Source organism: Mugil cephalus, chromosome 2 (assembly GCF_022458985.1).
Source record: "Mugil cephalus isolate CIBA_MC_2020 chromosome 2, CIBA_Mcephalus_1.1, whole genome shotgun sequence".
Classification (NCBI taxonomy): domain Eukaryota; kingdom Metazoa; phylum Chordata; class Actinopteri; order Mugiliformes; family Mugilidae; genus Mugil; species Mugil cephalus.
This window is the reverse complement of record NC_061771.1, coordinates 6,969,561-7,234,876: the sequence shown is the minus strand read 5'-3', so window position 1 is coordinate 7,234,876 and position 265,316 is coordinate 6,969,561. Positions and strand designations below refer to the sequence as shown.

The 265,316-nt window shown below is 42.6% G+C and overlaps 20 protein-coding genes across 30 annotated transcripts; 11 read left to right on the top strand and 9 right to left on the bottom strand.

The window, feature by feature from the left end:
- Positions 1 to 3,837: 3,837 nt before the first annotated feature.
- On the bottom strand, positions 3,838 to 28,437 carry armh3 (armadillo like helical domain containing 3). Its single transcript, XM_047578759.1, has 26 exons — positions 28,302 to 28,437; positions 26,420 to 26,529; positions 26,279 to 26,335; positions 25,703 to 25,849; positions 24,457 to 24,564; positions 24,256 to 24,348; positions 24,081 to 24,155; positions 23,911 to 23,997; positions 22,186 to 22,242; positions 22,017 to 22,060; positions 21,575 to 21,635; positions 21,445 to 21,491; positions 20,255 to 20,330; positions 19,172 to 19,265; positions 17,513 to 17,614; positions 16,711 to 16,769; positions 16,562 to 16,627; positions 16,152 to 16,221; positions 15,012 to 15,072; positions 14,824 to 14,912; positions 13,991 to 14,073; positions 13,596 to 13,722; positions 12,620 to 12,695; positions 9,805 to 9,883; positions 5,784 to 5,900; positions 3,838 to 4,871 (listed from the first exon to the last, which is right to left on the bottom strand). The coding sequence occupies exons 2-26, from the start codon at positions 26,519 to 26,521 to the stop codon at positions 4,779 to 4,781; spliced, it is 2,070 nt and encodes a 689-aa protein (XP_047434715.1). The 5' UTR covers positions 26,522 to 26,529; positions 28,302 to 28,437; the 3' UTR covers positions 3,838 to 4,778.
- Positions 28,438 to 33,764: 5,327 nt separating this feature from the next.
- Positions 33,765 to 54,170, bottom strand: ldb1b (LIM-domain binding 1b). Of its 3 annotated transcripts, none has more exons than XM_047578285.1 (11): positions 53,748 to 54,170; positions 40,081 to 40,183; positions 39,196 to 39,240; positions 38,830 to 38,905; positions 38,635 to 38,737; positions 38,333 to 38,505; positions 38,056 to 38,178; positions 37,884 to 37,967; positions 36,391 to 36,514; positions 36,147 to 36,295; positions 33,765 to 35,922 (listed from the first exon to the last, which is right to left on the bottom strand). In XM_047578285.1, the coding sequence occupies exons 1-11, from the start codon at positions 53,773 to 53,775 to the stop codon at positions 35,692 to 35,694; spliced, it is 1,239 nt and encodes a 412-aa protein (XP_047434241.1). In that variant the 5' UTR covers positions 53,776 to 54,170; the 3' UTR covers positions 33,765 to 35,691. The 3 variants fall into 3 exon arrangements, with proteins under 3 accessions (XP_047434241.1, XP_047434240.1, XP_047434242.1); XM_047578284.1 differs by lacking the exon at positions 53,748 to 54,170 and adding an exon at positions 46,511 to 46,686; XM_047578286.1 differs by lacking the exon at positions 53,748 to 54,170 and adding an exon at positions 42,343 to 42,622.
- A 10,469-nt stretch (positions 54,171 to 64,639) lies between these two features.
- LOC125004535 (peroxisome proliferator-activated receptor gamma coactivator-related protein 1-like) lies at positions 64,640 to 73,295 on the top strand. Of its 2 annotated transcripts, none has more exons than XM_047579197.1 (11): positions 64,640 to 64,790; positions 65,956 to 66,060; positions 66,318 to 66,473; positions 68,151 to 69,729; positions 70,257 to 70,310; positions 70,397 to 71,270; positions 71,364 to 71,567; positions 71,688 to 71,748; positions 71,836 to 71,957; positions 72,045 to 72,196; positions 72,882 to 73,295. In XM_047579197.1, exons 1-11 carry the CDS (start codon positions 64,695 to 64,697, stop codon positions 72,980 to 72,982), a joined length of 3,504 nt encoding a protein of 1,167 aa, XP_047435153.1. In that variant the 5' UTR covers positions 64,640 to 64,694; the 3' UTR covers positions 72,983 to 73,295. The 2 variants fall into 2 exon arrangements, with proteins under 2 accessions (XP_047435153.1, XP_047435152.1); XM_047579196.1 differs by having other exon boundaries at positions 71,685 to 71,748.
- Positions 73,296 to 74,257: 962 nt separating this feature from the next.
- On the top strand, positions 74,258 to 81,451 carry ogal (O-GlcNAcase like). 3 transcript variants are annotated; one of them, XM_047577983.1, is made up of 18 exons: positions 74,258 to 74,438; positions 74,535 to 74,613; positions 74,756 to 74,807; positions 75,343 to 75,440; positions 76,111 to 76,241; positions 76,495 to 76,666; positions 77,644 to 77,742; positions 77,829 to 77,968; positions 78,066 to 78,210; positions 78,554 to 78,652; positions 78,748 to 79,010; positions 79,094 to 79,268; positions 79,965 to 80,050; positions 80,177 to 80,269; positions 80,350 to 80,423; positions 80,508 to 80,628; positions 80,714 to 80,843; positions 81,059 to 81,451. In XM_047577983.1, exons 2-18 carry the CDS (start codon positions 74,541 to 74,543, stop codon positions 81,193 to 81,195), a joined length of 2,088 nt encoding a protein of 695 aa, XP_047433939.1. In that variant the 5' UTR covers positions 74,258 to 74,438; positions 74,535 to 74,540; the 3' UTR covers positions 81,196 to 81,451. The 3 variants fall into 3 exon arrangements, with proteins under 3 accessions (XP_047433939.1, XP_047433941.1, XP_047433938.1); XM_047577985.1 differs by having other exon boundaries at positions 74,258 to 74,613; positions 78,766 to 79,010; XM_047577982.1 differs by having other exon boundaries at positions 74,258 to 74,613.
- A 53-nt stretch (positions 81,452 to 81,504) lies between these two features.
- On the bottom strand, positions 81,505 to 88,964 carry cant1b (calcium activated nucleotidase 1b). Of its 2 annotated transcripts, none has more exons than XM_047577987.1 (5): positions 88,875 to 88,964; positions 83,641 to 84,216; positions 83,420 to 83,560; positions 83,085 to 83,288; positions 81,505 to 82,943 (listed from the first exon to the last, which is right to left on the bottom strand). In XM_047577987.1, exons 2-5 carry the CDS (start codon positions 84,155 to 84,157, stop codon positions 82,573 to 82,575), a joined length of 1,233 nt encoding a protein of 410 aa, XP_047433943.1. In that variant the 5' UTR covers positions 84,158 to 84,216; positions 88,875 to 88,964; the 3' UTR covers positions 81,505 to 82,572. The 2 variants fall into 2 exon arrangements, with proteins under 2 accessions (XP_047433943.1, XP_047433942.1); XM_047577986.1 differs by lacking the exon at positions 88,875 to 88,964 and adding an exon at positions 86,515 to 86,669.
- A 561-nt stretch (positions 88,965 to 89,525) lies between these two features.
- On the bottom strand, positions 89,526 to 96,925 carry afmid (arylformamidase). The gene is made up of 11 exons (XM_047578253.1): positions 96,719 to 96,925; positions 94,091 to 94,181; positions 92,997 to 93,101; positions 92,873 to 92,921; positions 92,698 to 92,783; positions 92,546 to 92,618; positions 92,304 to 92,401; positions 91,950 to 92,028; positions 91,352 to 91,487; positions 90,994 to 91,098; positions 89,526 to 90,300 (listed from the first exon to the last, which is right to left on the bottom strand). The coding sequence occupies exons 1-11, from the start codon at positions 96,746 to 96,748 to the stop codon at positions 90,271 to 90,273; spliced, it is 882 nt and encodes a 293-aa protein (XP_047434209.1). The 5' UTR covers positions 96,749 to 96,925; the 3' UTR covers positions 89,526 to 90,270.
- Positions 96,926 to 99,807: 2,882 nt separating this feature from the next.
- Positions 99,808 to 103,578, top strand: tk1 (thymidine kinase 1, soluble). Its single transcript, XM_047578254.1, has 7 exons — positions 99,808 to 100,001; positions 100,159 to 100,190; positions 100,517 to 100,630; positions 101,400 to 101,493; positions 101,594 to 101,683; positions 101,892 to 102,011; positions 102,698 to 103,578. The coding sequence occupies exons 1-7, from the start codon at positions 99,939 to 99,941 to the stop codon at positions 102,875 to 102,877; spliced, it is 693 nt and encodes a 230-aa protein (XP_047434210.1). The 5' UTR covers positions 99,808 to 99,938; the 3' UTR covers positions 102,878 to 103,578.
- Positions 103,579 to 105,217: 1,639 nt separating this feature from the next.
- Positions 105,218 to 111,611, bottom strand: syngr2b (synaptogyrin 2b). The gene is made up of 4 exons (XM_047577312.1): positions 111,370 to 111,611; positions 108,548 to 108,785; positions 107,634 to 107,770; positions 105,218 to 105,550 (listed from the first exon to the last, which is right to left on the bottom strand). Exons 1-4 carry the CDS (start codon positions 111,481 to 111,483, stop codon positions 105,218 to 105,220), a joined length of 822 nt encoding a protein of 273 aa, XP_047433268.1. The 5' UTR covers positions 111,484 to 111,611.
- Positions 111,612 to 112,872: 1,261 nt separating this feature from the next.
- Positions 112,873 to 117,815, bottom strand: si:dkey-93h22.7 (carcinoembryonic antigen-related cell adhesion molecule 5). 2 transcript variants are annotated; one of them, XM_047578964.1, is made up of 13 exons: positions 117,656 to 117,815; positions 117,558 to 117,584; positions 117,317 to 117,437; positions 117,060 to 117,235; positions 116,460 to 116,622; positions 115,268 to 115,374; positions 114,914 to 115,186; positions 114,500 to 114,802; positions 114,314 to 114,418; positions 114,213 to 114,240; positions 113,219 to 113,267; positions 113,080 to 113,145; positions 112,873 to 113,004 (listed from the first exon to the last, which is right to left on the bottom strand). In XM_047578964.1, exons 1-13 carry the CDS (start codon positions 117,684 to 117,686, stop codon positions 112,912 to 112,914), a joined length of 1,542 nt encoding a protein of 513 aa, XP_047434920.1. In that variant the 5' UTR covers positions 117,687 to 117,815; the 3' UTR covers positions 112,873 to 112,911. The 2 variants fall into 2 exon arrangements, with proteins under 2 accessions (XP_047434920.1, XP_047434921.1); XM_047578965.1 differs by lacking the exon at positions 117,317 to 117,437 and having other exon boundaries at positions 117,656 to 117,779.
- A 123-nt stretch (positions 117,816 to 117,938) lies between these two features.
- Positions 117,939 to 123,526, bottom strand: LOC125004403 (putative pregnancy-specific beta-1-glycoprotein 7). Of its 2 annotated transcripts, XM_047578966.1 has the most exons (11): positions 123,030 to 123,526; positions 122,911 to 122,937; positions 122,453 to 122,734; positions 122,077 to 122,373; positions 120,960 to 121,232; positions 120,552 to 120,875; positions 119,321 to 119,374; positions 119,133 to 119,240; positions 119,002 to 119,026; positions 118,836 to 118,921; positions 117,939 to 118,166 (listed from the first exon to the last, which is right to left on the bottom strand). In XM_047578966.1, the coding sequence occupies exons 1-10, from the start codon at positions 123,082 to 123,084 to the stop codon at positions 118,870 to 118,872; spliced, it is 1,497 nt and encodes a 498-aa protein (XP_047434922.1). In that variant the 5' UTR covers positions 123,085 to 123,526; the 3' UTR covers positions 117,939 to 118,166; positions 118,836 to 118,869. The 2 variants fall into 2 exon arrangements, with proteins under 2 accessions (XP_047434922.1, XP_047434925.1); XM_047578969.1 differs by lacking the exon at positions 119,321 to 119,374.
- Positions 123,224 to 131,188, bottom strand: tmc8 (transmembrane channel-like 8). The gene is made up of 16 exons (XM_047578963.1): positions 130,913 to 131,188; positions 130,249 to 130,501; positions 127,948 to 128,090; positions 127,720 to 127,854; positions 127,582 to 127,634; positions 127,365 to 127,504; positions 127,144 to 127,291; positions 126,222 to 126,386; positions 125,972 to 126,123; positions 125,819 to 125,888; positions 125,603 to 125,712; positions 125,265 to 125,451; positions 124,346 to 124,497; positions 124,091 to 124,234; positions 123,821 to 123,899; positions 123,224 to 123,665 (listed from the first exon to the last, which is right to left on the bottom strand). The coding sequence occupies exons 1-16, from the start codon at positions 130,953 to 130,955 to the stop codon at positions 123,558 to 123,560; spliced, it is 2,082 nt and encodes a 693-aa protein (XP_047434919.1). The 5' UTR covers positions 130,956 to 131,188; the 3' UTR covers positions 123,224 to 123,557.
- A 1,613-nt stretch (positions 131,189 to 132,801) lies between these two features.
- Positions 132,802 to 153,807, top strand: tmc6b (transmembrane channel-like 6b). The gene is made up of 21 exons (XM_047578248.1): positions 132,802 to 133,285; positions 140,136 to 140,303; positions 140,800 to 140,930; positions 143,987 to 144,151; positions 145,381 to 145,536; positions 145,609 to 145,717; positions 145,808 to 145,889; positions 146,620 to 146,877; positions 147,369 to 147,535; positions 147,661 to 147,805; positions 148,018 to 148,173; positions 150,155 to 150,342; positions 150,435 to 150,525; positions 150,632 to 150,729; positions 150,852 to 150,947; positions 151,042 to 151,117; positions 151,440 to 151,573; positions 152,569 to 152,745; positions 152,851 to 152,929; positions 153,030 to 153,119; positions 153,209 to 153,807. Exons 2-21 carry the CDS (start codon positions 140,248 to 140,250, stop codon positions 153,212 to 153,214), a joined length of 2,460 nt encoding a protein of 819 aa, XP_047434204.1. The 5' UTR covers positions 132,802 to 133,285; positions 140,136 to 140,247; the 3' UTR covers positions 153,215 to 153,807.
- Positions 153,800 to 159,959, bottom strand: notum1b (notum, palmitoleoyl-protein carboxylesterase b). The gene is made up of 11 exons (XM_047578249.1): positions 159,207 to 159,959; positions 158,136 to 158,188; positions 157,942 to 158,037; positions 157,407 to 157,467; positions 156,744 to 156,802; positions 156,412 to 156,514; positions 156,120 to 156,311; positions 155,937 to 156,034; positions 155,701 to 155,848; positions 155,553 to 155,600; positions 153,800 to 154,972 (listed from the first exon to the last, which is right to left on the bottom strand). Exons 1-11 carry the CDS (start codon positions 159,569 to 159,571, stop codon positions 154,636 to 154,638), a joined length of 1,560 nt encoding a protein of 519 aa, XP_047434205.1. The 5' UTR covers positions 159,572 to 159,959; the 3' UTR covers positions 153,800 to 154,635.
- Positions 159,960 to 163,753: 3,794 nt separating this feature from the next.
- aspscr1 (ASPSCR1 tether for SLC2A4, UBX domain containing) lies at positions 163,754 to 184,948 on the top strand. The gene is made up of 17 exons (XM_047578932.1): positions 163,754 to 163,861; positions 164,096 to 164,151; positions 164,618 to 164,732; positions 167,611 to 167,711; positions 169,746 to 169,803; positions 169,900 to 169,973; positions 170,078 to 170,642; positions 172,443 to 172,502; positions 172,713 to 172,852; positions 173,677 to 173,758; positions 173,857 to 173,923; positions 174,283 to 174,345; positions 175,542 to 175,594; positions 180,398 to 180,449; positions 180,564 to 180,633; positions 181,113 to 181,300; positions 184,699 to 184,948. Exons 1-17 carry the CDS (start codon positions 163,772 to 163,774, stop codon positions 184,707 to 184,709), a joined length of 1,845 nt encoding a protein of 614 aa, XP_047434888.1. The 5' UTR covers positions 163,754 to 163,771; the 3' UTR covers positions 184,710 to 184,948.
- A 6,074-nt stretch (positions 184,949 to 191,022) lies between these two features.
- LOC124999946 (myeloid-associated differentiation marker-like protein 2) lies at positions 191,023 to 197,818 on the top strand. The gene is made up of 2 exons (XM_047575198.1): positions 191,023 to 192,387; positions 193,321 to 197,818. Exons 1-2 carry the CDS (start codon positions 192,107 to 192,109, stop codon positions 193,970 to 193,972), a joined length of 933 nt encoding a protein of 310 aa, XP_047431154.1. The 5' UTR covers positions 191,023 to 192,106; the 3' UTR covers positions 193,973 to 197,818.
- A 4,328-nt stretch (positions 197,819 to 202,146) lies between these two features.
- On the top strand, positions 202,147 to 208,729 carry pycr1b (pyrroline-5-carboxylate reductase 1b). The gene is made up of 9 exons (XM_047579304.1): positions 202,147 to 202,295; positions 202,902 to 202,990; positions 203,188 to 203,258; positions 203,419 to 203,598; positions 203,910 to 204,017; positions 204,117 to 204,230; positions 205,102 to 205,194; positions 206,811 to 206,974; positions 207,500 to 208,729. The coding sequence occupies exons 2-9, from the start codon at positions 202,924 to 202,926 to the stop codon at positions 207,675 to 207,677; spliced, it is 975 nt and encodes a 324-aa protein (XP_047435260.1). The 5' UTR covers positions 202,147 to 202,295; positions 202,902 to 202,923; the 3' UTR covers positions 207,678 to 208,729.
- A 5,377-nt stretch (positions 208,730 to 214,106) lies between these two features.
- On the top strand, positions 214,107 to 233,079 carry mafgb (v-maf avian musculoaponeurotic fibrosarcoma oncogene homolog Gb). Of its 2 annotated transcripts, none has more exons than XM_047578168.1 (3): positions 214,107 to 214,433; positions 227,224 to 227,289; positions 227,663 to 233,079. In XM_047578168.1, the coding sequence occupies exons 2-3, from the start codon at positions 227,254 to 227,256 to the stop codon at positions 228,152 to 228,154; spliced, it is 528 nt and encodes a 175-aa protein (XP_047434124.1). In that variant the 5' UTR covers positions 214,107 to 214,433; positions 227,224 to 227,253; the 3' UTR covers positions 228,155 to 233,079. The 2 variants fall into 2 exon arrangements, with proteins under 2 accessions (XP_047434124.1, XP_047434123.1); XM_047578167.1 differs by lacking the exon at positions 214,107 to 214,433 and adding an exon at positions 223,298 to 227,097.
- A 733-nt stretch (positions 233,080 to 233,812) lies between these two features.
- On the top strand, positions 233,813 to 244,080 carry si:ch73-100l22.3. Of its 2 annotated transcripts, XM_047578794.1 has the most exons (10): positions 233,820 to 234,277; positions 234,740 to 234,865; positions 235,094 to 237,647; positions 237,903 to 238,024; positions 240,321 to 240,422; positions 240,890 to 241,006; positions 241,129 to 241,218; positions 241,390 to 241,506; positions 242,589 to 242,671; positions 242,876 to 244,079. In XM_047578794.1, the coding sequence occupies exons 1-10, from the start codon at positions 234,149 to 234,151 to the stop codon at positions 243,033 to 243,035; spliced, it is 3,600 nt and encodes a 1,199-aa protein (XP_047434750.1). In that variant the 5' UTR covers positions 233,820 to 234,148; the 3' UTR covers positions 243,036 to 244,079. The 2 variants fall into 2 exon arrangements, with proteins under 2 accessions (XP_047434752.1, XP_047434750.1); XM_047578796.1 differs by lacking the exon at positions 240,321 to 240,422 and having other exon boundaries at positions 233,813 to 234,277; positions 242,876 to 244,080.
- Positions 244,081 to 244,104: 24 nt separating this feature from the next.
- On the top strand, positions 244,105 to 251,791 carry sirt7 (sirtuin 7). Its single transcript, XM_047578797.1, has 10 exons — positions 244,105 to 244,360; positions 244,473 to 244,610; positions 246,605 to 246,709; positions 246,780 to 246,850; positions 246,939 to 247,011; positions 247,094 to 247,192; positions 249,627 to 249,863; positions 250,158 to 250,238; positions 250,354 to 250,460; positions 250,678 to 251,791. Exons 1-10 carry the CDS (start codon positions 244,256 to 244,258, stop codon positions 250,883 to 250,885), a joined length of 1,224 nt encoding a protein of 407 aa, XP_047434753.1. The 5' UTR covers positions 244,105 to 244,255; the 3' UTR covers positions 250,886 to 251,791.
- Positions 251,792 to 253,876: 2,085 nt separating this feature from the next.
- pcyt2 (phosphate cytidylyltransferase 2, ethanolamine) lies at positions 253,877 to 264,563 on the top strand. Its single transcript, XM_047578606.1, has 12 exons — positions 253,877 to 254,189; positions 256,702 to 256,790; positions 257,872 to 258,033; positions 258,124 to 258,275; positions 258,353 to 258,394; positions 258,502 to 258,640; positions 258,754 to 258,836; positions 259,903 to 259,980; positions 260,385 to 260,450; positions 262,806 to 262,871; positions 263,256 to 263,344; positions 263,438 to 264,563. Exons 1-12 carry the CDS (start codon positions 254,065 to 254,067, stop codon positions 263,553 to 263,555), a joined length of 1,209 nt encoding a protein of 402 aa, XP_047434562.1. The 5' UTR covers positions 253,877 to 254,064; the 3' UTR covers positions 263,556 to 264,563.
- Positions 264,564 to 265,316: the final 753 nt, after the last annotated feature.

The window sequence follows — 265,316 nt, the reverse complement described above, 5'->3', positions numbered from 1 at the left end:
TGTGTGAGATAAACTTGGAGATACCAGCAGATTTGTTTCCCACCAGAAACTTCAGCTTTAACTTTGTGATCCCGGTGAGCCTCTCTGTAACACCAGCAAGGCTGAAAGGTTTAGTGGTGTAATTAAGCAAGTTGTTGATTCATATTTAATTATGTGTATGAGTACATTTCAGAAACCTTGGCCCAATTTCGTATTTTTCACAACCAGTCTTTTTTGTTGCTGTTGTGGTCGATGTCAGACATAAAGGCTGCAGCTTTATTTGCAACACATGTAATGTGTGTCCCGTAAATTACATGGGTTTTGTCTACTGTGAACTTATTTCTCTCCTCCGTGTCCCTTGGAAGTAGGAGAAGTTGCACCAGAGACTGATACAGATTTTAATGAACAATGATCGTGCAGGGCTGGGCTTAAACCCTGGAGAGTGATGCAGACTTTCTGTTCAAACATTTTCTAACGTTAAGCTTATCTCAAGAGAAGTCTCAAGAGGACATTCAGCAGCATTTACTTCATCTGCTTGAAACTTAATTTGAGCAAGAAACGTTGTTTTAGCAAAAAAAGGAAAAAAAAATCTGAATCTGAACCAACTTGCTCTTTCATAAAGTTCTGGCATCATCCAAGTGATTCATCTTTCACAGTGAATAATATTACAGATATTTTACCAGACTTCTGGTTTCATATTCTGGAAGATTTTTGTTTGTTTTCTTCAGCTGTCAGCAAAGGAAAGGCCTGACAGTGAATTCTTTCAAAGTTGTGCATGAGCCAGCAGTCCCATGTGATATTCGCTCATGAGGTCGCATTCAGAGTTTGGCTTTAAAAGCTAAAATTCATTAGAAGTGACATGAGGACATTTTGTTTAGCCATGATGAAGCAGTTATCCAGCTGTTTCCAGACTTCCCATGATTAGTAAGCAGACTTTGGCATGCAAAATATCCCTTAATCCCAGTTCACAACCCACCTTTGACTTTGTTTGATTCATAGCTCTTTAAAAGAACAAATTATGATGACACGAACACTCAGAATCTAAATGCAAACCCCACAGTAAACAGATTTATTCTCTGCATGCATATTTATATATTTTATTTCTTTCACACAGATAGACGAAACCGGTGTGACTCTTTTCTCCGAGAAAAGCCAAAATAATGCTTGTTGGGGATAAACAGTGGGGTGACGCGTCTTTAAAGACAGGCAGACGACTGAGGGATTATCATGTCCCCTGTCAGAAGACTGATGGTGAGGAGAGCAGAGAGAATAAAGAAAAATGAGAGTCAGAGGAGGACAAAAAAGAGCCTGGTGAAGTCAAAAATACATATCAAACTGGGAGAGGGATGCATCCGAAGAGGAGGCTGGAGTAAATCTGTTACAGAGAAGCAGAAAAACTAGAAGGAGAAACAGAAGAAGACAGAGGCAACAGAGTGAAGAGGTATTTTAATACATTATGTGCTGTGGGACGGTTAAATCTTTCAGTATTGATGGTGTTTATCTCCCGCGGGAGTTTACGGAGAAGTTTCGCACCACTGCAAGTTGGAAAGTGGAGCGGACAGATAACCAATAATGAGCTCTGACTGATGCCTGGAGTAGTGCGAGGTACGCAGCGACGATGCAGGCGACAAATAACAAACAGGTGAGCTGGCACAGGCCGAGCTAAGAGGAAGATGATATTCAGTGAAGACAGAAAAAAAAAAAAAAACTGGCAGCACTTGTCCTCGGGTGGTGTTTCAGCTTATCTTAACAAGGAGGAGGTTGATTTTGTGTTTTCATGTTTTATGCAGATACAAGCTGATAAAGAAATGAAGGAGTGAAAGAGGGAGGGGAGACGTTGAGTCCAGACAAAGTAGGCAATCTCCCCTCAAATGAATATTTTATGAGGAGGCTGATATACTTAAATGACACGTTATAAATACTATGCAGCGTTAATGGGTTGTCACAGTAAAACGGCCCGGCTCTGTCTGGGAGTCTAACAGAGTCACTGGTAAAAACACACCTGAACACACACATGACACAGCCCACATGTTTAATACAGTTTAAAAAGGATTAAAGGAAGTGAAATAGACTCACATAATAATCACAAATATACACTGAAGCATTATTCCCTGCACAGAAGCACACTGTTGTCTCCAGAACAGGATCTTTGAGTTAATGTCGTGTCTCCATGTCCGTTAGAGGATTATTAATTGTCTTTTTGTGCTCTGTCTCACAGCTTTAATTTCAATGGTCTTGCAGCATTCATGAAACAACAGCCTCTTTTCCTTCTGCTGTTAAACGTGCAGTTCAACCATGAACACGGAGTAAAAGAACACCTGGGTATACTAACACACAGACAGGGCGCCTATGTTGATGGTCTGGACCCTCTGCAAATCACTGCATATTTGTAGGAGTAAAACACTGCACAGCATGTCATCAACAACACCAACACCCCCCCCCCCCCCCCCCCCCCCCCCCCCGCCCCACCCTGCCTGTCACAGTCTGATTTTATCACTGGATGGATTGTCAGATTGTGTCACTGTAGAAGCTCCAGGGGTGTGAGCAGCTCAAAAAACAGAGCAAATTTTTTGGTCTAGTCCCATTAAAGACCGATCTCTGAAGGACAGAGATTTTTGTCCATTTTCTCAATCAAGCAAATCACACAATTGTCAATGGAAGTGAATAGCATGTTGCAACAGGGAAACTGGATGTGAACTGCGCATGCGCAGCTGTGTTTAGATACAGCTTGTGTAGTGATATGGTACCCTTTTTTAATTGATCATAGCAACGCATAATCCACGAATAAGAGGAGATTTGGCGGACTTAAATGTTTAATGATGACGTTGACAATGCGATGACGTATGAGAGAGGGGAAAAAAACAGGCAGCCAGCTCTCACGGCGGGAGGGACTGATGGTAATGTGAAAGCACAACAAAGGCGGGTTGAGCCGGGTCTGAAAATCCTGTGTTAACCCGGTATTTTCTATGTGAAAGGGGTATGTGACTTAAACGGTCAGGCATTGGTTGTGTGACCTACACAGTAATGAGCATGTGGTCATAATGTCATGGTTGACCTGTGCATATCTTATACCCTGATTTTCACACATCCTTGTATATCTATTAATAATAGAGCAGGAAAGTGTCCATGACCAGAGTGTTTTCAGATCACGACTGTGGACAAGTTAGTGATCCCAAATAAATGTCATTTAAACAAGATGCATGTAGATTTAGAGATGTCAACATAACCTTTTTAACTTCAGTTTTGTAAAGCACTTCATAAAGGTTAGTTGATTTTGTAGATTGTCATGGTTTCCTGTTTCCACATATTTAACGCTGCTCCAATCAGTAATTTATATTGACAACAGATAAACAACGCCCTGATAAATCCCGACTTTTTATTTCCTCTCAGGACTATGAAGTATTTTAGCTTCATTTAGCAATTTGTTTTGGTTTTAACACTATCCTAACATAACCTGCCGTCCACCAAACAGAAGACAAATTTAATTACAAAGTGGTGAACGTGGTCATGAGTGGGACCAAGCTGTGACTCTCTGTGTATGATTCATTGGAGCTCAGCGCGGTCATCTTCTACTAGAGCCTGACCCAAGCACACTCCATCAGAGTCCAAGTATCTTGACTTCTCGCTCAACAGGTCCCGACATCCATTTCATACGTGCTTGACAGGGAACATCAGGTAAAGAAATGATCCGAGACAAAAACATTTCTTATCAAAGACTATATTCATCAAGTGAAAAGGCATCTTTCAGCCCTACAGTGCGTGGGGATGAGAAATGACGTCTCGCAGCGAGGCCTCGTGAATCAGACTTGGACGGCGGCGTCAGGACAGCACGCGAGGAAGAAGCTAGCTGGAAGCTGATAGAGTAGGAAACCAATCTTTATTTAAAAAAGAAACATAAATATACCTACAAGGATTAGGGATGAAAGAAAGAAGAACACACACCTGGAAAAATTGCATAATTCAGATCTGTTGACATGTTGACAAGGATGAACTCAAAATGAAAAAAGTAACACTTTACACTGTTTTCCCATGTTCCAGTGACACACCAGCAAGGATGATGACTTTTACAACCCATAACACTGAACCACCAAACAGTTTTCCTTCTAAACTAACAGCTCACTTCAACACATTCAGAGTAACGTGACAGTGAAGAAATGACTTACACAATGCACAGTAGTGACTGTTGGTATGGGCTCGGGTTAAAAACGGGTTTTTATCACTTCAAAGCATCAAAATTTTCTACCCCTTAGCAAACACTAAAATGCAAAATACTTGTAATTCGTTGCAAAGACAGAGAAAATCAATTCAACATTCACGCAAAACGAGCATCAGGGCGCAAAGAGTTAATGCTCTAATTAAGAGGACTGAAAAAAGCTCAGCGTTATTAGGAAGGACATACTCAAAGCTGAAAGGATTAATAGAGAGATAAATCATGTACTGCGGTTAGTTGGCCACAAGAAGACTGAAATACTTAAAACTTTCATGTGTCACTTAACAGTCCAGCCAATACTGCTGATTGCGCATGAGGAACTGGTGCAATACGGGCCCTTCCTTCAAATCAACACGCACACCAACGACCACAGAGGGATGAACAGTCTGTGTGGGTCTTTCTTTAAGGTGCATCTAGCCCGTCAGGGTCGTCCCTCTCCGTCCTTTCTATCGTTCAGTTCAAGAGGCAGAGGAAGAGGATTCGAGACGATTTATGGAAATCAATGGAGGACTGGTTCCCGGTTGGTGTTAGTGTAGTATGTGTGCGTGTGCGCCTGAAGGGAGGTGAAGGCTGGGAGTTTGAGTGTCTCTCAGGAGATGGTGGAGAACTCTTTGAGCAGGATGTCCTGGCTCAGCGTGTTCAGACAGACGTTCTTCCTCACATTCAGACTGATGGAGCGGACCTGGGGACACACAGGTTTATGGAATTAGGTTTAACAAAAAAACAAAAAACACACACAGAGAGGTTTATACTTAATCCCCCGCACTCACTACACCTTTGCCACATCCTCTCAGCTTCTATCTACATGTCCCTGAGGAATCATGTAAAACCATTTGACAGCATATCACCAGAGATTCTTTCCTGCTGCATACTGGAGAGATTATTGTTCATATATCGATCCAGGGTTTGATTTTTAATCTTTGTGTGTCTCTCTAAAATACCTCAGACTGGACAATAAATAATAACTCAACAGGGGGTTTGTGACCCCTAGGGAACCCGTGGAGGTACTGCAGGGAGGGGTCACAAAATCTTTGGTTGATTAGACTTTTTTTTTTTTAAAACAAAAATTAATGAAAATGAATGTCCCCTCACAAATTTATACTTCTTTAAATACACATTAACATGAATCCAACATATTTTATTGAAGGAATAAGTGATAGCTTAATATTGAATGCAAAATGACTAATAATGTACATTTATAAATAGCACTAGGCTGAAAAACGCTGAAGACCCTGACTAAACGTGATTGTTTTTTTTTTTTTGACATATGAGAAAGATTAAATGGCCCATTACAGTGCACACTTTCTATCATCTTCCCATGTCTGGATGTACACACAACAAACCGCGCATCATTCACTGTTCTGAAGAAACAGTGGTCAATTAGAGACAGCAGCTGTTTGCATAATATTCTACTGTTGTGTTTATTTGCACACTGAGCTCAAAACTGAGTTAAATGTGGAAAACTATTTTAATGCCAGATGTGAACACACCTATGTAAAGCTGGATACTTGTGATCCAATCACCATGGTTGCATGTTAATATCGGGTCTGAACAGGGCTTGAGCGTCACACGGTAGACTAGATAAATCTCTTACCAGCTCCTTGAAGAAAGCAGCCTCTTTGGGCTGCTCCGAGTACCGCTCAAACTGGTCCAGACCGTCCTGCAGTTTGAGGGTCAGCGTGTCATAGTTGGACCGTACCACCTCCAACACCTAGAAGGGTGAAAGGGCCAATGAAATTAAAGCTACACTGATAACTGAGGTTTGTTCCAGTGTCAATGTCTAAGTAACATCCACATGAATGAATACCAGGACCAAAAGTTTTCCAGCTGTATTATATTGCTATATTATTATGTTTTAAGTATTCATTCATTGTTTAAAAGTTTAGTGGATTATTTGTATTGATGAAGGGTCTTGTGGAGGATTCACCATGTAGATGCCCAGCATTTTCCACTCTGAATCACTGACAGACGCTGTTTGGAACAGAAAAGTGCAGCTTGATGGATTTCTCTCCATTTTCTTCACCATTTCTTTCCATTTCATCCCAACAAATTGTTTTGGGGGTTTTTTATCGAGCAAATTGGTCTTGAAATGACTACAACCGAGACTTAAAGGACTTTTCTACTCTGTGAGGTCACTTTATAAAACACTCCTGTTTAAATCAAAATACAAATACAAATCAAACCAAGTAAGGTACAGTAAAGGGAGTGTGTGTGTTTGTGTGTACACAGCACACAGCTGCCTGCACTGAAGTCCAGCCGAGATAAGAAAGTGGGACAAAATTGGAATCAGCTACACAGAGACTGTCCATACGTCGACGACTGACATCTGTTCAGCCTCCAATGAGACTTTATTTGTTATTTTATTAATGTCTCACGCAACACTCAGAGCACACACTGAGATACACACTATAAACATGCATACTCCTCTCTATGTTAACCTGTATCTCTTGTTTTATGTATGCAAAGCAAATTTCTTTGCATACATAGCTGTATAGTCTGTATGTTTTAAACATGAGAAGGCTGAAGATGAGGAAGGCATTCCTCTTATTTTCTCCTAATAAATCCAGAGCTCTGTTCAGGAAACCAGTGCTGTTGTTCTTATTGAACCCCTGGCGGTGAACTGATGAAAAATTCATACACAGCTCCCTCTCAGCTCTGAAAACTTAAAGCTAGGATTGAATCATGACCACAACTCAGACAAAAACCCTAAATGATAAAAGAGGGAGGGGGAAAGTCTGAGTTGTGACAAACCGACTTGAAGCAAAAAAAAAATATAAGGAAAAAGATAAAGGAAAAACAAACTTGAATGAAAGAAAAACCTTTATCGTACAAGATGTTTTAGCAAAGATGGAGATGATGAGTGTGTGAACACACGCTTCAGTAAACCGAGCAACTTTCTGCATCACGTAGCTGATATGATTGTGTGCATGTAGTTGTCACTGTGTTTGTCTCGAAGTGCAGATCCAAAAGGCTCCAGTGTTGTACTTTGTATCTGACAGCGTAGCAGCTCGTTTTAATGCTGCGTGTTTCTGGAAGCCATCTATCTTCTGTTGTCACCAGAGGGGATGGAGACGCCCCGGGGGGAGGGAGCCAAGGTGGGTAATATGAGCTAGTGTGTGTGTGTTTTTAAGGATTGCATGTCAAAAGGAGGAGGAATGGAAATTGAATATTTCTTTCATGTCATTAAAAAACAAGCAGCTAGGGATGGAACAAAATAGGAAAAAAGCAGAGAGAAGAGTGGATATATATAGTATGATGAACAGATGAATAGATATTGCCCCAAGCCAAAATTACTGTGTAGTAAGTCCTTCACACTGTTCATTTTCATGTTGCTGCTCCTGATCCAAGTCATTGTCTGCACTGAATATCTGCTGAGAGGAATCCTGCTCGAAGCACAATTAGCTTAAAAGATAAAAAAAACATAACTGTACTTCTGTTCAGCACCCAGCAGTGTCCTTCATAATATATGTCAGTATGAAGCAACTGTGTCATAAGGTTTGGACAGGACTAAGCTTCTTCAGCCTCTCCCTGAAGCACACCGCTCCGTGGTTCATTCACTCACGATGCTCAGCGTGTTTTAGACAGCGGGCGTAGCTGAGATGTGACGTGTTGTGGTCATGCCAGTGAGATATGGTTTAAATCAATATATACACTATCGTAGATACATACTGAAGGCATCAAGATATGTGGAATTATGTAGCAAAGAGAACAGATTGTTAAATAACTCTAAATATGTTTTATGAAGGACTGAAAATGAAAAAAAAAACTGTGAATGTGGCCCCTAAGTCTCAAAATCATCAGAGGAGACTGTGTGAATCAGGCCTTTATGCTCCAATAGCTGCTGTGTGAAACCACTACTGAGGAACGACAAGCAGAAGAGATTTGTTTGGCCTAAGAAACACAAGGGATGGACATTAGTCCAGTGGAAATCTGTGGTCTGATACGTCATGAAGCTCACGGAGGGAATGTCAAGACTGTGCAAAGCTGTAATCAAAGCAAAGGGCGGCTATTTAGAATCATCTAAAATATAAAACATATTTAATTATTTCACGCTTTTTGTTCACTACACAATTCCACATCTGTTGTTCATAGTTTTGATGCCTTCAGTGAGAATGTAAAATAGTGATGAAAATAAAGAAAAACCATTAAATGAGAAGGTGTGTCCAAGCTTTTGACTAAACCCATAGGACCCAAAAGCTCCCACTTCCAGTGTCCTGGTGTCAGACACCGTCAGAGAGCCTGTGTCCGTTACCTGATGGGTCACAACTGTTTTGGAGGCACAAGGGAGACCTACACAATATCCGGAAGGTGGATTGAACGTTGATTGATGTATGTTGTCTACACTACAGAGAGCATTAAATTCCTTTTGCTGATACTGAAGATTGCCGTGAGTAATCCAAATTCCATTTAACGGAAACGATGAGCGTGGGAAGCCAATTATTAACAAGCCAAAAAATTACCAGGAACTCAGCATAATGTCTTTAAAGACAACTGCATTGAAACAGCTTGAAATTAAAAGGTTAATTAAAACAAACATTTACAAACCCCGAGAAAACAGTTCGTTTGTTTCAATGAACATTTCAGTTTCAACACAAATGCACAACTTTTGTGTTGACTAAATTTACAGCCAATGATCAGTTTACAGAGGTGGAGGTAAATGACCGGTTCTTCTGAGTCACTTTATCTAATCGGAAGGTTGATAACACCTCATGTGAGAAAATAATATAAAACTACTGGCAGCGCATCAACACCACAGCCAACTTGTGCCGTTCCTCTTTGTTGTGAATAAATCTAGTAGATAAACGCAGAGAGGTAATTGTGGAACATAATGAGCAAATCCATCACTATCTTATCAGCTTGTTAAGAAAAAAAAAAAAAAAAGGGACTCTTCCGGCTGTTTCCCCATTCTTACAGATTTGACACAAATGATAAAGCCTTAAATGGAACTAATATCTGTTCAGCCTCATACTAGTTAAAGCTTTTCCCAATAACAACAACTGCTCTATGTTGTGCTCTCTGTCTATGTCAGCGATCCAGTGGGACCACGTGAAAAAAAAATATATAAAAAAACGCTGTTAATTTCACAAGACAGAGAGCAGAGAAACTTCACCCTTAACTGTACGTTAAATTAAAACATTAAAAAAAATAATGAGAATCTTTTTTAGTTTGTAATGTTTTAAGTGTGCAGTGTATTTCTAGGAAAAGATTACAAAAGCTTCGAGTCCTTAGTGTGTCATGCAACCCACCTCAACTGTCCACAATAAATCAGCCGTAATGGGTTTTCAGACTCAGCGGTGCGTGTGTGTGCACCAACAACTCTTCTAGGTGCCTCATCACCATAACCCATGTTTGACTCATTCATTGCTGCCACACTTCTTGATGAATAGGCATTCTCTCACAACAAAAAGCAGTGAGCCCCTGTTCACACACTTTAAAGCGCTGAGCGTTTTCCTTTGTTTGCTCAAATATTCATGAGATTTACTTTTGAAATGACAAGAGCAGTGTTTCAGGGGAGTTTCCTCCCAAATGGATCCAAGATATTGCTGAAGTTCATTTTTATTCACATGCAACTTTTAGGCAAGGGTGCAAACGGAGGTGAAGTGCGCGGTGTTTACCTGTTCTTCTGAGAGCTGGGAGATGTGGTTCACAGCAGCGTACGACTCAATCTTGGGGTTAAAGTGGTTGATAATGGCCCTTGGAAGACAAAAACACAAATACGTTTGTAAAGATATGGAGAGAGTACTTTTCCTCGAAATCCAAGTCACTTTACTGAAATATGTGAGTGTAACATCATTGCAAAGCAATCAGCAAAGCAATCTTGTTTTGGGGACAACTTTCCACAGGCGTTTTTGAGCTGATGGCATTTGGTCAAATTCAGCCCCATCATCCAGGCATGTTAGGTGATGAGGCTTAGTTTTTATGTGTCATGTCAGGTGAACATAACGGCTCAACACTCTATCCGCGCATAGATGCATGATTTTTCACTTGGCCACCAAAAACTCGGCACCCAAAAATGGAGCTTTGTGGATGAGTAGATAAACCTTAAAGATTTGACCTGATGGCTTTGGCAAAATTCAGGCACTTCAGCCAACACAAAATCTTTTTCACAACTACCGTATTATCTTTCCTGTATTGTCAGACAGTATAGTAGCCATTAGAGATCAGCCAATATTTGCATATTTTACTATTACCGGCACTGGCCAATATGCGGGTGCGTTCCCTGATACATATATATTTTTTGTCACCAGCAACATTTACAGACAGATGCATCCACGGGCAGCCCTGAGCTGCTGGAGACCCGTGCAGCCCATACAGTGCCCCTCCCCCAGTAGCAGTGCATCCGGCTGGAAGCTGGAAAATACTTGTGCTCTAATATATTCTTATAATATTCTTTGAGTTCAACAAACTATTCTGTTTTTGGTTAAATAGAGACTTGTGCCATTGGTTATTACTGTGTCATTTTTATCATGTAAATGTGTGCACCAGATTTAAGAGAAAGGTCAATTCCATCCGTAGTCCAAATAGACAATAGACACGAGAAAAGGCAGTATCGGCTCCAAATATCGGCTCAAAACAATCGATATCTGTATCGGCCCTAAAAAATCCATATCGGTCGATCTCTAGTAGCCATGACCGATCAAAAATAATCAACATCTGCAATACAGCAGTTCAGAATCGTGATACACCAAACCAATAGGCACATTTTTCATCTTCACTTCATCTGTACTGGAGATCCACACAAGAGCATACATCAGGAGAGACGGGCTTCGGGGCTCCCCAGCTAGTCATAGCGCCTCTGGTTCCTCCCTCGTGGATGATAAATACAGACTACTGGCATCTGCTGGTACAGAGAGTGATCTTCTCTCATGCAGAAGCAGAATGTATGTGCTGGTGGGAAGTTGGTTTTGATCTCTGTGGTGTGTTCAAGGGAAACTTAGTGGCATAAGTAAGGTGAGGCAAGCTCACGGTCTGAGTGAATGTTCTTCTGGGGATTCCTACTGACATTCTCCTGGCGTTTATGTGGATGTTACTTTGATATGTACCACCACCTGAACATTCTTGCAGACTTAGCAAAGAACTGTGGGTTCATGTCCTTGTCAGAACCACCAGTAACTTTTCCAGCCATTTGAGCTACTGTGGCTCGTCTGTTGCATCGGCCCACACAGGTCAGACTTGGGTGAGCCTCGACCGGGAACCACTCAAGAGCTGCAGTTTTGAGATGTTCTCATCCAGTCATCTAGCCTCGAGTCCCTCAAATCCTTCCACTAGCTTGTTTTTCCTGCTTCTAAAAGATTAACTTTAAGGATAAAAAGGAACTTGAAACTGATGGTCCTGCCCTTACTGATGGAAAACAGTGCCAGTTCAAAAGTACCAGAAAATAAGAGTGTCCACACACATTTGACTATGGATATATGAAGTGTATAATTTCAGCCAGCCTCACTTACTGCACATTTATTCACTTTTACAAGCTGTTTGAACGGTTACGTCTCAGTGCAAACTAAAAATAAAATAGCCTATAACATCAAAGAGTTCAAAATAATAGCAGTTAAGAGAACGGCTGTTAACACCAAGCCTCATTTCTGCTCAATCTCCATCTTGGTGCCCATTTCATATTGTTCGAGCACACCGGGGAATTTCACATGCAAATTCAGAGGCAATCTTTTCCAGCATTAGCATTCACTTCTCAGAGATAAACTGCTTTATAGCTCAAATATAAGTTGATACAATAAGCTCAAATGAGAGATTAAACAGTTCATTTTGTACTGATTTAGACTGGGTCATATATCAAACCGATTATAATGACAAAAATGCAGAGGACTGTCGGTGGTGGTAATTTTGCCGTCATTTACGTGTGGGAAGTCTGCCTATAGAGGAATGAACTGATGGGAGTAAAATGAAATTGGCTCATCTGTCTAAGTTTATTTCAATATAGTCTCTGGGTTCTTTATAGTTTTCCGCCTCCATTGGTTTATTCATCTGCTCTTTTAAATATTCCTCTTTTCATATTCTTACTCCCTGCGTTCTCTTCCGCCCTTGTGACTGCCTATTTAGGCAGGGAGGCTGCTCCATCAGGAGCCAAGATGGGTGAATCCTCTGGGAGCGTCCCTTTCATACGAGCGCCCTCAGGGGCCTCCAAGCCAGGGTGACCTCAGAGGATCATCTCATCAGCGAAGGCGGAAGAGGAAAGAGAGATTATGGTGGAAAGACCAAGCAGAGCATGTGTGCAGGGATGGAGAGAAGAAGATCAAAGCTTTAAAATGATCAAATAAAGGGGGAAGCAGAAAAGGCTGCAGATGGAACATTACACTTCTAAAGACTTTATTCACTTATATTTGACCTTTTTCCAGCACTTTTTCTTGTCAGCAATTACTTTCAATCCAATATGACTCATATCTCCTTGTGTATGTGCATGTGCGTGTGTGTCATTACCGAACATTGACAAGGGCATGCGTGACTTTGCTGGCTGCCTCCTTCCACTGGCCGGTGTTGGTTGATACTCTCAGAACTGGAAAGCAGAGGATGACAGAAAGGGGTTTGAGATAAACATGTACATATCATTTACAACTGTTATCCCCATTCATCGTTTGGTCTGTTCCAAAAATCAGTTGTTTCCCTGAGGCCTGAGGTGTTATCCTCAATTCTAAAATATTAACAAAATATTTAAATATACTACGACACAAATCAGGCTTGAACCAGCTCTTAAATCATGTTTATTCGACTCACCAAAAATACAGAAGCAGTTTATGAGTGTAAATTCTTTAAGTTTATGTAATTTATTTATGTAGGCATTTATCCGAGACACTATTTGACTACTATTCTAAATTTTCCCGTTTCACAATTAACGTAAACCAAGACCATCCTCCATGTTTACCTGGTGTTTCTAATTACTACTGACTACTAATTCCCACTAAATACCCATGACTAGATTATTTATACCTCTAGTGCCTTGAATGCAATATTAACATTCCTTTAAGCTCTAGTTTTGGTCTCCACCCTGTGCCTGGAGGCAGCTAAGTGGCTATTTAGGAGCAGAATAGCACACTGGGTTCACCAGCCGTTTGTTAAATTTATATGCCCGTTATTTATTGCAGAGCAAAGCAAAGTGTGGTTTTAGAGCTTCTAGCTGTCTGCTGCTGCAAGAAATAACAAAAGGAACGTAGATAGAGTGAATGAAAACATAACTATTGGGGTATAAAACAACAACAGTAAGGAACTATAAAGCTCTGTAAGACAGAAGGCCACAGCAGATCCTATTGATTCTATTCGTGTCAAGCTATCCGTTTTACAGCACACTTCATCCACAGCAAAGACAAACATATCGACTGTAGCTGCTTTAAACTGTAATTTTTAGACGAGGTAATCATCGATCCGTTCCGTTTTGATGCGGCAGTGGTTTCTAACGTACCCATACAGTAGAGGTTGTCGAAGACCTGGTGCATTCGCACAATCTCGTAGTACAGCTCGTCGTAGCTGTTGGAGGTGGGCAGGAACGTGTCGCCGTATGTTATGAACATGTTGAACAGATTCACCACCTGCAACAGGAGACAGCGCATTGGTATGAATGAGGGAGGAGATACAAACCAAAGACGGCATCTGTAAAGAAAAATCATCCTGCATACACTAAACTTATTTTATTAGAAAATGAGGTGATGAGACTGGTGTGTAATTTCACTGGCATAGCTGCACTACTAGCCGCACCAGTCCGACAGCCCTCTCCTTTCACTACATATTTAGCAAGAATGAAAAACAGACAGTAAAAAAAAAAAAAAAAGAGTGTGCTGTGTGTGTGTTTCTCCTCACCAGTAAAGCCAGGTGAAAGATGTTGTGCTTGGCCAGCAGTGTGGTCTCATTCGACAGCAGGAACTTCAACAGGTTGATGAGAGCTACGCAAAGGGAGACACGCTCGCATCAGTGACACAATGCAGGGCGCTGATGATCGCCTACCAGCAGAGGCACATGGCAGCGCTGCGCTTTCCTCGGTGTGCCTCTTTATTAAGGCAGATAATGGAAACACAGAAGGGGGGGAGCCTCTCAACGCCAAATCGAGCCCGTTCTCGAGGTTTTATTGAGGAAAACAAACCCCCGAAGAAGAACCAATATGTGCACGCACACACAAACACGCGAGAAAAGCTTTAAAACTCACTCCAGCAGAAGTTGGCACAACATGCGGAAAGAAGATTAACGCGTCTATTAGTTTAATTTGGCTCTTTTTTTTTTCTCCTCTCCAGACTTATTTCATGGTATTATCACCGCCAGGAGGAGAGGGTTGGTGTTATTCAGGGAATTAAGCTGATTATTGGTCTGATTAGAGGAATCTGTATTCTAATGAGACACAGCGCGATGGGGCCATTACAAGCTGAAATGTTATCCTATCATGTGTTGACCAGGCTGAAAATAAGGCCACTAGGATGGATTGTTCTTTCTTTAGAGACTCATTACCAGTCTCAGTGATGCAATAAGTTTACAAAACAACAGACCCAATCACTTCGGAAGGAAATTGGCTTTGTTTTTGCAAAAACTGTTTTCTCTTACTTCTGAGGTCACGTCCTGAAATCTGAATTACATAGAGATTGTGTCAAATCACACAGATACAATGTTGATTCTGACAAAAAGGAGATTACAGTGTTGTTTACCTGACCAAAGCTCTCTCCAGGTGTAGTGTAATCTGATTCTGCATTTCTTCTGATAACAGAGGAGTTTGTGGATGATTTGCACACAGCGCCTGCCCACAAAGTAAGAACATAAAATTGCGGTTAATAAAGTTGGATGGGGGATGAGTCATAATAATTTGTGTATAATTTGTACTTTAATGTGTTCTCACAAGTATAGATCCATGGGGAAATCCTTCATCATATGAGTGACGATAAACTCCACCATCAGATCTAAACAAAGGGGAGACGGAGGTGGAGGAAAAGAAGAGTGAGAAGGAAACACAAACACATCAGAGAACTACCGGCACCGAAGGCTGACTGTGACATCACATTACACTGCATGTGTCTGGGCCAAAAAGAACACACCACACCAAAAAAACACACCACTAAGACGATAGACAGCTGTACTAAAGTTCTGCACCTGCATTGAAGGAAATAATTTTTAAAGGAGAGCTGTGATTCACTGGGAGGCTGGGGAGCAGGCCTCTCCTGAAGCATGCTGATCAGTAGCTGTACAGTTTATTCATTCTGCATGACCTTGTTAAGGGGAATCACCACCCCTGTGTGAAATTTAGTCACATACTGTATTCCCCAGAGTTGGATAAGTGAGAAAAAGCATTTTTAAATCAGTCCAAATCCAGCACCACAGCTGTTAGCTTTAGCTTAGCATATGCGCTGTAATGTATTGCTGCCAATTAGTGAGTCGTTCGCAAAACTGATAAATAGACTCAAGAATTTTCCTAATTAAACCTGAAAACCCCCAACTTCGGTCAACACACCGGTGTGACTGGTTTTCAGGTGCTGCGTGGTGTCTTTGTGCCTGGTATCGGTGCTTAGTCACAAGTCTATATCAGCCCCAGGCAATCCCTCCATGTTAACTGAATTGACATTCGAACTCGATGTGAATGTACAGGTCACAAGAAGTAGTTACAAAAATTCTTGAGTTTATTTAACACTTTTGCACGCGACTGGCTAATTGGCGTAGCGCCTATGCTAAGCTAAAGCGCTGCTGGATTTTGCCGCTTTTTCTCACTTATCAAACTCTGAGGAATAGAGTGAGTGACTAAATTTCACATAGGGGTGGCATATCCCTTTAAGAAAAATATTTCACATTAGCTAAATATGTGTAAAATTTTGTGCTTTTTGACTGGTAAATAAATAACACAGCTGAACCAACAGCTCTCTTGTTTATTAGAAACAAATGCTGAAAAACCTTGATGGAGCTACGATTTAGTGCAGGCCTGTCATATTAGTGTGCATTAATTTTCATTAGTGTACCTAATAAACTGGCATGCAAGTGCTTTTCTTACCCAAAACAGCACACACCAGCGGTCGGGAGGGGATGTTCTTGTCCACAGTTTTTTTGCGGTGCCTCATTGGCTGAGAAATAAGGATTTGAAGTATATGGTTAGTATGTATAATAATGCATAAATAAACCATGCACATGCTAAACATGGCTACTACAGCTAGTGCAACTGTCTGACATTTATAATTAATGTTCACAGACGTTTTTTTTAGAATATCTGCAGGATTATGCAAGTAGCATAATTATAAAATAACGTATCAGTGGATTTGTGATATACACATCACTATACAAACACCTGAAAAACCAACAGCTGAATCTAATAAACGACAGCTTGAAAAAACATAATTTTCTTAACAGATGGCCTTTTAATGGGATGGATTCTCTCAAACTACTGTCCCTCAAACATGAGCTCACCATTCTGTGGAGATTGACTCTGAAGTTCATATTGTCGTCATGAAGAAAGGCATCAGCGTACTGGTCCTATCCCATAGGATTAAAACAAACACGGTCAGATTGTTAAAGAGAGAAACGTGCAAATGTGTCATCAGTGTAGCAGCTCGTACCTCGGCTATGCAGGTGAGAATGATGAGGCACAGTCTGGCGCTGTTGAGTCGATGCTCGTCTATAAACACACAAATTACTCTTAAACAGGTACAAGGACTGGAATAATAAATTGTATAGGATAGGGCTACAAAGTCAAGTCACTGATTACTTTAATCCATTTGCAAATATTTAGAGTACTACAGGGAGGTTTGAGTCATTCATGGCTGGTGGCGAGTGAATGAGATTCATCCTTATCTGCTGTGTTTCAGACTCACTACGTTTTCCTTCCTGGAGCAGATGCTAATGGCTAACCTGCTTCTCCCCACAGCATTTACGAAAGGAGAGCAGTTTATTTATGTGCATATGGACCTATAAAACTAAACTACTTAGATTTCCATTAACGTTACGCTGTGAGCGGGTGTAAGCAACATTTCGCATATAAATAATACATGCTGTATACCTAATTACAATCAGCACCATTAAAGTTGGATCAAACTCAACGTTATGTTCACGTTAATTAGGTCTACACCAAACAGTCTTAACCTTGCAGATAATAGTAGCATTGGGTAAAAGGAAACGGTTGTTTCATGCATAGATCACATGTTAAAACATGTTTCGGTTTGAAAGTTTAATATGTTTATAATTTAGCGGTACGTTCATCAAAGTATTACTTGATGATTAACAAAAAAAAAAACTAACTGATTAATCAACTAACTGAAGAAATAACTGTTACTGTTTGTTCCAGCCCCAGTTTAACAGAGGTGGAGAATTAAATCGGAATGAAACTCTATGAAGGCAGAGGATGTACAGCTTTCCGTTTACCTTTAGTATCCTGCATTACAATAGAGGCGTACTTCAGGAATGTAATGAGGAGGTTGCTGGTCTGCAGGTTTGGATCCAGTGGCAGCTCTGGGTTGTTCATCACTACACAGCAAAAGCACAAATAACACAACAAATCAACATATTTTTGGTGGACAAGATAGAAACTAAACAAAGAGAGTCAGTGACACGTCCTTTAAATGATGTCTTCCCTCAAAAGCTGGACCTGAACTTAAAGTCTAAAAGTTGGTCTAAAGTGAGCAGTCCTAGATGAGGAGAAGGACTGCGCACTCAGCCAAGAGCCAAATGTCATGTATTTGTAGCTCTACTGTATCTGGCTGGGTTTTCCAGACGAGCCAGGCCCTTTTTAAAAATCCCTGCTCTCTCAAACATATGGCTTGTTTCATGGATAAATGATGAACTCGGTCGTTTCTATCACCCACGAAAACCACATTGGTTTCCTTCTTCCTGGGATCACTGCAGGCCCCACGGAAAGCACTGGTTTCACACTGTCAAGAAACCTCCAGTCAGGTGTGCCTACACTGCGGAAGGAAATGTGTATTCATTACATGTGATTAGAGGCGCATGTGTGGCCCCGTTTCTGGTTTAAGTAGAGGTCCTAAGTGCTGGCGCTTCCATGACACGGCGTAACGCACGCTCCATGTGAAACATTCATCTGAATCTGTAGTTGTAGGTTAATATTTGATGTGGAAAATGGCTCTTGGGTTTGAAGCAATGGAGGGCGAGCGAGCAAGAGATAGAAACATGCACCTTTTAACAGTTACAGCATGTGTGCATGAGAGATGAGATGCCTCTGAATGGCCTAACAACAACATGAGCCTGTCACAAAACCTGAAATGAAAGCCGAGCACTCCCTCACAAAGGGTCACGGAGATGGTGCGGTAATCTGATTACTGACACGTAATAACACGTGTCATTTGTGCAATGTAGCGTGCTGTTACATAAGAAACATCTAGCTGATAAACTTTGAATATTTGAAGACACCGGTGGCGCGGGTGCATTTATTGGCTGAAGGGAGAGGTGAACGGGAGCTGGCAAGTTTGGAGGTTTTTAAAAATGCATATGAAAAGTTAGGATTAAATGGAGGCAAGGAGGCAGAGACCCCTAATACCCAAAAGCGCTGCTCCATTTTCAGCCCCTTCGAGTGCTCCGAGGGAGTCAGTGTTATGAGTAAAAGTCAATACTGTTACGAGAGGACGCAGTGGGATAAAATAGGAGTAAAGACAGGATTGACCACACAAGGTTAAAACGTTTCTTCCTTATGAACTCTGAAGCTGACGACCAGGCAAAAAAATGACGGTGCAAAACTAAGGTGAATGATTTATGCAGGGAGAATAAACAAGAGTTTGCTGATGCTCTTGTGCTGACCGTTATTTCACCTAAGTTTAAGTTCGATCAGTTTTTACTTGGTCCACGTCCACAAGGCGCAGGTTAGAATATCTTTCTAGAAAGAAGTCATGGCTTCATAATTAATTTAACTTTGAATTTCCATAATTCAGTCTGAAATTTAATTTAGCCTCACAGCTACTCCTCCAGGGTGCATTACAATTCGGAAACATACTGACACGTTGACAGTGAGAGGTAGACTTCCAATGGATAACATCCCTGACGCCGTGCACTGAGCCTGTGTGAATAACTTACTGTCTAAGGAGGGCGGCGTTGTGCCGAGAGGTGTTGTAGGTGTTGTTGGAGTAGGAGTGATCGGTGTGGCTGCGATCTCGATCTCAGGGTGGCTCTGTTAAAAAGACACAAACACGTTAATAAAGAGTCTCTTGTGTCTTAAGGTACGGGCAAACCAAACAGACAGCGAGGAAGGCCAACCGTGACTTCATCTTATCTATGGTGGACCCTTCATTCATTTCAGGTCATCATGTTAGTGAGAAAACATATATTTCAATATTTAGGTTACATGAATCTTTACTTTAGTTTCTGTTCTGTTTAGTTCTTGGTCTGGTTCTAAGCTGAACAGTCAATCAGAGACACCTCTTCGACCACCGCCAATTCAGCATACTGAAAAGCTGCTGACAGGTGTCCAACTCGTCTCATGGTGCAGGACACACTACAAAATCTGGAGCCAACAATGGAACATGGGTCCACCATTGGTTTGGTTTATTACAACACTTGTATTGAATGTACAGGAGGGAAACAGGGAAAACAACTGAAAACCTAGAGAAAGGAATGGGATGCCTTTAACTGGAGATTGCTAAGGACAGCGGGACATTTACACGTTAATTTAATTATTAAATATTAACCACTGCTTCTCATCAGCACATACTATAAGGAGCTGTATTTGTGACAGAGCACTATTCTGTAGCCGCCATCCTAACTTCATCTGGGGAAGACTCAACTTTTTATTTGGTGGATCCCCAGATAAAACAATGCATGTAACTTCTATTTCATCATTATTAGATGTCAAACAATATCACAGAGTCTTAAGAAGAAAAAGATTAGAAAACCTCCAGTCAATATTTCACAGGAAGAAATGAAAAGAAGCGACACTTGTCCTGATGTTGTTTTTCAGAGACTGTCTGACCTTTAACAAGCCTTCAATCTACCATATCTATATTAGAGATCAACCATTAGGAACACTCATAAATCTCTTCTCGGTGTCAGCCAGATAAAGTCCCAGCTGCTCTTTACCAGCTTTCTTTTGAGTTACTGTTAAGAGGGAAATCAGCCAATGGTCCTAAAACCTAGTCCAAACCAACCACAGTGATATCTTACCTGTGCTAGTACGGTGATGAAGTTTCTGTTGAGGTGCACGGCCTCGTAGAGCGCCAGCAGGATGGCCTCGTTCGTCCTTTAAATTAAAGAGAAGTTGGTCAGCGTGAGCGCATTCGTTTATGAAATTAAATCCCTAAATATTTACATACCATTAGATTTAAAAGCTTTAGCCTTTGCTCCAGTCAAGCTCGAGGAAAGTTTATTAATATTGGCTTAATGTGTTAGCAGGTCACCCTTTTAATTTTCTGTGCCATTAGTTACATAGACTGTACCTGGCACGCATTCGCCACATTCCTGTGCGAGTCTCACGTTGATAAATGAGCTGTAATGTCCAGTAATGTACAACAACAGTAACGACTGATTACAGAAACAAATGACTGAATTAATACTGCCAGCACCAATTCCCACGGCCATTTAAAGTTACACTAAAAGAGCAGGACAGGGCCGGCTGTAATCAGTCCTTGAATGCAAATCTTGGGAGAGAGTCTGTGTGAAAGTCAAGACTGTAACTCAAGAACTGGTAATGATTTCTCTTGCTGCCTCATGGCCGTGATGTGTAAATGTTACCTCTAACAAATGATAAAGTCGCAGCTTAAGGCAGTCACATTTCAGCCTGTGCGACAGAAGCAACTGCTGTTCTTCCACTCCAATAAATAAATGAAGAGTTTTAAATGTGAGTGACAACTGCTGGATTTTCCCCCATTGGCTCTACGGGCATTAAATTATGGTGATATGCATGGGTTTAATTATCCTTGAAATGTGTCTAGACGTTGACTGGAGTCCACCAGTGACGAAATGAATAAACTTTCTGCCGCCTCTGTGGTGAGTAACAGACCAGGACAAGGATATAAAACCGTTCCTAAATCTTTGAGTGATCCTAAGAGCACAGTGGCTGCAATGACTGGGACATTCAAGACATTTGTAACCATCAGACCAGATTACTTCTGATGATCCAGTCTGGTACTAATAGGTGCAAACTGTAATTTCATCAATTTAGAATAAAATTTACAACTCATTAAAGTGTGTGAAAGTTAAAAGGACAAAATCGCCTTGAACTCCCTAAATGAAATACTGAAAAATGGATGCAAATGTACAAAATGTTAGCAGAGAAGTCTTGTTTTTCTGTTACAATGCAGCAGAGAAAGTCTGGATATGAAATATACTCAGAAGTTAAATGACTTTGCACTTACTGTACAGAGAGCTTCTCATCAGCGTCTGCTATAAACATGTTTCCCACCTGTAAACAGGAGAAGGGCCAAGCTATCAGCCTGCTAACTGTGAAAACACGTGCACTATGAAAGTAGCATATGAGTATCTTACCATACTAGTGAGGGTGGAGAAGAATCCACCCTGGTTCTCCTCCTCTTTATCTTTGTATTGTCTAAAAAAATAAAAATAAAAAAATAAAAATAAGAGAACACATAAAATTACCCAACATCTCCATCCACTCCCTTCACTTTATTGTCTGTGGAGTGCTGTCATCCATCACTCTGATGTGTCTGCATACACGCACACAGGACGACTAGACCCCCTTCACATAAACCAATTTAATTTCCGAACATAGTTTCATCCAAAATACATTACAGACGCTGTCGGATATAAATAACTGAAAGTGTAAAGGGCCTGGTGTTTTCACAAGAATAGAAATAGAACATTTGTGCGAGACATCAAAATAAACTGATGATGCCAGCAGTCTCTGCACACCATCTACTGACTCTATCAAAAACATTTTACGGAGACATGGAAGCTGTTAAGGACTCACCTGTTATATTCTGTCAGGGCTTGGTGGACGACCATCCCCATTCCCTGGGAAAGAAAAACATCCAGAGTTTCTGTTGAACTTCTGATCATCTACTGAGGACGGCTCAACAACAGATGTGCTTTTTATTATTCTGTAGCTGAGAAGTTGCCACAAGTGAAAACAAACTTACATCTAGAGTTGGCTCGTCATCCACAATGGAGAGTTTCACAATGTAGGGATTCACAGACTGAAAAAAAGAAAAAGCCAAGTTAAGAGATGTAAATATCAAAGTTAACATTTGTTTAAGAACAATTCTTATTGGTACCAGCCACTGTGAATTTCATTACTAAGACGACGACAAAAAACATTTGCAACTATTTTTAGTGACCAAGTTAAAACCTATATCCTGTGAGAAAAACTAAGACCAAATGTGCCTTTTCCTGTTAACGAGACAAGACGGGACTAGAATGTGATAAGATGTTACCAGAATATCTAACATTTAAAACACGGGATCTCTTCATACGGGGTGATTGTCTTTCCAAATATCCGTCCCCGTGGTTGGATTGGATAAGGAGCGTACGCTCCTCTGATCTCATGCAGCCGACGGTAGAATAACACTGAACTGAAGGCGCATCACTCTGCTACCTATGCATGAAGTTAAAGAAGTCTCATCATGTTGCTGTTTCGCATTACATGAAGTTATTGCCCTCTGCTAACCTTATACTCGCACATACTTAAACAGTGCACAGTATATAATTTATCAAACTACAACTGAACATTAATGTAGTTCCTGGAATGAATCCTTCTTTCATCTGTCTGTAATGTGTGGTCCAACCTTGTAAATTAGCAAGGACAGCACAGCTGACTGATATCTGGGTCTAAAGTGAGGAAAACTCCAATTACTATTTTGTCTGAAGACGACACATAAAAGCTGCCAAAAATCATGTTGTTAGGAGCAGTTTGACTAAATGTAATAATGAAACGTTGACAAAAATACTAAGACTTCTCATTGACTAAAACGATGAGAGATAAAACTGACTAAAATGTGACAAAAACTAATGAGCATTTCTGGCTGAAAACTAAAACTAAATCAAAAACGTGTGTCAGGATGAACGCTGATAGCAACAGAACATAGATCAGAGTGGGTCAGGCCGAGGGGCATCGAACATACAACTGAAACACGTCAATATTCAAGTCACAACCTCCACAGTAGTGAATGGCTCCAAAGTGATTCAATCATGTACACAGCTTGAAACAAAAAAAATGTCAAGATCTCAAAGCTCGTTTTAAAAGCTAATTTTCCCAAACTTAACAACTGACTACGGGGGGATTATGTTTACTGTACGCAAGCTTTCTTAGAAAGGCTTAAAGTTTGATAAAATCCAAGTCCTGAAGATGACATTGAGATCAATCCTGTGACTGTGAGCACGTTTATCTTTACATGCACTTCGTGGCTGATACACAAGAATATCCAATTCAGTTCATTTCGTTTTTTTACACACACCCACTGAAAAATACATGTTGTTGTCATGAATACATTTTGCAAGACTTTTGTGGGAAACATGTTAGTCAGCTCTACTCCCTTCCTGCTTCCCTTGTGCAGGGTGTCACTCTGAATGAAAACGATTTCCTAAATACACTCTAGTGCTTAACTAAATATACAGGCAGGAACTCCTTCTATTATATTCTCTCTGATGAGACATTAAATATTAGTTTCTGAGTCATGGCAGAGAAAAAAGGGAAAAAAAAAAGTAGGACTGATGCTTGCTTTTAGATGCAGTGAGAGGCTCTCAGACGGGCTTTATACTACGATTTATTTTGTCTGCCAGCTGCATATAAGGCTTAATGCAAAAGGCTTTATATCAAGACAAATGAGCACGGATACCAGTCAGCGGCATATACACAAAACACCCACCTCATATTTTCTGTAGTTAACCAAGAGGGCCAGAAGTACGACAGCATCGTAACCATGCTGCCCTCTACTGGACACATCCGACAGAATCTGGGCAGGCAAGAGAGAATCATGACACGTATTCAATATAAAAAAAAGATACCACAATTGCATCCTCTGGGCCAATCACTTACCTGCAGAATGGCTTCAAAGATGCTATTGATCATCACATATTCCAGTATAGTGTTCTGGCTTATATTGTCTGTCACCTGTGAATACAGATGTTTTTACATGTGTGAGTGACACGAGCATTCCTGAAGCGCACGCCTTCATAACACAAGTTGCTGTTTTCCACACGTTCTGTCTCACCGTCACTAAACACAGCAACAGCTTGAGGCAAAGGCTCTTAAGACTCTCGGAGCTGTCCCCACAAAGAAGGCTGTCCAGTCTCTCCATCAGGTCCTGGAGGAGACACAAACATGAGAAACTGTATCAGTGAATACAAGAAGAAGATTTTGCGACTCTCTGAAACTCAGTGTTTTCCCCCTTCAGGGTTTATTCCGCACTCACCTTCATCCTTTGCTCAGCCTTGTCAAACCCCATGAGCATGTTGATGATATCAAAGCCAGACGCTGACTTGTTCTTCTGGTGCACCCCTCGGAAAAGTGCACAGAGAGTCTGGGAAGAAGGGCACGGAGAACACAGAGAACACTTATCAACGTGAAATGTTTCCTGAATCCGACAAGAGGGTAGTGGTTTGGTGGTGATGTTGACATTATTGTTACCTTTTCCTTTGCTATGTAGTTTGGATTTAATACTGTCCACTTAACATAGCATATACTGGTATATGCACTACTCACTGTTAATAGATTCATAATTTCCTGTTTACAGTATAACGGCTCTTTGTTGTTTTCTTTTCATGGTGTTTGCCAGATATAGCAGCCAACCCAAGATGAATACATTATCAGTATAGTTGAAGTACCTGTGTGTAGGGTTTAGGGTTTAGGAAGGGATGCAAAAGTATTCAGAGAGTAGTATTCCAAACTAAGTCATAAGCAATCAGCCATGTGTTGTTTGTTTCCCTTAGAGGAGAATTAGTAATTAATATCTAGGAAGTGGCCCTCTTCCGAGGAATCTGCCATTTTACACCACTATGTTTGTACAGTAACCCAAAACAGACGTTCATTATCACACAGGAAAATAGGTCACAATCCCTTGTGGCAAAATCCCAGGAAAAACACATCTAGAAGCTCAGTTCAGCTGAAAAACCGACCAGCAGTCCAGCAGTCAGCCACAAGCTAGCAGCCAACATGAAGACACCAGCAGCAGTATGCGACACGTCATTGGGACAAACCTCAAACTGGCTCAAGGCAATACTTATCACATTTCTAGGATGTGGTTGATCAACTTGTGTGCTTATGTTTACTGCATGGTCGTTTGGTTTGCATGTGGTAACATTAGCTATGAGTCATGAGAACACCAGGGCAAGTTATCAGTGGTGTCTAGACCTCAAAGCTCAGGCTCAGAATAGCAAGTTAACCACGAGGTAATAAGAAAGGAAACAGAAATGGCATATTGGCATGTTTTACTCATACACATTATAATAATGCAAAGAAAACTATATGGCTCCATTACAATATATACATTCACCAAACATTTCAATCAATTTAGGCCACAACTCATGAACTCAGACCTACCAAAAAAAAAAAAGATTTAGCACAAGAGGGCGTCGTTCACGTGGACTTTTTTCGTGAACACAGTAAACGCGACTTCTAATGTTATGAAGATCTCAGTGATCCTCCCGAGTTGTGGTTACCTGCAGGGCATTGACCACTTTGATCTGATGCTCTTCTCCCAGAGCCTGGACACAGTGGTGGAACAGAGAGTTGATGTTGTCTTGAATACGCTGGACCTCCTCTCCATCCACGCTCTCCAGCTTGGACTCCAAGTATTCAAGGTTCACCTGGAACGAGCGGAAAAGAGACGAAAGGATTGTTGAGGTGCACACATTAGGTTTTCACATAACGCGATCAAGACTAGGAGATGGTTAGAGGAACGTTTTCATTAAAACAAATCCCATTTAGAAAAAGCCGTAGTTTAACCAATCAGAATATGTTGTGAAGCTGCTAAACTGATGCAAATACCACCCGTCCGTGGTGTCCTATGCTGTGGGTTAGTCTGTGCTGCATTTGTTCGGGCTGTATCTGATTTGTGCATAAAGATACTTTTTTTTTTCCATCTCTTCTGTGCAAACAGTGAAACTGAATGATTATATAGGCCTCAGTTTGCACTGCTGCTACTGCTGCTGCAAGCTACACCCACAGAGCACCTACAGCAATTTCCTGTTTCTGTACGCAGAGCATACATCTATCATCATAGCGTCCATTTGTACCTTCATGAGAAACAGTTCATCCCAGAATCGAGGGTTGTTTTTGGCCGGATCTTCTTTCTAAATCAAAACAGAAAGGTCAACAGTCAAGCACGACACTTCACAAGGTTTTAACCGCTGACATTTTGACACTACGACGCTTACCGCAAAAATCTCATCATACATCAGAACCACCTTCTCCTTCAAGGGTTTTTTAGAGGACGAAGTCCTCCTCAGCAGCCCTGCCTTCTTCTCGACCTGAGACATGGCTAAGTCTGAGGAGAAAGACGCAGACAAAACAAGAAACAAAAGCCTCACCACATATCCATAACAACCACAACCACACATCCATTATTTCAGACTGTACCACAGCAGTGTGAACAGCACACAGCTCTGGTAAGCCGATATGTAGTTTATTATTTTTCCCAATCGTCACTTTATCTTCAACTTGTGCCACTGTGTTCTTGTACAGTGCTTATTTTCTCGTCTGTTCTGCTCTCTCTGTCCCATTTCATGCCCCTTGGTCACAAGTTTTCTTGACTTGTGCTGCCGTCTCATTTGAATTTCCCCAATGGGGATCAATAAAGTATAATCTTATCTTATCTTGTCTACACAGTGAGGCTGGTGATACTGTTTATTGTTTGTTCAAATCCAAACATAAAAGGCCCTAAACGGGTGATCTCTCAGCACTTTGTGGCTTCTCCAGCCTGTGTCTGTCCCTGTTTATTGTGTGTCTTAAATTTATATTAGTGTGTCACTTGCTAGTTGGTTAGGCACACTAATAAAAAAACATTTACATTCTAATACAGCAGTCCTGCACTGGAACTTGGAGGTTATGTATTCGGCATATATTTATAAAAACAAAACAAAAACAACAAAAAACTGTAACATAGAGTTGTTGATTCAACAGTGTTTTCATTTTGGTGGCTGTAGCTTTTAGGACTATTGCATTGGTTTGTACACAGCAAAACAATATGCATGTATCAAAAAAACTGACAACTCCATTGTAGTCAGTGGGCTAGGTTTAATAACATAATTAGTATTTAATTGGTGTTTAATTGAATCCAGTTTAACGGCACCACAAACTCAACCCTCCAAAATGATCATCCAGTTTTCTGGTGCTGTTTCAACATAGAGTCAATATTGTATCATTCATAAAGGAGGCTTCAGGGCAGCATTAGTTTTACAATACATTAGTTATCACTGATGTATAAACTAGGAAGTGAGTATATTTTCTCATGCATTTGTTTGGCAGGTCTTTTAGCTTTCACAGGAACAAAGCTTATTTCTCAAGGCTTTTTCTTTCTTTTTTAAGAGTTTATGTTCACTGGATGCAGCATTACCTCGTAGCCACTGTCTCAGTCTGAATACACAGCACACACATCTGTGTGGACCGTTTTTTGTTTGTTTGTTTGTTTTTAAACAACAACAAAAAACAACTGAATGCCTTTAATTCATTAATTAGCTACATGGCCAGGTCACCAGAACAACATACCTAAGGATGTGACTCTTTTACCAACCTATTTCACTCAGAGGGACAGAAAATCACTGTAGCTACTAACGTTGGGGAAAACATGCAAGTGGCAAAGTGATATACATAAAATTAACTGTAATAAATTACTAAACATAATAAGACACGGTACACAGATTAATGTTTAAACGAGCCAAGTAGTTTACTAGTAAATTATCTAACGTGCTATTGGTTAGCTGACATTTGCTACCATAGATGTATTTTCTGAGAGCAGGTTGGATTAAGCTACTAGCTAATTAGCTAACACTAGCGAACCGAGTCATACCGAAATACAAACAGCAACACGTCGACCGAAAGGTATCGTTGCTCAGTAGACAATAAAATGCCAGTTAGTCCATTAGCAGCCATGTCACCAAAAAAGGCATTTAAACTGTTGGCTAACGCTACTCAGCTAACGCCTGTCAAACACGGCGTCCGCCGTAACTCTGACACTTTTGAGTTAGCTGTCTAGCTAATGTCTGGGGGATATTGCTGACAACACCGGAGCGTTACCTCATTAAGGAAATCTGTTCTTACCTCGATCAAAGTATTAAAACCTGTGCTGTAAATGTGGCTCATGAATCCTTGTGACAACAGTGCCTGTTAGCATACTGCTAATGATAGCCTCCTCCTGCTGGCCTGGTCTCCAGGGTCTTAGTGCCCCGTACACCAGCATGACGGCCGTTGACTGTATATTTATTTTAGATATTATATACAGTAATAACTGTATATATAAAATAATATAACCAAATATCTCTCTTTACCATTTTTTATCACCTTCATTTTCAGTTTTTCATCAACATAGAATTTTTATTGGATTCACTTATTTTATATTTCTTAGAAATATTGCATATAGTATTATATTATATTGTTTTTTGTTTGTTTGTTTTGTTTTTATTGTTTATTTAAATTTAGCTGCATAGTATGTATGGTGTCGAGTGTCTGTACATTGCTGCTGCAACTTTGAAATTTCCCAGTTTTAGATGACTAAACAGGAAAAACTACAAATTCTATAAAGGGACTCCAGGTATTATTGTTTTAGATGATTACATTTTATATGTTGTTTTCAGTGTTTTACTTTTTATTATTTGATTACATACGTACAAAATATATTTTAAATTTTACATATAGTCCAGCTCGGGCCTTTCTGGGTGGAGTTTGCATGTTCTCCCTGTGTCCGCGTGGGTTCTCTCCGGGTACTCTGGTTTCCTCCCACCTCCAGAAACATGCTCGTTAGGCTGATTGGTGACTATAAATTGACCCTAGGTGTGAGTGTGAGTGTGAGTGTGAATGGTTTTTTGTCTATGTGTTAGCCCTGCGAGAGGTTGGAGACCTGTCCAGAGTGTATCCCGCCTCTCACCTCCAGCAACCCCTGTGACTCTGCTATGGGATGGAAGATGAGATGAGATGAAAATAGCAAACAGCAAAATGCAGTGCAGGGGCAGGCAGAAAACCCAAATGGTCTCTTTTGAAGCTTCAGTGTCAAAAATGTATATAAAAATGTATATAAACAATGGTATAACTACACAAAACTGATAGCAGACTAACATATCACTTGGATATATAGAATAGTACACAAGAAAGTATCTGTGGTAACATTTAAAAAGGGAAATGTCTTCTGTAATTTGGTTGTCCCTCTGATGTCACATTGTCTGAGTGATGCTTCAGCAACAGCATTGAGGGAATAAAAAAAATATCTGTTGCATTTAACTACTGTAATACAGATTATTCATTCTATCTATTCTATCGATCTGTGTTTTGCAAACATGCATCAACATCTATACGTAAATCAGTTAAACTGCACATAGAGAAGATTATACTATTTCCCAAGGCCTTTTTTCTCGAGATCGCTCCCGTTGATGCATCCATGTTCGTTACCTCATGAGTTTCTTGGTAAATTAACTTCCACCATCAAGAGAGCTCTATATCTGCTAAAGACTACACGGAGCACCAGTGTTTGGAATAAATGAGACAGGTTCTGCTTTTACTGTGTCATTAGGCAGAGCGGGAGATGAGGCAGGACAGAGGAAGAAACTACAGATATAATGAAGAAGAACTTGGAGAGGGGAATGGCAGATGAACAGTGTGAGGGAACTTTAATGGACACACACAGAAAACACAAGTTGCACAATAACCATCTGTTCACTCACATGCACAAAAAAAATAATCATTAGACAGACAGTTTTTAACATTTCTGGCAGTGATAATATGACAACTTCTGCGTAGTTCCAGTCAGTCAGAAGAACTAGTCAGTTCTGTCGGAGCTGTCCGGGGCAACAAATCAGCCGACGTTCAGTAACGACCTTTAAACGATGGTGTTCCACCAGATTTCACACTGGTTTATTAAAAAACACTGAGACATTCTTGCAAAGACGCAGTCATATAGAGTATATGTCAATAATATGTAAATAATTTAATAACACTGGGATCTAAATATGTGCAGTACACACTCATTAAACTAAAAGTTTGAATTTGTTGTCATACCTCATCCGTACTGACACAGCTTATTTAAATGGGTTCAAACTGTGTTTATTAAATTAATCATTAAGACATCAACATCTTTAACGTTACAGAAGATGACATGAATACTAATGAGGGTGTGGTTTGAATATGTTGACTGAAATACTTGTTGAGACTCGTGCTAACACTGATTCACCCATGAGGAAATAATTGTGAATATAATAAGAAACTACGCAGCATCAAGAAGCATAGAGCCTCCTGTAGAGGTGGGCCGCTGTGCATCCAGCACTAAACAGTGTAAGGGCACGCCAACCATGTAGCAACCTGCACAGACGTTTTATTTCCATTCATTCATTTAGTCGAAGCTTCACTTTGTTAGCATGAGTCTTGAGACGGGTGCATTTTGTAAATGCGTACACTTTCGTTAGACGGAAATTAAATCTTGTGTATGCTGTGTTCTTCACTTACTGAAGCCCAGTTACAGAGCTACTGATTCATCTCTGCAGTAAATCTACGAGTGTCTTTATCATGGCACAAATAAACAAGTGAATCCTGTAGTTGCCGTGTTGTTTGATTGATTTTAGATATTTTCAACATTTTCGCGTTTTAGAATAAGGCCCAGGGTTGAGGACTTCTCGTTAAAAAGGTTTACTGTGCACGAGGCTGCAGAAAGAGGAACTGATCCTGAAGTAATTGGTGAGAAATGACTGTTTTGTGCCACTCAGTTAACCAAGGAGAATGTGAGGAGTGTGATGAGTTTATAAATAATTATAAACAAATCTTTACTTAATGATTTATTAATGTGATATTGTCCTATCTGTTCTCTGGTAACTTACCATTATTTACTATCTAGTTCTGAAGTTCTTGGAGTTATTCGATAAATATGACACATCAGCTCTTTAGTAACGACACACATTTCCATGTACCGTATTATGAAGCATTTTACTAATTCTTCCGCACAGCATTCAACAAAGAAGATCATAAATACTAGTACTGAGCAGCCATTAACCCTTTTTGATCTAACAAATAAGGATGTGAGGTTGAGATGTTGGAGTAGGAACCGTAGAACCAGAGAAGCACAGTGACAAAATCAGCTACAAATCCACTTTAGCACTGCAGAGGAAACTACAGAGCAGAACACTGCTCTGTAGTTTTCTACACAGCACACTACCCAGAGTTATAGTTCCTCCTTTCTTTTTATTTCCAGGGCTTCCACTGAGGATTTGTCAAACTGAGACTGGCTCAGCAAGAGCGTTATAGTTGAAGAAAGTTGAACTGACAGACCTAACCACTGCAGGTGCAGAAGTAATATGGAATAAATAAATAATAAATAAATACCTGAAGGGAGCGTGTGATCGTTGGCGGGGGGAGTGTACACCCTCTGCTACTCAGCCTGCAAACGGCACAAACATGTGTCTCTGAGGACTGTGCGTTTGACACAATGAATATTTTATCATGATGAAGTCATTACATTGCAAAGTTTATCATAATCTTTTAAGAATTAAACGAGTAGACCAAGAGGCTGTAGGAATCTGTCCCACAAGTAAGTGTTGAGGAGTCTGTTGCTTCGCTGTGGGTTTCCTCCCAGCAGCGTGTTAGAGGACTGCCCCGACTGACAGGTGAAAGCAATTAACCGCCCAGCAGGAGAGAGACCGGGCCGGCTTCAGACAAGATTTGAGGAGCACCGGGACAATCGGAGCGCAGCTTGTAGCCTGTCTGACAGCTTGACTTCACACTGACAGGTTACAGCAGCCACACTGAGGAGAGATGAGGAGGCGAGAGGTAACGTGGTGTATGTCGTTCACCAAAGTTCATATTGGTGCGTTTTTTATTGCCCGTCTTGAACTGACACGCAGACGCTGGAATGAAACGTCTTGGAGAGGTGGAGGTGAGTGGACGCTAAGACAATTAGCTCCTCATCTGATCTTGACCGCTGTATACACTCGCCGGCCACTTTATTAGGTACACCTTGCTAGTAAAAGGTTGGACCTCCTTTTGCCTTGAATACTGCCTTAATTCTTCGTGTCATACATTCAACAAGGTGTTGGAATCATTCCTCAGAGATTTTGGTCCATATTGACGTGATAGCATCACACAGTATCATCTCCAGCCTGATGCCAATGTCCCGTTCCACCACATCCCAAAGGTTCCTCTGTTGGATTGAGATCTGGTGACTGTGGAGGACATTAGAATACAGTGAACTCATTGTCATGTTCAAGGAACCAGTTTGAGATGATATTAGCTTTGTGACATGGTGCATTATCCGGCTGGAAGCAGCTGTCAGATGGGTACACTGTGGTCATAAAGGGATGGACATGGTCAGCAACAATACTCAGGTAGGCTGTGGCGTTTAAACCATGCTCAGTTTGGACTAAGGGCCCAAAGAAAATATCCCCCACACCATTACACCACCACCAGCAGCCTGAACCATTGATACAAAGCAGGATGGATCCATGCTTTCATGTTGTTTACGCCACATTCTGACCCTGACATCTGAATGTTGCAGCTGAAATCAAGACTCATCAGACCAGGCAACGTTTTTCCAATCTTCTATCGTCCAGTCTTAGTGAGTCTGTGTGAACTGTAGTCTCAGTTTCAGTGTCACACGGTGTGGTCTTCTGCTGCTTTAGTCCATCTTCTTCATGGTTGGGTGTGTTGTGTGTTCAGAGATGGCCCATTCTCCTCTGACATCTCACATCAACAAGACATTTTATCTGGATATTTTCTCTTTTTTGGACCATTCTCTGTAAACTCTAGAGATGGTTGTGTGTTAAACTCCCAGTAGATCAGCAGTTCCTGAAATACTCAGACCAGCCGTCTGGCACCAACAACCACACCACTATGTTCATGTTTTAGTGTTTCTCCTCTTGCACAAAAGCACAGAGGAGATGAGTTGACGTGAGAGGACAATAAAGTTATTCTGACGTGGATTCTGATCTGTGAGCGATTTCACTTTCATAACGTCACTAAGGGGAACTCTGAGATCTGTTTACTCATCATTAAAAGTCTAAGTCAACTGTTAAAAATGTTCAAATATTGGTTCAAATGAGGAAGTGGTTTGAGCCAAATAAACATCTTCCTGCATTGAAGTATTATTAACGTGTTATTGCTTTGTATTTAATGTCTTTTGAGACATCAACAAGTTGCCATTGAACAAGACACTAATCATTTCATTGTGTTGCACACTGAGGCATTTACACATAAAGGGTCAGATAATGTTTTTGCTCCATCAATTGTTCAATCTCTGTAATACTAAACAACACAAGATCATTAATAATGTGCAAATAATTGTGGTTGACACAAAGAGAGTCCATATACAAATGCAGAATTATTTCATTTAAATTAATAAGCATGACTTCATAACTCAAGGGAGGATAGATATCCTGAGGCCTTAACTTAGTGTCTTAGTTGAATTTTTTAAGCTTAGTTCATCTTTTATTTCTGCCAATAATGCATCATTAATTATATTTGACCAAAACACGCTGACCTACGCTGAAACAAGCCTTCTGCTGTTAGAAAAATCACCAACAACACAGAATCTTTTAAAGTGAAAATGTATCTTTTTATTGGTACCATACATTAATTATCAAGGGCAGAAACTAACCAAATCAAAAAATATATATCAAACAATGATTTTTCTACAGGGTTTGGAGAAGGTACAAGTCACCATTCAAACTCAATCGTAACTGCAGCTGGAATAACAAAATGGAAACGTACAAAACAACAACAGATGCCTCAGCTGCATTTATTAGACTTTACAGAATCAGCGTTGCTACTGAATATGTAGACTGAACTTAATGTGAAGCTGGTTTAAGAAGATGTGTGTGTGTGTGTGTGACTCTGACGGCTATGAACAAGACCAAACAAATAAAGAGGACTTAAACGAACAGAAAGAAAAAAAAAAGATGATTCTTAGTCAGTGATGAGACATGAGAAGGAAACTAAACTTAAGCGAGCACATTCACTTGACATCAAATTGAAACACACGGAACGGTGGTGAACGTAAAGTGAAGAAACATTTTCCTGTATCGATGAAATGTATGAGTGAACTTCTGACATTTCCTAAATAAATTAAAAAAAAAGTAAAATAAACAGTAAAATCATCTCTTCCATGGTGCCATTGTACCCCGGGGGTTTTGTAATTTAATTTACACAAGTTTTAAAAAAGAGGAAAGAGAGCAGGTAGGAAGGTCGAGGGGGGGGGGGGGGGGCGGGGTCATGAGTGTTTTTTCTCCTTTTTCCTATTTTTGTTTCTTTACATTAGATCGGGATGGCTTTAGGTAAATCTAAGTAAGAATACATTTTATTACAGTCAGACAGAACTTTGCTACTACCTTAAATATACAAGCACAAATACACAAAAATTCAAATCTCCAAAAAAAAAAGGAACAAAAAGACAAAATAAAAACATCCACACTAAATTATTTCTCTTTTATAAACATAAAAGATAAAAACAATATATTTTAGAGGGGGGAAGGATAAAAGTCCTGTGTTGCTCCTTGGTCTGTAGCTTTTCAGTATTGGTAGAAAATAAAAAAAGTAACAATTGAAATGAAGGCGTTTAATACAAATTAAAAAACATTCTAGGGAAATATATACTGTATAAAAACTCTTAAAATGTGTAACTGCGTGTGTTGTAAATGTTCTCTGTTTGAAAGACTGCGCTCTCTGTAGTCTAATCAGAGACGGCTCGGGCACTAGGGGACTCCTTCAATCATTATGTTTATGTGTGTGTGTGCCCGTGTGTGTGTGTCCGTGTGTGTGTGTGTGTGTGATGCTTCCCTAGTGCCACATTTCAGCTCTCGTACTAGTGTGTTAATTTTAATGTTTTTTACGGACTGACTCTAAACTCTGGTCTGGCTGCTTCAGCAAAGCTGCAATTAAGCTCAAACTGCCTCTCCTTGCAAATTTCACACATACACACACACACACACACACTAACTCACGCGCACACACATATACTCTATTAACAAACGTTATCAGCGACTTGTGCGTCAGCCGAGCAGACCAGAGTAGAGAGCCACGCTTAGAGGACGGGTGGCGGAGTCGTCCCTAAGCGACTCGCCACCCTCTAGAAGCCCCTCCGCCGTCAACCCCTGCACCCTAACCCACCCGGCCCTACATGCGAACCCCGGTATTGGTAGTTTAGTGCGCGCAGTTCCCCGTTCCTGCTCGTTCACATCTACCCCAGTCGTTGTCCAAACTGAAAATTAGCAAGAGCAGATGGGACATGTTGAGTGTGAGAGAAGGAGAGGAAGGGGAGGGGTGGGACACAGCGCCTAAATATTGGGAAGTCACAGCAATAATAAAAAAATGACTGAGACTGGGCTCCCTCAGGCTACCTGTGTGTGAATCTGAGCGCTACAGATGATGGGGCTGTTACTCTTGCGGCCGTGGCTGCTGGGGTGGGGTGGGGTGGGGGCTGAGGAGTGACAGAGAGAGGGGGCTGTGTTGAGGTTGCGGGGCTCTACTGTGACGCCTGTGAGGTGGGGTTGTCGCTCTTGCTCTCCTGGCTGGAGGGGGCCTTGTTGTTCCAGGGCGAGTTGGAGCCCAGCGCCGGAGAGTTGTTGAAGCTGTCCTCGTCGTCGATGCCGTTGGCCGCGTCGAACTGCGTGTTCTCCAGCCGTGTGATCAGACGCTCGTCCTCGTCGCCGAACTCTCCCCCCATCAGCGTGGGCTCTCCCACCACCATCACATCCTGCGGGGTCACAGCGTCAACGACCATTAGAGCACAACACTGATATATCACTGAAGTTAGTTCAGGTGAACAAAGAATAGAAAGCATCTTCACAATTCGTCCAGTATCAACTTTGTTGTTATCTTGCTGTTTCCAGCTTCGGCTGCTGTTTTGATGTGATCATCAATAAATGGCCCGAGGTGTAGTAGCAGAGTACTGACGCTAGGTGGCACTGATGTACTCACAGGAACTTGGCTGGACAGAGGGAATCCGCTGCCCGGGCTCTTCTTTTTGTTGTTGTTGTTGTTATTTGTTCCTCCCCCTCCGCTGATGGTGCTGCCACCTGACATCTTACGCTTCCGCCGCTTGTTTGGGGCCTGTCTCGATGGCTCAGCTACAGAGAGGGACACCGACAGTGAGTCACACAAACTTTTACCGTGCGTTAATGTGGTCGCGGGCACGCGTATTCCGCGTTCGCTGTTCACCTACCGGGTGGCGCCACCATCCTCTGCCATTTCTGGAAGAGGCAGGTCTTGAGGCAGTCTCTGGGGCTGAGGCTATATGTCTTGTGTCTGGACATCAGCTCCTGCATTGGCTCCAGAATCACACACAGCTGAGGGAGAGAGTTCATACATTAGTCACGATCATTAGCGCTGACTGGACACCGGTATTATGAAGGTGGTTTCCACAAATGGCACGTGTGGTTGACTTTTTACATTAGATGTGATCACAGGAAAAGAAAGCAAACACAAAACAGTGTTTTCACTGAGTAGTCCCATTACGGGAGCACAATCTGCACCGCAGAGGCGTCTAATGTATATTCCAATAAATCTCCCCGTGGACGTCAGACGGTGCTGCTGACTGCACTTGAATGTGCGCTGGAGTCCAGACGCAGGGGGTCATTTTTCGACATATTTTTCAACTTCCAGCCTCTAACTGGGGCAGAGGTCACTGCAGCACCAAAACATTTAAAATACCGCTTTCCACTAATTCCAGATCGTTTTATGGAAATGTGTAAGCCTTTTAAATAAACACGCCGGGATAACATATCCCAGTGCCACACCCTGAGACCAGACCACTTCTAATCCTGTAACAGCAACAAGACTCAAGGTGCGAAAGTCCCTGCTGGAGGAATTATGAAGTCACCAGTAACCAGCACGTAGCTGTACCAAGTGTCAAATGGTAATCAGGAGACAAAAAAAAAAACATCTAGGAGGAAAGCAAACAAGTAATGACAGATGAATGACCTATATGTCAAATTAAGACATAGGTGCAAGAATGGAGTTAATAAATAATAAAAACTCCATAGGCAAACATTCATAGCTGTGTGACCAGTTTAATGAATGATAACACCTTTACATTGGTCAGCACTGAGTTGTGACTATTGTAGCTTGACTTAGAGTTTCCTGTAAACGTTAACACTGGACTGGCCGGTCCAGTTCAGTTTGGTGTGTGCAGGGAGGACATAAGAGACAAACAATACAGAGACCCAGTCATCAAAGCACTGGTCTACATAACTAGTAGCCATACATGCTTCAAATAGGATCTATAAAGTTTCAAAAAAAAAAAGAGATGTATAATTTTGGTTCATAATCTATGCAAGCGTTGATAAATAAGACCAGGCTGCACAGCTTCAGCAGAGGTAATCACTCGATGGGCAGCACATTCTCAAAAGTTGCAATGTGCATCATTTGAAAATAGGAATTGTTGCTACAAATGGCCACTAAGATGAGTGGAAAAACAGTTTTCAAGCAAACTCAAACCAGTCCGGTTTTGCGCTTTAGATTTGCTCTAATTTTATTTTGTATATATATCATGACATGGATGAGATTCTTCTGACATATTTCAGATTACATCCACCTATGCCCTTGGATGACAAAAAATAAACTCCGGCAGAGACTCTTATGTTTTGTTTTTTTTTTGAATTATGACTGGACCAACTGACAATAAATAAAATCATGGTGCATGTGTGCTTCACTCACTCGGAGGTAGTTAAGGGTGGAGTTCGACAGGCCACATCTTGTTATGTTTTTAGACAGCTGGTCCAGCATCTGTGGGTCCTGGGCCTGCGATATTCATAGAGAAAAGATAAACAAAAAACACACACAGAGAAAAGATAGATTGTGTGTGTGTGTATAGATTCAGTCCACTCACGTGCATGGCCAGTATACTGCGGGGAATGAGTTCACGGTGTTGTCTGATGCTGAAGTGCCACGTCTTTATCCTCATCATGTCGTCAAACATGAACTCCAGGTACAAGCGTCCTTCTACGCACACCTGTGCACAAACCCATTCAAAATCAAGAGAGTTACTAACTTTACTAACTGAGCCGTGGAGAAGATTAACAACCACTACACTAAAGGTAAAAAAAAAAATGTCTTGGACACAGTTTTATTGTACTGGATCATCCTTTACACGTACACAAACACACCTGTGTGAACATGGGCTTTCCATTCTGAGTGACCATGGTGCACTGATCACAGTCGAGGGAGACGAAGTTATTGTGGAAGGACTCCTTGGGATGCTTCAGCACGTAGTAGAGCTCAGTAGCACCGCCCTCAAATATACTCCTGAAGTACCTCGGGATTAACGTCCGGCCAATTGCTGGTGAGAAAACGAAAAACGCACGTGTACATGTAAACATTAGCTGGTTGTAGTATGAAGACAGTGACTATCAGACGTTTGCTAAACAGCGAAATAGATTTTAACTGTTCTAGAGGCTTTGTTTCTTACTGTAGCGTTTGGGTCCATCCTCCAGACAGAAAGTAATGGTCAACATGGCATCGTCTTCAAAGAACTCTGTAGTAAATGCATCCCACCATAGGTTGTCACACTCCTGCAGGGTGACGATGGAAAAAAATAATTGGTCACCTACACCATTTCTGAGTTGTTTTTGCAGGCGTATAACAGCTGGGTGCGCGTACAAACCTCCGTCCAGTTCTGTAGCCGCTTGTTGAGCTCAAATATTCTGTAGTCTGTCTGGTTGCCATATGGCGTGTGCCTCCTGGAAACCATAAAAAAAACAGAGCAAAAAAGGAGAGCAGCGGTCAAGACCAGCTAGTTTTTGGCAATGTAAAGATAAATATATTTAAAAATAAAAGAGCGAGTTCAATAAGGTTAAAGTTCTTGTGTCTTCTGTACTTCATAGGATGATTAACGGCCTCTTTTATCAAAGAGTAAATGCACAATCTCTATTTAATGGAGATAAGAACAAAACTTCTCACGATGTATCAATATTTGCACTACTGCTGTTTTCACAGCAGCTGGATATGATGGGAAATAATGCAGTCTCACCCTATTCCTGGCTCCAGGTATGTAGGAGGGTACATTGGAGTGGGACTGGAGAAACAAGAGGCAGAGAGATTATTAGATTCAGCTTTAGCGCCAATATGCCTGCACCCTGAAACTTGTCTGTATTTACAACCCTGGGACATGAACCGAACGAGATTCAAATTAGATGATACAGGTAAAGAGTAAATAACAACACTTCTCAGAAACACAACAACTCAGGGACCAACATCAGCTGATCCACCAACGGCAGAAAGACAAGCAGGGAAAACAAATAATGCACTTCTCAAGTCATAATGCAGCTGGTTCAAAATGTGAACAATGACGGGTTCCAGTTTAACTAAATGCTTTTTGTATCCAGGGATGTTGCCAGCGTCTCTTTTACTGGCACTGCAAGTTATATGGGCAGCTGAATTTACATTTATCATCAGCTGATTATATGGAATTACAGGGTATGTTGATTTAAGGAAAACTCAGGACAAGCAATAAAAAGCACCGGAGCTCTGCCCGGAGCTTTTCAGGAACTATCACGTTTCAACCAAACTTTCCACTCTCAAAAAGTTCACTGGTAAATTTAGAAAGAGAAGCAGATGACGGAGCTCAATTACACTTGATGTCCATTTAAACATCTTGAGTATTTGTTCAAGAGGTTTGTGGGTAAACACAGCTGGTCACTTTGGGCGCAATTTAAATTTACAATACAGCTCCGTTAATTGACTCTGACCCACTTAAAGCCCCCGGATGTTGATTGATCAGACTGAGCTGTGGGGCTGCATTTTAGACTAGCACTGTGTCGCACAAACTCAACTCATTATACAAAAACCTGACGTTTAAAGGCATGAGCTATAAATATCCCATGACCCCGAAATACACCTACAACACATGACTCACCCCACGTCTCTGTCCAGCATGGTGCCGGGGTGGAAAGGGGGAAAAGTGCTACCGTTGGGGGGCTCCTTGGGGGAGTACAGCTTGAACGACTTGGAGGAACAGCCTGGAAGAGACCAGAGGGGAAAATATGAGAAAAATATACAAGTTCTGTTTAAATGTTGTGTAATAAAAAAAATGTTGTGTGGCAGGTAAATCAGAAATATAACATGATTTTATTTTAGATTAGAAAATGCAGTGTTTACGGACAGTGAAAACCTTTCAACACAAATAAATATTAGAAATAAAATTAAATAAAAACTTAAATGAAAGAACAGAGACAAAGGACCTTAAACAGCCCGACAGACCAGCCAGTATAGTCCAGTTTCTGCTGCACTCCTTCACATGCCACCCCTAAAAAACCACAAGTCTTGTGGCATGAAGATGTTACACAACATAACAGCGCAGGAGCCTCCAGCTAAACTCACAGAGGAACTGCAATCCTCCATAAAATCCCTATAAAACAACCACAAACCAATACGAACTCCGCACACATACAAAAACAAACCAATGACTCTCTCTGACACACAAAGCTCCAATCACTATTCCACTGTAATTGCCCCGCTCTCCTATAAAGGCCATCCAGGCGTGGCGTCCTCCAGGTCACGACCCCCGCCATCACCATGGTGAAGTCCCGCCTCCTTAATGTCTCCTGTCTTGTCTCTGCATCTTATATATATATATATATGCAGAGTCTATGCGACACAAAGGTATACACCTAAGACCACAAACAGGCTTGTGTGGCAAGGATGTTTAACAGCAAGGGGAATTTACGACTTGGAATAATGTAATATCAACAGTAAACAGTCAGCTAAATCATACAGTGATAATGTTATAGGTTTTTGACAACACAACACGCAGATATCAGCGCTATCAACGTTTTGAGCTAAACACACAGATCACTGCAATCAGACTGGCGCTCCTAAAAATCACTCATCTGTGTTTGAGTACATCTACTCATAGATAACAGCGGCGTATCTCTGAGGAAAGGACTTACATCCTATGATAATTGTTTTCTCTCGCGTGTGCCAAACAGTAGCCGCATATGCAGATACGTAAATAAACAATCACACGACTCAAAAGTTTTCCACACAAGACAAACATTGATCTTCACAACAAGATGTCCATCTTCTGAAGTGAAAAGAAGGAGCCATGAATCACGCCTCCACTTGGAAGACTTCAGAGTAAAAACAAGTTGTTTATGACTTTGAGAGCCCGCCGGCACTATGCTATGGGCTGGATGCACCACCAGAAGATTGATAAATAAATAAATAATCGATGGTTGTGTGTCCATTAGTTGTTGAGAGCTCCATTAGCTCCTCTCCTCTCCTGTTAGCGGTTAATGACAGGCAGTCACAATCACATCAGTTGGACTCCCACTTCCTCCACAGGGAATCATGTTGCCCCAGTACACTACATACATATATATACACACATTAAACATGCACATCTCCCAGCTCTGAGTAATGGCCAGTCACCCTTCAGACAACGTCCTGTCTCAAAGTAACAAAAAAAAAACCACCGTGGATATTTGTTGTCCCATCAGCTTCAGACAAACAACAAAAAAAATAACCTCTAAATAAAAATAACCTGTCGTGTTTTTGGAGTCCTGCCACCATGATTGTTTGAAGTATGCAAACGGGGATATAAGCAGTAGCCAGGTTATTCTGAACCATTAATCCTGCTTAGAAAACTTTCTAAACAAATCGACATCAATTTAAGATTTTACGAAACACTTATTTGACAGCCCAACGTCTTAAGTCCACAACTTTATCAGCAAAAGCCCGTCGGAGTTGGTCGGCTACAAAGGCAATTAAAAGACAGCTAACGCATAGTGCTAGCACCTAGCTGCTGGCTAGGCTAACACACAGAGGATCACGGGACGAGAAAAAAAAAACAATATTCGCTTTCAAGCAAGCGAAGCATTGGTGTAATCATAAAAACAGTTAACATACATAACCTCGACATCCTAGAACACCAAGGTGTTGACTGGGTCTAACCCTGGGTCCTAGGCCTGCAGGGAAAGCTAACGCTAGCTAGGCAGAGAACTGGTGGTAACCAGTTAGCCTTCTAGCTAACGCCTCAGCCTTAAATCCCTTTTCCGCGAGAAAGCTCCGAATAAAAGACGACAAATCGCGACCGCTGCAGCTCGTAAACCACATTTAATCGCCGCGTCGGCCGGGCATCACAGTGGAAGAGCGTGTTTGGGAAAAGCGACCCCTTTACCTGCCGAAGAAGTCCAATCAGAAAATTGATGTTTACAGATCCGTGGTGATAGACCGTGTGTACGCTCCGTGCGTAAAAACGGATAGGCCCGCTGGACGCAACGTACCCACACAATACGTCCCTTGAATAGGATCAATAAAAAAATCTCCTCGAACCGCGAGAGTGAGACGGAATACGGCCAAAATTGCGGGAGTCGGTCGGTTATGTTTTGTCCCGCATGAGGCCTTGTCAGTGGGCTGAAGCCTGCTGTGGGTTTACATACGGACCCCGATGAGCCCTTTGTTCAAGGGAGGACATGAACAATAGCTGTAGGCCCTCCTCCTCCTCTCCCTCTGCAATGCATTTGCTCCTCTTTCCTCTGCCCAGCATCGCCAGCCGCCCTCTCCCCCTTCACCTCCTCCTCCCCCCGCTAATGCACAACCGCACATAAAGGTTGTCTGGTAAGCATTTTTCCCTTCCTCCTCCCCGCATCCCATCCCTTCCTTATAACTGACACAGATGAGAATTGGCCTAATGCAACCGGGTGGAAATGTGTGTGCGTGGAAATAAAGATCATGCTGACTGCAAAGTGCTTTTTATGTTTACCTAATTAATGCACATCAGCTTGCTCCAAAACAACTGAACTGAGACAGAGCCTACAGTGCACAGAGACCCCATGCAATGCTGATGCAGCAGCCAGTCAAAAGTGCACTCTCTTGCCAGTTCATTAGGTACACTAGTGACAACAACTGCTCTCTAAAATAACAGCCCCCGCACTAAATCTTAGCTTCATGAAGGTTATGATATTCAGAATTTATTTAAAATAACTCATGGAACTGTTGACTCAATAATAATATTGATTTATTATTAAAAAGTATCTTTATGAACCAACACACGTTTCTATTACTTTGACAATCTCATTTTTTTTTTCTCCTGAAGCTGTTTCAGCATGGGTCACGAAGGAAGATTTAGTGCAGGACTGTTATATTAGAAATGATTCATTTTTACTAGTGTGCCTAATGAAGTGGCAAATGAGAGTAAATCCATTTGTTAGAAACCTTCATATAAAGTCTTGTGTAAAGATTGTGTGTAATTATACATGCATTTGAGTTTGAACACTGAATTTTCTCCAAGGTGGACCAGTTAATCCATAAACACTGGGAATCTTTCCCTCTCTTTCTGTCTGCACACACACACACGCGCGAAGGCACACAGGAAGCGATAAGCCAAAAGGAGAATCCCACAGGCCTCTAAATCTGCTTAAATCTCCTCAAATTATAATCAGATATTCAGATCACAGCCAGCGAGATCTCACCCATATGGCCAGAGTTGGGATATAAAAAGAACAAGTCATGCCAGCAGATTTGTATGTATTTATGCAAGTGTATGTCCAGTCTAAAATGGCACACAGAGTATAGCATAAATGTGATACATACATACTTGCCCAAATAGAGAAATGACCGTCACGTGTTCCGATAGCAAGGTGGGAAAACAATTTCCTATTAGCCTCTGAAGGACTTTTCCCCCTCGCTGATTAAGGATGCTGCAGCCACCAGCAACATGAGACAACACGGTTCAGATTTATACACCGTCCGTGTGCAATGGGAATGACTACACAATGTTTCATTAATGATTTATTCTCAAATTTCACTGCTGTTGTGAGCCGCTGTGTGAACACGCTTTCATCGAGGATGCCGTAAAACTAAACACTGGAAAAGCATCATTATTATTATATTATTATTCAACATCACTGTTTGGGTTAAGAGACAAGTGTAAAGATACCAAAGAGCGAAACCATTAAAAGTGAATGACAGTGAATAATATAAATGATCTTGTTATGATGTAATGTTCTCCTTTGATATGTACCGCCATCTAAATATTGTTGCCCGACCAACCACACCCACAACAGTAAGAGGGTGTTCCTCCTGGAGCCGTATGTTTTCCCGGATAGGCGACACATAGACACCCAGCCATCCACGAGATGCAAAAAAAAACATGATTCATCAGACGAGGCTCAGATGCTCACCTATCCATTGCAGGTGCTACCGGCAGTGGAGGGGGGTCAGCGCGGACACCCTGACTGATCTGCAGCTGCGCGGTCATATACAGAACAAACTGTAATGCACTGTGCCTCATGACACCTTTCTGTCAGAACCAGCACTAACTCTTTCAGCAGTTTGAGCTACAGCAGCTCACCTGTTGGATCGGACCACATGGGTCAGCCTTCACTCCCCACCTGCATCAGTCAGCCTCTGATCTGTAACCAGTTCCTCTTTTCATAGGTTGACCACTGCAGGCCAGGAACACCCCACAAGAGCTGCGATTTTGGACCAAAACTGATTTTTTTTTTTACTTGGAGGAAAACTACGGCCTCAAATAGATGTATTTTATAGGTATGGAGCTGTGTTAAATTTGGTTACAAGAGCAGGTGTGTTTTGCATGTCATGTAATGTCATCTTTTTTACTTTAATCACATGGGTGCAAGTACAATCAGTGAGTTAATTGATCCTATCTATATATGTAATATGTTTTTCATTCAATCAATTTTGACAGTTTTAGCAACTAACCTTATATCTTCTATTTCTATTTAGGGCCCTGCGCCCTTTTTTTAATCTCCATTAACACCCGATGTATATAAGAAAGAAACATCAGGATGGATCCTACAGGTCGTCCTTTGCCGAAACTGCATTTTCAGTTAAAAGCCCAAACTTTAGAAACTCACAACCTGCCAGCTGAAAGCAAATAAGAGATTTATAGATTTCCTCTTGCATATGTTAAATATACTTCACACTGGTTTTATAACTCTTTGTGCCTTTGTTTGTTATAGGCTGCTCTTACTTTATTTGACCCATGCAGTAATATATATTTTAATGACCATCAGACACTGCCGTCACTAAAGTGTTTCTGCACTTACAAATAAACAAATCAATAAATGCACTGATCAGGCATAACATTATGACCGCCTTCCTAATATTGTGTAGGTCTCCCTTGTGCGTCCAAACCAGTTGTGACTCATCAGAGAATGGACATGGACCTTCTGAGGGTGTCCTGTGGTGTGGGTGAGGGGAGTACATTTCCCCATCTACTTTCCTACTGGCTCCTGACAGAAAACATCCCTCTTTTGTGAAATATCTGAAGAACTGTCCCGCCTGGATAAAACTTCCTCACATCTGTGAAATTAAGACAGGTGCTGAAACGTGAACAGATGTGGAGAATGGCGAGGTACGGCCTCTCCTCCAGCCGAACATGTAGAGAGGATAAGCTCCTCCGAGGCCCATCTCTCACCCGACCATCAGCAAAGATCCCGGGTTGAGTTCATGTATACTGGTCTGCCCGCGGTAAGCCCGTGACATGAGCACTTCACAGCTCACGAGGCTGCCGTCAGTCCTTTGGCAGCATCTTTGTGTGTCTAGTACCAGGGGGAGGTGTCGTCAGTCGTAGCTTAAAGTGTCTGTTGCGGGTGACTTATGTGGATTTGCCTATCTTACATTCGCTGGCCCCTGTCACCATGGCAACACGAGCAGTCAATGCTGACAGAACCCGGGGAGAGAGGCTAAGAAACATGCATGGAAATGGACACACAAGGGTTAATCCTGTGTGTGTGGGTGTCTCCGAAGCTCACCCATTGAAATGGTACATGACGGGGTTAATCCCCAGTGTGTGCGTGCGTGGTGGGGCGATGGAGAGGAGGTGGGGGGTGGGAGGTGTGCCGGGATAAGGCTTGAAGGGCTTATGCACACCGTCTCTTTCGCTCTCAGGCATAGGGCAGGCCTTATCTTCAACCAGTACCCCAACCACCAACACACACACACACACACACACACACACTCACACGTACACAGCTGCCTAACCCACACTTCACCAGCTAGCCACGTTTCCTACACATTCACACCTAAAGCCATAAATCCATGTATAATAAGTGATTAGAGCTGGCACATGCAGTGACTGAATAAACTCCCAAAGTGCACAGTGTGGTGTTTTCACTAAGCTTCCACTTAAACCCACAAGTACCACCTGTTTAAATTCACCTTTGTCAAAGTCAACAACAGAGAAGAACGGGACTATCTTGTTCAAGCCCTCTCTAGACGCTAACAAAATTCAAGATACGTGAGCAAATCAAACATTTTCTGTCGCTGCCGACCAGGCTACCAGAAAGACAAAAAGGAAAAGGTCAACAAGAGAGACTTACCTCCTTCAGACTCTAGCTGTTCAGACATTGCCATTTTGTCACTTTTCACGGCTCTACAGTGATCTGACTCGAAAGCTGGTTCTCTGTTTTCATGCCTCTCCCTCTCTGATATCTCCCATGTCCAGACAGACAGGCTCAGGGGCACGAGGAGGGGGAAGAAGGATGCCTACAGTACGTGTGTGTGTGTGCGTGTGTGTGTGTCTACGTGCCACTTCCACTCACTAGTCAACAGGAAACTGAACGGCACATGCATCTGCCAGAGTTCTGATAACAACCGTCCTCGTCGCCCTCCCTTCAACACGGCCTCCGACGCTGATCTGAGGACGGTTTCATGTTGGCGTGACTGCAGAGAAGGCCCGGGCCAAGCTGATCCCAGCTCAAATGTGAGAGCTAACTTTTTAATGATCAGTTAAGTGATGTTTTTTTCCGCTTTTTCCCCAAACAGGAATGAAACCACTCCTGTTGTTTCATGACTTTTGTGGAAGAAGAGTCCCCACTTCAGTAAAAGTGCCAATACAGAAATGTTAAAATACGCTATTACAAATAAAATATCTATAAGTAGATGACCTATTATGTGAGTAACAGCAGCAAAATGTATCAGCCACAACATTAAAACCACCAGCTAGTGAAGTGAATATTGATGAACACCACATCCCCATGGCCCAAAGTAAAGGGGTCCTCCTTGTACCCTGGTGCCATATGTTAATCAGATAAGCGGTGCAGAGACACCAGGCCACCCACATGATGAAAAAGAAAACACGATTAATCAGACCAGGTCACCTTCTTCCATCACTCCATGCTCCGGTTCTTAAATGATGCAGGACCCTGGCTGATCTGCAGCTACACAGTCCCATAAAATACAGTTCTGACATATTTCTATCAGAACCAGCATTAACTTCTTCTGCAGTTTGAGGTCCAGTAGCTGATCTGTTGGATTAGATTCTACACGGCCTCACGTGCATCAATGAACCATGGCTGCTCATGACTGAAAGTCACTCAAACCCTTCCACTAGCACAACATGTATCAGCATGGCACCTAATGTCATATATATGCCGTATTTATGCATGTATTGTGTCCTCTTCTTCTATCTCTCTCCTTAGTCAGCCTCAAGCACACTGGTCCACTTATTGTTCAAGGTTTCTTCCTGTTCAAAGGGCTTTCTTCCCACCATTGCCTTGGGTCTCGCTCTGAGGGGTTCAGGCTCTAGGTTCTGTAAAGCATCTTGGTACAAATTTGATTGTTACACATAAATAGAATTCAGATTAATTCACGGATATCGCAAATATCACCCACACTACTACTTTCTGTCAGAAGTAAAAAAAAAAAAAAAAAAATAATAATAATAGGACATTTCCTTCTGAGAAGTGGCATCAATTGTGAAATTGTACTTGAATATTATAGTACTCCAGCAAACGTACTTATTTACTATCCTCGTCATAGTATCAAATAAATACTTTAATCACATCAGTGGCGCAGATTGTCCTATTTCTCCAAATGGAAGCTCAGCTCCAAGTCTCTGGGGCTCTTCCCACTGATCACTGTCAGCCAGAGTTTATACATTTGGCAGCTCAGTCCTCTTCACTCTATTATTGGATCAGATGGAGGGACAGAGATCTCTCTGTCTGATTCAGCTCTGATAAAAGATCCAGAAGACTAGCTGCCAGTTTTTTCGAGTAAAGAGCTCCAGTGCAGAGCAGTGGCCAGCTCTTAATCAAAGACACTCTCGACTACAGCAGTGCTACAGCTAGAGTTACTGATTCAGGTTTTGCATACGGAACAGAAATATTACCGAGTTCAACATTTCAGCAGAATATAAAGTAATTAAGACGATCCTCAGAGCAGCCCAATGTGTTATCATTATCATTATACCGTCATCTAGAAACTTTAACAAGTTAAACACATACTGTATGATATCTCTTTTATTAATATTTATTTATTTTAAGCCTTATGATTTAGGAACAAAGCAGACACCAGACTTTTCTTTATATCAGCCGCTAAAATAACTCTTAGTCCGAAACTTTGGTTTAAATAAACATTTGCACTGCGTCATCTTTGCAGTCCATTATCTATTACCGCTCCTCCTGTAGAGGGTCCCAGGGGACTGGAGGCTTCCCAGCTGACATTAGGAGAGAAGCGGGATACACCCTGGACAGACTGCCAGTCCATCACAGGGCCAACGCGGAGACAAACAACCATTCACACTCACATGCACACCTACGGCCAAGTTAGAATTAACCTTAACGCTTCCTGCGGGAGGAAGCGAGAGTCTATGACACGAGCCTTTACAGGCTCAGGGAGAACATCCAAACTAGCAGAAGTAGTTATTTTAGTAAACCTAGGGTAGAGGCAGTAGTAGCAGACCTATAGTAGTCTGCAGATACAAGACGTAGGACAGCGAGTGAATCAGTATTTCACACATCTGCATGTTTTTATTAACATGTTTAGTAGCCTAATTTTGCTCTGTTGCATTTGTGAGTCCCTTGATTTGCCATGTATCCTATTCACTGGAGGAGCCAGAAACCAAAGCAAACATTTCCATATATTTGAGTTTGATATTTGAGTTGATAACAGCAGTGTTCTCGGTTCACTCGATTACCAAAAGGTAGCACATCACAGAAAATTAATACAGAAAATGTTGACCTGATAAATGATTATGTCTACATTTTCCTCATATTGCGTTCTAAGTTCATTCCAAAACATTGCCCCCTCAATGTTTTTGTTCTTAAATGGTAGGACTCTGATGTCTGACATTGGCGTATTGCTGCCTTTGCAAAATAAAGAATTCTCCCAACACTGCAAGACAGAATATTGTTACTGATGCAGCTCGTTTTGAAAAGCAAACGGGAGCCACAATCAAAGCTGGTGTGCAAATGCACGCAAGAGGCCAAACTGTGTTTGATTGTGGCTGTCAGCGTTGCTCTGCAGAGATCCATCACTCTCCGCCTGCCTCCCAGTCAGCAGCGACAAGCTGGAGCTGCCCCACAGTCTGAGGTTGCCCTTTGATCGCAGCGCCCTCTCGTGGCCGCAGCGGGCAGGTGTGTTTGTTTTTACCCTACTGTATTTTCTCGCTCGCTGGGTGAATTCCCCACTCAGGATTTTCTGTGGCAGGCGAACACAGACACACTGCATCAAGAGAAGTTCAGCGGCAAGTGCGTCACATGTCGTCAGGGGCCAGTGCGTGAAGGGATTAAACGGGGAAAAGGCTCATCCATTTGACATTAGCACATACCGTCTGAGTTGTTGCTTTTTTTTTTCTCATAAAGTGGTTATAAATAAATGTTGCAACTCTACGATCAAGATCATTAGCGTCATTTTCATCCCCCGCAGCAGCAGCAGCAGCATCCTCCTTTGCAGGTAGCTGCGATTCAAGTGTGAGACAGATGTGAGTGTGTGCGGCTGGTGTCAGCTGACAGCTGTGTGAGTGGAGATGACAGTGCCCTGATGCTGCGTTCTCTGTTCTCTGGGAGCCATTTTGTCTGTCTCTGATCTCAGAGTCAGGTCTGCCCCCCCTCCACCCCCCACCCCACCCCCCCCAGCCAATCACGTCACCGCTCAGCCTTGCAGAAAACATAGAAACACAGTCTGATCTCGCTCTCTCTCTCTCTCTCTCTCACTCTGTCTCACCCACTCCAGCTCCCTCCCGCTCCTACAGTGCTCATCTCCCACTTGTCTCCCTTTTCTTGGCTCTTCTGACTCCCCCTCACCCCCTTTTCGTCACTTCTCCTGTTTTCTCTTCCTCGCTCCTCTCCCTCCTCCTCCTCCTCCTCCTCCACCTCCACCTTTTTCTCCCTTAATCCTCATCTTTCCTCAGTGTCTGCTCTCTCTCTTTTTCTCGTTTCCCCTCCGTCACACCCTCCTCCCCCTCCTCCTCCTCCTCCTCTTCAGGCTCTCTTGTTGTGCAACCCGTTTTTAAACAGCTCAGCCTTTGTGCGTTTTTGTCTGTTGCCATTTCAGCCAGGGCTGCAGTCTTTACTCATTTTCCTCCAATCAGGGACACCATGTGACTCTCTGCATGAGAGGGCACAGTCCCTTCCCCCTCCTCTCCTCCCTCTTTCTCCCCCTCCTCTCTCATCTAGCCAGCCAGCCAACATACGCTAGCAATCAGGGGAGTCAAAGAGAAAGAGGGAGTGAGGGTGGGAGGGAGGGGAGGGAGGGTTGGGGTGGTGGAGGTATATACACAGAAAGAAAGAGTGAACAAACAGCGCACAAACGTGGAGATTAAAGTGGGGGGGGGGGCGTAAGTGAGGTGGTAGGGGGTGTAATGTCATGTCTGGTGATGGTAAATGACCACAAAACATCTGTAGCTTCATGAAGCAGACTGTACAATAACTTGGTTTTTGCGAAGCTGTTCCCACACACTCTGCCCCACTGTTTATGTCATCCACATGTTCAGGCGTGTGCGTGCGCGCACGCGCCCCGCGCGCACACCGCGCGCACACACGCACAAACCCTCCGAGCCCACACAAGAAGGGGGAGGATCCTTCTGTGTTGAACACGGCTCAGGAATGTAAACAAGAGAGAACAAGAACGACTGAAGACATTTAGATTGTGTCGTTTCAGATTTTTCTTTATTGTATTTCGCACAGCCTCCTTCAGCCCGTCTCTGTTGTACGTGTGAGGGCAGGGGGGGTCAGTTTGGCCGTAAGTGCGCAAATTAACCAGCATCACTGTGGGGTCAAGTTCGGGTTCATTTGAAGTTGACATGAATGAATGGAAGTGATTGTTCCATATTTGGAGGTGGTGTTTACATTGGTTTTAGGTTACCTCATGTTGTATAAATAAGTGTGTAAGTAAAGGTGAAGTTTTATTAATCACATTGTTCGAGGCCCCCTTAGAAAGTACAGTCACTCGCGGTTTAATACGCGGCCACTAAATATGATGAGAAAAGCTGCTTCGTAGGAATAACTTTTTTCCCTCAAACTGAGCAGAAATCTGCAGGGAGAAGGCAAAGCACGGAGGCAACAAAGAAAGGGGAACACCAGAGAAAACAATATGAGCACAAAAGTGGAGCACATGAGAGTGCAGTCATATGTCTTTTTGGAAATTTCCATGACCACGTTGATTAAGTATGCAATCTGACCGCAAGATAGCTGAGGCCCGGTTCTAAACAAACGCTCCCGCCTCTGCTGCGCAGGCTTGTTTAACGGCTGAGGTGGCAGCGTTTGCCTTCGCAGCACGGGGCACTGCGCAGAGATTGAAAACACACACGGACATGATGAGAAAACTCTTGTGCGCACGCACCCACATTTAACACCATCTCCTCCCATTGTGTGCTCCAGACATATTGTTATCTGTCTAGAGACGCTTCGTCCTCGCTGATGCCGAAACAGTCTGGTTTGATGGCGGTTGCCAGCACCTTCCTTTATTATCAAGCTTTCCGTCTCAGTCCTCCATTCATCTGTCCGCAAGCTGTGGCTGCACGGGCCAGGATGAGCTGGCACCCTCTCCCAATTTGCTCCTCCTAAACTTTTCCTGCCTTTAAACTAATCTGTTGATTAAAGAGTTTCCAGACCGCGAAACATGGAACCGGTTAGCAGGCCGTCTTTTCAAGTCGAGACTGGCACCAGGGAAATGTGATCCTGGATGAGCGGTCGGCTAAATTTCTCTATCCACATCCCGGCTGTTTGAGGGTTGACCACTGTGGCCGCTGTGGCCTGGTATGCAGGAGAGGAGAGGAGGCCACGTCAGGGTTATACAGCTCCCTGCACACAACTCAGACAACTCTATCACACTTACTTCCTCCTCTCCTTCTGCCAAACGTTATACAACAGCAGATTCCGGGTGCATCCATCACGATTATGAATGCATTTTCCGCTGTAGGATTACATTTCTTGTCCTACACGTGCAATAAGGAACGCTACATGAATAGTTTGATAATATATTGCCCGAGGCTCAGCGGCACGAGGTTCATTTCTGTACCTTTTTTCCTCTTGTTCTTTCCTCTTCTGTCTGATTAAAGTCAATACGACGACAAGAGTTATCTATTTGCTGTCAGGCGCCCTGCATCCAAACAGTCTGAGGACTGCGGGGAGTTCCTCACAAGCCCTATCAACATGGTGATCTAATATGATGGATATTACTCCCTCCAGGTGGCTCAGCACCCAGAGGCCTTTTGGCTGTTACTCATCTTTGACCAATTTTATTAAAAACGGTGATAAAGAACGAGTCACGACTGTTTGGTTACTGTGACATGAAATGAAATCAGGCCGTGCGTGCGTGTCTTTGTCGCTTCTTCCTCCTAAAGAAAAGAGAAAGCAAACAGACATCATGGAGTGAGGTCAGCATCGGCCCTTCTCGGGCCTGCAGCCGCTGACCTCCTTTCATGAACTCCGGAGAACTTCTGGGTAAACAAGCGCCGAAGCTCCCTAACAAGGCCATTATACGGCCATGTCATGCTTGAACTGAGGTAAACTTGGTACCACTTATAGTCAAACAAGTGTAGCAAGTCTGCATTCCCTATGTGTAATTAAAACTGCACCTGCATGACAAGCCCTCACCAGCCTCTCTCTGTGTGTCCTAAACGGCGTGCTCCTCGTGAGCTCTGAAACGTGAAGCATTCATTAATCACTCTTGTGCAGGACGAGGTGCAGAATCAAACCACGAGACGCTTTGATCCGTGCAAGTGATCTCTGCCCTTTAAATGTCACACTTTGATCCTTTACTTTTCTGCAATCGCCGCACGAGCGAGGGCAGCCAGAGGTTCACGGGACCCGCACTGTGTGTAAGCGAGTGTCACATCTGCGACGGCTTTAAGGGAACTGCCGTTAACCAAGGACAGCAATCAGCAGCAGAAGAAGCAACAAGAACAACAGCTGGAAGAGGACAAGGAGAAGTTGCATTAGTGGCGCCATGGCAACAACTTCCCAGATGTGTGCGCCGCCAGCAACGATCCCCTGTGTCTAATCTTCAAACTTAAAGAACAAACGGTAAAAGCAAAGAGAAAAGTGGGACTTAGAGCAGGGTACATGTTGATCCGTCTGGTATGTTCTTTGCTCTTCATCCTCTCAGTCATCACAGAGAGTGACCTCCCATGAGCCTTTGCAAACAGAGCCCCAGGGCCCCGGGGCACCTCTCTCCCCGTCCCTCTGCTCCAGTCACGCCACAGCAGCCGCCGCCGCCGCGCTCACCGACCAAAACACAGCGACCAGAAAAAGTCAGCGGCTGGCAACACAAACAGCAACAGCAGCGGCGGCGGGGCTGTCGTTAACGGCAACCATCGCCACGGCAGCTACTCACCGGGACACGCGCAGCCGCCCACGGACATCTTCTCACATGTCTGGTGTGAATCCGATCAGAATGATGGTGGTGGTGGTGGTGGCTCTGTTATCCCTGCGCTCTTCCTCTCCTCTCTCCTCTGTCTCACCAGTCACTGCTGCCGCCACTGAGGCTGCTCACATGAGCGTCTGTTATCCCCACGGTTCACACACATACACACACACGCACACACACACACACACACCACCAGGGAGGAAAGAGAAGAGGAGGGAGGGAGAGAGAGAGAGAGAGTGACGGCGAGGGAGGAGAAAAAGAGAGAAAGAGGGGAAGGAGAGAGGTTAAAAAAAGAGTGCACACACAAAGGATCAGATTCTCTCAGTTGTAGCTGAACACTGTGAATCACACCGTGTGGGTAAGAGGAGTGTGTGTAAGTGAGTGTGTTATAGAGTGAGGAGAATTCAGCTCCTGCCTCTGCTCTGCCCTCACCCTCATCAGCCCTGCAAATTACAGCTCAGGTGGGAGGAGAGAGGAAGAGAAAGGGAGGGAATGAGAGGCTGAGTGCTCAAGAGTGTGTGTGTGTGTGTGTGCGTGTGTGTGTACTACAGCGAGGGAGGGAGGGAGAAAGAGAGAGAGGGAGAGAGAGAGAGAGAGTGGACTGTCAAAGTGACCTGAGAGGCAGATTTGAGAGAATAACAACCATGTGATGTGGGTTCTGTTTTTTCCCCTTTAAATATGTAGAGGCTGTTTTTCACTGCTGCTGCCACACACACACACACGAACAGAAGTGCACACACAAGGGTTTAAATGATCCTTAGGAAATCTGGCTGTACGTGTGTGTGTGTGTGTGTGTGTGTGTGCGTGCGGGTGTGTGTCTGAGTGGCTTGTTACCATCTAGCGAGCGAGGGTCTGCTACATGGCAGCGAGGGCAGAGGGAGGGAGAAGGGTGAGGGAAAAAAAAGGGGAGGAGGAGAGCGGTGGGGGCAACTGACGTGCCTCCTCTCTCTTTCCGTCTCCTCTGCTGTCTCCCTTTCTCACCCATTCACTCTCTCGCTCCGTTAGTCTTCCTGTCTGCAGTGTGTCACAGAGTGTTGCTCTCTCGCTTCACTCATCTTCCTGTCTACTCTGCCATTTATCTCCCCTGCCCTCCCGCCTCCTCTCCTCTCCCTCCTCCCTTATTACTCTTTCTTTCCTTTCTACCGTTCCCTCGCGCTGTCTCCATCTCGCTCACTAATCTTTCCTCCATGCCGGTGTCATCTGTCGCTCCTCGTTAGACGTTTGACTTTGCGCGTGTGGCAACGAGAGAGTCATTAAGAATATTTAAAGACTGACAAGGAGACACCTGGAGAGTCGTCCTCTGGTTATATCATCGTAAACAAACCGTGTAAGTGGACTAAAATCCATAATTAAGAAATACTCTTGTACATCCAATTATTCCTCTGAGTTAAAGAGCTCCATTGTTGTCCAAACACTATTAAAAGACATCACTGACTCATATACTGGGTGAATACTACTGACCTCGATATAAACACCAGGCGTGCACAAATTAGCCTGAGCAACTGTTTACTTCTAAATAATAAAAGCTGCAGTGCCAAGCAGTTTTAGGTAATTACTTTTGCCTTTTTAAAACATACAAATTGCTGACCCATTCGTAAAGATTTAAGTTTGAACAAATGGGCTTTGAGGCTGCGTTGCACAGAGGAGGTAGGATGAGTTCTTTTTTTTTCACATTTCTTACCTTTTAGTAGTTTCCAACCAGATGTTTGTTGCCCCAAGAGGGATCCAAATATAAAACCGGGACATCGTAAGACAATTAAAGTAATAGTTCAACATTTTGTAGAGTAAAGGAATATACGCTTTCGTTACGCTGAGAAAATTAGATTGAGGTTAGTTTAGCTTAAGATGCTTAAGGGAGTTACTGCACCTGGTCAACATAAAATCTCTTGTGCAACTAATGCTGTTATTTTGCACCATGCTGTGTGAAAACTCATCAAATAAGATTCATTTAAAGTAATTTCTTGGCCTGCTTCTGTTTTCAGTTGACCGTCACCACTGGGGAGAGACAGGCTGCTCAAAGGGTGCCAGACTGAATTGATCCTGTATCAGTGCAGAGAGGGCTACAGTCCCCAGATGTATTCTTTTTAATTAGTTATTTCTGAAAGGAGTCGATTGGAGGATTAATAGACTTTGGTTTCTGGTCTTTACGCCAATCTAAACTAACCTGTTGCTGACTCCAGCTTCAAACCAACCAAGCAACAACCTTTGAAGCTGAAAAGTGGGACAGACTAGTGCGTCATTATTGTCATTTTGCATTATTAAGCTATTCAAATAATCATTTTTTTTATTTCAAACCTGCAACAGTAGGGTGGCCGCGCAACTGGCGTAGACAAAAACATACCTCTATATATCATGCACTGTTAGCTTCTCTTCTGCTAACACTGCAGTGTGCGCCTGTGATTTCACCTGGTGACTGAATAGGCTCTCAATTGTCTAATCAACGATTAAGATCATCAATTTTTCACGATTTCACGATCATCAAAGATTTTGCAACCCCCCTGCAGTACCTCCACGGACCCCCCAGGGGTCTTCAACAGGGGGACCGCGACCCCCTATGGACTAGTGCCAACAATTGCAGTTCCTCAAATGACCACTTGAGGCCGTTCGCAAAAGTGTGCAGGACTGAATTGAACAGGATTGAACTCATATATATTACATGTATAAAAAAGGGCTTCTTAAGGCCTCTTTAAGTCACAGGTTGCTCAGCTTCAATCATGCTCATCCCCTTTGCCCATTAGTACAACATTAAGCGAAGATATAACCAAGATGGCCACCACACTGAGCTCCAGAACCGCCCTTGTGCTATCACACGGGTGACGTCTAGCCCAGGTTCATCCTTCTTTTTAGAGAGCTATAGCTTGATATTTACTCTACAGAGACAAGTGATGCTGAACTTTATAATGGCACAAAGTTCTTCTGATTCAAACTTCCTCCAGAATAAATGGCACTGCCTCATGAATAGTGGCATCCCTTCAAAGATAAACTAATCTGAGAAGAGAACAGCCCTCCAATAACTGATAAATGGTCCCGAGTAGAAATTTCTACATTTTAAAAGGCACACAATTTGGCCAACGCATACACAAACCCACTCAGGGATTTGGAAGCCTTACAAAGGTCGTGACCCCAGCCGAGCACAAAGCCGCCACCAAAACACTGTGCACCTTCCGACCAAACGCATTACAGTTCACACACGTCAAACAAAGAAAGCTACATGTCCACATGCTGCATGTCGACGCCGCGTTTCCCTCCAACATGACAGCGGTTTTGTTACATCAGGTTCTCTTTTACATGCTCAGAGGAACACAAGTCTGCATAGATCGCCTCCCCCACATATTTCTACTTCCTTTTTTTAAGACACTTGCTCTTTGTCTCCCTCCCTCTCTTCCTCACCCTCTGTCTCATTAGGCAGCATCTCATATTGAGGAGGAGAGTGTTAAGCCAATCAGAGAGGGGAAGAAAGAGCAGAGGAAGGAGGGAGATGAAGAGAGGGAGAGAGGAGGGAGAGAGACGGCGAGGTTGTAGGAGGAAGAGGGCAGAGATGGAGTGAGTGAGAGAGACAGAGGAGAGGCCGATGGATGGAGGGAGGGAAGGGGGGGAGGAAAGGAGGGAGGGAGAAAGAATAAATAGCTCTGGCGCTCTCGTCCCCCATTACCCCGGGAGGGCACTGTCGCCATGGCAATGTGGCAGAAAAAGGATAGCACAAGCATGATGAGCTTCGACACGCACACACTTTTATAAATGAAAACTGTGATTCACACGTATATCTGCCCACATTAACAGTTTGGTGAAGACAATTTTGACAAGTTCATACTTTGAGAAGGATGTGTGCACACAGACACTGTCTTACACCTCACCATAATTATTTATACACAAGCACAGACACACATTAACAGTTTGCCAGTTAGCTGACAGTCAGAGCCGACACAACACGGACAAATAAGAGACAAAGGAAGCAGTGGAGGAGATTAAAGTATGAAAGACAGACAGTAAACACAAAAGAAGAGGGCGAAGAAAGGGTGTTGGAGAGGAAAATAGGGAAGGAGAACAGAAAAGCAATTTTGGGGGCTAATCAAGTGTCACAGTGCCTGCTGTGTCGCCCTACAACAGAGTTTGTTATGGAGGTTTATCTTAAATGTTTCATCTGTTCTTCCTTTCTAGTGTCCTTGATTTATTTATCTACAAAACATCTTAATAACTCTGCATTCGTGGATAAATTTGCCCTGACCTATGGCAATGTAACGAGTTATAAATATAACACTGACAAAACATCACATTTTATAGTTACGGTGAATGTGTTGCCAAACAGTTTTCAATTTATGTCGTGCTTGCCCCGTCCACCTGATGAATGTCAGTTCTGTATTTGCTCCCTTTTTGCTCTGGTGAGATCCATGCCAGCCCTTGAAGGAAGTTGTTACCTTCATGTGCGTTTGTGGAACATGTGACGTCACGAGATATTTGTCATTCAAGTGGCAAGAACACCGCCGCAAGTCAACTTTTAGACACGACAGAGTAACAATTTAGAAAGCTAGCGACCAGGCAAAATAATGTAAGAACTGCTAAGGATTAATGAAACAAGCAGGAATCAGTATCGGAATATTAACAGGCTCAGTGTGGCTGCAGGAAGAATGTGGTAATGTCTGGACCCTGCAGAGGTGGAACAGGCAGTACAACTCCTCCAGGATGGCTCATCAACACGTCCCATTGCCAGAAGGTTTGTTGTGTCTCCCAGCCCAGTCGTAGTAGATACTCAACCAGTATCTGCTCCTTTGTACAAGGAGGAACAGGATGAGCACTGCCAAGTCCAACAAAAATGTCCTCCAGCAGGCACTGGTGCCCTGTGCTTTTCACGTATGTGACAGATGTGAAAGGGTCTGGAGACACTGTGGAGAACATTATGCTGCCTGTAACAGCGATGGTCTGCTGGGGCATATACATAAAGGGGCGCACTGATCTCTGATGGCACCCTGACTTTAGGTATCGGGATGATATCCTTGGACCCAATGTCAGTCCCCACGCTGGTGCAGTGGGTCCTGTGTCCCTCCTGGTGCACGATAATGCCCAGCCCCATGTGGTGAGAATGTGCAGGCAGATCCTGGAGGATGAAGGAAATTATACCATTGATTCACCCCCCACGCTCTCCTGACCTAAATCCAATTATGTTTCAGTCCATACAATACCTATTCATTTCATTACTTGCCTGATTTCTCCATTTCTAAACACGTCGGCTAAGATGTCACAACTCGTAGACCAGGGTTTATTTAGCTATTCGCATGCGGTTTACTCACAAACGTGTTAAAAAGAGTACGTTTTTACTAACATGTGCAGCCATTTCCAATTTGATTATATTATTAATTCCAATTTCCAATTTCCAATACTTACCACATCTGAACTGGATTATCATTTCAAGAACCCCCTATATCACAAGAACAAATGGTGGTATGCTAATATATTAGCTACGATTCAAGCTTGTTAATTCATATAGTGTTTTTTTCACAAAATACATTAAAATAGTTTGGAAGATAAACTAGAGCTAGCCCATGAACGTTATCTAATGTAATGCCTGCCTACTGCTGACAGGCTGATATATCATAGCGATATGTCTTTAAACCTAGCAAGGACTGGCGTGTTAGCATGCTAACATTTGCCTATTGACAGTAAACACAAAGCACCGCTGAGTCTAATGAGAACCCTTTTGTTTTTGGTCTCATTTGATTGTAGTTTAATGTACGGAACAAACCTTAACCTTATGGTGGCGCTAGATAACACGTAATGAAATCAACAGGATCGCATGGACCACATTTCATAGTTATCAAGCCAATAGTTGTCAAAAAAACATTATAAATTATTCAAACACTACATATTTGAAGTGTGCTTGGAATGGATAGATTGATCAAACATTCAAAAGTCTAAACTTGATTTGGTCTGATTCACCCTACAGGTTATCTATTACAACTCAATGCTTTGACATCAACAGTTCATCCAAAGCAGCGGAGGAGAAGAAGTTCTGTTTCCCTGCCATTAAAGTCGAATTGCTTCAACAACAAACCAGGCAACCTTTTCACAAACCTGTTACAGATCTTCTATAATGTAAAATTGCACAAATTAGCGACCACAGAAACACCAGTGCATAGTTGTGCTGCACAGTAAAAACAAATCACCTAAAGTCAATGGACCGAAGTTACAAATGGCTTTAGTAACACACTCATGCCTTTGTTGCAGCACAGTTATTGGGAAAAGTTGTTTGGAAGGCAAATGTGGTGGTTAATTAGCTTAAGAAATCGTATGTGCATCCAGCCGGAGGGGAAAAGAGTGAAAGAGGCTCTTCTGAGAGAGCCAGCCCTCTGTAAACTCTTATGTAAGACAGAATCTGCATCCTGTTTCCCTCAGCTACATTATTGATGTAGGTTTCTGTTACCACGCTGAGCTTGTTTGTGTGGATACGTGCACGGGAGCATGTGCACCTGTATGGTCTCACCTGTGCTGTTCTAGTAGAAGAGGTGGTCTCCTCCTGCCAGCGTCTCGTCACTTTCTCTCCTCCCCTTTCCACCTCCCTGCATGCTCTCGTGTTCTTTCCTCTCCACCTTTGGTTTTCTGTATTAATGTACGTCCCCTTCCACCTCCTCCTCCAGGCTTTCATTTCTCGCTAACAGATGTTCTCTGAACCATGTGGGAGGGCATTCCTCCCCTCTGCTATGAAAGCAAAAGAAAGAGAACACTCACTCGGAGTAATGAAAAATCAAATGAGAACGACGGCAGCACAACAGCCTAACTCAGCAGTCTCAAAGCAGTGCCTGTGTGTCCCGCTTTTCCCCTGTGGAGAAGGTGTCAAGTTAAAGATCAGAGTGCTTTTGCTTTTTTATAACACACTGATCCCGGCACAATATTTGAGAGGTCAAAAAAGTGCATACTGCATCACTGAGCAGCCGAGACAGGAGGACGCTTGCACAGATGCAGCAAGTGTGAGCGGGACAAAGCGAGGAAAGTGTAACCCTGACTCCTCAGACCTCATGGGTTGTTTAAAAATTCAAACGTGCCAAAAGGTGCACCGTGGGAGTCCGCCTGCAAGTCAAAAGTGAGGACGCTGAGAAGCAGAAGGGAGAGGGTTTTTCTTCGCTCTTCTTCGCTTTTCCTCCGCCAAGTCAAAAACAAGTCTAGCAAGTTTGTGCAGCTGAACTGAGCCGGTGGATTTTACATTTCTTGGAAAAATGGGACAGAGGATGGGTTTAATGTAATGTATGTGTGTTTGTGCGTGTGGTGCCATGCGCTGACATGGTGCTGGATGCCGCAATAAGGTGACCCACTTACAACCCTCCTCCTCACCACCACCACACACACACGTACACACACACACAGTCCTAAACACACTCACACTCCACCGACTGGAGACTGGAGGATGCCTTGGCCCCATTTCAGGCAGTAACGTGTTTTAACAGTTGTAGAAGATGAGGTGGGAGGTGGTTTGCGTGTGGCTGAAGAGAAATGTCGCTGCCGAACAAAGGAAGAAACTGGTTTAAAGGACGGGGGCTGTTTACCATCAGAGATGTTCTGCAAAAGCACACACCAGGCGGCCCTGCGGGTCCAAATGAATTGAGAGGAGATGTGTGGTACCTCGTTAAAGTGTGTGTCCATGAGCATAGTTCCCTCCCTACTAATCTAGTGCAGCCATTGACTCCACCGTGACATTCAGCAGAAAGGTCAAGTCATCGCTGGTATGCACAAGATAACAGGCGAGACACATCCATAGTCATCCTCCACACACACACACACACACACACACACGCACACACACACAAGACACAAGATAACACGAGATAACACAAATAGGGACCGGCATTCATTATGCATCCATCTTTCACTGTATGTATATCTACTTGGCTTTAACTGTGGATAGGCATTGGTCATGGGCCATTCTTCCCGAGGGGAAATAATTCATTCACAACTTTAAAAGGCTAATGCAAATGAAGAGGGAGTAAAACTTAATAGGAGGTGTACACTATCACCATCTAGTGGAGAAAATAAACAACAGCAGGTTGAGTGGGCAGAATACTTAGGGATCAGAAATACTTTAATTATCCCCAGGGGAAATAGGGTTTGTCGAAGCTGTTCCAATAAAACAAAGAAATAAAAATACAGAAACAGAATTATTTATGAAAAAAGGAAGCACAAGACCTGTAAACAATAAGACTATGTAAACAAGACAAAATATACTATCAAATATAAATTGAACTACGATATTGTCTCCATATCAGCCAAAAATATGAAAAATACAATATGATGGATAAAAAGTCAGTACTTTGGATTTTGATAATGGAAAGCATTGGCAGTTCACGCATTTAAGAACCACATTCTCAGCTCAATACACTGTGAAAACTAAAGCACCCTTTATAAAAAAAATTATGATTTTCTGTACAAATTATCTAAAGAGTGATCTGAAATGATATGTTTCACCTCGAACCTGCATAGCACTGGATGAGACAGTCCACTTTAGATTGTTGTTCTCATTAAAATCACGACATACTACAAAATAAAACCTCCTAATTCACAGCCCTCATTCTCAAACTCCTACCTGAAAATCCCAGCAACTGCACGGTTTAATGTATGTATTCTTTTGTACTGTAATAAAGGTAACACACTACGTTTTCTGCAGAGGTGTGATAATCAGTATATATGCTACTGGTTCAGAGAAACTGAAGATGGAACACACAACATTAAGATTTCATTCCGGCCTAACAATGCTGCACACATTCAGAGTGACTATCCCTTTTAGCAGTTACAAAACCTCCAGAAAAACATAGCACATCATCTTCCAATCAGCTGTGCCAAGGGAAGCTGTGAAGCATCAGCTAAACGTTATGGGCGTTCGGCCAGGTTTCTTCCCGTTAAGTGGATATGCACAGCATGTGTAGGTTGCTACTGGTTAGCATGTCCTTACACAACATGTGCTTCCTGAGGAGCTCAGATATAGTATATTTTATGAGTAACTGTTCATAGACATTTTTATATTTCTCATCTGGTGAAAAGAGACAGAGGCAGACACAGGGCATGGTGTTCACCAGAAAGTCAGGATTTTTAAGCTTGATTCATGTTAGATACAGAGTTTTCTGCACAGGCCTCAAAGTGAGATCTGATTGGCACTCAACATCTACGGTTATGCAAATGATATTATGGTGTTTCAAAGCTTGGATGGCCTTTACCATTCTGCACTTGGATGTATGATAAAGTCATAAAAGACTTGTACTCAGTGGATAATAGACATTGAATTTAAACTGGGAAGCCTGTTCAAATGTAACTTTTTCTTATTTATTTTTTTTATATCATGATTATACAGTGCATGTTTTCAGCATGATTCATCATTACAGTACCAATGCCCTTCATGCTGCAGGTCAGCTTTTAGCACAAAAAGCGAAAGCGCATTTCCATCATAATGGCCTCCCTGATAAAAGTCGTAAAACTGACTGAAATCTCTAAATGGGCCAGCTCCAACCTATCTCGCTGACTTCCTACAACCACGCGTTGTATCTGCCTCCTGAGGTCACTCACTGCTGTCGACCACTGGGTCGTCTCAAGTTCACGGATCAGGCACAGTGGAGATTGTGACCTCACACTGCATTTAAAAATAAATCCTGATCACATAATGAAGGTTCATGGGCAAAACTAAAATAGTTAAATAATCAGCTGAGATGTCAAACCTCCATGAGCCCAGAATGAACAAACACCATATGCAAGAAAATGGTTGAACGCTCATTTAGATCGAATTATTGTTTGTATATTTCACTCACACAGCTTAAAGCTTTTAACTGCTACTGGAAAACAGGGTGGTACACTGAATATGTAAATGCAATCAACCACAGCTGAAAACACTGATTTGGACATTTGTATGTATTACTCTAAAATACTGTATAATAATGGCTCATCATAAGCAATGTAGCGCTGAGAGGAGCTACACAAGTTGAAGAGGAAAGAAAGATGAGACGATTCCTGTCACTGCAAAGTATGGGTCCTAAGAGGTAGTAATGTGAACACGAGTAAAAATGAACTGGGAATGTGTTCATTCTTCAAAATGATCTACAGTGCAAATGCTTTCTGAGGCTTGAACACACTCAGGGAGACTGGACTGGAGAAACAGGTCCAGCAGGTGCCATTTCAAGTCATGGGAGTTAATAACACTATTGTTAGACCCAAACGGTCCAACACTTTCAGAAATAATAACATAAGAGATAATGAAGAATTCGAACACGACTCCCCAACATACTATTAAGGCCCTCCAACAAATCCTCAATAAAACCATAAAGGGAGAAACAGATCCAAACTAATAATAAGTTTAATGTTAGTATCAGGCGGTTTTTAACATTTATTTTGGTGAAATTAAACCTTGTGAATCGCTACCATTTGTTTGCTTTTTAGGTCAGGAGAAATGAACATGCATGTAATGTAAAATGCATGAGACTAAGAAGTGTGTCTTTTGGACACTTTTGTACAATAAGTAAATAAATAAATACATGAATAACTAGTACAGAAACAACACACCAGACGTTTTAACAGTAAATTATTTAACTTTGTATATTAATATTGTATATATATGATAATATGATAATATGATAGGTGAACAGTGCAAAGCATGACTTAAAAATGGATATATTACCCAAATGTGAACAAAATACGTGTCACCTACTTGATTTAGAAACCTCACCTTCTATTCATTTGCAGCAAAAATTAATTTACATCTTTTTTTCAAGATAAAACTAAAATCAGTGGGGGAATGCTAGTCACACACTGCTGATCCGGGATCGGCTTTCTGACCGTGCTCTCGCCCTCGGTAACGGTGCTTGGTGTTTCTGATCTGATCCCAGGTCCGCGTTCGCCGCGCGCCGTCGGTCGGTGACCACGTGTCTCCGTCCGGCCTGCCAGCGGACCATGTGGAGGAGCAAGATGGCGGCGCGGTGGATGAGGAAAGACGAGGTTTTAAACGCCGGCAACAGCGATTTTCTGGCCAGCAACACCCCAAATGAGGTACCGGACTGTTATCTTTAGTTAACGTGACGTGTTATTAACCGCTTGTTGTCGGTTTCCGGTGCGTTAGCTCGGCGTGCTTCGCCGGCTGTCGAGGCCACATGCGCGCATGGCGACACGTGGCTCATAGTACTACTGAGGAACAGACCAGGGAGTTGGCTGAGCAGAGCGATCGGCCCGATATTATTCGCTACAGAATATGCTTAACGACGAATTAGTCAATGACATTACTGGTGTGTGCTAATAATCACACTAATGTCCATCTTTATACATTGAGTGCTCTGTTCCTCCAGGAGTACAACATGTTCACATTAGTTTTTTTGCCTCCACTATCCACTGTTCGCTATCCCGAATTTATTTTCCACGCAGGTATGAATGTGTCGTTACAGAAATATAGGCCACAAGAAGCTGTCCAACGTCCCAGATAGTCGTGTGCATATGTTACATCCGCCTCTCAAGACCCTAAATCCACTTCCTTGAACACCCACTATTCATAAACTGAGCCTTTACTGGAGTCGGTTTGTCCAGAGATCTCTTGCTGCTTCACTGAGTTCCTGTTGCTTAATATTAACCATTGTCATTATCTCAGTATTTAAAAGATGCAGATGTTTGTGAATTAAAACAGAGATGGTTTTATTGTTCTATTAGAAAGTTTGATCCACAGTATTTGAAGCCTGAATTTAAAGCCTGAAGTGGTTCTCAAATGAATCAATAAAAGACAATCCAGTTCTGTCTTATTTGATCTCTTAGTGTATTTATTCAACTAGTTTTTAAATTGTTTGACGCTTTGCCAGGAAAGACAGTTCTTCCTGTTTTATGCTGATGAGTTCATTTCAGACTGTGTCCTGTTGTGGTCAGTTCAGAATGAGTGTGTCATACTGGGATAGTGCCTCTGAAAAGTGTCCACTCCCTTGGACGTTTTTCTCTTCTATTGTTTTCATGTTCGGATCCAGGCCAATATCATTTGGATTTTTTGACAAGAATGTTAAAATGAAAACGCTTTGCTTTCAATGTGAAAACAGATTTCTACAAATAAATTAAAAACGTACAATGTGAAATGTATATGTTGTAGAACCTCTTAATGGGCAGCATCACCTCTGCTCATTGATTAAATATACATGAAATGGGATGTATAATATCTATCTTCATGTCTGTGTGTCTGCAGTTGATCCTGAGTGCTGGTGGTGTGGGCGGCGTGGACATGGACACACAGTCCTGTGTGGATCGCTCCATCCTGGCCATTTTTGAAGACTCCACCGTTGCATCTGAGGTCAGAGTTATAGCTGATTGATCTGACGAGCGCTCGTCATCACGGTGGCTACGCTAACATGTATTTCTGCGATCCGATTGAAATCATTCTTATCAGACTTATCGCTGGCAGATTTGATGCTCTGCAGCGGGAAGAATCTCTTTATCAGATCATTTTATTTAGTGTCCTTGTAAACAGGTTTACTAACTCTATGTTTCTCTTACACGTCAGTCTTTGTATTATATCTGTAATATATGGATTTGGTTTCCCTATTTCAGGGCAAGATGGGAATGGAGGAAGAAAGCGAGAGTCTGCTGTCTGCCCTGACAGAGATGTTGGACAGTGTGGAGGATGATGACGCGACTCTGTCTCCCTTTGACACCCTGCCAGACACCAACCTCCTCAGCCACACAGAGCACAGGGACAACTCAGTGGTGGGTGAACAGAAACAGTAGCTTCATTAAATCCATTCATGTGCTGCTTTGGGTCCCGTTCATTTACATGGGACCTGAGTAATCCAGTAGTTTCCAGTATTCACGCCAACCACTAAAATGCAACTGTACATGTGTCTCATCCAGCCACATTAGAGCTACAGTAGAATACTGTAACAGCTGCTGTCTGTAATGAGTTGCTATGTACCACTGTTTCAAAACCACAGACCCCACTTTGTGTTGTGTGTGCGTCCTGACAGGGGGACATGATGCTAATTATGGAACATAATGAGCCGTTAAGTCTCTCACTCACAGAAATGGCATATGTTCAGGTATTACTTATCTTTGCTGATGTCAGTAGTTACAGAGACCACGCACAAAGCTCAGATTATAACTGGAACTCAGACATAGGTGGCGGTCATTATTTAGGAAATATTTAACTTATTTCCACAATCAGTTTGCTAATTCTTTGGATTTTATTTTTTAATGATTTATTTAGTTAAAGGCTACAGTCCTTCAGTGTGGACAGGACTCGTGTGTGTTCACACTGGTGAAGACATGTGGTCACATGTGGCTCAGATAACCTCCAAATGTGGTCTGGGTGACCTGATCTCTAATGTGTCCTCAGTGTGTCATGAGTGTGTCCAAACCATAGACTGTATAGAAATATGTGGTCACCATTAGGCCACATCCTGGTTCTACAGCGTCAGATTACTAACTAAAATGAAACTTATCCAAAGAAATGACACTTGAACATGCACCAACAGTGTATTAACAGCTTAAAATGATTGTTTTTCTTCTTTAGTTCAGCCCATCAGATGCTAGTGGACGAGGTGGAGCTTTAATCACAGTCCGCAAGAGCTGTGATTGGTCAGCTTAGTGGTAGCGTGTTTCCACTTTAGTATTTCTGGCTGCTTCTCCATCTCTGCTCCAAACTGATTGGATTTTAAGTAGATCATTAAAGATGGAACACACTGAGGAAAGGTTAACCGAGGAGGTTTGGAGATACAAACATTTGCATGACTCGTCTTCAACCAAATTTTGGCGAAAGTTTCTGTCGGCGTTGTTGAAAGTGAAGCAGGAAGTAGGAAAAAAACATAATGCATCTGGCAAAAAAGACTGACTGGCCTGTGAGTGGTGTTGTTACAGAACGTGCCAGAAGAACACACAAGTAGAAACGTCTCACAGCGGCATTACGTGATGTCCCGTTTGTGCCTGTGCCAGCTGATTATCAGCTCGACTACAGATGATTGAAGACACAAATTAAGACCGTTTGCTTGTTTGTTGGGGTTTTATGGCTATTAGAGACACTTGTTAATTAGCACGAGTGACTCTGTTGCCTTAGATTATTGCAGTGATCCTTATGCTAATTAACCACACAGCTGTAATTTGTGTGTGCATAATTCAAGACAGACCGAGACACAACAAAGAAAAGAGAAAATCAAGCTGCCGTGCAGCTTGATTGCCACATTGTAAAATGCAGGTTATTGACTGCAGCTGTACAGTGAGTTCACGTATATTGATAGTTTAGATGAAGGACGACGGTGGAATGTACAGATTGTCTGTGGTGGGTTGTTTAAATGGAATAATGAGCCTAATCTGGTTCTGTTGTTACTTTTTTCTGTTGTGAAACAACTCTTCAGACCTACATATTTTACTGTCGTTCTCTCCTCTCTTTAGGAACCATCTCTCACTCACAGACTAAGGCAGAGACCTAAACCACCCAATGTTACATTCAAAGTTAAGAGTGAAGGTGAAAGTGACCAGGAGTGCATGGAGCTTTGTCTCCCAAACATTAAGAAAGCAGAGGCTGAAGTGGAGGTTTTCACCTCGACGTCTCTCGCTAACCTGGTGAAGATCATGCACTCCTACTGTCTGAAGCTGCACGTGGAGGAAGGGGACAAACTGAGGAAAAAGCACACCATATTCTCCCAGGAAGAGGTGTGGAAGTATGAGCATCCCACTGAAGAGAGCGACGAGGAGATAAATGTTGTGTCGGATGATGAGACACCTGTGAAAAAGACAAAGGAGGAAGCCATTGCAGGTGGACGAGGAGATAATGGGCACCTTCTGAAGAGCGTGCTGCTGAATGGAAACTCGTCTAGACCTCCACCACCCAGAGAGAAGAAGAGAGTGAGCTTTGGCCCAGTTCAAGTGGCTCTGTTTGACGAATCAGTGGAAAATGGATTGAATGAGGACATTTTAACAAGTGGCCACATGAGTGAAACTGAGTCAGTGAACAGCATGAAAGCACTTGAGAAACCAGACGACTCAGCACTTGAACCCCCGACACTGTCCTCAGAAATGAGTCATAACGAGCCTGAGGTGCAGGCACTTAAAGCTGAGACAAAGACGAAATCACTCAGCCTCCAACAATACAGGCAGCTTCGCCAGAAGAGACAGCCCCTGGTGGAGACACAGGGGAAGTACACCACCAAGTGGCCGTCTGTTTCTGTGCCCCCCAAGGAGCTGACCCCCATCCTCTGTTTAGAAAACAGCTGTAGACCAAAGACAACAGACCATTATACAGACGTCCACAAACCCCATCACAAGACTTCATCCCGTTGTGCCTCTCTGCCAGCCAGGTCCCCGGAGGCCGCTACTTGTCTACGTCGCAGCGGATTAAAGCGCTCAAGGACTGAATCCAAGCTCATCTCACCTGTTAGTCCGCTGCCGGGGGGCGCCACAGCTAACCTAAATGACACTGTGCCAGAGAGCAAGAGAAGTCCAGTAAAGAAAGTGACACTACTCAGCAGTGATCCTCCCAATCCTGTCCTCGTCCCCCTGCCAGTCCTTCAGACAGCATCCACTGCAGACTCCTCATCAGAGCCCACAGTGGAGTTTCTCAGCAGAAACTTGAAACAAATTGAAGATAAATCCTCAGCTGCAGCTCCTCAGAGACAGACCTCAGAGCCAAAGACTCGGGTGTCGTTACCGAATAAGGATTTTACCCCGAGCTGCACCACACTGCATCCTAAGGCCATATTAACTACGATACCTCCAGGCGCCTCGTGTATAACTGCAGCCCAAACTCAATCTGCTTCAGACAGCGTCAAACCACCAAAGACTCCTGATACAGTGACACCAAAAGTATATCCCCCCTCCGCCCAACACTGCAGTCAACCGTCTTCTCCTGTAGATGGTCCCATACTGGTAACAAAGGAGGAGTTACCAGACGTGTCCCCCAGCGACCGTCCTTCTGAGAAACCAGCAGCGCTTCAGACCAGCTGTAGGGGGCAGAGTTTAACAGCTGACTCAGGTAAACCTGGTGGCAGTTGACTTCATTTGACTGAAAGGAAAAGTTTTAGGAAATTTCAGGAGGAGGTGATAATGAAGCTAAGATCAGTTAATTGAGCCTAGTATAAAGACTGGAACCAGCTCCACAGCTCACATGATATACGGTGTCTTTATTGTTAAATGAGTTTGAAACAAAATTGTTTAACAACTTTTAAATTTGTGCCCTCAATCATCTATTTCCTTTTTGCTTACAGCACCGACAGTTATCAGGTATTCATTGTTCAGGTTCAGAGGAGATTACAGATTAAAAATAGTCAGAGCATTGGCTGAATGCTGAGTGGTTGTGTAGCTCAGTGCGGCGGCTATGCCCTGTTAATAAACAAAGAGTCAGAGAGTAAGTGGAGCTGAGGCAGCAGAGCCAGCCTCCCTTTGTGATTCCAGTCTGAATGCTCAGCTATGCTTGTTGTCTCCTCTCTGCTCGTACATTAAACAGCTAATCATGATTAATATGGAAATCTTCCAAAGTCAAATTTCTGATTGTTCCATTAGGAATTGAAGCTCCTGATCTGACCAGCCTGCTGGAGCAGTTTGAAGAGACGCAGGGTGAGTGGTCAGACTACTGATGTAAGTGTATTAATGGATGCTCATATTCAGTCTCGTGTGACCTGTTTTTATTTTTCATCCTCCAGCTAAAGAGGAGAGAGTTTGTGAGGACAAGCCCCATGCTCCTTTACCTGCTAACCAACAAACACACAGACTCTCAGACCTGGACAGAATTCTTCCTGCGGGACCAGAAAAGACATCCAGAATACTGCAGACATGCTCCGTAGATCCCCTTGAATCTTTAAGCACTTCACAAAGTCCTGGGACACAAAAAGCAGTCAGGAATCTGCCAGGTTTCCAAACACTGGAGGGTGTGGACATCCCAGAGCCTCTCTGCACTGAGATCATCCTGAGCACTCAGCAAGAGCAGCCTTCCAGACGCAGAAATCCTCCACCCAAGGCCATTCAGATAATTGACCCCCGTCCTCTGCCGTCAAAGAAGATTCAGACAAGCCTGTCAGAGTCGCCCGCTGCTCAGTACTCGCCCCACATTTATTCATATATATCCTCAGATCACGATTACTGCGGCTCTGTAGATTATTCCCCTCTGACTTCTTCTCAGCGCAGCAGAGCCAAGACCTCATTTAAGGAAATTCCTAAAACCACAGCTGAACCTCAGGTGACGACTCAGGACTCAGCCGGTGAAGGCAAGAAGCAGAACCCAGCTGGACTCACAAAGTCTGTGCCGCTGCAACACTCAGAGGAACCCCGGATGAGAACGGAGGCGGAGCAGTCGACAAACAAAGCTCTGCAATTTTCACACACAGGAGATGATGGACCAAATGAAAACGGGGCAGCCCCATGCGGTCCCCCTACACCTCCACCCAGCCCTCCTTTCAGAGGGAGAGACAGAAGGAGGTATTGGAGAAGATCTCCAAGGTCCGACTCAAGCTCCAGCTCCTGTTCTTCGTCATCATCTTCCTCCTCCAGCTCCGCATCCCGCTCTCCGAAAAGACCAAGGTACTCCTCTTCTACCTTCTATTCAGCCTGAGTGTTTCCTGGTGTTTGAGTATTTTCCCCTCATCTTCATCTCTACCACCGTCTGTCTCACAGGCTCCATCACAAGCGTTCAGAGAGCAGTTCGTGCTCGTCGTCTTCCTCTTACTCCCGCTCCCCTCCTCGGCGCTACAGGTCGTCTCGCTCCAGATCAGGTTACAGCAGGTCAAGATCCAGGTCCTGGTCTCGGTCCATGTCCCCGTCCCAGTCACGGTCCCCGTCACCGCAGATATGCCACAGGCGGTGGAGAGATGTTTGCAGGTCAGTTAATTTTGTTGATGAGTTGTAAATGTGGAGAAGCTGTAAGACTTGACAAAAAATACGAGCTTCTTTAAGGGTTTGTGTCTCCCAGTAATCTCAACTTTAACGTCCCTTCAGCAGCAGAGAGGCCAGGAAGCTGAGGAGGGAGCAGAAGATCAGGATTCAAAAACTCAAAGCCATAGTGAGTAAAAGATGACAAACGCACGTTGTCTGATATATTTTTGGTGTTTTTTTATGTGTTGTAATTGCGATGAATGTTTTCACACAGGATGAGCGTAGGGTCGTGTACGTCGGCCGCATCAGCAGGTCCATGACTCATGAAGAGCTGAGAGACCGCTTCACTCAGTTCGGAGAGGTGGAATGTGTGTCGCTTCACTTCAGAGATAGAGGGTGTGTTTAAGCGTGCTTAAAATAGTTTCATCTGCCTTATTCCCTGTGTTCATCATTATTAACCTCCACCATCTTTGTTTCTCCCAGGGACCACTACGGCTTTGTTACCTTCTACAACATGGAAGATGCTTTTGCAGCCATCGACAACGGCGGCAAACTACGGAAGCCTAATGAGCTGCCGTTTGACATCTGCTTCGGCGGGAGACGGCAGTTCTGTAACACAGACTACGCTGATCTAGGTAAGAGAAATACAAACACGTCACTACCTCACATTCAGCCACAACCAGTGAAATGATTCACACTGATGATCATAACACAATGTTACGTTCTTCTGGGAAACCTGGGTCCTGCTATTTATGCAGATGTTACTTTGATGCGTACCACCACCTCAGTATTGTTGTAGTCTAAGCACACCAGCACGGTAAAAGGTGGTAATGTCCCATTCATACACACCTGACCATCCTTGTGTTGTAAAAGAAAACTGTCAGACCAAGTCACCTTCTTCCATTGCTCTGTGGTCCTTTCAGCAGTGGACAGGGCCACAATGAACCTTTTCAGCATTTTGAGCTACACTTGTTCATCTGTTGGGTCACACCACACAGGCCTTTGCTCCCCATGAACCATGAACCTCTTGCAAGTTCACCATTTTTCCTTCCTTGTACCGCTTCTTACCCTCTCCAGCTGTTGCATCTTTACCAACAGCTGAAATTATTTTTGGGGAACCTCTTTACAGGCTGTAACACTCACAAAGTTGTGGGTGTTTGAACCAAACACCCCTTTAAGCTTTAAGTAGCTCATTAGTGGTGGCATTAACATGAACTTGACTATTTGAAGCTTTATAAAGGTCACATTAATAGCAACGTTGTACTATTCCAGCACCTCACATGTTGAACGCTACAGTGAATCTGTCCCTCTCTTCCTCAGATGCCAACAGAGATGCAGAACTAACTCCTCCTAAGAGCCGGTGTCAGGACCTCGACTTTGATTCGTTGCTGAAACAGGCTCAGAGAGGATTAAAGAGGTAGCAGGAGGAGGACAAGAACAGCGAGGTGGAGGAAGAAAAGATGACAAACCTCTGAGCATCACGCTCACACTTATGTAGCAATTGTTTGTATGTTTTTTTTTATATGTTCTGACTCTAATCTCTTTTAATTCTATACAAGCATGCAGTTTCTATGTGTACAGTTCACATGTACAAATATGTAGCACTCATATGCATGCAGTTTTTAATTTGTGGAGTTGACATGTAGCACTCTTAATTTGAAAAGATTTTTGTTGCATTCCATGACACTGACAAAGTTTTGTACGTTGAAATAAAGGCTGTTTATTGGTCTTGAAGTTCATGTGCTTTGTTTTCTGTCATTAGATGTTTTTATGCCATGTCGAATGTACAGCAGCAGGTCTGACCCACAAGGCTATGACCTACATGTGACAGTGAAATAGTTCAAACTCAAAACCAGTAAACATTTACTGTGACACTCTTAGCCACATGTCGTTTGTCATATTGGTGTTTTTGGTGTTTTTTCTTTTTTTTTGCTTACTAAAACTAGTCCAAAGTTGGTAACCACTGCAAAGAACAAAAAAAGTTTGAGGCCAAAACGACCAACAATCATTTTACAATATGTCCTCATCATCAGACAGAAGTGAGGCTGTGAACTTACAGAAAACTGGCAGGAATTTGTCAAAACAATCAGTAGATGCTGATGAAGTTGAACCCGTTCACTGTTACATCATTTGATGCAACAAAAATGAAACTCAACTGCTGCATCATTTTTAATCATTTCATACCAAACATCAGTTCTCTTAGAGGTGGCTGGTACTAACTTAAGCTCACAACAGGTTTGGTTTGGTACCAGACAAACTGAGGATGATGTTTGGGTTTTTATGGACAAGCTGCACTTTGAGGCCATTTTAAAGAAGGCACCAACAATCTCAGAGTGGCACGAAGTAATAGTTTTTAATTGTGTTTAGTTGCATAACACCATAATGGTATAAAGATGATCAATTGTTGTCCAGGGGAGATGAAAACAAAGAAATGCTTATGAAGTACCTCCCTATGTAAGGCAAAATGTATCTAAAAATGGGAAGTAAAATTAAATATCCATTCCACCTGCTGCCCACAAATGATAAATAGAAGTAAATGTGGTTATATTGGACATAAAACTGTTAATAAAGATGTTTATCCAAAAAAAAACCGGGTTGGAGGTTTTGAAATAGTGTGACTGCCTCTTTGTTAGTAGCAGGTGAACGGTCCCTTTAAGCTACGGGGGACGCTGTCCCTTTAAGCTGTCCAACCGGAAGTAGAGACAGTCAACGTGAATGTGAGGTGAGCTACAGTCATCACTAAAACAATAGCTGCCTGATTGTTTCAAGCCACATTTACAGCTTTCAGACTTTGGGTGTCCGCGTCATGTTGCGCAGTGTCCGAGGAGCTTGAGCACGACTGGTCTGCGCAGGCGCGGGAGGACAAGAAAAGTGAATGTAAGCAATGACTGACAGATAGGCTGCTGTGTCAGAGCTGTCTGAGCCTTGTTAAACTCACAGAGGAGAAAGAGACGAGATCTCTAAACTTTTCAGGAAAACATGCTGAAGCCGGGCAGTGCAGAGGGGCAGCCCCATGCCGGGACTGGACGCTTCATCAGCGGGGTGGTGGAAGGTGAGCAGACGGGGATCAGGGGGGCAAAAGAGTCCAGACCCCCACCGAGGAGGCAATATGTAAACATCCATACACTGTGCATATGAATATCGCTTATGTATTAATCATTTCTGAGTGTAAACCTGACCTTTGCTTGGCGCAGGTTTTTATGGTAGACCATGGACTATGGAGCAAAGAACAGAGCTGTTTGAAAGGTATGTGGTCTCTACTAATCAATGGTTGCAGCAACGTAACTGGGAATGTCAGACATTTTATTTTTTTAATATTCTGCAAAAAATATGATTCAAATTTGATGTCCCATAGATTTTGTCCTGTACCTTACGTTGACTTGGGACAACAGCATTGAATAAACACGATGATGCAATTGTGACTGACTTGTCAGTTTATTAGGTGAAAACAAATGCATTCTAATATAACAGTCCTGCTCTAAATTTCATCTTCATCAAAGTCATAGTAGTCAGCACTTGTTCAATATAATTGATTCATCTGTGTTTTTAATTTGGAGGCTGTGGTTTGTGGTACTACTGAATTATATACAAACAGGCATCCTCCAGAATGATCATACAGTTGAGTTTCTGATGTTGTTTCAACATAAACTGCACTTTAGAACAGTCACAAAGCTAAGATTTAGTTGCATCAGAAGGCATTTGTTTTCACTTGCCACTAGTGTACCTACAGAACTGGCAAATGAGCGTAAAAGGTAACGCTGGTGCGATCTGGGTTTTACAGGGAGCAGAAATGGGGCCTGAACACGTACCTGTACGCCCCCAAGGATGACTACAAACACAGGATGTACTGGAGAGAGCTGTACTCTGCTGAGGAGGCAGGTGAGTCTCGTCTCGTCACTAATCTCTGTAGTCACTGTTTTTAAAGGTAGGAATGGGAAGTCATATTTGGAAAATAAGTGATGGGTGCATATAGTACTAACTCCATTAAACATGTTTGGTGCAACGCCCGCAAAAACAAAGGACACCGCTAATACATTTATATCCTTGATCACTAGCATCCTCTTTAAAGGGAGCCTCCTTAAGTGTCCTCTGAACACTTTTGATTTGATCAGACTTCATCAGAAAAATAATTATAGCACCTGCAAATGAAAAAGATGGGGTCGTTTATAAATTTGAGCTATGACGTTTTCATTCAGTTTCACACCAAAGTCCCAGTCTAATCCTAATTACTGAGCTTGGAGCGTGTCTCAGCTGGTTGCCTGAATGTTATCAACAGCATCACTAGACTGAAGGGTCGTGATGATGAAGCTTAGCCCTTTGAAACCTCTGCGCCTATTAAGACACCTGGTGCATGTGAGCGCAGACACTCTAAGAAGACCTTTCACCGTCTTACATTATTATAATTCTACATTTGTATGTTTTAATTACAGGAACAACACAAAGAACAAAATAACTAGTTGTAAATCCTCCTTACCCTCCTAACACATGACTTCCCTCGTTGCTGGATGAGAAGTGACTGAAACACATTCATTTTTTCCCCTTCCCACAGATCAACTAATCGCCCTCATATCAGCAGCTAAACAGCATGACGTCGAGTTCATCTATGCGGTCTCTCCCGGTCTGGACATTACTTTTTCCAACCCTAAAGAAGTAGCCGCCCTGAAGAGGAAGCTGGATCAGGTAGGACTTTGTAAGCCGACCCGAGGAGGGTGGTGCAGGAGAAATCATTTACTCCACCACTGTACTTTATCTGAAATGCGCAGCAGTAAAACAGAAACATTTGATTAACTGCAAGTAGGTCAGTAGACAGCTGTGGGGTGGCAATGCTGTGGGTAGTGGGATTCTATGTCCTGGTGGAACAACCTTTTCTGTAATAAAAGTTAAGGACACAAAAAAACACAAACCCCCCCAACGTGTCCCTTTTCCTCTTCAGGTGAAGGAGTTCGGCTGCAGGTCATTCTCTTTACTCTTTGATGACATCGAGACTGAGATGTGTCCAGCTGATAAACAGACTTTCAGCTCCTTCGCTCACGCTCAGGTGGCCATCACTAATGAGGTGTATCAGCACTTGAAGGAACCTGAGACCTTCCTCTTCTGCCCCACAGGTCGGTCAGTGGAGCTGAACTACAGTCCATTCGAGCTCGAGTGAGAAGTTTTACACACAATTTCCTGACACTGACTAACTGAACAGTCCCTGTCTTAGGTCAGTTAGGATCCCCGCTTTATTATAAAAAATGTAGTAGAAAGAAAGATTTATTCCACCTTGTTGTCCTTTCACATTGTCTCTTTTGCATTTTTGTGGGTCACTAACATATTTGTTTGGTAGTGTTGCCTTTATAGTGTTTAACTTGGATCAAACATTTTCTTGAAAAGCTTCTTACTTCAGCCCATTCCTGTTTACAGAAGTGGTTGAGCTGAGCCAGGTTGGTAGGCCTCCTTGCTCACACATATTTCATATTGGATTGGGGTAATTGTTTTGTGATAGCCACTCCAATACCTCAAATTTATTGTCCTTCACCTGTTTTGACGCAACTTTTAAAGCATGTTTGGGCTCTTAATCTGTTCGGAGGACAGTTTTCCCGGCTTATGTCTTGAAATATTTCTACACAGTCGGCCGTCCTCGTGAGGCCATCCGTTGTCTGAAGTGCACCAGTACCTCCTGCAGCAAACACAGAACATGATGCTGCCACCACCTTTCTTCACAGTTGGGATGGCTTTCTCCAGTCTGACTTGTGTCATGCGTAAAGTAGATGTCCTAATAGACTAAAACTAGAGTTTTAGTCTACTAAACTAGAGTCTGAGGAGTGTTTCATATACACTTCAACCTAAAGTGCGGTTTATACCTCTGTGGGACATAGATGCCGTAGCTACTACAAAGCGGACCGATCACAACTCTTGTGGTTTGCGTTGTCACATTTCTGGGGAGGTGCACGTCAGGCTACGGGGTTAGGGTTTGAGCTGTCACTGTAGTTCAGCTGTGTCAAACTGATGCAGAAACCGTATATTAGTGTATGTGAGCTGTAAAGTCATCTAAGAGAGACAGTTAAATATTCATTTCCTCTTATTCTGTCCTGTTCTCCAGATTACTGTGCTTCTTTCTGCACTCCCAACGTATCTCAGTCCTCATACCTACACACTGTGGGAGAGAAGCTCCTGCCTGGCATCGACATACTCTGGACTGGTAATCTTAAACTCAGCCACGATCTTTGATTTTTTCATAATCAGACAGATATACTATAACACATTATCTCCATTTGTATCATTTAGGTCCAAAAGTGGTATCCCACAAAATCTCTGTTGAATCCATAGAGGAGGTGTCCTCTGTCCTGAAGAGGGCACCAGTCATCTGGGACAATATCCATGCCAATGACTACGATCCTCAAAGGCTTTTCCTTGGACCCTATAAGGTACATTGTACATTTTATCATAAGAGTGACAGGCGGACTCCGGTCTGACGTTGATGACTGTGTTTTTGAAATGATGAACGTTATCTTGTTCTAAAAGGATCGACCCACTGAACTGATTCCCAAACTGAAGGGTGTACTCACAAACCCCAACTGTGAGTTTTACCCGAACTATGTGGCCATCCACACTTTGGCAACATGGTGTAGGTCACCTGTTGATGGAGGACCAAGAGACGTGGAGATGGGTGAGTGATCAGTTTTTTTCAAGATAAGAATTATCACACAGTGATGACATATAAAACAAATCTCACAAAAAAACAGGTCTAGCAGCTGAGACAAGATAAAACTCTAATATTTAATACTATGATCTATCGAGAAACGTAGAACGTTGCAGCTTTTTGATTTTAATTGACCTTAACTCTGATCTTTCCAACTCAACATTTTATTTTAAACTTCTCATTGAGTTATCAGTATGAAAGAAGGTCAACCAAAGCATTTGTATTTTGTGGTTTTGTTGTGTAACACAGGATCATTGTAGTATGAGCACAGAGCATGAACACTCTCATTGTCTTTGACCTCCAACCTCAGGTGAAGAGGAGCAGGACCCCTATTACAGCCCCCAGAAAGCCCTGACCCTGGCCCTCACAGACTGGCTGCAGGAGTTCATGAGCAAGGAACAACCAGGAGGTAGATTCAGTCTATATATATTTATATGTTTATATATAATATCACAGAAACAAGGTAAGAAAGATGGGGAGTCAATGCACTGTGTCTACCTCTAGGCACCTGTCGTCCTACAGCTTGTCTCAAGAAAGAGTCATCGGATGAGGAGCCCATGCAGACAGACATGGGTGAGGCCGCCTATGTTCCCGGTCCTGGGGAGAACCCACTCTATACAGCTGAGCCTCTGACACTGGACGACCTGAAGCTGCTGTCAGACCTCTTCTACTTGCCTTACGAACACGGCACCACAGCCAGGACCATGCTGCAGGAGCTGGACTGGCTCAAAAACAACAGCCAGGCGGCTGCTGTGGAGACAGACAAGGTAATGTTTTAATCTTTTCAAAATGCATTTTTCAGTCAGTTCGTTGTCCGCACGCAGATGCCTCACTTCCTGGTGTTTCTTAGACAGCAGAGTGGTGCGCAAGAGCGCAGCAGTTTGACGACTTGTGCGATGGGGTTGTGCAGATGTTCAACCGCCTGTCGAATGCCCCGAACCGGAGCATCCTGTACGATCTGTACAACTACATCTGTGACATCAAGAGCGGGGTCGGACTGGCTCGGGCTTACGTGAAAACACTAGGTGAGAAAACACTAAGTCACAACAGTGACTTAGATCAAGTGTGAATATTGCTGAGAATTCATACAACTTAACATTCATTAATACACAGGATGAGATGTTACAATCTCTTGTGCCAAGTTCTAAAGGAAAAACACATTTAGAAGCCCAGTCCAACTGAAAACCAACCAGCAGGCTAGCAGTTAGCTACCAGCTAACAACCAGCGAGAGGACACCAGCTAACTAGCCTAGCCAACAGCAGTAGACAATGTGCTGCAAATCATTGGGGTTTTCAAGCGGGCACCTCCCTCCACAGATGTTTCATTGAGTCAGGCCCACAACAGCTCAAGAAGGCTTAACAGTGAGTTCCAGCGTCCTGGAGTCACCCCCCTCCACGCTGCCACCGCACAACCGTGTGACTTTCAACCAAGATAATGATATCTGGATGATATCATGATATCTATGGTCCACTAAAACTGCCTATTGTAGCAGTAATCAAAAATAACCAAGCATCAAATTCCAGGGCTGAAAAGGAAGTCAAATGCAGGATGTGTCAAAACATCTTTAAATCACCACTTGAGGCTGGCGCCAAAAGCGGCACATCCGCCAAGACATCCTTGTCCAAAATAACTTGACAATTCAAGACAACTTCAGGGAGTGACTCTTCACAAATGATGTCGCCTGCTTTAGCTTTGCATGAGATGTTTTTATTTTCCACAGGAGGTCAGGGTCGGCCCTCGGCCCACGTAATGAACAGTGATCCTGAACCTTGGGGCTTCAGAGGAGGCCTCTCCGGAGAGTTCCAGGTAACCTCAACAGTGACTGGATGCCTGTCATTAATAAAGCATGGCCACTAATACACCTCCTCTATTCTTACATTCTAGGTAAAGTACTGATGTAGTGAATATTTATACGGTCTATTGCATTTACAGAGAATGCTTCCAGGACATGGAAACCGAGACCTGTTCCGACACCCTCCCATGACGGTAGTTTACAGCATACGACCCTACTGTCCTGAAGACAAGGTGAGGACAGGAGATCCTCAGAGATCGCATCACCTTTTGGTTAAAGACCCAAACTAGTAAATTACTGTTTCCTGTCTTAGATGGAGGTGCAGAGGATTTTCAGGGAGATGCAAAGAGCCGCAGAAATGGCACAGCCTCCACTTGTCAGCGACAGGTAACAAATGGTCTGTTGCTCTTTCTGAAATATTTATTCTTTTATTATCAGCTCCATCTTAACGCTTCGTTTGAACCATGGCAGCCTGTCAGAAGGGGAAATCTCACCTTCCCCCCAGTGTGCTTTAGTCCTTGAGGATGAGATCGGGGTGTGTGGTTATGCGCTGGCACTCGTCGACGCCAAACCAGCCGCCGTTAAGATTCAGGTGATCAAGGATGCGGTCGTTTTCCAGAATTACAAGACGACGGCAAACTTCAATCACTTCACTCACTTTTATCTCTTACCTCTAGGGGGCAGTAAGTGAGAAGGCATTTGAGGAGTTCCCCTCCCTGGTTGCCATTCAAGCCCTCCCCCGGGTCACTGATCCATCTCCAGCCAAGCGTATGATTGGTCAGCTTTTGTCCTCCATCAAGAGCAGCGGTAGGCCGAGACCTCACACTGTGAACTTGATCACTCATGATGCAAATCGTGGAAGCGCTCTGTAACTAGTTCACAAACTCAGGATCATCAGGCTCAAGTGTCGCCGCGAGGGGGAGCTGTTCATTTGCACACCTGCAAACAGTCTACAAGTTGATGTTCATGCTGTAAAATATATACATTTAAAAATGCCATCACTATCTTGTGTTTCCTTCCAGGGTCAAGAGGAGTGTTTTGTGAGCTGAGGCAGAGCGATCGCAGGATGTTCGACTTTTACTCCAAACTCGGCTCCTTTAAACCCATACAAGTGGACGGTCTGCCTCAGAACGTCCTTATCATGGCAACAAGCCTGTGAACGAGGCCCTTTACAAAGACTTCCCTCAGGTCTGAAGCGTTTAAAGGCTGTTTAAACTACACTGCATGTTAACGTGATCCAAACTGTGTCTTGGTTCATATCAGTTCATCTCGTCGCCACGTTTCCCTACCGAGTCTTTAAAATGCTTAGATCTGCCCAACTGTGAAATGAAAATAGTCGTGCATTGCTATTGATTGAGTGGTCATGAAATAACATCATTTTGTTTTAAATCAGCACAATAAAAATGTTGACACCACGCAGTATGCAACGTTATGATTTGTTATGTACATTAGACATCTCACCACAGTCTGACGTTTAAACAAGTGAAGGAATTTTAATCATTCTGAGAGGATACAACAGGAATATATTAATTAAGATTATTAACGGTTCATCTTTACAATAAAACAGCTGGTGTATCACGTGTTCTCTGGCAGATTGAGTATTCCTTTGTTTTTTTGTTTTGGGCTTTTTGCCTTTATTGATAGGACAGTGGAGATAGACAGGAAACAGGGAGGCAGAGAGAGGGGGAATGACATGACACACAGAGGCCGCTCGGTGCGGGATTAGAACCGGGGGCCGTCTGCAGCCAGGATTGTAGCCTCAAAACATGGAGGGGTGCTCCACCCACTGAGCTAAACACCGCCCCAGATCGAGTATTCAGTAATTAACATATGTGAATCAACATTTGTGTAGCACCTCCCCAGGATTATTGTTTATAGAGTAGTAGATATCCACCGAGTGATGACTGGACCCATTACATCACTATAATAAGAGAGAGTTCAGTACGTCCAAACAGGAAAATGAAACACAGAGCAATGAGTGAGCCTATTTCAAGTAAAGTAAAGACATTCATTTATGTTTTGTTTTTTTACACTCTTAAACCTTGTTCCCCTGAGTGTTTAACCAGCAGAGTGTGGCTGCAGGAAAGAAGACCCACATTTCCCGCTGCTTGACAAAGTTCTAGCAGTGCTGATATGAAGTAGTTATGATTTTAAAAACATTAAAAACCTTCAGGTGTTGGCCGACTAACAGCCGACCCCTTTTCCACCAAGGCAGTTCGAGAACCGGTTTGGAGCCAGTGTCTAAACTCAAACTACTTGTTCATGTTTTGACAGTCGAAGAACAGGCTCTCTGGCAGGAGAACTGGTTTGAGAGCAGCTCCAATAATCGGAGGATCAAGAACGGTTTCTGGGTAGGATTATTGTGGCCAACTAAAAGGGTTTGATAGCCATTTTGGATGTATATTCTACTTTTCTGATTTTAAGAAACCGTTTCATCTTTCAATCATTATTTTGGGTCAAATGATTCACAGTAAAATTGAAAGGGAATGTAATAGTCCACTTCTTTTCACCTGCTGCGCCTTCAGCTCTGCTGCTTTCAAATAAACTCCAGCCCTTCATATTTCACGTCTCCTATCTTCGTCTCGGGCATCAGGACCCGACCGTCTAGTGTGAATGCAGTGATGTAGGTGGCGATCTTGCCCGCGTCCTCCTCTGATTTAAGGGCGAGGATGATCTGGTCGTCCGTGCCGGGGACAAATTTAAAGGAGGAGAAGCCGTGGGTGGGGTGGAGTGGCCCCACCTGCCGCACGGCGATGTGGTTGAAGTCCGCGGGGGAGGACAGGAGGAGGTTGGTGGCACGGCGCTCGTCCGCCGTCTCTTCGTAGCGTTCGTGACTGGCACGGCGAGGGAGGAAGAACCAGCGCTGGAGATGCTCACTCCAAGCTGCTGATTCATGGATAAGGTAGCCTGTAGAGAGAAGAATCATAGGTGCTGGGTGTAAACTCACTCATTCATAAAATATAGTTTGTATATATTTTTCTACAATGCAAGAACGGATACTGTTTGGCCGGACCGACTAAATCAACATGAAAAACAACATGTCAGCACCTGGTGGTTTGATTCCCGCTGCGCTCCGCAGGGCGTTGTACTTTGGCACCCAGTTTTCATGCACTACGTCACCGCCGTAGCCCACGACTTTCACCCACTCTGGATTATTGTTGAGCACTTCCCCAGAGGTCGTGGTCCACTCCTTCCCCAGGCCTCCGACGAACAGGTGCTCGTCCTTCACCGCAAGCCACTCGGCCTTGAATCCTGCGTAGAAACCAGGGACACGAATGAGAAAAGGTGCAGAACTTTTCCTAGAAACGTCCTGTTTTTGTTTGCATTTTCGCAAGTAACGTCAAACCTCCTGTGCGACTTTAAAAGGTCGAATGGAGACTGACCTTTGGAGACGGAGCCGTCACCATCGGGTAAAATAACCCAGGGGATGGCCTGGCTTCCCTCGATCCTGTACACCACACCCGTGCGGTCATCCACGCTGTACAGGTGGCCGTTGAATGCCACCAGCTCAGACAGCTCCATACCTGCAGCAGAGTTATCGCACATTATTTTGAGCGCACAAACACAACTATGCTACAACTTATCAATACGCCAGCCCACGTACCTCGCCCTTTCTCGGCTAGATGGCTCTCCAGGGTCACCATCTCGTCATCCCATTCCACCTCCAGCCTGTCGCCGCTGTCCGAAACAGTGAGGTGACCTCTTTTCATGTAGCTAAACCACGTCTGAGCCTTAGTGCTCCGTGACGCCGTGTCCAGGTCTGCTATCACGCCTATACGGTAGCGGATACCATGTGGCGTCTTCTCTGGTGGACTTAACGGGTAAGTGTCATTGTAAGGTTTTTTATTCCTTTGGAAGCTTCGCACAGTCAGTCTGTTGCCCGTAAAGATGTCCTCCATGTCATCGCCGGGCCTTTGATGCCTATTGCGGTAGTGACCTTTGGGCGAAGTGTCTCTGTCCCCCAGTGTCCGGTGCAGATATAAAATGAGCACCAGAGCCAGCAGGGTCGCCACGGTGATCGCCCGCCATTTCAGGTGGAAGCGTGCGTCAGAGTTGGTGGCTTGCGTCATGGACGCCATGACCAGGGGGAGGCCTCGGACAGCAATGCCAAAGGAGCTCATGGAAATGTCATCTTCATCCTCGCTGTCAGGAGTGGGCTGAGGGCGAAGGCTACCAGAACCTGGGAATGAGCACAAGGAGGAATGTCATGTGAGTGAGGGGCACGGGTGGGTGGGTGGGTGGCACAACACAAAGAGGAGAAAGTGCAGTTCAGCCAGGACCACCTTAGTCTGCTGGATGATCCTTTACACCTAATCCAGAAACAGCAGCAGCAAAGATGCCGCGAGATACAGAGCAGAGCTGATGCTGATGAGAAATTACACTACGAAATTATGGAAGCGGGCTGCAAGGGTGGTGAGTTAGACCTTAAGTTAGCCACCATAAATAAGACGCTCTGAAGGAGAAACTCAGGGAATACACAAAATACTGAACAAATCTATTATGCATGTGAAGAGTCTCAGTCATCCGGACATATCTAAAATTAAGATAAAACGAAGGCCACTGGACTGGTCCAAAACTGAAGGAGCTGCTGAGATACCACCATCTTTAATCTCTATTGAGGCACTTCAAAAAATGGACCATCTCATCTTCTGTCCCACATTTCATTATTATATAAAATTTGAATAATAAACACTGAAAAAAATCATCTAGAGAACATGAAAGAATGAACATGGGGTGGGGACAAGCAGTTGTTTGTTCCTATTGTGCTTTGTTGACAACAGAGCTTTGTTGTGCTGTTCAGGCAGAATACTGAGTAGGTAGCTGGTACGTCCTACTTCCCTGAGACAAAGGACATGCAAGACGGACTTTGCTCTGTTTATCTAAGTATTGGTTTGTTTCACAGGAATTGTCCGCGTTAGGTAAGAATGCTACACACTCTTGAACTATAGACCAAATGCAAGTTATACAGGTACTAGGATTTCCTGCTCTGTGGTTAGGCCTCTATAGCTGTGTTCAAACACATAATTCAATACTGATTGAACTAAAAAAAAAAAACAATGCCCACTGTTGAGCAGCATGAACACACTTGGAACCTGTAAAATAGCAGTAAACTGCAGCACTACTTCATTACAATCTTGTAGTGACGGATAACAGAAAGAGATGTGTCAGGATCTGGATGTTTTAGTACCTCTGCTACAGAACGTCCTGAAGGGAAACACTGCTCCTCTGTGGACTCAGTAAAATGCTCAGCACTGATTATGTAACAAATGCATTGTCATCGAGTCTAAATTGAGGCTGTGGTGTTCAGTTCATGGTAGGATGATATGGAAATGATTCGCAGAAACAAAATGTTCCTAATGAACCTGTAACTGTGATGTGGTTTTGTTACATGGAGCCTATAAGCCGTTACTGAGCCGCTGCTAACTTTCTTTTGAGTTAGGAATTTATGAGTCCCGGATCTATTTGGGCTTTCACAATCAGGTAATTGGGTCTGGCAGGACAGGTATGCTACCTGCTGAAATACGAGAGGTGTGTGTACAGAATGCAACAGCCAAGGTGACTCTCAACCTTCCTCGCTACCAAGAGCAACCAACAGCGTGATACAGTAACAATGCTTCACCGCCAAAACTCCCTGTAAAATAAACAACACGTTTCTTTTTCACACTGAAGATCTTGAGCAGTGGAGGATATTGCAATTAAAAAGCCTACATTAACAGAATATATGAATCATCAGATACATCTACACCATTTGGCAAAATACACTCACTGCCTGTTCATTTGATGCACTGTAAAAAAAAAAAAAAAAAAAAAACAGTCCTCAACTAAACAGTCCTTCGTGAATGCCCTAATGTTCAGTCAATGTAGACACAGTGTCAGAAAGGTAGTAATTCAACTTGATTAATCACCCCTGGAAGGTCCAAATAATAGAAACGTGTGTCGCTTATTAACAGATCTCTCAGTTATTTTGAACAAATGCTGAATACAATAACCTTCGTGAAGATAAGATTTAGAGCAGGACTGTTATATTACCATGCCTTCATTTTCACCTGAGTACCCAATGAACTATATAAATAAATAAATAAATAAATAAATGTTACCACAACATCAACAAAACGTTAGTCTGAGAGCAACATCAGCTGAAAACAGTAGGTCCAGGACAATGTTTTAAAAAATAAGTAAGTATATAAAAGTAAACCAGCTCACAGACTAATTTGCAGACTTGCCATTCAACATATAACTGAAGTGAAATAAATCATCATATATCACATATTTTTCCTGGTCTCTCGTCAGCACCTCTCTAAACTAGGTCCTTGGCCAACACGCGTACACACGGAGCAAAACAGACGAACGAGCGAACACTTGGCCGTGAAATAAAGGTCTTATTGTCACCAATGAAAGCATGGCCCATATTTCCAATCCCTCCGCAGCAGCATAAACCCAAACACAGCCTCGCTGTAGAAAGAACTCCACTATTCACCCTTTCTTCGCCTCTTCTCCCCTGAACACGCTGCAACCATCATGCTGCTCCTCTTCGCACGAGTCCCATAATGAATTGCACGTCCCCCCCCAGCCCTCCGGTCCCTCATGAGTAACTGACCTCACCAAGTCTCCTCCTCCTCTATTACACGGTCTCAAATTTCTCCCCTTCCTGTAAAGCCGAGGAAGAATCTGAGCTTTAATAATGAATTGAGGAAAAAAAGAGAACAAGGCCTGGCTTGTAATTACTGACTGGTGAGCTTACTGAAGGTGAAGACTTTGAAACCAGTTTGGCCGCACCTGCGTTTGCACTGGGTTAAATGTTCACTGAGTTATGTAATGTCAAGCACCAGTGAAAAGACGCTTAAAAGAATAAACCTCATTGGAACATTGCAAAACTGAAGTTTTGAGGGCTACCAAAATGTTTTCAGAGTCTGAATAAGCCTATTTTAGTGTGCAGCAATGAGCTGTTCTTGGTTTCCTAGAGTCACATCCTTCCCACACGCGCTGTCCAGACACGGACGACGTTACAGCAGCTACTGTAGCTCTTTGACGCGGGTTTGGTTTGGTCACGTCCTCAAATAAATGGTCCCATCTTTTTTTTTTTCTCCCAAGATCATCTATCAAACTTGAAAGTTCACGACTGTGCGGTCAAATCTCCAGAAAAGTGGGTGTGTGATACGCACGCAAATACAGTATACATTCCTCAAAGTTTCAAATAGAGGGTCAAAGTTTGTTTCACAAACCTAATGCACAGCAGGTTTCTGGTCACAGTTCACAAGATTTCAAACCTGAGAAACTAAATGCACTAAGGGAACAGTGACAGGTTTGAAAGTCAGACAATGTGTTGGAGAAACATTGTTAAAACAAACAAAAAAAGAGAGCTGTTGTGAGGTTAACATACAAGTAAAATAATATTTGAAGAGATTTGATTTTGTTTCAGACTATGTAAACTATGAAAAAAAAAAAAAAAAGACTATGTAAACTTTCAAAACTTGGTTTCAGTCTTGCAAAACTTTCAAAAGTTATTCTTTTGTGCATTTCTAAGATAGTGGCTGGGGAAGATAGACGGGAAGTAACCTGCTGCAAAGTGTGCTCACTGGAAGGACTATGAACCTCTGTTTATGGGCAACCCGGTGAGATTTATGGGCACTGGTTGCAAAACTGTTTTATGAGACTTTGACAAGCTCCTAACTTCCCAAAACATTTTCAAACGATGTCGCGATATTAATCCCACCGCTGGAGACAGGTGAAAAAAAGGTCAAACTCCAGAAGAACTTTATTAGACGAACATGTTTTGGCTAGTAGCCTAACCTGGGAGACCCTGATGAGACTACAAGCCATAACACGTCTGTCTGCTTGAGTTGGCACCTATACTGCAGCTTTTACGCCCCGTTTTCATTCAGATACATCAGCTGCCATGGCAATGGTAGGAAACAGGAAGTCTCTTGACTTCAATGCCAAGAATAAATTCAGCAATGTTGCCTTGTGGTTTACCCAATGTCAGTAGCTCTGACAAGGACATTGTTAACGTGACTTAGGCTGAAACAGACTTTTATGAAATTAATTGATCATAGCAGCTTCATTGACACAAAAAGATGAGCTGTTACACAGTTGGGTAGAACAAGGTATAAAAGCAGTCTGTTGGAGAGTGAGCTCCTCTGACCCTCCACTGTTTGCTGTAGTGGATGGGATGGACGGTCCATAATGGAGAGCAGTTCATCCGATGTCCTCCTGTCCCTCACTGAGACTCCAACTCCGTAGCGCTGGCAAGTTTCATCGGACGAAGTAACTGGTTTTACCAGAGCAAACTGGCATGGTGAGGTGAAACTTCAACCCTCGTAGCTTGAACGCGCATGGGGACGATTTGAACGTGGGTGTCATACTAAAACGCACTGTGTGCTGTTTAATTCGGTTGTATTGTGGGTGGTCAAGCGCAGACCAGGGACATTTAGCAGCGATATCTGGCTGTAATTTCACACTGCCCGTTGCCTCCCTGTGTCAACACAGCCACGAATGCAAATAGGACCAAATAAAGTACCCCGGCGACACTCCTTCAACTCTGACTGACCTCCTGACACAAATGCCAACCCAAACTGTGTATTTACCACAATATAGGCAACGACCACATCGTCTGACTTATATTCGAGCAGCTACGTTAGCATACATTTGTACACACTAGGGTCCATTTAAAGAAACGTTAGCCACGTAGCTAACATCAGCCTTTGACACCTTTAGCTCGAAACATACCAGGATACCGCCATGACCGCTACTAATAACACATCCAGCCCCTAGTTTCAAGACGCCGAACTGCTTTGGGTGGTCAATACATCGCTATTTTTGAGGAATCTCACGGCTCACCTGATGTAGAGGCTCCTCAGGTCAGCCATACTTGATGGACTGCTGGGTTGGAAGTTTCTCGGCGATTGGCTCCTCCCACCCGGAAGTCTGTTTAACCCGCGGAACAAGTCGATCGTCTTTCCAAACTTTAAATGTAATTTCAAATATGCATTCACCCAGTATAGATTTATTTCTGACAAGTTCAATGAGGGATAGAGCAATCACATTTTAGAGAAAATATACTTTCACTTATAAATCCATCACGGATTCAAACTAAAGTGTCATTTTAATTGACTTTACTTTTACAGTGTGTACTGTAACTTATTGTATTAAACAAAAAAATATATAAATAATATCAACAACTTGTAGAACCAATAAAACGTGGAAAAAGCTGTGGAGATTACATTTCAAACAGTGCAACAAATGCAACAAACACGCTGAAAATATCAAAACTGGATTTTGAGACGGAAACACAGCAATAATACGGGACCAGATAAGAGTTAATGTTTTAATACTGGTATATTTTGGCCACAGACTGAACCATGGGCTAAAAAAATAAGGAACATGGTCTTATTTGGAAGCGACAACATGCCACTAGTTAGTATGTAGTCATTATAAATAAATACAATCTATACACAAACACACATTCATAAACTGCTGTCCACACATCCATTCTCAAATATAAATATTTATTGTGATTATTCTCTTTACAATCTACAGTAATGATGAACAGAATATTACGTAGTACTAATGTAAACATTGTGTAAGATGCTAGAATGAGTAATGGTCAGTTAAAAATATGTCTACTTTCATATGAGCATTCTTCAACTATATTAGCTTAAAATAAAAGTGCAAATATTTTTTTTTCCTTATCAACATTTCCTGGTGACGAATCCTGGATGAGATTATCAGTGCTGTGAAAGCTACAACAAAAAGCTACAATCAACTTGAATGATATGTCACTATTCTTGACTTTATCTCCAACTCTGGATTTATTTATGTTTCGGTGCAGATTGTCAGAGGTAAAAATATTCAGGCAGACACTGCCCCTTTAACACTGGATACACGCCAAAACTAACATCAACTCTACAGTGTTCAGTACAGGATCCAACTGTGTTTCCTAACAATAACATTGTGCACAGTGGGTTTTGAGTACGCTGTTTTCACCTGAATAAAAGCAGTAGTTTTGCTACAGTCATCATCTTTGAAGTAATGAGGTTTTAGGCACACAATGTTTTCATAAGTTGGAACATACAAAGCTTTTTTTTTGAGAGAGAGAGAGAGCTGTAACTACAGAGAAGTTAATCCACTCCACCTTATTGTTGATCAAACCAAGTGGTAAGAAACTGTGTCTCAATTCTTTCAGTGTTGATGGTGATACGGAGGTATGTTGATGTTAGATGATCGATCAAGCACCTCAGCTCTTCCCCATCATCTTCAAGAGAAGCTACAGACAAAGCAGGAAATGAATACACAACTCGTTTCTGAAGTGTCTAACATAATAATACCTTAAAGCTTAAAAACATACTACAGACCATAAAACTTTGACACACTACGTAAAATATTCAAGTATATTGGGCACATCGTTGCACACTATTTACCGCAAAACTATTTTCACCATAATCTGTTTCCAAGCTTTAAGTCGTTTTTAGCCAGAGGTCTGAAACCACTAAAGGTGGTTAATGTAATTAAGTTTCTTTTAAGCGAGGTTGTATGAGGTACTTATCCATGGTCAGTCAGTGCGTTTACATGCACGTGAAAAAAAAATGAATTATTGCCTTAATCGGACTATAACAGGAGAACTTAAGTGTATGTAAACATGTTACTCCGATTAAAATCGGAGACCCTTTCTACAGCAGTCCATTATTTGGCCTCCACACCTGTTTGCTTCTCCAAGCTGGAGGCATGCCAACCACCGTCCACCCAAGTCCACAAACTGACTATGGAGGAGTGCCTTGTAAAATCCCACTTCAAAGCATCTGAACTTTCCCTTTAAATGTGACTTTTTTGCTAAGTTCCAAGCCATACCTTAATATCGTAATGCTATCAGTCAAAGAAAGAAAGAGAAGAGGCCAACCTGGGAAATAGCACTGGCATCTATAGTCACTTTGCATTATCTGGGTTTCGTGTGCATGTTTACCTTTGTTAGGTGATACTCTCCATCCACCAGCTGCTCAATGATACTGAAGTGGTCTGTATTCACCACATCCTCCATAGTCACATTCAGCCCTGAAGCCTCCAGAGTCTGTAAAACCACAAGAAAAAAAATGCAGTGACAAAAAGTGGGGAGGAAACACAACCGTTTCACAAAATCTGTTCATGTGTCACGCTAGTGCGTGACTGCACATTGTTAAAACTGACAAACTCATTAAACACAATTAAGACTTTGTAAACAAGCATCCACTTAACCCTTTAGTTTGATCAGTTAACACAAGAACAATATTATCACCACAGAACAGTTACACAGAACGGAACCAATTTGTTTCATGAGTACTGACTTTGAAATATTCTTCCGACTGCTTGCGAAACTCCGGCGAGTCGTTCTCAGCGACCGCCACGACGATCTGGCAGCTGGAGGAGGAGAGTTTAAGCTGAGGGACCAGCTTGCTGGGGCTGTTTCTCACCGCCACCTCCCTGCCAACAGCAGACACCCAGGAGACACGAGAGTGAAGCACTGACTGGCACAGCCGACCAACGGAGAACAATTACAGAGACACAAACACACAAGGACATTTACATGCTCAACCACCCTCCGAACACTCATACCATACAAGCATCACAGACAAATAACACATTTACTATGTAGCCTGAAGAACCAGAGAGCCTCCTTTTCAGGGGTCGCTGCACATCTGGCAATAAGCACTGGGTAAGGGTATGCTAACCATGTAGCAACTTCCACATGTAGCACACCCACTTAACTTTAAGAAGCTCGGCAGTGCCACTGAATCATCCTATTGTGATATTCACAAAAAACATTCTGACTGTCTCTTTCAGAATAATAATCTTATAAACACAGGTGTTTTCTTGTTGTTTTTTGTTGGATTAATTATAAGGATACTCAAAGTGCACATTTATGTTCTGTAGTGAGGTACGTACTCTGTCATTTTTAGAGGCTCGTTGACGTAGGTGGACAGGATGGGCAGCAGGTCATAAATGCCACTGACAAGGAAAGCACCTAGAAGACAGTTAGGGAACACCTCAGTATTTTGTAAATTAAATGCTGCCTTCAGTTGGAACTCGTGGTTATGACACAGGAAGTTGTGTTCGCTTGGCAAATACTGGCATCTAGAAGTCACAGGGGCAGCTCAGTAAGCTAACAACCAGGCACCACACTGAAATGAAACAATGCAGCTCTTGGGAATATCAACATTCACTTCTTTTAAAATAAAACTTTATACAGCACCATCTTTCCATATCTGCTTCTCATCCATTTCTCCTTACAGGCCTCACCTTTGATCTGAGGAGTGACGCTGTACTGTGACCAGTCAGTGGAGAGCACCATAGCAGCCAGGTGAGCCCCAGCAGAGTGGCCACACAGGTAAAGACCACTGAGTGGGAGCAGAAAGTGTCCATCAAATAAGGAACTTCAGACATTTCACTCTGTTTGAATGACAATTTCATTCCTACACGATGCAGCAAGATGAACGTTCATCCTCAAACGGTGTGATAACAACACGGAGATAGACAAGCACCTGATGTGAGAATACTGCTGAATGACAGACACGACACTCCTGCGAACTTGCGACACCATCAGGTCCATGTTACCTGTATGAAAGGGAGGACTTTTATTTATCAGTTCACCTTCGCAAAGGAACAGAAAGAAAAATCTTAGTAAAGATCTAACCTTTGGGGGCGATGTCATAACCAACCGCAACCACCACTACACCTTTATCAACCAGTGGAACAGCCATGAATCCTGACTCCTCCTTGCTGTGTGTGCACAAAAGACCAAAAGGTTAACCCTGAATAAAAGGGAACTGAAATGCAGAACATGTTACAAAGAGAGAATAAAGCTGAACCTGAGAAACTGCCAGTAGCCTCCATGAAGGTAAATGACAAGGTGGACGTCTGAAAGAGAAGGATCGAGGCCTGTTAATCTTCCGCATAACTGAATGTGGACAGAGTGTGTGGTAGCCACCGTACCCAGAGAGTTGGTGCTGGGTATGTAGACGTCCAGCTTCTCTCCGTCTCCCTCCCCATATGGCACGTTGAGAAGAGTTTGAGCCAGGCCACGGGCTCGCTCCGTACCTGAGGGATGAGGATATAAACCCATCAGCCACAACATTAAAACCACCAACCAGTGAAGTGAGCAACACTGACTTTTATGTGGACGTTACTTTGATGTGTACCACTACCTGAAGATTGTGGCAGACCGTGGTAGAAACAACACCCGCCCCCTATTTTACACGTGCCCCTTAGTGATCTACATACTCTCGGCCATCCCTGTGGCGTACAAGAAAAATGTGATTCATCATCTCCCAGTGCCACTCCCCACATGTGTCAATGAGCCGTGGCTGCTCATGTCTGCTCCTACTTATTTATTTAAGAATGAAGCTAGCCTGCAGCAGGATCTCACCTAACTGGAATTCAGACACCTGCCTGCTTCCTGCTATGACAAGTCTGCTATTAAAAAAGCCTAGTAGTGTAAGTTTCTTAATGTGTTAGGCATTAAAACATCACTGTAGACAAAACAAAGATGTATTTGTATCCATGAACCGTTTTCATCCTCTGTACTTCACTCTCTCCTTGCGTCCTGTCATCTTTCTCCCGCTGCCACTCTGATAAAAGGAAGAAATCTATCCTGACACACATCCACTGCCTTTATACAAAACATAATGATTGAAAAATCTGCGTCGAGTGATTCCAGTCAAAATAAACCCAAACCTGCACACCAAATTAAAACATGTGCCCCGATGTGGATGCAAATGCGTGTGTGATAGCTGGTGTGCTGTGAGAGATTTTAATCAAGTAGCAGATTAGAAGATTAGAAGTCAGAAAACTCAGCGGGAGCTGCAGTCACCAACAGTGTAGAATTTGCGACAGGAAAATGTCCGAGTTAATTTAAAATTATTGGTTTTAAATCAGTGTTTTTCAAACAGCTGATCTCTGCGACGGCGGCACACATTGCCACGGGTGTGCAAAATTTAGCACGACACCTGTGCTCCTGAAAGAGCTGCCGGCCTACATTCTTGCTTCGATTGGAGCTAATTTGCTTCTAACCTCAAAAGTCAACGCACCTTCCTTTAAAGCCTTCACATGGGCCTTGATCACGTCGTCTGCGGACATCCTGTGGGACCACCTGCTGGGTGAATACTGCCTCTCGATCTCCTGTCACACACACGCAGACGCACACACACACACACACAGTGAGAGACACTCCTGTCATCCGCGCGGCCATGAAAGCCGACACACCAACCACCATCAGCTGATGACACGACGCTGTAAACACGGTAAACAGCGCCCCCGCCTGCCGCCACACGGCCACTGCGTGGTGTCGCCCGTCCTTTTAGTTGTTGTCAGAAAAAGACGAATGAATATGTCTTATTGCAGATAAATATATGAATAAACGACGTCCAAAAAACAAGCTGAAACAAGGGCAACTGAGGGGGTAGGGTCTCCTCGCTGTCGATTGTGGTTGTTTGTGTTTTGTTAGTGAAGACACGTGTTTCGATTAAACGAGGCCACATCTGTCAAACTGGAAAACCCAAGTTGACTGACATATAATCTGTCATCGATTTACAAAACAGCCTTCACGTCTGTTCCCAAAATGTTTCACCCGTGTTCAAACCTTGAGGCTGGAGAGGGAATAAAATGGAGAAAGAAAACAGGATCATCAGTTTCCTTCAGTTACTAGACAATCCCCACCTTCCCACCAATGCTTTAGCACTAAAGAAGACACTTGGGTGATGGTGAAGCATATTCAAGAATCTACAAGTCCAGTTGCCCTTGTTTCATTTTTTAATATATTCTGACCTGAAAGACAGAGACCCTTCGCAGACGTTAAAATGTATGATTATAAAGAAGTGCACACTCTGTAGAAGAGTCTACACAATATTTATTAAAACACATCAAAGAACAAATGTATGTCCTATATGAAGTGGTTTGATTCAGTCAAATTGTATATACTGTGACAACAGTGTAATAACGATCCAAACTGTTTTTCAGAAGTCAGAGCCTGAAACCCACAGAGCAGCCGTGAGCAGCTCATGTGGGGGGACACATCGGATTGAGGGCAGCCAGGTAGAAAAACAAGAAAAAAGGGAGAAAAAAGATTACACATGATAGGTGAGCAGGCTGGCTTAATGCATGAGTATAAGAGGCATTAGCAGGTGGGCAAACTGTCTATAACATTTAAGTACAAACTGATAACTGTAAACAGTGAACACTGGGCAGGTTGATGGGGCCAGGACCAGAAATGAGAAACATTCAGCTCTGTTCTAAGGTGAACTGATTCTATTAGGTTGTTGAAAGACCTCAGTATCCCTCAGAGTTTTCCACATTTCTACATAAAATGACTCAAAACATCAGTGGACTTTCAGACACATGAGTCCTCAAAGTAAACAAAGAGAAGTAAGTGAACCCTTGTTTTCAGTATCTAACGTGACCCCCTAGTCACTTCTGGTCATTTATCTACCAAATACTAGCCCTCAGTACAGAACAGCCAGTTCTGAGGTAGTTCTGAGATGCTGGTGGGGTTTCCCACATGAACTGTTCCATCTTATTGGCTTACGGTCCAGACTTTGGCTTGGTAATTTCCAAAGCCTTCATTTAGTTCTTCTTTTAACCACAACGTGGGTACTTTCTTTTAGAAGAAAACCGGAATAATTAAGAATTCATTGATCCATCAATGATGGAAAGTCCTCCTGGCCCAGATGTAGCATAACAGGTCCAAACACGGACATTATCACCCCCATGTTTCACAGGGGGGATGAGTGCAGTGGTGTTTCATCTCCAAACATGACACCTCTCATTTAAACCAAACAACTCTACTTTGGTTTCATCTGTCCACAAAACATTCTCCCAACAGTCTTCTGGCTTTTTTTTTTTTTTTTTTTTTAGTGCAGTGTCCTTGCTACTATGCTATGCACGCCATGGTTGTTCCGTGTTCTCTTGATGGCGGATTCATGGACATTAACATTAGAAGTTACCCTAAGTTCTCTTGTGACCTTTCAGACTATTATGTGTCTTTCTTTTGGAGTGATCTTTGTTGGTCGACCACACCGGGGGAGGGAAGCAGTTGTCTCTTCTGTTTGTTCACATGCTGTCAGGCAGTGGGTTTGTGGATTTCAGACTCTTTAGAAATGGTTGTGTAACCTTTTCCAGCTTGATGAGCAACAACGCTTCTTGTAAGGTCAAACAGTTCCGCAAACATGTGTTGTGAAAATCAGATGATGTTGAGTCATTTTTTATCAGAATCAGAATCACTTTATCGATCCCAGGAGCTAATTACTTTTCGTTACAGCAGCTCCCATTCAAAGTGTACCAGAGTTAAGGACAAAATGCAGAATAAATGACAACACATTACCGAGCATATACATCAGCTCATATGACGTCAATGCTGTGAAATTGATAACTCTATTGCATTTGAATTAAAATGAGTAATTGAATAAGTATTAAAATTGTAGCATAATCTAATAGTGTTCACTGGCAATAAAGTATAGTTTAATATTATTTAATCTATATGTGAATTTGCAGAATGATTAATACAAAATGTGCTAGTCCTTATACAGATCAGCTTGTAGGCACTGATAAATATAGCCACCATGAGATTTCAGTCAGTCACTTTCAGTTGGTACCTAAGGTTAGACGCAGTTCGCTCATAAAATTCTGCCCATAAGAATAAAATAAAATACAAAAAGTCTTACGTCTTTGTTCATTTCGCTCCAGTGACTCATTTTATCTCCAGGTGTGACTATACTCTTCGCTGACAGATAGGTCCAGTCACCATGCGCTCTGCTGAGGAACTCAGTGACCGGAATGTCAGACTTTACACCCTGACCTTTGAAAGGTAAACAGATCAACTATGTGATCTGTACGTGGTGGATTTTAAAACGGGGAACCTGCCCCTCTTTTAACTCCCAACAGGTGGTGGGGCTCTGAAAATGAGCATTGCTTTAATTTTTTAACTCCAAAAACCTTCAAAGCGAAAGAGGAACACCTGCTTCCGCGGAAGGTCCCCCATGTGACCATGTGACACAGAACAGCTGCACTTCCGGAAGTTAAAGTCAGCGGTTTTATTATTATTATTATTCTTTTCTTCTCCTTTATTCTTCTTCTTTCTTTCTTTCTTTTTTTTAAATGCAGCAGCTTTAGGTAAAATACATGTGTCAGTCAGTCACTTTGTGACGTTTCAATATTTCTAAATCACAAAAGTGATTATTTCTGACAGCTGATGCAGATGCCTAAATATATTTATGTCCAATCGTTTAATCTGGACAAAATAGAGTATTAAGCCAAAGACATTTCTGACAGAACGAAAAGCAGACACACCTGTACCTAGGTACAACAGAACCACTAACACTTTCCCATCAAAATGGCTGTTGTCAGAAAACTCATTTATGCATTTTAACTTTGACAAGTCAACGTGTCTGATATATTCTGTTTTTCTTTTATTTGTATATCTATAAATTTGTGTGAATGTGTATGTATATGTGTATTTTGAGAAAGCGATGAGGGCTTACCAGCTATGCTTCATCTCTCTCATTTTCAAATGTGTCATTCATTTCTTTTTTTCCCCCTGTGTTTTGTTGTTGTTTTGCTTCCCCTGGTTTTCATTTAGGTATTGTGTTGTGCATTTGTTTGGTAGCAATCAGGGAGCTTTGTATTGTTTGCATATTCAGCATAAATTAAAAAAAAAAAAAAGAAAAATAAAGAATCTATAGTTCACACACTATACTGGTAACCAATCAAATATTTAGAACTTATAACACTCTAACTATGCGGCTATGGCTCAGTTGGTAGAGCGGATTGTCCATGAACCGAAGGGTTAGAGGTTCGATCCCCCGGAGTGTGCCATGTGCCGAAGTGTCCTTGAGCAAGATACTAAACCCCCAGTTGCTCCCAGTGCAACTGGCGCTGGTGTGTGAATGTGTGTGTGCTTGTGTGAGTGAATGGGTGGATGTGTCTCTGACTGTAAAAGCGCTTTGAGTACCTTTGAGTAGGTAGAAAAGCACTATATAAGAGCAAGACCATTTACTAACTCATACTCTGTTAGTATGCTCATTAGTCAGCGCTGCTCTCTGTTGTGTTATGTCTTTTCTAAGTGCATTGTGTCCCAAGTGTCTTGTACCATCTGTATTGTACTGTTTGTATCTCTCATCTTTACATTGTAGGCACTGTCTGTCTGCACTGTCTGCAGTGTTTGTACTGTTTCCACTGTTTTTGTTGTATTGTCTGCATAAGTTTGCACACACCCACTTTACACTCTTGTAGTACACCTTGTATTGTACTTGTACACAGTCCTATGTCTACATATAGCCCCAGTGTTTTGGATTAATGTCCTTTTATCTCTTTTATCTCACTAGGTTTTGCACCTGCTATACTATACACGGTTGAAATGACAATAAAAATCTCTCTGTCCTTTGTTTGGCACTCGCGATATGTTCGTGGTAGTTTAAAACAGCTCCAGAAATTGCTATTCCAGTCTAATCTTATTGCAGCCTTTTAAAATGCTCAAATGAAGTCAAGTGCTGTATTTAGATGACCCGCATATCAATAAAGGGAATATGTTCTGATGAAGTAACGTGTTGTACACAGGTTGATACATTCTAGAAAGATTTAGAAAAAAACTTCATCATAGAAACCCATTTTTTACATAGACTAATATCTGAGACACAATTGAGTCTTCCTAGTGGCACTGCCAGGTAGAGTCGTCTCTGTGCAAAATAGTAGCACTCTGTGGTGGCACGTGTTGAAAGTTTACAAACTTACGGTTAAGCAGGGCTGCACCAAAGTTCTTGGTGTGTTTTCGTGACAGGTCAGCACATGCATGGCTATTGAGGAGGAAACTATATGTTTATATGAAGCAACAAATGAACAAAATGACAGGTTGGCTTTTCATGTATCTACTCCTGCTTTCACACAGGCTTGAGATTTTGAGATCTCCGTGTCAGTACTGTTGTAATGTAGGGGCAGAGGTGGATAGGAGCTGGTAATTGACTTCAGGAGGAAGAGGACAACTATGGAGCCTATCACCATCCAGGGCCCGTGCGTGAAAGTAGTGGATCACAATAGGTAGTAGAAGAAGTACGAGAAGTACTCTATCCAGCTGTACAACAACTCACCTTTCAGCAACAGATAACTCCACGTTATTAATGTTAATGCACATTGCACCTTATTAATCCTTCCTATGAATATATTTGCCTCTGTCTCTATTTCTCGTACCTTTGTTCATGTTAACTCTGCACACTTTTGCTTATAGTATTTTACTTTACATGATTTGTAACTTATATTTATAGATTTTTTTTACTACAGTTTTACTTATATTTGATCCATATTTCATTTTACTTTTTTACTTTTTACTTATGGTTCTGAAGAGTTTTTAGAGTTTTTATGTGCAACTGAGCTGGGATCAAGTCTAACCCTAACTCTCAAGAACAGAAGTGATTAGATTTTGCTTTGGGATATTTTCTTCATATATATATATATATATATATATAATTTTTTTTATCATTTTTACATCTGTTAATACAAATTGATGAAGTGACACACACTATTCGGTATAAGAATAAAATGATAATATTATTTTCTGAGACATGCGCATTGGCTACATGGTCAGACCCTGACTGTGTTGGTTGCCGCCAGTGCCGTACCGTGGCGGAGGACGCTATGTGCTCTGTGATTGGTCGGCAGGTGGCGCATGCGCACCTCTGCTGTCGTGTATGGCCGCTGATTGGGTCTCCGTCGTGGTTCTTCGCCTATTGGTGAACTATTGGATAAATAACTTGAGGACGGCTCCGGCGCGCCAGATTCAACTTTTTGTCTGAGAGTTCGGTTCCTCTTACAGTTTTAGCTCTATTTAATTTATTCGTCAATTAATTGTGTTGTGTTTTTTTTCTTTTTTCTTTTTTGCATCATACTTTAATAATGGACTTAGCTCATCTTCCAGGTCTGTCAAATTCTCCGAGGAGAACACGGGGACAGATTCAGGTTCGTATCTAAATCTGCAAAACAACAACAACCCTCAACTAACTAACAAACATGTACTAATTTCTAATTAACATTAACAACTTTGAGAGGTATGTCTGGTATGGGGCTTTTTTTCTGGTTGTCGTGGGACTGACGGCCCCTCCGTTGTCGTTTGCAGGTAATCTTTGGACCGATGTTTTCAGGCAAAAGGTGAGTTATTACTCCACAAATACTCTAAAGAAAATATCCAGATGTGTATTTAAGTAGTGTCGCTCGGTGGTTTTGGTGATGTTATTGTCGCAGTGTTATTGTTCCCTCCCAGACTTCCCCCATCCCGCCAAATTCTTCATTGTTTGTATCAGTCAGTCCCATACTGTTAGCCACAGTGTACACATGTTCATGTTTGCATCTGCAGTTTTAGGACCAGTTCACACAGATTTTGCTCATATTCTGATATCCTATTTTTTTTGTAATAATCATTACCTTATCCTTATGAAATGACTGGTCTAATGGATGTTTTGATCTTCACTTTGCAGCACTGAGCTGATGAGAAGAGTCCGTCGCTTCCAGGTGGCCCAGTACAACTGCTTGGTGATCAAATATGCCAAAGACACTCGGTATTCTGACACAGGCATGGCCACACATGACAAGTAAGCTCCTTTCATCTGTGTTTACTTTCGTTGCAAACAAACCTTTGTTGTTTGCTCATATTGAGAGATACACCCTAGAAGAAATCCTAATAATAATCAAATTGCCATCATTTTTAGTAGTTCTACATTTTCTACCATTAATATATACACTCACTTGCCAGTTAGGTACACTAGTGAAAACAAATGCACATTAATATAACAATCATCAAATCTCTCCTTCATGACTGTGAAACATAGTCAGGAAGGTGGTGATTCATCTCTATGATGATCACTTGGGAGGATATAGCATGTGGTGCTGTCAGACTGGATCAAAGAAACTAACGATGCTGAAAACCTTCATGGAGATTTAAAGGAAGGCTTTTATCCTATAAGGCATTTGTTTTCACCGTTGTACCTAATGAACTGGCGAATGAGCGTGTAGCATGGGCTCAAAAGGGTTTGATTAGAACAAAGTTTTATTAGTAACGATGGTGCGCAGTTTAAATAGGACAAATTAAACAATCCTGTAAGAAGAGAGCAATTTCATCCAATAGGTGCAGTTTGGCTTTATTATAAAGAAATGAAGAGTAGCTGATTTTAAAAAGTGGCACACGGGGAGAAATGTGACTTGACCTCTGCTGGTTGAGATTCCTCCGTATTTTCTCGTGATGGTGGATTTCGATTACAGCATGAAGTAGTTGTCGTTTGAATTTTTAACATTTTGTTTGTGTGAGAGTGGATGAACGACTGTGGCGACTCGCAATAACCTTTCTCTGTCTCCATCTTTCAGAAACACAATGGAGGCTGTAGCAGCGAACCGTCTGGAAGACGTGCGCTCCATGGCGCTGCAGGCTTGTGTCATCGGCATCGACGAAGGCCAGTTTGTAAGTGTGCCTATACCTCTCTGTGTTGATTCTGTGTAAGCTACATGTCCCATCATATAAGCAGGAAGCCATAACAATCTGGATTTTTTTTTCATCGTAGTTTCCCGACACGGTGGAGTTTTGTGAGGAGATGGCAAATTTAGGGAAGACAGTCGTCGTAGCAGCTTTGGATGGAACCTTCCAGAGAAAGGTGAGAGTCTGTTTTTCTCCACATGTTGACAGACGGATGCTGTGAGCGCACCACAAAATGTCCGAGACAAGCAGCACACTTTAGTTTAGTAACTGCGTGAGCAGCGCCAACACAGGCGCTTTATTATTTCTCACCATAATGTGCCCGTTCTCTCGTTCTAACCCAATTATTGCCGGCTGCTTTTCTGCTCTCCGGCACATTCTTACAGCCGTTTGGAAACATCCTGAACCTCATCCCTCTGGCTGAGAGTGTGGTGAAGCTGCACGCCGTCTGCATGCAGTGCTACAGGGAGGCCTGCTACACCAAGAGGATAGGGGAAGAGAAGGAGGTGAGGACGCAAGCCTAAGAAAAGTTATGGAAAAGGCCACGGAAGTATTGAGATTAGTGCCCTCAAAAAAGGGGAATGTGTGTTAACCTGTAGTTAACCCATTAAATGTATTATGTTGTTTTCATAGTATTTATTTTGACTTGCAGTCAATGTAAACAAGTCCTATGACCCTCGGCACAACCCATTGTTTGGGGAATCAGGAAGCGATGTGACAGTGACGTAGTAAACGAGAAGGAGAAACTGCTGCTGGAGCAGAAATGCACATACAAAAGAAATTTTAGTTAGAAAATAAAGATTATATAAAAGCGATTATTACTGACTTCATTTATTGCCAGTGTAAAAAGTCACCACTAGTGTGCATTGCATGTGAAATAACAGTGTATTTATGGAATGCACAGTACCTTTTGAAATTATTCTGGACGGCATTTGTCATTGTTTCGCATTTATAGTAACATACATTTGCATGAAGTAAGCATGTCTGTCCACTCCAGTATGGGTAAGTAATATCTGTTTTGAGGAACGAACATGAATCAGTTCATGGTGGTTAAATGTTTTAATTGACTGAAAGAATCTTGAAAGCCGTCGTATCGTCATTTGAAGCCAATTTGTTTGTTTCAGGATAAGAGAAGGTGCATATTATGTCGTTATTTATTAATTCTTTAATATTATTATTATTTCTGTGATAGGTGGAAGTGATCGGCGGAGCTGACAAATATCAGGCGGTGTGTAGAAACTGTTTCGGAGGCCTGACTGTGGACAAGGAGAACTGCTCTCCCTTCAGGAAAGAGACGCCGCCACATGTCCAGGCAGGAAAACTCTTGGAGGCTGGAGTCACTCGGAAGCTGTTCTCCTCACTCCATCTCTGAAGACAAATATAAGGCTTGTTGCAGACGTTGACACATTAATCGGTTTTGGGTGTGTGCGTATGTTAGAGTCTTGTAAATTTAATAGTTACATCTAGATTCTAGTTAAAAATGTTTTTAACTAGATTACTACAGTTGCTGAACAATGAAATATTATCAGCCCAGTTAAACTGCTGTTTGTGCTGTAAGCGTTGTGCTCTATCATTTAGGTGAAAGATGTTAAAATGCCCATGAATATAAGGAAACAACCCACTGCTGTAGGGTTCCCTTCACTGCAGCGTTAAGATCTGTAACGTCCATAGTGTTATCTTTTCATATGTCTATTAAATTATTTATAAATGAACAAAATGTGTTTTCGCCATAATTTGTACACTTCATGGAAACATTGTATCGCAGGCCAAAAAGAAGTTAAATATTTTTAACTCGGTACATGAACAGTGTGGTGTGTAATTCGATGCCCTCAAGTCCAATGGAGGACCAAAATAACCTGTTTGAATCCTGGCAGACCTCGAGGCCAGGCGGTGAGTTGGTTCTTGACTGTTGCCAAATAAAACCTGTATTACTACAGCACAGGAATGGACTGAACATTGTCTGAATGGCTTTATTCTCTTAACAAAAGGTCAATCACAGCTGTGTTTCTGTCACCATGACATTAAATTCAAGCAAAAGTCACCTTCATGCTCAAAACATGATTGGAGGAAAAACAAACAAAAAACAAGCAACTTCTGATCAGTTTTTATAAAACCTTTGATCATCATAAATCATTCTAACATCTAGATCATGTACCTCAGTGAAACAGTCATTTAATCACGTTTTAATTTAAATATACAGTAGATCACATTGAATCCTTACTGAAGCAGGTAACAGTACAGGTGGAGTTTTATCTGGTTAATAATGACAAGCTGAAGTCCTGCCCTCCTGAATTCATTTGTAAACTGATTTTCCAGACAGGAAACAGTGGGGGTGGCTGCGCCACTCAGCTAATGATTCAAGATTTAGCCATAGCACATTTTCCTCCCAAAACCTATATAAAGTTTGATTACTCAACAACGAGCGATAATCTGTGTTTTTTATCATATTTGGCTTCAGTAATTTACATTTTTGTCTAAAGGACCAAAAATATCTACGATATCTAAGTAGCGCTACAACTTTGTCACATTTAGCATAGCAACACCGACAGAAATAACCCCACTGACCCTATAGCACACAGACGCTAACAGCAACAACCTTGTAACAATGAGCCGAAGCTGAATTCAGGTGAACTTTTGAGTGTCAACTGATCAACAACAGCCAGAACTGGATCCAGGCGGCTGAGGTTTTAAACTGGCAAACAACAAAGCAACAAAGTAAACCAATAAGGACAGGTGTGTGATTCACACAACTTCCGCCTGAGGTGTTGGTCTGTGTTCGGTGCCAACATATTTTACCTTCGACAGTTTAAATGAAGAAGCCTGTAAACAGATAAGAAAACTAAAAGTCCTTAGAGGAAGTGGGCGGCCGCTCTCTTCACACGCTGACGAGGAAGCACAGTCGCTCGTGGTTAATAAGTTCTTATCTGTGTGTCGACATGCTCAGTAGATGTAGCTTTTCAATAAGTACGGTTATCAAGATGTTCCTCCCTCTTCTCTATCACAGAGTTAGCTGCAAGTGTAAAGGGCAACAGAGGCTTTGAAATACCAGATGAACGCTGCACATTTTTACCGACACAAAGCTTTCACATGATCACACTGAAGGAAATGAAAGGGTCTATAGCTGTAGTTAGTTAAGATAGAATCACACAAATACTTAATTGACTAATTACTTAACTAACAAATGTGATTTTATGGTTGTACGGCTCACAAAATGTGAATGTGTATTTTCCCTACAACACTCCCATTTACTTAACCTAATACATCGCCATGATTAATGAACTAAAAAAAAAAATCCCAAATAAGAAAATCAAGTGCATACAACCTGTAAAGTGGCAGTGTTGCACAGATGGACATCCCAGTGGTTCTATCAAGAGTTTAATAAGCGTTCTGCTCTGGCTGATTTATTTTCTTGGCATCACATTTTGTGACCTCTTGTATACAATCTACCTCTCCCCCTGCAGGATCAGCTCATTTGAGGTAAAAGTTGAGTCTTTGTACACAGGTCTAAGGTCAGATTACCTAATCATCAACGCTGATCTCAGCAGTCAGCCCGATGTCTTGAGATCTGATCCCATACCCCTTTCAATGGCGGCGGCCCCTATCCCTACTAAACTACAGTTGCACTGCTCAGGTCCTCGAATCCGACAACACTAAATGAATGTAAAACCACATCAATATGATACAGCTTTGTGTCTGGGCAGTGCAACTACAGTCACTCTACCAACAGATGAACGCCGCCATCGCCCCATGCCTCCCTCCGTAGTTGGGTGGAGCGCCTTGGCTGCCGGCGATGTTGTTTGAGCGCTGCTGTCAGGGGAGTTGGGTGGCTGTAGCCGTAGGCTGCGGTGAGTTGTTTTAAGCGGTGTGGTTCAGTGGGGTAAGCGTTGTGGGAGTCGGGGTTGTAGGTCGTGGGGTTGTAGGAAGTGGGGGCGTAGGTTGGAGGGTAGGCGGTGTGGTGATCGGGTGGTGGCTCCGTGTAGGTGGGGACAGAGACTTCATTCACACCACGACGGAAACGACCCAGAGCGAAGTAGGTTAGGATTCCCTGCACAATGAGATACACATATTGAGTTCAACAGTACGGCAACACTTTTTATGCATTGACTACTGGTAGAATCTTAATTATGTAAAGATGAGACGAAACACAACGATCACTCCCCCCTAAGATCTTGTAAGACCTTTTCGTAACGGTTCCAACTCATCAACTCTAATAAGTCCTGAACCTCCACATGCATTGTTATGACCAGACGATCAACATTAGAACACCAGACGAATATACTAATACACTCCCTGAGACCGTGAGTGTTATGTTAAAAAGTCGACTCTGACTGATGGGACTACATTCACTGACCCCTACACTTTCACTCACTGGATGGATGATTTGACCAAAGCAGGACACAGAGGGGACGAAGTCTGGTTTGTTTTTATCAAGTGAAGCCTCTTCAACAAAGATATTACAAGATGGAAGAGGAACCACTGTGGAGGGTAACGTAGTAAATGCAACTTCTGCTTGGACACGGCTCAAACACGCAACCAACGTTGCGTTACCTAGCGGTTAGCATTAGCATTGAGATGTAACAAGAATCCCCTAGGTAATGATTAACTTAATGCAATTTCAGCCATGATTTAGTCTAACCCATAACGTTTTCTAGGCTGAAACTCATCGAGCAAAACCAAAGTTGTCTATGACTGGCAGTGGCTGGTATGTGATAAAACTTAAAGTTAGTGTTTTTGATTTTTCGGTTTTAGCAGCCAAACATACAGCAAGACGATATTTTCATGGTTGAAAGTGACAGTGTTGGCCTAAAGCTTCCCTCTGTTCTGCCTCCAGCTTACATTGTCGTCACAGTGACGTAGGCCATGAAGCCATGAAGGGGTCTATTACCAGGCAACAGTCAGTGTCTCAATGAGAGGCCGTTGAGCCGAAAGAAGCCACAACCCACAGAACTGATAGGAGCAACCAGGTCTTTTTGATTAATTTTGTGTGAGCCCACCACCGTGAACTCACTTTTCAGAATACACGGTCGTGTGATGATCCGCTGATATTAAAAATATAGATCAGTGAAGCTTCAAAGCATCTCAGTCAGTTTTCATTTCAGCTTTTGTGCATCTCAACATGAAACTGAAAACAGTGGCTGGTTTAAGGGAATATTTTGGGACATTTGGGGAAATATGGTTAATCATTTTCTTAGTGAAAGTTAGATGGGGAGATTAAAAGAAACGCACACGTCCTACAACAATAATATGACACTACAGCTAGGGACCAGTGAAGTAGCACAAACGTGAGGGAAGCAGGCTCTGTCCAAAACACCAAGGCCAATGTCTGGCTGTCACTGAGCTTCCGTAGCCCTAGTTTCACACTACTGGCACTAGTTGGACCCATGCTGACAGCTTTTCAGTCATTTCATGTGAATCGGGAACAGTTGGTGGATAAAACATCTTTTATTGGCTGTTCAGTTTAGAGAACTAGCAAACAAGAAGAGAAACAGAAGTGATGAGAATGAGAAGGACGGCAAAGTTCAAACGGCACACTGGCGTCTGGTCTCGTTTTCACGTTTCAATAAAACATTATCATCTAAAATGACTAAACTGTCTTGTTTGCCAGTTGATACGAAAGCCAAAGCATAAAAAAGACACACCATGTTGTAAATGTAGTCACAGAACCCAGCCCACACACATATCAAAGTTCAAGGTTCTTTTTTGTCATTTATATGGTTACACAAACAGAAAAGGTGTTTCTCAGGGCCAGGGCCATACATATACGAAGAATATAAAAATATAGTGCAGAAGGCTAAATGAAAATGCTATAAAAATGTGGCAAATGCAGTGTGTACAAAAAACTTGACCACTGACAATAGAGCAGTACATGGCGAGGGGCCACGTAGGGTCTTATATTATATTGTTCATGAATTTAACCCTACACATCAAGTCTTAATGTGAAACTAACACATACAAATTGCCAAGTCTTGGCAATAAAGGAGCTAAGTGTATTTCTCAAAAGATATCTAATGTGGTTCATGACTCAGGGCGTTTGTTCGTATTGTCTTCCTGTTCAAAGTAAAAGCTTAGCGGCAGAGAAAGTGGTCAAACTTGACTGAGCCTTAAAAACAAAACAAAACAAAGCTCACCCAGGTGGCGATGGAGAAGAATGAGAAGGCGATGGTGGCGCGTGCGGCGTCCTCAGGGACCCCGCTGATGTCCTTGGTGTGACTCCACTGATTGGCCAGCAGGCAGAAACACACAAACCACAGGAAGGTCCACACCCCTACAAAACAACACAGATGCACAAATGATCTCTTTTTCCTCACAGCACGTAAAAATAAAAGGAAAAATCAAAAACGCCAGCACACAAAGTTCTCTCCCATCACCGTCAAATGAACCCCAGCTGTTTTTCTAACTTTGTTTTGCTGCCTGTGAAGTCTGAACCTGATGAATGTTTGTTTTGCCCTCCGCCCGCCTGCTCGCTCATTGTCCACTGTGTGCAACAATGAATAATAAGTTACGTCAGGCAAACAGGCAGACGTCTGTCCGGCTTTTGCACAAATACCCCAAGGTTTTCTTTATGAATTCAAATGAGAAGACTGAAACTAAAATTGGAGGACATGTAACACATGTAAATGCTATTTAAGAAGATTCGTCCTTTTCACGCATGATTTTATCAATTTACTCCAGAAAATGTCTACATTCAACTGGACAACGCGCGCGCTTTGGGCTTATCGTCAACTCAAATAATCGGACAAAATACTACAGATTCATCGGCAGATACACGGCAATAATGTAACCTAAAAAATATATTCCCACCCTTCCCACCCCTGGAAATATTTCTTCTTCTTCTTCACAGAAATTAAAGCTGCGAGGTCTTAAATTAAAACAATGACCTGAAAGGAACTACAACACATACAGCTGAGAGGACTAACAAAGTCACAAAGGTGATAACTTTCTGTGAGTTCACCACCGTGAGCGCCACATTTCAAATTACACACAGCAGTTTGATGATCCATCGACAGTAAAACATGCTGATGAGTGCAGCTTTAAACCTCACCTGAGAATCCCAGGTCGGCCATGACAGTGTACTTCCTCTCCTGTGCGTTGCTCATGTAAGGCAAGTAAACATCGAACATCAAGAAGACCACGCATGCCAGGAAGCCCATCACGCCGATTCCCACAGCATACTGACACGCAGAGTCGTTTTTGTTGAAGATGCACTTTGCATCAGCGGTGTAGACAGTGTTGATGTAGCCCTCTGTTGTGATGCAGCCAAACACCACCATGCAGAATATCTGCAAGTAAATGAAGGGTTTTCTTTTAGCTTTCAATGATTTGCAAAGACACGAGAAGAAAGGCCTTTCAAGTGCATTCATTAACTACAGTTTGCATTCTTTACATTAATGTTTCAAAAGCTGAATATTTTCCGACTGATTTCACACAGTCAGTGGTTCCTGTTTTTGAAAAGGCTTTCCAGTCCACATGCAGAGATTTAAACTTACGAAGAAAATGTGTAATTCACACATTTTGTCATTATTGTCTTGTTAAGATTCTATCTAGAGCAGGGACACTCAGTGTGTTTACGTTCAGAGCTTAATCGAGCTATGCTTAAAATTCGACTTTCTCACTACAGTCCTTGTCCCAGTTTACATGCAGCGGAACAAAATCGAATAACTGTTCTCCTCTTCCACACTAGGTGGCGATACGTGTCTTTTCAGCTGGATAACACCACGTTAATACGGCCCGATTTTCGGGTCACCTTTTACGTGATATAATAAACTAGAGTCGTTCATGTGGCAGACCGGCATTTCAAGCAACAACCAGACGGATAATAGTTCATTTTTTAATCTTATACATAATGTTCGCGCTACTTCTGGTGCAGGTAAGTTCTGCGCTATCCCTCAGACGGCTCCGTTACTCTTCTTCTTCTTCAATTGACTTTCTTGGACGTTTTTGTTCTGGTTTCACACGCCAGCGCAGCGTTCGTGGAGCATGCGCACACGTATTATGCGATTGAAAACTCCAATTCAATCACATTATCTGGGTGTCTCAATCAGATAATGAGAACTTAATCGAGGTAACGTGTTTACATGCACTTAAGTTCTCCTGTTATAGTCCGATTAAGGCAATAATTTGTTTTTTTTCATGTGCATGTAAATGCACTGACTGTGGAAAACTACTTCCTTGGTGGTGCAGTCTGCTATGAAAACAAGTTATTTTAGATTTTTATACGGTATTCTGGTTACTGCTCAAAAGTTAATGTTGGGGTTTTCCTTGTGCTTGTTTACCTTATAAATTGGAAAAACACGGCATCTTTAACAAACCGGCTAAGCCACATAATTACAAGAGGATGTCACAGACAGAGTCTCTTTTCCTCAGTGCTGACTCTGCTTGTCTCGCGGAGCTGTCGCTACTGCCTGGTCCTTCTAACAACCGTGTCCGGCCTAACAACCCCACATCACCATGTGACCTAGTTTTGAACGCAGCTGCCTGCCATGTGATTCCAGAGATGCCACCGGCTCCCTAACAACACTCATAATGAGTCCTGGGAGGAGGACAGAGAGGGGACTGTTTAGCGGGTGGGAGGGAGGAGAGGCCACGGTCCTGCTGGTGGGATGAGGTTCAGACGGGAGCATTGGGGAAGTGAATGTGGGGAGTTCCTAAACACATGGCAGAAGCGAGACAGGGACTTTCTGAGGCGCAGATGGATTTTTCTGAACGTAAATAGACCAAAAATGTTTGTGTGACGTAACAAAAAGTGGCATTTTGTTCCAACAAACATTGCTTACAGTTGCAAAAACTCTACGGGTCTGTCATCATAAAGAATTTTGTTAGCGTTTTAGAATCTGATAGATGTAATTCAACATTTTTACAGTTTACACGGATTCTTTCTTATTGCAGGATGAGGTCTGGTGTGTTCAGGGACTCGCGGGGAGGTTTAAAGACTGAACAATGCTCTCTTTCATGCCATAGGTGCTTCCTTGTTATTGTCAGGATTAAAATCCCAGTGATTTAGGCAGAATTAATCTGAGAGGAGCCGAGCAGCTGCGGCGAATGTTTGTCAGATCGGTAGCACATGTTGACCAAGGGCAAGGGTATCACCTTACCTGCCCCATTAGTCCCTGTTTACCACTGACACACGCGTAATCTCCTTCCCACAACACATCAACCACCGTCACACTCTGTCCTCGTCAGCCCCAGAATGTGTTGCAAGATGGAACTTAAGCTGTGTGTTTAGCTCAGGCTTGATTTACCAAGCAGACAATTTCAATCTTCAGAGAAGAAGGTGTTCAAATGTATAGTCTCTGTGCAGTCTTTTCTTTAACACCACTGCCTCGCTGACATTAAGTGTGGACTTTGTACATCAGTGTCCTCCCAACCACAAACAAAAATCCCTGACATTAGATCTGCCTAGCAACAGGTGATCAGAGGCGCACTATTACTTCCCAGAACTTTCCCAGCTGCATGAATTCCCCTATTATGCAAACACCAACTATCTGTGTGACTTCTTCATATCAAAGGTACCCCTCTATCAGCCGTCTAACATCACATTAGGATAATATATATATATATAATATATAATATTCAGTCTACAGCCTGTGTAGCTGTGTCGGAAGTGAAGATGTGACAGTTACGCGTCTTTTGTCCTCTGACAGCTCAAGCGTCAGCAGCACAGAGACCTGCGCTGCCTGTCACCGAGCTTTTCTGACACGCAGCAGCTGCGAGAAGAAACATGACGCCCGGCGGAGACTCTACGCGAAAAAGCAGCATGAAAACAAACATACAGTATGCCCACATGGGCGCTGAAGGCGCACCTGTTCACAGACTCGTCTGAACTTTCATAGCCAGAAACACGACCCCCGGCCATGGCGCACTCACCCAGCTGAGCAGCCTCACGATGGTGTGCGGCTGTCGGATAAACTTGAAGAAGTTGAAGCCCTCTGCTCCTGCGAGCGCAGCCCCGTACGCACTTGCACCGCCCGTCTCCTCCATGTCTCCCCTTCAGATGATCCTCTGGAGCTGTGCGTGTGCTTCGCGCCGACCTCACGGGACAACCTCTCCGACTCCCCTCAACTAAGAGTGGCCACTACTGCCACCTCCTGCTGCTCCTGCGCCGCCGAAGACAAGGGTACGAGGGGAGGAGCGCGCGCAGATGGGCGGGGACTGGACTGACGGAAAAAGATGATCGTCACGCATACACAGATCAGCCATAACATTATGACAGGTGAAGAGAAGACTGGTCATCCTGTTATCACCTGTCACCTGTCAGTGGGTGGGAAAGTCAATATTGTGTGCTAGAAGCAGGAAAAATGGACCAAAGGGACCAAAGGGACATCCCCAAAACTCTTGTGGGGTGCTCCCGGTCTTTAGCGCTTGGTTTCCAGACCAAGGCTCAGTGATGAAGTACAGACTTGACCATAATGTGGCTAAACTAGTTAAAAAAATAAATAAATAATGTAACCTGTCTGCTACCAAATTTGAAGGCAGGAAGAAGGCAAGCTGGTGGAGGCAGTGTGAGGATTGGGGCGATGTTCTGCTGGGAGACCATGTGTCCTGCCATTCACGTGAATGTCATTTTAAGAAGTACCACCTAATGCACTCTAACACACAGCAATAAGGAATAAGTCCAGGAATTGTTTAACCTCCCGAGACCCTGCGTCCTCATATGGGGACACTTTTGTCTGCCACGTCCTGGTAGTAAAAGGTCAACCCACTTGTTTATTTATGCTTTTCTGGTTTGATATGACATGCGAATTCACCAAATTCACAAGTACATGTTTGAGGATGTTGGGATCTCATCGTTTCCAGTTCTGCTTTTGCATTAAAATGACAGGTTTATATTTTGGTTCACATTAGCCACTTAAATTGTAATATACAGTGAAATAATCCCTGTGTCCACATATTTTGTTTGTTTTTTTTCCCCCCAAAATTACTTCCAGTTCAAAGATGATGCTTTTTTTATATATATACTTCATAGGTCCTACTAATCCCAAATACCTAAAGTTCTTAATCTTATTTTAAAGAAATTCTGAACAAATGGTTGGGTCTCAGTAGGATAAGGAACACAATGAAATTTACCAGATCTCAAGCCAAACCAGCATCTGAGGGATGTGCTGGATAAACAACACAGATCCATGGAGACCCCACCTCACAGGACTGATAGGATCTGCTGCTAACATGTTGGTGTCAGATAACCACAGCACATGTTTGGAGGTCTAGTGGAGTCCATGCCTGGACAAGTCACGGCTGTTTTGGTTAAAAAGGGACCAACGCAATATTGGGCAGGTGGTTCTAATGTTATGGCTGACTGTTGTCATTATTATACTCCTCACCCACTGTATCTCATGCAGATACACATACTGAAAAGAGAGCACACAGAGCCTCCCCTAAAGATGTTTATTTAACCACAACAGAGCATGTTTACAGAGCAAACATTGTTTGAACTGGTTCGTCCTCAATCGTCTTCTTCTCCTTTTCAATTTGAGGCCACTCGTCTTCAGAGGCCTCAGATGTCTGAAAGAGAGAGAAAACGAGTGAGTTGGACTGTGTATGACGAACAGAACCATTTCATGAATTCTTCTGACCCACCTGATCAAATGCGTCCTCGTCAGCTGACAACACTATATCAGGATCCTCAGTAAGCGCTGCCAATTCCTACCAGGAAAGATCGGTCATGACAAATACAGTGAAATAATACAGTGGCTGAAATAAAGATATGCTGACTAACCAGCTCGTCCTCGTATGCAGCTACTGTTCTCTCCATTTCGAAGAGCCGCCTGAGAAGAAAACATGGTAAAATTAAAGATATCTTCCTGAAAGAATACGTCGATATTGGAAAAATATTTTCAAAAAATCCCATCCCAGGATTCAAACATTCAAAAAAGAAATCTATGTATGGGTCTTTCTCAAATTTGGTGCTGTTTTTCTGTCAGACAACTCATCAATTCATCATATGCTATCATACCTTTACGTCATCACTGAGATCAGACGCAGATATTTAAGCAGACAACATGAAGTGAAAAAAGGTTTGTTAGTTCTCTTTAAGCGTAAAGATGGAAAAAGTCCAAATGTAAATTACCCCAGTTTCATATCCTCTTAAAAATCTTACATCCTCTACGAATCTGGGTGCAGATGTCCTTTCATCAAATCACATCTTTAAACAATTCTTATGCACCAGAAAATGTTATATTTTAACTGCAACTCAGTGTAGTTGGTGCTTTGGCAGTAACAGCATTTGAATTAACAGCACCGCCATGTATCCACGATGGTCCATCATCATTTTACTCACTTCTAGGATGTATACGCACAGCCAGATCAAATTCTTTTCAGAATATGAGTTTGCTAACACATCATTTGGATTTTACTAAGATGCATGTTTTATCTGATACAGAAAAAAAATAACTCAGTTCCCAATGAAACAAATTCAGACAAACATTCAACAGTAAAAAAAAACTTTTGTGAGTGAGGGAACTGGTTTCAAGTAAAAATTTACATGTTTGGCTCCAATTCCTTCAGAGCACTTGATATATTGTTAAGAAAAAGTTGCACGAATGAATACAATGATTCAATGAATGTCTTCTTTAGCCACCTAAGTTCCTTACAATTAAAAAAAGAAAATGTTAGAAGAGACACAGTCCTCTTCACAAGAGGAACAAACAACTTGCTCTTGTGAAGAGGTCATCATTTCACGAGGAATCAAATAAATCGAAGAAATGACTCACAGAGACGTCTTGCCATAAAGCCTCCATCCTGAAAGAGAAGTGAACAATGTTATTCCTCAGCAATATGGAGGAGGAACTCCAGATAAATACTGTGAACTCACTCTGTAATACTCCAGTCCAGCAACAAGCAGACACCAGGAGAATCGCAAGCGCGAAACTTCCGAAGACAATTGCCGCCACAAAGACAGCGGAAAGCTGGTTTGGCACTAGAGGAGTGGTAAGACGACAATGAGTACAGGTGCCACAAGGATGTTTTACCTGAGTCAGCAGCTGTGGATCAACTGTACCTTCTTCATTTACAAGGTATCCCGTGCTGCTTATGGCAGTGGTGTTGTCAAAGCTGTCTGACACTTCACAGTGGTATCTTCCACGTTTCCTTTTCTTCTTCTCCATCTCCAGTACCGATTGCTCTGATGGATCGTCAGTGATGCGGTAGAAACTTCCTTCATTCTGGAGAAGCGTTTTGTTAAGGAACCACTGGTATCGTGGATGAGATCCGCTGGCTACCTTGCAGTAGAACCTCAGGACGAGAGCTTTGTTTTCTCCAACACTATACTTGTAAGACACCGTCACAGGGCCATGGACTGGGACTGTTGGACACATTGTGGATGGAAAAGAGATGTGAAGACAAATGGAGAGTCACTGCAATGAGACATATATGCTACAAAGGTTATGTTAACAATTATAAACAAGGCACCTACCAACTTTTACAGGCAACCACTGACTCGTTCCACGCTGGTCTCCACTAGTTGCTGAGCACATCAGCATTAATGTATTTCCAGGTATAAGATGAACCTTAAATGTATGATGCCTCTCATGGATACGCCGGGAAACGTCAACTCTTTGTGTTCCGTTATATAGGGTAAATATGACAGGAACAGGCCCCTTGATTAAATTGCAAGTCACCATGGCATAATAAGCTTGGAAATCATCCTTTAACACGGTGTAGGTGATGTCAGTCCTCACCACAGGCTCTGAGGAAAGGGGAAGTAAGAAGACATTATTTTGCAGAACATTTCCCCACAGTGTTTTATTCACTAGAGATGACATCTTACCTTTGATTGTGACTACAACTTCAGAGCTGTTGGAGGTGAAGACCTGTGTGTTGTTGAACACATTTGTCGCCATACACATGTAGGAGCCGCTGTCTTCAGGAGTGACTCTGAGGGTGACACAGACTGTTTGAATACATCCAACACATTTCTTGGTCAGCGTTGGACAGCTTTTGACCATTGGGGTCATATTTAATATGCGCATTTTTCATACAAACCTCAGTTTTACAGTTCCTTGTGGGAGGCATGTAACACCATGTAGACAAAATGTTTTGATCCGGTATGTACAGCGTATGTTTGATCATAATTAGATTTATAGGTGGAAGCTGCACTTTGGAAAGTGGGACAAGCTGGTTGTTGCAACTTGTATCCTAATAATCTTAATACTCTAATGAGCTAGTGCCAGCACTCGTCGTCAGCTAGTGACAGAATGTGGCAAATGTACAACAAAACAACAATGACAAAGGGAAGGCATTTAACATCTTTATCTAACATCGATCACAGATAATGTAGACCAACTAATCAGCACGTTTCATTCCTGCCCAGTATGATGGTTTGTGACTCTAACTAGCTTCCTAGACTAACAGCAGCTCTTCTTCTTTCTTATAGCTGCAGTAGTGATGTTATGGTGCTTTTAAATGCACCATTTTGATTGAGACGCAAGTTGGACACTACTGGCCTTCATTCACGGTAGTTCTTGGATTTTGTTGTCCAGACACCACAGGCTAGCTGTTTCCCATTTACAGTCTTTATGCTAAGCTAAACCTTTTTTTTTTTCACAAGATACTTGTTATTCACTTCACTCCTGTCAGTGGTCATAATGTTGCAGCGGATTTGTGCACATTTTCCCTGGAAACTATGAAAGGCCACCTCTGTATGACAAACTGTTGCAGCACTTTGTAGCTGTTTCTTTTCTCCCAACTGCTCTTCCTGAACAGTTATTTCCTCTCACACAGGCGAAGAACCTATGTTTCATTGGCTATAGTCTTTATGATAGAACTCAGACTCAAGCGATATGACGTTTGGACTTTATTGCCCGTAGTTCTTTGGTGTGTTTTTAGCTCTAGCTCTGGCCCCGTGATTATCAACATGCGGCACTGTAGCAACCCCCGAATCAGCAATGCTAAAGCAACCACTGGATACCATGCTGGTTTTGTATACGCCCAAATCCTCCTGTTGATGATATTCTACTGACCTGTAGATGTTGAGCTCATTATCAGACTGAGAGATGAGCAAACCATTGCGCAGCCACTTGTAGGAGACATCAGTACCGGTGCTGTGACAATGCAGGTGCAGATTTTTCCCCTCTTGGACCTCCACCGGACCCGAATTGTTGATCTGAGTATTTTTCACTGGCTCTACAGGACAAACACAACCACAAGGTCACATGTATTTAAAACAAAGTGTTGATCCACTGATAAATAGTCCAGCTCCTGATGCCAGCAACAAGGGGATCTGCAAATTGGTCTTCTAGTGAACATTGCCGCTGCAGTTTCCGGCTTCATTTTCAACCCTAGAGGCTGCTGCTTGGTTGTTATTTTCTATTTTTACAGAAGATATGAGTTAGTTTAATGATACTTAACTAGCATTTACCCATTATGAATATTAGAAAGGTTGCTAAAGAATTTCATGGAAATGTTTGTGGTCCCTGGAGGATACATTGCGTCATGCTAAAATTCTAAATTTTGATGTGTTGGTCTTGTTTTGGGATTATATAAACATGAGCGTGAAAAATGCTCTGTGTGGGTGTTACAGGGAAGCCAGTGTACACACCCCTGATAGAGAAGACACTCACCAACAACCTTCAGATAGTGTGGGGAGCTGACACTGGGCGTTATTTCAGAGTTGTTCTGTGCTCTGGCTTCACATTCCAGGAAGCCTCCGTGGGAACGTGTAATCAACATGGGAATGACAACGGTCTCCCCCGCCAGGGAGGTGGTTTCGCCCAACACCTTATTACGGTCGTCCTTCCTAGAAAAGGTTCATGATGATTAGAGAAATTTCGTCATTTCTTGATATATTGTAGCACAGTGTTTTACTGACTGCACCCACTTGTATATCTGCAGAAGGATACTTTCATTCTTCGGGGGGTTTGGCACATAACACTGAAAGTCTACAGCTTTCTTAATTAAAGCCTCAGAGGGGCCTTGAAGCACTGGATTGTCCAGAGTTACTACAAAATATAATGACACTGGATCACCACAAAGAATCAAAAATCACACAGCCACAAAACCACATTAATTGGTGACACGCATACACACAATAAATAAATAAATAAGTAAAACTGACTTACTGTTTTCACTGCTGCAGTAGCACAAACCTGCAGAGACGAAAAAGAAGTTAACAATAGTTTTTAAATTGTGAAATTTTCATTTGTGTTGATTAGCTTACCCACGATGACTACAAAGAGGGAATGAAACATCCTGAAGAGAAATGATGCGCTTTAATTCAACGATAGGCTTCAAATATAATGAGCTGCGTAGGAAAGGAGTGAGGGCATTTCACGGTTTAAAGTAGAGGGTTGGAAAAATACCCCCGCGATCAGAAACATGTGCTAATAACTGATAGTGGATGGACACTCCCTCCCGCTAATATCATATCAACTTGCTCATGCTGTCACAGTTTTATTTGACATGAATATCAAAACAGCAAAAGTCAGACACGCACAAAGGTGTAATGAAACATAATTCTTTATTGGTTTGATTAAAAAATATCATGAAAACTAATTATGACAGTATAGAGTAGGTGGTACATACACTTTCTTTTGAAATTAAAGGTAATGTTCAAACAGTGGCTTAAAAGCAATTTGGCAACACAAGAATACAAATACTAAATCAGACATTACATTTAAATTAGGTAAGCTGTGCAGGATCCTCCTGTATCATAATGTGATCTCCAAGGTCTGAAACAGAAACAGAAAGGTTGGGATGTTTTTTTCTGCTTTAATCTGCTTAATATTAAGGAAAACATAAGTGTCTAGTGCACATTGAGTTTTACACACTTTGAGTTTTGCCCCTTGCGCTGGGCAGTCATTTTCTTTAAAACATTAAAATCTTGTTACGGTGTAATGCTCCTACAGGTAAACTTGTTCCCGGTTTTTATGTGTGTTTATGACCGACTGAACATTGTTGCAGACCAAGCAACTCCCCATGGCAACGGCATGTTCGTTGCATCGTGGTACAGTGTGTTCCCATTGCAGACTATTCTAACAGTGGACAGGGATCAGCATGGACACCTTGAATGGCCTCTGGCTATGCAGCCCCATGCTAAATCAACCGCAATTCCTGTCTGACACTAGTATTTAAACTTTTAGCAATATGGGCAGAAGTAGCTCGTCAGGTGTTCAGGACCACACGGGCCTGCCTTTGTCCCCCATGTGCATCTATGAGACTTACCCAGCCAGGAAAAAATGTTCACTTGCTGCCTAATATATCTCACCCACTGACAGACACCATTATAACCCAATGGTCAGCGCTATTTACTTGATTATACCCTGTTGGCCATAACATTATGGCTGGCCACTAATGGCTCATGTTTCACTAACTGAATTGTGTTTTGATGGTCTGTATACCTCATTCTGAAGCTCACAGTCCAAAGAGAAAGTGTCAACGAGCTTGCCCTCCGACTGGGATTTCAGACAGGGGAAGTGCCTCAGAGCTGGGATTGGAAGGTACAAACAGCGTTGAACAGGCTGATTTAAGTGAGCATTAAACTGTCTGAGCTGAGATAAAACTTACTTTGTTGGAGTAATGTGGGCACGAACTGTGGGAAAAAAAAAAAAAAAAGGTGAAAATACATTTAATACAAATTTATCAACACATTTGTTCCATTTAGTGAAGCTCCATTTCAAACACACACACACACACACCTGACTTGTCAGATATCTTGTACCAACAGGCTGAACCCACTGCCAGCATCAAGAAAAGGAAGCAGCAGAACGCTATGGTGATTCCCTCTATGGTAGACAGGCACACCTCTGCAGAAGAGACAAAGCAAATATATCATACTGTTGAGGGCGCGTGGCAGTCAAATAAATGTATGGTATATTATTTTTACTTGGTGATGTTTCAGTGGCAGGTGTTGCTTGTGTCAAGGAGTGAAGGCTCCTGTCTGATTGCAGGTAAAACAATGCAGAGACCACCCACACACAGCACATTTGTGTATAAAGAAAAGAAGAATTAATCAAATCTTAAGCCTGGAACAAATAAAAGTTTGCTAAAGTTACAGTTTGGCCTTCTTGGTAAGAGTTTGATGAGAGGATCGATATCACTCTCATGTCTGGGTCAGCATAAAATGACCGAAATCTGCCTTTAAATGTCACTAATTGACATTTCATATGTGTGTCTTTGTTTCATGTGGTTAAAAAAGCTATGAGCCAGATTGTGTCTTCACTCTGAGCTCAAATGAGTCAGCGCCTCAGTGGCTGTGGCATTTTCTGCCTCCCCGTTCAATACATACTCAGACATTTACTGTATAGTCAGCAGTAAATTAAAGTTGCTGTCGAGCAAAACAGCAGCAACCTTTCCCCCATAAAACATGTCACATTGAATTGTGAAATTGCAGACTACTGTATGCATTAGAGCACATGACAAATTCAAAGACACAGTTACAATGGTAGAAGGTACATTTGTGCATCTAGGACAGGAGGTGTCTCAGTGAATACATACATGGAGTCACTGCAACTGGCCTATGGCTGTATTAAGGTTGCAGGATCTGGTGCTGCCAGTCTGAGCCCCAAAACATTAGACCAAAGTTGTCCAGCTGCAAACAAAGTTCTTCTCTCTTGTGACTTTTCATGTTTTTCTAAAGGTTTCCAACGCCAAAGCTACATAATGGCCAGGGTCGTAATAACGCACACGAAAAGCCCAAGAGCTTGAAAAGTTGTTCGTCAACATGCAAAAAGATGGCAATTTTAATTTAATTTAACTAGTGTGCGGACACCATGTTTGAGTGTGATATACAGTCCTTCATTATACATCCACGACCTGGCCAAGATACCTACCAACATTTTTACATCTGTGTTTTGTATGGATTAAAGTACTTAAATATGCTGCGTTAATTAGTGGTTGGCTGTTTGGGCTCCAGAAATGATGAAATGATGAAGAAAACCTTTGGACAGAGGGAAGCTGTTTCCAGTCATTACGCTAAGCTAAGCAGCTGTTGAATGTAGCTTCAGAGATGAGCGTGATGTCGAGCTTCTTGGTAGGGAGGCAAATAAGACAATGTCCTACAATGTTACACTATTCATTAAAATATCACTTTTATTCCTTATGAAAGATCTCTTCACCTGTGACTTGAACCAGCTGTGCTGCACTCTCCACCCAGGGTCCAGAGTCCTCAAAGCTGTCCCTGGCCCTGCAGCGGTAATACCCAGACTCCTCCGGGCTGAGCCTAGAGAGGACGAGGGTTTGTCCTCGGTTGGTCAGGGCATTGTGAGACGTGATGGGCTGACCGAGGGAGTCCACAGAGGGGAGGGCAGAGTCGTTAAAGAGCCATGATATGTAAAGGAACGTCCCTCTGCTGACTTGACAGTTCAGCTTGGCAGCAGCTAGCTTGGAGTCAGCTGTGTATAGATACTCCACCTCCACCTTCACATCCCCTCCAGCTGGGACTGAGCACACAGGAAAGAAGAGAGTATTTGTAAAGTGTATAATTAAAGCTCCCAGCAAGACATACATCTCTGTACAAGTCATACCTACTTCCAGAGTCACAGGCTCACTTATCATTTCCTGAATCTCACTTTTCACAAGGCACTGTGCCACGCCCATGTCCACCCCGGGTACCATGGCAATGTGGAACCAGGCAACAAGTGAGTCGGTTTTTGTGACATATCCCACTTCATGGCCATCAAGCGAAAGAGAGAAGTTTGCTGGAGGAGTCCCCCTCGATGACCAGCAGGTCACGTTGCCATAGTAACTGTTTCCCTCTTTGAAAAAGGAGAACAAGATCTGTGGCTTCGAAATATAAACTGGTGGAGGAGGAGGAGGAGGAGGAGGAGGAGGAGGAGAAGGAGGAGGAGGAGGAGGAGGAGGAGATAAACAATATGTTAGGAGAAACTAAAATAAACTGAAGGGAATGTCAGCAGTCTAGAGCAATTTGGACAAGATTTAAAAGGCAATGACACTAGTGGCACAAGTTAATTTATCTAATTAATAGCTGTAGGGATCTTTCAGTCCATACCCAACAAAAGTAGAATAACTCCAGCATTTATATCCAGAGTAACCATTTTTTAAACAACCGTGAGTTATCTCCACCTTCCGATAAATCAGACCTGGGCATTTTACGGCCGGTGGGCCACATACGGCCCTTTGGGCATCCCTGTCTGGCCTGAGGTATGTCAGTCATAGGCAAATGAAATGCAGTATTCTTCAAAAAGGATGATTGAAACAGTTTCTTGCCATCTATTAAACATTTATTGAGATTTATTGAGACAGCAATTCATGTAGCTACATGGCCCCTCCTTGGTCCACTGACGTTTTCCAAAGAGGACAAGGTTTACAACATGTGTTGGAACTACAGATCCGTAGTGTTTTATTTTCCTTTTCGACCTACACCAAAGTTCATAAATTTAAATAAATATTTACAGAATATTCCTATACCTCTGATTACCAGTAGCAGCTTATCAACATATATAATTTACTGCTTTTTACAGTGGGAGAAAATGAATACTGAGCAGAATTAAGTTCAAGTTATCGTTTGGTTCGGCCCTCCAACACATTTAAGATTTTTCATGGGGCCCCCCGTAGAAATGAACTGCCCAGCCCTGGGATAAATGTTCAGTATACGTTGTTTATCATTTTATTATTATATACCTTTGACTGTCACCTGGACCTCTGTGCTGCTGGAAACCCTCTTGATGCTATTCACTGTGGACCATGCATTGCAAGAATAATGTCCAGCATGCTGCGGAGTCACGCTCTCCATCACTAGCTTGTTCCCAGTGAAGTGAAACGGGACGGAGGTTGAAGATGTCACCTCCTTCCTGTTGAAAAACCAGGTATAGGAAAGGTGGGAGCCCATTTGGACATCACAGCTGAGGACAATGCGTGACCCCTCGTACGCAGCAGGGGGGAAGGGGTCAGAGGTCACTCTGGTGTTTGATGCTGGAGCTAGAAATGTTGGGATGACAGATGGTTGAAGACGGAAGTTTGGTAATACTCTGTAAAACACCCAGCATCCACTACTCACTGACTACACTCAGCTTGATGCTGTTGCTGACTCCTGTTTGGCCTCCAGCCGTGGCCTTGCAGTGGTACGTCCCGTCTGACGCTGCAGCCACCTTCATGGAGAATGACGCAAATTGGCCACCTTGGAGGTCGATGTCCGTGGCGACCAGGACTCCACCGCTCCTCATGAACTCATAGGTTACAGCCGGCGATGAGGCAGGCGCAATACACTGGAAAACCACCCTTGAGCCGAGGTAGGCCATGTCAGGGCCAGTCAGCACTGGAAGAACAGAGCTCGATCCGCCTACAGAATAAAATGAAACAAACTGACCTGTTTTACATTTTTATTGTTTTTGATCCAAGGATACCACCTCAGTTTAAAACGGTATAATAAATACACAAAAGCTTTTACAGAGAAAAGAACGCAAAATGAAACTGGGCTACATAGATCTACTTTAAGCACCATTTGAACACACTTACATATCCTGATGATCAAACTTGCCACAGCTGGGGAAAAAAATGCACATTGCAGGAAATAATATTAGTCGATAAGGTCATTTGTTTATGTTGCTATTTTAAATAGAATTCAACCAACTCACCCAAAATTGGCAACAAATTGAGCATCTGACGGTTCCTCATAATAATGGTATGCATATATCTTTGACATGGTTTCTCCGACACGGCTGAATGTGTATGTGTTTGTCGAGGCTAGGGGTGTTACATGTGTGTTGCGAGTAGATAACATATCTGGCTGCATGTTTGGTTTCAGCGTGATCTCAGATAAAACTTAAAAACATGTAGAAGGATGTTTAATTAGCATCATTTAAAAACAAAAACAAAAAAACATTCACTTGAATACATATAAAGTCACATTTATTATTATTAAACTACTTAAACTACAATTATTATAACTGTGAGTCTATCAGTACATTGTTGTGCATAAATATTTGCCTTCGCAGAAAAAGATCACAGTTCTGTTTAATATTTGCATTTTATATCACGGGAAATGAGAGTTCATCAGTCCTTTGTCATATTATTTTTAGCCGCCGCAGGACTCCACCCAGGTGTGGTCGGCCAGAGCAAGGCATTATTTGTACGCGGAGGTCTGCGGGCAGACTTTAATCAGTCTAAATGCATGGACTGGGGTCCTCTTCAGTGACTGCAGAACGCGCTTTGCGCTTGCTTCTCAGCATTGTGGTGTGCTTCTTGACCAGGAAACGCTTGTCTGTGCTGGTCTGTGAGGGGAAACGTGTACAAATAATTGAGAAACACATTGAGTAACACACAATACAACACAACAATAGACCCCTCTGAGAAAGAAACTCACATATTTCCTCTGAAAACTAATTTTCAGAGGAAATTCATAGGAAGTTGTTCTGTGACATATTACCGTAACCAGCAGTTCTTTCAGTCTCTCAATCGCCTTCTGATTGGAGCGTCCTCGTGACACATATGAGGTTAAGATTACACTGAGGAAACAAAGTGCTTCATGTCAAGTAAATATGGCAAGATTAGAGCAAAATACTGCATCTGTTAATAGAAGCCTGTATTCACTGGTCATTATTCACTGACACAACATCTAGTTTATATCTAGCATACATGATGCTTTTTTCCAATTCATGAGCAGTGATGTTGAAGATGATGCCACCTATACTCTTACATCTCAGCTAGTATGAGCGGCAGGGCAAAGGTGGCAGAGGCCACGTAGCTTAGAGTGGTCTGCACAGGGCTGGGGAGAGTGTTCACACAACCTTCCATGACAGTAAATGCCGATTCCCCCATTGCAAATGGACCACAGGGCAACCTGGAGAGGCAAAAAGAAGGAGAAAAAGGAAAGAGTTCTCTCATTTCTAGATCTAAAATGTTCTGGATGCGGTGCTGTGGACAAAATAAGATGTCAGCAGAGTGGCAGTACGTGTGGGTCATGCTGTCTTGCTGGTAGACGTTGAAGGCCAGCGTGGCTCCAGCGATGGTGAGGCCGAGCAGCAGCATGAAGTGGAATAAAACCGAGGAGTTGGAACCTCGAAACACCCGATGCTCTGCCTCACAGCACCGTAGGACACTGAACTGAAAGACGGAGAGGGACACAGTTTGTGTTCATTAGTGCGCGTTGGTCACAACCTTCTGTCACATCAAAACAACAAACCACAAAGAGGGAAATAAGACAACTCTATTGTTGAGATTCTCAACCATTTAAGGATAGCAACAGAGGAGGAACTTGTTGTAATTCTGAGGTCTGTCTCCTCTCTATGTTGCCGCACTCCAGCCAAGTTGTGACACAAATGGTGTGACTCTTATTCTAGTGGAGATGCTAAGCTAAGCTAGCCTCATATTCACAGCCACAAACACAGGAGGGAGGCTGATCATCTTCTTTTGGCAAAAGCGTGTTCTCCAGCTGCTTGAAAAGGTTTAACCGTGGCTGCTTAAAGTCATCATTTTAGTTTAAAAATAACTCAAACGAGAATTGGAAATTATTCATGGTGAAGAAATGTAAGGATCAACCGCGAAGATATTAACAATAAATTGTTATGATAAATGAAAAAGAAATAATTAGAATTGTCAGATCGTTTTATCATTGTTTAGCCAATCTGTGTCATCCTGTTTTCCTCACCTGCGCCCCAATTCCTCACTTTTGTGAACTGGCCGAGCTCTAAAGTTGTGTCCTCCTGAAAACCTGTTTAACCACAGTCATTTGGATTTGTCTAGCCTGTTTTAACCATGGTCTTTACATCCAGTTGGTCTGCAGTTGCAGCTGTGTTTATTGTTTTGACGTGAATTTAAAAAGAAGACTTAGTTAGCAGAGGGTGGTCTATAGCTCTCATGTCTCAGCCAACCTTTTTGAGGTAGAACGTGATCACCAGTGCGACCATTCCTATCAGAGGCAGCAGAGGGCAGTAGTAGACTCCCACCCAGAATACAGTTTGACTGTGCACCAGATCCAGCACTTCAAAATGGATCAGGAACCGTTGTTTCCCTACCAACCGGATCAGCCAGGATGTGGGAGACCTCTCCTGCAACAACCTGTCGAACGGGGGGGGGGGCAGACAAAACCTGAGAATGACTGCGATCGAGGGGGGAATGTGCTGTGAAGTGACATCAAACACATCTTGATCTTTCCGTTCAAACCACAGCAGTGACAGAGAAAGAAACCGTAGATTGCAAGCAAACCCACTTCCTGGGGTAGTCCCAGAGAAAGGCATTGCAGACAGTCTCCAAGAAGTTGAAGATAGTCAGTGTGTACATCTCTCTACCAAACTGGTTCTCTCTGCACCGAGAGTCACTCTGCAACAAAGAACCCAAAACCGAGTTAAAGGAAAGTCTGACTCAAAAGCACTAGCTGATGTTTTTAATAATCAGTTTGAAGGACCTTGAATCCCCATTGACTTACTTGACTGTGTGTTGATTTGAGGACAAAAAATAGGTAGATTCCCAAAGAGGCCAGCTTTAAGAAGATGCTCCTGGAGGAAAGAGTGAATCCATGCAGGCTTGTAACTGTGTCTGTATAGTAGGTGTTTTCCTATCTGTTTATTTCTCAACTCACCTCACGAGCGTCGCATTCACCTGTGTGGTGAAAGAATAGTCCTCGAAAGATGAGATCTTACGGAAGATGTGAGGGAGGAATAGGTTGACAATGGTGATGGTGGACGGAGGAAGATACTCAAAGAACAGACTGATCAGCCAGTTGTGTCCGGTCTAAAAAAAACAACAAAACAAAACACAATAACATGTGACAAACTACCGGCCACATTCATGTCTGCAGCTAAACAAGACCATCTGCATCACATCCACACCTGTTTCATGGATATTTCTGTGATGAAGAAGATAAGGTAGAAGGCTCCGCCCAGCAAACACAACACCAGGAGGTTGAGGATGAACCTGAGCAGGTAGAGGCGGACCTTCTGTCCAAGTGTCCTCCGAGCTTCACGCAAGGAGAAACTTTGCTCCTCCAGGAGCAGCTGAGGAGGAACAGAAAGACTGCGTGAACATCCAATCTATTTTATAGTGCCTACTGAATGTGCAGCATTTTAAGTGGACAACTGTGCACTATATCTAAAATATATACTGTACACTGCTTTATTTTATTTTATTTTATTTTATTTTAAAATAATGCATCAAAGTCAATGTGAAGAACAGAATTTTTTTTAGTACAGTATATTACAAGTTTTACTTGTACTTACTTGTACAAGTTTCACTTTAGGGCTGCTAGCAACCTCGTTATGCAATAGCAGGTTGCTAGCAGCACATTCATTTATGAAACCTAAATTTGGCCTTGGCCACACAATAATCTATCTCATTAAAAGGCTTTGACTTTTATCTGAAGAGGAAGACATGACTTTCTACAACTATACAGTTTTTAACACAAACTTGGCAGCAGGGTGCGACACTGTAGCTTACTGCACATTAATTAGCCACAGCTAGTTAAAAAGAATTGAGGTCATTAAGTCCAGCTGACATCAGAACCACTTCAGGGCACTGCTAAATCAACTCTGTGGTGATTTGGAAACTGTAATCAAGTTTTACACGGAGAGGTGTTTCTAATATGTAGGTGCTTATGTGTGTATGTTTGCGTGTGTTGCGCTATTATTTCTTGATGAACTTTTATTTGCCTTATGTACATACTCGAAATAAACTCCTCATTCTCATTCTAATACTTGGCCGTAAACTTTCCTTTTGGAGCAAATTAGAAAAATGGCATCATGTCCATCCTTTCACCTTGAGGTCATTTCTGATGAAGCTGCGTTTGAGGTCAGCGGCAGCGGGATCCTGGACGGTGAAGTCCCAGCTGCAGAAGATCTTAAAGCTCACATTCATGCTGTAGCGCGTCCCGAGCATCCAAGTGTGCTTGTAGCCAACCACTGTCCTGTGAGAGGTGAAAAGATGTAAGGGAAAATAACTTCTCTTACTTTTTTTCTGACTTGTTGTGGATCACTAACCTGCGGACCACCATAACGAGACTGAGGAGGAAGATGGTGAGGATTGCAGCAAGGTACAGCAGAGTCGTGTTCAAGCACGCTAAGTTCAGGGAGCCGGGCGTATAAAAGCCAAAGAAGACTGGTGAACGATCCAGGTAACCCTGTAGAAAAGACAAAAATAGTAAATGAAACAGGAATAGAAAACAAACTGCTCTTGTGCATGACTTTGCAAACTTACCGTTCCGAGGAAAAAATCTAAAACAGAGTCGTTGCCTCCAAATCGCATTGTTTCTGTGAAATAACATAAGTACTTTAAAAAGTCTGCTACCACAGTTGTACTTATTTGTACTGGTGTCACCTGTTAAAATTGACTCACCGTTGCTCTCACCCCTGCCATAAAATATTGTTGGTCCCAGAATGAAGCCAAAGATAAGTGCACAGTGTAGCAGGTTCATGTAAACCAGATACCTGAGGAAAACAAAATAGGACTTCACGCCGACTCCGAACTTGCCTGGAAGAGAACACTGAAGGTTAGTAGTGAAACTGAATTCACATTGGAGGACATAGGGGTCTATATAGTAAGTGTATTACAGGCCTTTTGTACCTTCGATGGTGTGAAGAGAGTTCCGCCATGGCAACAGGCTGGAAAGAGCCGCTGCCACTGATGCAGACAACCTTTTCCTGCTGATGCTCTGGCTCCGCCTCCACGACTCCCCAGTGTTGTTGATTTGCTTCTTTCTCCTCTCCCTAAGAAACATACATTCCATCTTTAACAAATCCATTTTTATTTGAAGTTCATCAAATCCAGACTTTATCCATGAGATAACAATAATTTAACATAAATTCAAGTTGTTTTTGGTTGTTTTTTAAATAATCATAGGGCGTCCAGGGCTGTGAAGAGAAGCTTTTTCAAGTCCAAGTGTATGAGAAGCATGGATTGAACCGGTAGCACGATTTGAAGCGTTTATTTTAAGAAAAGCATTGTAACACTCTAAAACCTGCGCTGTCTTAAAAGAGACACTTCAAATCTGTGGTCCCAAAACAATGAAGTGGATAAGGAATCACAATAAACTAAAAATATATTTGTACGGGCTTTTACATTTGAATAGCAGGATTATTTTCTTATCCAGGCCCTTAAACTAACCAGAATACAATACAAAATCACCAAGCAGGACACCCAGCTGAGGTGGCTTGACTGGTTCCCACAGACAGGACCTGTTCATACCTGGTATTAACATGTGCCGTGAGTGATCCCATCACAAGTACAGGTGTGAACACACCCATGATGCACTGACGACACATTTCACATCTGATCACTTATATTTACAGTCCCCTCCAAAAGTATTTGAACAGCAAGGCTTGTTTTTGTTGTTCACTGAAGACATTTGGGTTTAAGTTCAAAAGATGAGTATGAGACAAGAGTTCAGAATGTCAGCTTTTATTTCCTGGTATTTACATCTTGATGTGTTAAACAACTCGGGACATACCACCCTTTGTTTGAACCCACCCATTTTTCAAGTGAGCATAGCCACTGGAACATGTGACTGACAGGTGTTTCTTGTTGACCAGGTGTTGCCTTTAAGGTTGCTTGTTCAAACATTAAATATTTCAGCATGACTAGTCTCCTTTTTGGCCTGGGTTGAAACCTATAAAGTATGCATTTCTCGTTAAAGAGGATAAAACACAATCTTATGGACTGATGAGACCAATATTAATCTCTACCAAAGTGATGGAAAGGCCAACTGCTTACGTAACTGCTTGTGATCTGAAACATGGCTTGGGCATGCATGGCTGCTTCTGGATCAGGCTCATTAATATTTTTTGAAACCACCCGCAACAAACAAGAACTGAAAGAAGCTGCGGTAAAAGCCTGGAATAGAATCACAAATGAAGAATGCAACAGTTTGGTGATGTTGATGGGTCGCAGGCTTCAGGCAGTCACTGCACGCAAGGGTTAAGCCACCAAATATTACATGTCATTTACTTTAAGATTATTTGTTACATCACGTTGCTCACCAAAAAATTCTGTGGTGTAATATAAATGGTGACAAATGGGAAGTTGTTTAACACATCTAGACGTAAATACCAGGAAATAAAAGCTGACGTTCTAAACTCTTGTCTCATACTCATATTTTCATCTTAAACCCAAATGTCTTCAGTGAAGAACAAAAACAAGGGAATTTGCCTTGCTGTTCCAATACTTTTGGAGGGGACTGTACAACCTGGAGGAGGTCACACGTAGGCATTTACTTTTACTGGCTCAGAAGCCAAGAAGCAAAGAAAGTACACTCACTAGTAAAATGTATTCTCATGTACCAGTCCTGCACTAAATCTTAGCTTTGTGAAGGTTGGCGTATTCAGCACTTGTTTAAAATGTTTAAATAAACTGAGAGAGCTGCTAAGTGTATGTATGTTTTGTATATGTATGGACGGGTTGATGGCTAACTTTGCTGGTACTTGTACTAGTGACGATAAAAGGATCATATCATATCATCATATCATAATTCAACTGTTTTCATTTTGGAGGCTGTGTTGGGTATAACCAACACATGTTTCTATTATTTGCACGACTCAATTTAAGTCAGGGGGCTAGGCTAAATTATAGAAACTTTTTTAAGTTAATGCCGTTTCACACTACATCCTTCAAAGTGAGCCAACAGTTGAATTACCACCTTTCTGCTGCTGTTTCAACATAAACATAATGGTCATTAAGAGAAGATTTTATACAGGACTGTTCTATTAGTGCACCTACTGAATTGGCAAGTGAGTGTATTTGAGTGTAAATGTCAGTAAACCAATAAAGAATACATTTTCACAGAACACATAATCTGAATTGACTGAATGTCAAAATAAGATGTGGATTAAGAAGGTGAACACTTGGAGAGTGTGTAATGAGCTTTCCCACCTGATGCTTCTCTTTGCCTGCATACAAATGGCCCTGTTTCTGAGTGGCTGCATCAACGCCTTGTCTCTGGATCCTCTGGACAGGTGGACATTGCTGAGCCTGTCCTCGGGTTCTGGGCCACCCTGGGCGGCCTCAAAGCCTCCAAGTCTGCTCAGCTCAGGCCGGCAAGCCTGGATGCTCGGCAGCTGGTCAAATATCTCTGTCTGATGGTACTCACAGGAGTCCGTAGACAGGTCGGACTGAGTGCTTTCATCTGTGGAGAAAATAGCACGTATCATTTATGCAGGTTACCCTACGTGGTTGCATACAATGTGCCTTACACAGCAAATGTTTCATTAAGTTTTGCATGTATTGTTTTACTCAAACTGTAAATACTTTCTTCAAGTACTTCATCATTAGCTTCTCTGTAAAATGTCAACAAATTATAGGAAAACTCATCAAAGCTGAGCTTTACTGTGACATAATGAAAGGAAAACAGCACTATAGTACCATGCAGCCTAAGACATATCTAGATCAAGTCTGCTTCTTTGGAAAAAAAACACACCTTCGGGAGCGATGGTTTGTAAGTACAAAGTCTTGCCGTAGGTCCACACACATTAATACATACTATAAATACCGTGTCACACAGTCAAACAATCGCCACATTAGTTTCATTTTCTATTACCTGATAAAAGCCGAGTGAAGTTCATAGGTTTGCGCTCCTCCATGTTTTCCTTTACAATTCCTCTTTAATAAAACATTTTTAAAAAAAATAAAGGCAAACTCCCCCCCCCGAAACTTCTCTGTTCTCTAGCTCATATGCCAAGTCGCAACTTAAAGCTCTCAACTGTAAGAAGTAACTTCCGCTAAAGCTGAATCAAAATATCCTGTTTTGCACCTCAAGGGAGGCGTTGCACCAAAGTGAACACCCCGAGCGGCTGATCTGGAGTGAGCGTTGTTCCTCAAGTTGTGTTTGTATGATTCTCTTGCTGGCAGTTGGAACAGATGTCAGATCTGTCTGTACATTAAGGATCAATGTGACAACTCAAAGGAAATCACATGACAGGATGCAGACTCAGACATTGCACTGGTGGTAATCTGGACTGACAAAAAACCATTTGTGTGCGTGTGACGTTTGAATGTGTGAGATGAAGCTGCAGAAAGGCTCTTTACACCCACTTGCTACACCACAAAGAGTCTTCCAGTTAATGTCATTTTCCATTAGCAGAGGCGTGAGCAGAGACTTATCGGTTTTTCTTTTCACATGATTGGTTTCAATTCCAGTGAGACTTTAACACTCGTTTCCATTTATAAACATCACATGCAACAGCAGATAATTTGGCAACAGAGATGCTGTGAAGATTAAAAAATTATTAAAAATACTGCAACCAAAACCACGCATACTGTCCCCATCCATTTCATATTAGATCATTGGATTATTCAAATTGGGAGTTTAGCCCATAGTAAAGGAGAAGGAGGGCACATCTCAAACAGTTGTTAATTTTTATTGTTTTGTCACACACAAGTCCACAAACACATTTACACTTAAAATAGGCAAACAGTTGCGGCGAACAACGCCCTATTTCCTTCCTACTTTACGAAGGAATTAACAGCCTTTACCCAGAACTTTCACACCCTTCTGGTGTGAAAATAGGTGGAAACCCAATGAATTTACGATGAAAACAAGCCTTTTATTAAACAATGGTTTGGTCCCATTCAACTTTTCAATTAAGCTATACAGCAGCTAAATGGGATTCAAGGATTCAAGATCACTTTATTGATCTCCGCAGGGAAATTGTTTTATCCAAGAGACAACAGAAAACATAAATGTGTGACCAGACATAGACATAAGAGTACAAGTCAGGGAGAAAAAAAAATACAAAAAATCTTAAAAGTAGTGTAGCAAGTTACGAGTTAAATATACAGTTCAATCTACAATCCCAGACATGAGATATATGTAGATTTTAAAGTGTCTCAGTCCGGTGTTAAGTGTCACATAAAGCGTCTATCAAGTTTGTCAGTGCCTTGTATACGGAGGCAGACACGCAACACCCAATCCATTAGGTGTCAGTCTGCTAAGAGTTAGCGTTGTGTGTTGTGATGGCTGTGGGGATGGATGACCTCCTGAAGCACTGTGTCCTTTCCTGTCCAGCCCGGGTGGGGTGAAGGGGATGGCTGTCACAGTCCAGGATGCCCTGGACTTTCCTCATGTGACACCTTTCCGTGACAGTCCCCACCGAGTCCAGACTCCTCCCCAGAACCGAGCCAGCCCTACGGATGAGCTTGTCCAGGCGACACACACACACACACACACACATACACACACACACACGCAGACGACAGCATACAGCACTTCCAACAACAGACTTGTAAAACATGTACAGCATTTCACTACACACATCAAAAGATTTTAGCCTGCGCAGAAAGTGGAGCCGACTCTGTCTGGATTTTACTGTTGTGTTGATGTGTTTTTTTGTGCCACACACATGATAACTACGGGCAGTAGTTTAAGTTATTTGGGCGGGGCCTCTTAGTAAAACAGGTGAGTCAGGGGTTTGGACCAGGCCACTTTTTAAAACTTACAGGTAGTATTGTTCTTTCCTCTTTCGATTTCAACTTACCATTTACAGGTCGGATGACTATTTTTGACAATAAATGAAACACCAGCCTTTTAGCGGCTTCGATGAATCACATTTAATTGATGTTTGTGTTAAGTCTCTTTTTGAAAAGGCGAACGCCGGTCGCCATAACCTAAATTAGACTGAACCAAGACCACGTAGTCTACGGGTGGTTATGCATGTTTCCTCGTTATCAGAACACGATCAAGTCGGCGAATAAGTGAGGAAATACTATATATTATATGTATAGTAACACACTGACTGTGAATTTTGTATTTTAGAGAAGCGTCTAGCTGCTAGCTTCACGGTTTAAAGAGTTGAACTCCGGCATCGAACAAATGGTTTCTCCCGTCGTTCAGTTGTAAACTATTTTGACTGACACCCACATTAGCAGCATTGAACAACGAGTCCTGTCGTCGATCTGTCAATTTACAGAGCTGGTAAGTGAACAAATGTGGCACTTCTTTTTGTTGGTCATTTAGCTTAATACGTATTTATTTCTCGTCAGTTCTGAGGTAAACCTGGTGTAATTATCTTTAAACTCATTGACAGGTTGACTCGCACCCAGCGAAGCCAACTTTTGTTAACGTTCAAGCTAGTCCGACAACAAACAAACTAACTAACAGGAGCCGGACACAGGCTTAGTGAGTTTTGCCCTTTGTTTGCCTGAGAAGTGAGCTTGTAAAAGGAGCTTGTAAAAAAAAAAAAGTTGGCAGAAGAGTAATTAAAGATTCACAATCTCGGATAAATGACCTTTTCGCGTCTGTTGTGCAACTACGGTGTTACAACCAGCAGGAATGATGTTAATGAGGTTTTTTATAGGACAAAAACGTTAGGAGAGAAGTTTCTTTTTTGTTGTTGTTGTTGTTGCCACATTTGTGATTTTAGCCCAGTTCTGTAACGCAGCCAACACAAAACGTATAATTTGATGCCTTTTCTGTTCTGCATCAGGGTGGAAACCATAGCACACACTTGTAACAGTGAAATTATGTGTTTCTGTGTCAGAGTTTGAAGCAGAGAAGAGTTCACCGCATGCATATTTTCTCCATTGTCTCATAACATCAGGTTAATGTAAGACAGTCCCCTGCATTTACTGCAGCTGTTTACTTCCCCTCCACAGTGTGGGAACTAGTTGTCTGTTGTTGTCCTTTCGAGGGCTCTTGGGGTGGGCAGATTCCTTTATATCCTCCTCCACAAATCTCTTGATAACAGCTGTCCTGTTTCTGCTGAGAAATATCGTCCCATTCATGTTATGCTCCTCAGTGTTTACATTTGTGTACTCTTCATTATGACGACTCCTTTTCTCCCGACGTGGTTTCGGTTGGATCCATTTCATCAGTGTTTTCTAATGAACCCAACGGAAATCACATTAAACCCATTTGTCTGTGGGATGTAAACTATTGGGCAAACAGTCTCCTATCACTGCCTAGAGGAGTTAAAGTAATTAAGAGACATCGGCCAAGATTTAAAAACGTGAAGGAATTCCAGTGTTTCTACACCACTTGTGAATCTATTTGAATTTTATTCACTTTTGCGTGTGAATTAATGGATAATTATCCATGTTGAAGGCCTTGAAATATGTAACCTGGAAGGAGAGGTCATGAGTAGGAATTTATATTTCTGAGTCACAAACCACAAAGCTTGAAAACAAGCAAAAAGTAGTCAGTCTTAAGTATTGTTATGACTTCCGACTCTTCTGTCTACCCTGCAGCTCGAGTGGGATTTTGCCTGGATTACATCATGCTACTTGTGTCTTAAAGGACGTACGTTCTCTGAGGATCCCAACTGAAACTCACGTTGAGACAGTCTGTCTCCATTGTTTAACAGCATATTGTATTTGGCAGTAATTCAGCTCCTCTTTGACCTCCTATCACCCTGTGTTTTTTCCCCACCCCGACTATATCCTGACCCGACTGTACAATCTGCTTCAATGCTACTAAGTAACAGCATGCATGTTAAAATAATCCAAAACCGTCGTGGGAATATATAGCGCCGCAGCTTTGTGGAATATTAAAAAGTGTATTTACTCTCACTGCAGAGATGGATTAAAGTTGTGTAGAGAAACTAAAAGGCTACATGTAGGAGTAGGAGTTTGAGGCTTATGGAAAGTGTAACATGATACTGGAAACTTCGGGTAATGAGAAAAGTGTGTTTTAGAGAGAGAACATGTGTGTAGTAGATTGTTGTAACTGAACGATTTAAATTGATGGCGGTAGAAGGACATTTTTGAGTCATTTTCTCTGCTCTTTTCTTAACTTCTTAACTTCTTTCCTATAATTTGTTGACCTTTTCCTGAGCTGAAAGTCCAGGGGCCTCATGTACGAAGGGTGCGTGCTCTCAGAAATGTTGCGTGCGGTCTTTTTCACAGCAAAATTCTGATGTATCGATAGTGAAATGAATGTGAAAATGTGCGTGGTTTCGCTTTCAAAGAATGCTTACAGCAAAACGTGTGGCGTAAGTTCTTCTTCACAGCCGAGTTAGACGCATCAACGGGGAAATGTCTGTGGAAATGTGCGGTGCCTGACGCGGACGTCATCAGCTGTGTATTTTTATATAGAAACAGCTGTTGATCCTTTGCCGACACTTAGAGGTTATGCTGAGAAACTGTCACAATACTGTATTTGCAGCAGGGGTGGGCAGCCTTCCACTGCGTCATATCCACCTTGATATCGGACCACTTCTTTTTCAATTTAGCACATGTGTGCTTTTCTGATTCTGTTTGGGAACAAAGTGGGGATGTCGCTGAACTATTCACCCTTTTTGACGGATGAAATCATTCAATCAAACATTAATGTGAAAATCTGTGCAGGTGGTACTGATTTAAATGCTGACAACCTCCGCTTCAGTCTTCATGATCTGCTGCTCACTTGTGCTCAATTGTGCATTTGTAATCATCAAACTATCCACTTTTCTGTATTGTTACCCGGGCAGTACACATTACAGAGGGAACTTGTACTGAACAAACAAAAGCGTAGTAGCAGTAAAAATTGTTAATTTGAGGTGAAGCAATAGTTACATATGGGAGGAATTTGCCAGAATGACGCATGCATGTTACTTTGAAGGTTGAAATGGAAATGAAGCCCCATTCGCACAGGATTACTTTTACCTGAAGACGTCATGTGACTCTGAAATTGCCCCCTACATCTGTGTTTCATGTGGCACATTCACACAGGGTGAGCAAACTGTATTTTACTCAAATTAGCTATAGCAGTTATGTCTCTGCTACTTTCCAGTGCGTGTGAATGGACAATTTACACTTTTTAACAGCTTTAGTTACTTTGCAAATTATAATGGATATTAAAAAAAATCTATTCTTGATACCGTTTATCCCGGGGAAGAAAATACGAACAACCTGGTGGTATTTAAATCAGCTCCACCTTTGCCGGAGAACACCCTCATGCTTTATTTAATAATTCATCCGTCTAAATGGGTTAATGGGTCAGTGACATCTGTCCAAACTTTGATTTACAGCACATCCTTCACAATTCTTAAGTGACAAGAGGCAGAAAAAAGCCGTGAATCGAACAAAAGTGAAAACCCACTGCCAAATCTCAAAGAAGGAGATTCGCAATGGATTAGTATTATCACAGGACCTTGGTGTTAGGACAAATAGGGTAGGTCATTTGGTGTCATTTTTATTTTACAATTTATGCACATGGACTATTCGCACAGGATTAAGATCACAGACGACCTCAGTTATTATCACAAATTACCAGAGGTTCCCTGATGAAACTAGTGCCCGTGTGAATACGACTTTTGTCAAGTATAGCTTAATTACAGGTTGTCTGCAGCATCAGGTAGCTGCTCTGCACAGAAGCTCATGCAGATTTTTTTTATTTATAGATTATTATTATTAATTATTATTATTAAAACCTCAACAAACCTCTGAATATGTTTTTTACTTAGATGAAAACCTTACTCCTAACTCTTATAATATGAAACTACTCTTTCTGCTGCATGTGCAACCAACTGTGCAACTGTGTAACTTTAAACTATTCGAGTAGTTAGGCCAGTTTTCCAACTTTGAGAAGCTGCTACTTGACACTAGATTGACATTCAGCTGAGAGTAGTCAGGCTGAGGTCAGCCTTTACAATACAATACAATGCATTTAAAACGATTAAATCATTTTAAACCATTCAGTCAGGGTTGCAAAACACTGACACTGACAAAGTATTGCAATCATTTTTTGTTCTACATAGTTTGATAGATAGTTATGAGATTGGTTGTATGTGTAAACTTATTTTCTGGAAACCCAGTTGGTAAATTGAAGTGCCGTTTCGTTGGTTTGTTAACAAGATAGATTCCATTGTTGTAAAAGTTACTGACTATTACGGGCCACTATGGACCACTTTAAATTGCAAACAGCTAACAACAATGAAGGCACCTGCTGATAAGCATATGTCGTACAACAAAAGATAGCAGACTCACATTGTGTTAAGAAAGTCTAGCAATGCCTTGATTTTGATGACCCCATGAACTGAAAAACATTAAATCATATGAATTTTGAAGGTAAATGAGACATTTAATAATCCATTGGTTTAATATCATGTTGTGCAGCACTTCCTAACCCTATTCACTCAGGACTAGCATGACCTGCTGGGGACCTCTAATGATTTGCAATAGTCAAGCTATTGTGTTGTCTGAATTCTCCTGAGATGATACTGGGCCGTGTATTTCTAGGAGTTTGCTTTCCCTTTTTTCTGCCTCTTCCTGCATTAGAACCATCAGCTTGGTTGACAGTTCTAAGTGAAAGGATGGATTCACATCACTGAGACCCATTAACAGAAAAAGCTTCTAACCATCAGAAGAGGAAAATCTCAGACGATGATCAGATGGGTGAGATCGGTAGCATCACATTTCTACGTAGCTTTTTAATTATTAACCTGCATCTGCAGAGTAGCCTAAGCTGTGGAAGTGTTTGCTGGCTGCACTCAGAGGGGCCGGACTCTCTTTAGCAAGTAGGTGATGCAGAAGCTACGGCGACAGCGCAGAGACATAGACCACAAGGGCTGGGATTGCTGTGTTTGGCAGTAATGTGTTTCCACTTACTTACTTTGCTTTTCCATCTCCGCAATTTTTGTATTGATTCTTTTGGATCGATACAGACGGACCACATTGAGGAAAGGTCACCTGAGGAGGTTTGGAGATACAAACATTTCAGCAACATTTTCGTGAAAGTTTCAGTTGCCATTGTTGAAAGTGAAGCAGGAGGTCGAAAATAAAAATGAACCTGACTGACAAAAACAGACACAGCTCCGGCTAGTGTTTGGGTGGCCTTGGTACAGAGCGAGCCGGGCTGACAAACGCACAAGTATAAATGGCTCACACTGGCGGAGGGTCCGTGCGTAGCTTACAGCGTCCCACAGTACTCTGTGAGCCTTATGAAATGTCTTCAAGAAGACATGTTCGTACTACGCTGCCTGGCTAAAAAAAAAGTCGCCACCTGGATTTAACTTTGGATTATTTCTGCATGGATGATTATCTTTCAGTTGGCAACAAGTTATTTAACCTCAACTGATGCAATGAGTAGCTTCTCATTTCTTAAACAACCATGTGGTCGTGGACAAGATGTTAATCTGTTTGAGAGAGGTCAAATCATTGGCATGCATCAAGGAGAGAAAACATCTGAGGAGATTGAAGCAGAAACTACTAAAATTGGGTTAAGAACTGTCCAACACATTATTAAAACCTGTAAGGATAGTGGAGAACCATCGTCTTTGAGGAGAAAATGTGTCCGGGAAAAAAAATCTGATTTATTGTGATCAGTGATCACTTAAATGTTTGGTGAAATCAAATCAAAAAACATGAGCAGTCGCACTCGGGCTATGTTTAATATGTTTAAGAAAAAGTACGAGTATTTCCACACGTGCAAGGGGAAAGGAACTGAACAGCTGTGTAGCCTTAAGAAAACCACTAACCAGTGAGGCTAACCAGTAAAAACACTTTAATTTGCGAGGGAGAATAAAGATTGGAGCAATTGAGCAATGGAAGAAGGTCACATGGTCTGATGAGTCCAGATTTACCCTGTACCAGAGTGATGGGGCATCAGGGTAAGAAGAGAGGCTGATGAAGTGATGCCACCATCATACCCAGTATTTACTGTACTATCCTGTGGGGGCAGTGATATGATCTGGGTGTTTGCTGCAGTTGCTCAGGTCTAAGTTCAGCAGCGTTACGCCCAAAGAATGAGGTCAGCTGACTATACTGAAGGACCAGTTTATTACATCAATGGATTTTTTATTTCCCTGATGACACAGTCATGTTCCAAATGACAATACCAGGATTCACGGGGCTCAAATAATGAAAGAGCGGTTCAGGGAGCATGAGATATCATTTTTACACAACGATTGTCCACCACAGAGTCCAGACCTTAATCCCATGGGGAATCTTTGGGATGTGTTGGAGAAGGCTTTGTGCAGTGGTCAGACTCTCCCATCATCAATACAAGATCTTGGTGAAACATTAATGCAATGTTTTGCAGAAGCTAATCGTAACGATGGCACAGTCTATGTGTGTTTTACTCAAAGGCAGAGTTTATGCTGTTTCAGAGCAGGGCTGGATACATTCTACAATGAGGTTTTATTGGTCTCTAATAAATATTTGGATTCAATTTCCTTCAAAAACCAAATGAATCTCGTGCTTTGTTTTATAGCATCTCTGGTTATGTAATACAACAATACCTCTGTCTGCTTTAGGTCTTAGATGACAGTTTGCACGGAGCTATTGCTCAATACAGATGCCAAGAACCGATGCACTTCCTCTAAGCCTCCTGTATGACACACTGACACGGAGACATCTGACAATGCATTATTCTGTCTACGGGCATGAATATTCATTTTGCCATCTGACTCTGACCACAGTCATCATCACAAGCACCGGCCACAATAGAGCTCTCATAAGCCTTGACGAGATGATGTCATCCCCCGGACAAGTCAACATGCTCATGAGTCACTGTCATGACCCACTTTAAGGGTCGCCAGTTGTTTACAGATTTCAAAAGTGGATGCGCAGTTATATTTTCGATTTCGATTTTTTATATAGCTCATATTTCCTTATCAAGATATACTGTAGGTCACGTATCATTGCTGGGTGTAAAAGCAACCAGAGGCTGGAATACATTCTCAGGTGTCATATAATCAGACCACAGTGTTTGTTTCCTGGAGATTTTGTTTAAAACCTGCAGAACAGGCAGTAACATGACGAGAGCGTAAATTTTCCGGGGAGGCCTGCTAGTGTTTTTCTTCTTTCGTTACTTTCAGCAAGCACTTTTTTCCCTCCTCCTCTTTCAGATAAAGTCATGGTGGGCGTGGAGAGCAGGTCTGAGCAGGTGAGGGTGTGATCTCTCTGCGCTTAGTCGAACCTGGCGGCAGGAAAGACTGAGACTGTTTAAGGAGACAAAGAATGGCCCGAAATGTGAACTTCGATCTGAGCCACCCCCTCATGGAAGCTGGACTGGAGTAAGTGTTATTGTAGACCACTCTGTCGCTTTATGTGCCTCTTGTTTGTGTGTTTTTTTTTTTGGCGCTACGCTTTGCTGATTCAAGCCGTCAACTTATCGTCACTGCTTAACACGAAAGCCATGAGAGTAGTAGTAAATGGCAAGGCACAAATATGTGTTTGCGTGCTTCCTCTGTTATCTATGTAAAAGTGCAAAGTCAAAGGGAACTAGAGTTGCTCTTGTTTTGGTTTCCGCTTGCTTTAATATGATCAAAAACAACAGTCAGCCTGGATGGCTTTGACTTACAGTACTTAGTATAGCTCAGGGAGAGGATGACACAGAAGGCAATCTCTGTACTGCTGAGCTGCAGCCCTATGGGAATACTACAATCAGAAAGTGTTTTATCTGTACTGTAGTCCTCAGGATCTGCACAGAAGAAGGCCTTTGAACCTAGCCTGCGATGGTTAACTGTCTTCTTCCGTATCCGTCCTCACATCCATGTGTCTCTCTGTCAGAAGCCCAGCAGATGAGGAAGGTGTTCATGACTCGTTCAGCCAGCTGATTGCAGAGCAGAGTGAGACTGGAGCACCGTCTGAAGCCTTTGAGCTGCAGCAGCTACAGAGGGAGCTTGAAGAGGAGGGTCGAGGTACTGTGTCTGAGAGAATGTAGACTGTGTTCATAATACTGACCCAGACACATTGGTACAATGAATCGTAGGGATATTTCTTTTTTTTTTTTTTTTAAATCACAATTTTTATTCATGCAAGGTACAGTACACATCTGAAGCATCCAGTACACTTGTTAAAAGAGGTGAATGTTTGACGAAAGAACAGTTTAATACTGGATGAAACCGTGAAATACTGGATAGTGTCAGAACAGTGCGGAAGAATCTATCACTTTACAAGAGTAGAGTACGATTTTACAGTTTTATATAGACAACAGCTTCACTGAAGAGAAGAAGTAACCAGGTACAACATGTTGAACAGGAGAACTGGGGTGTTTTATTAGAAAAACACAAGTTGATTAGAGAATATCAACACGCATGGGAGGTTGAACCAGCAGCGGTAGGTCTGTACTCTTGATGTGTTCAGATAAGGGAAAACCCCAATAATTGTTTGCTTGTGCAGGTTTTAAATCTGAGGTCTAATTGGTTTGGTTTGAAGTCTGGTCGTATACAACCCATCTGATTATACATAACTTAACCAGTTATTTATAATCTGTTTTGATTGTGTTCCAGAGTTTGAGTTGGAACTTAATTTACTTATTGTTTGATTTATTTCCTTATTACCTAACACTGCTTGAATCAGGGAGTCCTTAATTAAGGTCTTTTCTATGTCCTTCCATCTAGCTTTATATTCCTGATTACATAAATTTAATAATGGCTCCATCTGTGTTGCGTAAAAGTAATTTCTTAGATGTGGGACTGCCCTTCCGCCCTCTTTTTTGGGGCGTTGCAGCGTTTTAAATCTTACTCTGGGTTTTTCCCTTGCCAGATGGATCTCGAGAGAATTTTGTCACACTCATTAAATTGTTGGGATTTAATTTCAACGGGGAGAGCTTGAAACAGATACAAGATCCTAGGAAGGATGTTCATTTTAATTTAATCTATTCTTTGTGTTAAAATCATAAATGGATTTGAGTTCCATCTTACAATATCTGTTTTTAATTTGTTTAGAAGTGGGTCGTGGTTTATTTTTTTTATATATATTTATATCTTTCGTAGGGATATTTATATGCATACTCAAGTTTAAAGTATATATTCATCATCAAGTGTTGTATTCTGCCTTTAAATGAAACTTGTGAGCTTCATATTATAGCATACAACAAAAACATTGACTTAATTCTGTTTATACAGTGTATAATTCACTGTATATTAACTAACTACCCCTTTTTTGAAGACATCAGCAAACATGTCAGGCTTCTCAGAAAGGTCGCAGTAATGAGGTCATGAATACCACAAGAGTTTTTACTTGAGAACACAGTGACCAACATTTGACACCATTTTGAGGCAGCAACAGTGGAGTAAAATGGTGGCATCACAACATTGTACTTATGTGTGATGCTGGTTTCAGACTACAGGAGCTTTAGGCCGAATTATCCCTGAACTCACACACATCAATCAATGAAAAAATCTGGTCTGGATCTCACCCTACAACCGCTGGCTTGTGGGATTCCCCGATTATTATCAAGCACGTTTGGCCTTAATCAGACCTTACATTAACATACGTCCTACAGAATCCAATCTCAAATGACCAACACGCCCAGGACACAATGAGGCACGCATTTGAGACATCCGTTCTCTAACCACATTTGGGAGTGGTCTGTCTGGCATTTGTCCACATTCCTTTTGTAGTATGAACACACATGCGTCACAATAAAGTTTGTTTTGCCTCATTCATTAAAAAAAAATACACACACAACATATTCTGTCCTTGTAACTCAATAAATAATAAATAAATCCAGGTCAGATGTTAATCCTGGGTCTGAACAGAGCTTTTGATTTTAAGAATCAATCTAGTCTGGATGATTACATGAGTACCTTCAGAATAAGCAATGAAATAAACTGCTCCACAAGGACATGGAGCAGGTGACGCTGATGTCCAGAAACAATAAACAATCCGATCCTCCTGGCTAACGTTAGCCTACTTAGACAGATATCAGAACTCACAGCAAAAATCTCACCTCAAGTTCTGAATGAAGGACAGACAGACTGTGTTGACTGATTCTCCCTAAACATTTTCATCCACACTCATTTACGTTTCTGCTTTGTATTTTTCTCACTAAAAAGTGTTACAAAGTTAAAGAGAGAGAGAGAGTTCTTTTTTTTGTGTGATTTTCACCACATACCACCTACCTACATATATAAGTAACTTCTTACAGTGTGCATGTCAAACTTTTTTAAATGTTTTTTATTTTTTTTATTTGCAAGTTTGGGATTTGTGAGTGTCCCCTTTCTTATTGAAAATACCGGGTTGACGTGGGATTTTTGGACCCGGGTCGTGTTTCAATTTGTTGATGACCTGAGGAATGGCCCGGTCAAACCCTCGCTCTTTCAAAAGGCTCTTTCAAAGGTTGCTGATATTAGAACAAATATCTGTGTCCTGCACAGAGCCTGATATCTGCCACCGAATCTCCTCTTCTCCTCAGATGCAGAGCAGCTTGTGGATCTCACGAGTGCGCTGCCGTGATCATTAAAAAAAGTGTACCATATAGCTATACAAGCTGTACATAAAAACAGTCGCGCTTGCATTCCCTGATCGGTGCAGTTTTCCACACATGACGTAGGACTAATTCACCTATGCACTTTCATTAACGATTGTGTAACAACACATTTGATTTGTTTGATTGAAAAAAAATGGACAAAAGTCTCTGCCCTTCAGAGATCGGTCTCTTATAGAAGTAGACGTCGTGTAAATTAGCAGGTCGATGCGGCTTTCCTGTTCACATTGAGGGCAAGCTGATAAAACCCCAGGTCCATTGCTGTCTCTCACATCGGTCCGAAAAGCCTGTCCAATGTGAAAGGGGCTTAATACACACTCTAAAACTCCTGTAGTCCAACTTAAGTCATTGCAAAACACCACTGCCTGTTTCTGAAAAGGTTTTGCAGATTGAAATTCAATGTATGAAATCTGTACTTATATGGTCTTGCAGAAGAAGTAATATTTTTTATTTTGTGCATGTGCGTATGTTTTTGATCCACAGACAACGTTGACAACACTCTGAGTCCTGGACATGAGTTCAGGAGAAGGAGGCAGGGTGGAACGGATGAGGATTTGGAGGACGAAAGACAAGCAGACCCACTCGTATTTGATCGCTGGTCTTCAGCCACCATGAAGATCTTGTCCTCCATGCCCAGTCGCACCATTGGTCAGTCTCATAGAGGGAGACAGATTAAAAACATTGAAACAAATCCATAAATATTAAGCATATGGGTTGAGGGGAGGGGCCTCTGTGGATCATCCCACAGTTTGGGATCTAGTGAATTTGGAGGCAAGGTCAACACCTTGTGCTGTTCTTCATGTTTTTTGAGCTGTTGCTAAACTGTTTTTTGTGGCTGCATCCTGCTGGGGATGTCTGCTGCCATCAAGGAGTGTCATTGCTATGGGGTGGGGGTGCCTGGTCTGGTCTAGTTAGGTGATACATGTCCAAATGTTTCCCAGCAGAACATTCAAGTGATTGTCAGTGTTATTTACCTCTCCTGTCAGTGGTCATAGTGGTATGCCAGACTGGTGTGCATTCACTCCAGCAAATACAACTGGCTGTCCCCAGTAAACCTCCAAGACCAGGGGCATCATCACTAGATACACACCCGCCTCAGCTTGCCCCCTCTGACACAAAGGAAAAGCAGCTCTACTCAGAGCTTCCTTAGAATTTCTGAGCTACCTTTGTCTTAAGAGAAGTCTCCTCCTATGGAGGAATTTAATTTCAGCTACTTGTATTCAGTAGACAGTATGGATGTTGTTGTTATTTACCCAACAATGTTCATGTTGTGTAGTTTAAACAGCCTGAATGCAATATTTCTTTCTCCTAACCTCTTGACCCAGCAGCATTGGTCAGTGCTAGTTGAGGAAATTTGTACCAGATTTGAAAGGCAATCAAATCCCAAACCAAAATGTTTCTGAAAGCAAGTGTGTTGATTGTAGTTGCCCAGAAAGGTTTCAAAACACTGGAAACAATGCACTGAAAACATTGAAGATGCATCATATTACAGTAAATAACCAGTGAAGAAAGAAAGTTGTTGAAAATTTAACACATAAAAAGATAAAATGTTTCACTTCAGTAGAGTTTCACAGATCTGCAGATCTTCTTCCTGTCTATTTACGTTCATGTGCCGGTTTGTGGCATAGCATGGTGCGCAGCTTTCTGTCTGATGATGCGTAACTTATGTAAATAATCACATGCAGTCAGTCTTCAGTAGCTGTTGATTTTTCATTTTCATTCCGTCCACGGCTGTCAAAAACAAAGCGAACTGACAAGCCCTTTGTCAAAGAACTGTATTTACGCAGATCTGGGGTAGATTTATGTGTAACTAGAAGTTTGAAAATTGTTCTATAAGTTTAGATAGTTAATTCTACTGATCCCATTTTGCCTGGCAGGTCGCAACAGGGGAGCCATCATCTCTCAGTACTACAACCGGACCATGAAACTTCGCAGGGACAAGCAGAGCCGACCCTCCATCCGAGACTTCTCTCGCTCTGCCAGACCAAGCATACGAGGCCACGGCATGGAGGAGGACGCCGTGGATGGAGAGGGTGAGGAAGATGAGGTGCACTGATCAATGCTCAGACATGAGGAGGGAAACTAATCTGTGCCGGCTCTTACAGCGAGTAAGAGGGATCGTTTGGTGAACAACCTGCAGAACCTGTCGGTGAGCGACAGAATCAAGATGCTGCGAGAGATGCCTCTGAGTGTGGCTGAGAAGAGTGACCTCAGGTAAATTTGTTTGCCGTTACTCCAGTTGGCGTGGATTGTGATTTTTATTTTTTATGCTTCAGTCTGAATGTCCCTTGTTTCTGTATGTAGGAGTTCAGCTTTACGAAAGGAAAAACGCACACGAAGCAGTAAGCTTCCCTGCTGCAGTCAACTCAAATACTACATCATCATCGTAAGTCATGTTCACGTGCTCTACTTAAAATATTTGTTGTTTCTATGTTTTAATGCTAAGTGTTTCTTTGTGTTTGCATTTGCTGCTTTATAAATGAGACAGACCCAAGTGTTCTGCTTGAGTTGTTGGCAAATCAGTCCCACACACAAGGACCATTTGGCGGCTGTCGTAGCTTTTTGATCAGATCTATTATTTTTGTCTTCCCCCTGAACACTTCACACTTCTACTTAGATGTGTTAAAAGCTGAGAATAACCACCCTGTGCTGTAAAAATATAACAGATAGATGGCTTCTTTTTATAGTCTTGAAGTTGTGCCCACATGACATTTAAAAGTTTCTGTTCAATCTCTTGCACAATGCAGCGATAATACATTTCAGCTCAGTTATTCTTATTCGTACCTGCAAGGTGTAAAAGATTTTTATAAGCTAAGGAGCAGGGATTAGACCGTATTATTGTCAGTCCTTTTTTTGTGAGATTGCCCTTAAGATTCATGTAAATGTGACTCATAGTTGGTGTTGAGAGGCGTAGTTGTGTGTTTAGGGTTTATGGTGCACCAGTCTGTTTCACTTGCTGAAAATGCTTGTTTCTTTTTGCACTGCTCCGTAGAAACTTCCAAGATATTTTTTTTTTGTTATTCTCCAGTGGGAAAATAAAGTGTGACATACGCACTTTAAATTGTTTCTCTAAAGTGTTTCTCTTCTGCTTGGTCTCCAACCATGTCTCCTCCCAGGCGCTGAGACAGAGCTGGTACCAGTGGTTGTCCTTCGTGCACTCGCTCCAGCTGTGGCAAGTGCCACTAAAGAGAGTTAGCGGCCGCTTTGGCACCGGGGTCCTGTCTTACTTCCTCTTCCTCAAGACCCTACTCTTCTTCAACCTCTTCCTTTTTGTGGTCACGGGGGCATTTCTGGTGCTGCCTCAGATAGTGCACCATTGCGCGTCGTCGGCAGAGAGACCCGCGTTCTCTGGACTGGAGCTCCTCACGGGAGCGGTAAGCTGTGCCCTGTAGCGACATGTTATCGCACCGTAGGAAACGAAAGTGCATTTTTTTAGAAAACACTCACCCCATTCTAGTTAAAAATTGTGAATGTTGTATGTGCAGTTACACGAAAAGGCTATTTTTATATTTGTGTGGCTAAAGAACCAGATAGTGCTTTGTGGCATTTTATCCAGTATTGATTTTATATCCAATCACACAAGTGGGATATGGACAGAAGGTGGAGCTATTTTTCTTTGTTTAAGCACTGTAGATTTGTAGAATTTCAAGTCTGATGATGACAAAATAGAAACATAGCAGATGTGAATTATTGTTCAGAAGAACAATAATTTATGTCTGACAACTTGTCACTGAAGTAAATACATGTTATCGTTAGCTTGTTGTTGGTTTTAATTATTTCTCTGATTTGCTTTGACCGCGGTGTTGACATAAATTAAAACACATGAAGAAGTAGAATTGAAATTAAACTCCTGCTTCTGTCTCAGGGCTATTTCTCAGACTCGGTGATGTACTATGGACACTATTCTAACTACACACTTGGTGAGAGCTGCAGCGATGGCACCAGGAGCCACCTCTCGTACAACATGCCCATTGCGTACTTCTTCACCATAGGAGTGGCCTTTTTCATCAAGTGCATCATCCTTGTTTACAGGTACACAGTGTTTTGGGAGATAATGACCAGAAGCTAAAGCTGCAGAACTGGTTTTAACAGGCTTATCTCATCCGCAAAAATCTGTTATATATCACGATAAAGGTTTATGTATAATCTCCCAACAGCATGTCAAAGTCGTTCGGTCAGAGTTTCAGGATCGACAAGTCTCATGGTATCTTGGCCATGAAGGTCTTCTGCTCCTGGGACTTCAAGGTCATCAAGAAGCCGTCTGTCAAACTCATGTCTGAAAACATCTGCACACAGCTCAAGGTACATGTACTCACAAACAGGAAATGCACACATTTACATGCTCAAATTCCCCAAATGACACTCTCCCGTCCACTTTGCTTGGCTGTCTGTGACATAATTGGCCAACAGGAATGTGATGACCTAATGCATTCTTTGTCCTCTTTGTCCCTCCCTCCCATTGTCCCTCTCACCCATTTTCTCCCTCGTACGCTCTTTCTCTACCGTCTCTGCAGGAGCTGTTGGCAGAGGTGAATCATAAGCATGTCCAGAAGACTGTGTGGCAGATGCTTGGGAGACTGATGGTTCACGGTCTGGCATGGGCTATTTGCATAGCAAGCACCACTGGCTGTGTCATCGCCATTTACTACTTTTCCGATTACATTCTCAAGGTGAGGCGTCATTTATGCACATAAGATTGCAAGACTGTTTTCAAGACCCAGTTTTCCCATAACCACAGTTATCAGTGTTACACAAACTGCTGATCGTCTCTGTGGTTGCACAATATATCAGTACTGCTCCTGTTGCTTTGATTTTGAAGCATCTATACAGTTGAAATTTCCTGCTTACTGGTGACTCCTAGTGGTGTAATAAAAAAAACTACTCAGACTTTTCCACTGCACATTAATTCACTTGTATTTCTATAGCACCAAATTATAACATATTTCATCTCAGAACGAGTTGCTCAAATAGATCACTCCAAGTGTCGTTTGGTGTCAATGACCCGTACACGAGAAAAGAAACGGAAGTAAACAAAGTTCAAATTGCACACAAGGCTTCTCTTGTTTTACTTCTCCATCTCATCTAAACATTCAAATGCACAGACATTTTGGCGACGACATGGTCACCTAGAATGAATAAACTGTGAACTGAGGTCAGCTCTGTATGTGTGTGTTTCCCCCCTTCCTGATTTCTTATCACACTAAAATGTTTCGATCGAAATATTAGTCAAAGATAACACAGGTAAACAAAAAATGCAGATTTTAAATGAAGGTTGTTATTATTAATGGAAAATGAAATCCAAACCTACACGGCCCTGTGTCAAAAAGTGTTTGCACCCTAAACCTAATAACTGGTTGGGCCACACTTAGCAGCAACAACTGCAATTGATTGTTGCGATAACTTGCAATGAGTCTTCTATAGCGCTGTGGAGGAATTTTGACCCATAAACCATCTTTTAAGGTCATGCCACAGCATCTATGCAGGAGTCAGGTCAGGACTTTGACTAGGCCACTCCTGAGTCTTCATTTAGTTTTTCTTCACTCATTCAGAGGTGGATTTGCTGGTGTGTTTTGGATCATTGTCGTGCTGTAGGAGCCAAGTTCTCTTCAGCTTGAGGTCATGAACAGATGGCTGGAAGTTCTCCTTCAAGATTTTTTTGTAGACAGTACAATTCATGGTTGTATTTATCTCAGCAAGTCTTCCAGGTCCTGAAGCAGCAAAACAGCCCCAGACCATCACACTACCACCTCCAGAATTTAGTGTTGGTATAATGTTCTTTTTCTGAAATGGTGTGTTATTTTTTACTCCAGATGTGATGGGACACACACCTTCCAAAAAGTTCAACTTCTGTCTCTTCAGTCCACAGAGTATTTTTCCAAAAGTCTTGGGTCATCAAGATGTTTTCTGGCCAAACTGAGATGATCTTTCTGTTCTTTTTTCTCATCAGTGGTTTTGGTCTTGAACTCTGCCATGAGGCCATTTTAGCCCAGTTTCTTTCTGATGGTGGAGTTATGAACACTGACCTTAACTGAGAAAAGTGAGGCCTGCAGGTCTTTGGATGTTGTTGTGGGGTCTTTTGTGTCCTCTTGGATGAATTGTCGCTGTTCTCTTGGGTTAATTTTGGTCGGCCGGCCACTCCTGGGAAGGTTCACTACTGTTCCAGGTTTTCACTATTTGTGGATAATGGTTCTCACTGTACTTCACTGGAGTCAAGTTTTAGAAATGGCTTTAGAACGTTTTTCAGACTGATAGATCTCAATTACTTTCTTTCTCATTTGTTCCTGAATTTCTTTGTGTCTCGTCATGATGTCTAGCTTTTGAGGATCTATTGGTCAGCCTGGTTGATAGAGAACAGGCGTGTCACTAATCAGGCCTGGGTGTGCAGAGACACATTGAAACCACAGATAAACCACAGTTATGTTATAACAGGAGGGGCAAACGCTTTTTCACACGGCGCCACAGAGGTTTGGATTTTTTTTTTCGTCTTGATAATAAAAACCTTCATTTAAATACAGCTATTTGTGTTATCTTTGTCTTCTATTTAAATTAGTTTGACAATCAGAAACATATAGGTGTGACAAACATGCAAAAAATAACAAATTAGAAAGGGGCTGACACTTTTTCCCACCACTTTATCTGTGTTTGTTCCAGCCTCAGCATCTTCTGGACCCGCAGAACTCTTCTGCCCCACTGAACTGTACGATGAGTGAGGCCAGACTGTTGGCGCTGCCTGTGCTGGTGTCCCTCATCAACCTGCTCTTGCCCGGCCTGTTCAACCTCGCAGCCTGGATGGAGGACTACGAGTCACCGTCTGTACAAACATACGTCGCCATCGGCCGGTATGAGCAGAGGAATTACACGTTGTCGAGCAGAGTGATCAGCAGTGGAGTCAAAGAAGTGCAGAACTGACTGATTTGTTTGCGTTTTACAGGAACTTGATGCTGAAAGTGAGCATACTTGCAGTCCTCTGCTACCACTGGTTAGGCCGGGTGGTGGCTGAACAAAACAGACTTTGTCTTACGGTAAAAGAAAAGAAAATTTTATAGCTGAAATTGAAGTTTTCCTTGCAACTTATTTCTAATCTTCGGCGTCTTTGGTGGCCAACTTTGTGCTCTGTTTTTGTCTCAGTGCTGGGAGACCTTTGTCGGTCAGGAGCTGTATCGCTTCCTGCTGATGGACATCATCTTCACTCTCATGTACACCTTGTTTGGAGAGTTGTTTTGGAGGTGGGCGATTCATCAATGTGTCCTTGGCATCCGCAACTGTCACATAAAACGAAAATATCAGTGCATCTGTTCATTTCTTCCTGCTCCTTCATTTGAATACATTTAATGTCATTTGTCTGCAGGTTGTTTTCAGAGAAGGTGCTGCGAAAGAAGAGGAAACCGGTGTTTGATATCGCCAGGAATGTCTTGGAACTCATCTACGGGCAAACATTAGCCTGGTACAAACATGCAGCCTAACACAAACACAGGGTGATGCTAAACGAGGTCAAACCGGATTTCTTCTGTTGACTAAGAAATGCTTTTGTTTTACAGGTTGGGAGTTCTCTTCAATCCTCTTTTACCTGCGGTGCAGATTCTCAAACTACTGCTGCTTTTCTACATTAAGATGGTAGGTAAATAATAATTATTAATTATTATCCTGCTAATATCCCTTAGTTTTTCATCACATTTTGTCCCTGAACGTGTTCTGGGAGATTATTAATGATAAAATGTGTCAGTACTGTATCTTGTTTGAACAATACCGTATGTCACGTCTGCAAAATGCTATCTTGTTTTGGTTATCTTGACCTGAAAGTTCATCCTTTGAAGTCTTCTCACTGAGCTCACTGGGCCTCAACACAAACATTTTTCAGTCAAACTTTCTCTGCCTTGTTCCCGGGCTTCTGAATCTGCGACCTCTGACCCCAGCCTGTGTGTTTTTCTCCTCACAGAGCAGCGTGATGATGAACTGCCAGGCCCCCAGGAAGCCATACAGAGTCAGCCAGATGACCACCATCTTCATCACTCTGCTCTGCTTCCCCTCGTTCCTCGGCGCCTCCGTGTGTGTCACGTACACCATGTGGAGGTACTCAACTCACACGCACAGTTGATTTTTATTTCTTTTTTGTTCCTTATCCATCAGTAGCCGGTCGGACCAGCTGGACGCACACTTACTTCTCTGCTTAAGTGTCACAGAGGCTCTGTCTATGTAGCCACTCGCTGACTCTTGTTTCTGGTTTCATTCACCATTGTTGAAAGTGAAGCAGGAAGTAGAAGCGATAATGAATCTGATTGGCTAAAAAAACCCACAGTGCCGACTAACGGTTGGTTGGGGTTGTTACAAACTGAACCAGACTGATGAGCGCACAAGAATCAATGAGGGAGTGGAAAAGTAAAGAACAAGGACCACACTAGTCCTTGGGATATACAGTTTATGGAGACAGAACTTACTGAGATTTTGTTTCAGCAGCAGCAGCTTTAAATGTTCAGAATGTGTCAGATACATACCAACGATAAAACACAACATTAGAAGTGTAACTATCTTCCTTTTACGTGATCACAGGACGGCTCACTTTAATGCTTTAACTTAGGAAGGCCATGTGTTCTGTCCCAGTAGATTCAGTCACACAGTGCTACAGAGGAACATTTAAGGTTTTTACAATGGAACATTTTAAAAGTTAACAATAATGCCTTCTATTGATTATCTTCCCAGTGATCTGTTTTTTTTTTTTTTATTGCAGAAAGGGCACCCGCCTCTTATCTTTCCAAATAAAACAAAGACTGTTAAATCTCATCCTTTGACTATACTGCAAACAACAATACGTGATATGATCCAAATGTGCGTTGACGTGACCCATTTTGTTAGAGCTGTGCTGTCTGGTTCTTTGTTTATTGGTTATTGAAGAATCAATAAAATATTTTTTGGGGAAAAGAAAGAAATGTAACTGTCAGAAGAGACTGTTCTATAAACACTGATCATGTTCAGTACGTATTCGTATAAAAAACACCAGGACAAGACAAAGACCAACACAATTTGTATTTTTTTGTTGCGTGCTTCACATACGTGTCTTCTGTCCTCAGCATCAAACCATCCACTTCATGCGGTCCGTTCCGTGGGCTCGACAAGATGTTCCATGCGGGGAAACGCTGGATGGACGAGCTAAAAAACGATAATCCCAACCTAACCGTGCTGGCCAGCGCTCACGCCTACCTGGTGGAAAACCCTCTCTTCCTGTTTGTCGGAGCTGGCGTCTTCCTGTGAGCGCGCACACACACACACGCACACACAGCAGGCTGATCTACACACAGCACTGGTTGCATTGATCACTCTTTCCTGTCTTTTTTTTTTTTTTTCCATATCAGGATAGTCATCTACTTCCACAGTCAGGTGGTGGACGGTCAAAGGAAGATCATCAGTTTACTCCAGGAGCAGATAGAGAACGTAAGACAGCGCCTGCTCTACGTGCACACTTCTGTTCTTCCAGCTCAGATACTTGGGACGTAGTATTTTTGGTTCACCTTCTTTTCTTTTCTCTGCTCAGGAAGGAGACGACAAAAAGTTCCTGATAACTCGCCTCCAGTCCATCCACGAGAAACGGAAACAGACTCCCACTCGACGGCTCACCAGCCAGGTCAGTCCCTGTCCTGATCGTCCTCACTGCTCCACACCTTCCTAAAATCTGGCCTTTTCTCACCTCCTACATTTTCTTTTTTTTTCTAGGACTAAGTCTCTCTTTGTCCTGAAGACAGTCCACAGTTCATAATTTAAACCAGCGGCTGTATAACTGGAATAGTAACCGGGAAAGACAAGGGATCGAACACATTACGCCTTTAGCCTCGTGTTAATAACGACTGCTGGCTGTGTGGGAGGAACATGTGAATAAGCTGTTGGCCTTATAAACGACTGTATAGTTTAAATGTCTGAACTCAGACTATAGGAATCCTGTGAATCCAGAAAACATTAGCCGTGCATAACTAGCGATAGACGTCGTGGCTGCGTGAGACACTTGAAAAGACGGGGTTAAACTGGACGGCCTGGTTTGAAGAGGTAAGCAGCGAGCAGGCGACTGTCGGTGTAATAAGACGGGCATAATGCATTTCAGACCTTCTCTTGTAGAAGCACTTTTGTACAACTGTGAACAAATAGTTTTTAATTCTCATTTCTGCAAAATGTATATATATATTTTTAAATACTTTTATGAGTGTGTATGTCATAGGTGAACTTGGAGTTCATGGGTGCGAGAATGTCTGAGAATGTACTGTAAATGACTCTTTTGATGCAACTGTACTTTATCAAGTAAATTATGTTTTATCAAATCAGCATGTCTTTGTATTTATTAGTGCTTATATAAGCTGTGGCCACTACTACAGTACAAGAAAATACAAACTTTACAGCCTGAAAAATAATATGGACTCAATACACACTACAAGCATACAGTTTAAAAAAAAAAAAGTAAAATGTATGTAGACATTGTTATGATGGTTAACTGTGTCCGACTATGAGGAAATATAAAAGATACTTTTCAGTAGAAAAATAAATAAAGCATTTAACCGTGGCCTGAAGAACAATGTAATTATCTCAGTCTTTTATTAGTAAATGTTACCCATTAAATTATTATTTTTTTTCCATAAAGAGAAAAAAGCAGCATATTTGGTGGAGAGGGTAGAAACAGCAGCACCATAGACGGATCTCTGAACGTGGTTTTTAGCGTGGACAGAAGAGAGCACCGAATCCCCGCAGATCCTCCCCTCACGCATGCAGGGAGAGCCCAGGACGGACCCGGGAGGTGTTGTCAGTCCAGTGCTTTTCCCGTCAAAGCTCTACGGACTAGTTTAGACGGCTATCGTGATAATCTCACCCGCACATACACATTATACAGTACGTGTCACTGTATACACACACGGGCGCGTAGTGTGCCCGGCTCGTCAAAAATAATAGCATATCTGTATATCTTATGTTGATCCGATCCCATATATTGTATTTAAACAGCTCAAACCTTCTTGCTTGATTGTGTCTGACTCAACGATGTCTTCACGAGGCACTTTGTGTTGGAGTCGCTGAGTTTCTTTTTTTTTTTTTGTGTGTGTGTGACAGGAGACGACGTGTCTCTTGAGTTTTGAAGTCTTAAACCTGCAGTTCTGTTTGATTCAGTTCCCGTTGTTGAGCATGCCCAGCAGCTTCCTGGGGTCCATGCCCTGCTGCTGGGCCATCTTCTGCACGTCGAAGCCCATGTGCTTCAGGAACTGGATGGCGCTCATCTCCTGTCCCGTCAGCTGGTCTCGTATGGTGGGGCAGGAGGGGTTGCAGTGCGGCCAGGGGCAGCTGTCCATCAGGTGCACGGGGCAGCCTCTCACCGGAGGGGTCCTGTGCTTCTGGTGGCTGTGGCTGCTGCTGTTGGCGTTGACGCTGTCCTGGAGGCTGCGGTCCCAGCAGTGGAGGGCTCTGGGCAGGGACGTGCCTTTCACCTGGATGTCCATCCAGTAGCTGCAGGGACGGGAAGAGACGATATCATTGAGTGCACGTGTATTAGATCTGCATAAAAGTGAGCACGGTGGAAAATGTTTTTTATGATGAGAAATATTTGTTTTGAACAGATGGAAACTTTCATTAAGTGTTATTCAACCAGGAGTCAGGGCTCCGTTTGTTGGGGACTAACTTAGAGCAGCGGAGGAATCCACATTTAATGGAGGGCTGATTTAAAGCAGGGGCCAAGGAGCCATAAACTCATGGAGAGATTAAGAAAGTAATCTATTTATAAATATACATATTTTCATTTTGCATGCAGTCAGTCAGAAGATATTCAAATAATACACAGGTTCAAATACTCATTTTTTATTTATTTCAAACATGTGCAACAGTAGTGTGCTGCCTCCATTTATTCCTTTACTAAACATGTTGCATTCATGTTAATGTGTATTTAAAGAAATTTAAGTTTGGGCTGAAAATTTAAAAGAAAAAAAAAAAAAAAATATATATATATATATATATATATATATATATATATATATAAATGTCTAATCAACCAAAGATTTTTTTTTTGTGTTCAAACGTTTCATTTACTTACGTTCTGGTAATGAGCTCATGAGACAGACACGCCGGAACAAACATGGCCCTGCAGACCAGAGCATCACACAGTCAGCAAAACGGCAAAAAAAAACGGATTTGATGCGAGCGGACGTGTGTGTGTGTGTGTGTGTGTCCGTCGGCCTTACGGTACGTCGCGCAGCGTGCTCCTCAGCTCCTGCCCCAGGTTCTGGATGTACCTCCACTGGCCCTCGTGGACGGGCTGCCCCGTCAGGTGGATGTTGTCCACCGTCAGCTGGGCCTCGTCAAACAGCCACTGCACCACAAACACGGGGCCTGCGGGGCAAAGAGGACCACCCACGGGTTAACTCGCGCGCCGCCGTCTGCTGCTGTCGACGTGACGGAGAATGTGTGTGCGTCTTACTCTTTAACGTGGGGTAGACTTTGTACCCGAAGAAGCAGTTCCACTCCTCTCCCACGTGAGCCTGTCTGCAGCTCTCTGGCACCAGCCCGCCCCAGTACCTGCACACACGTGAAGCGTTTGCAAAATCCGTCTCCTGCGTCCCTCCAACGACACACCGACCTGTAAACCTCCACCTAATCTCACCTGATGCCTCTCTTTATGGCCTCGGTGGGGGCGCAGCTGATGGTGTCCAGGCAGTCGGTGAACTTGTACTGCTTGTTGTCCAGGAACCATCCAGAGTCGGCCAGGCCCCTGACCTGCACCCCTCTGTGTCCCAGCGACTCCAGCTGCTCCGCAACTTGGTCCACGTTGAGCAGGACGCCGGTGCCGCCCGCGCTGGTGACGGGGGGAGAGAGAGCGGCGGTCAGAGAGGAGAAAAAAAAGGAGAAACAGGCGGGCGATGCACGCGGGGCAGCGCGGACGTTTTTAAACTGACCTGCTGCCCGCCAGGAGCAGGACCTTGGCGTTGTCCAGACCCTTCGTCAGCAGCTCGTTCACCACCTCCCTGATGATCAGAGAGCCCATGAAGGCGTAATCATCTGAGAGCAGGAACAAAATAGAAACCATGGCTTGGTTAAAAAACAAAACAAAAAGGTTACTGCTGACACGAGAGCTAGAATAGAAGGCCATTCACAATAACGCCGCATAAAAGTGATGGAAACAAGCCTTTTGATGTGTTCCGCCCACTTGCTCTCTTTATGAATCTCTCTTTATGTTAGCCATAACCGCAAGCTCACACACTGAGTCATCTCATTTGCTGCGTCTTACTTTGATCCGTCTTCGGGGTGGCTCCGCTCCACACGTCGCTGGAGCAGTAAGGGATGAACCTACAGGAGAGAAAAACACACACACGCACACACACACACACCACAACACTGTCAAGAGCAACAAACGGCAAACGCAAACAAGGTGGAAACAAATCAAAAGAAAATCAGGGCGGGCTTTTATTTGAGCCGCTCTGGCAGATGTACAAATAAAAAGCTAACCTGGCCGTGTGACAGGAAACTGAACACAAACAGAACATGTGTGCGTTCAAAGGCAGGGAGAGCTGTTAGAGGAAGCCGGCGAGAGTGAATATTTCATTGCTAAAACGAAACAGAACCACTAAACCTGACAGCCAGACACTCCTCGTATTTGTGTTGGAGGCGTTATATGGCCGAAAAAGAGTCAGTGTTTGTCTGGTACGTACTATAACATCAAAGCACAGTCTTTATATGTAGGATTTTTCTCCGTTTTTTCGTGGGAATCATGACAGATGTAACGCTCTCCTGCTCCAATTCATTTTACAGAAAAAGTGATGTTCTAATATTCTGTACCAGGACTCCCAGGAGTTGTTTTGTGCGCCCGTGGACACAGGGAATCATTCATGTAAGTGGAAATTAAGTCAGAAAACCAGATGAATTAAAGAGGAGGGGCGGCACGGGTTCTTACACCATGTTGGCGTTCCACCAGTGAGGATTTTCCTCCGGCTGCGGCGACAAAATGCCCGTCCCTGCGAGGAGAGATGAAGCAGAGGTCAGATCTGACACGTCGGTCACGTTCCGCACAAACAGCCTCACAAAAAGCTTCAGAAGAGGTCACTCGCGTTACGGTGCTTTGGGTTAAAATCCACAAACTTTGACGCCGCCGCGCGTTTTTGATGTGTGTGTTTCCCCTTTGGCCAAAGAAAAAGAAAAAAGTCATTAACTTTCCCCGCTTTGGTCAGCAGTTACATGCGGCTGCTGCTCCGGCCACCGGTGTATACAAGGAGGGAGGTTCATAAACAAACAAGGAGTTCCCTGACGGCCGGAGGGAGAGAACCGCCGTTTGACTTTTAAAGATTAATGTAAACTCGGCTAAAGAGGAAACACAAACACGTCTTTGAGTCTCATTCATTCAGAGGAAGTTTTACTTTCCTACTGAGGAGAGGCCTGTTGGCGCGGCTTCGCTAAATCTGTGGAGCACTTTTCATGCCTGGCACCGGTACCTGTTCTGGTCTGCGGCCACTTGGTGGAGCTCATCAGTCTCCTCATGGTCTCGTACCTGCTGTCGCACGTCTGCCTGTTGAAGCAGTACCATCCACCTGAACGACAAAACACACGCACACACACACAAGCCGGTTAACGGGGGGCCGCACAGAGAGCAGGGCGCCGCGGGCAGAGCATCGGGTTCGATTCTCACCTTCCAGGAACAGCAGCCACCGCTTGCTGCCTTTGGACTCCTTGATGTAGTACCTGAGCGAGAACACCAAAGACAAACTGGGTGTGAATGCACACGTTTTAAAGAGATGCATTCAAAACACGAGCTCCACAGGGACGCTACCTTTGATCCCGACATGAAAGATTTGGCTCTGATCGCACCACTAAACTTCTCTGCAGGAGCCTGCAGGCTTTCAGAGCACTAATCATTTGTTGTAGCTCTTTTTTTTTTTTTTTTTTTCTCCTCCTCCCCACATATGCAGAGGAAACACAAACAGTCAGAGGGTTGACAGCTTGGGTGGCGTGCAGGAATCATTCACTGGCTTTAGTTAATTGATGGTTTCATTGGGCATGTTTCTTACAGCTGACATATTTTAGCTGTGACCTAAATAAAACATTGAATGGGATTTGAAGTTTTAACTGACAAGTGCAATCATTTCTAGATTCATCCATAAAGATCTGATATACCCAAACAAATGACTATTATAACTGAGATGTTTTCCACATATATGGAGTAAACTTTAATTCAACTGAAAATAGTTATTCTTAGATTCTTAGAACCTCAGCTTGACTCGGACATTTGGTTGCGGGTCTACAGAGATGCGTGAATTTAACCTGTTTGTTGTGTGCGAAGAAACCCAAGACAATGACTTGTCGGGAAACAGCCTCCGCGATTCTTCTGAGCCTCAGCGCGTAAGGTCAAACTTCTGAAACGACGCTATTTTTAAAAGTCTAACATTACACGGCGAAGAGGACAGAAACACTTCATCAGTGCAGGGATGAAAGAGGTTGTCGGGGGCGCGCATGGTGTTCAGCGGCACCGCGCTCCTTCTGATCTGCAGGTCCTTTGATCCATTTTGGTCACATCCGGAGTGACACGGAGCGAAGGAAGGGCAGGGAGCTAAACCACTGGAGTAATAACACACGCTGCATGTTTGGCGAAACTAGTCTCACGCTTTGCCCAGATTGTAATAAAACTTTTTTTTCATGTTTTTATTTTTTATTTTATTTATTTATTTATTTATTTATTTTTTTTAGATTTACTGACACTTACCCCGCAGGTGACCCGTCATTACAAGTCACAGAAACATTCTTCAAAAAGTGCAGCTTCATGTCTTGGTCCAGCTTTTGAGCGGAGCACGGATACAGTGACTGCGCAAGGTTCTTTATCTGCACCATGAAGTTGTCCATGTTGCCCTCCACGGCGGTGAAGTCTAACGGGAAGCTCTCCGCTCCCTCAGCCCGCTCCCTGTACGCCGGGGTCTGCTGCTGTTGCTGCTGCAGCCGCCGAGTTTGCGCCCGGCCGCCGCGCACTCTCCTCGCCTCCAGCGGTGCGCTCATGTGGATGAAGAGGAGCAGGAGGCAGGAGCGCACCGCGGACAGCCCGGCCGAGCTTCTAGCCGCACCACGGCTCTGCATGTCTAACTGTTACTGGGAAACGTCTGGAAAGTTTGTGCGAGGCGTCTGAATCAAAACCAGCATATCCTAAGAATCGATCGGGAGATGGGGAGTTCTTTGAGGACGCGCCGAGACTTCTGTGGGAATACCGTTCATGCGAGGCGTGCTGAGTAAACGCAGGTTGTGGATCTCCATTGTCCCCTGAGAGATGGGCTGCTGCTCTCAGATTCACCGCAGATGCACGTGCAGGTCCGGGTCATTTCCTTAAATCGCGAGCAGTTCATCCACTGTAATAAAAAAAACCGGTGTCTTTACGCGCGTAAAAGTGTCTTAAGTTTCATTCGTCTCTCGCTCCTCTTTGGTCCAGATCCTCATGAGCTGCGGACGAACAGGGAATTTATTTGAAGTCCTCCCCTCCTCCTCCTCCCCTCCTCTTCCCCCGCGCTTCTCACTCCCGCGGGCCAATCGTTATTATCGTTGGCTGATGCTCCTCGCGGGGCGTCGGTCTCACACCAAGAGCGCGCGTATGCCTGGCACGCCCCCTCCGCGGGTTCACTCATACACGCGGTCCCTTTGATGTTGTGTCATCACATGAGCACGCGGCCTTTGAAGTGTCTCTGACTGAACATGGTGTGTAAGGGGGGGAGAAGGGTGGGGGGAGGTTCGGACAGAGCCTGGACACAACATGCCTCCAGAGGCCAACAAGAACCCCGGTGGAAGTGGACGTTTTTTTATTCGCCGTAAAAGGAAACCTCCATTTTGTTTTTGTTTGTGGTTGATGATCTTATCTTACTGGAGTAGATTAGGTCACTGGAGGGCTTTAAACCACGAGGAATGTGTACGCACGCGCACATACCTCAATCGCCAAAACATTAGGTACACTGGTGAAAGAGAGTGCATTCTGCTACATAAGTCCAGCACAAGATATTAACTTCGCAAAAAGAAAAGTCAGTGTAAATGGTCACATATATTGGATGAGTCAGTGTTTTTCCTCCCCCTGGCTCTCATTCATCACTTTTCCCCCCTCTCAGTTAATGCATGGTTCCAGTTTAATCTTTTTGGGCCCTCACAGATGATAAATACTTGTTCCCTTCAAAACCGCCCGTTTTCCTTCAGTTTCTGGCATTGACTCCTGATTTTTATCATTGAAAACAGAGACAGATTCACTTTTCCCTCAGAAATGTACACTCACTCTGCCAGTTCATTGTGTACGCTAATGAAAACAAATTTTAATACAATAACAGTCCTGCACTAGATCCACCTTCATGACTTTTCGGTTTACGATGAAACAGCATCAGAAAGGTAGTAATTCAACTGGATGATCCCTTTTGGAAGACGTCGTTTGTGACGGGGTTATATTGGATTGAACTAAACAGTAAAGTGTTTCTGTTATTTAACCTAGCCCACTGACTAAAATGTGGCGGTCAACATCATAGAAACATATGTTGGTACAATACAATACAATACAATAGTCCTATAAACCACAGCCTCCAAAATGAAAACACAGTTGAATCATCAGCTTTCTCTTTTATATTAAAGTAATGCTTAACACCATAAAAGAAGATTTAGTGCAGGGCTGGTTTGTATTAGAATTCCTTTGTTTCCCCTTGTGTACCTAATGGACTGGCAAGTCAGTGTAGAGCTCTCTGTCTGTCATTCACCAACATATTTGAACTGATGATGAAATATTTAAACTTAATATGTGTTGTGTTTGTTATATTATGTTTGTTATTATTAAGCTGCTCTATGAGGCTTTGTTTGATAGTGTAAAATTACACATCAGCATCTATGAATGCCAACCCAAGATTTCAAAAGCTTGACCTTGTACTTTTCTGGCTTTTTTGAGAAGACTTTTAACTAGTCGGAAGTGTTCATGCTGCCCTTTTGTTAGTTTTGTCTTGTTTGTATGTATTGTATTTGAGCCTATTAAATTAAATACAGTTGAACTATGACATTCTTCAAATAGTCACATATGCTGGATTACTGGCCTTATCTTGCTTCCATGTTTCATATGTTTTGTCGCTCACAGATGATAAATCCTTATTACGTTTCCTGTAAAACCACCATTTTTTTTTTCCATTTCCAGATGACTCATGATTTTTCCCACTGAAAACAGAAACGGTATTAGTAGTCTCTCAGAAATGCATACGGTAGTATCTTCACAAAGCAGTTTGAAGTACCTATATTGGAGAAAAAAACTTTTTTTTTTAGTTGGTTCAAAATCCTTTTACTAGGATCATCATCATCCTCTGACTCTGAGCAAAACTCTTCCATTAAATTTCCCTTTATGAACAAAGACCCTGTTTTCCTAAAGGTGTGTCTGTTTGCCATTCTCGCCCAACGCAGATGCTGTTATAAGTTTGCACTCCATCCAGGCAGTTTTGAAGTCTCTCTCCTGCTGAGCGAGGAAGGAAACTGATTGTTTGTTTGTTTATTCAGATGGTGGCAATTTCCATTTCACCACTCTCTTCGTCTCTCTCTTTTTCCCAGGTGGACCTTGACTCTAAAACGGTGCTGATCAGTCAGTGGGTTGTGTGGCCTCTGAAGCTCTGGCCTCACACCTCTCCATCTGTTGGCACCATGTGTCGTGCTGTCTGTCCAGTTTGATTCCAGCTTTGATCCGATTTGATCCTCGCTGAGAGAAAGTGGCCTTGATACTCTCGGTATCTGTGCAGGTCATTTGTCAAACTGCATATGGTACATACGTGGAGTCGCCCATCTGTGGAACAGACTGGCCGTGTTGTGACCTGTTTACAGCTACCCTGCTCTATTGTGCGTGTCACTGCAGTTAAAACGTGTTCTGTTATGATGGTTTTAAATATGCAAAAGGAAGACAAAAATAAAATAAAAAGGAAATTCATACTTTAAAGCCTAGAATTACACAGGCACAGGTCATCAATTAAAGTAATAAAAAAAGATACCACCATCCATACAAAAGTGAATCTCACTGCCTTTGTCATTGTTTGTGTTTTGGTTTCTACATGTCAAGTGCTGTCATGCAAGAGCGACATACTGATATAATTTACTAAACTTTTATTCTTTGATTCATTAATTTAATAGCAATTTAGGTCCCCGTGGATGTAGACAGATTTTTTTTTTTTTTTTTTTTTTTTTTGCATAAGGTATTTACAGCAGTTACAGTTGGAAGTAACATCATTCATGATGTCTTGACAATTTTCTTTAAAGGGCCCCAGTAAAAAAGCATTCCAGTGAGTATACACTCATTTGCCAGTTTATTAGGAACACTAGTGACAGCAAATGTATTCTAATGCAACAGTACTGCTCTAAAGCTTGTTTTCATGGAGGTTATTGTATTCGGCATTTGTTTCAAATAACCAAGAGAGCTGACTCAACTGTTTTTATTTCGGAGGTTATGGCTTGTATTACTGTTGAATTGTATTTGGTTGTACTGACACATGTTCCTATTAGTATGTGAAGTCCATTTTACTCAGTGGGCTAGACTAAATAACAGAAACATTTTTGTGTAACAGCACCACAAACTAGTCATGACGGGGGATTTGATGCAGGACTGTTGTATCAGAATGCATTAGTTTCCTCTCATGTACCTAATGAACTAGCAAGTGAGTGAACATTAGACGTGCATTTGGCCTTTTGACAGTCACTGGGGAAAGCTGTCAACAAAAGTCTCTCAAGTTCAAGTGGGTAGATGTAGTGAATACAAACGATTTCACATACACACAAAAACATCTCACAGGACTTACTATGATGTACTTGATTGCACTAGATGATGATTTCTTAAATAATCTAGTGTATAGTGCACAGTTCAAAATGACTGTTAGAACAACATTTACTTAAGAATTTAATTAAATATATGATATATTTACACTACAGGGCCCTGTAACTAGCCCTGTAAAAGAGGCCTACTATATCAAGCGATTTTTTCTGAAGGTTCACAGTCATCCAAGTGATGTTGCAACAAAAAAAAAAAAAAAACGTGAAAGAAATGCAATGTGCATGCGCTGTATGAATGTCATACCATGTTCTGTTTGTTTTAAGTAACTCTTATCTGTGTGTAATTCTTTTTGTATTTATTTAATGAGCATTTGGAGCGTATGTGAAATTTATTTTATACTACAAGAAAACATTCAAAGCACCTCACTCAGAAAACAACTCATCTGTCGGACTAATGCTGTTATTCGTGCTGCTCGTAAGGTGTCAATAAAGTTAATTCAAACAAACAGAGTGACGTCACCGCGCACAATGGCAGCCAGCGGAACAGCGGTAACGGTCCTTACTCCCAACGGGAGAAGACAAACAGTCAAAGTGTCTCCAAACACACCTTTATTACAGGTAACCTGTCTCTAAGGAACTTTTAGTTTTATCCGGCATAGGCGGTTTATTCAGTTCTGCTCACCTGGCAGCGAACCAGAGCGAACTGTCTCCATCTGACTTAGCTTGTTTGGCTAACAGTTGTTAGCCAGTGACAGATCAGTTTCTGATTTCGTGCAAATTAATGCAAATCATTTGACCAGTTATGCGGTTTAGTTTCGTTTGTGACTTTGTGATAACATCTGCTATCCCCAGGTGCTGGAGGAGGTCTGCAAAAAACATGGATTTAACTCTGAGGATCATGGTTTAAAGTGAGTAGCAGCTCGTGTAGTTCAGTCCAGACTGCATCCAAATGGACATTAGTGGGGAAATAACACTTGTGCACAGGCTACAATTTTGAAATAATAAAATGAAAATTCATCTAGGTAAACAAAGTGATAATGTAAGCACCAGAGGTCTGCCCCATCTTAAGCAGAGGAGTCATTCAACCCTGATGCAAAGAAGCACATCCACGTTTGAGTTAACGTCAAGTTTAATTATGTCTGTGCACTTAAAGTTTTGTAGCCGAAAGAGTCAACATAAAGCCCTTTAATCTCAAACGAAAAGTAGAAATAAAGGAATACATGTACTGAATTCATTTTTCCTATCTTCATGTCTGTAATCATAAGAGACGTCAGCTGATCAAGATGAAATATATGTTGTCAAATGCAGTGATCCTCTTTATTTTCATTGATTGTCATTCTCACCGCTTGCTCCTTTGTCGTTACCTTGTGACAGGTTTCAGAGGACTGTTCTTGACCTCACGCTGCCGTGGAGATTTGCCAACCTGCCCAACAATGCTAAACTAGAAATGGTGACAAGCACAAGGAAGCAAGTTGTAGCTGACAGCCAGGTTAGTTAAAACAAATTGTTCATGTGTAATATGGACCTGATTCTTAGGTCTCATTTGTTGTACAAACATAGTCTTTGAAGATGTGGAGTATATATTTATATATATTTGTATTTAGTTGGATTATTAATGCGGTAGTCTTATCAGTAGAGTAAAACTAGCTCTAATCCCTGGGGAAACAGTCCAGTGGTTTATGAATTCTGCTCCACAAAGATATAAGAGTGACGCAGAGTCCTTGAGATAGTGGTGACTTTTCTGACATCTCTTTCCAAAAAACAAACAAAAAAAAACCTGAAAGATTTCCAATCTGTATCCATGTTGAAAATCTAAATAATTTGCCCTTCATCATGGGAGGTCACTATCCTCTCTAAACTTGCAGCATCCACATCACAGTTTGAAATGTATTCCAGTGATTGAAAGAGTACATCATTCTTTGTATATCTTTCAGATGGAAGAAATAGTTGTCTGAGTTTTTAATTAGTACTTCTCCAAATCCACCTGGAGTCACATGACTTAGTTGACGGGATGGGTTGGTCATATGTAGCTGGTAATGAAGTGAAACATGACAATGTTTTAGACTGAGTCCTTTATATGCTGTTTATCTCATGTTGAGATGCAGGAACATGCATCCATTTTTATTTTCACCTAAACAGAAAGTGCATAAACTAAAATAGGAAGAAAAGAAATGTTAGTCATGTCATACAGTTCACCTCACTGTGGCTTTGTTTGGGCCCCTGTATGAAGGTATGTTAATAGATCCTTATTCTTGATGTAACACTGTTAAAAAGGACTCAAGCAGGACTCAAACTTATGCTGTTTTGCACCTGAAGAGCTTAAGTTTTATATATTTAAGAATATGTATGAACAAGACGAGCAGAGAATCTTGTAGCACCTGTAACGGTGCGGGTTCATTTCCAGGCTGCACATGATGCTGTATGTTTTACCCTCTCACTCACCCCATCACTTTCTATCTCTCTTCACTACCAGCTGTAAATATGACGGCATAAGAAGATGCAAAAAAAAAACAAACAAACAAAAAAACAACATCTCAGATTTAAAGTCTGTTTCAAAGTCTTTAGTGAAAACCGATACATTGTAACATGACAGTCCCTCACTAAATCCTCCCTGGTGACTCTTCATGGTCATGTTGAAACAGTACTACTAACCATAGCCTCCGAAAAAAACAAACAAACAAAAAAAAAAACAATCAAAAACACTGTCATTTTACACAAATTTCTAATACCATGAACTTAATGTATTTGTTTCTACTAATGTACCTAATGAACTGACAGTTGAATGCATCTTCAGCTCAGTAACGTAGTGTGATGCTTGTATCAAGGTACGTTTTGCTGACCCTTAATTATGTGATGATATTGTACGGTGGTTTTATCCCGATGTGTCAGTCAGATGCCTCGGTGGGATATTGTTGTCAGTACCTTGAAATGCCTGGAATCTCTGCCCGTGCTCACTCTCTGATTTGCGTCCAAAACAACAGTTTGTTGTAGCTGAGCTGTAGTTTCCTATGACATCATGCCGTCATAATCTAAGCAGTAAAATCACGGCTGGGTTTGATCTGCTGTTCTTGTTCATTTGATGGATGGCTGACTGCTGATACCTCACAGATTTTACACACTCGCACACATTTGCTCTCGTGCCACACGCACAGCCACACACTCCTCTCCTTAGTGTGCGAGAGTGTTTCTTGTTTGGCTGTTGACGGCCAAGGAGCTGCTTTCATCTCCCCCGGTGTGCCGACGCGCAGCGTTCTTTCTGTGCAGAGCAGCGCTGTTGTCGAGTAAACATAAACAACGCATAGGATGACTCAGAGAGTGAAACATTGCACTGATGCCTGATGTTACTCATTTTCAAAGCGAGGTGGGCCCACATGTGCGGCTCAATCGAATGTGATTATCAAAGAATTTTCTTCCTGCGAAAATTGCTCAAGACTGAGGAGCCAAGAAATTGCAAATAGCCACTGAGCGTTTTTGATATTTCAATGTAGTGGGCTTCTTTTTCTGTTATGTTCTGTCACTTCCTACAATGTGGCACGCTTGTTCTTAAGATACGAACAAAGTGCGTATGATATACACCGGTCCGGCATAACATTATGACCACCTTCCTAATGTTGTGTAGGTCTCCCTTGTGCCTCCAAAACAGTTGTTACTCATCACTTAATGGACGTGGGTCTTCTGAGGCTGTCCTGAGATGTCTGGTAACAGAATGTTGTTAACGGGGACCTTTGGGTCCTATGAGCTGAGGGGTTTAAAACATTTTTGTGTGCGTGTCTGTGTCAGGCTGCATCCTGGTGGGGATGTCATTGCTGTGGGGTGGTGGTGTCTGGTCTGGTGTGGGTGGGTGACTTCTACATGAATGAATGCCAAGTCCAAAAGTCTCCCTGCAGAACTATGTATTGTCACAATCAACCATAACATTATGACCAACTGGTTAAAATCACCGTTCTAGTGAATAATACTAATTATCTGCTTATCCTGGCACCTGTCAGTGCGCGGGACATATCAGACAGGAAGTGAATGTTTTGCCTTCAAAGTAGATGTTAATGTAGGATTTGCGTGACTAAAAGAAAGACCAATTAGGGATGTTATGGCTGTGGTTTCTGCCCATGTGTTTTTCACTGTTTTTCAACATCCCAGTAGTGTCTTTTGTCATATCTGTCATTAATCAATAAAGAAAATGCTTAGTTACTACTTAAATCTCTCTCATCACTTCTTACTACACAGTGAATGTGGACATCTAGCCCAAGAGGCATGCATGGACTGATGTCTGCTGATGTTTATTTGCTTCACGCCAAAGACTGGCCGTGGTTTGACATGCGTTTAAACTTCAATTCTTCTGTGTATTCTTGTGGTTTCTCATGTGTCAGGTGCGGATTGCGCTCCAGATGGAGGACGGCTCTCGGCTCCAGGGTTCCTTCTCCAGTGGACAGAGTCTGTGGGAGCTGCTCACACATTTCCCCCAGATTAAGTGAGTGCATGAGTATGTATACATGTGCACAATGTGTCCGTGTGGTATCTTTGGAAAGTCAAGATATTTTATTTATTTTTTTTTTTTAAACATTCCTCACTTGGGTTGTTTAAGGATAAAGTCGACGGGTACGAGGTAGCACTGGGCAGTAGTTGTGAAGCGAGAGGAGTGGCTGGTTCTTTTCCATTCATTACAAATGTAAATGTCCACAATTTTACAGGTGACTGGTCCGAGTATCACAAAAGCCTCAGTGCACATTATGGTCAGAAGTTTCATGAATTTTGAGAAAATGTGCTCTTTGTTTGTCAGTTTGGCGTGATGTATGTTTCTAAATATAACAGTACCCACGAGCCTCAGTTGCTGTTGCCACGGAGAGGAGTGAACGTCAAAGGCTGTTATTAGTGTCCCTAACAGAGTCTGACGCTGTGATTGGATGTTTGTTCATTCAGGACAGTGGGAGCTGTGGATTTATTTGTTATCTTACGATTTTATGTCCACAGGGTTTGACATCAAATGATATACACCGATCAGGCATAACATTATGACAGTTCAGTGTTCTGCTGGGAAACTTTTGGACCTGGCATTAGTGTAGATGTTACTTAGATATGTAGCACCCACCTAGACCAGACCAGACACCCCCACCCCATAGCAATGACACTCCTTGATGGCGGCAGACATCCCCAGCAGGATGCAGCCTGACACAGATACACACAAAAACACAAGGTGTTGACCTGGCCTCCAAATTCACTAGATCCAAAACTAATCAAGTAGCTGTGGGATGCACTAGAACAAGCTTGATCCACAGAGGCCCCTCCCCTCAACCTATAGGACCCAAAGGCCCCCACTAACCACATTCTGTCCATTTTCTGTTGAGTTACATTGCTTTGGAGACCTACGCAATATTAGGGAGGTGCTACCATGCTATCGTGGTAGACAGTTATAGAGAACTATAGGTTCCTCCATATGGTGCCTCTCAGCTTTAGAGATGTAGAGAGGAGCTCGGACAGCTGGAAGGATCTTGGAGTAAATCTGCTGATTCTCCGTGGTAAAGTGGTAGAAGTGCTTCAGGTATTGGGTGAGGATGCCTCCTGGATGACTTCCATTTGGAGAAGACCCCATATTAGGCCCAGAGTCCTTTGGATGTATTATTTATCTCGACTGGCCTGCAAACACCTTTGGATTTCTCCAAATGTTTTCTCTGGACTTCACAAAGAAGTAGAATGAGCTGATGGGAATGTCTTCAATGCCTTGATTAGTCTGTTGCCACTGTGGCCCGTCATAAGAGTAGACAAAATTTGATTTGATATTATTAAAAAAAAATAAAAAGCCCAAGTTTATTAGTGTTTGTCTTGTAGATGAATGGCCCATTGACTCTATTTTATTGTGTCACTGGAATAAAGAATAAATCCCACTTATTGTTTCTGACAAGTAAAGTTAAACTTTCTTCATACGTTTTCTAAAAAGTGACAGTGGTCTTTGTCTAGTAATGAATTCAGGCCAAGATAATATCCCTTCTTCTCACCACCCTTTTCCTGAAGTTCAAGCTTTCCCACATATCACCACCACTCATTCAAACACACACATGCAGCTGTTGCTCAGTAGTTCCAGCTGTGCGGTCCCAGGTGCCCGTCCATCTGTCCAATCCTCTTCTCATCTCTATTAAATGACATCACTGCATATCCTGATCCTCTTCCAAGGAAGTTATGCTTCCATGAAATTAATATTAGCTCCGCGCTAATGGTAAAAGCTCAGGGAATGTTGTGAAGTAAAAGGGGAAAGCTTTGATTTTCAGATTCGAAGAAAAATAGTAAAACATTTATGGTTCAATTAGATTCTACACGAGATCGCGCACACATGGTTTACACATGCAGACGTTGTGCCACTGCGTTGCTTGAGGTTTTATTGTAAAATCACAGCCGATTCCCCTGAACAAGGGAAAGACACTTCTGGGATTTGTTCTGTCACTGTTAAAGCAAATAAAAATCAGTCACCCGTAACTTTATTCCCAGTTTTTCTTCATGCGTTTTCCTCCAGTGTGTCCGGGTTGCCTGAATCAGGATCCACTCCCGTGTGTGTTTACATGAGAGACGAGGTATGCGACGTTCTTTTAACTCTCCCTTTCTCAACAGATGAAAGTGAGTTTTATGGTAAAACAGCTGTTCGTGTGTGTCTGTGTGTGTGTGTGTAGGTAAGTGGGGAAGAAGCACTAAAGAAGGCGACTCTCAAGTCTCTGGGCCTTACAGGAGGAAGTGCCATTGTCAGGTAGGCTACTGGTTCTTCATCTATTCATGACGTGTGAACTGCGCAGCACTGGAATGAAGTTTATTCTTACTGTACTGTTGTTGTTGTTACTATTTCTGTTTAAGATTTTTACTTAAGAAGAGCAAAACCCTAGGAGAGGAAGATGGTGGAGAAGTCAGTGAAACGGCTGCTTCACCAGCCACGCCTGTTGCCATGGAAACCACGCCCAGCCCATCACCTCAGCCTGACCCTACGCCATCGTTTCCTGAGCCGTCGACAGCTGTGCCAATTACAAATTCAAAGTCCAATGAGCAAATGGAAACTCTCCCTCCTCCTGCTGCTGCCGCGGTCACTGCAACTACAACACTTCCTGTTCAACGGGAAGATGCTGCGAAGCCCCAGGATGCAGTTCGGCCTAAAGTGTCTCCCACAGGAAGACGAACACCGGTGGAAGATGAAGAGAAAGCAGGGCCCTCGGGACTAAACTCTCAGACATCATCTTCTTCCTCTTCTTCTGCTCCGACAGCTCCATTCATTCCTTTTTCTGGAGGCGGTCAGCGCCTTGGGGGTCCAGAGGGAGGAAGAGTTGGGCGATCCTCTTCATCATCCTCATCCCTGTCAACGCTGGCTCCTGCAGTGGAATCACCCAAAGCCAAGAAAGCTAAATCCAGCGTCGGTTCCAACACCAAGGTGGGTGACACATTCAAAGATACTTATAAGATTTTGCATTCAGACATTTTCGGCTGAATGCAAATGTGGATGTTTGTTGTATTTCTGAGCACTTCAAGGACTTCTTCTTGGTGTTGGCTTAAAGAATGATGATCTGCCTTTGTTAATGAAGAACATGTGACGAGATGTAAAGCTACAGAACTGCTACCGATTTTCCATCGGATGGTTCCAGTTCAGAAATAAGTTTTACCATCAGAGTTTCCAAAGCGGAGAAGAGCTACGTCTGTCTGTCTGATTACATGGCCGATACATCAAAACCACAGACATGTTTGAAGTGAAACTTGGTGGCTTTACTTAGTTAAATAATGAGGACGGAGTGTACAAAACTTTTGTAATTCCATTTAGTAAATAAGATGAAGAAATCATGTTTCTTCTAAAGTGTTTTTTTTTTTTTTTTGGCATATTCTTTAACATATCGGACGTAGTGGATGATGGCTTCTATATTTACATTTACATGGATTCTAGCATTCAGATAATAATGAAAATAATAATGCAAACAACAAAAATGCCTCATGTAACCAGCTCAGTTGTAACAGACAGGCCTGATCAGAAGGAGGGTGGGTTAAGCTTTGCTAATACTTTCAATAGGGAAATATTAACCCCGTAAACACATCTTGATTCCCTCTGGATAGAATAAATCTGTTCTGTCCTGTCATAGTTGTCCCATGTGGGGGAAACATTAGGTGATGTGACAAGTTTCCAGGAACGACAGAAACATGGAGGTAGAAAAATAACCAGTGTTTAAAAAGATGAGCAAAGCCTGAATTCATGTGGTCATCAACGTTGAGACTTGCTCATATTCTTATGTCACAATAGTTCAGTGTTGTTAAACATATGAAAGTACCACACGAGGCATTTTGCTGACACCGATTCCTGCTCAGTTCTTTTCTTTTCCATCATCTGACATGACGAGTGTCAGGGAGGGACAGATAAATGACTTCAGCAAAACGACAAAACAAAAACAAGTGCTTAAAAAGATGAACCAAGACACAATGTACGGTGTGTTGTTGAAAATGTGGGTCTTTTGAATGAATTCAGTGTTTTTAATAGTCGGTAATAAAACTTCTTGTTATATTTCTGCCAGATTCAGTTGTCAAACAGTTGTATTCTGGTGAACTGGTGCATGTAAACACACATAAATTTGGACATTGACACAATGTTTTGTTATATTAGCTGTTCACCAAAACATGTTAAAGATACAGTTATATAATCAATATGTACTTAAAGTCCAGACTCTCGTCTGTACTCAAATTAGAGAAAGGTTTTAGGAATTAAAACTCAAAGTTGCGTTTCCATTACCTTGTTTTTTTTTTGTGGACATTTGGCTCAAAAGCTGCACGGGCTATTCCATAGTTAATCCTTCATTACTGAAGCAGGTAAACGATCTGGAGTTGATTCCATGTGTGGCAAACGTACGCAGCCAAATTTATTGCTTCACAGTTCCAACGGACATTGACCCAAAACATACTGCAAAAGCAACCTGGGAGTTTTTTTTAAGACAAACAAGTGGAATATTCTGCATTGGCCTAGTCAGTCACCATATCTCAAGCCGGTCGAACATGCATTTCACATGTCATTGCTTGCAAACCCTCAACAATACTTAAAAAACTGAACATTTTGGTCGACCAAACGTTGCCATTGTAAATGTAGCCAGTGCAGCAGTAGATACATGGATAGATTCCCAAACAGCCTCTTAGTATTCTCAGATATTAAAACCTAGTTGACAATTAGCATAACTGAGCCTTTCTGTTCCTGTTCCAGGTTAAAGGCGCTGCCAACTCGCAAGACAATAACATGGATCACGGAGAGGAGTACCTTGAGGTAAGCCCGCTCGTTTCCAGTGAGAAGTTTCCGTTCACTAACCTCTTTATTTTGGTCTAACTGCTTCCCTCGTTGTGGATTCCCTGCTTAAATGAGCCGTGGACTCAATATAATTGAGGGATTGAAGCATTAATGAAGCGGATTACCAGTGTAATCAGTACGTGTCAAGACGCTTTAGATGAAAACAGCTCTTTTAATTTCTGTCGGCAGCCGGTGGAGAGGGAGCCTCTGATTTACCACCTGGACTCGGTGTCCTGCCGCTCCGAGGCCCACGGAGATCTGCCCGACGAGTTCTTTGAAGTGACGGTGGACGACGTGCGGAAGCGCTTCGCCCAGCTGAAGAGCGAGAGGTGAGCGGGAGGAAGCGAAAGGTTAGCGGTCGAGCGGGTCAAGGGCTGTGTGCGCGATATTTAGAACAAATACCTTGTTGCTGCAGAAACACGTCTGAATCAGATGTGTTCCTGAACTGTTTGCAACAGATAATTAGTCAGCTTGGCATTCGGTCCTGCGGTGTTTTGTCGATGTATAACCCTTAATTGCAGAATACCATAGCAATGATGAGAGGCCATAGGCAGGGAGAATGCCGGGCATCGCTGCGTGCGTTTTGAAGTGTTTTATTTATTATGAGTTTGAAGTTTTTATTTATTTATGAGCTCTTCTTCAAAACAGATGCGGACAAGTTTACTCTGTGCTCTCTGGATGTGGCCGCCGCACACCACAGCTGCTGAGACATTGTGTGTGTTTTGCAAACATGTTCTCATTTATAAGACACCACGCACACTACAAAAGCTTCTAAATACGGCATACTGGGAGCAATTAGCAATTCTGGTCTGTGCGGACGTTTATGTTCCAGCCATCGACCGAACACCACCAGGTTGAGACCTCGCCGCGCACATCCTTTAATCTCCGTCTACATTGACTTAGCTGGCTGCCTCATGGCTACGCTACTACCATGTCAATGACTGCAATTACCGAGGCTGGAATTAAGCAGACCACAGCAATTTGTCTCTGCCTCTGACATGCACACACGCATACACGGCCACACACGAGTAAGGGTCCAAGATGAAACGCGGGCTCCTTCATTTCTGTGCTCATCTCTCTTTTCCGTCCTTGGTTAAACCGCTTCAGCTCCTTTTACTGTAAGTGGATTTGTCTCTATCTTTTATTCTTCTAGGAAGTTTTTGGAAGAGGCTCCTCTCATGACTAAAGCTCTGAGGGAGGCGCAGATGAAGGAGAAGATGGACAGATATCCCAAAGTGAGTGAAGGTTACGCATAAATCCTCCTGATTCTTTATTGTATGTTTGTTTAAAAGACACACACTGTAAATAACCCACTGCCACTGTGCACCTCCAGGTGGTCCTGAGGGTCCAGTTTCCAGACAGACAGGTTCTACAAGGCTTCTTCAGGCCCCTGGAAACAGGTGTGTGTGTTGTGTGTGTTGTGTGTGTGCGCGCGTGCTTGCGTGTGTGCGCGGCGTGGAGAGCGTTCATTTCAGCTGGCTAGCCACAGGTATGGCTGCAATGCGAACGCTACTTGCGGCTCCCTCACCACATTTATGACCCAAGCCGCAGCAGAGTGAGAGGCTGAGAAAGAATGAGACAGGTCTGTAATTCCAGGGATTAGATGCACCTCAGCCCAACAGCAGCAGCACGAGCAGAACAACAAACCGGAGGGAGTTTCCTGCTAAATAATGAGCTCACGCAGTGACAGATGCATGTGCGCATAGATCCGTTCGTTCCCGCTGCAGCTGATGTTTCTCTCTGCTCGTCTTGTGTCCAGTTGCTGCTGTGAGGGACTTCGTGAGGAGTCACTTGGAGGATCCTGAGCTCAGTTTCTACCTGTGTAAGTGTCATTGAATTTTCCACTAATTACCCACATCAAGAGATTTGATCAACTATATACCTGATAAATAATCCCAAAAAATATTGTTAAACAAAGCCGTGAGATTCTCCAATCAGTCTTAATATTACGACCACTGCCCGATCTAGTGCAAGTCGCCTTTTCCCCCTTAACAGCCCTGATTCGCTGAGGCCAGACCTCCACCAAGACGTTAGCAGCAGATCCTTTAAGTCCTGTAAATGGTGCACATCCCGCCTAACTTTAATTGGCTTAAACTCATTGTGTTCAAACCATTCCTGGCTGATATTTTCTCTGAGGCTGGGTAGGTTATCCTGCTGAAAGACGCCACAGTGAGCCCCGACCCTGTCGCCACTTGGTTCCTTGGTTCCTTGGTACTACTACCACTGTAGACCAGTTACACCCTACAAGAGCTGCAGTTTTGGCAGACGCCATGATCATAAGATCATCAGCGTTATCTCATTGCAGTGTTTATCCATTATCCATGGTAGTAGCTGCGTTTCCATTACAGTTTTTTGCAAAATAAATTGGCATAATAATATTTCTGAAATCTCTGCACGTGTTGAGCTGTAACTCTCTTAAAGTCTCGTCTCGCGATGTCCCATAATTCTCTTAAATTCTTGTCACGCGAGACTTCGCTTTGAGGAAGATGGACTTCAAATGAACTGGTCACATGCATCATCTCCATTGACAAAAGAAAAAAGTGTTTTTGTTACACTTTTGTGATACATTTTTCTATCAGTACATCTGAAAAAGCACCTCATGAAGAGCGTGAAAGCATTTTAGCGACATTTGAGAGGTTTTTCCAAATGTGATATTTTAAGTTTTGCACATTTCAAGGGGGAGTGGAAACGCAGAGGTGTCATAATGTTATGGCTGATTGTTACTTAACCTGGGCTGCAATAAAGTGAAATCCTTGAAATTTTTCCACTTTCCTCACGTGCATATTACTGATTTTGGATCGTTATAGTTCTCTTAATGAAAGCCAAACTGTACATTTTCAAGTCTGTCTAGATTTCTTTCAACCGTTTCACTGATCACAATTTCCCAAAAGATGGATTCACCCTTTCTGGTGTGCAGGGACGAAATGTTAAAAGTTGAATTTTCCTTAGATGACAACTGAAATTGATCACATTCTTAGCCTAGGTCTTGTCCATTTGTTGTTGAAACCTTTCTTTTAGTCATCACCCCTCCGAAAACCATCCTGGACGACGTCTCGGCTACGCTGTTCCAGGTAAGAGCCCTCACACTGTCGTGCGAGCAGGCGGACGGCGCACCATTTGAAACTCAATAATAAAACGCCCTATTTGACGCAAACAAACCACATCACAGTCCCGAAAACAACAACTGCAAAACTTTGACTTTTGTGTGTGTGTCTCTCTCTCACACAGACACACACACACTGACTGTAAAATGCATCGGCTGGTCCTTCTCTCTTCTTCAAAGCCCCACCACATTCCCGTTCTCCCCCTCTCCTCTTGCTTCCACTCACACTTGTTCCCCCCTCTCCACTGTCCTTGACCCCAGCTGGGCTTGATTTTTCCCAGACTGGCACATGGGGTTAATACAGGCCTCGCTTTGATCTTGACACACACACGCACACACACACACACGCACACACACACACACACACACACACACACACACACACACACACAGAGCAATGGGCAGCCTTGATGCTTTGTTGCCTTTGAGTTTGCGAACCATCCGAATAATGAAGCAGTTGCGGGCGAAGCTATTAAAATGTTTTTCAAACTTTATTAAAGTCCGTACCTCGCGAGCGCGTTCGCCGCTTTATTTTTAGATGCATCATTTAGAACCTGGTTGTTGTCCTGTTTCCTGGCTTGACACTGGAGCAAGTGGAGCGGCGGAGGGGAGGAAGAGAAAGTTGTTTGAAGTGATATCGTGTTGTGATGATGAACAAGATTCAGAGTCCTCGGGGGGACTGGCCGAATAGATAAGAATCCTCTAAAGCTCACTTTGAAATCGGTCTGTTTTGGTGTGTGTGTGTGTGCGTGCGTGTGTGAGCTTCAAACTCAGTGAATTAAATCCGATGTTAGTCGCCCGTCTCTTTGTTTTCGTCCCTCTCTGAACTGTTTTCCACTACTCGTCCCTCTCCTGTACCCCAACTCCAGCTCCCTCCTCCTCCCCTCCACCTCCCGCACCCATTCGGTCCCTCTCTCCGGCCCTCTCTTGTGCCTCACCCCTCCCCTCACCCCCATGTCTCTATCCATTAGGGACTTAAAAGCGTTAAAGTGCACAAAAACAAAATCTTTAATCCCCTTGGTGTCATTACACACACACATACACACACACACTGTCTGGCTCTGTTTCCCTGTCTATACATCAATCTTTGACACACACACACACACACACAAGGAATCTTTAATCTTTCTTTGTCATGTCACATAGACATGAGTGCACACGCATATGTCTCTCTCTCTGTCTCTCTCACACACACACACACACACACAGACGCACACTTTAATCACTTTGTGTCATGTCAGGAAAGGAATGTTTCCCAACCCAGAAGCCCTTTGATACCAGGCGTCCCCTCCCTCATCCGTCTCCCCCTCTGTCTTCCATCAGGATCCGTTCTGCCTCCTTTCTTTCTCTCTCTCTCTCTCTCCCTCCATTCCATTTTTTTTTTTTTACACACTCACTCTCTCTTTCTCTCTCTCTCTCTCTCTCTCACACACACACACGGGTCTCGTCTCGTCGGCCCGTCTTATCCCGAGTGGAAGTGCCTCTGCCAGAGGGAGTCGGATCGCAGGAATGCCCGTTGTTCCACTGTAACACACTGTTTCCTGCTCACAGGGCTGTGATAATAGCAATTAGGCCAGTGTGTCCCAATTTAGCAACCAGTTACACAAAAGAGGGAGAAAGGGCAGTGCGTGCATGACGGGTTGTAGCGTGGAGCAAACCCGTCAGACCCCGGCTACTGCCTTCTCTTTTACACTGACGATTGTCAAGGAGGTTAAAATAGACAGTTTCCACCAGCGGCACTAGCTCTGCAGCCAACAGTCATTTTCAGTACAGATTAGTTACTGTTCTTGCACCTGTTGGCGCAGTTTACGCTGACAAAATCTTATCATCGAAATTATACTGTTTTTAAGCCACGTTTATTTTGGAAAATAAGCTTCTCATTTCAGCATCTGATAAACTACAAACGCCTCAGACTGACCAGTTTGGGCTCAAAGATCCTTTGAGATTTCTTATAATGTGATAGTGAAAATAGTAGAGAAGTGGAAAAAAAACAATGTACAGAGCACTAAAACTAATTTAATTCATTTGAAGCAGAAACTTTTTTAGTCAGAAGTAAGTTTCTTCCTGTTTCTGCATCCCCCAGTTCACTAACCAACAGGCTATTATCACCTTTTATTATAGTGGAAAGTGGAAAAACGATGCTTTACAATTTACCGGAACAAAGGATGAATTACTTTTGCTGTAACCGTTAAACTACAGTTTATACTGACATCATGTTCCCATTAAGGGCAGTATTTGTTTAAACAATAACAGCTTTATTCAGATAAGGAGCTTTTCATTTCAGACTTTCATAATTGATTTGCTGGAGTTAATCTGGTTGGAAAGTTAAAGCGCTCGCTGCCTTTTTAATTTCCCAAACTGACCATTTTGAATCAAAGAATCTTTTTAATGTCTTAAAGCGCGGAGCTGGATTTGAGGATTTACAATTAATTACGGCGTAATATTAATTACTATTGTTAAACCACTGATTACACTGATGATTGATATTATAGTATTTTTTTATTCATTTCCTGTTGACACTAGCAGTCATTTTAGCATTTGACAGCTTTACCAGCTGAATGTGAACTACGCTGGACTTTTTAATGTCTCAAGCTGAGCGGCTCAGGATCAAGAATCTTTTATTAATTTGTGTCTTAAATGTGATACAATATAATGAATAAATGAATAATGAATAGTTGAAAAATATTTGTTTAGCTTATAAAATTTCATATGATGACATGCTTAATTATTTTCAATTAGCAGAGCCCAAGGTGAGATGCCTTGAAGTTTCTTCTCTTTAATCCCAATACATTTAACTTTCAGTGATCCTCTGCCAAGAAAAACAAGGACTTATTACAACTGAGATGCTGGAACCAACAAAAGTTTGACATTTTTGAGTTATTTTAAGAAAGATCTGGACCTAAACGTTTGATGTCAGTGAAAAGATGTTAGCGTTTTATCGTAATGTTGAGGAGGAGCAGAAATGTGTCAGGGAGACACTCGATGCTTTTGAGTGTTGAATGGTGTCAGTTATTTGAACATCTTTTCCTCGCTCTCTGTCTCTAAGGCTGAGACCAGCCACTGTATGGACAAAACTAATTTTGGTCGCCTGTGATGCCATTTTTCTCAATGACTGTCAAAGTCAGTGACCACATGAGAGCTGCTATACGGACATAGGGTAGGACTCATTTTTCTTGTGTCACATGTAATTTTTTCCTTGAAAAAAATACAAATAGTATACATATATATATGTATAAACATCTGCCTCAAAAGACCAGTTGGGGTGAGCAATGTGTGAGACAAGAGCATGATACTTGATCCACTTTTGTCCTCTTATCTACAGTTAGGTTTCTATGGCCACAGGTTAACCAAGGTATTCCAGATGTGTCTCTCCATAGCCGTGTTCCCAAGTTCCTCATGAGGGATACTGAGGTATTCCTTGGCCAGAAATTTTTAATATCACCAGTAAACTCTGGGTATACCCTGGGCTCTCCCGCCAGATTGCCATCCTCGGCGCTCAGGCAGCATCCTAACCAGACGCCCAATCCACCTCAGCTGGTCCCTTTTGACACAAAAGGAGCAGCTGTTCTACTCCGAGGTTCCTCTGGATGTCCTCGCTCTAAAAAAGATGACAAAAGCTACAACTCTGGCACTTGGCCAGCATCATTATGGTCGTGTTGCCTTTGAGGAGTTTTTCAACAATCACATTGACTTATTACCGGGTCAGTGGAGCGACCAAAGGAGTTGAAGGCAGCCTAGCTTTGATATGTCCCAACCTTCAGCTTGTTGGCTTCCTTTGAAAATGTATTGTAGCAGGTTGCTCTGCTTGTTGCTTGCGTGAACGTCGCAGACGACTGAGCCCAGCCGACCTACGGAGGAAACTCATTTTGGCCACTTTACTGGTGATTGCAATCCACCGGTGTCTACCCAGAGTTCATGACCATTGGTGAGGGGTTTTTGACGTAGAAGAACTGGTAAATGATGCTGAACTTTCCGTGATACTCACTTTATGTATAAAGAAACGACTCTAGAAGGTAGATGTCACCTTTTTTTAGAAACTATGATAAACTGTCTAATTCTTTCTCTTTGAAGCAGAGTTTGGTCCGGTGTATCTTTTTTTTAACACGTAATTTATGGTAGTCATCAGCGCGCGATCAATCTTAAGCTAGTGATAAGAAGATCTGCTAACTGGAAGAAGACAAAAGTAGAAAGGGGCAGTTACTCTTCCAGGATTTGTTTTTTTGTTCAGGAGAATAAAATTGATGTGTCTGTGTTTTTGTGGTGTTTTTCTTTGGCCACATAACGACCACTCGCTCAAGCTTCTCCTCACATGCTCTCCTGCGCTGCTTCTCGTCAGTGGATTTTTTTTTTAACTAGTTTTGTTTACTTTCTATTAGAGTGACAGACATGTGCCCTGCCTGCCTGCCTGTCTGTGTTTCTACCTCATAATTGTACGGTTGATAATATCTGCCTGCGACTGGTCCATTATAACCATTAAGACTATCACCAGAGAGGAATGTGATGCTTCGGGGGTGAAAGTGTTTTCACTAACCATTTGATTGGTGCTCATTTTGTGGTCTGCTTCAAAGAACCACGGTAACTGGTTCAGATCCTCGAGCAATGAATCATCCTCAAAAATGAACTTGACTTTGCCTTGGATGTGGCGGCGGTACTCGGTTTGTGTGTAGCAGGAGGCAGTTTTGTTTGGATATTTCCTTGTTTTGCAGAAATTGACATGTGTGCCAAACATTTTCGAAAGCTTCTGTTCACTTCTTTCTCTTTCTGCCTGTAGGCCGACCTGTTTCCTGGTGCGCTGGTGTACTTCGGCTCCGACGTTAAGACAGGTTTTTGTCTTTTTGGTTCTCTTCTTTCGTATGCTGCTTGAATTAGATGCTGGTGTATTACCGAGGAATGTAATTTAACAAAACAATAGTTTACATTGTGTTTTCCCTCCGCAGATTTTTACATAAAGAGGGAGCTGCTTCAGTCCTCTGTGTCGGCCTCGCAAGCAAATGAGTCCATTGCAAGGTATGTGCACTTGTGTGTATGTGTGTTTAAACGTGCGCCTGGACCTGTGTGTGCGCGTGTGTGTGTGTGTGTATATATGCACTTGTATCCCGCGGCAACCAGCCTATTTTCCTGTCACAAAGCTGTCATCATTGGAATCCCTTTGAGGTTCTGCCTAAACAGCAGGTGCCCCCATGCCCCCTCATTTCCTCCACACACGCATACTGATTCGCACACACACACAAACCATTTTCCAGCCCTTCTAAAGATAGAGCCAGCTTCCCAAAAATGACCCCCACCTGCTGTCCTTTTGCTTCTTTAATAAGGTCAACACTCCGCCTCTGTTTTAGATCTTTATCTCATTTAACTACGGCTCAGCTCCTCTGCAACCCAAAATAATTCTGCTTTAAATAGAAACAGAATTCCTCAACAAAACAACATCCTGCCTCCCGGTGAGATGTTTGAGATTTAAGTCCTTCTTATTCCTCCTCCTGCCTTAGCTGCATGGTTCGGTCCCCGTCTCCTCCGTCCACCTCTGCGAGCTTCGAGGAACCGCCACCTCCGCCGCAGCCCACGGCGGACACCAGCAGTTCCACAAAAGACGAGCAAGACCCATCTGCAAGCAGCCAGGCCGCGAAACCTACCAGATCTGACCCGGGAAAGGTGCCCAAGTGGCTCAAGCTTCCAGGTCAGGATGGGACGTAGAGCACACACTCCAACACTCACATCACTGAGGCCACTTCCACATCTGTACTTCGGTCGATGTGGTCCACATCAAAGAAAAAAAGCTCTGCATTGTTGCCATTTAGTTCTGGTCCGGTTCATATTCACACTGCCTTTTTACAAACAAACCAAAAGCAGACTGAGAGGTAACTAATTTGCTGGAGAAGTTTGATGATCTAAGCCACGTGGTGAAATCAAATAGTGGTGGTTAACAGCGGGTCATGCAGCACATTATTTATTTATATAAACTTATATTTATCGTCTCTGTTGTCACAAGAGCTCACAAAGGAACAAGTAATGGTCAAAATGATTCATTAAAAATATTACAAATCTGACCAATCACAGGTTTGTTGCATTTGCCTTTTGTCAAGGTGTGATTGGGCAAGAAGCTGAACCTGAATCACTCAATTGACATTAGTGTGTTTCGATGACAGAGCTTAATAAATGCAGTCCGTTCACCATGACAGAATGAATGTGAGGTCAAGGTGCTGTGTGGCCACTCTTCTCTATTCTGACATCCAGGTCATGGTATATCTGAAACAAAGATGAAACAAAAGCTGTTTGAGTTTTCTCGAAAACATTTCACCACTCATCCAAACCTTCAGTTCTAAACGACTGATGGGACGTTTAAATGTTTATTTCAGAACATCTGCAGATCAGATGAAATCGTTGTTCAAATTAACCTCTTTTTCCCAATAACTGATTCTCTAACAGTCTATTAATGGACAGAAACTCCAGGCGCAAAGAGTATGGGGGGTAAAAGTTTTATTTATTTATTTATTTTTAAAAAGTCGTTATAGATGACTGTAGATGATAATTCATGTTTTCCAATTTGAAGTAGATTGCTTCTTTTAGTCCTCTTTCAAACTGTGCGTCTTCTCTGGCTAAAATGTGCCGTCAAAAGAGTCTCCCTTGTCCTTCAGGTCCCATAGGTGAACAGTTTACCCATGTGTTTGGGAAGTAGTTGTTTGGTTTCCACAAAGTCTGTATACCCATCACTGCACTGAACTGCAAAAACTATGTTACTCTTCTTTTGCCTGGCCAGTTATTGGTGAAATATCTTCATGAAACCTCAAACAAGATTTTTTGTTGCATCATGTAAAGCTCCTACACTGTGTTGATGCACCTACTTATTATTATTTCTGTTAGCTCCTCTTCGTGACATTCAGTCTGTCTTCACAGTAAAGACAATTATTTCCAACGTGTCACATGAGCCAATCCAGAGCCCTCCATTTATATGAATAAGCTGTAGAAGATACACTATAAACAAACTTCTAGCCACATTGCAAAGTCAAACTACCTTTAATGCAACACTCTCTATTCAGAAATAAAACCCTACGTACACAACCAGTCAAAAGTTAAGTTTGGACACACCTTCTCATTGAATTGAATGAGAAGGTGTGTCCAAACATTTTGAGTGCTAATGTTCGTACAGTTGAGGCCGGAGATTTCCATATTCTTAGGTTGATATCATTAAAGCTGATAAACATTGTTATGTCGGGAGAAAAAAGGAAGAGACATTCCACCCTCCCAACTGTGAAGCATGGAGGTGGCAGCATCATGTTGTGGGGTTGTTTTTCTGCTGGAGATACTGGTGCACTACAGAAAATACATGGCATGAGTAAGGATTATGAATATACATTGAAAACACATCTCAAGACATCAACCAGGAAGTTAAAGCTTGGTTCCAAGACCCCAAACAGAACATTTGTGCGAGCGTGGAGGTTTACAAACTCAGTTACACGACTTCAGCTTCAGTTTAGGTGAAAGGTGACGTTTGATCCAAGTATACAACCTTAAAGGCTTAAACGCTACTGAATACCAACTGTATGTAAGCTTCTGATGTATCTAATTCTATGGGAAACAATCTATCTGTCAACAACTGTTGTACTTGCCAAAACTGAAACATGAAATATGTGCAGTGGTTAAAAAAAAAGCTGTTCTAATGACTTCAACCTGAGTGTGCGGCCTCGACTTGACTAACTGCGTGGTTCTCAAATGTAGAACAATATTGTCTCATATTCTGGTCAGCAGCTTCATCTGACTCCTTGTTGACAGTTGGCGATCAGCACATGGATTTAATAGCAGTCCAACTTTTGATATTAAAATGCGTTCCTGCTGTCACACAGTCTTGTGGTCGGTCTGTTTGCTTTGAGTCCAATTGGAGCAACATTTCCTGAACGCTCAAGTCCAAACTGGGCTTTGACTGACAGCTTCCAGCTTCATGTGAACAGGTTAGGCGTGTGAGCAAGTATTCCACCCCTCCAGCCATCTTCCCCCGAAATCACTTCCTTTTTTTTTTTTTTCTGTTGAGAAAGAACAGAAGGCTTCAAACCACATGATTCTTGTCATGGTAAACACAAACACACAAACCCAAAAACCACAGTTAATAGGACATGGCTTTTTGAAAGCAGAATTCCTGATGACTCAGAAGATCAGGATGCATGTTAAGATGAACCAATTAGTTCAGGATGGCCGCCCCCTCTGGCCCAGAAGACCACTACAGACAGCCAGTGCCCAGGAAGAGATCCTGCTGCCGGGCCACATCACACAGCACGAGCCCCTGTGGTCAGTCCAGGCACCGCTCTTCTCTGTTGTTCTATTGTGGTGTTTCTGGTGGTCACCGTATTGATGTTTTTGTTTAGAGCATTGCTCCCTTTTTCTGTCTATCGGTCTTGTTTGTGTTTTTGTGTGCATTTTATTTCTGGCTGATCTCTGTGTGTGTCCATGCGCGTCTCTGAGGAGAGTTGTGGCTGTTTTCTCTTTCATGAGGAAAGTTAAAAGAAAAAGACAGAGGGGAGGAGGGAGGGTTTGAATCAGGAATTATAGATTCCATGTGTGGACCACTACAGAGGACACACACACACACACACACACACATACACACACACAAACACAGTTGACTTCCACTCAGTCCGTCTGAGGCTGTTTGTCCATTACTTGAAAGTATTAACGATGACATACCAGAGCGTTTTGATGTATCCTGAAGGAATTTATATTAGCGTCGATCCTTTTCTTCAGCCTTGTGGTAACTTCCCGACTCTCCTGCAAAGCTCAGTGTCTTTTGAATGGAAAACTTTCTGCTCCATGCTGCGTTGAGATGATCGGCATTGTGTTGATGCCGTGTTGACAGGACTTAGTCTCATGTTTCATTGTTTAAAAACAGCCCTAATGTGACGGTACTGGGCTTGTTGTGATGAGATGTGTCTGTAAAAAGTGGAAATGTGTCTTGAATATTTTATTAATACAACAGCGTTGGGTGCTCACACACTAGTTGGGTAGAATTTTCTTCTTTATTGATTTGTTTAAAGCCGTGAGGACCCTGCTAATTTGTATCGTTGTGTTGCTTTGTTTCCTGCACAGGTAAGAAATGAGACTTGCTGCTGCGTGCTGATGAGAGGACTGAGCACGTCAGACTGAATGATGCACTTAAAGCTACGCTTCGATAGAGGCTAAACTTAAGTGGACTTAACCAATCACGGAGGATGTTTGCACTCGAATAGGTTTGACAAAAACAGTCAAGATAGAGAGAAAATGATGGACTGCCGAGAAGATTGCAGTGTTTCATTCCAGTTGATTGTGTTAAACAAATAAAGATTGTCATACAAAAAAAGTGTCTTGTCTTGAAATTTAAATTATATAAAACACTCTCACCTTCAGGTTACGTTTAGTAGGTGTTTGGCTTAAAAATATCAGCAGTTTAAAAACTCCTCCTTCATGTTGGCTATGAAGTTGAAATTTAACATCAAGAATTAATTTCTATTTTTCATAACTGTATTGATCTATACAATCTTGAAATTTGACCAAAAGAGACATTTTCACACAAACAAACTCTTCTGTTTTTATATTGGACCTGAATGCTACAGAAATCAGGGTGAGTTCACATTTTAAACGTCTGAGATGACAAATGCGTCTCGGCTAATGCCCCACTCTCTGTTAACCGCTCAACCTTTTAAATTTCTCTGTCAGTGTCTTTAACAACGGACAGGATCGGGGAATCTAAACATCTCAGCAGCCAGACATTTTGCTGTGAACAAAACCACCTCGGTGATGCTCAGATGATTTGTGTGTCTCCGCTGCTGTTCCTCCTCTGTTTTGTGGGAACTTGGGCCTGGTTTCCAGGACACTTCACCACTTTTAGAAAAACTGACCTTGTGACCTGAATGTTTAAGAGGCACACACTGGATGTTAATGGAACCAACCGGGTTAGCCTTGCTAGCTTACCCCTCAGCTGTGATAATGTCTTATATGGTTCCCCATAACTCACTGGTTGTATCGTCCTCTCTGTTGTGGGGCACGTTTGGTTCCAGGCTGCTCCTTTGCTGTGTTTTGTCCTCCTTACCCCATTACCTCCAGTTTCTACTACCACTTATCAAAAAGAAAGGCCAGGGAAAAAAAAAGAAAAACAGCGTCTCTAAATATAAACCGACACACTTTGGCTTGCCACAGCAGGAAAAACACAATTTAATGAACATATACTGAAAAACAAAAGAGATAAACATCTTTGTTCCTGTTTAACACACTGCTCTGGAGTATAAAAATGACCTTTAACAGAGACGGGAAATACTTTTTCTGATAACACCTCAAAACTAGATGCAGTCTGCCGTTCAACATTTCAGCCGTCCATCGTGTGTGTGGAATGCACTCCTCCCTCGTGCTCCGCACACAGTCCTGCTGCCCTCTGTGTTTCGGCCTCTTTTTGAAGTCCCTCCGGCAGCGGAAAGCGAGGGGGCAGCTGGTCCGAGGCCCGAGGAGTGAGTGTGTGCGCGCCGAACAGTGACAACATGTGAAAATATGGCAGCGTGCAGCTTGTTTACCATTACCTGAGGACGGTGGGATGGGTCAGGGCATGCAGGGGTCAGAGGCAGCCTGAACTTGTGTGTCATGAGGCCTGTCCTGGTAGATCAAAGCTGTGGTCTCCATGGATCCGCGACGGCACCGGAAAAATGTTGAGTTGCTCTTTGACACTGCCCTGCACACGCACACACACAAACACACACACACATTTGTGTGGCTGTCTCTGTGAGGACATACATTGCAGTAATGCGTTTCCTAGCCCCTATCCACAACCTTAATATTGCCCCCAACCCTAACCATAATAATAACCATGGTAACCATAACTGTAACTGTTTTTCTCTAAAACTGAGTCTTAATCCTCAAACAGCCTTGTGAAGAAGTGAAGACTGGCCAAACTGTCTTCACTTTGCTCAAATGTCCTCACTATGATGGTGTAAAGCATAGGTCTTCAACAGGGGGTCCGCAACCCTACATGCGGGTCGCAAAATCTTTGGTTGATTGGACATTTCCATATATTTTTCCCTACAGTTTTAAATATCTTTCAATTCTTAGTAAAGGGATAAAGGAGGCAGAAGACGTTATCTTTCATTCAGGACTTCACTCATTCCTCGATACAGGAGTCGTCTCACCAGCCACCGTTTCACACTAGACCTGTCAATCTAAGCTTCCTGGACATAGTAAGCCCCGCCCCTATCACTGCTGAGCCAATCACGAGGCCGCATATTACACGTTGACTCTGTCAGGTTCCCCACAATTGGCCGAGAGCCTTATTCAGTCCCCAGGTGAAATTCAGAAGCAAACTGCAACATTAGCAGAGGAGAGGCTCAAGTTAACAGTGCACTGTGCAATGGATCGCTTTGTCACTAGAACAAAAAACGTCCACATCTTAATACTTAATGCAAATTGATAATAATCATGTATATTTGCATCTTCTTGCATATCGTTGTGTCTCTTTGCGTGACTGATTTAAGGAGGCGCTGACCAGTCAGCATCATGTGAGGAGTTTCTTGCAGCTGTGGTTGTGTTGTTGGTGTAATGACAGTCACTTTGCCTCTTATGCTGGCATCATCTGTGGCCCTAGATTTTTGCAGGGCATTCGTTTCTACTAGTCGAACTGATGTCAGGGCCTTCTTTGTTGAATTAGAATATACAAATACATCTTAAAATATCTTGTACGACACGATCAACTAGAATCAATAACTTGTAGACCAACTGCTCAGCATGATTCAGTGTAGCCCAAGTACGATGGTCTGTAACTCTTCCTAGCCTCCCACTTCGCCAGACTACTGCCACCTGCTGGTGGGATTAATTATTTCCTCCCATACCTTATGTACCAGCTGGTCTGGAGACTTTGTTTTGGTCCAAACACATGCGACATAAGACAACGTCATAATCAATCTCAGTAGTTTTTCCTGGATGTCACTTTGTTGTCTTCGTAACTTCCATAACTTCTATAGATATGCTAACAACAGCTGGCTACACAAACTCCTCGCTAGCTTTCTAAATGACAAGCAGCAAGTGTCTGGCCTTTTTCCAAGCACTTTCCAAGGACAACTTCACCGATGGTTCTGTGTAACAAACTACCCGGTTAATGCCAGGCCAGGCAGCACCTTTAATGAATGTCTCACACTCAGGAGAACGTTTCTAAAACTGGCAGATGTCTTTTAATAACAGATTTGGTCTCTTACACCACTCTAATGTGTCCTCTTTTACCCGTGGGTTTTACAATTTGACCTCAGAGTTAATATACAATTCTACAGCAGACTAAAATCTGACGGGTTTAACACGTGTATGAACGGATAAATGTTGTGCTAATCGCCTGACCATCCATACGACGTGCTCTGTATTCATCAAGGACCAGAGCTGCAAAATAAACTCCACTGACAACAACTGGAGAGACTTTTTTAGTGTTCTCAGGTTACTGACTGAGCACGGAGATGTTTCCCAGGTGGACTTGAGGTTCAATATGTCTACGTGTAGTGGGTTCAAAGTGGAATTAATTATCAGAAGCTACAGAGGTCTGGTGGACTCTACAACCTTTTATATAATCTGCAGGCCTGACTGAACTGATCAGATTTCATGCAGCTCCCTCTGGAGCTACAAAAGAATTTTATTTGATTTTTTTTTTCAAAGCATTTTCCCCTCAAAAGCAGTAATACAAGACCTGTAAACAAACTATTACACTATTAAAGAAGAAGTCTGTCTTCGATGAGTCTATTTATATACACGCATTTGCCAGTTCATTAGATACACAAGTTGTATATAACTTGTATAATTTAGTGCTATTGAATTGTATTGTGTTGTATGGACTCGTTCAGATTATTTTTGACCATTATTTTTTAGTCAGTGGTCTAGACTAAATGACTGAAATATTATAACGTTCAAACCAATCCAGTTGACGGCACCACAAGCATCATCCTCCGAGATAATCATAAAGTTGAGTAACCACCTCTCTGAAGCTGTTTCAACATCAGCTGAAGTCATGAAGTTATGATTTAGAGCAGGACTATTATGCTAGAAAGTATGTGTTTTCACTGGAGCACCTAATGAACTGGCCAGAGAGCATATAGTATTTTTTCTTCTGTCCCTCTTTAAAACATCCCGTCCATTATTTGCCAGGTATTAATGTGATGCTTGTTTAGTGAGGATCAAGATGAAACACGGCCAACCAGACGGTGAACTGGAGCACAGATCCATCTCACACCAGCAGGTGGAGACAGAGACCTGAAGACAGACTCGATAAAGCCTGGAGGTTTGAAACCACAGATTATTTACATTTTAAACCGGCTCAGACGAGCTGAGTCTTCTGACCCCTGTTGCTTTAACATTATATCCACACAAAGGGGGAGTCAGGAGTCATTAGAGCTGTGGGTTAAGCCCTTGGAGTGTTTGCAGTGTTTGATGAAGTGATTTCATTTGATAATTAGGCATAAGCTGTGTCTTAATGATAACATTTTTAAGCATATCTCATATTTTTCATGTTTAATTTCCTCTGCTGTGACCCGGAAGCTGGGAAGTGGTACATTAAATATTTATTGTTAGTATTTCACATATTTCCATGAAGAGGCTTTACAGTTGTCTTCAGCTCTAGGGAAATTTTTAGTCTGTCCTAAGGTGCAAAAACACCAAAACCTACATCAAAGAACTGCCGGCAACAAATGTTGACTGTGATCTTGCCTGTGTCTGGATCAAAAAGTTGCACTTGGACTACAAAGACTAAAGCGGGAGTTGGCACACACTGCAGATGTCTGGCCTCTCCTGAGTTATGCTGATCAGTCCGTCTACAGTTTATTGATCCGGTCGTTGTGCAAATAATTGTGTATTTGAATGTTCAGATGTACTGAGAATGAAAAACGCAGTGGTCCTTCTGTGTGTCCTTCGAACTTCTGATTTCTGTGTATTTTCTCAAAGATGAACAGCCAATCAGATTCTTCTCTGTCACCAGCTCATGCTGCTGATAAAGCGGCCGGGGAGTTGCCAACAAGTGTCACATGACAGCACAAAAACTAGGGCCACAGATGCTCACAGACCCCCCACGACCCTCAGATGCAAACGTGGCAGACAGACATGGTGGAGAATTTGGTGGAGACCAAATGACCGTCAAGGGTCATCTTTATTGGAGTTAGTCACGGAGCTGGACATTCACTTTAGATTACTACAAATGTTGCTCAATAGGGTTTTCTCGTCTGTGTTGAATGCCTTGTAGTTTTCCTCAAATCTGAAGACACCGAGAGAGGAATCAAGGAAACACATTTAACCTTGTCCTCTGAAGTGTCACCTGAAACCAACAGAGCTGGGTCAGAAGTCAGTGTGTTTCTGTTTGCAATAATAACATGATGCAGGCCACTGCCCAAACTACAAGAAGGGTTCACAGTAACCACTACTGCTACTACGACTGACAAAGATATGTCAGTGTAACATATTTGTGTGTTTCCCCACGATTAAATCATTTAACAAACACTGGCACCTTCATTAAAAACCTGCATTTTGTTTAGAATCACAGATGCATTTGAAAAGTTGTTGCTCAACCAGGAATTATTTTCTCATTCATTTACTATTTGCACCAGCGTCATTTTGCAGCTTTTGTTCAGGATGTCTGAATAGGCATAGGCATAATATCAATATATCGGTGTATCTACCTATTTTGATGTGAATGCAAATACGTTTTTACCCTCAACAGAAGGACAAACAGGTTCTGGCTTACCAACCGGACATGGTGGTGGTGGATAAAGAGCAGAAGAGGGTTTGTGGTGATAGGTGTGGTGATACCAGCTGACACCAACATCAGAAAGAAGGAACACAAAAATGTTGAGAAGTACCAAGGGTTGAAAGAGCAGCTGGAACAGATGTGGTGAGTGTGGTCCCCGTGGCAGTAGGAGCACTCGGGCAATGACTTCCAACCTGGGAGAATAGCTCCAACAGATCCCAGGAACAACACCTGAAGCCTCAGTCCAGAAGAGGACAGTCCTAGGAGCAGCTAAGATACTGAACCTGCGTGTTCTCATGGTGTCAGTGTCACATTTTATTTGCTTATTACTATACTTAGTATTTTTCTGACCATTGGTCACTGACCTAGGTGATTGGTACATGTCAAAGTAACATCCACGTGAATGCCAGGTCCAAAAGTTTCTGAGCAGAACATTGAATAGTCAAAAGACGGTCAATGTTGTTCACTTCTCCCGTCTGTGGTTTTAATGTTGTGGCTGATCAGTGTGTATCACATATTGATGCTGATTTGTGTACACAGTCTGTCTTACAGTCCGCATCATGGGTCAGTTTTCTCACCGTTCTTTTCACGGGGTCTTCAATGTGTCTGCATGCCCCAGCTCCACACCCGAGCACATGTAGACCACCCTCCAACGCTCATGTGGTGACGGCCCAACCCTAAATAACTCCCATTCTGGTCTGACTGATCAGCTGTACCCCTTCCTCACAGCACAAGGAGGGACAGCCAGGAAGGAGAAAGTGTATGAGGAAAAATTCTGTGAGTGAGGGAAAGTGAGAGGATGAGAGTTGAACGAGCCTTCACAAATGATCCTGGAAGATTCGCGAAGGAGATTCTGAGTCTGGAGTATTTCTACAGCTGAGGCGTCGGCCTGGACCGGGTTGTAGCGTGACGTGTGCGGTAGCTATCCGCCGACAGGATCTACAAGTTCTCGTCAGGGTGACTTTTAACAGAGAGTGTTACTTATCGAACCAGCTAGACGGGAATTTCAACTCACCTTTCCTGGTTTGCTTGGAGCATTATACTGGATCGCTGTGACCGCTGAGCGAGCTCTCAGCTGAAGAGTAAGTGTGTTCGTCAGCCTGGCATGACTACTGACAGAAAATGTCTCTGACATACTTGCTGTACTCTGATTCACCAACACAGAAATAAGGCCATAAGAAAGTCCCCACCAAGTCACTTGACAGCTGAACTGATATTCATGGTTAAGGTAACAGGGTTGACACTGAGACCCTCCGTTATAAAAGTGCGTACGTTGTGTCATTGTTTGATACACCAACACAGAAATAAGACGGACAGAAGACCTCCTACAAGTCCGGACAGTACCACCTTAAAACGTCTCACCATCTGGATATCCTGCCACACGCTGGTCGTAGACACTGGAGCATTTGTGATGACGTTCTTGTAGGAATAGAGACGTTCTCATTTGGATGTTACAGTGTTGTTCAGACGCATAACCTTGTTGTAATGTCATCGGAGGGGATGCAAAGCAAAACCGGAAGTAAGTGAAGGAATAAGAGGAAAAAAGCTACGAGAGGCCGTTGGACGACAGGTGACGCAGAAAAGCACGATCTGAAACAGAGTTAGTGGTTCAGATCTGTGAGAGTAGCTCATGAAAGATTCCGGATGGTGTCACAATAACCTTGAACTCTTTAGACTTTAAACTCCTCATCATCTTGCCTCGTTCGGCCTGTGGACATCCGGTTTCTTCCCTGAAGGATTCGCCTCCTGCAGATCTCATTGTACAACATGGATTCCCGGGCTGGTCCGTACCTCAGCCTCAAGACTCTCTGCTCGTATCTGGGTGCTGCCCGCCTCTGTCAGTTAGCGATGGGCTGTGCTGTGATTGCCATGGTAACCCACAGCGCCGGCTACAGCGGTTCACCTGGTGTGTTCTGCATGGCGACGTGGTGCTTCTGCTTCGCCACGTCAGTCCTGGTGTTTTTCCTGGATGCTACTCGTCTCTACAGCTACCTGCCGGTATCCTGGGACAACCTCACAGTCACAAGCGCCGCCTTGGCGACGCTCATGTAAGTCGGGGTTTCCTCGGCTGAGAGGGTGACTTAAATAGAAAACACGCACAAGAAGTCACGATGAAACCAAAATCATGCTTATTTTCATTCCTAGAGAGCTTACTACTTACTTGTTTACTGGTTCATCTTAAGAGGGCAGTTATCACACAGAAATGCCACAATGTTTTTACAAACCCTTGGGCCATTTTGGGCCAAGATGCTAAAACCACATCATTTTCATTGGTTTTCAAAATATGTTACTGTGCCTAAGAAATAATGACACATTAAACTTTTTACATCTGCAGTAGAACAAATGTTGCTTGTAGTGATAACTGAGAATTTACAGGCTGGGTGTTTTACTCTCAGCTCTCTGAGGCTTTTCCCCCCTCAATGTTTTCATTTTAAAGGCTGTAACTTAACTGTTCTGGTCCATTCTCTCTACTTTTGGTCAGTGTTGTTCAGGAAAAAAACAGGTCGATCATTGGATTTAAAAAAAAAAAAAAAAAAAAAGCTCTGACAAAATTCAAGTAAGCTACCTGTTGGCCAAAATACAAAGATAAACAAAGATAAAGTCTACCTGGTGAATATGGAGTGGTTAGCAAGTAAAAAGGCATTTCAATGAGTAAAAGTTGTGAGTGATCAACAATAAATGCATTTATGCATTTAAAAACTAAATAATCCTAATCTGGATCGATCTGTTATCTTGGTCACAATTTACAAACACATCTCTTGGCCACTAAATGGGGCTGGATGAGTCGTCGTCATGGGAACCAAGTGACAAATGCTTGATCAACTGGTTTAATACCATATAAAGATCCTCCTAAAGATCAGCGAGTGGATCAAGATTTGAGATCGTTTCATCAAACTACAGCATTGTTCCCCCATTCATTACACTGAGATAACTGGAGCATGTTTTCTCTTAACACCGTGGTTTTCTGTCTCCTCCTTCAGGTATGTCACAGCCTCTGTGGTTTACCCGTTGTTCTTTGTCCGATCTGACTGCCCCTACGCCGGCTGTGAAGTCAGAGATTTCCGCATCGCCGTCACCGTCTGCTCCATCCTGGGCACTGTGGCCTACGGTGCTGAAGTGGCCTTGTGCCGAGCCAGGCCAGGCCAGATTGTGGTGGGCTACATGGCCACCATCTCTGGCCTTCTGAAAGTCGTTCAAGGCTTCGTGGCCTGCATCATCTTCGGAGCTCTTCACAACGGCAGTCAGTACTCTCGGTACGCCGCCACCATCTACTGCGTCGTCGTCTACGCTTTCTGCTTCGCTCTGACGACAGTGGTGGTCATAATGAAGGTGTGCAAGCGGACTAAGAAGGTGCACTGCATGCCTTTTGAACACTTCGTGGTGGTCTGCACTCTCCTGGAGGTTCTGCTCTACTTGAGTGCATCAGTGGTGTGGCCTGTGTTCTGCTTTGACACCAAGTATGGCTCCCCGTGGAGACCATCGTCCTGCCCACAGGGGAAATGTCCATGGGACAGCAAAGTTGTGGTGACGGTGTTCTCCTTCGTCAACTTTGGACTGTACACAGCAGACCTGATCTATTCCCAGAGGATACGATTTGTCCCCTCACGTGTGCCAGCTAACTCTCGGGTGTAGCGTCACTTGGAGAACTTATTTGACATCACTGGTTCAACAAGTTTAAGTCACTCATTTATGATTTGTCTGTGAGTTCAAACCGTTAAAGGCCAAAAGGCAAATACGTTACGTGTGAAAGATTGCAGGCTCAGGGCATTACAAGTGCTGCACTTGTCTGCAGCAAAATCCAAACTGAAAGCACTGTCAAGGAATCTGCCACACCCCATGCCTTTGACTTTAACTTCCCTCAGAGCCAGCCTCACCCACCATTCTTGACCCGTGGCATGAGACGCATTTACACGCTACTCATATTCTTGTTCAAATAAAACAAGCAAGTCTTGAATATAAATAGTCAGTCTGGCTTTGGCATCTGTGGCATCCCTGTCATCTGCAAACCCCACACCAACGGTCTGTGGACTTTACCCAGGCTGCCAGAAATAAACATGAGCTGCCTGCACCCATACTGAAGCCATGACACCGCATTTATAGGAGGCTGTTGTCTCTATGAAATGCTTCTGTCAGTTCCTGAAAACAGGATGACCTGCAGTTTGAATAAACACCATAGTCACTGTTGCACAATGTGATCATGGTCAGCGTGACCGAGGAGAGGGAACATAGGACACAATGTGTCCTCAACTTAACAGGTCAAATGTTAAAAAGTAATTTACCACTCATTTATTCAGACTCACGGTTAAAATTATCTATAGGATTCTTAACTGGCAGGTTTCACATTTAACAGCATTTAACACATTTTTCCAAACACTAATGCTGTTTCTGTACAGCATCATTGTATTTATAAGATGTGTGCCCTGAAATGGCCCCAAAAAAGATTTTAATATAATACAGAGAACCCAAATGTAAATTGTCAAATATAAACATTCGGTCAAATTATCCAACAACTGCTAAAATTTGGTCAGAAAGTTAAGATGAAAAAAGTTAAAATCCCTGTATTGTTCTCAGTTAAGTTGTGCACAAATTTACCGTACATCTCTTGAGGCTGCCCATGTCATTCGCTGTGTATGTCACGACTTTGTAAGTATTATTTATGGCTTTCTGGCTGAAGGCTTATAGTAACTGAATATTGTACGACAGTTGTACGAAATGACTCCGTCGCCGTCCAGCTAATGCATAACATGTGTGAATCATTTGTAAATGTGATTCAAACGATTTTCAATAAGGGATCGAGTGTTTTTTATACACGGATACGTGACGTAGGGCTTCTTTTCTAATTTCCCCATCAAGTTTTGCACGTGCATAAGCCAACAGATCCTCAATCTTAAGCTTTGGACGTCAGTGCTGGACAGAGAGACTGTCTATCCCTCCATCTTATGGGGGCAAAAGAGCTGAGACACAGAAATAAAATCAGTTTTTTTCCTCCTTTAAACACCATAGCAACCTCCTCCTCCTCGCCTCCACCCCTCCTTCCTTCTCATCTTTGGTCACTCCAGTGAATCTCCTCTCTCTAATCCAGGATCAATGTAGTGCCCTGTCACATCTGTGCGCTCTGTGGATGTCTTATACTGAGTCTTCTGGAAGTGTTGTGGCACAGCACATGTCCCCCAGAACTGCCTCGGTTCTCATGCAGCAAATCCAGCACCAGTTGGCTGCTCTTGTATCCAAATCTGCATAAGACTGCGGAAAACGTCACTGTGTGGCTCGGAGCTTTGCTCGCTGCCAATTTATGTAAATTAGTAAAATGGTACAAGTGAAACATGGACAGAGAGCAGATGAGTGGTGGATTTACAAAGCGGTGATCATTTTAGCGGCAGTAAATACGTTTTGCTGTTGATGTGATATTTTTATCTCGTGTGTGTTTCTCGGCTTTCGGGAGCATCATGATCCTCAGCGTGATTATTTCATTTCGACAAGCCCTTGGGAGGCAGCACTTGAACTCTTCCCCTGACAAATATCTCCGGAGTGAGACGTACCATCAGTGAAATGTGACAGAGCCCAGAGAAAGGTAGCACAGAGAGTGACGGACGGCGCCACCACAGAGCAGTCTGTAGCTTGGTTGAGGCCTGCGTGCGCTCCCCGCTCCTCTCCAGACCTCCGGTTTAGCAGCTGTTCCATGTTTGGCGCTCGTTTGACTCCTCTCTTCCCACGGGTCTCTGTCTTAAACATAGCTGTGTGACAGAGATGAGCCGCGACAGGTGTCCATCATGACTGTCCCCTCGTGACTTTCCAGCTGGGGGCACACGGAGGGACGGCTGGCTCACTGTTGTGACTAATCCGTGATGGCGCATGTTGCTGATGTCAGCTTCCCCCGGTAGATCTTGTCTCTCGTTTTGCCAAATGTTGAGTGGAACATTATTGAGGTCTAAACCGTAGCCCTCAGTGGGTCTGGGACTACGTCAGACCGTAGCTTCAGGAAACTACTGTATACAAAACAGTGTGGGTGCTTATTTTGAAAGCATTCACCACGGCCAGTAGAGTTCATCATACAGACTGTTACTGTTTTAAAGGAAGAGGTGATCTGCATATTATTAAAAGACCTACAGCGGGTAGGTACTCAACAATCAGTAAATATACTTGACCAGATGTTGGTAACGACTCTTATAATCCACACATGCATAGAAATGAAACCACAGATGTCCATAACTGAAGTTATGTTTAATAATGTAAAACGACAGATTAAATAATATAGAACACATGAAGAGAGGGGCCTGGAAAAAGGGTATGGTGATGTTAAGAAGGATACAGAAGGATTTCTAAACGTTCTGAATGCTCCAGTCACCACTGTTGAGGCCATAATTTCCATTTAAGTGGAAAGAACAACATTTCACCATAAACCGGCCATGACCAGGTGCTTCGTGCAAGATTTCTGACTGGAATTATCAGAAGAGTTGTCCAAGACCCGAGGGCAACGCGTGGAGCGCTTCAGAGAGACCTGAAATTAGCCGGTGCAACGGTTGTACAATGGAAAGAAAACAAGAAGAAATGAGCTTGGCCGCTGTGGCCTGTATGCACGTTTACCAGGAAAACATGTTGCTGCTTGTTCAGAGTTTGCTGCACAACATTTAGACAAAACTGTGAAATACTGGGAGAACATCGTCCGGTCAGATGAAACAGAAGTTGAACTTTTCAGATGCCTTAACACACATCACGTTTGGAGGTAAAATGACACCAGACATCAGACCAAGAGGTGGGAACATCATGGTGTGGGGCAGTTTGTCAGCATACGGCACTGGAAAGCTTCATATAACTGAAGGGAGGATTAACAGACAAATGTACAGAGACATCTACAAGGACGATGGAGATGGAGAAACAAGGGTGGACATTTCAGCAAACAAACAGCCAGTGAGCTCCCAGCCAGCTACCCGACTGGAGTCCAAGAGAAAATCTATGGAAAGGACTAAAGATCAGGGTTCATAGAGGAGGATCTGAAGACTTTTTGTGTGGAAGAATGGACCAAAATCACACCTGAATAAAGCACGTGACTACTTACTCCATATAGGAGGTGCCTTGAAGCCGTTATTACCAACAAAAGCTTTTGTACAAAGTATTAATTTCAGTGTGTTCAGTACTTTTTCCCCGTGTCATGCATTTTATTACACATACATTTATGGACATGTATGGTTTGATTTCTTTGCATGCATGGGTTGCTACTGACATCTGGTACTACATAGAAATATAAATACATTTAGTGAGAAAAATAGTGATGTTGTGTCCTTTCTTTACCTGCTGCATCTCTGCAATCGTGTTTGTAATTTTTATTTATCCAAAGCTCTTCTGCGTGCATGTGTACATGAAAGGTGCTATCTAAATGAATAAAGTTTGCTTAAATTCCAAAATCTATAAAAACACTTATATTGTTTTTGTTCCTTTTCACTGAAACTGTACAAATAAAATTCAAACTACTGACATGTACACTGATTTTTCTTATTTTGAGTATCATTTTCTAGTGTTTTAACACCTTGTCGAGGTTAATTTCCACTTGAATGATTAAGTGCAGAGACCTGGAGCTTGTCAAGCTTTTAGTGCTGATCGTGTTGGTGATCACAGCTGGAGAACAAACATCCTCCTGTGACCTTCTGGCTCCAGTTTTGCCTCCTCCTGTCTGCCTCAGACACCAGCACTCTTCTCCTCTCTCTCCTGAACCAAAGATAGAAACACAGAAGAAGAAGAATGACTCCTCTTACAGCTTCTTCTCCTTCTGGCTCTTCTGGGATTTTCAGTCTGAGGTTTTGTGATGTGCGGTGAGAAACCATTTATTAGTTTTGGTTTTGACATCAAATTGAGAGCTGACAATACTCTGGATGCTTCAACTTCACTGCTGTCATTTCTTCTGCATGCTGTCTTTGTCACTACTCAGTCTGCAGGAGGAGGGAGACGCACAAACGCTTGGAAAAGATTTTCTGTCTGCCTGTGATATTAAATATGCACATCTCCTTCTCCTCCCGCTCTCTCTCTCTTTTTCTCGTTTTCTTATCCTCGCTCTGTCATCGTCGAGCACACACTTGTAAAAACCTCGGGACTCTAATCACCGCAAGCAACAATTTGTTGTGAACACTTCACCCGGATCTGCGTCGCTGTGTGTGCTGGAAAGAAACAAGAAAAAGATTTGTGCTCTGCGGGATTTTTAATAAATCTCTTGGGGTTTTGTCAAAAAAAAAAAAGAAAAGAAAAGAAAAGAAAGAAAGACTGAATGAGTGTTGTCACGCCTCAGCACACATACAGAGTCTGAGCGACAGATAGAACAGAGGCAGGCAGTGGTAAATTGACTTTGTGTGTCTCTGTTAGACCGAGAGGGAGAGTGGCGCAGATATATCACAAAAAATAAATGTTCAGCTTGTTTGAGATTAGGCTCAGAGAACAGATATGTGGGTAATTATTCCAAGGGGAAGAACAGTGACACTTTGTATCATCAGTAGAGAATATTGTTCCTTAAATTCTGCTGCTTTTAAAGACAACGGTTAAAGCAATCTGACTTTTATTCCTTTGTTGTTGTTTTTTTCTGAACTGAACAATAGTCATATGAACATCAGAACAGTGTTAATAGTTTTAAGCCCCCGTGCTCTTGTTATATTTTATATTATAACATGCAGCAGTGTTGTACTCCTGCTTGTATCATGACTAGATTCTACATGTATGTTTTAGTCAGATGTATTGTATCGTATATGTACGACAGATCTGTTTATCTCATTCCTCCTCCTCCTCCTCCTCTTCTCTTTTATCTGTCTCTAGCCAGTCAGCCTCAAGCAGATGAGTTCATCTCTAGGTTCTTATTAAAAGAGAGTTTTTCTTGTTCTTGAGACTATTTGTATGGTTATTGATGCTATACAAATAACATTATGGAGCAACGGATGGAGAATGATGAATCCTGTTTTCTTGGGTTTGTGTGTGTCGCTTATATGGGGAACATATGGCAGGAGGATGTGGCCTATTCTGCAGCAATGTTCAGGTGGTGGTACATATCAAAGTAATATCCACTTAAATGCCTGCACCCAGGTTTCCCAGAGGAACATTCAATGTTAATGAGATCATCACTGTTACCTCACCAGCTGGTGGTCTTAATGCTGTGGCTGTTCGGTGTAGATACCCTTCAGTTTGATTGTTTCAAGTCACAAACATTACATTCAGGAGGATGTTCCTGAAATTCAATACTCCACTTCTGGGAGATTCTCATGTTACACACTCCCTACGCTGTTTTGGAGGCTTTCCTTGCTGACTTCAGCAGAACTTTGCCTGATAGTGGAGATTTATCAGCTGATTAAGCTCACCTGGGCCTCGCGCTGTACAAACTGGCACATGAGCTTCCCCCTTCAGCGCCTCTTGAGATTGTTAATCCACCAGACGTATGTTCTGGCAGGTTGGACAGGGCTGTGTTAAAGCCATCATCTAACAAGGGAAAACTGGACAACTGATTAATTTACACTCCTCATCACAACCTTTAGCCGAGGATGTTTTCTCACTCTGCACAGCTGACTGATGATGATGATGAGTTTCCCAACAGCTGGTGCTTTGGCAGCTTGAACCCCAATCCTTGCATTCAGCTTTATAAATAGATGGGCGCATACCCAACCTCCCAGTCTGCATTCCTGTGAGAAAATAAATGGAACGTGGTCCCTCAAAGGAGGCATGCCACTTCCTCCTGTGTGGAGTGTAAATTTAGCCTGGCATGGCATGGTATGACTGAGAAACATGAAAGAAAGAGACAGGCAGAAAGACAAGAAGAGGGTCAGTCCTATTCAAATGTGCAGAGGCGAGATTTTAGCATCAATCTGACAGTTACAGGCCAAACTCATGGTTAATTTTGAATATGTGTGTTGGTGAACCACCGAGGGACAGACAGCCAAACTGTATTCATATTCCACAGCTCATTAGCAGCACGCTTTCCAATTCTGCTTTATTTCAAATTCTGTCAAATCTATGGGGAAAGAAATAAAAAGCACTGACGTCTCCTGCTAGAATAACAATCTCCTACTCAAACAGTGGTCCCTGAAATATCCCAAGCCAGTTCTGGGAACCAGAAGTGTTTTGTTGGCATGTGAAATGGTGATACGTTGCCTCCAATGAAGAATATATATATATAAGAAAACAGGGTGTGACTTCTGCTTTAAGAACTATAAATAACTGCAGCTATTCATCACACGAGAACAGTTTTAGCATGATTGTCATAATTTTACATTAAAAAATTAAAAGCAAAACAAAAAGACAGTACATAAATGATAAGTGCTGCAACATACCCTCTTACGAAACACTTGTAACATACGAAGCCATTCTGCTTGATGTGTCTGCTAGGGAAGAAAGAAAAAATGTTGTCTATTTACGGTAATTCTGGTAATAAAAATGTTAAAAAAATTAAATCTTAACTAATCAAAATTAACTCAAGTAAAAATAATACTGGTTAAACTTAAGTTTAATTAACAAGTTAAAGTTCATGAACCCTTCATAGAGAATGTTTCCTAAACCCTGCGTATTATTACATCATAACAGATAATTTAGTATGAAAACAGCAATTAAATAAGACAAAACTAATTCACAATATTATATACTGTATGTAGGACTCATGTATGATATATATCTGACTGGTAAATTATTTTGCAGCCATGTGTGATTGCTTGTGTATGTAAATCATAAAGTGGAGTTATTAGTTACTAGTGGTGACCCTACGTTCTGGGCAAAGATGTGTATCTCCTGTCGTCCAAACTAGATAGAAGAGGCCCCCAAGGTTTATGTTTATCAAAATGGCAAAAGGTATCCTTCTGGAAACCTATTTTCTAATTTTAGATTTGTGGGTGGAAAATAATAATAGCATAACATGGGAAAGTCAAAACATTATGTAAATGTATTTTATTCTTCATATTTTTATTTTTGCTTTTGTAATGATGGATCCAACATCTGGGATAGGCTCCAGGATCCTGTTTGAAGGTGTAACTCACCTCTCACCCAGTGACGGCTGAGATAGACATGATTAGATAAAGGATTTCATTATGCTCACTAATTGTGTCAATGTGCACGAATCAGGCAGATAAATATAGTCTATACATGCTGCATGTACCAGCATATGGAAGATAGATGTATATAAATTAAATGCTTAAAAAAACAAATAAAGCTGAAACTGAATCTAAAGCAACACACTTTCTCTGGACTACAGCATGTACATTGTGTTACCTAACAAATACTTGTGAATATTTGTACACCACGAGGGGCCAGGGGCACAATCTATACAGTTCCCTTTCCACTTAAAACCAAACCTTTTATATATTGTATTGTGTCCTTATATCCTTGTATGTCTGCACATATGCCAATAAATCTGAGCTATGTATTTGTGAATGCTCATTGTGTGTCTCAAGGGTTTATATACATTAAATGTCTATAAATATATTTTTTGTAATATATTTTATTTTAATCTGCACACATACAGTATGTATTTTACAATAAATGACATATATTTTTATTGGATTAGTGCTTAGTGTTCTGTCCACACGGTTGCGTTGGGGTGTGTCCGTGTTGAATCAGTAAGATATGCTCTGAATATGTTGTGAGTACAGGCCTTCCTCCGTATAACCTACATTATAACACATTTATCTGACCTACATCCTGATCCTCCCTGGCACCTTCTCACCAGACTGATGCAACTGGGCGGAGCGGATTGCATATCCCGCCCATATCTGGATTTCTCGCTCCTCATTGGCTGAGTGCAAGCGACGTCTGTGTTGTGATTGGCCGGTGGAGCTGTCCATCACAGCTGAAGCCCACATGGAAGTTGTGTAAAAAGAGGAAGCCACGTTGACACCAAAAAGTGGTGTTTTCTGTTTTACCGTAGCCCCGGGACGTAACGGTCACGTCGACAGCCTCCACCTGTCAACTCGGGGATTTCAGCCCGAACATCTACGTACAGGTATCTGTTTCTGTTTAACTCGTATATGTCGTGTTTCCGTCTTTATTTGTGGCTGTGAGACTTAGCTAGCAGAGCGGCTAGCTTCAATAGCAAATGCTATTATGATCCTTATTAGCATCCACTGAAGCGCCAGTGCTAACGTTTCCTGAATAAGTGGTTTGTTGACCAACATAACACGGTGTTAAAATACGATTTCAACACGTGAAATGGCGAATACTTGAGATAGTTTTAAAGATCCGTTGGTTTTATACTTACTGATCAGTACAGTGAAGCTGACAATCCAAAGCGTTTTTACGCAGAAAAAGAGGCCGTGCGCTTTTGTTTGGGACATTGGTGAGTTTTATTTGAGCGTGGAGCTGGCAGCCGTGAATGCACATCAGGCCGAGAGGGCTGCCAGAATTTCAGAGGAGGTGTTTCATCACTATTTAGACTCTGTGCTCCGACTCCAAGACTTTTTCTCTTGGTTTCATCACCACCAAAAGGCCTTTCTCATCCACTTGTCAATACGCTCAGAGATAGAAAGTGGAAGGCATGTTGCATATTAGGGGCTGAGGGTATAGACTGAAATGAATGACGGTCTGCTGCAGCTCTCTTCTTTATTTACAGAAACAGCACATCATCTGACAGGATGAGCGTTGGATTCATTGGAGCGGGCCAGCTGGCTCATGCACTGGTTAAGGGCTTCACTGCTGCAGGTGAGCTGAACGGAATCTGAATTCATTAACGTCAAATCGTACACTCCCTCCTCTCCTCTTTGGACGTTTCTTACTTCTTTAGAGTCTTCCCTGTGCTGCTGTAATGTGAACTCTCCCTCAGGGGATCAAGAAGGTCTTATCTTACAGCTGGTATTTCCCACGTCATGGTCTCCGCTTCCTCCCGTGTCTCTCTCCAGGTGTGATCGCTACACAGAGGATCACAGCCAGCTCTCCAGACACGGATCTTCCCACAGTGTCGGGCCTCAGGGTGAGGAGCCAAGTTTCTGTTTGGTTGTGTGGTGTCTGGGAGTGGAAAGCGAAGCAGCTGGTTTGCGAGTGTGTGCTTGTCTAAATTTTCTGCTGCCTTCTCTGTACATCTTAACATCTCTTCACTGATGCCAATTTCCTTTTTTTTTTTTCCTCTGCAGAAAATGGGGGTGAACCTGACGACTAGCAACAAAGAGACGGTCAGCAAGAGTGACGTGCTCTTTTTGGCTGTGAAGCCTCACATTATCCCCTTCGTTCTGGATGAGATTGGACCAGACATCGAGGACCGCCACCTCATAGTCTCCTGTGCTGCAGGTGTCACCATCAGCTCCATAGAGAAGGTCTTTCTCACAATATCTCTCTCTCTTCTGCTCTGAAATACAATCTTTTCAGGTGCTTGGCTATTTCCCTTTTCGAGCTTTCACATCAGCACATACGTTTTACTCCATCCTCCCTTTCTTGGCCTGATGGAGCTGGACTCTTATCAGAATTTGAGTGTGCCAACGTGGTGTTTAGATTTCATTATGGGATCTGTGGTGTACATGCAGTTAACTGTCACCTAAAGTTAAGTTTAAAAAGTGTTCTGCGTGTGTTTCCAAACATATAAAAGAAACCCATTACATCTTGTGCTTACCCCTTTTCCATATTGCAGAAACTGCTTCAGTACCGAGCAGCTCCAAAAGTCATGAGGTGCATGACAAATACTCCAGTGGTGGTGAAAGAGGGGGCTACAGTATACGCCACTGGGACACATGCGGAGGTAAAGATGGGTGAAACGAGGAAACACGGAGTCAAAGTGTTTATGAATGGCTTTGATGAAGGTAAATGGGAATTAACAAGCATTTTGTTATTATTTAAGGTGGAGGATGGGAAGTTACTGGAGCAGCTGATGGCCAGTGTAGGTTACTGCACGGAGGTGGAGGAGGACCTCATTGATGCGGTCACTGGTCTGAGTGGCAGCGGACCTGCCTACGTAAGTAGCAAGAATTGAGTCTTTACTGTCAAATGGTGGAGCTGGGAAATGATCCGTGAAAGCCCTTAAACCTTCTAGATCTGAGTCTTCTGTATTTCTTTTCCTTTTGAGTCTGATTTGAACTGATGTGCGGTGTTTTTCAAAAACCTGTTGCCATTAGTTAAGTGTGTCTTCAGCTGTCAGGTTTCACAGCCTTAGCTAAATCATTATCTTGTGATCAAATATTTAGTCTAAAAGATGTCAAAAATAATGACACGTATGCAAGTGCATTTCCAAAGAAAATGTCTGACATGTTTTATATAATACATTCATGCTTCTTTGGCTTTTGATTGACTTGATAATTAAACAGATTAATTTATCTTCGTACAGAGTGTGTAGTCTCGACAGCTTAGACTGTTAAAAAACTCTTCACGTTCAGGCTGCGGTTCAGTGGTAATATGTTGCACATGTTTTACAGCTTGAGGTCTAAACAGTGGCAGAGGGAAGAGGACGAATGTGTATTTTTACTTTTAGCAATCATATGAGGGAGCCCAGCTGTGGTAATGACTTGTGTGTCTTTCCAAATCTGTGGTTATAAATTAAGAATAATTGCTTTGGGTTTTTATCTGCTGTCTTCAAAGAACTACAGCTTTAGACAGAATCTCTTTAAATCTAACAAGATGTTCGAGACACCTTATTGTTCTAACTCAAACTATACAGGACAAAGAGTATGTTATCAGTAAAGGAGACGTAAAATAACTTGGTTAAAATCTGTGTTTTTAATTTAAGAATAAAATAAATCTGTGAATCTATCTGATGATGATTTGTAAAATGGCTGTACGTCTTTTAAAGACATGCTGATGAAATTGTTGCCAACTTTGTGTTCAAACAGGCGTTCACAGCTGTGGATGCTCTTGCAGACGGAGGAGTGAAGATGGGTCTGCCTCGGAGACTGGCTGTCAGACTCGGAGCCCAAGCCCTATTGGTCAGTGAGTGCTTAGTATGCGTGTGTTTCACATTTTTTTGTTTTCTGCTTGCTCTCAATATTAAGGCTTGGATTTCAGATTTTAGAAAACAACGCTGTGTTTCTCAAATCAGACAGAAGGGTGGTTGTTGTGGTAAAGATGTAGGCATTGTTGGCTACTGTACATACCGATGCTGGTGACACAGAATTAAATCTACTTCTTCCCAGCTTTGCCTGGACAGAGGTGTCCTCCATAGAGCAGCATGAATTCTGTTGAGCCGCTAGGTCACTCTGACTTTGTCGTTGTGAGTGATGCCAAAGACACTTACATCTGTGTGTCCAGACTGTACCGCATCCCTAGACTGATCTGATTGGAATTGCATCTAAATGGGTTTGGATCTAGGTTTCACAAGTTTTGTGTATTTTTTTTGTCATCCAAGGTCTTGATATGCACAAAATACAAACAAAAACAGAATATAGCCCAAGTCTCCTTGTTTCATTACTGTGTCTGTTTGGAGGCAAAGAACTCATTAAGATTGAACTGCTGCTTGCGGTGGACCGCGTAATACTTCTGTGTGATAACTGCTGAATTAAATACATAAACACAAACAGGGCACTGTGTCGTGCCAAAACAGAAGAAATGATTAATAAAAATGGTACATAATTCTGTATCCGTTTTCTTCAGGGTATACATAAAATTCAAGACAGTTTCTTTTTAACATAAGATTAACAATGCAGGCTGTGGTGGGATCACAGTTTGGCAGTTTATTAACATGAATTACTGGAAATTATTGCTTTTGGTGTCCTGGTGTCTTCTGTACAAACCTTTTTTTGGCAAAAGCCTTGCCAAAAAAAAACAAATGCCATCTTTTTTTTTTAAATTTTTTTTTTACAAAGTGCTCCAGTCTCTCCTGCAGCAAAGCTCACTCACAACATGATGCTGCCACCCCCGTGCTTCATGGCTCAGGGGCAGTACTTTGGCTTCCAAGCCTTCCCATTTACCTTCCAGACATAACGATGGTCATTATGGCAAACGGTTCCATTTTTATTTAATTTTGTTAATCTGACCAGAGGACATTTCTGCCAAAAATAAGATGTTTGTTCAGATGTGAGACTGCAAACAGGAGCTTGGTTTATTCATGGCAAAGTTTGGAGCAGAAGCTTCTTTTTTCGCTGAGCAGTCTTTCAGGTTATGTTCTTCCAGTCTTTTCACAATGTCATTTGCTGTTGTTATGAGATTTATTTGTATGTTTGAAACCAAAGTACAATCCTCTCTAGGAGAACTAATACTTCTTCTTGAGCAGTATGTTGCTTATATTTGCATAGTATTGTTTGTAAGATGAATGTGATACCTTTAGTCATCTCCACTGAAATTGCTTTACTCTGTAAACAACTGTTGATTAAATGAATTGTGTCACATATAGAGTAGATGTTCCAACTGACCTGCCAATGAAGTTTGTTAAAAAAAAATCTGTTTTAACAGATTCAGGTGTATCTAAACTTCGAGCTTCCATTGTAAATATGGAACAGACTTTCAAACAGACTTTACAAAACAGTTCAAATCAGTGCAACTAATGAAATCATTGTGTGGCTATATGAACTGTTTTGTTTGAGTAAATCATCTTCTTGTCTTTCAGGGAGCAGCTAAGATGCTGCTAGACTCGGAGCAGCATCCCGGCCAGCTCAAAGACAACGTGTGTTCGCCAGGGGGCGCCACCATCCACGCCCTGCACGTCCTGGAGAGCGGCGGCTTCCGCAGCCTCCTGATCAACGCAGTGGAGGCTTCATGCATCAGGACACGGTGAGAAAGCTGCATCTCAGAAGATAAATCCCTCTTCTAGCCAACACAGTTTCTCTGCTTTTATTCTCCTGCTGTGCGTTGTTTTCAAAATTTGCAAAAATCCATAAGATCATAAATCATAATGATCTTAAGAAATGTCTGAGGGCTGATCAACATGATTCAGAAGAGGACAGGTCTACATGATGTTCGTAGATCTTCCTAGCCTCCCAGTCAATAGTACTTCCCATTTCCTGTTTTGAACGAAAAATACAGACTACTGCCACCTGCTGGGGTAGAGCACGTTATTTTCTTTCACAATTGTCCTGAATGTAGTTCAGGTCTATTCCTGTTGGCTGCAGTATATGTCATGTGTTCTAACAGATGAGATGCATGGATTATATGTAAACAAATGTTAAAATTCAAGAAATGTACCAAAACTCCCATCCACTTTGGGTCCATACTTAAAAGATCAAACGTGACCCTTTATGCTTTCTAGCTGGTATAAGGAAGGAGCTATAATACACCTCAATCTCCTTCTTCTTACAGGGAGCTTCAGTTCCTGGCAGACCAGGAGCGCATCTCACCAGCGGCCATTAAGAAAACCACGTTGGACAAAGTTCTCCAGCAGCCCGGAGTCACAGTCAGCGGTGTGGGCAATGGAAACGGCAAATCGGGACTCAGCTTGTTCAACAATCGCACCTCTGGGATCAAGAAGAAGAACTGAGTAGAGGGAGAGGCATAAACAAACGCACGCAAACATATTACAGGTGTTAGTGTACCAGTGTGTACATGGATGGACATACACACATCTTCTACAGCTGATCAACCATTGATTTAAAAACAACTCAGGATGACTCTGAAATGAATCCAAATCACAAATTATTTATTCAGACTTGACATTGAGAAATTGGACCTGGTGGTGACTTCACCACATCACACACACAAACTGGTGTATTCAACACACACACACACACTGCTCACAATTACAGCATTATGTTATGACCGAGGATGACTGTGTACACATGCACAAATCCAGAGACACACTGAAGACTATAAGTGCATTTACAATCTGTCTGTGTTTGGGCTCTAGAGTCTCTAGGGCTGTTAACGGTAATGACCCAGTGGACCATCATGATCATGGTACACACCAGGCAGCAGATGCTGCTTGGGTAACATCACGCTGTTAATGTACGTCTTTAATGTTTGTCTTTAAAAAAACATTACATGATGTAAATGATCATGTGTGAATACCTATTTTTGTTTGGCCAACAGTGCTTAACTGTTTAAAAAGACCTGACACGCATCGAACAACATTTTAATACCCTTTTTTCACCTTTTATATTTGTCGACATTATGGTCTTTAGCGCAGTAAGGACATTGTGTCTTTGGCCCTGTGACCTAGAACATGTGTTTTTTTTTTTGTTTTTTTTCTCGCTAATATAAAGGTTTTTAAACACAGCTCTGATGTCAGATGTTGTGTATCTTCAAATCCAAAGGCCCTTACACCATTTTCTGATTAGGGTAATCTAACTTCATCTGAACCTGCTACAAGAAAGCTGGAAGCACCTACGCTGAAAAACACATCTCATACAGATTCTGACGTAAAGGCACAAAGCCAGACATCAGTCCGTCCTAACAATGTATTTTTTTATGGTTCTGTTTGTTATTATTGTCATAATGTTACATATTATATATTGTTTTGGTTTGGCATATCAGCTATTAAATTGGTATGCAAATCAAAAAGTTGATATTAATAAAGAAGCAGCATCAAATACATTTGCTTCTCTTGTATTATTTTGTTGGTTGTTTCCTCACCTCTTGTAGTTTTGAGGCTTTTCCTTTAAGTAATTAATATCCACCCTGGCCTCCAGATGGCGCCCTTTGATCAATGTGACCCATTTGCGCATTCCAATGAAGATCAAATTACCCTCTTCACATTGCTAAAGAGTGACTTAAAATGTACGATCATCCACCATAAAATGTAACCACACCACATTTAAAATGAAAGGCATTAGCAGAGGAGTGCTACATGCTTCACATACTCATCATCCATATCTCTCCCCGCGACCCATTTCGTCTCGTCTGGTAGGTCACCACGTCCTGAATTCTTTCCCAATCTGATCCATCTTCTGCTAAAATTAGGCCTCGTGTATGCCTTAAATAATAAGAGGTAAGCGTGTTTTCCCTCACTGGCCTTCAAGTGCGTTGTGATTGGCTGTTCTAAGAGGAAACGTGATCCAGTTTTAGAAGCTTTCTGTCAGCAGGACATATGACCAGTGAGTGGAATCAAGGTATTCTCTCTCCACTCGCTGTATTACTTTACAAGAGGGTGCAGCAAGCGATGGAAGGTTTGCATTAACTAAAACTAACCTTGCTGTAATGCAGAAGGAAATTTTTTTTTACAGAATTATCAGTTTGATGTGTGATACATAATGAAACTAATGTAATTAGTGATTATTGAGAAAAAGATATTATATATGATAATGTATGTTATTATCCCATTAGATATGAGATGTCCAAGTGGGTGTGAAATTATTTCATGCAGAGGAAAACACAATTTCACGTCACTTTTTGTGTGCAATATGCAAAGATCAACTATCACCACAAACAGGTGAAGTAAAAAAAAATAAAAAAATAAAAAAAAAAATAGCTCCTTATTTGTCAGTGGGTGGGATCTATTGGGCATCAGGTGAAAATGTTGTCCTCAGAGTTGATGTTGTGGGGTGTTCCTGGTCTGCAGTGGTTAAAGACAGGAAACGGGTGAACTGGTGACAGGTGACAGGGTCATGGGCGGTCAAGACTCACTGATGCACATGGGCCACAAAGAGTGTGTGTGCGTCTGGTCCTGTCCAACAAACAAGCTGCTGTTGCTTAAATTGCTGAAAATGTTCAGTGTAGTTGTGATAGGTGTCAGAAGACAGTACATCAGAATTTGTTTTATAAAGGGATTGCGTTTCCATCCTGACCTCTGTCTCCAGCTGAAAGCGTGTGCGATGGACATATGAGCATCAGAACTGTACGAGGAGGAGGTCTGGTTGGATCAATCACTTTTTGGCAGCGTGTCACGTCCTGAGGAACATGTGGCATCAGGATGCGTTATGGGAAGAAAGCAAGTCGGTGGCTGCAGTGTGACGCTTTCGATAATGTTCTGCCGGGTCCTGTCATTCATGTGGATGTCATTTACCTACCTAAGCAGTGCTGCGGATTGTGTTCACTCCTTCATAGAAACCATGGTAGTGGCCTCTTTCAACAGGATACAAAACAATGGTTTGAGTTCAAGGTGTTGACTTAGCCTCCAAATTCCCCAGATCTCAATCCAATCAAGCACCTGTGGGATGTTCTGGACAAACAAGTCCGACCAATGGAGATCTCCCCCCGCAACTTTCAGGACTTAAAGGATCTGCCGCTGATGTCGCGGTGCCAGATACCAGAGCACACCTTCAGAGGTCTAGACGAGGCCACGCGTCAATGGGTCACGGCTGTACAGGTGGCAATACTGGGCAGGTGGTCGTAAATTTATGGCTGATCATAAAAGTTGTAAACTTAAACGACACCTACAGAGGTTGGATAAGGGCAGCAGAGGGTATATTTTCCACCTTGAGGTGCTGCCGAGCTTAAAAACTAAATGTTATTGAGTTTTGAATTAGCTGATAGGTGAGGACAGAATTGCTGTTATATTTTAGGTATATTAAGACGAAGTACTTTTCAGATATTTGGGCCCATTCCTGCGCTACAGGCTGCCACATTTTGGATTAACAAATGCCACTTTGTGTTGGAATGAGATAGGCAATGTGGGTGTGTTCAGGCGACACACAGGTGCATAATGACAAAGTAAAAATTGATGGCAGAAGAGCGATGGTTTGTGAAGAGCCGTGTGCTCATTATAATTGAACAATTTATAGCCGTTGTAGGATTAGTTTATTTTCCTTAAACTCATATATACACCAGTGTCCCTTGATTAAATTGTGCCCCGCGTGCTCTAAGTGCACTCTGGCTGTTTATTTGTGCGTGCAGTAGTTTTTCTTCCGCCGCTGAAGAGTCTTGGTAATCCCTCTTTTATTCCGAAAGGTTATTCTCCGCTTGCTCCTGCCGCTGTCCGTTAAGATTAGCCATTCCTGGAGAGACTTCCATTTGCCTCTCATTATTAGACTTCTGTTAGCTTTCGTTTGAGTGCCTCTCTCCAACCCAAGGTGAAGGGGATGTGCTCTGTGTCAATCATCTTGACACCGGCTGAGGGTCTAAGATGGCAGTTCAGTGGTAGATAATCCTGAGTGGAAAGTTTGGAATGTGTGTGTGTGTGTGTGTGTGTGTTCCAGCCCAGCATGGGATTTCTATCCACAGGTAGGCCAGATGCTACCTGTCATCTCCATTCAATCAATGTAATCACTGACCTTTGCAGTAACATGGTTGTTTGCATATTGTATCAAGGCCAGCAGGAGCGCCAGAAACCAAGAGGAGTAAATGGATGGAGGAGCTTTTTACACCAAGTACCAGCCTAATCCTCTACAAAATGTAAGGTCAGTAAAGAGGTGTTTGTTTTCCACGTTACTCCGTTTTGCTTTTTCTGCACTGTTGTCAGCAATCTGTGTGTGTGTGTGTGTGTGTGTGTGTGTGTGTCGGACCTGTGTATAGCTGTGATCTCGGAGCTGATACAGTATCAGCTTTGTGCAGCTGTCTGGTGAAACGGTCACAGAAAGAGGAAACTCTGATACTTACCACACAGCCAGTGAATCTGCAATAAGATCTTCCCTGTAATGCCAACTTGCAAAGTGCAGAAATAACATTCCTGAAGACACACACCTTTACTTTCCTGACGCCTTTGTAGGAATCAGGCAATTCACATATTTATTTTTAGTTGAGAAAAGATTCCATATTTATATACTATATACTATACTACCATAAATAATTACACAGGAACTAAAAGTTTTTGTTGCTGCAACAAAATTGTCCATGTTGATTGTCCATTGATCCCCACTATGTCCATAGCTGCAAGCACCCAAATGTACAACTTGTAGCGCGTTATCCCCTTTGATTGCTTTTCTGAATGGAATCACGGTCAGTACATTTTTTTTTTATTTAACAAAAATAAATAAATACAAAAACAAAACTCTGCTGTGCACCTGAAACCATATTAACACAAAGTAATGAATATTATATGAATATGAATATTGTATTTAAAATACATAATGTAAAGCACATTCTGCAGTCACTGTCTTTGTGGAAAGGTCTCCATCAGGCTCGCATATCTAGACAGTTTACTTCTGCTCAAACGTCTTAAGACGTCAACTTGTGCAGGGATTATCTACTGTACTGAGGTCTGCTCTTTGACGTTGTCACTGCAGAACATTAACCTTGTTGTCTTTAAATCGTGTCTGTGTAGATTTTACTGCATGCTACAGGTTATTGTCTCGCTGGGAAACAAATCTTCTCCCAAGTCATATTTCTTTTGTAGATGCGTTCAGTTTGTCCTATAGAATTTCTATACAGACGCTGTCCAGGGCCTGTTGCCCAGAATCAACCCTGCAGCATGATTCTGCCACCCCCATGCCTCACTGTGGACATAGTGTGTTTTTGTTGACGTGAAATGGGTGTTTTTCTAGTCTTATGGCCATCCTATTCACATATTAATAATCTATAATAATACAAAAACTGACTTTCTGACTTTTCACTGAAAAAAAGTTTGCAGTATAATGGACATTATTATCATATTTCTTCAATATGCTACTCAAAGAGACTTATATTCATCACTAACATGGGAACATACATCCTCCATTGACCTAACCTGCTGTATATTTCTAATATTCTTAAAAATGTGTTTGGTACCTCCACTTTCAGCAGCCTGGCAGAGATGTGCTACTCAAAGGCCTGGGGATGCCCAAATGCTTCTCCAATCAATGAATATGTAATACGGGCTGTTTCTTATAAACAGAGTGGCATTATCTGGAAACAGGCTGCTCATGTTGGCTGAGTGCTTTCTTGTCTTGTATGCAAAGTCATTAATTCCTCAGAAATGGAAATGGGTATTGACAAATTGTGCACGAGTCCTAATAGTTTAGTTTGTAAACGATGTTGTGAATGATAAGTGCATTATCTGTTTATAGAGGTTTATGGTATCGTGTGTCTTCTGAGCCTTCTGAACTCATCACCGAGGAGAAGGAAAGTAAAGATAACCTGCGAAAGTCATTTAAATATTGCATATTAAACAGATTATGTTTCACTGATGTCACACCGTTTAGTCTTAGAAGAATACAGGTGAGGGGTTTAATGACTGGAAACTGTGGCAGGAAGTCATCATTTCTGATACTGCAATGTCACATCCTCCTTTAAGACGAAGTTGTGAAATAAATTTCATGAGTCACAAAAAGAAAAACGTGTGTCTCTCAGGTCAATGCTGTGTCTCGATGAATGTTCAAGTCAACTTTATTGTCAATTCTGACATGTGCGACACAATACAGGGTGGAAATGACCTTCCTCAAAGGCCTGTGGTGCAGCAGCTAAACAAGAAATGTAAACAAAATGTGCAAACGTTGAGAATATATAAAATGTAAAAAAAAAACAAAAACAAACAAAAAACAACAAAAAAAGTGAATTAAGAAATTAAGACCTCTGGAAAAGAACAACGACCAAAACAAACAATATAACAAAATGAGATATCTTCTATCCCGTTTTTGTTATTAGTTTATATAGTGAATCAACATCTTCCCTGCATTTTAAACCATAAGCATCATGCAGATTTAGTACAGGGCACGTTTTTAAAGTATATGTGCATTTAGTTTGATCTATTTTAATTGAATTTGTGCTAGCAACTTTTGAACAATGTGCTATTTTCCAAAAATAGAAAACAGGAACCAAACATGAGCATTACCCTTGTGCCTTAAAATTAATCGTTTTAATTATTCATAAACTGTTGCTGGTTCACCACATTTGTTACCCTGTTTAAACACAGGCTGAACAATTACACCAAGCGTGAGCTAAGATTTAGTGGTGAACTGTTATATTAGGACGCATTTGTTTTCACTAGAGTACCTAATGTTTTGGCATAGGCTATTCAGCTCATTAAACCTGCGGCGAATTACAGGCCCCGCTTCGGTCTTTGTCATATTGTTGGATAAGAGGTTTAAATGTGAGCGCTGTAACAAGTTGAGTTAGAAACGCGCACACAGCTGTCTGGCCACACTTTCCACGCTGCGTGTTTTGTAGTAGTGTCTCGTGTCTCTTTAAATGCGGGCTGCGTAGATCCTTCATGAATGAAACCATGTGATCCAAACATCATTTGACGTCTGGCGCCTCCGACCATAGACTAAAAACAAGCGAGGAAGGAGTGGATATATATCTAGAGACCTGCGAGAAGGAGGCGTGAGCGGAAAAAACAACATTTCTCCAACTGTCTGCCTCTTCTGCGCACCGGGTCGACCAAACAGTCGGCGAGCCCGAACCGGTTCGAAACTGCGGTGGTCGAAAGGCGCCGGTTTGACTTCTGGTGAGTCAGCTTTGTCGAAATCCGAACCGAAATTCCGTTTTAAAAAAGTGCTGAATGTAGGTCTGTTGTTTTGCTGAGTGTGCACGGCCGCCGCCAGCGCCGCCGAGTGCGGCCGCGCTAATGTGGCCGCTTGCCCCGGTGTGCGCTGCCGCGGCTGCCGCTGTCGTTTAAAGGGCAGTAGTCTGGTAGTGCTGAATCATCATCATCATTATCCGGATCGGTACTCGCCGTTATCGAGACCGGCTCGGTCGCTTGAACCGACACGCACCACCGACCAACCGGTGCTTTCATAATAACACAGACAAAGGGGGGCAGGCGGCTGTCAAGCTGAAAAGGAGCCATGTGTCGGAATTAGAGAACCGTGCTATCGTGTGGCCCGGGGGGTGGGGGGGATTCCCTTGGTTTGTAGATGCTAAACGGGGAAATATTATGAAAGTTGAGGGGTAAGAGGAGCTACAGACGGTAGCGACGTTAACCGACCCCTCGCTGGTCTGTTTGGCGAAGCGGCAGCGAACCGGTGGGACACAAACTGGACATATCCCCCCCCCCTCTCCCGTCTGTTCTGTTCAGGTGAGACGCTAGCTTCATGCGCTGGGCTTTATATTGTTTTAAATCGGCGTTTATTCCACCCGCTGCTTATTTAGTTGACCGTGTGAGAGAACTGAAAGAAATTTGGGAATTAAAAGACACCCCCCGGTTGTCTCCCGGCGGGTCGGTGTAGCTGTCAGACGTCCAGCGGCTAGCTACGGAGAGACTCCCGGCTGCTGCTGCCGCCGCCGCCGCTGCTGGAGCGGCTGTTTTGACATTTGCTTTGTGTCAGCCGCTTCCGACAGGCCTCCGGTCCACGGGTCCGTCAACAGCGGCGGTTATTTAAGGTGTGAGCGGCTCGTGTTGTCGGCGAAGAATGTGTCGGTTCTCCCCAGTTGTGTGTGTGCGCCTGTGTGTGTGTGCGTGTGTGTATATACACCGGCTGGGCTCGCGGCTCAGATGCTGATTCATCACAACGTTGTTATTTCTCGACGTTTGCGCGAGCAGAGCGGAGGCATGAGGGAGCCATGGCAACATGGCACCGGCGGCAGGCGGCAGCTAGGCGGACAAAGGTCTGGGAAGAAGAGCTCCGTTTATATTTGGAGGGGGATTGGCTCTGGACAAAAAAATAAATAAATTAAAAAATTACAAAAAAAAAAATTAAAAATTAAAAAATGGCCCGGTCATGTAGCTGGTAGATGCTTGTGGCGATAATTATTAAAGATGTTTTAAAAACGGCACCAGCGCTACATTTGTTCCCTTTTTTGTTCCCGGATAAATAGGCTACTAAAATATTATACCGTGTCAAATAAATAAATAAATGAAAATAAATGCCCCTTTTAGACATTTCCTCCTCTCGCAGTATTAATATTTTGAAACGTCGTTTTGTGTCTATAATTGGCGCTTTACATTTTCCATACATTTTAAAAACGTGCGCTCACTTGCCAGTTCATTAGGAAGCTAATAAAAGCCCAAATGTGTCAGTCCTGCGCTAAAGTGTAGCTTCACGACGGTTATTCAGCATTTCTTTCAAATAACTGAGAGAGCTGTTGTTTCAACTGTGATTTGTTTTTGGAGGATGTGGTTTGCAGTCAGCAGGCTAGGCTAAATAACAAACACTTTAGTGTTCATTTCAATCCAGTTTAACAGCACCACAAACTGCATCCTCCAAAACGATCACTGAGCTGAATCACCACCTTTCTCAACAGAAATCAAATGTCGTAACAGTCATGAAGCTAAGATTTAGTGCAGGACTTCTATGATAAAATGCATTTGTTTTGACAAGCGCACGTAATGAACTGAATTAAACATTTGTGAGGAGAACCTTTCCCTTGAAAGGAGAACATGTCTCAGTCTTTCATGCCATAGTGTATCCAAAGAGCAACTGGAGTTGTTTCTTGGAAACGTTTCACAATCATCCACAGCTTTTTTTTTTTCAGATCTGAATGACTTCAGGTTTTCATTAGGAGCGTGTGTGGGTGTGGGTGGTGCCCAGTTGAATTTCACATGACTGGGGTCTATTAAAGACCAAACACGCCCTGTGATTGAAGGAGTCAGTTTTTAAAATTAAGGCGTGAGTGCGGGCGAAATTGTCGCGACTTGTTCTCCCAAAAAAAATAAATACCATTAAATATACAAAAGTGAATGCTGACTGATTGCCATTGCAATTAATGAACCCGCGCTGAGTGCTAAAAAAAGAAAGCACCTCACTGAACTATTATTATAATGCCTTGCAACAGAATATCCTCTGATTGATCTCTTGCGGATGGGCCATTATCCATGCCTGGTAGCAACCTACTGTATGAGCAACTCTTAAACAGTGAAGAGTAATAGGGAAGCTCTGTGGGCACAAGAAAAACAGAAACTTCACCCCCTAATGACTCCATATCAGCAGCTTTAGTTAGAGTCAGCACTCTGCAGAGTGTATCAAAAGTATGTAGTAAGCAAGTTGGCAAGTACTGTAATAGAGGGTCATAATGATGAAACAGTTGTATCAGTATTGGAGAGAAGAGCCCCCCCTTACTGTCTTTCTTTTTACACACACACATTTCCCATTTCCTTTTCCTAGTGCATGTACGCACACACACACACACAACCTAGGGGCTAAGCTTTTTATACTTGGTATCAGTATTTAATCAGTGCTTGAAGTGCATTTCTCTGTCAAGTACTTTCCCATCCTTCCCTGGTGTTCGTGGTAATTGAACGCTGACCAATGCTTATGTGTGCAACTTTGCTGATGGTGGCGGAGCGGCAAAGGCGCGCGGTGCAAGGGGTGGGGGGGGGGGGGGGGGGGGGATGAAGGAAGAGGGAGGAAGAATGAGAGATGGGATTTGCGGAGAGATTGAGAACAAGGACCTTTTTGTCTTCAAGGCATTCCCCTGAAAATGCTGAGGCGAAGCAAACGCGCTCTCGCTTGACAGATGGCGTTTTCACTTGTTACTTACCACAGCTAGTTTCTTCGCCTTGTCGTGTGTGCTGTGCGTGCATGTGAGAGAGCAGGAGATATAAAACACCTACAAGATGCTAGGATCCACTCGCTGTAGGGCTCTGTGTGTGCATGGCAAGGTTAAAAACAGTGTGGGTCTGCACTTTTGAGATGCAGGAAGAAGATGTAGCAAAAGGAAGTGATTTTACCCAGTTGGACATTACAGCGTTTTGCACTCGGCTCCATCCCTTCACACTATCCGGCCTGGAGCTTCTCTCTCCAAGTCCTGAAGGGTGGAACAGTTCTCTGTTTTACTACTAGCTCCCATAGAGGTGTGGGAGTGCTCATGTGAAATGGTTTGATTCCCTGCATGTACACGGATCAACCTGATGAAATGCTGCAGAAAACCTCTTTCAGCCGTGTCGAAGGAAGGACGGGGGTGTTGAGTCAAGACCACCTCATTCAAGGTTATATGTTTTTAGCAACTAAAAATGGGTTAGAAACACGAGACAAATCTCGACATTGTTTTAGGGTAATAATGGTTGGTTCTTATAATCTGACAAATATTGATATGAGCCTCCGTTTTAATACACACATACCAAAACCTGATTCTTTGTTTTTGTACGCATTCCTTTCTAAAAGTTTTCTTTTCTTAGCATCTCATTGACACATCAAGGTCAGTGACAAATACACTCTCTTGCCTGTTCATTAGGCACAGCAGTGAAAATGAATGCACTGTTAATAACTGTCGATAAAAGCATCAGAAAGGTGTTAATAACAACAACTGTACATGAAAGTAACGTTGTTATTTTGCCTCGTCGACTGCCCAAATTGTGGTTTTAAAAAAATACAAACATGTCTTGGTACGGCACAATACAATTCAACACTACAACAAACCACATCCTCCAAAAAGAAAACACAGTTGAAGCAACACCTCTCTCTGTTATTTGACACTAATGCCGAATAACCTTCATCGAGCTAAGATTTAGCGCAGGGCTGTTATATTACGATGTATTCGTTTTCCTAATGAACTGAAAAGTGAGTGTATGTGCATTGTTGCTTTTCTTCCACATCCATCTGTGCTCCGGGACTGCGTTTAAGGAGACGCCGCACCGAGGCGGCATTTATTGCAGCGCTACAGCTCTGGATTGCATTAGATTGCACAGGTGTTCACATTATTGTGTCCACCTTCCCCGGCCCCAGTGTGTGTGTGTGTGTGTTTGTGCATGTGAGAGAGTCTGAACATAATTTCTAAGTAACGTCTGCGTGTTTATGATCTTGTTTACTACCGGGATCCGTTTCAGAAAAGTCTTGTTAGGCTTGCAAATTTGCATGAGTGAGAGAAAAGTAAAATGAGAGATGTAAACACGAGAATAAAAGATGGAATTGGGGAGTTGGAGGGAGAGAGAGAGAGAAAGAGAGAGAGAGAGAGAGAAGCAGAGAGAAAAGGAAGCAGTGGGGCAGATCAATAGTTGAGTGTTTTTTCTCCACAGTAATGATGAAATATGGTGTAAGCAGATCTGGTGCATAATCATTGCTGTGCTCCACTGTTTTTTTCTCTCCTTGCTTCCGTGTGAGTGTGCTGCTTGTCCTTGTGTTATTCTGACTGTGTGTGTTTAACGTACCCACCCTCCACAAGTGCTTCGACGCCTTATTTACATAACCTCCCTGATAACCAAAAAAAAAAAATGTATGAAATCAAGACAAATCCCATTGCAACATGCACGAGAAGTCGAAAGGATTAGGAAATGGAAAACAAGTTTATGTTCGGTTTAGTTGCTTAAATCACAGAACCCAGCTTTCCGGTCTGAAATGGTGTTTGAACTCGAGTGCTACTCCTCTGATTAGTAAAGTTCACATGTTTTCCCTCAGAGGGCTTTTCAGAGGTTATTCATCCCTACACAAACAGACTCCACACAGTGTTGAGATATTGTGAATGGCGTGTAGCCGCGAAGATGCAAGGCCCTGGTAACAGGGGTATCCATACCAGCGGTTGTCTACCAGTTGCATCATCTCTATGCGCCAACTTGCCGCATTTTTTAACTGCAGTGTGACGATCCCGGGATTGTGGTATGAATTTCTGAACCTTTTAAAAAAAAAACACACACACACACACACATAGTAGATCAATGTGAAAGAGCAAAAAAAAGCAAGGGAAGAAACATACGTGTGGCGCCACGTCTTAGTCGTCACCTGTGGCATTAAAATAATTTTCAAGGAACTGTTAAATTCTACCTGGTTCTCATCTACTCCGGGTGCATTTTTAACACAGTCAGCCTCACGATGATAAAATGTAACTGGAGATGTCGGGTAATGTCCCCTTTGTGCTCTGTGTGACATCTTCCAGTGTCGGTTCGTCTGTGAACATCTGTGGCTCTGATCTTTCTGCTGTGTCTTGCACCATTGACATTAATTGGGCCAATTTCTACAGCCTACTGAGCATGTTGCCTTTATTTTAATTGATCTCAGCCAAACGTTCAAAGACACAAATACTTTTTACATCATGGTCATCTAGAATGAATAAACTGATCAGCCTGGCTTCCTCTCCTTCCAGCTAATAGTAGCTGCTCTGAAAGGTTTCAGACACTTACTGTGGTCTCTGTAGAGTGTTTTCCCCAGACATGACGTGAGGAAGGTTCACAGACAGCCGCTGTTTATTCCTGAGAAATATGACCAAAATATTAAATCTACTATCGCAGAATAAGGAACCCTGGAACTATGATAACAAGCTGGAATCAAGATATTCTTAAGGACTATGAACAGTAGAGTCGGGGAGACGAAATATCTGAGAAGGCAGGAAGATGACTAATAACTACACAATTATTTGAACATAATCCCACCACATCTATCTGTAGCTGCCACCACATGTCTTCCTTTAAACAGCTGTACAATGTCATGTGCTTGGCATTTAGAACGCACACATGTCCACATGCTACAGTCCTGTGCGTGCGCTAATATGTCACAGTGCCTGTCATGCCATCTCGAATGGGTGACGCCAAATGGAAAACCTTGAAATGGTCACCAGGAATGTCTCTGAGCGAAAGGCCGCCGCTCCCCGCGGCAACTCTGTGAACCACCGACACAACTCCTCTTGTGTGTTTCCTTGTCAAACATTTGTTAAGGACTTGCTGACTACATAAATTGATAAGCCTCAACCGCCCACCGGTGACGCGAGTGCCGCTGATGATCTCATTGCAGTGTAATGCTTTTCTGGGAAACCTGGGTTCTGACGTTTATGCGGATGTTACTTTGACACGTAGCTTCACCTGAGCATTGTTGTAAACCGGAAACGTCCCCGCGGTCGTGGCAAGGCTGCCAAATGTCCCTCGGTTGAAGGACACGCTCTGCCAGCTGTCCACATGACGTAAGACGCGAATCATCAGGACATCATCCACTGCTTCTTGGTCCACGGTGCTTGCGTGTCCACTGTGGACTCTATGGGCAGTGGACAGGGGTCAGCGTGGTCAACCTGACTGGTCTGTGACTGTGCAGCGCCATACGAACCGTAATCCTTGTTTCTCACCTTTCTATCACAACTAGCATGAACTTTTGCAGCAGTTTGAGCCCGGTAATGCCTTTTTCTTCCTTGGACCATTGTAGACCAGGTTTGAGAGTTTGTCTGGAAATCACAGTTCCTCCCTCGTCAAGGTGCTCAAATCTGTCCTCCTGCAGCCTAAAACGTCCCACACGCTGACAGGTGCCACGAAAACAAGATAATCAGTGTTATTCACGTCGCCGGTCATAATGTTGTGGCTGATCAGTGTAATTACTCCATAATGTTAGTGACTGTGATGAATGCCTCTCTGCGGAGCTGTGCGATGCTCACTTTGCCGCTGCTGCGCTCAAACTTTGTCTTTGTCTCTGAAGTTTAGTATTGCTGACCGGGGGATGTACGGCGTCTGGAAGAAATAAACTCACCGACTTATCTCCGTCTCTCCCCGGCAGCTCTCTGTTTGTCTCGCACAAAGAGAGAGGACCAACTTAACCTACACTACATGCTTTCTCTCTTCAAAAAAAAAAAAAAAAAAAAAAAAAAAAGCACTTATGAAAAAAAGCCGCCAGAGCTCAATTGCCTGACAGTGCAGTTTTTTTGCTTGTGTTGGGAAATTTGTCATCACACTCCGACTTACTACCTGGAATGGGAAAAACGTGTCGACGCCAGGACTTTTTCTCGCCTTTAATAACACACTTGTCTCACAAACAGGCACGCGTGCACACACACACACACACACACACACACTCGCACGGTCTACCCTTTTTGAACTCACAAAGTGTGAAAGTGATCTCTCCCCTTATAATATGTACATGAGAGCTTAGACTCTTGCTCTTTCGCTAGTCTTCTCCTTGTGTTTTCTGCTTATCCTCTCCTCCCCTCTCTCTGTCTGCGTTATCATGCTTATTTCACGCTCGGCATACCTCCCAGTTAATAGCTTCCTGCTCTTTCTCCACACACAAACACGCGCCGAGCTAATACTGGTGTCTTTTCTCCCCCCGTCACTCCTCTCTCCATGGTCCTGTATCTCCCCCTCCTCTCCAGACACAGGTTGCCATTATCTCTGATCTGATTCCTAATTCTCAATTAGCCTCCACGCAGTGCTCGCCTTTAATTATTTACCAACTCCCTCAACACCCTCGGCCCACACCAGATCAATGAGCGCGAGCGCTACTCGCCCTGGTTTTTAACAAAGGCAAGGTGGACGGCAGCCAAGGAGCCCAGTTTTGTAGCGCTCTGAGGTTTTAATTCACCGTTTTGCTCCCTTTGTGTCTTTCCATCGTGTCTTCTCTCTGTCCTACTGTGTGTTTGTGCTGCCTCGCTCCGATCCCATCCTTTGTGTTATTGCTCAGAGAGCGCTGCCTGAGGGAGACGGCGCAGTTTAACGCACTTTATGCTAGGATTATTCAATAAACTGAGTCTTGCCACTGCATCACTAACGACTTGTGACTCTCGCAATCTATTCTTGATCATCCTCTATATGCTGACTTGTTTATGCGCGAATACACCCACACACAGATACACACACACACACACACACACACACCAGCCCCTGGGTTGTTTTTGGAACGACTAATCTGTCCGTTTCTTTTTCCTGTTCGTGTGCGTCTGTGCAACATGCCACCAGCTTTTAAGTAGGAAGTCTCCTTCTAAGAAATTCCTCCGTGTGTGTATGTGGCTGACCGGAGCCAAAGGTTTTCTCAAACAAGATTAATTAAAGCTCTGTCTGAAGCCAACCACGCACACACACACACACAGTTCATCATCCTGTTCGCTGCACAAAGAGAAAGGAGTCTTGTGCTGTTTCCTGTGTCTTTAATCTATCTTTATAAGCCCTGTGATCACTGCGTTCACCTTCTGCCACACCATTTCTCTCTTTTTGAGACTTTATTAGTCAACCAGACTGGATGTGACGCTTGTATTTGTAGGTTGGGTGGGAGAGGGACGGTCAGCAGTGGTTTCATTGTCCTGGATCAGCTTCAGAACTTTTCTAATTGGAGATTGTAGTTGTGGTCGTTGCTGAGTTCAGGGCTTTTTTTTTTTTTTTTTTTTTTTTTTTTTTACCCCAATCCCCCTCCCTCCCATCTCTCCCTCCCCCATCTCTCTCCCTCCCCCCTCTCTCTCAACAGCTAAGCTCTTACAAATGTGTTGAGGATGCATTTTCACCCTTTCCCACCCCTCCTCCTCCTCCTCTTCTTCTTCTTCTCTTTTTCTTCTTCTTCTCCTTCTTCCTCCATCTCTGCCCTCCCCACCGTCCCACTCCTCCTGTCTACGTTCCCCCCTCCATCCCCACCTCTGTCCTTCTCCTCTCCTCCTCCCCCTCCTACTCATTCGCCTCTCGTTTTCTTTTCTCTTCTTTCTCCCTTGTCATTTGCACCCCCCCCCCACCCCACCCCACCCTGTCCTCTCTCCAGACTCAGCATTTTCCTCGGCTGTGGGTGTGATGTCTCTGTGTAACGCTAATCAGCTCTGGAGACGTCAGCATTCTTTCAGTCCTCCACCACCTCCATCCTCCTCTCCTCCTCTCTTACCCACTGTCTTCACCTTCCTATCTTTCCAATTCCCCCTCTTTCTCCCTTCTTATCTTTTCTTGTCATCCGAAACGTATTTCACTCCTCTCCGCTCCTCCTCGCCTCTTCCTCCATCCTCGTCCCCGTGTCCCGTCCTCTGTGTTTGTGTGTGTGTGTGTTGTCTCTCCACTGTAACCGTAAGCAGCTTCGCTCTTGAGTCGTCAGCGTTCTTTCAGCTGCTCCATAAAAATACAGCCTGCCACAGCAAAAAAGCTGTCTGTTGTAGCAACAGTGGCGGTGGCATTGACCACACTGCAGCGATCACCCCACAAGCATTATGGGAAGGACACCTCTGGCCTCTGTGTGTGTGTGTGTGTGTGTGTGAGTGTGTGTGTTTGTGTGTGTACCCAAGATGAATGGTGAAACCTTTGCTCAGCAGTTGATCCTTAACCTGGGTGACTTACACATAGTCCCAGAACATGTACGCACTAGTACATGTACCGTGATGTAGTTAACTTTCTTTGTCTAACCTTGGTGGAATAGGGCCAAACTTTTCCTGCTCTCCAAGAGGTCTCATCCCTAATGTTTCTGACTGAAACGAGCAGAGCATAAAAATATTGAAAGCGTATAGACGGAGATGTCACTGTGAGAAAATACCATGAAAGATGCCTATCGGTCTGGGTTCACACAAAGCTCCGACCCCCCTGTCGGCGTGGTGAATTCTGTGGTGGGAACCAACGGGGTGGATGGTGTTTACTAGCATTAACGTATAAGGAACTCTGTTCGCATGAATTGCCAGTCGACTGTAACAGACGTCGCTGTCAGTCGTCATCTCAGAGTGGGTATTAGATGAACGTGGTACCCGCCCACGTTTTACCCGCCCACGTTTTCCACCTATCATCACTACAAAGCACTAAATGTCATTTGGTGGTCTCTTGCCACCACAACGCTGCGTGCATCTAACAAAATGTTTCTGAACGCATCAGTTTCCTCGAAACTGTTTGAGCTTCTCTTCTTAATATTAATGTGTTTGTTTACAAGCTTAGCGCGTTCTTCCATTACCTGCTGCACTGCACTGGTTCTCTGGCTTGTTAGTTTGCCACCTGTCCATCCAATCCCATAAAAACTGCTTCATAGCACAAGTAGAGGTGAAAAGTCCAACCTGTGCTTTTAATTTGCGACGGATGGTTAACTCCATTTTTTAAAACCAAATAATTAATGAGTTTTACAATGAAGCTGTAATGTGTTACACTGCTGAGTATATTAAAGTGGAGACTGGAGAGTAAGTCAGGGAACAAGCGTCTAAACACACGAGTTAAATAGTTAACAATTAATTGGTATATTGATCTGTAATAAAAAAAATATATATTTGCTGTAGAGATAGCATCCTTATCTGAACTGTGGCTTAGTAGAATTAATTTATGATCAGATCAAACAAACCATGCACATATTGCCTTTAAGATCTCACTGACAGTATTACGGGTAGATTGGTCCACGTGTCTCGAGGAACTTGTCACAGCACTTCTGTAGATATGGACTGAATGTGTTCTGCTTCTTCACGTAATCTCAATGTAATCGGTCCTGATGATGCTGAGATCGTGGATCTGTGGGAGCATCTTGACTGCTTGTTCCTCTTATGGCTAAAGATGAGTCTGGTCAGACGACTCTGTGATGGTCCTGCGTCTGCTAATCTCAAGTGTTTTTAAAGTCGTTTTAATTGTGTGTATTTTAGCGAAGGTATCAAACCTCTGCACCAGGAGCTAGTGCAGCACGTTCTCCAGTTTCCTTGCTTGTCTCCACGAGCTCTGCTGTGCTCTTTAAAGAGCTACATTTGCACGTTTGTGTACTTGCAGTCAACCGTTTTATATGTGTGTTTTATTGTGCCCCGCTGGCATGGCGGCCGGGTAACGTGCATGTGTGTGTGTGTGTGTGTGAGCGTGCGTGTGTGCTTGGCGGCATGCTTTTTGTTTGTATGTAGATGGATGGTGGGGGGTTTGGACACGAGGGAAATAAACCAGTGCCTGCCAGGAAAACACACTCCTTTTTTTCGCCCCCTTATGTTTTCACTCTCCCCCCTCTCTTTCTCTTCTCCTACTCCCTCTTTGTGCCACCCCCACCCCCAGCAGCCATCCTCAGTCTTCGTGCCTTTGATCCGTCTTTTGTGTGAGGATGCACCTCCAGCTGTGGGATGCTGCATCCCGACAAAATGCTTGAGTGCAGCGGTACATGTCATTTATTGAGAAGCAGGTCTTTATATATGTGTATGCATATATATATATATACATACACACAGTTAAAAGAAAGAACTCGCTGATCATCACCTGTTAAACGTGAAACCTTGTGTGTCGTCCCCCTTTTTCTCATGTTCTCCACTGTTTCATACCAAGTTGCTGTGCATTTCACATGTTCTCATGTGCATGCATAATTACTTGCATCTGCTTGTCGGTACATTTTTCTTTCATCTACAGCTATTTATAACCATAGGATTTGTGGCACAAACACTCACACAGCCTCCCAGACAGACAGAGGTGCATTGTGGGGGAGGCTCGCTGACAGTACGGTGCCTTTTGATGGAGAAGAAAAAAGATGAAACGAGACATGTTGCCTCGTGTCACTTAAATGTCATCACTTTCCCCCTTAAGAAAAAAAAAGAAAAAGAAAAAAGAAAGCTGTTGTGAAGTATTTTCCAAACTATTTTGAACTTTCCCTGGTGTGAAATACCTAAGAGAGTTTAAATATATATATGCCGAGAGAACAGGCTGTCTTTAATCAGCAAATTGGTTTAGCTAAACTTCTGATTCAGCAGTATCAGGTGCGCCGGTTTGGCTGAGAAGCAGGTTTTTATGCTTTGAGGACCTCTGCGCTTCGACAGCCAATCGCACGCAACCTCGTTCTCTCATTGACCCCTCTGGTGCCCTCAAGGTTTTTTCTGCAGCAACATTTTGGGCTCAGGTAGATGAGGTCATTAATATGGAGGGAAGCGGGTTAAAAGTGAGGGAGGAGGGCAGACATCTGTGTGGCAGGAGAACGAGAGGGAGGGCCGAGAGAGTGAGATTGGGGAATCTGCTGAGTCATCATGACTGGTCTCATGATGATCGCTCAGCAGCAGCAGCAACAATAGCCGCCCTTTATCCAACACACACACACACACACACAGGTCTGAGAGATGAGAGCAAGACGCCACACAAAGCATCTCATTGAGAGCCGGTGGAGATGCTCCACCGCGGAGCCGTGCGCTCTAAGGTCTGATCTCATCTTTTACACTCGCTCCTCTTCTGATTCACACGGATGCGTCTCCATCCTTTTGTCCCTTGTTTCCACTTTAGCACAAACGCACCATTTCGTCTGGTTTGATTTCATTTTCATCCCTGGTAAACGTAGCTCTGTCGTCGTGCGTCTCTTCTGCGCGCTCTCAGGGCCCTAACAGTTGGTTTTCCCCTGGAGTCCTTCCCACAAAATTTACCACTTCCTCTTCTTTCACACTCATTTCATTCCTATTGGCCTGAAGCCAGCCAATAAGAGCTCAACAACACAAAGGTGGTGGGCACTATCGGTGTAACCGCAAGGAAACAGGAAGTCAGGGAAATTCTGAGAAAAGTGTGTGTCACTTTCACTCATAGAATCTGATACAGATGCATCATCGCTAACATGCTCCCACAACTGTGCCTCAACGGCAAATTTAGATTTGGTAAATCTCCACTTGTCGCGGTAGGTGTTGACCTGAAATTATTAGTCTCTCAACAAGTGCGAGAACACACTGGTGGTCTTTTCAGTGCCGTTCGTTTCGTGTGATATTTCTTTGCTAACATTTTGTGCTTTCCCACATGTCCTCAGGTCTGTTCAGAAGAGCAAGGCTCTTGTGGCATGACGACGACTAACAAAGGAAATAAAGCCTTGAAGGTAAGCGGATGGATGTGTCACGGCGACTTCTATGCATGTAACACACCGATCGGTCATCAATGCTGATTAACTCGTCGTTACAGCACCTGTCAGCGGGTGATATGTGTTGAGCAGCAGGTGAAGACTTTGTCCTCAGAGTTGATAGTTGTTAGCAGCAGGGAACTGGACAAGTGGAATGATTCGAGTTGGCTTGACAACAATCACATTGTGATGGTTTGACGACCGGCTCGGAAACTGGTATCTCCAAAACTCTAGTGGGTTGTTCAACACAAGATACATCAGTGTTTTTCACCTCAACAGTTTGCGGATTTGCGGTGGATCGCGGCCTCGTCGGTCTGCCTCTGTCTCACTCTGCCCTCGGGTTTTTCCCCAGGTGAAGCGTGAGCCGGGCGAGAATGGCACCAGCCTCACAGACGAGGAGCTTGTCACCATGTCGGTGCGGGAGCTGAACCAGCACCTCCGAGGGCTCTCCAAAGAAGAGATCCTGCAGCTGAAGCAGCGGCGACGCACCCTGAAGAACCGGGGCTACGCCGCCAGCTGCCGAGTGAAGCGAGTCACCCAGAAGGAGGAGCTCGAGAAGCAGAAGGCCCAGCTGCAGCAGGAGGTGGACAAACTGGCCAACGAGAATGCTTCGATGCGTGTTGAGCTGGACGCTCTGAGGTCTAAGTACGAGGCGTTACAGACCTTTGCCAGGACTGTGGCACGGAGCCCCACTGTCGGGGTCGGGGTCAGGGCCGGAGGGGGAGGAGGAGGAGGAGGGGGAGGGGTCGCGTCGTCGGTCATCGGTCCCCTCATACCGGGGAAGGTGGCGACGGCGACGAGCGTGATTACAATAGTGAAGTCAAAAACCGATGCACGGTCTTGAGGGAAGGGAGGGTAGATGAGGGCGAGTCGGGACGGAGTCGCCTTCGCCGCTGGCCCCCCTCTCCTCCACCTGCACTGACGTCAAACAGCCGGGCACCTCCATCGCCGCGGCGCGTTCCCGTCTCCCGTCTCAGATCAGTGCAGATGAAGGAAAGGGTGGAAGCAGAGGAGGACTGTTGAGTCTATAAAGATGCAAGCCCTTGGTCAGCGCATGATCATTTAGCACAGGACAAACACACAGGGTTCCTATAGTCACTGAAAGCCTGGAAATGTCAGAATTTGAGAGTAGTCACATTCCAGGTCAAGAGAAATTCAATTAAATTCTAAATGCTCAAGTCGGTCGACTTTCTATTGTGAAGTTTAACTGCTGGTAGATGTAGACATCTCTAATAACCCTGTCACACATTTGCACAGTAGATCTAAAGCGGTTGTTCGCCCAAACTAAGACGTATCACATTGAAAATTACGGCCATCGACACAAACATTAGAACATCCTGTAGTACGGATGAACCATTGGAATGGATCCAGACAAAACTTTACGTGATCTGCTGATTTCAGTGGCTGCAGAGAAGTCCCATCTTGTTCCACCTAGCCAAGAACTTTTTCAGAAAGGTACTATAGAAAAATATATATTGGTGGTAACTGTATTTCTACTGTTTTGTACTGTGTTGTCATTCACATGAGGTCCAAGGTGTATTCTCTGTGTGTGAATTGTTATATATCAGGAATTCTGTGAAATTCTGTGGCGCGTGTTCGTTTTTGGTATTGCTATATTTAGTTAGCTGTTTATTTTTATTTTTTTTTTTCTACGGTCTCTTCACTTTCGACGTTTCGCTTTCTCTCCCCTGTTCTTTCTCTGTCCTTCCATTTTTCAATTCCAACTGGCTTCCATTATTACATACAGTACTTCCTGGATTCGCGGGGGAGGAAAAGGCAATTGATATTTTACCAAAAAGGAAAAACTAACACAGGACTATGGTAAAAAGAGGATAAAAGTTGTTCAAGTTATATTATTTTAATATGTGGGAAATTTCAGGGAAATGGTGGTTTTAACGCCATAGAAGAACAAAGATCAAGTTGTGTTTCTTTTGCTCAAAACTTTATTCACGAAATTTGGAAGGGCAAGTGCCTTGGTCTCCTAATGATATGCATCAATAAGAAGTCAAGAGGAATGGTGGAAGGATGGTGGAGATTCAGTGAAGGTGTTTGCTGATACCTGTGCTTAATAGCATACACTGACCAATCAGGAATCAGGTCGTAACAGCATTTAACTCTCGCTGTGCATCGTTGTATGAGCTGTGTAGTAGCCATCAGGATTAATTATATCGGTAACACTCATTTATGTGACTTGGCAGTTCAAAAAAAAAAAGAAAAGAAAAAAAAAATGGAAAAAGTCCAAATATCTGTTCAAAATGGAGGTTACTACATCTGCAGAGGAAAAAACAATCTGCCTCAAATTAGAGACGTTTACGTTGCTTTCTGTTTGTTTTCACCCACAAAACTCATGTCGCAAGTGGAAACGTGATTAGAGATGGTGCAGTCTGCTAGCACAGATAACATTTCTGTGAATTTCCAGTCACATAAATGGGCTGTCATATCTCACGGGCTTTACCATAACAGTAGTCTTATGTGGTGTGCTATACTCGAAGAATCTTTGTCTATGTACGGTGGAGTCTGGAATTTTATAAAGACGATTATCTTTGCATTGTTTGTAACGACATGTAAAAAAGGAAAAAAAAAGAAAAAAAAATATAACAAAATCTGTTTGATATACAGTATCTCTCTATTTTGCAATTGTACCAAAAGTGGCTTAACTACTGAATAGCTTTGTTTTTTCTCTAGTGACTAGGCACGTGTGTGTAACCGTGAACTAGCGTGTGGTGTGCTGTGTAGGTATGTGACGAGGTAATATAATGTTCACTATTTCATGGATATGACTTTGATCCGTGTTTGATTTCAGGCCGAAGAGGGTGATGACACAGTGTGTAACTGCGCCTCTTCTCTAATCATAAAATCTTTGTCCTCCCGGCCCCATCAGTCAACTGCAGCGCTGCAGACGCGTCGGATCATTTGTTAAAACTGCACTCGTGAATCTGAAAAAAAGTTCACTTTGGCTGACCCATTTTAGGCAGTTCTGAGCAGGCCTTTATTTTGGACCTCGCTGCGTTCAAGGCCCGTTATTGTGGATGAAATTACCGATGAGAAGTGTTTGGTTGACCTCACAGGCTCTGTGGTATTGTGTATTCAGGTCATCTGGCAAAGTAACGGGGATGTGAAACTCAACTACAGGTCTTTCTGGCTGCATCACACCCACTCCAATAACTTATTTTTGTAGTGTGTGATAAAAACATTTTGTTTTTGCTGTGTACATTTTATGTAGTTATGTATATTTAATATCGTATTTGTTTTTGAACTGTTCTGAAAGTGTCAGGGAAGTGAAATAACATTTGTTAGTGTATATGGTGTTTTCATGAAGTGAACAAACAAACAAAAAAACTCTCCTATTTTGCAGTCAGATAGTGAGACTTATCTTTGAGTACAGTTGCTCCATTTAAAGAATTCATCCTTTACAGAAATGAAAGCAATTTAATTAATTTAATGGTGAAAATATGAGTTACTCGTGCAGCCTTTTACCTGAACTGCTAATTCTCCAGTGTGAAGATAAATGGAGTCTACTGCTGTGCAGTTACTAGGATTCGTGGGCTGTGTTGTCATCTGTACAGAATATAACTAGAATTCAGACGGAGGAACAAAGGCGTCAGGGGATAAACGGTTTTGAGATTTAAAAATATTATTTATCTGTTATCTCTAAATTGATAACCACTTTCAGTCAAGCGTGAAACCAGAGAGCTTCAAATGTCAAATGAAAAAGGACTTGTCACGGGAATATGCTGAATATTATGCAGCTATGAGGAAACTTTGGTTATATACCCGTTTAATTTATGTGTTTCATTCACGTTTTCTTTAAAAGCGCCTGTTTTGCACGGGCTAAATGCCATTATTTGATTGTTTAAACTTCTCCTTTCTCTCTATCACTCTGTTGCTTCCTGTCTGTTTTTACATTTCCTTGCTAAATGGTAATTTTGTTTTTCTGTTTTCTCACTGGCAAGTCCTGTGTGGTGCTTGTGGTCATGTGATATAAAATAGGAAGAAACACGGCTTGTGTTAAGACTAGGTTGTGTCAAACTGTACAACTGTATGTGCCACTGTCGAACAATATGGTCTATCCTACTCTGTATTTTTATGCTCCTCTAGTTTAAAAAGGATGCATACTGTGTAAATGTGTCAACATGGTGGCTGCTGTTAAATAGACATATCTAATTATGCAAACTGTGTAGGGCAAAATTAGAACTCCTGCCGCACAGGAGCAGTGATGCTATTGTAGTCGTTTTGTCAAGTTGTCCGTTTTATAATTGCAGGTCCAGTGTGATGTGACAAGGTTAAAGAGCTAATATACAGTGTTTAGCATTTTATACTTGGGTATAAACGCCAGTGCCGGTTTGCCTCTGTTTAAATTTGGCTAATGTGTTGTGGCTTACTTTTACTTTTACCCAGTTTCACTTAACTCTTAACTGTGAAAACATCCAAGACTTTTTTTTATCCATCTCCAACTGAGAAGAGGAGGGAATGCAAAAAATAAAAATAATAAAAAAAAATAATAATGTAGCTTTTCACGCAAGGCCTCCAGTCGAGCTGAAGAACTTTTGTCTTCCAGACTTGAATTTCTTGTAGTGTGAAGCAGCGTGTCGGATCTCTAAGCAAATGAGGTTAAACATTACAGAAGTTTAATCCCGATTCTCACTCAGCAGACACGGTCAGCCGACAGCACCGACCTTCAGCGATTATCAGACAGGGCGGTCTGGTGACTTTTCATAACAGAGTTTATGAGCTTTAAGACGTGCTGACCTTATTTTCCGCTGCCTGTGCTGGGGTCACGACCTCCTTTATTGATAAGACATTTCATCACAAACCCGAGCAACCACTCCTACTCGAACCACATCTATAAATATTTTACAGAGGCAGATGAAGAGCGCTGGAGACACATCTGATAAGACCCGCTTCCCATTTCTCCACTCTTCACAGAGTGTCCGCAGGTTAACTCAGCAGCCTGCCAAGCCCTTACTCAAAACACCCAATTCTTCCAGAACATGCAAATCATTAACTCCTTATCTTTCTCCTCGGCCAATCGGTATGTAGCCATCCGATTGTTACTCTGTGTAGTGAATCACGCCACTGGGCTCTAAAAGCCCTTTCACCCACCGCTGATCTGGATCGATGAGAGCAAATGAACCGAGGATCCCTTTGATCGTTTGTTTGGTGTTTTCATCAATAATAACGTTTGTTTTGCCTCCCAAGTTACCCTATCTTCTGCTGCTGTCTCTTACCGTCTGCTGCCCTTGCCCACATGCAAATAATCAGGTATCACGTCACTTATTTGAACTTTTTTTGTTGTGACAGTCTCCCTCTTTGCTTTTCGTCATGAAGATATTTTATTTGTTTCAGACCACCATGGGAGCTGGGATACTTTTGTGTTTAAAAGTATATAATGGTCAGATTAAAGCTGTAGAAAAGTAGTGAGTTTGTGTGAATATGGCGTAACCTATTGAGAAAAGCCCTTGTAATAGGAAAATCTGTGTTTTGTAATATTTCTGTATGGGGTGTAATAAATTATTCTATGACAGTACTTTCTATGGGAAAATACTTAAAATGTGACAGTCTTTGTAAGTATTTATCTTCGACTAAATTATTGTACTTTTTTTGCAATTTGTAGATAGTGATGATGACAAGGTATTGGTAATCATGAAATTAACTGTTTCATCATCGGTCCGATGCATCTTTTAATTTATTGATGTATATACTGTACGTTTGTTGATAAACAGCTTACTTTATTTTGTATATGACCAATAAACATGTTTTAAAATGGAACAACTTGCCTGCATTGCGTAATTTAAAAGTGTTATTATTATTGTTATTTATCTGAAATGTTTTAACAAACTTCCCTACAAGTTAGTGTTTTACTGTTCTGAATTAGCCATAATTAAATTACGGTTATTTATAATTCTGCAGTTTCCCTATCATTTCCTTACACACAAATATAAAAAGCAAGTAACATCATTCATGTATTTCATTACAATTGTTTTTGGAGCAAAACTTGTGTTTTTGCTGCTGTACCAAATCTGCTGTGATGCTTCGTTAACACACACTGACCTTAAATCAGTTCAAACATACACGGATGTGTTGCAGCTTTTATCTAAAGCTTTTATCTAGGTCACACCACTACAATTTAGAGAAGAAGTAAAGTTATAGATGAATTTAATTTTGTCTGTTATTTAGTTTTAACTGTCAAAATACAATCACACAAACAAAAAACTACTCGAAGTAATTTACACTTGATATTTGTAACCCCTCAGTATTATTTACATGGATTTGTTGATCTTTGTTAGCCCGCCGGGCCTGTAGGTGGCAGTATAGCTCGCTCCTGTCAAACAAATTCATATAATTCATGTTATTTCATCCATTTATTATTTAAATGATGCTATAAATACTTTAACAACTATGAGAAAGTTTCTATGTTTTAGTTGACGTGGTGCATTTCTGAGTTTTAAAATCGTGTTTTCGTGGAGTCCTCTCCGGGTTTTGTGAGCAACTTCCCGGTCTCCAACCGTCCCCACCGGGCCGTTGCTACGGGAGGAGAGTAGGCGGTAAAAACGTAAACACTGAGGCGTCATGTTGGAGGAGACTTTTGAGATTGTATAGCACCTAGCTACTCGTCAGTGCATCGCTTTCTTAATAGAAGCGCACTTGTTGAATGTTTTGGTTATATATATATATTTGAGCTGAGCAGTTTTGATTTTAATCCAACCAGGGACAGCGAATGTTATATTAGCAAAGTTAGCTGGTTAGCTTAGCAGCTCGCTAGCTTAGGTTAATTGCTCAGTGTAGCCGTAGTTTATTCTCGCTAACGCTGCTGACTATCTGGTCCTGATGCAACAAAATGGAGAACTACGAGACTTTTGTTCAGCACCGACTTTCCGAAATGAAGAAAAGTGAGGAAGAAGGGGGGAAACCTTTGCCTGCATCCTCTCTCATCCGCTTCTATGGACGACCCATCCTTCCTCCCCTGGTAGTTGTTCTTTTTATGACTGCTGTTTTCGAATAACCTTATCATGAAGTGTACTATGCCTGTAGTGTTGCGTGAGTAATCGTAAAAAATCAACATATTCTGACAGCTGCTCACAATATTTGAATACTCACTTGCCAAAGCTTGAGGTAACTGTTACTCTGGTGAAAACAAAGGCTTTCTACTGTAACTGTGCTGCAGTAAATCCCTCTACATGCTAAATACTGATGCTAAATACCATATAAAAATTGAATATTATAACCTTCATTAAGACATTACAGGACTATTATATGTATTCGTTTTCACTAGTGTATCTTATGAAATCTCAGTGTCATTTTGAATCTATACAGGTGGTGTTGAGCTGTAGCTTAGACACTAATAAATAAAACAAACAGGAACAGAAATAAACATTATATCTGTTGTGGAACATGCGTGACAACCATCTCTGCTTTCTGTTGATAACAGCTCTCTAGGAAACAGCGAGAGGAGATGCAGCGACACAGAAATGAAGTGCAAAAAGCCTCCACCCAGAAAAAGCTGAAAGATGACGCCAGAATGGCACATGTAAAAGCCATTCTGCACAGCATCCAGGTAATTTAAGTTCTTTAAGATTGTCCAACTGTGACTATTTGTTTTTCTCATTGAAGAGAAGATTTGATTTGCAGAGTTGTAAATAACATTTAAGCACACTAACACCATTTGCCTCCATTTTGTTTTAGATATGTTGTTCTACTTCCAATTCTTTCATATACTGTTTTGTGGATAAAAGAAACACATTTGGTGTGATCTCATTCGGTTGTTTTCACTCTTGAATTGCAGCTGAGGACTACTCCAACACTGGAGGAGTTACTTCGAGAAACAGAGCTTGATACGCAATCTTCATATTCCCACAATTCCAGCAGAGGATCAGTGTCTCAGGGTCATGTTTTTGGTGGCACAAATGATCGTCTTTCGCCGCCGCCACCACCTGTAAAGAGAGGAGAAAACGATGCTTCTCTTCCGCCATTGACATCAACAACATATAGTGCCTTTTTTGCCTCAAATGTTACACCTCAGAACTATGAAAGATGCCTTATTGATCACCAGGGATCACAGCCAAGTTACTGTAGAGGTGGGAGCCACCAGCCATTGTCCTTAGGTTATGTGACATCTGAGAATGTGGAAAACGCTACCAATATCTCTGAGTGGAACGATGCAGAAAGCGACAGTCGTGGATTTGGCTCTGCAAACGGAGTTCATAACTTGAGTGGCTTTTTCCTGCATACCACTTCAAACACAATTGCCAAAATGCCAGATATTATTAGCCACCCTCCCATAGACGGAGAGGAGCTGGAGAGGAGTGGACTGGAGAGGTCCTTTTGTGATAACTTAATAGGAGTAAAAGATGTTTGTTGCATCTCACTTCAAGAGGATTCAGCCATATGTGACCCTTTACCAGCAGAACAGTCTGGAAGTAGCTTTCCTGACAGTGTGGAGGTTGATGCTGAGAGTCCCCTTATGACAATACTTGACTCTGTTAAAGGTGGAAATTTAGACCAAAATGAAGGATCGGCTGCTTTGCTGGAAGAAGGTGTCTCTTCAGGCAGTACGGAGTTATTGCAGGTGTTAAACAGTCGTCTCTGTCTGACAGCAGGACAGGATATTCAGCACAACCACAGAGAAGCCGAACCAGCAGAGAGTCCGGTAGACGAAGGAGACTCAAAGCCACCCGAGAAACCTTATCGCCTGAGTCTCCAGGCCTTGCTGAAGAAATCTCAGGAGTATCGACGGCGCCATCGGATGCTTAGGAACCAAGCCAAAAACACTAAATTCCAGGACAGGACTCAAGAACAGCCAAGAGAGAGGGCGGAGGAGCAGAGCCTCTCTGACAAGGAGAATGACGAGTTCCCTGACAAGGTTACTGTGACTGTAGAGGGGAAGAAAGTGAAAGAGAGGGGAAACACTGTTATGCCGTCTATGGAGATATCACCCAAGAAATCCTGGGAGGATGAGAAGACACTTGAGAGCGAATGCACTGGGAATAAGATGAACATTGAATCTGAAAACTCACTAACCCAAGATGAAAATAAAGTGGAACAGAGCAGTGAAGACCAAACAGCCCTAAAAAATAAGCTTAACAGTTCACAAGAGGGCATAATAAAGCCTAAATCAATCAGTCCCCTCATCCAGCAGCAGTCAGCTGGAACCTCCCGTGTTCAAGATGCCTTTTATGTGACCACCTCTACGAGATCATCTTCTCAAGGAACTGGGAAATATTGCTGTTTGCCGGCCCCAAACTTCTGTAGAAGTCCTGTACACTCTAAAAGCAAAGATAGCACCAAAGATGGAGAAGATGATGATGATAGGCAAGAGACTTCAGATGGGAAATATGAGATCAATATAGGTTTGAATGAAGACCACAAGGCTGAAGATGATGTCCTGGGTCATGAAAACATTCCTTCCACTGTGAATCTCACGATTGATGAGGATGTGACGAATGTTTTAGCTAAAAGTTCACAGCACATAGATCAACTCGAGTCAAACCTTTGCAGCTTAAAGGAGCTGATCTCAGATCTGGAGTCAACAGTAAAAGAAAACATGGACAGTCAGTGCCAAAGCGAGTTTACTTTCAAAGATATCAAGCAAACTAGAAGTGATCAACACGTGCAGCCGAGTCCTGATGCTTGTGAGGATGATGATGAGGAGGAGGAGGAGTGCAAAGTGTGGCCGGAAAGACTATCATTCAAGAATCCCAAAAACCTGTTCAGAGGTTCAGGACAAGAACTCAGCATCACTGACAATGTTCGTGTGACAGAACAGGAGAAAGTAGAAGAGATGGTAAACATGAGTGAGCTCAGACTGGTCAAAACAGTAGTTACAGAGAGAGAAAAGGGAGAAGGAACAGGTACAGACGGACTAACCAAGAGTTCTACACAGCACGGTGGCTGGAGAAAGCAGCAGCCACTTGCTAAACACGTGCAGTCTGTAACCCAGAGGATGCGTATTCCTTGTGTATTCCGAAATGTTTCGTCTGAAACCGCGATTCCTTTAGAAGTCCCGGTGCATTCAGATACCAGCAGCCACGTTTTGTTGAGGAGGAATGAGATGGCAATCGACGTACAAAACCGTTCACCGTCTCTCAACGAGTCATACGATGTGGACACACCATCTGGCCTGTGGCTCGTCGAAGCGCCGGGATCTGACTTAGACTCGCAAGATCGTCTTATTCAGAAGAACCATCTGACTCCGGAGAGTGAAGGTGAAGGTCAGGGAGGGGTGTCCAAGGTCAAACGGCGGCTGCTCATGCATGTGACGGACGAGGCCCCAGAAAGGAGTGCAGACACCAGCGAAGGAGGAGGCTCCGTGATCAGACCCAATTCAAGCGCTCCCAGAGGTAAGAGCGGGACAGGAAAATGTAGGGCAGTCAAAAAAATGAGCCACACTGGGTTTAGGTTGTGCAGCGTTTCGCTCCAGTTGAACACCGCAACAGGTGATTCTTATATTTCTGTGTCGCCTTGTGATATGACTCTGTATCATCAGATAATAAAGACAGTGACCTGTAGAAAAAAAAACCTGCTACTGCTGCTACACATACTTCTCAATCCATCTGCTGTAGCAGAATTTTCTGATGTGATATCTTTGGCTTTAGAGTCTAGGTATGAAGGCCATGGCAGCCAAAAGGACAAGCAGGAGCAGCTAAAACTGGCCCATGCTGCTCAGGTCAAAGCGCTGCAGGACGAGCACAGGAAGCAGCAGGAAGAACTACTACAGGTGAGACGGTGAAATTAAGGGGCAGGTGTCCAGTTTTTGGGTATTTAGAGAGCAGAGCTCTTATTTAATGATGTGGTAAATGCTGGGTTCCCTGACATTTATTTATTTACATTTAATCACATTACATTTATTATCATTTGCGATTATCACATTTAACTGTAGTTTCACATACATTTTCCATGTTAAATAATTGGCCATGATAAATATTCAGTTATCTGAAGCTAAGACAAACTCACCTTTACTGTCTGTTGTACAAGCTTTGAAAATGTGTCACATTGGTTTTCCGTCATTGCAGAGGTTCACCATTTTTAAAATAAGTGTGCAAACATTTTGATTGTAGTCAAATCATCTTTCAAGTGTGTTAGAATAAGTTTTCAGGTGTGTTTGCTGTGCAGAAACAATGCAGATGTTTTGTTTATGGCGTTTTTTACTCTTACAGAGAGCTAAAACCTCGCAATATTATTTTCTACTTAAGAATCAGTCTTGCAATATTTTTCATCTTCTTATTTAATGCCACAAAACGACTTGTTGCCTTTATAGACAAACCCTAATATCATAACTGATAACTTCCATTGTTTTCCAGACACTATTAAAACACAGATGGAGGCCCTGGATTTTATTATTGAGTCTGTTTTGCTGCCAGAAAATTACCAGAAATGTGCAATTTACTTGTTCTGGGTAACATTTGCTAAGCAGTAGTTTGTCCTGGTATCATAGGAATTAGTTCAACCTGTGATCTGTTTTTAAATAATTGCACTAAAGATCAGAAAAAGAATTGTGACACATTTTCTGGGGTTATTGGATGTGTTTCATAGTAGAAACGACGTATAGAAAATTGTCGGCCTTATTGTTTTTACCTGAAAAGGATCGTTGTTTTCCTATGAGCGGCAAAATAACATAAAACTATGAAGAGAAAATGAACATTATATGTTTCTGAGACCCGGAAACAACCAGTCTAAATCTGCTTTAAAAACACAGTCATTGGTTATTCCTCCATCCTATTGGCCCACCTCTTGCATTAGATTGCATCACATATTGCTGTACAGATCTTGCGCTACGTAATTCCCGTACAGCAGCCATAATTCACTCCACCAAGGTTTCTGACTTCACCCAAAGTCACCTAAAAGAAATTAAAAATGAACGTCTGGCCCAGCATTCCCACCTTTTTTTAAGAAGTTAAGCCTGAACCATGATGTAACAATGACCATAAAATGTTTCTTTTGAATCAAGAAGAAGACATTTAAAAGGCTCTGGCATTGCTTCACAAAATAGCACACACACACACACACACACACACACACACACACACACACACACACACACACACGCACACACACATGTTATCCTACCTGTTAGAGTGCTCTTTTGGAGACCTGGGTCGTGGGCAGACTACAGACATCTGCTCATTACAAGAGACCTTCAGACTCTCCCCAGTAAAAAAAACACAGGGATTCTACCATAAATGTTTCATTACATCCCTAAGAGGCGAGCTGGCATGGTTGCCTGTTTCTTTGAGTATGTGTGTGTGTGTGTGTGTGTGTGTGTGTGTGTGTGTGTGCGCACACATGTGGGACTTCAAGGACGCCTGCTGTTCTCTGGCAACCGGTTCTTGTTTCTTCGGCTTGTGTCTGTATTTGTTCTTGGCCAGTGTCCTTGCCCTGTTAATCACGGGCTCTGTTTAATTTATGTATCCTTAACAACAATATAATTAACATAAGCTGTTTCATAAAAAGACTCCTTTTTGACTCCCCTCCGTCCCTCCATCATTTGTGATATGATGAGAGCGAGCTGGCTGGACTCTGTGGTAGAGGGAGGAGGGGGCCGAGGGAATTGACACAGAAAAGGAAAGGATAATTTGTTTAATTCATGAGCGTCTGTGGTTAAGTGCCAGATCGTCCCGCTGAGTGCCACCACTAATGGTCCCTTCTCCTTCCCTCTCTTTTTCCTCTCCTCCTCATCCCTGTCTTTGTTTTGTCTCCTCCACTGTTGTTTTTTTTACTCTCTGGCTGTATTAATTTCCGACATCTCTCCTCTCCCCTTGTCCTCCTCATCCTTCTCCTCCTCCTCTGCTCCCTTTCTCGTCTCATCCCTCTTGCCTCTATGCCCCGTCTCTCCCCTTCTGTCTCTTTCTCTCTACCCTCAATTAATTTTTTCCTCCTGCCTCATTTGCTGTCCTTTCCAATTCAATTTTTTCCAACCTTGCCTGCTCCCAAATGCACACGCACACATGCCCATTTCCTCCCTCTCCTCCCCTCCACCCTCACGTCTTCCTCTTGTCTGTCTCACTCTCACTCAGGCGTTGGCAGAGCGTTACCGTCTCCTCCAGAGCGTGTCCTTCCCTTGCTCCATGTCAAGCTCACGTCTTGGGGACACGTTGACCTTTTCCACCATCTCGCAGGTATTGCCACCCGATTTGTTCACTAATGTCAGTGACACAGAAAGGATCTCCTGCTTTCATCTGCAGTATTTTTTTTTATCATCACCACTCGGCTGGCACAGTTGTGTGAAACAAATACGCCCGACTCTATTTCCGACTCCGTAACCTTTATTACATTATTTCCCGCTACGACGGCAGCTTCTGTTTTCCGCTTTAGTCCAAGAAACGTGTCCCTTTAATTCCCGAGAATCAACAAGTGAATGACAGCACATCAGCTGCTTATTATTCTGCTTATTATTCTCTATTACAATGATGAGCTGTGAGTCCGCTCACATTGATGCACTAAACAGATGCCAACCAAAAGACCTTGAGAAGCTGTGTGGGAAATTAATTGGTTGTCATTGATGGAATTAGCATTCTCCTCTGTCTTCCCCTCTGGTCTTCATTATTCACCCCTCTCTCATCACTCCTTCTCCCCTCTTCCTCAGCCCTGCAGCTCACCGTCGCAGCGCTACCGCCCCCTGCTGTCGGCGGCCGTGAAGGGCTTTCTGACTCGCAGGTTGTTGAGGACTGAGCGAGTGGCACAGCTGGTGCGCACCATCAGGGTGAGTAGAGACTGAGGTGTCGCGTCTGTCTGTAGTAGCACACTGTCTTATTGAGGAAAAATGAGCACACGTGCTTAGATGACACCTGTGTGTGTGTATATTTGGGTTTTCGTACCACGCAGGACACGCATCAGTTCCTGCAGCAGATCCCCGGCAAAGAGGAGTTGTGTAGCAGACAGGACGTCTTATTGCAGGAGAGAGTCACTCTCCAGGTATGAAGGCAAACACATGTTGTAAACACATCTGTTAACCTCTCTCCTCTTCCCTCTTCCACGCTGTCAGCTCAACAATTATTCGCTCCATTAGCAGTTTCCACAACAGGTACTGCCATCGCACGCATGCATTCAAGCCGTCGTCTGCTCTGTAATTGTTTGCCCCTCCAGCTGCGCGCCGCACGTTATGAGGTTTACGACATATTCTTCAGCCTGACAGCCAGAGAGCGGATGCAGCTCATCAGCTGGGACAGAGAGCTGGCCAGGGAGAAAAAGCTCCGACTACAGGTAACCTTTTCAGAAGTCTTACACGTCCAAGGGGGGTTGATTTCTCACATTGGCAACCACAACTAAACATAAGATAGGACTGTTTTAAAATCACAGCGGTTCTTATTCTCCTAACATGCTGCTAAATGTAGCTGAGAAGCCTGATAACTAAAAAAAGGAGAGAGAAGTGCTTAATGTTTTAATATCAGGTTATCTCCAAAATATGAACTTCATCATGGCAGCTATTTGACAAAGAAACAATATAGAATAAACTGTGACTAATTAAGGTAACTACACCTATATAATAAAACATGACTTTGTGATTACCTGATGTATATTTTCAACACTTTATCTATTTAGACCAGTGCACAGTTTGCACAGTAATTATTTTCTTCTCATACACTCAGCGATGAGCATTGATGAGCGATGAACATTATGAGTCGAGTGAATGACACTGATAATTTGGTTATCATGGCATCTGTCAGTGGGTGGAATGTTAGGCAACAAGTGAAGATTTAGTTGTTAGAAGCAGAAGGATCTGAGCATCTTGACAAGGTTGTGATGACTAGATGACTGGGTCAGAGCATCTCCAAGACTGGAGCTCTTGTGCTGTGTTGCTGGTCTTCAGTGGTCATCGCCTGTCATCAAAAGTGGTCCAAGGAAGAGAAAGAACCAGAGACAAGTCACGAGAAGCCATGGCTAATTGATGAACTTTCTCTGGTAGAAAGGTGTCAGACCTCACAGCACATCAGTGTTATTTATCTTTAACATGTAAGGGAGGGGAGGCAGAAATAAGCAGAGCTTTGACATCATGTCCAGGATAACGTCAGAAGGTTTGAGTGAGACACAGTTTTCTGACCCTGTGTGAATGCAGCACAGATATAGGAGGGTCCTTTCTAAATCACATGTCCCAAACAATTAGGACTTACAAACAGCAGAAGTCCATGTATTTTAGTCACTTAGTCAAAAAATTTGTAGTTACGTCTACATTTTATTTATTTTGGAGGATGATTTTTCCTGGGTCCTCATATTTTGCATTTATTTTGTTTCTGTTCTTTTTGTCTCCACACTAATGTATTGTGCACGTGTATGTGCTTATTTAGAGTGGACATGCAGGCCGTCCAAGAGGACAGAGTTCTCTGTCTGCTGCAACGCAGAAATCACTGGAGAGGAAGAGAGGAACCATGTGAGTTTCCTTTACAGCTGTGAATAACAAACACACGGAGCCTGATTATTACAAGTGAAATCTGCACTCATTCTGTCTGCATCAGATTTATTTGTGGAGTCTATGTCGGGTAGATATTTTTGAGAGATACTTTAGAGGCACAGCCACCCCAGACTGAGAAAAGACCTTTGTCAGCTGGTAACACTTGTCTTGTATTCCCTCAAGGATCCAGAAGAAGGCTGCAGAAAGGCACCGGGGGGTTACGACGAGGACCGGACCAAAACCTGGATCCTCTGCCGAGCAGCCGCTTGGAACCAAACGGGGGCAGTGCAGAGCAAATCCTCAGAGAGTCCCCAAGAGCACTTTCTCCTCGAGACCCCGATGACAATCTCCTAATTGGCCCCAGTGAGGACTCCTAACAAGGCCTCTAGTGATCACATGAATAGTGTATAACTAATCATTTGAGAGTTGTCCACACTTGACTCAAACTGATGCCGGCTGCTGACTAATATATAGTCTTCTTTCTTATCCAGAGTGCTGGGAATTTTTTTACTCTAACGCTGTGTATAATTTAGTGACTACAGCTTCCTATGTGAATACAGGTCAACTGCAGCCATTTACAAAGTAGCTCTGTCAGTGTCACAGTTTTTACCAGGTGTGCTTCTAGTACTTTTCACCATCTTCGTCTTAAAGATGTTTGTGAGGAAAGAAGTTCAGACTCAGCAAACATTTTGACATGTCACAACAGAGAAGCTCAGTTTTTTGGAAGTGTTCCAGTAAGCCAGTGGTAATAACCTAAGAAAAACTGCAAAAAAATGTACTCATGCAACACAATACCCATGGTAAAGTTTTGTATATTCATATTTTTGCATCTTAAAAACAACAGATCATTGTGTTAAGAACTCCTTAGCTTACTGTGTACAGCTTGTGACTAGGGTCTGATTTGCTTTGCATTAATGCGTGAAACTAAAACGAAAGCGTCCACAACATATATCGTTTTTAGGAGGAGATATCCTGTGTTGTCACAGCAGGAAAAAGCACGGGTGTAATCGACAGCATTAAAACTGAACTTCCTGCCAATGAGACATTTCCAGGAGCCTTGTTTGGTCACTTGGACACCTGGAAAATGTGTTCCCTTCCTCCTGCAAGGATTCTTCATGTTTTTGTGCCTGTTACCAAAAAGAATCGATCTCCATATTTATTAGCACACACTGAACCTTTCTAGTGTAATATTTACAGTATTTCCGTCCTCACAAATGTTTAGTTCCTCGAGGCTAAAACTTGAACATTCTTTAAGGTTGCCTTCAATGTTTGCACTGTATTGGAATTATATATCAGCCAAGCTTGCGTTTTTTATTCTTGGAGATTTTTCCATCTATTTTATATGTTATTTATTTGTATTTAGTTATTAATAAATGTTTTTTTTAACACTAAATGGTTGCTGTGAGGTTTGTGAATGCGTAACAGATTCCCACCAACAGGGGGCGCTGGTGCTGGGAGTCCCCCCTCATCTTTACAAAGACAACTTCCGGCCCGGCAGCGGAGGTTTGCGGTGTTTTGAGCTTCACTCCGAAACATAGCTGCTTCCCTGGTGATTTAAACAGGATGGCAGAGGAGGCGCAGGTCGGTGCTTCTTCGCGGGCGGAAAGGAAAGCTTTAGAAAAGGCCAAAATACTCCAACGCGAGAGCGAGAGGAAGACCTTCAGACTGGTAAGACGAGAAAACGGAGCAACTAGTGCAGAGCTAGCAGGCTAAACTAGCTGTTAATTAGTCTCCTCTTACGCGGAGTGTTCATCAGACTGACCCGGTTTCCTCCTCTAAGGTCGGACGGGTCCTGAAGAAGCCGGAGACCGAGCGCTCGGAGGAAGAGGCCGCGGTGCTGCTGCTGCACAGGGACACGGTGGAGGAGCTGTGCAAGAGACAGGTCCGCAGGAATGTGCTCAAGAGGAAGCAGGAGGAGGTGAGACTCCCAGTCCAGAGGGGAACTGAGCTGGCCGCCTGCTAGGTGGACTTCAGGGCTTAGTGTAATCAAGGACCACCGTAGAGAGAAAGAGTCCTGCGATGCAGTACGGAGATCAGTGTAGACAACATACATACATGCATTCATTCCCAGCAGCCCTGCACTGAATCTTAGCTTTGTCAAGGTTGTGGTATTCAGCATTAGTTTCAAATAACTGAGAGAGCATTTTGGAGGCTGTGGTTTGTAGTGTCATTGATTTATATTGCGTTGTGCCGACACAGGTTTCTATTATTTTGACCATTCAGGTTTAGTCAGTGGGCTGAGTTAAATAACAGAAACACTTTAGTGTTTAATTCAGTCCAATTTAACCACAAACTACGTCCTCCAACATGAAGCTTGTAAACATTATTACTGGGGCTGTTCACATCCAATCCTCATCATGTCATATTGAGTTTCTCTATACTGAGTATTTCAAAGTAATACTAAAAACACACACAGTGTTTTTAACAAAATTACTAATGGGGACATGCATAATTGTTACTGTCTTGTGGGGACGTATATTGCTGGACTGTTACACAGTATCTTAGAAAAATGAGTACATTTTTGTAAATATATATATAGAGAGAGCTCATATAACAGTGTAAATTTGTTGTCCTCTCAAAGTAACCGAGTGTCCAAATTGTGTCAGAAGTGTCAATATTTTGTGTGGCCCCCACTCTCCTGGGCATGTAGTTCACTAGAGCTTCACAAGTTGCCACTGGAATCCTCCTCCACTCCTCTGTGACGACTTCATGGAGCTGATGCTAGAGACCTTGTGCTCCTCCACCTTCTGTTTGAGGATGCGCCACAGATGCTCAGTAGGTCTGGAGACATGCTTGGCCAGTCCATCGCCTTTACCTTCAGTTTCTTCTGCGCGGCAGTGGTCGCCCTGGAGGTGCGTTTGGGTCGTTATCATGTTGGAATACTGCCCTGCGACCGAATCTTTGAAGGAAAAGGATCATGCTCTGCTTCAGTGTGTCACAGTGCCTGTTGACACTCATGGTTCCCTCAATGCCAGTGCCAACAGCACTTATGCAGCCCCAAACCAAGACACTCCCACCATCATGCTTGACTGCAAAACACACTTGTCTTTGTACCCCTCACCTGGTTGACACCATCTGAACCCAATAAGTTTATCTTGGCCTCATCAGGCCACAGGACATGGTTCCAGCAATGCATGTCCTTAGTCTGCCGTCTTTAGAAGTGACTTCCTTCTGGGATCACCCATACGTCTGCCTTCAAAAGACATCCTCTGGATATGACCCTCAGCAAGTGCTCTCAACTTCTCTGGTCGACCATGGCGAGGCCTGTTTCTGAGCGGAGCCTGTCCTGTCAAACCGCTGTATGGTCTTGGCCACCGTGCTGTGGCTCAGTTTCAGGGTGTTGATGATGTTCTTATAGTCTAGGCCATCCATATGTAGAGCAACCATTCTTTTTTCAGATTCTCTGAGAGTTCTTTGCCACGAGGTGCCATGTTGAACTTTGAGTGACCAGTATGAGAGAGTGTGAGAGCGGTAGCACCAAATTTAACACACCTGCTCCCTATTCACACCTAAGACCTCGTAACAATACAGAGTCACATGACACTGGGGAGGGAAGATGGCTAAGTGGGCACAGTTTGGACATTTTCACTTTTCATGCTGGCAGTTTAGACATTAATGGCCGTGTGTTGAGTTATTTTGAGAGGACAAAAAGACATGTTAAAATATTTACAAAGGTTATAGGGGTGTACTCACTTTTGTGAGATACTGTATTAGAATGCATTAAGCTTCACTGGTGTGCCTTGTGCTTTGGAAAGTGATTGTTGATAAATATGTACATATAAGACTCACGTTTTTATGATAAACAAAGTGTTATAATTTTTATTTTATGCTGAAACAATGAGCAAGGACAGTTCTTGAGTGTGTGGCAAAAAATCCTAATGATAAAAACCTATTTTCCCGTACCGTTTGCAGGTGTTTGATGAGGCTGATGAGCTGAAAAGTAAAGTGAGGCAACTCGCAGTAGCTGTCAAGCAAGCGAATCACATGGTGGTTTACACTGGAGCTGGCATCAGCACGGTAATCCCAATTCTACCTCTACATTTGCCCCCTTAACGTTTCAGAAGACTGACGATGTCTTTGATTCCAGGCAGCTTCTATCCCGGACTACAGAGGCCCTAATGGGGTTTGGACGCAGCTGCAGAAGGGACGAACCGTTGGGTGAGATACGTCTTTACTGTGATGGGAAATTGTGCATCATTTTTCTGAAGTTAACTTCCCTCTCATGACTTTTTTTTTCTGCAAACAGCTCATCAGACCTGAGTAAAGCAGAGCCAACCCTCACACACATGGCCATTAGGACGCTTCATAAGGAGAAGCTGGTATGTGAGACACAGATAGACTGAATGGTAGTGCACCATGTTTCATCAACGTTCAAGTACATGATGTTTTTTGTCAATAAAGGTCAAGCACGTTGTTTCTCAAAACTGCGATGGACTTCACCTGCGTAGCGGTCTACCTAGACACGCCTTGTCTGAGCTCCACGGAAACATGTTCATTGAGGTAAGTCACACCGTGCAGGTTATAGTCTGAACTTGAAAGACTGGTGCATCCTGTTATTGCACATGTGTGAGGTTCTGTCTCCAAGAGTAGCATAATTATAACCTAATTATAAGAGAATCGTAATTATAACCTTTATTTAACCGGGTTTGTCCCATTGATCCAAGATCTCTTTTGCAAGAGACACCTGGCCAAGAATGGCAGCACATAACGTTTGTGTGGACACAGAGTCACATTGATCAAATACATATATATATATATAAATAACAATTGAATTTTCAAAATTAGTTACAGTGGGGGAAATAAGTATTTGATCCCCTGCTGAATTTGTAAGTTTGCCCACTTCCATAGAAATGATCAGACTCTGGTTTTTATGGTTGTTTACTGGTTATGGGTATAGACAGAATATCAGTCGAAAATGCATAAAAAACACACAATCTAAAAGTTATAAATTGTTATGTATTTTATTAAGGGAAATAAGTATTTGATCCCCAACAATTCACTTAGAATTCAGGCTCCTACAGATTGGCTGGTGCGCATGTGGCACACAGCTGTGCTCAGTCAACTAATTACCAATACTCCTGATCTTAACTCGTCATGTATATAAAGCACACCTGCTCTAAGAATCAGTTTCTTACATTCCAACTTCTACAGCACCATGGGCAAGACCAAAGAGCTGTCAAAAGATGTCAGGGACAAGATTGTAGACCTGCACAAGGCTGGTATAGGTTACAAAACCATCAGCAAAAAGCTTGGTGAGAAGGTGACAACTATTGGTGCCATTATTCGCAAGTGGAAGACCCATAAAAGGACCATCAACTGTCCTCGGTCTGGAGCTCCCCGTAAAATCTCGCCTCATGGAGTGAGGATGATGATGAGAAAGGTGAGGGAGCAGCCTAAAACAACACGGCAGGAGCTTGTTAATGATCTGGAAGCAGTTGGGACCTCCGTCACCAAGAAAACAGTTGGCAACACACTGCGCCGTTATGGATTGAACTCTTGCAGTGCCCGCAAGGTCCCCCTGCTCAAGAAGGCACATGTACAGGCCCGCCTTAAGTTTGCCAGTGAACATTTAAATGACTCAGAGAAGGCTTGGGAGAAAGTGCTGTGGTCTGACGAAACCATAGTTGAGCTATTTGGCATTAACTCGACCCGCCGTGTTTGGAGGATGAAAAAACGTGAGTATGACCCAAAGAACACCATACCCACGGTTAAGCATGGAGGTGGAAACATCATGTTTTGGGGCTGTTTTTCAGCAAAGGGTACAGGGCAACTTCACCGCATTATGGGGCCAATGAATGCAGCCATGTACTGTAACATCTTGGACAAAAACCTTCTTTCCTCAGCAAGAACACTGAAGATGCCTCGTGGGTGGGTTTTCCGACATGACAATGACCCAAAACATACTGCCAGGACAACAAAGGAGTGGCTCAAGAAGAAGCATATTAAGGTCATGGAGTGGCCTAGTCAGTCTCCAGACCTTAACCCGATCGAAAACCTGTGGAGGGAGCTGAAGCTCCGAGTTTCCAAGAGGCAGCCAAGAAACTTGAAGGATTTAGAGACTGTCTGTAAAGATGAATGGGCCAAAATCCCTCCTGCGCTGTGTGCAAACCTGGTGACCAACTACAAGAAACGTCTCATCGCTGTGCTTGCCAACAAAGGTTTCTCTACAAAGTACTGACTTGTGTTGTGCTTGGGGATCAAATACTTATTTCCCTTAATAAAATACATAACAATTTATAACTTTTAGATTGTGTGTTTTTTATGCATTTTCGACTGATATTCTGTCTATACCCATAACCAGTAAACAACCATAAAAACCAGAGTCTGATCATTTCTATGGAAGTGGGCAAACTTACAAATTCAGCAGGGGATCAAATACTTATTTCCCCCACTGTAAAAGATTTTGCAAGATCCATTTCTGAAGTGTGTCGTATTTCTCAGCTGCTGCTGGTCTTAAACTGCAGCGTTATTTGTCGTGGAACTGTCACACTGGAGATATCTGTCTGTTTAGGACGCAGTAGAATATTTTAAGAGCTGCAGTCTCTCATGTGTCTCTGTGACTCCTGACATGGGCACGTGATAAAAATTGTGGCACATAATGGCTGTTAAGTCTCTCTCTTGCTCGCTAAAAGCACACGTTAATTTATTATAGTTCATCTCCAACCCTGAGGAAGCATCCATATCCTCAGTAATAAAAGTGACTTGTGATCGTAATCTCATTTTATATTGCCCTGTTTATTTCCTCGATATTTGTTTTCTACAATATATTTTGTTTTTGAACCTTAAAACTCGCGCATTTACCTACTGATTCTGTCCTGTTAGTGTCTGCTCAGCTATTTGCGCGATTAAAGTTCCCAGCTGGATGTGACTCACACTCTTTCAAAGAAAGCGCATTGCTTTGACGTGATTTTTATTTTATTTCTTCTGTCCCTAGGTGTGTGCGTCCTGTTCCCCGCTCCGAGAGTACGTGCGTTTATTTGACGTGACGGAGCGAACATCACTGCACCGGCATGCGACGGGACGCAGGTGCAGCCACTGTGGCGATGAACTGAAAGACACCATAGTGCACTTTGGGGAGCGTGGGACCCTAGAGCAACCTCTCAACTGGAAGGGAGCCGCAGAGGCTGCCAAGACGGCAGACGTAATCCTCTGCTTAGGCTCCAGCCTGAAGGCAAGTTTTCTTTAAAGGACGGTGTCTGTAAATGTTTTGTGTTTCAGTCAACAATTTTACATAGTTGGAAGACTGGCATGCTCTGGATGGTTGATTGCGTTTGCAGGTAGGAGCATGGACAGACGGTCTTTGATTTGCAAATTTATTAAAAAAAAAAGGTTTGTAAAAGAGATTTGTAAAATCCCCATTTGACGGTCACTGTTTATTGCCGTATAAAATAATAAAATTCCTTTAACATGTTGTTATATAAACACGTGTATGATGGCTCATTTTCTTGGGGTCTGTCTCTTGTAGGTTTTGAAGAAATACGCTTGTCTGTGGTCCATGAGCAGACCAGCCAACAAAAGGCCCAAACTCTACATCGTCAATCTCCAGGTACATTGAATTGTCCACATTTTAGGTGAAAAAATAAATCGAAACGAATTTGTATTCGATGCAAGTAAAAGCTCGGATGTCAATGACTGATTACGTGGCTGTGCTTTTGTTTCAGTGGACACCAAAAGACGACCTGGCTGTTTTGAAAATTCACGGCAAGTGTGATGATGTTATGAGCCTCCTCATGGAGGAGCTAAATATTCCAGTTCCTCCATATGACAGGTAAGGATCATAAGGACCTCATGTGCAGAGATAATGACAAATTACTCCCGACTCTATCAACACACTATACTATACTATACTATACTATACTATACTATACTATACTATACTATATTGTACTATATAAACGATTTACACTTTGTCACATGCAGAGAACAGACGGATAAAAAAAAGACAAAGCTGAGCTTTCTTTGTTCTGTTTCTTCTGTTTCATCAGGGCAGACGACCCCATCTTCAACCTAGCCATCCCTCTGAGGCCAGAAGAGGTGAAAAGCCATACTCGTGAAGTGATAGCGCCCCCTAATGGACATGAGGATGGCCCAGCTGACCCTGAGGAGCGGGCGGATGAAGCCAAATGTGTGCAGGGTGGCTGGTTCGGTCGAGGCTACAGCAAAGGGAGGAAGAAGAAGAAAAAAGCTGCGTGATCGAGTGTACACAGAGTACATGTTGCCAGTGATCTGTCCCAGTGAGGGATTCAAATTCTGTCCCATTATGAGGACAAGTTAGCTTCAAGGTGCTTCTGGTTTACTGTCCTTTTTTGATTGAGTTTTGTTGTGCATCTGATGTTTCTCATGGCAGCTAAACTAAGGTGGGTGGGCCAAATTTATTCGCCAAATCCCAGCACAGCATGACACCAACAATGAAATCATTGTGTGTTTACTAAGTGGGTGAGGAGTGCTAGCTGATTGGAGCATACCATATATGTTCATGGGATGTGGTGACACTCAGTGTTTATAGGGGGTGAAAGGCAGCACAACAACAGCCACGTGTCACTGGCCAATTTTTGAATTGCGCATCTTTAGTGTTATGAGATTTAAACTTTTTCAGGAGACATTTTCTACATGTACTGAGTAAAATGTATTTTTGCAGTCCTTTTTTGCATAACTGTTTTTGAATGTACCTTATTTGCGTTGTTTATTTGAGGTATTTTGGTTTATCTAAATTATTTTCTCAAGGCACAGCTGACCTTCTCTTGCTGTATCCCGTCCTCAGGTACGCAGGTTACACGTTGCAGCCGATGCAGTATCTTAGTTTACTGAAGTTGGTGAATTTGTTTACATGTTTGTCTTGTTTTGTTTACTGCAGCCTAAGAAGGACAGCTTGAGTTTTTTGATTTTCATGTTACTGGTTGCTGTATCTATTCATTTGTCTCAGGAAGATCCAGCAGTATTCATCATGTACCGTATAGTGACAGAAGTTATCGTATAGTATTAAGCATTCCTAAAACTCTAACCAGTGCTAAAACTGATTGTGATTGTCTTTGGTTTTTGGCGTATTTTGTAAAGAAAACTGCTATAATAAGTGCAACAATAAATCATGTTCGTATAAAGCGTCATTGTACTGCCCCTCGCTCTGACTGGTGGAATAATACTCAATATACCACAATACGGAGCCTGTCAAGTAAGTGTAAGTTATATTTAATAAACTAAAATTAAACTAAAGCTGGCTACTATGAGTCACCAAGGCACCTGTGATTTTTTTGTCCCATGATTCATTTCTGAGTCATGGGACGTCCCCATGTAAAACTAATCCCATGAGAGTAGGGTTAAGTTTTAAAGTCAATACAGCAAAGTTTGAGCAGCAGTTTCTTGACAGTAATAGACTCCACAAACTAATCAGGGAGGCCAGCTCTGTCCTGGGAGGCCTCGTGTCTTAGTAGAGGAGGTGTAAGACAGGAGTATGATCTCTAAACTATCATCCTTTAGCTTTGGGCTGCTCCGTGCTCAGGGAAGGAGAGAAGCCGCTGGTCCTTCCTTCCTGCTGCTGTCAGCATCTTTAACCAAGCATGTTCTGACACCACAATCTGTTCCTTCATGTACAATATCTGTTCTGTGCAACAAATGTGTCATTTAACTCACTTTTACAGCAACTGACAAATAGTAGATGTTTTTTTAGTTGTTTTTTACTTAGTCTACAGTATTTGACCCGCTTTCAAGCTAACAGGCTTCCTTTTTACACTTTTGTACTTGCATACTTAATTTGGTTAAACTGATCCTGTGTGTTACTGTTCTATCTTCTCTGTGAATGTCCCACTTTTTCTTATCTTCTTACAGAATATTTTACCATGTTTTGTTATGCAAGTTTTTAATCTCCAAACGTATCTAAGGCTGCCAAAAATAAGTATTGAAGTTGAAAGTACAACATTTCTCTTTGAAAGTATCTTGAAATTTTACTAAAGTACAATAACCACCTCATGTTTGTTTCTGCGTTGGTGAGCTTTTAAAAGTGATGTGAACATTTTCATTTTAAAAAGTAACTAAGCCTGTTAAAGGGGTGGTGGAGTAGAAACATTTTTCTTTGAAAATAATACACTTGAAAAAGTAGAAATACTTCAGTAATGTTGTGTCCAGTACCACTGGGCATTTCCACCACTGCCGGCATGTTTTGATTGTGTGTGGAAAACCGAGCACAAGGGAAACCCCTCCAAGGTGACGATTCCCCTTAGAATGACTTTAGACTGTCACAATAGCTGTCAAATAATTAAAGTGGAACAGAATGCGAATACTCACTTCATTCGGTACACTAGTTAAAATAAATGCATTTTAAAATACCAATCCTGCTCTAAATATTATCTTATTGGAGGTTATTGTATTCAACATTTGTTTACAATAACTGAGAAAGCTGATTGAACTGTTTTGTTTTGTTTTTATTATTTTATTTTGGAGGCTGAGGTTTGTATTATTGTTGAACTGCATTGTGTTGTACCGACTCATATTTCTATTATTTTGACAACCCAAATTTAGTAGTCTAAATAATGGAAACACTGTGTTTAATTCATTCCATGTTAACGGCACCAAAAACTGCATCATCCAACATGAATCCACAGTTTGAATATGTAAATAGAAGATATACACGTCGTATCTGTGAGTAGAAACTTTATCTGTATATTGAATGTACAGTACACTGATATAACTATCTGTGACTATGGCACTTTAGTACAAAGTCTGTAGTACAAAGTCATATTGCTAAGTGAAACTTCAACAGCTGTACAGGATAACTAAGTAGATAGATACCTTATTCATCTCAATGAGAAATTCACAGTAGGAGATTCAACTCTAGTGAATGAAACTTGCTTCTGACATGTATATATATAATGCATATTTTTTCACTTGTGTATCTACCTGATGAATTGGCAAATTTGTGTATTTTTACCAGTGTAGTAATGCGGAGAGGTTCCTCGTCAGTGATCAGATCAGTACATCGTAATAATAATAATATAATAAACACCAGTTTTAGCAAACATGTTGGTATTTTTATTGATATTGTAACAGTAAATAAAATAAAAAAAAGACTTAGGCGATTATGCTATTACGCTAACGATAATGGACAGTGGGGGGGATGCTTATCACGTGACCTTTCTGATTATGCAACCGGCACGTCAGCGTGACAGGCTTCGTTCGATGTGACGTCATGCTGGAGGCGTTGGAGGCGTTGGCTGCGTCAGTGTCAGTTACCAGCGAGGGAACACCGGACTAAAAGGCGTCCTTTGAATACAGCTCTGTGGGAGAAATAAACGTATTTTAACGAGGCAGACAGCTGTAAACTTGCACCGACTCTTGCTTTTATTGACCCTTGATAAGGTATTCGCCTGAACCTGTACAAAATGATGAAGAACGGTCACCACGACACCGACGGTCAGCGGGATGAAGCCGGTTGCTGTAAACCGGGTAGCTCTGTGTGTAGCCCGGAGAAGAGGAAGCGAGTTGTCCGGTTGTGGTGTGACGGCTGGTGAGTATGTGCGTTTACCCGCTGATTAATTGCCAGTGCTGGTATATTGAAATATGTCTCACAGTTTGCAGTTTTATCCGCGGTCGTTATGTAATACACAGCACGTTGACTAGCATGCTAAAGCCAGCTAGCTGCTTAGCAGTTGGAAACTTAGCCAAGTTGTTACACACCAGTTACAGCGGCCGTACTTTGTCTCAAAACATCACATATGTTGTTGCATTAATGGATGCCTATCATGTTATTTCATATAAATACAAATATGTGAATTAAATTTGACGTGTGAAGGCAGCACGGTTATTAACGTTACTATTATTGTTGCTATTAACGTTACCGTTGCTATTAACGTTACAGTGCATGACCTCCATTCAGAAAACTAGCTCTACACTTATCCCTGCTACTGCCTTATACTTATCAGATGTCGTGGGATGGATATGAGGTAAGGTGGGCACGAGGTCAACGCTGTCCACAACTTACCCCACTGTTGCAAGTGTGTTAATGTTGTGTTAAGTTGTGTGTGAGGCTATACCCAAACTTTCAGTATTTAAAGGGAAGGGACTGAATTTGAGCACATGTCTAATGCTATGAGGCTATGAAGAGGCTGGGTGAACCTTCACAGACTTAATGCTGTGTTCCTTACACAGATGTTACAGGCGCTGGTTGTTATTCCTGAGTGTGTCAGGTTGTTTTTACATGTGCACCTCATCCCTTTGTTAGGCCTATCATTTACAATCCTGCCATTAGTACCTCCAGGTCTAAGAAATATTCCTCCTTATTTTTTGATGGTTTGAATAATGTTGAGAAATGTAGACTTATGCGGACGCCACCGTCTCTGTCTGTAAGCCACACCAACATGAACAGTTGTGAGCTGTCGGTATTTTGAACTCAGTGCCACGGAGGTAGGACCATGACTCTCACATGATTTAGTTGCAGCAGAAATGACAACGTACTCAAGTCAGTGTTGTTGATAGTCGACTTGTGGTGGTTATAAATATCTAACAGAGTGAATATAGACTACCTACCCAGCATGCTGTTGAGCAGGGGCCACTTCTTCACAGAGGGCTTGCACAGTGAGCTGCAGAAAAGCTTGTCAAAACTTGTCTTTCCTTCATCAAGGTTATAATGTTCAGTTTATGCTGAACAGGCATTAGAAAGGTGGTGATTCAAGTGATAGCAATTAAGAAGGGGTGTAGTTTGCGGTGGTCTTAAAATGGATCGAAGTAAACACTGAAATGTTTCTGTTATTTAGCCTAGCCCTCTGACTGAAATGGGTTTGTCAAAATAATGGAAACATTTCATTGTATAACGCAGTACAGTTCAACAGTACTGTGAGACCGGAAGGGGAGCATATTGGAGAGAGAGAGATATAAGACAGTTCTGTGCCCCCACTAGATTGTTTGACACATCATAACATAGTTATTCTGTTAACCAATTTTAATAGATTTGAATAACTGCAAAATATGTTTTGATTGTCAATTTTAATGAACTTTAAATTACATTTATCTTGTTAACAGTTATAAATCTTTTACAGTCTAAAACGAATCACACTTCGTAAATCTTAAATTATCACATGTATACACATGTCAGCCATAACATTAAAAAAAAAATGTTGTCTATACTGTCTGGGTCTTTTTTGCTGCCTAAACAGTCGTAACCTGTTGAAGCTTGGGCTCCACTAGACATGTGAAAGAGTAATATCTGGCACCAAGACGTTAGCAGCACATCGTTTAAGTCCTGAAAGTTTAGCTTTGTGGCAAAGCCCATTATCGTGCTGTTGTTATTCGCTTCCCCTGTCATAATGTTATGGCTGATCAGTGTAAATGTGCAATGTGAACCCACACTTAGTAGTAAATTATTTAAGTGTCTCTTTCCACAAGCGTCTCACTCTGTCTTGATGACACTGAGGTGTGGGAATGTGAGGGTGAACAACAAAAGCACATTTTCCTCAAAGCCTGACATATATGTTCAGCTACGCCTCCATATTTAGGACCCAGAGATGAACTGCATAAACATAATGGGAAGAACACATTTTGTCTTTATTTTGGTCATGTTTATTGAATATGGAGTGCTCACGTTCACATCCCCTTTTAAAGGCGAGCTAAGTTACTGAATGGCAGAAAGCAAATAAACACTGGCACATTGGCAACATCGTGACCTTTCTCCCAGTAACCTTTATCATTTTTGCTCAACATGACCGTCCATCAATCAGTGTTTTGTTTTGTTGTTTTTTTTTGTTTGTTTCTTTGTTTTTAGCTATAAACCACCTGATTTAAAGAAGCCACACACTGTAATCTTTTTGTGCCAGGTTATTTTAAAAAGAGAGACAAAAATAAAGATTAGATTTGACAATTAAAGAAGGCTGTGTTTGAAAAGCATTTAAGGGCTTAGAGTGAAGAATCCACAGCCTTAACTCTTAAGTATATGATTGTTTCTCTCTGTTATGCCTGAGCACTTAGAGTAGCTATTGTTTTATGGCTTACCGATGACAGTGATCTGTGTATTTCTGTCTCCACAGTTATGACATGGTGCACTATGGTCACTCCAACCAGCTGCGGCAGGCTAAAGGCATGGGAGATTACCTCATAGTTGGAGTGCATACAGATGGTAAGACTGGAAACTCTGTGAAACTGATATATATCAACTCTTAAGGCCGTGACACACCAAGCCGGCGGTTCCTCATCTTCCAGTGTCAGGGTGACAGTGAGTGTCTGTTGCCCTGTCCCCACCGTACATTAACATCTGTCCTGAGCAATCCCATAACAAGTGACCAGCTTTTAGTGCAGGTATTCAGACCTGGCGTTCAAATGCTCCACACTGTCTCCAGCCAGCTCTCCAGATCCGATATCAGTTTTCTGCTCTGTGCAGTTTGATACCATCATTTTGGGCAAAGTAGAATATTTTAACAGTGGCTGTCTCTAATGGATAAGTGATGGTTTTTGTGTGTGTGTCATATCATATTTTATGTATTGATCTCTGCCCTGATGTTAGTTAGACCTGCACAAAACTACTAAACAACTAAAGACAGCAGTGATGTAGGAAATGCACTTGAAGTGGGACCCATTTCATCTCCAGATATGGTCAGAGATTGAATCTCTCACATGTGGCATTAATGTGTCCTAGATGGGTTCACACCTGTACTTGTACCTGTACAGGATGGATGTTAATGTAGGGTCTGGATAAGGCCTGTGACTTTAGTTTTCTGGTTTTTCTTGCACCATTGGCAGCAGTTGGAAACTAAAGTGAACAAAGTGACTTTCATAACAATGCAGTTATCTAGAATGAGTCAACTACAGATGAATTGAATAGCACAGTTCAGAAGAGGCCAGCTCTGTGTAACAGCTTGTAGAGTTATTTCCTCTCCTGCAGTCTGAATGTGTATGAGCTGGCCGTTGACTGTAGTCTTTGTGCTTCAAGTGCAGCTTTTTGGTCCGGACCGAGGTGATGCTAGATGATGCCACAGTCAGTCTTTGTTGCTGCTAGTTCATTGAAGTTTGGTGTGTCTGTACCAAAGACTGTATTGATCCATAACTTAACATGCATTTCTCATAGTCTGACTGGTACTTTCCAATCAAGTCTAGTTGTTGTTTATTCAAAGGTTGATATAAAACAGTACAGCACTCAGATGCAAACTACTGTACTACTACTATGTACCAGAAATAAGCAATTCATTCCACCCTTTTTAAAGCTGAGATTTCCAAGCACAAGGGTCCCCCAGTCTTCACTCAGGAAGAACGCTATAAGATGGTGCGGGCAATCAAGTGGGTGGATGAGATAGTAGAAGGAGCACCCTATGTCACCACCTTGGAGACTCTGGACAAATACAACTGTGACTTCTGTGTGCATGGAGGTGAGCCACGCGACGTCTGATCTTTGATCCTGTTTCACAACATACCGACTTGTCGTACATAGTGACGAGATCGTGGTTTTTGTTTTCCAGACGACATCACCCTGACAGTTGATGGCAAGGACACATATGCAGAGGTGAAGCGTGCGGGCCGCTATCGGGAATGTAAGCGCACACAGGGAGTCTCCACCACCGACCTGGTGGGACGTATGCTGCTCATGACCAAAGCCCACCACAGCAACCTAGTGAGTTTATATAGTTTTACTTTATGGACCATGTTGGTTTGTTTTATAGTTTTGGTCTAATCTATCCTTCCCTGCAGGACAACCCAGAGTACCAGCAGCATACAGACAACTTTGGAAAGGTACACATCATGACTTTTTATGTTATATAATCTTGTTATGGCAAGAAATTGTGAGTTTTATTGTCACCCTATGATATAGCAGTACAGTGTATTCTGTCTACTTCAAGGGCCCTAAAGGCCACAGTCCATGGACAGGAGTGTCTCAGTTCCTGCAGACGTCCCAGAAGATCATTCAGTTTGCCTCAGGAAAGGAGCCTCAGCCCGGAGACACCATCATCTATGTGGCTGGAGCATTTGACCTTTTCCGTATCCTTATTATGTGGAAATAAATAGAGCTGGGTCATGAAAGCAGAGAGAAAGAGAAGATGATTTAATGTGGTGTACATGTTGTTTTTGCCTTGACCGCAAGTTCTTTGCAGATATTGGCCACGTTGACTTCCTAGAGATGGTCTATAAACAGGCAGAGAGGCCGTATGTCATCGTGGGTCTGCACTTTGACCAGGTACACCTACTTATACACATCTGTGTGCAAAGCACCACACCCTGCAGTGTCAGCTGTTTTCAGTAGAAACAAGTTAAAGTAAAAACAAGCTGATGCGAGTTAAAACAGGGAAGCTCAGACTTTATAGTTAGACAGGAGACAAGGCTTTCTCAACTGTGATAGAGATAAAGTAGTGTGATGTTACTTTAATACTGTACATGTGTTGTGGGTGAATATGTGAAACGTAAATGTTGTCATTCAACCTGACTGATAAAAATTGTGATTACAGATTAACTTGTGACATTGAATAGAGCTTTTTTTTTCCTGTCTGCTGTTCAGTCGTCCATAAGTACAACAGAAGAAGAAGCATTTATTCCCCCAACTTCTCTCTGTTTTGAACTTTCACATCACCCGTTTTAAATAGAGCACCTGAGTAAAGAGCTATTTTGAACTTTCCTGAGCCCTTTGTGTCTTCTCAAACATTGAATTCAATCAATAGATTTAGATGGCCAAGCCTGATTCATGTTTTAAACAGCCCTGCCCACATCGCTCTGGTTTCCATTTATTTGTTGTTACTTTAACAACATTCTGTTTTACTACTCTGCCATATTGCCATCATTTCTGGATCTTTTTTTTTTTCTTTTTTTTACCCCTCATGTTGCCAACCTGCATAGAAAGAGTACACTGTAAATCTTATTAGATATACTCATTTATTGTGCTACTACACACAGTCCACCTTTATACTGTGTTATCCCACTTGTCGGTGTGTTTTTGTCATTTTCCCATCCATCACACCTATACCCTGTTTAAGTACACTGAGCAAAGTGTAATCAGAGTCAATTCCAAGTTCTTGTATGTGTGTGCACACATGTCAGAGTAAAGCTGGTTGAGATAAATGACTGGATAAACTGTGTACTTGTTTTGTGGTAATATTTTCCTGATATCAAATATTTATACTAGTCGCCTCAGTCCGTTCTGATCTTACTTATCTGTTGTGACTGAGGAGGTTCCTTTTTATTCTGATTATTAGTGGAACACTAGCATCCATCTAAAAGTATTTTCTAATCTTGTTGTGTCTTGTCTTCAGGAAGTGAACCGCTACAAGGGGAAGAACTACCCAATCATGAATGTCCATGAGAGAACCCTGAGTGTCCTGGCCTGTCGGGTTAGTACACACACACACACACACACACACACACACACACACACACACACACACACACACACACACACACACACACACGGCTAAGTGTTCAGCACAGCGGGATGCCTTTCTGCACCACATACTCACAGTGCTGGAGGCTGAGCTTGGCTCGCTGCCATTCATTCCTGCTGGTCAGCTATCAGCGTAGAACAATAAGTCTCTGTGCCCCATCTGCACTGGGTGTTTGTGTTACTTATGAGAATGTTACACAACGCTATGACCACCAAATTGCTGCCATCAGTTTTACCCAGTGCCTAATGATGAGGAAGAGCATGGAACGTTTTTGACATGTAAGCACATGTGCGCTGTAGTTTATTCACTTGAAAAAATCCATGCTTCTTCTCGTCCTTTCATCCTGTGTCTAGTATGTGTCAGAGGTGGTGATCGGTGCTCCTTATGCAGTAAGCAAGGACCTGCTGGACCATTTTAAGGTAAGCTGACTTTGAATGGTTTCAGTCAACAGGTTGTTTACGTTTATTATTCTTCCATGATTCTTTCATGATCCTTTCGGTTTAAAAGCTCAAAGGTATCTAAGAATTATTTTAATCTTTCTGAGTAGGTTAATCCCTTTGGTTCACCTCTAAATAATAAACTGAACTTGCTCTACTTTTAAAGTCTTTGTTTCATTGAACATGAAATAAAGAATTTCAGATATTAACTTGTAAGTAATTATCCTATTCACCAGAAGTCAATATTTATTTAGTGTTGGCCTAATTATTAATGGTATTGTTTACTGTACTGTTCTGTTATTAATTAGCTGTTGAGTATGAAAGGACTTCAATGAGTTTTGTATTGTAATGTAAAAGGTCACATGTCATGCACGCCTATGGCCAGTATAAAATCACCAACCACCTCGGGCCAGATAGGCCTCAGCCAGGTCAAACCCAGAACCTTCATACCCTGAGACCAGGGCACCTGCACCACCTGCACCTGTGTAATTTATCTACTAAAGGTTTCTTACATCTGCTTGGAGTGTAACATTAATGAAAATCTGTGTTGTTTAGATTTATAGGTCAATATGCACAGAAAAAAGTACATGATGAACTGGTAGTGTCCATTAGCATCTACTCCACAGAGTCTTTGTTGAGTTCTTGTGAGAAGAAAAACAGATAAGACACGACAACGACTCCCAGACACTGATACCAGCCAACCATCAGACAAAACTCACTCCAGCTACTGACACTGCCTCTTGTTAGTGTGTGGTTATTTTGAGATTGCACAGACATTTTAAGAAAGCATTCAACTTAACTAAACTAAAATTATGAATTTCCTCACCGTTGATGTTTGGGTTTTGGATTTTCAGCTCATTCCTGGCAGCAGGAGCCAACGCATTTGAGAATCACTGTAAACATTGTGACTTTTTCCACATAAATCCTCGTACATACATAGTTAACATAATCGATGACAAGTCGTTTGAGCCCTAATCATTTTACAGTAACTGCAGAAACTGCACATTGAAACAAGTCTCCGGTCTTATCTCAGGCCTTAAATTGTTCATAACATTGTGTTCATTTAACATGATAAGTGTATGTGATCTGGTTTTTGTAGATATTAGAAATGTTTGGCTGATATAGTGTCCACACATTAGAGATATTTTACCAAGCTCTGTACGTTCAGTACTTTTGATGGGTAGAGTCGAGTGCAATCTGTACTCTGACGTCATGTAAATATGAAGAAAGAAAAGATTAAGCTACAGAAACATACTGTTAAGTGAAGGCCATAGGCTTGTGTGCGCCAACGCTACTTGTTCTTTCAGTTAGAAGTCTTGTTCGACTTTCACACCACCTCTAAAAACTTTCAACGTGTGAACTCTGTGTCTTCAAAGCAGGCGTCTATTTCCGTAGGTGTCATCATTACTCTGCTGTTGGGGAGAAAAGTGTTAGCAGCTCATTACGCTATAAGCAAAGTAATAAGGAACTGATGACCGGTCCCATTTCTCTAGATTTGAAACTATTGGCGATTTGAAAGTGATTGTTTTGTTTCTAACTGTCATCAAATTACTTGGAGACTTCAATTAAAAATACCTGGACAAATGGTCTGAAAGGCAGAGTGACAGGATCACAATGAATTTACACAAGAGCGGCTGATTGGCTCAGAGCAATTGGGCAAATAAATGACTGGATGTAGTCATTTGAGAGTTGTGACAGTGAAACTGAGAATGATCTGACAGCGTGAGAAACTGATGAAGAGAGTGGAGGAGCAAAAATTGCCCAAATTGACTGTAGAAGGAAAGAGGAGATGTAAACCTCAGATTCATTAGAACGATCATCAAACTGAACAAAGTGAGATATCGCTGTCACACTGTGGGTAGTTAAGTGTCACTGCAGATCAGTTCATTATCATGGTCTCAAGAGAAAATGTGCTGCACCACAAGGACTAGATTTGATCCTTTGTCCTTCACGTGCTACTTTAACAAGCCATTATCAGCCACAGTCTTCATTCTCAAAGTGTGAACAGAGATGAAACCTGTTGGGGAGAGATTTGAAAACTGTTGTAAATGAAGTCTTAGTAAGAACACTGATATTGATATTGTAAGAGTAAGTAAAAATCTACTCAGGCAATTATGCTTTTAGACTGACGTTATATAACCAACTTAGTCACTGATACACTACAGCACACCGTAGCTACTTTTACTCTACACATATGAGTCAATTGTAATGTAGTTAGTACCTCATTCTTTATTTTTAGTTTCTATTTAGAGGAACAAGGAGCTTTCTGTAAGAACTGCCAACTATCTTTACTCTGTGATGGTTGGTGTACTCAGGTGTGTTTGTTTAACTGTGCAGGTGGACCTGGTGTGTCACGGCAAGACAGAGGTGTTTCCAGACAAGGACGGTTCAGACCCTTACGCTGTGAGTACAGTATCTTCTAACAAACACAGTTGTTAAGCAGTTTTATGCCACAAATACACAATGTTTGGGCTTGTTTTTAAATAAATTTGTGATATGCTGTGATTATTGATGCCTTCAAATGTGACTCTGGCCCTGGCATGAACAGGACCTAGGATCTAAATCTAAAACTTTAATTTTTTCATTAAGTTTAAGGAGTGATGTTTACTTCACTTTTATTTACACTATCCCATCTGGCCTAATGGGGGCAGTATAACGTTCAGTTTTCACTGTGGCATTTTAATGATTGTCTCATTCTGGCTTTTCAAAGCTGTGACAAATAGCACGAGGTTGCACCTCATTGTCCACAAAGGATGACAGGTTAACGCTGCTGTGTTCTACCCTCAGGAGCCTAAGAGGAGGGGGATATTCAAGACCATCAACAGTGGGAACAACCTCACAACTGATGACATTGTCCAAAGGATCATTGAAAACAGGTCAGAGACTCTGCTTTCCTAATATCATCTCTCTGAATTGATTATTTATCGTTGTTGCTGTGTCTTTATTGATGCCTCTGCTCTTGTTCCCAGGCTGCAGTTTGAAGCCAGGAACCAGAAGAAGGAGGCCAAGGAGATGGCTGTGATCGAGGCGATGAAGAAGAGAGAGCAGCAGGAGCAGAGTAAGGCTGAAGGCCAGACTGCTCACTAATGAGAAGGCAGACCTGAGAGAACTAGTTTGAGTCTGTATTACTGATCAAGGTACACGCAGCTTTAACAGGGTGGAGTCTGTCTCTCTTCTAGTCCGGTGGAGGAAAAATCCTGCTTTCAATACCCGACGTGGCATTATGCATCTATCTGTACGGACTGCTCCACTCAGAATAGATCTTTTACGAGAATATAGTCTAAGTTTTAACCTGCAAAATCTCTTAACTCCCGTCTTCCTGCATAGAGAACGTTGTCATCTTTGTACACACTACGTGTCCTGTATACATGCAGAAGTTTGTAATGATCCATAACTTATTGACACGGTGTGAACGTGAGATATGTATTTAAAATTTTTAACTAAAATTAATTTTGGTGATCAGTCTTAGAAGTGTCATCAGTTAGCTTGCTCTGTTTTTAACACATGGTCATTAATTTTAATTTGTAGGAGTCACTTTGTTTATGTCCATCCTGAAAAAAAGACACATTGTTATATGACTGTGAAGTGGTCGGATTTTACCTGTGGATGTGAACTACAGTTTGCACCGAGTGAGTGTGTGTCTGTGTTGAGTCAGGTGAGTGTTTGTAAATGACAGTCGTAGTGCCTCGTTCCTAAAGCTATGAATAATGTGGGGCTGTGAAATGTGTTAACACTAACTCCACTCTTTGAAAGCTACTGGAGTGTCCCTGGAGATGTTGTTAAGTCTGTTTTCAGGGAATGTGTTTGAGGAATTGGTTCTCCGGTTTCACAAGACAATTCAAGAAGATCTGGGACCCAGTTTCAAACAGTGGAACCTTCCTGTCCGTTGACTTTCTTTACTCGGGGCATGTGGCAGGTGAATCTGGAGATGGTGTGTTTGTGGTGTGGAAGGTGGAATGGTGGCAGCGCTATGAGAGCTATAAATATGTTTATAAAATTAATATTAGATGGTGAAAACTTTACAACCTCACAATCACTATATTTCAACTTGTACATTTTGCTTTATTAAATAAATAAATAGGTAATATGGCAAAAGTGTCATGTGATGTCTGTTTTACTGCAGCAGCATAATGTGTGCGACCTGTGTTTGATCAGCACATTGTCATGGTTCAGTGATTCAGTGAAATGAGGCCACAGCCGCTCAGAAACAACCAAATCCAGCCGGTCCACTTCAACTCACTCTGACCTCAACTACAAACTGCCAACGGTCATTTTATTTCAGAGACATCCAACACACTTCAGTGAATGAAACTGTGAAGATGAACATTTTCACCACTGAAAGCTATTTTTTTTATTATAGACTCAATCTTGACACATTAGTCAGAATTTGGACGACAAGTAACTGCTACTTTAACTAAACGTCTACAGAGCTGGACTTATCTGAGTAAGTGTTTCAATGGTACAAAGAATAGAATAATTCTTCTCTCTATCTCCCTGACGCTGACCTATTTCTCTACACACACTTGCCAGTTCATTAGGTACAGTGAAAACAAATGCATCCTTATAAAGCAGTCCTGCATGGTATTTAAAATAACCGAGAGTTGTTGATTCGGCTGTGTTTTCGTCTCGGAGGCTTTGGTTTATAGTAGTATATAATTGCCTTGTGTTGTACTGACACATGTTCCTATTATTTTGGCTTTGTAGTCAATGGACTAGGCAGAAATATTTCAGGGTTCGACTTCACCCACTTTATCAACACAACAGACTACATTGTCCAGAACGATCAGCAGTTGATTTACCTCATTCATGATGTTCGACTGAACATTAATTAGTGTGGGATTGTTGCAC

Excerpts from the sequence above, each read along its gene's own strand:
- tmc6b (XM_047578248.1), top strand. The coding sequence starts at position 140,248 with ATGGCCCGAAATGTGAACTTCGATCTGAGCCACCCCCTCATGGAAGCT. Across the intron at positions 150,343-150,434 it reads ACATACGTCGCCATCGGCCG|GAACTTGATGCTGAAAGTGA; the intron begins GTATGAGCAGAG and ends TGCGTTTTACAG. Across the intron at positions 150,526-150,631 it reads AAAACAGACTTTGTCTTACG|TGCTGGGAGACCTTTGTCGG; the intron begins GTAAAAGAAAAG and ends TTTTTGTCTCAG.
- tmc8 (XM_047578963.1), bottom strand. The coding sequence starts at position 130,955 with ATGGAGGAGCGCAAACCTATGAACTTCACTCGGCTTTTATCAG. Across the intron at positions 127,855-127,947 it reads CTCTCTTCACACCATCGAAG|GCAAGTTCGGAGTCGGCGTG; the intron begins GTACAAAAGGCC and ends GTTCTCTTCCAG. Across the intron at positions 127,505-127,581 it reads TAGATTTTTTCCTCGGAACG|GGTTACCTGGATCGTTCACC; the intron begins GTAAGTTTGCAA and ends TCTTTTCTACAG.
- tk1 (XM_047578254.1), top strand. The coding sequence starts at position 99,939 with ATGGACTTAGCTCATCTTCCAGGTCTGTCAAATTCTCCGAGGAGAACA. Across the intron at positions 100,002-100,158 it reads GAACACGGGGACAGATTCAG|GTAATCTTTGGACCGATGTT; the intron begins GTTCGTATCTAA and ends TGTCGTTTGCAG. Across the intron at positions 100,631-101,399 it reads GGCATGGCCACACATGACAA|AAACACAATGGAGGCTGTAG; the intron begins GTAAGCTCCTTT and ends TCCATCTTTCAG.
- afmid (XM_047578253.1), bottom strand. The coding sequence starts at position 96,748 with ATGAGTCACTGGAGCGAAATGAACAAAGAC. Across the intron at positions 92,402-92,545 it reads CAGCAGTATTCTCACATCAG|TGGTCTTTACCTGTGTGGCC; the intron begins GTGCTTGTCTAT and ends GCTCCCACTCAG. Across the intron at positions 92,029-92,303 it reads CGTCACTCCTCAGATCAAAG|GTGCTTTCCTTGTCAGTGGC; the intron begins GTGAGGCCTGTA and ends ACTGTCTTCTAG.
- si:dkey-93h22.7 (XM_047578964.1), bottom strand. The coding sequence starts at position 117,686 with ATGTTTCATTCCCTCTTTGTAGTCATCGTGG. Across the intron at positions 114,419-114,499 it reads ATACCTTGTAAATGAAGAAG|TGCCAAACCAGCTTTCCGCT; the intron begins GTACAGTTGATC and ends CCACTCCTCTAG. Across the intron at positions 113,146-113,218 it reads CTGCATACGAGGACGAGCTG|GAATTGGCAGCGCTTACTGA; the intron begins GTTAGTCAGCAT and ends CTTTCCTGGTAG.
- armh3 (XM_047578759.1), bottom strand. The coding sequence starts at position 26,521 with ATGTCTCAGGTCGAGAAGAAGGCAGGGCTGCTGAGGAGGACTTCGTCC. Across the intron at positions 25,850-26,278 it reads ATGAACTGTTTCTCATGAAG|GTGAACCTTGAATACTTGGA; the intron begins GTACAAATGGAC and ends CGCTCGTTCCAG. Across the intron at positions 23,998-24,080 it reads TCTTTGAAGCCATTCTGCAG|ATTCTGTCGGATGTGTCCAG; the intron begins GTAAGTGATTGG and ends TTGCCTGCCCAG.
- LOC125004535 (XM_047579196.1), top strand. The coding sequence starts at position 64,695 with ATGTGGAGGAGCAAGATGGCGGCGCGGTGGATGAGGAAAGACGAGGTT. Across the intron at positions 71,271-71,363 it reads CGCTCTCCGAAAAGACCAAG|GCTCCATCACAAGCGTTCAG; the intron begins GTACTCCTCTTC and ends TCTGTCTCACAG. Across the intron at positions 71,749-71,835 it reads TTCAAAAACTCAAAGCCATA|GATGAGCGTAGGGTCGTGTA; the intron begins GTGAGTAAAAGA and ends GTTTTCACACAG.
- aspscr1 (XM_047578932.1), top strand. The coding sequence starts at position 163,772 with ATGGCAGCCAGCGGAACAGCGGTAACGGTCCTTACTCCCAACGGGAGA. Across the intron at positions 169,804-169,899 it reads GTGTTTACATGAGAGACGAG|GTAAGTGGGGAAGAAGCACT; the intron begins GTATGCGACGTT and ends GTGTGTGTGTAG. Across the intron at positions 173,924-174,282 it reads CTTCAGGCCCCTGGAAACAG|TTGCTGCTGTGAGGGACTTC; the intron begins GTGTGTGTGTTG and ends TCTTGTGTCCAG.
- si:ch73-100l22.3 (XM_047578794.1), top strand. The coding sequence starts at position 234,149 with ATGGAGAACTACGAGACTTTTGTTCAGCACCGACTTTCCGAAATGAAG. Across the intron at positions 234,278-234,739 it reads GACCCATCCTTCCTCCCCTG|CTCTCTAGGAAACAGCGAGA; the intron begins GTAGTTGTTCTT and ends TGTTGATAACAG. Across the intron at positions 234,866-235,093 it reads CCATTCTGCACAGCATCCAG|CTGAGGACTACTCCAACACT; the intron begins GTAATTTAAGTT and ends CTTGAATTGCAG.
- pcyt2 (XM_047578606.1), top strand. The coding sequence starts at position 254,065 with ATGATGAAGAACGGTCACCACGACACCGACGGTCAGCGGGATGAAGCC. Across the intron at positions 256,791-257,871 it reads AGTTGGAGTGCATACAGATG|CTGAGATTTCCAAGCACAAG; the intron begins GTAAGACTGGAA and ends CCCTTTTTAAAG. Across the intron at positions 263,345-263,437 it reads CAAAGGATCATTGAAAACAG|GCTGCAGTTTGAAGCCAGGA; the intron begins GTCAGAGACTCT and ends TCTTGTTCCCAG.
- notum1b (XM_047578249.1), bottom strand. The coding sequence starts at position 159,571 with ATGCAGAGCCGTGGTGCGGCTAGAAGCTCGGCCGGGCTGTCCGCGGTG. Across the intron at positions 158,038-158,135 it reads GTGGCTGCTGTTCCTGGAAG|GTGGATGGTACTGCTTCAAC; the intron begins GTGAGAATCGAA and ends TTTGTCGTTCAG. Across the intron at positions 156,515-156,743 it reads CACCCCGAAGACGGATCAAA|ATGATTACGCCTTCATGGGC; the intron begins GTAAGACGCAGC and ends TCCTGCTCTCAG.
- LOC124999946 (XM_047575198.1), top strand. The coding sequence starts at position 192,107 with ATGGATTCCCGGGCTGGTCCGTACCTCAGCCTCAAGACTCTCTGCTCG. Across the intron at positions 192,388-193,320 it reads GCCGCCTTGGCGACGCTCAT|GTATGTCACAGCCTCTGTGG; the intron begins GTAAGTCGGGGT and ends CTCCTCCTTCAG.
- cant1b (XM_047577986.1), bottom strand. The coding sequence starts at position 86,623 with ATGAGGGACCGGAGGGCTGGGGGGGGACGTGCAATTCATTATGGGACT. Across the intron at positions 84,217-86,514 it reads GGAGAAGAGGCGAAGAAAGG|GTTCTGGTAGCCTTCGCCCT; the intron begins GTGAATAGTGGA and ends GCTCATTCCCAG. Across the intron at positions 83,561-83,640 it reads TCTAGCCGAGAAAGGGCGAG|GTATGGAGCTGTCTGAGCTG; the intron begins GTACGTGGGCTG and ends ACTCTGCTGCAG.
- syngr2b (XM_047577312.1), bottom strand. The coding sequence starts at position 111,483 with ATGGAGGAGACGGGCGGTGCAAGTGCGTACGGGGCTGCGCTCGCAGGA. Across the intron at positions 108,786-111,369 it reads TCGTGAGGCTGCTCAGCTGG|ATATTCTGCATGGTGGTGTT; the intron begins GTGAGTGCGCCA and ends ATTTACTTGCAG. Across the intron at positions 105,551-107,633 it reads TCTTCTCCATCGCCACCTGG|GGAATCCTAACCTACTTCGC; the intron begins GTGAGCTTTGTT and ends CTCATTGTGCAG.
- sirt7 (XM_047578797.1), top strand. The coding sequence starts at position 244,256 with ATGGCAGAGGAGGCGCAGGTCGGTGCTTCTTCGCGGGCGGAAAGGAAA. Across the intron at positions 247,193-249,626 it reads ACGGAAACATGTTCATTGAG|GTGTGTGCGTCCTGTTCCCC; the intron begins GTAAGTCACACC and ends TTCTGTCCCTAG. Across the intron at positions 250,239-250,353 it reads TCTACATCGTCAATCTCCAG|TGGACACCAAAAGACGACCT; the intron begins GTACATTGAATT and ends CTTTTGTTTCAG.
- LOC125004403 (XM_047578966.1), bottom strand. The coding sequence starts at position 123,084 with ATGCATACCATTATTATGAGGAACCGTCAGATGCTCAATTTGTTGCCA. Across the intron at positions 121,233-122,076 it reads GGTCCAGGTGACAGTCAAAG|TTTATATTTCGAAGCCACAG; the intron begins GTATATAATAAT and ends CTCCTCCACCAG. Across the intron at positions 119,241-119,320 it reads TGCCACTGAAACATCACCAA|AGGTGTGCCTGTCTACCATA; the intron begins GTAAAAATAATA and ends TCTCTTCTGCAG.
- ogal (XM_047577983.1), top strand. The coding sequence starts at position 74,541 with ATGCTGAAGCCGGGCAGTGCAGAGGGGCAGCCCCATGCCGGGACTGGA. Across the intron at positions 76,667-77,643 it reads CTTCCTCTTCTGCCCCACAG|ATTACTGTGCTTCTTTCTGC; the intron begins GTCGGTCAGTGG and ends CCTGTTCTCCAG. Across the intron at positions 80,629-80,713 it reads CAGCCGCCGTTAAGATTCAG|GGGGCAGTAAGTGAGAAGGC; the intron begins GTGATCAAGGAT and ends TCTTACCTCTAG.
- mafgb (XM_047578167.1), top strand. The coding sequence starts at position 227,038 with ATGCTCCCACAACTGTGCCTCAACGGCAAATTTAGATTTGGTAAATCT. Across the intron at positions 227,098-227,223 it reads GTAAATCTCCACTTGTCGCG|GTCTGTTCAGAAGAGCAAGG; the intron begins GTAGGTGTTGAC and ends ACATGTCCTCAG. Across the intron at positions 227,290-227,662 it reads AAGGAAATAAAGCCTTGAAG|GTGAAGCGTGAGCCGGGCGA; the intron begins GTAAGCGGATGG and ends GTTTTTCCCCAG.
- ldb1b (XM_047578284.1), bottom strand. The coding sequence starts at position 46,544 with ATGGCAATGTCTGAACAGCTAGAGTCTGAAGGAG. Across the intron at positions 38,738-38,829 it reads GGCTACAGAACTGGACGGAG|GAGTGTGACAACCTATGGTG; the intron begins GTTTGTACGCGC and ends GTCACCCTGCAG. Across the intron at positions 36,515-37,883 it reads CCACCCTTAACTACCTCCGA|CTGTGTGTGATTCTGGAGCC; the intron begins GTGAGTGAAGCA and ends TCTCTCCCTCAG.
- pycr1b (XM_047579304.1), top strand. The coding sequence starts at position 202,924 with ATGAGCGTTGGATTCATTGGAGCGGGCCAGCTGGCTCATGCACTGGTT. Across the intron at positions 202,991-203,187 it reads TAAGGGCTTCACTGCTGCAG|GTGTGATCGCTACACAGAGG; the intron begins GTGAGCTGAACG and ends GTCTCTCTCCAG. Across the intron at positions 204,231-205,101 it reads GTGGCAGCGGACCTGCCTAC|GCGTTCACAGCTGTGGATGC; the intron begins GTAAGTAGCAAG and ends GTGTTCAAACAG.